The sequence below is a fragment of the Daucus carota genome, chromosome 3, assembly GCF_001625215.2.
Source record: "Daucus carota subsp. sativus chromosome 3, DH1 v3.0, whole genome shotgun sequence".
Classification (NCBI taxonomy): Eukaryota; Viridiplantae; Streptophyta; class Magnoliopsida; order Apiales; family Apiaceae; genus Daucus; species Daucus carota.
Window position 1 is genome coordinate 59,689,098 of NC_030383.2, and position 284,035 is coordinate 59,973,132.

The 284,035-nt window shown below is 34.3% G+C and overlaps 37 protein-coding genes, 1 long non-coding RNA gene and 3 other non-coding genes across 59 annotated transcripts; 19 read left to right on the forward strand and 22 right to left on the reverse strand.

The window, feature by feature from the left end:
* Positions 1 to 16,807: 16,807 nt before the first annotated feature.
* LOC108215348 (uncharacterized) lies at positions 16,808 to 22,311 on the forward strand. The gene is made up of 7 exons (XM_017387810.2): positions 16,808 to 17,142; positions 18,126 to 18,344; positions 18,439 to 18,597; positions 19,696 to 19,860; positions 19,972 to 20,088; positions 20,956 to 21,168; positions 21,292 to 22,311. The coding sequence occupies exons 1-7, from the start codon at positions 16,894 to 16,896 to the stop codon at positions 21,820 to 21,822; spliced, it is 1,653 nt and encodes a 550-aa protein (XP_017243299.1). The 5' UTR covers positions 16,808 to 16,893; the 3' UTR covers positions 21,823 to 22,311.
* Positions 22,312 to 23,235: 924 nt separating this feature from the next.
* Positions 23,236 to 33,459, forward strand: LOC108210491 (serine/threonine-protein kinase TOUSLED). 2 transcript variants are annotated; one of them, XM_017381807.2, is made up of 17 exons: positions 23,236 to 23,564; positions 23,702 to 23,939; positions 25,546 to 25,632; positions 25,914 to 26,108; positions 27,090 to 27,140; positions 27,309 to 27,413; positions 27,507 to 27,551; positions 28,316 to 28,428; positions 28,640 to 28,706; positions 28,849 to 28,915; positions 29,201 to 29,298; positions 29,924 to 30,103; positions 30,273 to 30,483; positions 30,703 to 30,967; positions 31,984 to 32,038; positions 32,189 to 32,350; positions 33,069 to 33,459. In XM_017381807.2, the coding sequence occupies exons 2-17, from the start codon at positions 23,730 to 23,732 to the stop codon at positions 33,162 to 33,164; spliced, it is 2,007 nt and encodes a 668-aa protein (XP_017237296.1). In that variant the 5' UTR covers positions 23,236 to 23,564; positions 23,702 to 23,729; the 3' UTR covers positions 33,165 to 33,459. The 2 variants fall into 2 exon arrangements, with proteins under 2 accessions (XP_017237296.1, XP_017237297.1); XM_017381808.2 differs by having other exon boundaries at positions 23,707 to 23,939.
* Positions 33,460 to 35,258: 1,799 nt separating this feature from the next.
* LOC108215409 (uncharacterized) lies at positions 35,259 to 38,097 on the forward strand. The gene is made up of 3 exons (XM_064089739.1): positions 35,259 to 35,448; positions 36,417 to 37,673; positions 37,795 to 38,097. The coding sequence occupies exons 2-3, from the start codon at positions 36,487 to 36,489 to the stop codon at positions 37,907 to 37,909; spliced, it is 1,302 nt and encodes a 433-aa protein (XP_063945809.1). The 5' UTR covers positions 35,259 to 35,448; positions 36,417 to 36,486; the 3' UTR covers positions 37,910 to 38,097.
* A 655-nt stretch (positions 38,098 to 38,752) lies between these two features.
* Positions 38,753 to 39,809, forward strand: LOC108214224 (protein CHLORORESPIRATORY REDUCTION 42, chloroplastic). Its single transcript, XM_017386093.2, has 2 exons — positions 38,753 to 39,109; positions 39,513 to 39,809. The coding sequence occupies exons 1-2, from the start codon at positions 38,805 to 38,807 to the stop codon at positions 39,616 to 39,618; spliced, it is 411 nt and encodes a 136-aa protein (XP_017241582.1). The 5' UTR covers positions 38,753 to 38,804; the 3' UTR covers positions 39,619 to 39,809.
* Positions 39,810 to 39,864: 55 nt separating this feature from the next.
* On the reverse strand, positions 39,865 to 42,759 carry LOC108214221 (uncharacterized). The gene is made up of 7 exons (XM_017386091.2): positions 41,919 to 42,759; positions 41,742 to 41,832; positions 41,506 to 41,651; positions 41,176 to 41,419; positions 40,947 to 41,051; positions 40,652 to 40,834; positions 39,865 to 40,563 (listed from the first exon to the last, which is right to left on the reverse strand). The coding sequence occupies exons 1-7, from the start codon at positions 42,374 to 42,376 to the stop codon at positions 39,865 to 39,867; spliced, it is 1,926 nt and encodes a 641-aa protein (XP_017241580.2). The 5' UTR covers positions 42,377 to 42,759.
* A 1,176-nt stretch (positions 42,760 to 43,935) lies between these two features.
* On the forward strand, positions 43,936 to 46,996 carry LOC108214225 (uncharacterized). Its single transcript, XR_001805550.2, has 2 exons — positions 43,936 to 44,197; positions 46,708 to 46,996. It is a non-coding gene; the product is annotated as an uncharacterized LOC108214225 (long non-coding RNA).
* A 452-nt stretch (positions 46,997 to 47,448) lies between these two features.
* Positions 47,449 to 51,692, reverse strand: LOC108214223 (uncharacterized). The gene is made up of 10 exons (XM_064089740.1): positions 51,473 to 51,692; positions 50,982 to 51,226; positions 50,402 to 50,606; positions 50,102 to 50,192; positions 49,886 to 50,031; positions 49,370 to 49,613; positions 49,169 to 49,273; positions 48,663 to 48,845; positions 48,365 to 48,569; positions 47,449 to 48,116 (listed from the first exon to the last, which is right to left on the reverse strand). The coding sequence occupies exons 2-10, from the start codon at positions 51,199 to 51,201 to the stop codon at positions 47,632 to 47,634; spliced, it is 1,884 nt and encodes a 627-aa protein (XP_063945810.1). The 5' UTR covers positions 51,202 to 51,226; positions 51,473 to 51,692; the 3' UTR covers positions 47,449 to 47,631.
* Positions 51,693 to 54,469: 2,777 nt separating this feature from the next.
* Positions 54,470 to 74,255, reverse strand: LOC108214922 (uncharacterized). Of its 8 annotated transcripts, none has more exons than XM_017387170.2 (14): positions 73,992 to 74,253; positions 70,895 to 71,590; positions 70,056 to 70,262; positions 69,639 to 69,947; positions 65,290 to 65,414; positions 63,850 to 65,034; positions 62,850 to 62,991; positions 62,600 to 62,759; positions 62,219 to 62,385; positions 60,623 to 60,708; positions 58,263 to 58,362; positions 57,482 to 57,543; positions 56,542 to 56,701; positions 54,470 to 55,320 (listed from the first exon to the last, which is right to left on the reverse strand). In XM_017387170.2, exons 1-14 carry the CDS (start codon positions 74,172 to 74,174, stop codon positions 55,144 to 55,146), a joined length of 3,759 nt encoding a protein of 1,252 aa, XP_017242659.1. In that variant the 5' UTR covers positions 74,175 to 74,253; the 3' UTR covers positions 54,470 to 55,143. The 8 variants fall into 8 exon arrangements, 2 of the variants coding, with proteins under 2 accessions (XP_017242659.1, XP_017242658.1); XM_017387169.2 differs by having other exon boundaries at positions 60,623 to 60,711; XR_010290176.1 differs by lacking the exon at positions 54,470 to 55,320 and adding an exon at positions 57,066 to 57,201 and having other exon boundaries at positions 56,561 to 56,701; positions 58,263 to 58,328; positions 60,623 to 60,711; positions 73,992 to 74,255.
* Positions 74,256 to 77,820: 3,565 nt separating this feature from the next.
* LOC108214285 (protein RECOGNITION OF PERONOSPORA PARASITICA 7-like) lies at positions 77,821 to 86,341 on the forward strand. 2 transcript variants are annotated; one of them, XM_017386217.2, is made up of 3 exons: positions 81,433 to 81,574; positions 82,946 to 83,964; positions 84,314 to 86,341. In XM_017386217.2, the coding sequence occupies exons 2-3, from the start codon at positions 82,986 to 82,988 to the stop codon at positions 86,179 to 86,181; spliced, it is 2,847 nt and encodes a 948-aa protein (XP_017241706.1). In that variant the 5' UTR covers positions 81,433 to 81,574; positions 82,946 to 82,985; the 3' UTR covers positions 86,182 to 86,341. The 2 variants fall into 2 exon arrangements, with proteins under 2 accessions (XP_063945811.1, XP_017241706.1); XM_064089741.1 differs by lacking the exons at positions 81,433 to 81,574; positions 82,946 to 83,964 and adding an exon at positions 77,821 to 78,883 and having other exon boundaries at positions 84,314 to 86,331.
* Positions 86,342 to 87,564: 1,223 nt separating this feature from the next.
* LOC108214286 (F-box/kelch-repeat protein At3g23880-like) lies at positions 87,565 to 88,674 on the reverse strand. Its single transcript, XM_017386220.2, has one exon. The coding sequence runs from the start codon at positions 88,672 to 88,674 to the stop codon at positions 87,565 to 87,567; it is 1,110 nt and encodes a 369-aa protein (XP_017241709.1).
* A 4,845-nt stretch (positions 88,675 to 93,519) lies between these two features.
* Positions 93,520 to 98,334, forward strand: LOC108214283 (probable disease resistance protein RF9). Of its 10 annotated transcripts, none has more exons than XM_064089746.1 (4): positions 93,520 to 93,821; positions 94,000 to 94,089; positions 94,905 to 95,915; positions 96,368 to 98,334. In XM_064089746.1, the coding sequence occupies exons 3-4, from the start codon at positions 94,937 to 94,939 to the stop codon at positions 98,239 to 98,241; spliced, it is 2,853 nt and encodes a 950-aa protein (XP_063945816.1). In that variant the 5' UTR covers positions 93,520 to 93,821; positions 94,000 to 94,089; positions 94,905 to 94,936; the 3' UTR covers positions 98,242 to 98,334. The 10 variants fall into 10 exon arrangements, with proteins under 10 accessions (XP_063945816.1, XP_017241705.1, XP_017241700.1 ...); XM_017386216.2 differs by having other exon boundaries at positions 94,003 to 94,089; XM_017386211.2 differs by having other exon boundaries at positions 93,521 to 93,821; positions 94,222 to 95,915.
* A 349-nt stretch (positions 98,335 to 98,683) lies between these two features.
* LOC108212827 (putative disease resistance protein At1g59780) lies at positions 98,684 to 100,231 on the forward strand. The gene has a single exon (XM_017384540.1). It carries the CDS (start codon positions 98,684 to 98,686, stop codon positions 100,229 to 100,231), a length of 1,548 nt encoding a protein of 515 aa, XP_017240029.1.
* A 3,366-nt stretch (positions 100,232 to 103,597) lies between these two features.
* LOC108210960 (probable disease resistance RPP8-like protein 2) lies at positions 103,598 to 106,966 on the forward strand. Its single transcript, XM_064089747.1, has 2 exons — positions 103,598 to 104,663; positions 105,023 to 106,966. Exons 1-2 carry the CDS (start codon positions 104,459 to 104,461, stop codon positions 105,766 to 105,768), a joined length of 951 nt encoding a protein of 316 aa, XP_063945817.1. The 5' UTR covers positions 103,598 to 104,458; the 3' UTR covers positions 105,769 to 106,966.
* LOC135146800 (probable disease resistance protein RF9) lies at positions 105,813 to 106,868 on the forward strand. Its single transcript, XM_064090167.1, has one exon. The coding sequence runs from the start codon at positions 105,813 to 105,815 to the stop codon at positions 106,866 to 106,868; it is 1,056 nt and encodes a 351-aa protein (XP_063946237.1).
* A 2,700-nt stretch (positions 106,967 to 109,666) lies between the features above and the next one.
* Positions 109,667 to 110,776, reverse strand: LOC108213863 (F-box/kelch-repeat protein At3g06240-like). The gene has a single exon (XM_017385651.2). It carries the CDS (start codon positions 110,774 to 110,776, stop codon positions 109,667 to 109,669), a length of 1,110 nt encoding a protein of 369 aa, XP_017241140.2.
* Positions 110,777 to 119,126: 8,350 nt separating this feature from the next.
* Positions 119,127 to 120,254, reverse strand: LOC108212829 (uncharacterized). Its single transcript, XM_017384542.2, has 2 exons — positions 119,966 to 120,254; positions 119,127 to 119,719 (listed from the first exon to the last, which is right to left on the reverse strand). The coding sequence occupies exons 1-2, from the start codon at positions 120,252 to 120,254 to the stop codon at positions 119,127 to 119,129; spliced, it is 882 nt and encodes a 293-aa protein (XP_017240031.2).
* A 4,153-nt stretch (positions 120,255 to 124,407) lies between these two features.
* On the reverse strand, positions 124,408 to 125,487 carry LOC108213877 (F-box/kelch-repeat protein At3g06240-like). Its single transcript, XM_017385665.2, has one exon. It carries the CDS (start codon positions 125,485 to 125,487, stop codon positions 124,408 to 124,410), a length of 1,080 nt encoding a protein of 359 aa, XP_017241154.2.
* A 3,935-nt stretch (positions 125,488 to 129,422) lies between these two features.
* On the reverse strand, positions 129,423 to 130,388 carry LOC108212830 (F-box/kelch-repeat protein At3g06240-like). The gene has a single exon (XM_017384543.2). The coding sequence runs from the start codon at positions 130,386 to 130,388 to the stop codon at positions 129,423 to 129,425; it is 966 nt and encodes a 321-aa protein (XP_017240032.2).
* Positions 130,389 to 137,118: 6,730 nt separating this feature from the next.
* On the reverse strand, positions 137,119 to 138,052 carry LOC108213172 (uncharacterized). The gene has a single exon (XM_017384940.2). The coding sequence runs from the start codon at positions 137,932 to 137,934 to the stop codon at positions 137,476 to 137,478; it is 459 nt and encodes a 152-aa protein (XP_017240429.1). The 5' UTR covers positions 137,935 to 138,052; the 3' UTR covers positions 137,119 to 137,475.
* Positions 138,053 to 143,979: 5,927 nt separating this feature from the next.
* On the reverse strand, positions 143,980 to 144,618 carry LOC108212831 (uncharacterized). Its single transcript, XM_017384544.2, has one exon. The coding sequence runs from the start codon at positions 144,616 to 144,618 to the stop codon at positions 143,980 to 143,982; it is 639 nt and encodes a 212-aa protein (XP_017240033.1).
* Positions 144,619 to 152,099: 7,481 nt separating this feature from the next.
* On the forward strand, positions 152,100 to 153,438 carry LOC108212833 (GDSL esterase/lipase At1g06990). Its single transcript, XM_017384545.2, has 3 exons — positions 152,100 to 152,729; positions 152,810 to 153,050; positions 153,239 to 153,438. Exons 1-3 carry the CDS (start codon positions 152,100 to 152,102, stop codon positions 153,436 to 153,438), a joined length of 1,071 nt encoding a protein of 356 aa, XP_017240034.1.
* Positions 153,439 to 153,695: 257 nt separating this feature from the next.
* TRNAM-CAU (transfer RNA methionine (anticodon CAU)) lies at positions 153,696 to 153,780 on the reverse strand. The gene is given in 2 exon segments: positions 153,696 to 153,731; positions 153,743 to 153,780. It is a non-coding gene; the product is annotated as a tRNA-Met (tRNA).
* A 454-nt stretch (positions 153,781 to 154,234) lies between these two features.
* Positions 154,235 to 155,330, forward strand: LOC108213848 (PRA1 family protein B3). The gene has a single exon (XM_017385638.2). It carries the CDS (start codon positions 154,521 to 154,523, stop codon positions 155,157 to 155,159), a length of 639 nt encoding a protein of 212 aa, XP_017241127.1. The 5' UTR covers positions 154,235 to 154,520; the 3' UTR covers positions 155,160 to 155,330.
* A 1,197-nt stretch (positions 155,331 to 156,527) lies between these two features.
* On the reverse strand, positions 156,528 to 166,213 carry LOC108214837 (sorting nexin 2B). The gene is made up of 5 exons (XM_017387050.2): positions 165,022 to 166,213; positions 164,715 to 164,924; positions 162,709 to 162,969; positions 158,260 to 158,346; positions 156,528 to 157,062 (listed from the first exon to the last, which is right to left on the reverse strand). The coding sequence occupies exons 1-5, from the start codon at positions 166,018 to 166,020 to the stop codon at positions 156,982 to 156,984; spliced, it is 1,638 nt and encodes a 545-aa protein (XP_017242539.1). The 5' UTR covers positions 166,021 to 166,213; the 3' UTR covers positions 156,528 to 156,981.
* Positions 166,214 to 170,632: 4,419 nt separating this feature from the next.
* On the forward strand, positions 170,633 to 173,141 carry LOC108211343 (laccase-3). Its single transcript, XM_017382916.2, has 6 exons — positions 170,633 to 170,810; positions 170,899 to 171,050; positions 171,146 to 171,390; positions 171,474 to 171,602; positions 171,706 to 172,656; positions 172,737 to 173,141. Exons 1-6 carry the CDS (start codon positions 170,712 to 170,714, stop codon positions 172,865 to 172,867), a joined length of 1,707 nt encoding a protein of 568 aa, XP_017238405.1. The 5' UTR covers positions 170,633 to 170,711; the 3' UTR covers positions 172,868 to 173,141.
* Positions 173,142 to 173,397: 256 nt separating this feature from the next.
* Positions 173,398 to 176,028, reverse strand: LOC108212834 (cation/H(+) antiporter 24). The gene is made up of 3 exons (XM_064090168.1): positions 175,807 to 176,028; positions 174,718 to 175,722; positions 173,398 to 174,624 (listed from the first exon to the last, which is right to left on the reverse strand). The coding sequence occupies exons 1-3, from the start codon at positions 176,026 to 176,028 to the stop codon at positions 173,398 to 173,400; spliced, it is 2,454 nt and encodes an 817-aa protein (XP_063946238.1).
* A 1,043-nt stretch (positions 176,029 to 177,071) lies between these two features.
* On the forward strand, positions 177,072 to 177,144 carry TRNAR-ACG (transfer RNA arginine (anticodon ACG)). Its single transcript has one exon. It is a non-coding gene; the product is annotated as a tRNA-Arg (tRNA).
* A 2,526-nt stretch (positions 177,145 to 179,670) lies between these two features.
* Positions 179,671 to 180,845, reverse strand: LOC108213372 (LOB domain-containing protein 12). The gene is made up of 2 exons (XM_017385159.2): positions 180,521 to 180,845; positions 179,671 to 180,153 (listed from the first exon to the last, which is right to left on the reverse strand). The coding sequence occupies exons 1-2, from the start codon at positions 180,674 to 180,676 to the stop codon at positions 179,752 to 179,754; spliced, it is 558 nt and encodes a 185-aa protein (XP_017240648.1). The 5' UTR covers positions 180,677 to 180,845; the 3' UTR covers positions 179,671 to 179,751.
* A 13,140-nt stretch (positions 180,846 to 193,985) lies between these two features.
* On the reverse strand, positions 193,986 to 197,877 carry LOC108213872 (protein DOUBLE-STRAND BREAK FORMATION). Its single transcript, XM_017385661.2, has 5 exons — positions 197,752 to 197,877; positions 197,445 to 197,652; positions 196,769 to 196,912; positions 195,775 to 195,916; positions 193,986 to 194,448 (listed from the first exon to the last, which is right to left on the reverse strand). Exons 1-5 carry the CDS (start codon positions 197,808 to 197,810, stop codon positions 194,270 to 194,272), a joined length of 732 nt encoding a protein of 243 aa, XP_017241150.1. The 5' UTR covers positions 197,811 to 197,877; the 3' UTR covers positions 193,986 to 194,269.
* A 1,329-nt stretch (positions 197,878 to 199,206) lies between these two features.
* LOC108211298 (protein FLX-like 1) lies at positions 199,207 to 204,975 on the forward strand. Its single transcript, XM_017382858.2, has 4 exons — positions 199,207 to 199,742; positions 201,975 to 202,144; positions 202,288 to 202,367; positions 204,568 to 204,975. Exons 1-4 carry the CDS (start codon positions 199,276 to 199,278, stop codon positions 204,661 to 204,663), a joined length of 813 nt encoding a protein of 270 aa, XP_017238347.1. The 5' UTR covers positions 199,207 to 199,275; the 3' UTR covers positions 204,664 to 204,975.
* An 839-nt stretch (positions 204,976 to 205,814) lies between these two features.
* TRNAY-GUA (transfer RNA tyrosine (anticodon GUA)) lies at positions 205,815 to 205,904 on the reverse strand. The gene is given in 2 exon segments: positions 205,815 to 205,850; positions 205,868 to 205,904. It is a non-coding gene; the product is annotated as a tRNA-Tyr (tRNA).
* A 1,738-nt stretch (positions 205,905 to 207,642) lies between these two features.
* Positions 207,643 to 210,901, reverse strand: LOC108211689 (glucan endo-1,3-beta-glucosidase 9). Its single transcript, XM_017383353.2, has 2 exons — positions 210,444 to 210,901; positions 207,643 to 208,806 (listed from the first exon to the last, which is right to left on the reverse strand). Exons 1-2 carry the CDS (start codon positions 210,791 to 210,793, stop codon positions 207,705 to 207,707), a joined length of 1,452 nt encoding a protein of 483 aa, XP_017238842.1. The 5' UTR covers positions 210,794 to 210,901; the 3' UTR covers positions 207,643 to 207,704.
* Positions 210,902 to 211,826: 925 nt separating this feature from the next.
* On the reverse strand, positions 211,827 to 214,241 carry LOC108210403 (small ribosomal subunit protein eS4). Its single transcript, XM_017381668.2, has 5 exons — positions 214,102 to 214,241; positions 213,258 to 213,335; positions 212,984 to 213,164; positions 212,801 to 212,898; positions 211,827 to 212,502 (listed from the first exon to the last, which is right to left on the reverse strand). The coding sequence occupies exons 1-5, from the start codon at positions 214,102 to 214,104 to the stop codon at positions 212,068 to 212,070; spliced, it is 795 nt and encodes a 264-aa protein (XP_017237157.1). The 5' UTR covers positions 214,105 to 214,241; the 3' UTR covers positions 211,827 to 212,067.
* Positions 214,242 to 215,567: 1,326 nt separating this feature from the next.
* LOC108211231 (cinnamoyl-CoA reductase 2) lies at positions 215,568 to 219,067 on the forward strand. Its single transcript, XM_017382771.2, has 6 exons — positions 215,568 to 215,787; positions 215,983 to 216,158; positions 217,044 to 217,229; positions 217,389 to 217,551; positions 218,379 to 218,565; positions 218,823 to 219,067. The coding sequence occupies exons 1-6, from the start codon at positions 215,661 to 215,663 to the stop codon at positions 218,965 to 218,967; spliced, it is 984 nt and encodes a 327-aa protein (XP_017238260.1). The 5' UTR covers positions 215,568 to 215,660; the 3' UTR covers positions 218,968 to 219,067.
* A 3,143-nt stretch (positions 219,068 to 222,210) lies between these two features.
* LOC108210772 (cinnamoyl-CoA reductase 2) lies at positions 222,211 to 229,854 on the forward strand. The gene is made up of 6 exons (XM_017382178.2): positions 222,211 to 222,508; positions 222,637 to 222,812; positions 223,119 to 223,304; positions 227,826 to 227,988; positions 229,149 to 229,335; positions 229,467 to 229,854. Exons 1-6 carry the CDS (start codon positions 222,394 to 222,396, stop codon positions 229,609 to 229,611), a joined length of 972 nt encoding a protein of 323 aa, XP_017237667.1. The 5' UTR covers positions 222,211 to 222,393; the 3' UTR covers positions 229,612 to 229,854.
* Positions 229,855 to 230,387: 533 nt separating this feature from the next.
* On the forward strand, positions 230,388 to 233,948 carry LOC108210908 (gamma-interferon-responsive lysosomal thiol protein). The gene is made up of 5 exons (XM_017382365.2): positions 230,388 to 230,781; positions 232,345 to 232,410; positions 232,613 to 232,753; positions 233,199 to 233,291; positions 233,507 to 233,948. Exons 1-5 carry the CDS (start codon positions 230,509 to 230,511, stop codon positions 233,720 to 233,722), a joined length of 789 nt encoding a protein of 262 aa, XP_017237854.1. The 5' UTR covers positions 230,388 to 230,508; the 3' UTR covers positions 233,723 to 233,948.
* Positions 233,949 to 239,472: 5,524 nt separating this feature from the next.
* On the reverse strand, positions 239,473 to 240,506 carry LOC108211419 (protein LIGHT-DEPENDENT SHORT HYPOCOTYLS 6). The gene has a single exon (XM_017383016.2). It carries the CDS (start codon positions 240,210 to 240,212, stop codon positions 239,583 to 239,585), a length of 630 nt encoding a protein of 209 aa, XP_017238505.1. The 5' UTR covers positions 240,213 to 240,506; the 3' UTR covers positions 239,473 to 239,582.
* An 8,857-nt stretch (positions 240,507 to 249,363) lies between these two features.
* On the forward strand, positions 249,364 to 256,560 carry LOC108214309 (ubiquitin-activating enzyme E1 1). The gene is made up of 7 exons (XM_017386243.2): positions 249,364 to 249,533; positions 249,718 to 249,936; positions 250,847 to 251,064; positions 253,153 to 253,947; positions 254,188 to 255,056; positions 255,142 to 255,574; positions 255,739 to 256,560. Exons 2-7 carry the CDS (start codon positions 249,792 to 249,794, stop codon positions 256,339 to 256,341), a joined length of 3,063 nt encoding a protein of 1,020 aa, XP_017241732.1. The 5' UTR covers positions 249,364 to 249,533; positions 249,718 to 249,791; the 3' UTR covers positions 256,342 to 256,560.
* Positions 256,561 to 257,452: 892 nt separating this feature from the next.
* On the reverse strand, positions 257,453 to 260,446 carry LOC108212835 ((R)-limonene synthase 1, chloroplastic-like). Its single transcript, XM_017384547.2, has 7 exons — positions 260,302 to 260,446; positions 259,946 to 260,213; positions 259,468 to 259,840; positions 259,153 to 259,371; positions 258,922 to 259,060; positions 258,194 to 258,442; positions 257,453 to 257,911 (listed from the first exon to the last, which is right to left on the reverse strand). The coding sequence occupies exons 1-7, from the start codon at positions 260,410 to 260,412 to the stop codon at positions 257,618 to 257,620; spliced, it is 1,653 nt and encodes a 550-aa protein (XP_017240036.1). The 5' UTR covers positions 260,413 to 260,446; the 3' UTR covers positions 257,453 to 257,617.
* Positions 260,447 to 263,060: 2,614 nt separating this feature from the next.
* Positions 263,061 to 265,714, reverse strand: LOC108211175 ((R)-limonene synthase 1, chloroplastic-like). The gene is made up of 7 exons (XM_017382701.2): positions 265,526 to 265,714; positions 265,162 to 265,429; positions 264,685 to 265,057; positions 264,357 to 264,575; positions 264,007 to 264,145; positions 263,666 to 263,914; positions 263,061 to 263,519 (listed from the first exon to the last, which is right to left on the reverse strand). The coding sequence occupies exons 1-7, from the start codon at positions 265,634 to 265,636 to the stop codon at positions 263,226 to 263,228; spliced, it is 1,653 nt and encodes a 550-aa protein (XP_017238190.1). The 5' UTR covers positions 265,637 to 265,714; the 3' UTR covers positions 263,061 to 263,225.
* A 10,638-nt stretch (positions 265,715 to 276,352) lies between these two features.
* On the reverse strand, positions 276,353 to 278,896 carry LOC108213325 ((R)-limonene synthase 1, chloroplastic-like). Its single transcript, XM_017385106.2, has 7 exons — positions 278,756 to 278,896; positions 278,408 to 278,678; positions 277,921 to 278,293; positions 277,626 to 277,844; positions 277,370 to 277,508; positions 277,030 to 277,278; positions 276,353 to 276,928 (listed from the first exon to the last, which is right to left on the reverse strand). Exons 1-7 carry the CDS (start codon positions 278,864 to 278,866, stop codon positions 276,635 to 276,637), a joined length of 1,656 nt encoding a protein of 551 aa, XP_017240595.1. The 5' UTR covers positions 278,867 to 278,896; the 3' UTR covers positions 276,353 to 276,634.
* Between the last annotated feature and the right edge of the window lie 5,139 nt (positions 278,897 to 284,035).

A 284,035-nucleotide genomic window follows, 5' to 3' on the forward strand; every position in this document is an offset into this window, starting at 1 on the left:
ATACTACTCACTATGCTGCATCATACACACTACTCACTACCATACTAACCATCTCCAACACATGATATACTCCAGACCTATGGAAAGTCTGGCCCTCCGATAACCTCCAGCTGCTCCAAGACCCAACGAGCCCAATCTATAATATCCCCAGGGGTACCAAACTCCGAAGTGGCTCCATGTAGTCTCGCTGCTGCAATCCTCCGGAAGACAAAGATATTCTCTCTCAACTGTCGCTCTCCCCTGTTAGGATCTAAATTCTGCATCGCCTGTGTCAACTCTCCAATCTGGCCCAACAACTCATCTCTCTCCATCAAGAGTGCCTGATAGTAGTGATAGGGTACCGAAAGAGGGGAACACGGATAAGAGGGTCCAACACCTGAAAATCCAGAAGACTCACGCTCTGGTGGAGGTCCACGGATAGGAGGTCGTACAAGGGGAGCAGGTGGGGGCATCTCAGGTGCAGGTGGGGGTATAGCCCTAAGCGGTACAGCTGCAATAGGGGTCTGTCCACTACGAGGGTATCCAGGTGGACGTGAAGGTCCAGCTACAGGTGGGGGTGTAAGTGCCCTGGGTGGGGATATAGGTACAACTCCTGGACGGGGTGGAAGTCCCTCAACCGTCGACTCTGAGTGATCAGAATGAACCGGGGTACTGGGGCCTGACATACCTGATAGTCTGAGAATCAACATAAACAAACACGTATGAGCATCTACATCCACTACCAACATCAACCCTAAATCTATTACGAATAATCCTCAACCCCTCAACGTTCTATCTACCTATCACTCATTTCTAATCCTAAACTTCTACCCAACCTAACAATCTAGGCTTGTTTCATTGACTTAAACCTGTCGCTCTGATACCAACCTGTGGCGCCCTCCAAACCCGGGTCAGAAGTTTGGGGTCCACATCTCAACATAAACCTGTAATTAATGATATAATATATATAGTGACCCTTCACTGTCCTTGGATCGCAACAGGTTAAAGTATAAAACAAGCCACAACACAACTTTAATTATTACAAACCCAAATCCCAAAATAAAAACTTAAATCTTACAAGCTTACACGTCATTTGTGTCTCATTATTCAAACGATTACATATATCAAAAGTCAAGTGCTGCCGATAGCTCTCTCCATCTCTCAGCCTGGAATCCTGGCCTTACCACTAGCCTGAGAGTCATCGTTACCAACCTTCTCTGATTTCACTGGAAAGAACATAGAGTATCGCAAGAGTGAGCTAACAAGCTCAGCAAGTATAACAATATCCATTTAAACATTTATCAAAAGATGATGGAAATCAGTGTTTAATAGAATCAATCTCAATGTCAAAGTTTCTTTTTAGAGTTTCAATTAGAATTGGATATTAAATTTTATTTTTTTCAAAACCAAAGGTTAGGCTGCTGATCAGTCAGACACTAACCCCGAGCAGGCCCCGCCATGCTCGTTTACTGGATCCAAGGCACACATTGGCCTAAAGTGACCACTCATCTGGTCTGACCATTCATTTGGTCCATTTAAGAAAAACTATCCAATTCTATTATAAATCAGGATGAATAACAATATAATGCAATAAACAGAATCATTAAGAACATAATTAAATTTTAGAGCAGAAACAGAATTCAGTTCAGAAGCATCTTAAAGATATTCCAAAATAAGAATCAGGAATAATTCCACGAGTCAAGGGATCAGATATAGCATATCTGGATTTCAAGTGAAACAATAATCATGGTTTGTATGAAAGAAGGTTTCTGGTTTTATTAAAGGATTCACATGTCAAAGGGTGTTTTCAAATCCAAAGAAGTTAGGTTATTGAAAAGGAATAAACAATTATGGGGTATATGGTATTCCAAGTATGATTGACTTCCAGTCAATTGGTTTGAATATCGAAGGTGTGTCAAAACATTGAAAGGAGGTTTATATGGTAATTATCCAAAAAAATCTCAAGGGTTTAAGGTTTACAATTGAATCAGGTTCCCAAAATAGGTATCAAAGAATCAAATTATTGGCTCAAGAATCAATGAAGGAATAGTCCAAGTGATAGTTAAAGAATCTGGTTGATGGTTCAAAAAAATCGATGAATTAAACAATGCATAATATGGCTCAATAAGTGTCATGAGTGAATTAGAAAGCTCGCAAAGCCATCACATCAAGGATCATCTATATATAATTGAAGGAAAGTATCAAGGAAACTTGCCTTATACTGACGATTTCAAATTTCAATAGCTCCTGCTCGATATACTATTCTATATCCACTTGCTTTCCCCTTTATTACGCCTCGCTTCTCTGCTAATCATCACAACTAATTATCAATAGGTGATCTCATACTATTCTCATCATCCTTTATTCGAAACGAGTTTCTATCTACCCTTCGTTTCACCCAAATCCGATTTACGGATCAAAAGATATGTCAAAAACAATTTTATATCAATCACATAAACACATAACATGTCAATCAGATAGCACATAGCACATATCACATAAAATATTTACTAAAATATATTTTTCAAAGGAAGTTTGAAGTCAAACGGGTTTTTCTGATATTTATTTTGAATTTTTAAACAATTTTCGGAATTAAAACAGATCAAAGAATCATTTTATAAATAAATAATCCATTTCTGGATACTCGACATCAAGTCCAAAATCATTTGAAATCAATTAACGAGCTTCAATTATATTTTAGAATAATATTTTAAAGCTCGAAACTATTTTTCGGAATTTTAAAATCATTTAAAAATTATTTAAAATAATTAAATCTAATTAATAAATCAATTAAAATCAATTAATAATTAATTAAAACAATTAATCAATTAATAATTAAATTAATTGACTAATTATAATAATTAATTACTAATTAAAATTAATTAATAAATTAAATCAGATTTATTTTTGAATTAATAAATAATTAAAAACAATTTTTGAAATTAAAATAAATGATTTTCGAAATTAAAATTAAATAAATAAAACTTTTAAAAGATTTTAAAAGTTCAAGGTTTGATTTGCAAACTTTGAAAACTCCAGGGTTTAAAATGACAGAAATACAACTTGGGTGGCTAGACTTCACCACCTCCAAAAGTTCAGGGGCTAAACTGCAAATTTGCAGTCGCCGCCCCTGACTTCGCCGGAGGTGGCGATTCCGGCCACCAACAGCCTCCAACTGATGCAGATATGGAGTACTCAGCCTCCACAACTAATCCATGCAATCAAATTCACCAGACACAGCCGGGATCGACCGGAAAAATCAAGAACAATCTCGCCGCCGGCGAGATTGTTTCCAGATTCCGATGAGGTCGGATTCGACCTCCTCCACCACGATGCTATACTGAAATCGACTCCTTTCAACAGCCTAAACGTGTTGGTGACCTCAAAATCAACCCAGATTCACCATATAATAAACTCCCAAATCGAATTAAAATTATTCATATGAACTCATAAACCCTAATTCCTAATTTCGAAGATTAAACCTCAAATTAAACACGTTATTGAACTCCAAATCAAGCATATGATATACCAAAATGACCAGGAGAACATTATCTACAACATACAATCATCAAAACACATAAACCACTTCAAAATCAAAAAGCCCTAATTTAAGCTTATTTAATTCGAATTTAAAACTCAAAATCCAAACCCACCTGATGATTCTGCACTGATTCTGATGTTGGATTATGATTCTACTTGTTAAAACCTTCAATTTGAGTCCTTGAACGCCAAAATCCGAGTCCGATAACGCGTCCAAATCCTCGTTTGAATCTCAAGAACACGAAGAACTCTCTCGGGAATTTCTCGGTTTTAACTGGTTTTATGATTTTCGTAATGAAATAAAGTACGGTTAAGAATATTTATACTTATGAATAATTAGTACCCCTTTGGATCATATATGGCATGAAAATACAATGTTTAATAGCTTTATACTAATAAAACGGGTCCAATCGGTACCGGTTTTTGAGATAACTATCAAAACGGGGCTTTTTAATCCGTCATTAGTACGCGGGTCCCACCGTCATTATGACAAGATAAGGATAAGTATAAAATATCTAGTTTCACGTTTATCGATACAACCGGATAATTATCGAATACCGAAAGATTCCGCCGGACCGGCTCCGGAACAAACCGTACTCCGGATCGAAAAAGTCAAAACATGAAAAGTGTCCGGAATGGTCAAATTAAGCTAAAGGTGAATTTTGTTGAAATTTTCGGGAAGTAAAATCTCGGTACCGTTGTAGGTTGACGGTTTTCGAAGAATCCAAATAATTAATAATTAATTGAAATATACATAATTAAATCCGTAAATCCAATATAAAATCATCTGACCATACATAAATCGATATGAAAATATCTAAATAAACTATATTTTGTACTGAACATATAAAAATTGATATTCCTCAAATTTAATTAAGAATACATAACTAAATTAATAGAACAGGAACCAATTAATTCACAAAATTCACATAAAATTCATATAATATTCATTAATCATTCAAATAATTACACGGATAATCCCAGATGTTACAGGCGCAGCCGTAAAAGTTGCAAATGAGGTTGCAAAAGTTGCAAATGAGTTTGCAAAAGTTGCAAATAAAAATGGAAAGTTGCAACTGTTGCAACTGCAATTGCAACTAGTTCAACTGAAAACTGTAAGTTGCAAATGAGGTTGCAAAAGTTGCAAATGAGGTTGCAAATGAAGTTGCAACTGCAGTTGCAACTTTTGCAACTGCAGTTGCAACTTCATTTGCAACCTCAGTTGCAACTAAATGCAACTGAAAACTATATATAGTTGCAAATGAGGTTGCAAAAGTTGCAAATGAGGTTGCAACTGCAGTTGCAACTTTTGCAACCTCAGTAGCAACTTTTGCAACCTCAGTTGCAACTAAATGCAACTGAAAACTGTAAGTAACAACAGATGTATGGTGTGCCCCTGGCGGGGCCATTAGATTACAATAGAATCAACTAAATGCAACCATATGCAACTGAATACAACCATATGCAACCATATATGCAATTACAAATCCTGATTTCAAGTTCCAGTTTTCAAATATATATATATATATATATATATATATATATATATATATATATATATATATATATATATATATATATATATCGATCCCGAAAATGAGGTCGAAAATGACATTTGAAAACTGGAACTTGAAATCAGGTTGCAACACGGCTGGCGCCGCCTGTAGTTGCAAATGAGGTTGCAAAAGTTGCAAACAGTATTTTTGAAAAAATAATTTTATGAAAATGTATTTTTAAAAATAATTCTGGAAGGTAGTATTTTTGAAAACAATAAAAGAAAAGGTAGGTAGTTTTGTAGATTTCCCTTTTTTTTAACATCATTTTTAACTCTTCGTGTTGGGATTTGTGTTGTGCAAAAAGTAATCTTAGTGTTTTATTTTTAATTCTTCTGGATTCAATTTATTTTGATTTTGTATAGATGCCATGATAATTTGTAATTAATTTTTTTAATTTTTTTGCATAATTTCCATTCGTATTAATAGTGATTATGATGATGCATATATGTCCTCCACTGTATTTATTGAGCCTCTTTTTGTTATTGAGTTTTCCTTACAACTGTTGAACAGAGATGATTCGTCCTGGCCACATCGGATGCTCATCGTGTGAAGATTTGTATTCACTTTTCCTCAACATCTGCTTTATTGATCTAGACTTTTTGTTAACTTTTTATCGTGTGCCATTGTTTTTTGACAAGAGACACAGAGAATGAATATGACGCAATTTCCGTCCAGATACATGAATCTAGCCTGCTACAACTCATATGTAAATAGGGAAAAGTAGTCAAAATATATTTGATTTTCAATGATTTTGGTATTTATTATTACAATCCTTTTTTTGTATAATATGTAGTGATTTCGATATTCAGTATATTCAATTTTCAAATCTTGACTTTTTGTTATAATTTCGACTTAATGGAGTCTTTTTTCACTCCACAATTTTAGCTCTTAATAACGAAGTTTTTATATATTATATTTTTAAATATTCGGATACATGGATCTAAACTGTTATAGCTCATGTGCAAACAAGGAAGTCAAGCTTTATTTGATTTCCACTGATTTTGACATTAATTGCTAAAAAGCTTTTTCATTTAATTTTTGTGGTTTCCATATTCATTATATTCAATTTTCAAATCAAGACTTTTTGTCATAAATCAAATTAATAGAGTATTTTTTTTAATTCCATAATTTTAGCTCTTGATAAGGAAGTTTTTATATATTCGAATTTTTAATGTTTGGATGCATGGGTCTAGCCTGCTATAACCCATATTTAAATAAGGAAAAATAGTTAAAGTATATCTGATTTAACTGATTTTGGCCGTTATTATTACACTTCTTTTTTGTATAATATATACTGGTTTCCATATTCAATACATCCAATTTCCAAATCAATACTTTTAGTTATAATTCCTAATCAATGGAACACTTTTTAACACCACAATTTTAGCTCTTGATAATAAAGTTTTTATGTACTAATTTTTTTTATATTTTCCGATACATACGTATACACTACTATAACTCATAGCAAGTAAGAAAACATAGTCAAATATAATTTGATTTCCACTTATTTTAGCATTTATTACTACAATTTTTTTTCGTATAATTTGTGCGGTTTCTATTTTCACTATATTCAATTTTAAAATCGACTTTTTGTTATAATTTCCGATTAACGAAGTATTTCTTCACTCCACAATTTTAACTCTTGATAAGGAAGTTTCCATATATTAGACTTTTTAAATTTTCAGATACAGGAATCTAGCCTGCTATAACTTATATGTAAATAAGGAAACATAATCAAAATTTATTCGATTTTCAATGATTTTGGTATTTATTATTACAATCCATTTTTGTATAAAATATAGTGGCTTCCATATACATTAACAATTCAATAAGCAAATCAATACTTTTTGTTATAATTTCAAATTAATTGAGTCTTTTCTCACTCCATAATTTCAGCTCTTGATAAGGAAGTTTTCATATACAAGATTTTTCAAATTTGCGATACATGGATCTGGATTGCTATAGCTTATATGCGAATAGAGAAGCCAAACTTCATTTGATTTCCACTGATATGACATTTATTATTACAATACGTTTTTGTTTAATTTATGCGGTGTCAATGTTCATTATATTCAATTTTAAAATCAAGATTTTTTTGTTATAATTGCATTATTAATAGAGTATCTTTTCACTCCACAATTTTAGCTGTCGATAAGTAAGTTTTTATATATTTGACTTTTTAAATTTTCGGATAAATATGTCAAGCCTGCTATAACTCATATGTAAATAAAGAAAGGCAGTCAATGTTTATTTGCTTTTCGCTGATTTTGACATTTATTATTACAATCCTTTTTTCTAATATATGTACTGGTTTCCATATTCACCATATTTAATTTTCAAATCTAGATTTTTTTATATGATTTCATATCAATGCAACACTTTTTAACTCCACAATTTTAGTTCTTGATGATGAAGTGCTTATATATTAGATTTTTAAAATTTCCAAATATATGGATCTAGCAAGCTATAATTCATATGCAAATAAGAAAACGTAATCAAACTTAATTTAATTTTCACTAATTTTAGCATATATTACTATAATGTTTTTTCGTATAATTTGTGCAGTTTCCATTTCACCACATTCAATTTTCAAACTAAGACTTTCAGTTATGGTTTTCGAATAATAAAGAATTTTTTCATTCAACAATTTTAACTTTTAATTAGGAAGTTTTTATATATTAGATAAAAAAACAAAAATCATACTCGTGTGCGTAGCACGGGCCAAAATGCTACGAGTATATATTTATTTATATAAAATTCTGATAAATGAGCATATTAGAAGTTTAAATAACTTAACAATAAAAAATTTTACATATAGTAAATTATACAAATTATTATTTAATAATAGATCTATAAACTTATAAATTTTAACTATACAAATATTGATTTAATAATAAATCTATAAACTTATAAATTTTTATTCCAAACATAAAAAATTATTATTATATTAAATATTTGGTTATATTAATGATACTAATGAAAAGTATATTCCGTTATAAAAACAATACAGAATCTATTCCATTATAAATATTTATCATGTATATCTTCTTATTATAAATTTTAAATATAGACAATAATTGTAGCATATAATTTTAGTAATGTAACTGAATTATGATCACATATGTATTCCTTTATTGATGTATTTCTTCAAGGTTAGTTATTCCTTAACTTATCAATCAATTTTTATTAAGGACGGGAGGAAACTCTTTTATCAGCATATTCACCTTACTTTTATAATTAAGTAATGGATGGAAGCTTTATAATCTGCATAATCAGGTTAAGTTTAAAATTATTTCTATTTCTAAATACAAAGATTTATATAGTCTGCGTCGTTATAAAATCTGTTGCGTGATTTTATTTTATTTTCAATCAAATCGTATATATTATTTTTAACATTTACAGCGTACTGATCGTCAATAACATAACACGATTATTTTGACTCTTACGTGCGTTGCATTTCATAACTCATATCTCATATCATATTATTTGTTAATAAAAAATGTATAGCTTAACTATATAAAAAAACAAAAAACCATACTCATGTGCGTAACACGGGCCAAAAGCTATGAGCATATTTTTATTTAAATAACTTAATAATAAATTTTCTTACATGCAATCAATTATAATTTTTTGTTATTTTATTTAAAATACGAGGGGTCGCCGTTAGCCGACCCCAAAATTTTTTAATTATATAGTGATTACTATTTTCATGTCTTTTATAAATATTTTAGTAAAAATTATCAGATATTTTTATATATTTTAACTATACAAATAATAATTTAATAATAGATCTATAAACTTATAAATTTTTATTCCAAACATAAAAAATTATTATTATATTAAATATTTGGTTATATTAATGATACTAATGAAAAGTATATTCTGCTATAAAGACAATACAGAATCTATTCCATTATAAATATTTATCACGTTTATCATCTTATTATAAAATTTAAATATAGACAATAATTGTAGCATATAATTTCAGTAATATAACTGAATTAGATCACATATGTATTCCTTTATTGATGTAGTCCTTCAAGGTTAGTTAATCCTTAACTTATTTATCAAATTTTATCAAAGGGAGGAAACTCTTTTATCAGCATATTCATCTTAATTTTATAATTAAGGAATGGATGGAAGTTTTATAATCTGCACAATCAGGTTAAGTTTAAAATTATTTCTGTTTCTAAATACAAAGATTTATATAGTCTGCGTCGTTATAATTTCTGTTGCGTGATTTTTTTTTAATCGAATCATATATATTATCTTTCACATTTACGGCGTACTGATCGTCGATAATATAAAACGATTATTTGACTCTTACATACGTTGCCTTTCATAATTTATATCTCATATCATATTGTTTGTTAATGAAAAAAGGTATAGCTTAACTATAAAAAAACAAAAAATCATACCTATTTGCGTAGCACGGGTCAAAATGCTATGAGGATATTTTCATTTAAATAACTTAACAATAAATTTTTTCACATACAATTAATTATAATTTTTTGTTATTTTATTTAAGATACGAGGGGTCGCCATTAGGCGACCTCGAGAAATTTTAATTATACAGTCATTACTATTTTCATGTCTTTTATAAATATTTTAGTAAAAATTACCAAATATTTTTAATTATTTTAACTATATAAATAATAATTTAATAATAGATCTATAAACTTATAAATTTCTATTCCAAACATCAAAAATTTATTATTATATTAAATATTTGGTTATATTAATGATACTAATGCAAAGTATATTCCGTTATAAAAACAATACATAATCTATTTCATTATAAATATTTATCACGTATATCTTCTTATTATAAATTTTAAATATATGCAATAATTGTAGCATGGTATTCCTTTATTGATGTATTCCTGCAAGGTTAGTTATTCCTTAACTTATTTATCAATTTTTTTTAAGGAAGATAGGAAACTCTTTTATCAGCATATTCACCTTAATTTTATAATTAAGGAATGGATGGAAGGTTTATAATCTGCATAATAGGGTTAAGTTTAAAATTATTTCTGTTTCTAAATACATAGATTAATATAGTCTGCGTTTTTATAATTCCTGTTGCGTGATTTTATTGTTTTTCAATCGAATTATATATATTATCTTTAACATTTACAGCGTACTGATCGCCAATAACATAACACGATTATTTTGACTCTTATATGCGTTGCCTTTCATAACTTATATCTTATATCATATTGTTTGTTAATAAAAAATGTATAGCTTACCTAGATAAAAAAAACAAAAAATCATACCCATGTGCTTAGCACGGGCCAAAATGCTATGAGCATATTTTCATTTAAATAACTTAATAATAAATTTTTTTTACATACAATTAATTATAATTTTTTGTTATTTTATTTAAGATATGAGGGGTCGCCGTTAGGCGAACCCCGAGAAATTTTAATTATATAGTCAATTAGTCATTATTATTTTCATGTCTTTTATAAATATTTTAGAAAAAATTACTTAATATTTTTTTATTATTTTATCTATACAAATAATGATTTAATAATAGATCTATAAACTTATAAACTTTTATTCAAAACAATTATAAATTATCAATATATTATATATTTGGTTATATTAATGATACTAATGAAAATCTATTCTGTTATAAAAATTATACGGAAACTGTTTTATTAAAATATTTATCACGTATATCTGCTTATTATCAATTTTAAATATAGTCAATAATTGTAGCATATAATTTTAGTAATGTAACTGAATTATGACTACTATGTATTTCTTTATTGATGTATTCGTTTAAGGTTAATTATTTCTCAATCAATTTATTAATATTAATTAAGGAAAGAGGAGACTCTAGCGTCGGCATATTCACCTTAATTTTATAATTAAGGCATGAATGGAAGCTTTATAATTTGTATAATCAGGTTAAATTAAGAATTATTTATGTTTCTAAATACAAAGATTTATATAGTGTAACATCTGGGATTATCCGTGTAATTATTTGAATGATTAATGAATATTATATGAATTTTATGTGAATTTTGTGAATTAATTGGTTCCTGTTCTATTAATTTAGTTATGTATTCTTAATTAAATTTGAGGAATATCAATTTTTATATGTTCAGTACAAAATATAGTTTATTTAGATATTTTCATATCGATTTATGTATTGTCAGATGATTTTATATTGGATTTACGGATTTAATTATGTATATTTTAATTAATTATTAATTATTCTGATTTCTTCAAAAACCGTCAACCTACAATGGTACCGAGATTTTACTTCCCGAAAATTTCAATAAAATTCACCTTTAGCTTAATTTGAACATTCCGGACATTTTTCATGTTTTGACTTTTTCGATCCGGAGTACGGTTTGTTCCGGAGCCGGTCCGGCGGAGTTTTTCGGTATTAGATAATTATCTAGTTGTCTCGATAAACGTGAAATACAATATTTTATTCTCATCCTTATCTTGTCATAATGACGGTGGGACCCGCATACTAATGACGGATTAAAAAGCCCCGTTTGATGATTATCTCGAAAACCGGTACCGATTGGACCCGTTTTATTAGTATAAAGCTATTAAACATTGTATTTTCATGCCATATATGATTCAAAGGGGTACTAATTATTCATAAGTATAAATATACTTAACTGTACTTTATTTTATTACGAAAATCATAAAACCAGTTAAAACCGAGAAATTCCTGAGAGAGTTCTTCGTGTTCTTGAGATTCAAACGAGGATTTGGACGCGTTATCGGACTCGGATTTTGGTGTTCAAGGACTCAAATTGAAGGTTTTAACAAGTAGAATCATAATCTAGCATCAAAATCAGTGCAGCAACATCAGGTGGGTATGGATTTTGAGTTTTAAATTCGAAATAAATAGGCTTAAATTAGGGCTTTTTGATTTTGAAGTTGTTTATGTGTTTTGATGATTGTATGTTGTAGATAATGTTCTCCTGGTCATTTTGGTATATCATATGTTTGATTTGGAGTTCAATAACATAGTTAATTTTAAGTTTAATTATCGAGGGTTGAAATTAGGGTTTATGTTCGTATGAATGTCCTCAATTGAAATTTGGGGCTTTTTGATTCTGGAGGTAGAAGTGAAATTGGAAGGTAGCACCGTGTTTGTAATGATCTCAGGAACATGTACATATCTTCAAAAGTTATCTGAGGTTCATGGTTTGGCTGAATCGACGAGAAGAAGTTTCGCCGGCGACGGCGAACTTCTTCGAGTTATTCCGGCCAATTCACGAACCTCCAGCTCGATTTGATGAGTGATACAGATTCCTGGTAAGTTGTAGATGCAATCTGCACTTTGGTGTTGAGGTTGGGGTTTCGTGGCGATTTTCCGGCGAAAATCCGGTGAAGACCGCCGGAGGTGGTGACCGGAGGGGTCAAATTGCAATTTGACCCTCCAATTTCTGAAAACGATGCACACAGCCCCCTGAAGTTTCCCAACTTTGCAGTTTAAACCTTGACGTTTTAAAATCTTTTAAAAAGTTTTATTTCTTTAAATTTAATTTCGAAAATCATTTATTTTAATTTCAAAAATTGTTTTTAATTATTTATTAATTCAAAAATAAATTTGATTTAATTTATTAATTAATTTTAATTAGTAATTAATTATAATAATTAGTCAATTAATTTAATTATTAATTGATTAATTGTTTTAATTAATTATTAATTGATTTTAATTAATTTATTAATTAGATTTAATTATTTTAAATAATTTTAAATGATTTTAAAATTCCGAAAAATAGTTTCGAGCTTTAAAATATTATTTTAAAATATGATTGAAGCTCGTTAATTGATTTCAAAGGATTTCGGACTTGATTTCGAGTATCCAAAAATTGATTATTTATTTATAAAATGATTCTTTGACCCGTTTTAATTCCGAAAAATGTTTAAAAATTCATAATAAATACCAGAAAAATCCGTGTGCCTTCAAACTTCTTTTGAAAAATATATTTTATTAAATATTTTATGCGATATGTGCTATGTGCTATCTAATTGACATGTTATGTGTCTACGTGATTGATATAAAATTGTTTTTGACATATCTTTTGATCCGTAAATCGGATTTGGGTGAAACGAAGGGTAGATAGAAGCTCGTTTCGAATGTAAGATGATGAGAATAGTATGAGATCACCTATTGATAATTAGTTGTGATGATTAGCAGAGAAGCGAGGCGTAATAAAAGGGAAAGCAAGTGGATATAGAATAGTATATCGAGCAGGAGCGATTGAAATTTGAAATCGTCAGTATAAGGCAAGTTTCCTTGATACTTTCCTCCAATTATATATATATGATCCTTGATGTGATTGCTTTGCGATCTATCTAATTCACTCATGACACTTATTGAGCCATATCATGAATTGTTTAATTCACCGATTCTTAAACCATCAACTAGATTCTTTGACTATCAATTGAACTATTCATTCATTAATTCTTGAGCCATTAACTTGATTCTTTGATATCTATTTTGGAAACTTTATTCAATTGTAAACCTTCAAACCTTGAGATTCTTGGATAACTACCATATAAACCTTATTTCAATGTTTTGACACACCTTTGATCTTCAAACCAATCGACTGGAAGTCAATCATACCTGGAATACCATACACCCCAAAATTTTTGTTCCTTTTCAATAACTTAATTTCTTTGGATTTGAAAATACCCTTTTTACCTATGAATTCTTTAATAAAACCAGAGACCTTCTTTCATACAAACCATGATTATTGTTCACTTGAAATCCAGATATGCTATATCTGATTCCTTGACTCGTGGAATTATTCCTGATTCTTATTTTGGAATATCCTTAAAATACTTCTGAAATGAATGCTGTTTCTGCTCCAAAATTTAATTATGTTCTTAATGATTCTGTTTATTGCATTATATTGTTATTCATCCTGATTTATAATAGAATTGGATAGTTTTTTTTAAATGGACCAAATGAATGGTCAGACCAGATGAGTGGTCACTTTAGGCCAATGTGTGCCTTGGATCCAGTAAACGAGCATGGCGGGGCCTGCTCGGGGTTAGTGTCTGACTGATCAGCAGCCTAACCTTTGGTTTTAAAAAAATAAAATTTAATATCCAATTCTAATTGAAAATCTAAAAAGAAACTTGATATTGAGATTGATTCTCTTAAGTACTGATTTCCATCATCTTTTGATAAATGTTTAAATGGATATTGTTATACTTGCTGAGCTTGTTAGCTCACTCTTGCGAAACTCTATGTTCTTTCCAGTGAAAGCAGAGAAGGTTGGTAGCGATGACCCTCAGGCTAGTGGTAAGGCCAGGATTCCAGGCTGAGAGATGGATAGAGCTATCGGCAGCACTTGATGTTTATATATGTATTAGTTTGAGTTTCCAGATACGAATATTGTGTAAGCTTGTAAGAATTTAAGATTATATTTTGGGATTTGGGTTGTAATAATTAAAGTTGTGTTGTGGCTTGTTTTATACTTTAACCTGTTGCGATCCATGGACAGTTAAGGGTCACTGTATATATTATATTATTAATTACAGGTGGATGTTAAGGTGTGGACCCCAAACTTCTGACCCGGGTTTGGAGGGCGCCACATATAGTCCGCGTCGTCATAATTTCTGTTGCGTGATTTTATTTTTTCAATCGAAATTCGTATATATTTTATCTTTAACATCTACAACGTACTGATCGTCAATAACATAACTCGAGTATTTTGACTATTACATACGTTGCCTTTCATAACTTATATCTCATATCATATTGTTTGTTAATAAAAAATTTATAGGTTAACTAGATAAAAACAAATCATACCCGTGTGCGTAGCACGGGCCGAAATACTATGAGCATATTTTTCTATAAATAAAAATTTGATAAATGAGCATATTTTCATTTAAATAACTTAACAATAAAATTTGTTGCATATAGTTTATTATAATTTTTCGTTATTTTATTTAAGATACAATTACCTATTTTTAGAAACAATTACCTATTTTTTTTACTATATTAACTATACAAACAATGATTTGATTATTGATCCATAAACTTATAAATTTTTATTCTGAACTTGAAATATTTGGTTATATCAATGATACTAATGAAAAATCTATTCTGTTATAAAATCAATACAGTATATCTATTATATAGATATTTATCACGTATATCTTTTTACTATCAATTTTCGGTATAGACAATAATTGTAGCATATAATTATAGTAATGTAACTGAATTATGACTACATATGTATTCCTTTATTGATGTTTAAGGTTAATTATTTCTTAACCTATTTATCAATTTTTATTAAGGACGGGTGGAAACTCTATCATCAACATATTTACCTTAATTTAATAAATAAGGAATGGATGGAAGATTTATAATCTGGATAATCAGGTTAAGTCATGTTTCCAAATACAAAGATTTATATAGTCCGCGTCGTTATAAACATTTTTTCGTGAGTTTATTTTTTTTTCAATCGACATTCATATATATTATCTTTAACATCTACAACGTACTGATCGCCAATAACATAACTCTAAGTATTTTAACTCTTACATACGTGTCTTTCATAACTTATATCTCATATCATACTGTTTGTTAATAAAAAATGTATAGGTTAATTAGATAAAAAAAACAAAAAATCATACTCGTGTGCGTAGCACGAGCCAAAATGCTAATAAACACGTTAAATTTTATAACTTAAAACTCATAAATAGGTAGTTTGACTGCGCCTATTACCCGTCAGATTTGGGGTTATTCACGACAGAAAATATAGTTTAAGTTGATAAAAAATCAAAGAATCAATACCCGTGTGCGTAGCACGGGCCAAAAAGGCTAGTCAGCTTCAAAAACTAAACCTAAAGATCCCAGGGCAATATTCAACCATACATAGACTCAGGCCCGGCCCAGAGGGAGGGCAACCAGGGCGACCGCCCAGGGCCCAAAAAATTTAGGGGCCCAAAATTTATATAATTTATGTATTGTTATTAGTATATATCAATCCAGTAAGCCTATTCTATCCTAAGTGATTAGGTCCGTACCTAAACTAATGGTACTATTAATCATACACTAACAGATAAATGTCATCAAACATTTGTTTAATCTTCTTTTTTTTACATCTAGTACACTTTATTGTTAAAACTTGATTGTTTTATAGTTACTTTCTTACGGAAGTGGACTAAAATTTGAGTTTGCATTGCTACAGCCTACAAGGTCATGTTTTTATCAAATTTAATGAAGTAAAAAAAATTAGAGTCCATTTTCTTCTTTCGCCCCTAGGCCCTCAAAAGGTATGGAACGGCCCTGCATAGACTAATAAATCCAAACTAACTTAGACGAGCAAAAGACTACAGACCTAGAACCATAACAGAAATAAGACAATCTTAGAACAAAAGCTTGCAACAGAAATAAAAAACGCATTTCAAGCTGCGCTACACCAAGACCAACATTTTCTCAAGAGTTTAGACGAGCTATAATGACATGATATCAGATATAATTATTTGAAATAATATGATTAAAATCGATATTTTCTCATCCAAAATAAAGAATATGATTTGAACAACCTGAATTACCACACTTTTGAGTCACAAATTTTGTTGTGAAAATTGAAATTCAAAATTATCTAGCCAATATACACATTCAAATTTAAAATTATTTCATTTATCTCGGACTAATTTTTTAAAATTGTCCCAGCCACTCACGTGCTAGCCTACCGTCTCATGTGCCTCTCTTACAAAACCCCCAATCTGAATCAGCGCCGTTCGAACCTTTTATAGCTCGTTTTGTTTGTATAATTAGGGTTAGGGTTTTTACAGACCTCTCTTCACTCCAACAATGGTGAAAGCCAAGAAAATCGCCAAATTGGACGAAGAAGAAGAGTTGAATCCCCCAATTAAGCTCAGTAGCGACGACGATGAGGAGGCTAACGAGGATCTGACGTTGAAAATCGTGCGGAAAGCTATGTTACGAGCTTGTGGGCAGAAATTAGAGAGTGAAGAGCCTGAGGAGGTTACTGAGGTGAAGAAGAAGAAGGTGAAGAAAGTGAGGAGGAAGAGTAAACGGATTAAAACTCAAAGCGACAGCGTAAGCGCTATGTTTTTACGTGTATATGTTTTGTTTTGGTTTGATGTGGTGCGGTTTGTGTGGGGGAATCTGAGAATTAATGTTGATATGTTATTTTGTGAGTAGCGCTGAGTAAGAGTTAATTTGAGCTGTGAGAGGGAGAGGGAGGGGGGGAGAGAGAGAGAGTAAAGTTATGCAAATTTGGAATTTTTTTGATTAATCTAGGCAGATGATAGTTATGTGTTGTGTGTGTGTGTGTGAGAGAGAGAGAGAGAGAGAGAGAGAGAGAGAGAGAGAGAGAGAGAGAGCTACCTGATTACGATCAGCTCCAGCAAGAGGGGAGGGAGGGGGAGAGAGAGAGAGATCTGATTACGATCAGCTCCCGCATGAGGGGGATAGAGAAGATTTATGCCAATTTGGAATTTTTATGATTAAGCTTGCAAGATGAGTTGGTGACTAGGTATGTTGTAGTCTAGTGTCGATATTAATATTGTTTACATTTTTGGCCTCTATTTTCGGGATAATTGAAGTACTTGCTAAAAAAATGCGAGTTAAGTGTGTTTTTATTTTTTGTGTTGTCATGTGACATTTTTATGATCAAGCTTTCTAGATGAGTTGACGACTAATTATGTTGTAGTCATGTGTCGATATTAATATCGTTTACATTTTTCGCCTCTATTCTTGGGATAATTGAAGTATTTGCTAAAAAGGTGCGAGTTAGTGAGTATATTTTTATTGGGTAGTCAAGGCACACATTTGTTGTCTAGTGTTGTCATGTGACAATGTCGTGCTTTGATTAAAGATATGTGCAATATGTGTTTTCTTACAGTTTGGGTTAAAAGATAGAATTTTTGTTTACTGTACTGCTAGAATTGCTACAAAGTGAATTATATGGTCTAGCAGATTTATGTTGTGTTTATTCAGTGTATTAAGTAATCATTTTTGTTGGATTGTTGGATCTGTAATTTTACTATTAGGCCTTTTGTCAATCTTTTATTGAATAGGTGACTGAGGGGGTGGAAGCATTGGTTACAGAGAAAGAAACAATGGTTGTGGAGAAAGAACCAATGATTGCAGAGAAAGAAGCAATAGAAGCAGAGAAAGAAGCATTGGTTGTGGAGAAGGAAACAGATAAGGCGGAAGAATGCAAGTCTGTGGAGACTGATAATTTGGTAGAACCAGAAAATAAAAAAGATGATAATGCTGTCCTTCGAAAGCTTCTTGTGAGTTGGAAGTAAATTATTTGAAGCTGTTTTGCGGAAAATGTTTTCTTATAAAGGCTTATTATGGTATATGTTTTACACATGATCCTCTCAGAGAGGGCCTAGGTACTTTGATCCCCCAGATAGTAGTTGGGGAACATGCTATAACTGTGGTGAGGGAGGACACACAGCTGTGAAATGTAAAGCAGCTAAGCGTACAAAACCTTGCTTTGTTTGTGGGAGCTTGGAGCATAATGTAAAGCAGTGCACCAAGGTTTGTATTTGGACTCTACTTTGTGAAAATAGAAAAAAAAACAAATATTTTTTCTATCTTCTTTTGAGCATCTGTGATAATATATAGTTATTTGTGCTATATGTTTACATTGTTCATTTGTACTTGATATTAAAAATTGTTAAAACATGGGAAGTAATGATAAGAGAATATTCTACGTGGTGTGTTAGTAGGCTGTGCAGAGAAGAAAATTACAGGAAGCATTTATAAATAAATGCACATGACTAGAATGGGATGAAGTGTGTTCATCCGAGTATATATTTGACCTATAGGTTTAAATTTAATTGCATGCTACAAAAAACTCCCCTTTACTTTTTTTTTTATTGATTTGCAATAATCATGCAATTGTGACTGACATCAAATGACAAGTACATTATGTCATCCCAACATTATGTTATTAACATAGAATAAGAAACTGTAGGTGGAACTAGGACTTTTAATTCTGGAGAAATATGGGGCTTGCAAGAAGTTTTCTATGTATTTCACAAGCTCTTGGTGAAGGTTTTATTAGTTTGTAGCTGTTGTTTCTGTCCTTCGAACCCATTAGTACATAAAGGTAAATGATGCGAGTAAACTGTAGATAAAAACATGAAATAAAGCTGTGCAGGCCTTCAAACTTCTGATTTGTCAACAATAACAATTTTATAGGAAGTAGAAATGCTTACAGACTGTAATTGAGCATTTTTAAAACATGGTTAAGGTCTAGTTGAACTCTGTTTGGCATTTTTTCTGCTTATCTGTTTGTTATGCATTCTACTCATAGATTTTAAGGTTATCTCAAGAATTAGAAAACAATGGACAGAGACTTTTTAGGCTCGTTAGTATATGATATCTTTAGTAGTTGCCGTATAATGATATCTACTCGCTGTGTTTCTCTTTGACTAAGTGTAGTTTGACCAAGTTGACTGTATTTTTTCTTTGATAAAGATACTTCCACTTAAATGAATTAAAAAAAAAATTATTTTAACATAGACATGTGAATATTCTCCTTATTTTTGTATTTCACCTATATCCAGGTGCCGCACTTTTCCGTCTGGGGTATATGTTGGCACTTTTATTTTAATTCGTGTTCTTCTGTAGGGAAAAGATTGTTATATCTGCAAAAAGGGAGGTCACCGTGCTAAAGATTGCCGAGAAAAGAAAGTAGCTGGGGGTCCTCAGAGCTCTAACTTATGTTTGAAATGTGGTGAATTTGGACATGAAATGTTTACATGTAGGAATGATTATCTATCTGAGGATCTCAAGGTCAGTGTGCCTATCAACAATGTGTGTTGTGCTTGTGCATGGTGTATGTAATGTGGTCTATGGATTTCTATGAATATACTGTTACTGTAACATTTAATGTAATATATTCAGGAAATACGATGTTACGTCTGCAAGAGTTTTGGCCACCTTTGTTGTGTTAATTATGGTGATTCCACAGCTGGACAAGTCTCTTGTTACAGATGTGGTAAAGCAGGCCATACTGGTTTGGTAAGTTGTATAAGTTTTTTTTATAATCTTTTCTACAAATTCGCAGACAAAATACCCAGATTCTCATTATCTATTCACTATCGCGATCCTCTTTCTCAATCAATGGATAAGTATAGTTATAGACTAAGCAACATGAATTATAAACCATGCATTCTTTTGATATAAATATTGTGTAAATTCAACCTGTAATATTTGAAAATCCCGCCCTCCCCGCCCCTAACAATTATTGTGCTGAAGGCTTACCTCGATAATTCTTTCCTCTCCCTCCCAACTATACATCAGTAGTAGCATTTTGCATATTTAAAATAAGACTAAACACCGTATATGGAAGTCCAAATCTACTTGTATATGATGTCTTGTTACTTGATATTGTAATGCTGCTAGATTGGATAGTTGGACATGTATTAAGTAATACTAATATCAGACCTTCTTACACATTCGCTAACAAAAATATAGGCCAAGTGTGTAATGTAAAATTTGAATAGACTTAAGAATTTAGGTCAGTACTTGTCCACCTAATAGCTAAACAAATCTGAAGGTTCTAGTAACTTGTTTTAGGTATTTTTTTTGTAAGTTACTTTTGGGCAGACTATGTGGGTATGGTCACATCAATAGTTTGATGTGTATTCTCTTATAGTTTATTATTGGGGATGTTGTGAAATTAAAAATTGTAGTCAGACTATTGTGCAATCATTCTGTACCCCCAGTGAACAGCTGTATGCTGAAGGGTCTCAAAATATCTTTTTGTATTCTTGAGATGTTAGTATTTACCTATTTGGTCAGATTTGATCTGATTAGAGTATATTTAGTTTGTGGTGAATCAACTCATCATACAAATTCTGGAATTAATATGTTTTTCAAACATAGGCATGCACAAGGCTGCGTAGTGAGTCGAATGGGACAAACACACCTAGTTCATGCTACAGATGTGGTGAGGGTGGACATTTTGCTCGTGAATGCACCAGTACACAGTCGAGCACAAGGTCACGTAGCGAGTCGTATGGTACAGGGACACCTAGTTCATGCTACAAGTGTGGTGAAACCGGACATTTTGTTCGTGAATGTACGAGTTCAGCTAAGGTGTGCATTTCATTGGCATCTTCTTCTTGCTTATTAGTCTTTTCTATGCTGATGCTTTCTCTGGTACTTGGAGTTTTGAGTTCTTTTACTAACATTTTGTACAATATCTCCTTCGTTGGCCAGAATTCAAAGAGAAACCCTGGATTCTCAAGCTCGAAAGTAAAAAGCTGGGGACAAGATGACGAATGGTTTAAAAACAAGTCTCTTTCTTTTGATCCTGATATGGCCCCAGTTAATGGAGGTTTCAGTGGATCATCCAAGGGTAAGCGCAAGAATGATTGGATCAGTGAAAATTCTGGAGATTATACCCATATAAAGGAAAAGCACTACAAAAACTCTCCTTTGAGACCAGCTAACAAGATCAAGAAGTTTTCAAATTCAAGCGCTGACAATGGCTACGCTTCAACTCCGGACTCTCTTGGTAGTGCTCGACACCATCGGTTTAATTACTCACCTCCAGATACAGCTGGGGGTGGTTATTCTTCAACTCCCCAAGCTTATGGTAGTGCTCGACACCATCGGTTTGATTATCAGCACTTCCATCCCGTATCTGAATATTCAGTTTCACGTGATGCAAGATTTTACGAGCAGGCAAGCCCAGCATCAAAACGTGGAAATTCTACCACTGGTAAGATGAGAAATTATTACAATTAGTCAGCCCTTCCCCACCCAGTATTTCTCCATGAAGTGATTATAGATGGCATATAAGATTGTTGTTTGTGCCATTTGTTCTTTCTTATACTATTCTTTGCCCCCTCTCCCCTCCCCCTCTTTTTTGATGTAGAGTGAGCTGCAGATGCTGTACTGTATGTGGTTATAATCATAGGTTTATCTCCACAATGAATATGTTGAGATTTTCGGGCCCTTTTATACATAGCTCATACAAGTGGAAAAGCTCCCGATAATGCTAGAACTCTGCACAATTTGCAGAGGGACTGATATAAACTCACATTGTCAAACTTCTCCCTCTGCAAAAGGGACGAGTATAAGCTCATTCACAAATTTTGTGTTTTTATATTGATTTTTTTTAAACTTATTGAAATGTTAGTGTTGTAAACTACATGTTTATTCATTAAAACCTAAGCAGTCTATTTAAATTTAAAAATTTAAAGGATATGACATGATTAAGCATTGTTGACCTCATGATAGCGATTGTGATTTTCGCACTGTAGATACCTGGATACAAAAGTGGCTTTTATAGCTAGATTCTACAAACTCCAGATTTGCTAAAACTTTGATATTCTTAATGAAAATCTTAAACTCTAAATGTTGTAGTCAGTTTGAAGTCGTTGATATTCAAATACAAATTGAATATCTGATTTGATTTAAGTTTGATCTTAAAGTTTCAATTCGGAACCCACCAGGAAATTTTTCTTTCAAAAATCTATTTTATCAGGCTGTTTATACTTTCATCTTTGACAACGATCAACCCATATTTTATAATTTTAACGGTATATGGGTTGTGTTCACTTGAATGATTTGAATATTATAAAATATAAGTAAGAAATTATAAGATAACAATAATTGAATAATTTGATGAGTAAATTATAATTTATGTGATAAAAATTATAAAAAAACATGATGAAAAAGTGAAATGAACATTTCCCACTAAAAATGTAAATTAAATTTTATATTCAAATCATTTGAATGAGATGGTGAAGAAATGAAAACTTCGAATGGGTCTGAATTTATCATATGAATTTCTATTCACTCTGTGTTCATTTCATTATATCTAAGCGAACAGAGTTCATGACTCAAATTACACTTCCTCTCTCCAAATTTGATGAGCTAGTTGACTTTAGGCACATAATTTAAGGTGCATTGACCGTCTAGTTCTGAATTTTATTTTTGTAAACGAAAATTTCATTTTTCAAATTTTTATTTGCAAAAATAAAATTTTAAAAATGAGTAATGTAGCTATGCGGTCAATGAATTTTAAAATGCGTATCCGAAGTACGAGTTTATCTAATTTGGGATGGAAGGAAATATTATTTAACTCGTAACAAGTCAAAAAATACATACACATTCGCTGTCCCTTATTTGAGCTTTTTAGGTCACGCCACTCACAAAAATGACAACTAATTAGGCCCCTGCGGCCTGCCCACAACACAAAAAACCCTCTTCAAAAAAAAAAAGAAACAAAAACCACCCCTCTCCCCAAAATTTCAAATCTTTTCTCTCCTCTCTCGTATTTTTCTCTCCCAATCTTCAAGATTTCATTAATCTTTTTATTATCCATTAAACCTCAACACCCCACCTCTCTTACTTGACCATTTCGACAAAACACCCACACCCACCCTACACATACATAAATATATATATGAATTTTTGTATCTGTAGTTCTGTTATGTGCCCTGAAAAGCTCTAGCTTCAATTGGGCTTTATGGGTTTTCTGGGTATGATAATCTGCTGAAGTTTTGGGCTTTTTAAGGGTCTGAAAGGGCTAAAGTTTTGATCTTTTGGGTTTTTACAAGTTCTTGAAATTAGGGTTTTTGATAAAAGTAGTGAATGATTTGAGCTTTAATTGTTGTAGTTTAGCTTAATCTGCATTGGGGGAAACAATGTCGGATGATATGCTTCTTCATTTCTCGTCCAACTCTTCGAACCAATCTGACCAGTCTCTTAAAATTGCGAAACTCGAAGCGCGGATGGTGGGCAAGGCCTCCTCTGCTGCTGTTTCTTCGGTTTTAGTACAGGCGAAAGTTGGGCCTGACAATGCTGCTGATGTGGAGAATGAGGCGGAATCTTTGCTCTCTAGTGATTCGGAGGATGTAAGGCCCTAATCTCTATCTTTTTCTATATTCGTGGTAGTTGTATTGTTCGTGGGATTATGATAAGATTGTTTTGGTTATAATGTTGCTATGTCTGTGTGCATTTGTTGCTTTGTCTGCCTTCGTATAATTGTTGGTATAATTAAGATGTATTGTTTTAGCTTAGGAAGCATGAGTGCTTGTGTGGGGATACGGCGATATTAAAATATAATTTTTTTTTACACACACACACATATATATTCAAATTAAACAAATAGTGGAATAAATAAGTATCCCTGCGTTCTAGGTTTTAGCTAATAATGTTGGTATGTCCGTGCATTGTTGATAACTTAGTATGCGGCATGGTAATAATTTGCTGGATGTTTAGGCCGAGGCAGACTCTTGAGGATATTTTCTTGCCCAGTCGATAATTTTAATGCGGTTATCTTAATCTTGTTTTAATGTGGGGAGATACTTAGATAGTTGCCGCAAGACAATTTGCTTGCTCTTTCAAAAGTTTAATATGGAATGTGGGATAAGTCGGGGATGGTAAATCAAGAAGATTGAGTCTGTTACCCCTTTCCATTTTTGTCCTTGTACCCGTGCCATTGGGCATGACATGGGTGTGGGTATGGGATCAGAGTTGGATCCTTGCTTTTAGAATCTGGCACTTTACCTTGCGGCATCCCAATTCAAAATGAATATTAAGGTCTTGTTATGACTTGTTTAAAAAGAGCAAGGTCTATAAAGGACTTGTTTCAATGTTGTTCCATTGGTTTTATGTTACAGTTTAACATACATAATCAAGTGTATGTGAATTATGTGTAATTGGGTAGTTGAAGCTAATTTTATGAATGTGCAATAAACTTGTCTATATAAAGTTTTGCTTGTATTAAGCTTACACGCTGAGTCCCTGCACCCGTCCGTTTCTAAATTTGTATCCATATCTAAAAACTAAGAATCCGACTCCTGGACCAGCACTCATGTCACACACCCATACCCGAGCCCGGGTATTTGATATCTCATTGACCCTTTAATTTTCAAGGCAGACATTTTACTTTTGAATAACTTTTCAGAGGGATTCTAATGATATAATAGTTCGTGTACTTGTCGTATTTTATAAATGTAAGAGAACATTCATCGTACATTATAATCGTAAAGTATCTTTCGCTTTATGAAATTAATTTGGATTTTTTCCCTTCTCTGGTGGATTCAGGGTTAATATATTTTTGTTAAAACAAGAATTTCAAGCAGGACTTTTGTCTTTCTTTGTACCTGGTGGGATTTAGGGTGTTCTACTATATTAACACGATCTAGTCCTGTTTGCTGTATTCATTCTGCGTGAACCATTTACTAGTATGTGATGAACAGAAAGTTACAAAAACTCAAGAGATTAATAATAACTAAAAGTGCTCTTACCAGTTACAACACGCTTTCAGCCTACTATGCATGCAGTACATAGTATTCATTGACATCTTTTCTTTATAATATTCTTTCTTTGAGTTGTTTATATTCATTATAAGGTATAGTTGTAAATGGCTGGATGCGTAGTTCCTAAGCATATGTTCTTAGATATTTTCTTGTACCCCACTTATAAAACCACCGTTTTTTTTTGGATTTGAGCTAGAATGGCGAAGACTTTCTAATTCTAGCTAACACCAAGAAGCGTCAGAGAGCTGAAGATGAACACTCCGATGTGTTTGAGGATCTCGAGGTAACATTATTGCCTGTTGTACTTGATAGAAAATTGTGCAATAACCATGTTCCGAGTGCTTTTAATCATCCCATCTTCCTTGCTTTGTCAAGTTATATCATATTTTATCTTTTGCAAGATCACATTTCTGTACAAACATAGAACCCCACCACTTTTGATAGAACTATTTTGGTTCATACTATACCTTAAGTGTATCTACTATCTAGATAGAGCATCTTGTCTCTCTTACCTCACACGCTTGAAAAAGACACTGCCTAGTAACTCTTAAGAATATGAATCAGAATGCGGCGGATTCCAGGCAGAAATCTGACGGAACGCTTGATGGAAAGATAGTTTTAGAGGGAAACAAGAAAAAGCAAATCCCTTGTAGGGATCAGTCAACATCAGGCAAAAAGCGTGGCTCCCGTACTAAACCGAAAATGTCTCCTCCGACGGTTCTGCAATCAAATGGTCAGCTTGAGAACTCATCTCAGAAGGTATGTTTCTCTGGATGAGTATTTTCCAGTTATGACTCGTTGAAACATAAAGAAGGCTCTTGTTTTGAACCTAGGTATATGTTGAAAGAACCTCTGTTCTAGATGTGCAATATAGAGGAAAGGAGGATTCTCTAACAGCAATATGTCTAGGAGACCTTATTTACAACCGAAGATAATCTTTGTAAAAATATTACAAAGTCACTAGACTCACTATGGAATTTAGAATCGTAACCAAGCTGGCATAATTGGTGATGTAAGCGAATTTTTAGCTAAAAGTATAACTTATATGTCGCGATGCTAAATTATTATAATTTATTAACCTATTTCACCCCATTTTCCCACTTGCGATAATTTTTTTTTTTAAAAGAAACTATAACTTAGTAATATAAGAATTTCTGATGCTTTTTTTTTCTTGACAAAGAATGTCTGATGCTTTAATATGTTCTACTTATGAAAACAAAACATTAAATCATTTCGTGCATTATATTTATATCTTTAATGCTATTAATAATCTCTTAGAACGGTTTCCTACAAAACTTGACCCAGATTAAGCATTGATTTCTCTTTTGCATTTTTATGAGCAGTTGTTTCTGTTTTACATTTTATTCACATTTTATGCTTTTAGATTTCAAGATTAAAAGACCAGCCAACAACCCACAGTTATCGAATACAAGTACAAAGAAGATATCTTTTATGATAAATTTACATTGTAATAATTAAGCAGTGACATAATTTTTCGGTAAAACGATACAAAATCTTGTAGCCATTTATGATTTTTTAAAAAGAGTTGGTAAAGGTGACTCATGCATCTGACAATGTTGGTTTCTATATTCCATCACAGTGGTTGTTTGTATAATTGACGAAATATATTCAATAATAATTTGTTATAAAAAATCTGCTAAAAAAGATGGACTGTTGTAATTTTATGGTAGAACTGATTTATTCCTAGATAGCTAAACCCTCATTTGTCCAACTTTCTAGGATCGCTTGCCCAAAGAGCAACATGGACTTGGTGATCATATATTACTTGAGGTTTGATTACTTGTTTTGTTAGTTGACTTCGTATATTTGTTAATACTCCACATTTTCTCAGTGTCTTTGCACATATCTAATTGCACTATAAGATCCCAAGTGCGCCTCTTCTCCCCCTACTCTTGGATCTCTTCATACCTATAATCTGCTACTTTTTCCATATGATAGGAGCTCACTTCTTTACGTTCAAAAGTTGTCGCTTTGGAGGAGGAATTAAGGAAGTCACGTCAAGAAGCTTCTGACAATCAACTTGAGCGCAACCAATTGGATAAGGTAGATTTGTATTAGATTTCACCATTTGCATGCAAAATGACTTCAATCACTGAAACCATGACTTTTTATCATGTGTTGTCGCAATCTACGCAGGAACTTAAGGATATTAAAGAAAAAGAGCAGCAGATGAAGCCGAAGGTAGGGTTTTACTGATGCTTTTCTTCATTTTGTTGTAGCTTGGGTCAATACAAATGAATTTATTGGCAACAAAATTTTGATACGTTTAACTAGATAAATACTGTAGTGCATGGGTAATGGTATGTAACATGCATTAGGAAGCCTAACAAGTGACTGTATGTTTTGGCTATACAGAGTCACACATTTCATCTTCCGAGTGCATACCACGTTAGATAATTGATTATGTTGCAAGTATATATGCTGGCTGTTCTGATTTTACATGTGTTTTCTTCTGTATCTTATTAAGATTAGTTGTTTAACTATCCTTTTCTCCATACTTCCAATTACCATTCTTGCAGAGTACAAGTTTTGACTAGACATCAACACAAACAGTGTGCTCCCTGAACACCTGTCACAATCATGTACAGTATTGATTAACTACAAAAAATTTGATTTGTTTGATGACGGAAACCACCATGGCACTAATATGAACTTGTGTGATGAATGTTACTCAATTATATTTAAAATGCTCTAATACAAAGCTCAGCTTATGGATGCTATAATTCTTATCATCCACAGATGTAATCATGCCAAGTTCTTCATATTTAATGTAATCATACATTACAGATGCTATTTTGTAGTTGTTTTCCCTTACTTTTGCAACTGCAGCCATAATATTATGCGTGAATGATTAAATTATATAACAGATTGTATGTTGTCTCTTCAAATGATTTACGCTCATATCTTGATTTTTTTTCAAAATTATATTTCTTTCTCTAATGCAGAGACTGAAAGTACTCTCCGATCTTTTAATATCTGTCTCAAAAGCTGAGAGGCAAGAGGCTAGGATGAAAGTACGCCAAGATTCTTTGAGACTTGGTAATGTAGGTGTTATCAGGTAAATCGTTATAATTAGTTTTTTATTGTACATTAATAGCAGGAGCATTCTCCTATTTTTTTTTTGTTATGGTGTATAGTTCTCTTCATTTCCGCATTAGCCGCTGGTCCTTAATTGCTAAAGATTCTATTTTTTTATAATCTCGAGATTCCCGTCTTTCTTATGACCTGTTTGCCCGTTTGAGCTGAGTTAGCTTGTTTATGAATCGCAGAGCTGGTACCGTCATATCAGAGACATGGGAAGATGGACAAGCAATTAAGGATCTCAATGTTCACCTTGTATGCTCTAACATATATTTTATTTACTTTGGCATGTGAGAATATGTGATGAGATAATACCTCTCTTGAACACTATGCTGCCATGATGAGGCAAACCAAAATGTATTAAATATCGACTAATTTGTTGAATTGTGATTATTAGAGACAATTACTGGAAATGAAGGAAGCTGTTGAAAGGCAGCGCAAGTTGCTGAAGAAGAGGCAGTCAGGTATATTTCAGTATCCGTGAAATGTGAATTGATGTAGTCGCTCGCTTGTTCTGGTTGGTATTGTAATTTTTGCTACTTACGAGATATATACTTCCTATAATCAGAAGGGTCTCAGTTTGGCTCTGTTTTTGTTTTAGTTCGTTTAAATAGTGAATTTAAAATAATATTATCGAATGCAGTTATAACCATCAGCACTGCTGTAAACTATATGAAATCTACTAATACTATGAAAGTATTAACTGTTGTGTAGTTCCTAATACGGATAACATTATTTTTGTATTTTAGATAAAGGTGTGGCAAGTGATGCAGAAGCAAGAGCGCAAGAAGAAGATTCTCTTATTCAGGATGAGATCTATAAATCCCGTTTAGCTAGCATCAAACGAGTAAGTGTTCTTCCATCATGATTTCTTTCTGTGACTTTGTTTAACTGTAACCTTCATTTTACTGTAAAAAATTGTGTAATACTGGTAAGGGGGTGTCAGAATGGAAGATATAGGGTCTTGTCAGCACATGATTCTCACTCCTTACACTGGTCTTCATCATCATGCACTTTTAACACCACAATCCTCTTTGCAAATTTATAACAAATCGAGCATTAAATGCTGAAGTAGCACTAATTAAATACTTTTAACTATTTTTAAATATATTTGTGAAATTACTGCTACATTATTTATAGTGTTAATTTGATTTCACCTGGTTCAATGTTTCTTTGGCCATTGTGCTATTTAAGGAAACAAGACATTTTCAACTGTTAGCTCATTGTTGAAGCAAGTAGCATAATTTATAACATAAAAATGAATGTATACCATTTGGGTAAAACGTGATATCTTTGTAGCCAACAGCACCAGAATAGTAAAATTCTCATGCCACGAAAGCCTTCCACTACTTTCTGCAAACCCCTCAAACTTGATTCTCGATAATTCTTTACTAATGGACATGTCTTCTAATGTATTTCTTCCAAACATAGTATTTTTTGTTAAGTTATTAACTTTCATACTCTTATTGTAGGAGGAGGAAACCCTCATACGTGAAAGAGATCGTTACGAAATAGAAAAAGGAAGGCTTATACGAGAAATGAAACGCATACGGGATGAGGATGGTTCTCGCTTTAACAATTTCCAAATTTTAAATCACCGATATGCTCTCTTGAATCTTCTTGGAAAAGGAGGATTCAGCGAGGTTTACAAGGTCAGAACTTCTAATAGGTGCTACAAGCAGTCTATTAATAATATATCTTGAACCAAAAAGAAATAAGTATTAAGAGAGTATTACAATATTCTCGATTATTTTTCTGCCCCTATTTGGCAATTGTGTAAATGCACTCTTTTGCAGTGATTTGAGGTTGATATTTCGGCAGGCTTTTGATTTGGTAGAGCACAGATATGTTGCGTGCAAGCTTCACGGTTTAAATGCTCAGTGGAGTGAAGAGAAGAAGCAAAGTTATATACGTCATGCAATCCGTGAATACAATATTCACAAGACCTTAGTGCATCATCATATAGTGCGACTTTGGGACACTTTTGAGATAGACCAAAATACATTCTGCACAGTCTTGGAGTACTGTAGCGGTATGCATGTTCTCTGGATCATTATTCTTTATCATTTGTTTTCTGTTACAAGTAGTGGAACACTTGTCCTTTACCAAAAATTATTTAAACTATGAAGATGACTGGTTCAGGAATGATTTAACTCAGTTGACTGCAAAGTAAATGAAACCTGAACTTCTTTTTGATTATCAAATACCAATTTTTAGTTATTTTTTTAAGTATTTGTCATGTTTTTTCCAGGTAAAGATCTTGACGCAGTTCTTAAAGGGACCCCCATCCTGCCAGAGAAAGAAGCTAGAATAATCATAGTTCAGATTTTTCAAGGGCTTGTTTACTTGAACAAAAGAACACAGAAGATCATCCATTACGATTTGAAGCCTGGAAATGTTCTTTTTGATGAGCTTGGAGTTGCTAAAGTGACTGATTTTGGTCTTAGTAAGATAGTGGAAGATGATGTTGGGTCCCAGGGCATGGAACTTACATCTCAGGGAGCTGGAACTTATTGGTAAGCCATGTACCACTGCAGTGTAGTTATATATCTTCTTCATCGTGTCAACTATATTTTGTGGGCATCATCAGGTATTATGGCATGTCTTGGTTATCTCACGGGTATAGTATGCTTCTTTGGCATTGCTTTTCTTCTCCTTCCTAATAAATTGCCTACTATACATCTTAGCATTTGGCATTTGATAAGCTGGCTAAGTGCTAACCAGGAGCATGCTTAAAAATTGGTAAAAGAATGAATAATTTTTTCTCTATCCTTTGTTTGAGTTTGGTATCCTGGGACCAGTGATTCCTCCTCCCTTGCTGACACCTATTTTCTCCTCTGCAATTAGAAGCAGACATTGACTTTGTGCATAAGGTTATATATGATATGGGTTCGAAGGTCTAAGATTTGTATGTTGGCACCTTGATGTCACTATTTCTTGTAAACTAGTTAGCCAATATTGTGTAAATTAGTTAGCTGGACAATATTCAATTATTTCGTACTTATTTGTTTTGATACTATGCAAGTGCAAGTTCCACGGGAAGTAGGTACAACTTGCGTGTTTCGTTTTATAAAATGAAAAGGCTACATGAGCAGTCTATCTTACAGTTTAAATGCAAGTTACACCAAAACACTGTAAGTTGTCAACTTGACTTCCCGTGATAACTTCAACTTACTGTGTTTATTACTGAATGCTTAATTTTCCTTTTTGTTTAACTTCTGTGTACGGTCATTGTTAACCATGCACATATTTGTTTATGGTTGTAAGTTCCTTGAAAGCTCAACTTCTGCCTGTAAGGCGTAAGCCCATCTTTGCTGAACCAAATAACACCTTGCCGTGTTTGAAGTAGTATCTAAAGGCTAAATCATGTGAGCTATGTTGAGGACAAGTAAAGAAGTATTTAATTGTTCCTTGACTGGTGGATTCTAATAGATTCTCCTAAAGGAATTAGCAATAATACTGTGATATCCTTCTTTTTGATTGTATACTTCTTGTTATGTAAACACTCTAAAATTTCTTTATCTTATAATAGGTATCTGCCTCCTGAATGCTTTGAGCTAAATAAGACTCCCTTCATATCATCGAAGGTATGTTTTGCAAGTGCCCTTTAGTATAAATTTCTGAAACTAGTTCTTTGCCTCCTGACTAAATGACTTGTGCCACTTCACCTAGGTCCTAGCTTCGCAATTTACTTACCAAGTCCTATACCTTTAAGCATATTTGTTTTGTCCTATCAGGTTGATGTTTGGTCAGCTGGGATTTTGTTGTACCAAATGCTCTTCGGTAAACGTCCTTTTGGGCATGACCAAACTCAAGAACGGATTTTACGTGAAGATACTATCATAAAAGCTCACAGAGTGGAATTTCCTTCAAGACCTGCTGTCTCGAGTGAAGTGAAGGTTAGTTAACGCAATTCCTACTACATTGAAAAACATATTATTGTAATCTTATGATTGATAATGATAAATTTTAAATAGACACCCATAAAGGAAGTGCAAAAGCATGAGTTAAGGTACGAAGATTAAACGTTATTCTTCCAATTCTTCTTTATGAGAAAATAACTCTAAAGAATCTACAGTTACAAGTATATGTGTACAGTATAATGTCTCCCAAAGCACCATTAAACCTCGTTTTGTTAGATCATTCCAATAGATGTCATGAAGCTGTAAAAAAAGAAGCTTAATGATCAAAAAAGAAGGCTCTACCCATGAGGGCCTGGCCATCATCATGCTCTTAAATTTACTTTAAAAAATGGGTTGTGGACAATTAGCAATTGACTCGTGAAAATTAAAATCCCCCCGTAAAAAGTAATCAGGTTTAAAGGGTCACCCATGTATCAGCCTGGTTCCGGCTATATTTATTTTTCATTCTTATCCATCCACCTCATTGGTTCATTAGAAGCCAGCCTAAGACAAATCACAAATATGTAAACCACCATATTTGAGTGCCTTATCACATGGTCTTCCTGTCAACACTTCTAATCTTCTATTAAGGTTGCAGTAAAGTCTTCTCTGTCATGATCAGGTTTGGAAATAGAAAGAAAAGAACCTATCTAGCATTTATGAGTGTATTTCATTTTCTTCAAAGGTACTCACTCCTCTTTATAACTTTGTGCAGGAATTTATCCGCCGATGCCTAACATATAATCAGGTAGAGAGACCAGACGTGCTAACGATCGCTCTAGACCCATACCTCACATACACGAAAAAGTGACGAAACATGCAACTGTCCAAGGAGAGCAAGCAAAGAATGTACCAGGAATTTTGTATAGTTGTAAAGCTCTGTCATACACTGCTGCTCTGACTCCTGGGATCCCCCTTGTCCATCAACAATTTGACACAGCCCCCTCTTTTTTGAACAATTTTTTTTTATACTTCCATTTTGTCGCGATTTTTTAGTAAAATTTTGCTTCTCTGGGTTACTTTGCGAAAAGGCGAAAGCTGATGTAACTTGTTTAAATATGCTGAATTATTTAATCTCCGGAGTGTCAATTTTTTTTTGCTTGGAATATCGGATAACTTGGAGTTGGCCAAAGCCTTTGTTCTTTTGCATTCAAGATTGTTTAGTTGTTTGTACAAATTGAATGCCCTTTTTAAAAAAAACAAACACAAAAGCTGTAATTTAAATTGAATTTCATCAATTGGGAACTTGATAATATTTAGCGAGTGATTAGGGTAAATTTCAAAGTTGGGGGGTGAATATTTAGTATTGTGGTGTCAAGGGTTTTTATATATACATAAAGTGGTCAAATATGATTTATATTTTTTTAAGAAGGTGGCTAAAATTATTTTTTAAACTAATTTTTCCTAGTAAAGGAGTGTTCAGCCATTTTCAAAAACATAAAAATAATACTAAGCTTGCTGAAATTAAATTTGGTAAATTTCAAGCATAAATTTAGAATTTACTTATCGGTTCTTCTATGATGGGCACATGTTAAGCGCGAAAATTGTTGTATTTAGATCATTTTGATTGGTTTCTACTCCCTCCATCCCAAATTAGATTAGCTAGTTGACTTTGGGCACGCAACTTAAGGTGCATTGATCGTCTAGTTTCGAAATTTACTTTATTAATATTTTTTTAAACGAAAATTTCTTGTTTAAATTTTTATTTGCAAAAATAAAATTTAAAAAATAAATAATGTAGCTATACGGTCAATGAACTTTAAAGTGCGTGTTCAAAGTCAACGAGCTCATCTAATTTGGGATGGAGGTAGTATTTCTTAAAAATAGTGGACCTTTGCAAATACTCCCTCCATCCCAAATTAGATGAGTTAGTTGACTTTGGGCACGTAATTTAAGGTGCATTGACCGTATAGTTACGGAATTTATTTTTTTAATTTTTCTTTTGTAAATGAAAATTTCATATTTAAATGTTTATTTGGAAAAATAAAATTTTAAAAATAAATAATGCAGCTATGCGGTCAACGGACTTTAAAATGCGTGCCCAAAATCAATAAACTCATCTAATTTGGGATGGAGGGAGTACACAATACAAAAATTTCGTGTTTAACACGTGCCCATGACCACTAGACAACCCTTTATTTGTATCATAATGTAATCACATTTAATAATGTTGAGTATTTTTGGCAAAAATAAAATATAATGTTGAGTATTAATTAAAACGAATCGTGTAATCTATACTATACTATTAAAGCTGAAATATTAAAAGTTTGATCGGTCGGTATTTGGGCCTAATTATGGGCCTATCTATGCAAACAATTATCTATTTTAATCGAAACATGTTATCTTTTCTATATTTCTAACTAAAACCACTCAATTTTCTAAATTAACATTGAGCAACATATCAATTACCTTATTTAACTAAAACACATCATCTTTTTAGATTTTCTAACTAAAACTCTCATCTTCAAAAATAATACGGGCAACATAATATAAAAAGATAACATTATTATATATAGTTATAAATAAAATAATCAATGATATTTTTCAACTAAAATTAAAATTATTTTTAAATACTCTAATGACCTCACAATAATACCGAAACATTAAAAGTTTGGCCGATCGGTCGATATGTGAGCCGAGATACGGGTCTGTTTATATAACTAATTATTCTTTTTAAGTGAAATATATTATTTTTTTATTTTTCTAACTAAAAAAACTCAATCTTCTAAAATAACATCGAGCAATATAGTAATTAATTTTTTAACTAAAACATATTATAAAATTAATTAAATTTATAATATATACTATAAAATAACAAATATATTAACCGCCCGTGCATTGCACGGGTTATAAGCTAGTATTAATTAACAATATTGATGACTAATTCCGCTTAATAAAATTTAGCAACAAAGAAATTTCTAGTAAAATTGCCTCTTCCTTCTCTCTTCTCCTCTTTCTTTCGCGAAACCCTAGACCAGAGGGAGAGACAGGAAGAGAGGGGGATAGAGAGAGAGAGATAGGGAGAGAGGGGGAGAGAGAGGGAGAGATAGAGAGGGACGGGGAGGGAGAGGTCGAAATCAAATTTCAATTTTGTGGTAATGTATAGTTAGTTTTCATATATAGGCTACTTGTATTCAGTTACATTTTGCTCTTCAATGCATTGTAACAACATTATTTGTTATTTGAGCTGCTGTGTCTGTTGAGATAGTTCTATCACGAATGGAATTATAAATTGTTTTTCATGGTGTATTCGTTAAACTAATGCTTGCGGTTTAAAACAGAATTATGTAATTAGCTTAATTCTCGGCGTTAACAAGCATGTCTTAGAGGTGAAATGTGTTAGCAGTTTGATTCTCTGAGTTAATAAGCATGCTTTAGGAAAATTCAGTTAAGTGTTTCAGTGTGATTATCATATTTGCGGGGAATTTAACTAAGCGATTTACTCTGTTAATGTTTTTGAATTGGTGACATTCGAGTTGAAGACAGAAGAGCTACTTTCTTCCTTATTTTATAGATTCACAAATACTTGATTCCTGTGTATAGTATAGCCCTTCCGACCCCTATGTGAGTGCTTTGACTGCGAGCCTGATATATATTGTCCGGTTTACGTTATTCTTATGCCTATATTGTTTACTCATTCTTTATATATTTCATGTTCCTAGATTGTTTGCAAATCTTTTTTGAAATGATTCTTAAATGATTTAGTGAGCTTTGCTTAGGTGTTTTTGTATGGAATGATTTGACATGAAGATGATCAAAAATTATGTTTACATGCATTTAGTCATTTAGACTACAGATGATCTCGATTACAAGGGGATGTAATTATCTTTTCCACGTTTTACTAGCTTAATTGCATATTATATTTTCATCCGCATCTTGCAATATATTTGACCTTCTGTCATGTTAGTGGCAAAAAATTCCATTACTTTTTTGGTTTCTTCGTAGCATTTGTACTTTGTATGCGGTGTGTTCTTTTTTTCTGATATAATGTGTGTGTATATAAATATAACTGGTAAATGGAATTTGATCAGCTCTTAATCTCCCTGATTATATTTATCTGCAGTGAGGCTTCTGGAGCAGATAGACGATATTGCATTCTATAATAAAGATTTTGGCCTTTAATTTTGAAGACAATGTCTGTAACGGCGGGCGTTAGTGATACTGTGATTGCTATTAGGGATAAGCTTAGAGGGAGAATTGGCCAAACAAAAGTCAAAAGATACTGGCCTGGTAAGGCTCCTGAATGGGCTGATGATCCTGATGAAGATGAGGATATGCGGATGACTAGGGCAGTTGCCTTAGAGAAGGCTTTTCCCAGTCATGAAGATGCTGATATTGCGAAAAGAGATGACCCCAGGCTTCGCCGTTTGGCAGAGAGCAAGATTGAAAATCGTGAAGAAGTAAGAGCTGATCACAGGCGTATTAGACAAGCTGAAATCATTTCGACTATTGAAGAGGAGAATAGGAGACAAGAAGGGCTAGATTTAGAGGAAGAGGACGAAGATGCTTTAGATGAGAGGAGGAAGAGGATTAGGGAGAAGTTGCTTCAGAGGCAGCAAGAAGAAGCGGCACTTCTTCCAGAAGAAGAGGAGGATGAAGCAGATGAAGAGGAGGAAGAAGAATCTGAATATGAGACTGATTCAGATGAAGAACAACCAGGCATTGCAATGGTGAAACCCGTCTTTGTTCCAAAGTCGGAGAGGGATACCATAGCTGAGCGTGAGAGGCTTGAGGCAGAAGACCGTGCGCTCGAGGATTTGATGAAAAAGAGATTGGAGGATAGAAAGATCGAGACCAAGCAATTAGTGGTTGAGGAGATACAGAAGGATGAACAAATTCAGAAGAATATGGAACTGAATGCTGATATTGCAGATGTTGACACTGACGATGACCTGAATGAGGCAGAGGAATATGAAGCATGGAAGGTGCGTGAGATTGCAAGGATCAAGAGGGATAGAGATGACAGAGAAGCAATGTTGAAGGAGAAGGAAGAGATAGAGAGGGTAAGAAATATGACAGAGGAAGAAAGAAGAGAGTGGGAGAGGAGAAATCCAAAGCCTGCTGCCCCATCCAAGCAGAAGTGGAGGTTTATGCAGAAATACTACCATAAGGGCGCCTTTTACCAAACAGATTCTGATGATCGCTCATCAACTGCTGGTTCAGATAATTTATTCTATCGTGATTTCTCTGCTCCAACTGGGGAGGATAAGATGGACAAGTCAATATTACCTAAAGTTATGCAGGTTAAGCATTTTGGTCGCAGTGGAAGAACAAAATGGACCCATCTTGTCAACGAGGACACTACTGATTGGAATAATCCGTAAGTGCATTATTATTCTCTTAAATTATATTATTTCAAGACCTGTATAACTTTGCTCATCAAGATTGATTGCACATTACATCTTTAAGTTCTCTAGTTGCTAATTATTGTAGTACTGCAGGTGGACTTATAATGATCCTCTTAGAGCCAAATATAATGCAAAAATGGCTGGAATGGATGCTCCAATCGCCAAACCTAAAGGAAGCAAGAAAATAAAAGACTGGGAGCCTCGATGAGCCTTTTTTTTTGTCTCACCACGTGAGGACGTGTATCAATACATAAAGAATGATTTAATTGCAATATACGCCATACTAGTGCTTTAGTTTCATTGTCTACTAAAACTTTTGTGTTTGTACTCGGCATGATCTACTTTCATGGTGCTAAACTTTTGGAACTGGGATTATGACATCCAGCATTGTTAATATGTTCTCTGTATTAGTCTATGAATTGGGTATCTGGTTAGGGTTTTAAAACTGGAGTCAAGGGGTCTCTGCAGGCATATGACTGTAAGATGGTTGTTAGTTTTACATTGGATTAAGTTTTTATTCAATATTTTATATAAAAAAAAAGACTTTTAGCGAAGGATATTTTTAATACATTAATGACTATAAATAGTGTTATATTTTACTTTTGGTGTTTCTGCTGTTACTGTAACTATATAACAAAAGTGAGATTTAAATATACATATACCTTATTCTTGGTATTTTAAAATAAGTCATCTTTAATAAAGGAATTTATATATTAGTTGAAGTTGTATGATTGTCTTGGTAATATAAATAAAATAACAGCTCTAGACTTAATAAAAGAACTTATATATTAGTTGAAGTTGTATGGTTGCACTCATAATATAAATAAACTAACAGCTCTAGAAAGTTTGCTACGTATCCCATGACTAATTCTTAAAAAATATTTTATCAATTTATTGATCACACTCCGATATTACTAAAAATCACCAATTTATTAGATAATTTTCCGATAAATCATGAATTAGTAGGTGAACGATTAGTAATTCCCGATTTATGCAGCTCAAGATAAATAATAAAACGTAGGGGGTATATATATATATATTTTGTATAATTAGCTGGGATTTCTCAGACTGAGAACCACAGAAATTTCATCACTAAATCAAGCATGGCTATGTCTATCTTCTCCACAGCAACATCACCATATCAACAATGCTCAAGATGTGACACCAGTAGGCTTCACCCACTCGGCCATGCAAATTCTTCAAAAACAACCTCATTTTCTGTCAAGTGTGAACTAAAAGAAGACTCGTTATCTAGTAGTGTACAAGGCAAGGAGAGAGGCAAAGGAAGTGCACTTAAAGTAGGGTCTCCCGTTATAGTTATAGAGGCTCCCCAGATGCTGAAAACTGCTGCTTCTGTTCCCTGTCTCAGGGTTAATTCTGGCTTAGTCAATCCTGGTGATGTTGGAAGGTCAGCTCGCTCGCGCACACACTGAGGGAGAGAGAGAGACAGACAGAGAGAGAGAGAGAGAGAGAAAACGGGAGAGGGAGGGAGGGAGAGAGATAGCGTGATAGAGGGAGTGGGAGAGGGGGGAGAGAGAGGGAGGGAGGGAGAGAGAGAGGGGGAGAGAGAGAGAGAGGGAGAGGGAGGGAGAGGGAGAGGGAGAGGGAGAGGGAGGGAGGGAGGGAGAGGGGGAGCGAGCAAGAGAGAGGGAGAGACAGAGGGAGAGAGAGAGGGACGGAGAGGGGGAGAGAGAGGAGGCAGGAAGGAGAGAGTCTTTTTTTCTTATCTCATAAGTTTCATTAGTATAAGATTACGCCACCCTTATTTTTTTCTTCCTATCAAATGAATCTTACATTGTTCTATAATGCAGGATCATATCAAGAAAACCGATGGATGTATGGGCTATTCGCCTCTCCATTGGAACTTATCTCATCGACGGAAGATACTTCAAACCACTGGAGCTAGAAGCAGAATGAGATCTCTTTTTATCACCCAAAATCAAACTTCATCCACAAAGAACATCTTCAAAATGGAATATGTATGTACAGTCAAGGAGATCTGAGAGTTTGCAAAACTACTAGACAAAACTTTATTGAGTAATGACTATAGCTACAGTTCAAAATTACTTCTCTTCAAATCCTATGTAATGACTATGATTTCAATGTGATATACTTCTGTTACTAATTGCTAAAAGAATAAACAGAAAGGTAAAAAACTATAGCCTACTTATCCCTGACTCCGACAGCATTGGTCTGTAGACCAAATCCAAAAGGAAACAATGGATCATACTCTGTATCTCCGAAGTTCATTGGAAGCTGATCTACTCTCCTGAACCACGTACGAGGTAGTTTCCCACTAAAACCATAGTCGCCATAAAGAACATCAGCGACACCCTGACCTTCACTACCTGGCAACCAAGCTGCCACAAAAGCTTCAACAGATGGAAGTATTGGTTCGATCACAAGAGGCCTGCCTGAGATTAAGATGACAACACATTTCACATTGTCACAGACATTCTTGATTGTGGTTAGTCCTTCTGCAGGAATTGTGAGGTTTAAATTGTCTCCTTTTGTTTCTGCAGTTGGAGACTCTCCCACAACTACTATGGCATAGTCAAATTTCTTTGATTTGATGAAATTTGCATCAGGGTTCTTCTTGTAAACAATTTTTGTACTCGGGTCAATGGTGGCGCGTATGCCACCTAGAATTGTGGTTCCTCTGGTCATGTTGTTGCCGGCTTGTCCTTGCCATGTTATAGTCCATCCTCCGCATTGATTTCCCAGATCATCTGCATGACTTCCCGCGACTAATATTTCTCCTCCCTTTCTAGGCAAAGGGAGCATAGGTGTAACTCCAAATTTACCATTTTTCAGAAGTACTAAAGATTTTCTTGCTGCTTCCCTCGCCAACTCTCTATGTTCCTGCCAAATTTTTATCATTTGGTTAGCGAAAACCAAAAAACAAGAGGCCGGAATTCACAGTCTGTTTTAGGTAAGAGGGTCTCATTACCTTACTTCCGAGGTAACTGATAAAGCTTTCGTCAGACATGGGACTTTCAAATAGGCCAGCAATGAACTTGACTCTCAGAATTCTTGATACTGCATCATCAATACGACTCATGGGAATGACTTTCTTCTTGACTAAAGAAGTCAAAACATTGCTGAATTCAGCGTAATTGTAAGGAAGCATGATCTGAAAACCAGTCATGTAAAAGCAAGATTATGATTCCCTCAATGGTTTAATCTGTATAATCACAAGCAAGCATATCAGTTCTGCATTTGCAGTTGAGAAAAACTGAACTCACCATGTCAAGACCAGCAAGAATCGAAGCTTGGATGGAAAATGTGTAGTTTGCATGTGGTGGTGTAGTGATTCTGTCGATACCTTCATAATCAGAAATGACAATACCCTGAAGATTATGATAACAAAACTACATATAACACAATTCTGAAGAAGTTCTGAAGAAATAGTAAAATTAATATACACTCTTTGTATACTATCTGTGGACACGCGATTTGCAGATTGATGCATACCTTGAATCCTAGTTTCCCCTTGAGATAATTAGTAACGAGATCATGATTAGCATGCATCTTGAGTCCATTCCAGCTTGAATACGACACCATGACAGTTGCAATGCCCTTCTGAATGGCGTCCGGGTAGGCAGGCATGTGAATGCTCAGCAATTCTTCCCAGCTAACAACCGTGTTATTCTCATTGATTCCATTTACAGTGCCACCGTCTCCTACATAGTGCTTTGCACTACCCATAACCTTTGTTCTTGATCAAGAAATACGTAACTGAGTCAGACATTTCAAAAACAAATTAAACAATCTGCAGAACTACAGAGCATTATCTACACTTACTTTCCACCAATATAAGGATAGCCCTTGGGCATATCAGCAGGGATTTCGCCTTGTAAACCAGATATGTGTTCTGTCATTTGCTGCACCACAGTGTGATCTTCGCTGAAGCTTTCATAACATCGACCCCATCTGGGATCTCTACACACCTTAACAATGCAAGTGGTTTTAACCAACACAATTCAGTGCATACTATAATACCTAAAACCACAAGGACAAGCTTTGTAATGAAAGTGTACCGCGATACATGGAGCAAAAGCATACTGCATGCCAGTAGCCCTGACTTCCAGAGCAGTTGCAGCACCAATCCTTTTCACCAGATCAGGATCCCTGAACGTTACATCCAAATATATCAAAATCTTCGTGCTAAGCCAATTTCACAAGACCATCATAGCATCTTAGCATCATATTCATACCTGGTTGCTCCAAGGCCAACATTATGGGGAAATATGGTGGCATTATAAACATTATTATTCCCATGAACCGCGTCAATCCCATAAAACACTGGAATCCCCAGCCTCGTCGAAACAGCACCCTTCTGAAACTCATTAACCATTCTGATCCACTCCTCAGCAGTGGCATTCTGACAAGGCCAGCTTCCACCACCACTCAATATGCTTCCAACTCCAAATTCTCTCACAATCTCTGCTGTCAGATTCTTGCGCTCCAGCTGCATCATCTGTCCAATTTTCTCCCTCAAAGTCATTCTTCTCAGAAGATCCTCAACCCGAGCCTCGACAGGCTGCCTCGGGTCCTTGTACAGCACATTCTGATCTCCATTCTGCAATATTGCTGTAATTCTTGTTGTCACATAAAAACATGCCAGAAGAAAGAGCACAACTGCATGAACTGAGATTTTGATAGTGATTTTCATGGGGTTTTGGCAGAGAAAATCTCTGTTTTCAAACTCTGCAAACAAAGTACAATTCAACAATGTATCACAATCTTTATGCAACAGTTAATTTAGACTTCAGAGATCAAGATTTGCAGGTACTATATCTTAGTTGCATATTTTAATATATTTATACTTAAAACCAAGTGCTATTTATGTAAAGTTAATTGATTGATTAGCTTTCCAAGAAAGATGAGATTATGTTCATTGTCATTACATCTTTGAAACGTTATCTTTTTAAATCTATTTACGGAAAATGTCAAATACTTCGAAAAGTGTTTTCAAAATTTTTCCCAAAAATATGATTGGTTCTTTCGACACTATTAATAATCGGACTTGCACATAAACTATGAACTATCTAATTAAAATTAAAATTAGCTATCCATTATTGGGTATATAAAATTCTCTCTATTTAATCTCGATTTATTATCCTCGTTATCTTTTAAAATCTATTTTTAGACAAGATTATTGTAATGGTATAGATGATGACTACAATAATTATTTCCCCCCTACAAATTAGCCTGCATGCATAATAATACTATATGAAATTCACGAGAAAAAACGTGATTTTGACTGATATATTTAAACATTTAAGATACAGGATATTAGAAAAAATGATTGATTGCCTGTATTGGCATAATTAATTTCAATATGTATTGAAAAAGATAAATTGTGTGAAAACCCACTAGAGGAAGTAATTGAAAAGATAAGATCATACCAGAAGAGTATGAAATTGAAAGGATCATTAGCATAAATATATATATATATATGTTCTTAACTGAGCTTATCATAGAAAGTTGACAACTTCTTATTGCACTTTACAAGCAACCTCGTGTCCTCAGAATCTATCATATTATTTCCTTAATATAAAGGAAAAGGGGTATGGCATTTAGTTCAAATTCTGTTATATTATCGATAAGTATTAATGGATTGTATCATATTTTGATTTTTTTCAGATTCAGAAATAGAGAGTCGTTAGGATTTAAGTACAATGATTCAAAATCTCATGTACGGGACAATCACACAAAATCTATCATTTCATGAAGTTCAAAAAAATCCATTAATATTTGAATACCATTAGATTTTGTAACGACCGTGAAAATTCCTAAGTACGTAAACGTGCTATTATTTTATATAGGTTTCTTTAATAAGAGGACAATTATATTATTTTTTTTAAATTTTATTTTATATCCCAAATATTGTGAAAATAGTTGAACGAGAGAATTGGGTAAAAAGAATCGAGTCTTATGAAATACGGATCTTTATTAAATTAGACGAAATTCACTAGTTGGGATATCGAGCCATATGGTAAAAACGCTCAATAAATTATGTATATTTAAAATTAGACTTATATACAAAGTAATTATATTATATTAGAAAATATTCGTTGCAGATAAATTTAGATTATTAGTAACTAGAAAATTTGTATATTAGGAAGACTAAATAACAGTTAGAATTTAGATTAATAAATAAACTAGTAATTAGGTAATATTATTTATTAAAATAGATTATATGTAAGTGTGTAAATAAAAAAAAAAATGTTTAGTGGAGGCCAAGTAATGACACATATTCCTTGATGATTATTTATAATTAAGGACAAATGTTTATAGTTATTGCAAGCTAGTAGTCCTTATTTGCAAATATTAATAGTTAGTAAAATAAATACCCAAAAATTGGGATTTTAGGCATAAACCACTTGAGTTAAAAGAAAGTAGAGAGAAAAAGAAGGAAGAGAGGAAATAAGAAGAAGAAAGAAAGAGGAAAAAGGAAGGAAAGATGACTAAATTAGAGCTGATTAAAAAGGTAATTGCTTTCTTGTTACTTTTATTTCTAATTTTAGTATATTGCAAGAGAATCTTGCATTAAATACAACAATATTTACGTATTGTTTAAGATCCCACTTTGCAAATGAGGTTATACTACTTTACTCTTGAAAATTTGTTTAAATTTATATGTACGAGGCTTTTACATTTGAGATTTATGTTTAATTGGGTTTATCCCCAAATTTCATAAAATTAGGGTTTTTAAATCTGATTTGGGGCTTTTAGGTGTTAATCACACAATTGATACTGTTGGTGTTTGGGGTTGGACGGGAGGTGGTCGAATTGGGAGGAGAAGTGGCCGGAGCGCCGTCCCGACGTCGTCACCGACGGACGCTCGCGTCGGAGGGCAGACGATGGGGGACTGGAAGAGAGAGAGAGAGAGAGAGAGAGAGAGAGAGGAAAAAAGGGAGAGGAAACTATTGAGCCGCCGGAGATTTCCTCCGGCCGGCTGTGGAGGTGGTGACGAAAGAAAGGAAGAGATGAGGGAGGATGAACAAGGGCAGTTTGGTAAATTGATTATGTATATATGGATTCCGATAATTAGTCTGCTGGGTAAACTATTGTTGTCGGATTGTAAAATAAATTGCATCTTTGGATTCTTTGCGGAAAAATAGATGGAATAGGCTTTTGATTCGTTGAAAACGGATTAAAAACGAAGAATATATGAGCGGTCAAAGTTTCACCATTAGAGTTGACTTCGAGGAGAGAGAAAGTGTTGGTGAGGTTGAGGAAGATGATGATGTGGCAACTTCTGATTGGCTAAAATATTTAAGATTAGTATTTAATTAATTTGAGGGATTAAATGATAGAATTATTAGAAGTGTAAAATATGAATGTTTAAGTAAATAATTTTTCGGATTTAATGGTGAAGTCTAATTTTGAGTTCGAGAAATATTAAATAAAATTATATTTTGGGTGATTTAATAAATAATTAATGAATTTATGAAAATGGTTAATAATTGGTTAATGAGGCACTTTAGAGGAAGTGGGACTTTGGGAAATCGACATAATAATAAGAATGGAACAAATTAGAGATATTTGTGTGAATTATTGTCGCGAATAAATAAATTGTAAGTAAGGATTTATAATACAAGATTTAAAGATTTGATTAATGAATTTATAGTTGATTATTCGAGATCATTATTTAAAGTGGAGGTTACTAAATTTATCATTTCATGTGGTATAGAATATTTATTATCTGGAGGGTGAGCTCAATTATCCAAATTGAGACAAGAATATTTTTATTTACCGAGGGAAGCCAGGCAAGTTCACTTAATCCCTTCCTTGTTGTGCCAAAATTGTGCTTTTATTCTGTCCAATGTGCTTATATTTATGTATAAAATGTTTGATGTCCCGATAATTCGAAACAATTGCTAACTTTGGAAGATTAAATCGAGGAGATCGACTGAAGATTTCTGTTCTATATTAAACTTTTGCAAAGGCAACTTTTCTTCGCAACTAGAGTCTACCCATCATTCGGGTCGACTTATGTTTTTCTCAAGTCCCTTAATATTGTTTGTCCCGGACTGACTTCACTTGAGAAATTCGTTTTTATTCTTGAATTATTATTTCATTATGGGAATTGTTCATTCAGATGGTTTTAAACCAACGATCATACATTTTATATTATTGTTTAGTTATCGAGCCCCTTTCTATTGATTTCATTCATTCTTCAAATATTATTTTGTTTCAGATCAACTTCATTTGAGAATTTCGTTCCTATTCTTGAGCTGTTACGAGAATTGTTGATTTCAGATTGTTCTAAATCAAGGATCATTTACCAAACGTTATAGCTTAATTTCGAGCCATATTTTTGATTCTTTCTTATTCTCGATATTATACCTTTTTCTACATATCATCTCTTGAAAATGATTATTCACATTAGACATGTTCAGTTAGCCAGATTTCAGTTTAATATCTCTAATTCGTTTTGTATTCCGACTCAGATTGTTTGACTTTTTCTCAATCTGAGAAATTTTCGTTCGATGTTGTAAAGGGTGCAATTGTTCGCATCTGAGAAAAGAATGAGGAGTTTATTGAGACGAAAAGAGTTTTGTTGTACTCTGGGAAAGATTTCGGAATACTGGTCAACACGAATGATTTGCATTCGTGGTAGAAAAGAGAATGAACAGTGTCCCTTTGTGGGAAGATTTTAAGGGTTGAAAATGATAACCCTTGTGCTAGCAAAGTGTGGGTGTGGGGTGGCGCCATTCGACAGTCGCGATCAGGCTGCGAGGGCGACACAGGGTGGTACTCGCTCAATGGTAGTGATCGAGCCTTGTGTGGGACCACTGGGATGGAGACCAGTAATTGATATTTTATTCTTTCTTGAACTCTATATGTGTGTTTGATTGCAGCACTTCCTTTGAATCTGCTTAATTGACCTGTGTAAATCCTTTTGTGATTTATCTTGTGATGATTTATGCGTCATAGTGGACTTGCTGAGCATTCAATTGCTCATACTTGCAATTCTTTATTTCTTTTAAACAGTAAAAACAGAATAATGCGTGATTGAGAAGAACAATCCGGAAGCGCACAATAGCACGAACAAGGACAAGGCGTGAGGCAGTGGCAAGATGAATGGTGGGAAGACTTGTTCCCGTGACGAGGATAAGTGTAATATCGACCCTGGACTTGTGGGGCAAGATATGCATTGTAAAACAGGTATGCCGAAGTGGTGTGACGGCCTGGATCCGAGGGATACGGATCTGGGGGCGTTACAGATTTTAATAAAAATTTAAATAATCCTTATTGAATACAATCGGATTTTTAAACATAATCGAATATCAGCAGATTTTATAGCATAATTTAAAATATCAGTTGAATTTCTTCAAAAAAAAAAAATATCAGTTGAATATCTCAAGATTCTGATACATTTTTTAAAATCCGACTTGAAATTTGAATACACCCTGGAATCTCAAGAAATACACATCCTTAATTGACATTATCACACTGATGATAACACAGGGAAAAAATAAATTATGACGGAATTTGGATACGTAAATTGCATTGCAGATGACTTTTGTTAATATTGTATACCGGCAAAAGATTAGATGAATGAAAGGATGATCAACCAGAAAGATAGATGAATACAGAAACTTTAACAAAACATGGCTCTGATCACAGATGGAGAAAGCTGCATTTACCCATATGGGCATCTGTTTAAGGCAATTATCAACTTCAAATATCTCACGATATCTGCAAAAATGACTGGTGTAGGATATGTAGTCATAGCTTAATTATGGAGTTTCATTACAGAATCAAACCCTTTTACAATCCCTTCTAACTTGGAGAAAATACTGAGTTACATACTTCAGTAATTAGAAGGGATATGCAGACACCCTCACAATTCATTCTAGTATATTACACTAACTCACATACAAAGCCACAAAGTTCAATAGTAGTATGCTTCTTTTAGTTTACGATGGCCTTTGTTGTTAGGCCGAATCCGAAAGGAAACAAAGGATCATAATGTGCATCACCGACATTCATTGGAAGCTGATCAACTGTGCGGAACCAAGTTCTTGCAAGCTTGCCAGTAAATGCATGATCACCGAATAGTGCATCAGTAACACCTTGGCCTTCAGTTCCTGGAAGCCATGCAGCCACAAATGCATCAGTGTTTGAAATATAGGGCTCAATGACAAGAGGACGCCCGGAGATGAGGACGACGACACATTTGACAGCTTTGCACACGTTGGTTATGGTGCTGGCGCCAGGTTCTGGTATTGTTAGATTTGTGTTATCACCGTCAAATTCAGCGTAAGGTGGTTCACCGACAACAACAATTGCGTAAGAGAATTCATTGGACTTGACGAATTCTGTGTCGGGGTTTGCATTGTAGATGACTTTTGTTGAAGGATCAACTGCTTTTGTCACAGCAGTTAATATTGTAGTACCTGCATAAAATAGATTTATGAAAGGATTAGTGAATATAGCAACTGCTATTTGTCATCTTGCCTTGATATATTAACAAAGCAAACATGCCATTCATTATAGATGATGAAGTATGAAGCACAGTGTCTAAGAAACGGAATAATGCAACTTGGTGGAGGTTTTCGTTTACTGATTCTATTAGTGGTTTGGTAATGTGAGGCTAATCTATATATAATAATGTAAAAAATAATTATGTCTATAACAGACATACCAACAGTATGGTCATTTCCCTGAAGACCCTGCCACTCGATAGTCCATCCCCCACATTGATAACCTAAGTCATTGGCGTGAGTTCCAGCAACAAGTATTTTTGGGGCTTTCTTCGGAAGTGGGAGCAAAGGTGTAGCGGAAGTTTTTCCATTCTTCAGAAGTACAAGAGATTTTCTTACAGCTTCCCTAGCCAACTGTCTGTGCTCCTGTTCAAGGGATTTTATAAAGTTCTTTTACACTCGTAGATTATTATATAATTGTAATCACACAAGACTTGTTTTAGAGTTTCAATAGTAAACCTGACTTCCTAGCTGCGCAGCAAGGCTTAGATCAGCCAGTGGCTTCTCAAAAAGACCCATTACAAACTTGACCCTCAAAATCCTCTTTACAGCATCATCAATCCTGCTCATAGGCACAATATTATTCTTCACCTGCAAGATCAAATCGTCTACGAACTCTGTGAAGTTCTCAGGAACCATCATCTGCAACACATCAAGAACACCTATATCAGAAAGCAACGTCATAGCGTGCATTTTACTTTTCTAAATTATTATTCCAGTCTTGAATGTACATTCATAGACTTGATTTGTTTTTATTTTTAGTATTAGTTGCCAAAACATGCATCAGAGCACTACAATGAATCTATTGGTCACAGTCAACTGAACATAAAGGTAAGTGATAATTTAGGAAGCTGAAGATCCGTGTAATGAGATGCTCATTACTCATAAACTGAGTGTTATCGGCAAAACCTGTCAACTGCATAATCCAAAAATAAAAAAACACGCAGAGACAGAGCCAGACTGACCATGTCTATTCCTGCCTGAACACCAGCTTGAACTGAATAAGAATAGTTTGAATGAGGTGGCGAAGTAATCTTGTCAATACCCTCCCAGTCTGATATGACAAAACCCTGGAATATAATCCGCAAAATTGTTATGTTAAAAACATTCATCTGTTTTATTTTTTAAGAGAATGACTTTGTCTTCTAATTAAATAAGTTTATTACCCTGAACTTGAGCTTGTCCTTAAGAAAGCCAGTTACAAGGTCACGATTTCCGTGCATCTTTTTACCATTCCAGCTTGAGTAGGAAACCATTACAGTCGCCACACCCTTTCTGATGGAGTCAAGGTACGCAGGCATGTGGATGCTAAGCAAGTGATTAAAGTCTATCACCGTGTTGTTTTCATCAATGCCTTTGACCGTGCCACCATCTCCAACAAAATGCTTTGCACAGGCCACAACTTTCGTCCTTTACCATATAGCAAACAATTTGTTAAGGGAACAACTTTGCACTAGAGAAATATTATCAAATTATATAGCTATGTTATCCTAGCTATATAGCAAACAGTTAAGTTTTATTTGGTAACTGAAAAATGAGTTATGCTAATATGATCCTAGCTTGCCAAGAAGGTTTTAATGAAATCACAATAACCTAGCATTATAATAATCAGTTATAAAGCCTTAGTTGTCAATGAAGAGGTAATATGATAAAGATGTTCGTAGCAAGGTATAGTATCTTACTGGTCGCCGACAAAAGGGACGCCCTTGCGAGAGTTAGTTGGCATGTCGCCCTGTAAACCAGGTATAATTTCAGTCATTGCTTGAACAATCTTATGATCTTCGCTATAGCTTTCATAACAACGGCCCCATCGTGGGTCACGGCAAACCTGTAAAAGAAAGCTATAAGAAACTGAACAGAGCATAGCACTTTGTAGCAAAGCTTTGGTCCAAGCATACCGCAATACAAGGAGCAAATGTGTAAGGAATTCCAGTAGCCCTGACTTCAAGAGCTGTTGCAGCCCCTATTTTCTTGACAAGTTCAGGATCTCTGTTAAGATTAATTAAATTTAAATACTTAGCAAGTTATTTAAGTATATAATATCGGGTACCAGACATGTTAACAAAAATGTTGCACAATTGTAGAATTAATTAAAGCCTACATTACAATAGTAAAATTAATTAAAGAACTGATAGCACAGATCCATGGTTCGAATCGCAGACTAAACAAAATGCTCTAAAAGGTGTTGGCCAACTTGCCTGGTAACTCCGAGGCCAACATTGTGAGGAAAAATCGTTGCACCATAGACATTGTTATGGCCATGAATGGCATCAATACCGTAAAGCATAGGAATTCCAAGCCTTGTCGAAAGAGCACCCTTCTGAAACTCATTAACCATATTAACCCAAGTTTCAGCCGATGCTTTTGGTGCTGGCACACTCCCTCCACCACTCAATATACTACCTGCTCAATCAAATTCATCCTCCATCAGATCCAAATACGCACAAAGAGATCCAAATACACACAAAGAAAGTAAACAGTTAATGTATGTTGAGTGTTAACATATGCTTATGATCCAAAGTGCACTTATTTTCGAACAAAATTATTCAAAGGAAGTTAATTGCTCATCATGTATGTAAAAATATGCCAATACTCGTGTATATTACACACACACACACACACACACACACACAGAGTTCTTGAAATACACAGACTTACAATTCATAATTTCCCACTTAATACAAGTATAGTACATTTAGATAAAGGGTATAACCAAACACAAACATATGGAGTTCTTGAAATGGTTATACATTATAATATAAGAGTGAATAAATTTACCAATAAAATACTGCTTCATAATATCTGGTGAAGCAATCTTGCGCTCAATCTGAGTCATCTGACCAACCTTTTCTTCAAGTGTCATTCTTTTCATCAAATCCTTGATCCTTACACCCAAAGGCTGTTTTGGGTCTTTATATTTCATGTATTCTGCTTCTGAAACAGCTACCATACAGCACAACAACAAGAACCCTATAAAGGGTACTCCAATCCTCCCCATTTTGGTCACAACTCTTACTTCAAACCTACAACACACACAGATACATGTTATAAATCATTAGCTAAATCAAGAAAAGTACAAAAAGTTTCCATTTTGTTTATTTTGTCCAATGACAGAGAGAGAGAGGGAGGGAGAGAGGGAGGGGGATAGAGAGAGACAGAGAGAGAGAGGGAGAGAGGGGGGGAGGGGGAGGGAGAGAGGGGGGGAGGAGTGAGGGAGAGAGGGGGGGAGGAGTGAGGGAGAGAGAGTGCAAGAGGGAGAGAGAGATTACTGGGGGAATGCAAGAAAATCCAAGCAGAACCTGAAGTGAAGAGAGAGAGAGATTACTGGGGAAATGCAAGTAAATCTAAGGCAAAATCTGAAGTGAAGAGTGAAGTGTTGAGTGGTGTGTGAATATAGGAATGAGAGGGTGGGGTGTGTCAGCTTTTAAGTAGAGTGGGCTAGCTGTGGAGAGTGTCTAGATAATGTTGAGTTCAGACAAAGAAACGTTGGGTGTCGATTGTCCTACTATCATTCTGCGTTGGAACGAGTGATTTTCACATCGGTTCATGTTTCTCTTTTTTTGGCTTTTTCATTCAAATTTTTAAATTTCCGTCCGTTAGGAATTGTGGCAGTTTAGACGGTATCCAAAATCATACCCCAATAAATCATCCCTCCGTTTCAAATTAAGTGTCATTAAAAAATTATTTTAAGAGTTATTTTAATATCCTGTGGTTGTATCGCTTTATAAAATAATACTCTTTCGTCTCATTTTACATGTCTTTTTAGAAAAAAAATAGTTAAAAAAACCGCGCTTCGCGGCGGCGTGATAAATTTTGATATGAATTAGAATTATAATAGGATAAAAATTATTTGGAGTCATCTTCCCATTAAACATATCACAAATAAAAAATATTATAATTGATATAAAAATTTGTTTAAGTGATCATCCTGTCAAACACAAAACTAATAATAAAATTAGTTCGAACCCCCCTCCCGTCAAAGACAATATTAATCCATAATTATTATTTTTATGATAAATTAAATATTATAATTTAGATCAAAATTAGTTTGAGCCACTCTCTTGTCAAACACAATACTTATAACAAAACATTACTCCCTCCATCCCATTTTAAGCGTCCTGTTATGACTTATAACGATCAAATTGACCAAATTTTGACCAAGCATAAAAATAAATTCATTATTATTTTGAAAAACTAAAAATTACATTTTATAGTATATTGTATGTATTTTATAATAACATAATTTTTTTTACTTTTAAAATTTATATTATATGTGTAAATCTCAGTCAAAATTTGGTCAATTTGACCATTCAAAAGTTAAACAGGACACTTAAAATGAGATGGAGGAAGTATAATTTATATATTAGTTTGAGTCATTTTAGTGTCAAACACAATACTAATAAAAATTATTCTAATTATGACAAAATTAGAGATTATTTTGAATTGTGTAACAAAAAAATATATTATAACATAGATAAAAAATTATTTTAGCGACTTTACCGTCAAACATAATACTAATAGAAAATTTATTATTATTTGGATAAAAATTAGTTTGGGCCGCCTCCCGTGCCCGTCAAACGATATACTAATCAAGAACCATTTACATTATCATAAAATCAATATATGATATCTATTTTTTATATATTATTTTATTTGTTAATTATTTTTATTTTTTGATTCCAATTTATTAGTTAAAAATTATTATTCTTTTATAAAAATTATTTTAGCGACTTTCCCGTCAAACATAATACTAATAAAAAATTTATTATTATTTAGATAAAAATTAGTTTGGACCGCCTCCCGTACCCGTCAAACACAATACTAATCAAGACCCATTTACATTATCATAAAATTAATATATGATTCCTATTTTTTATATATTATTTTATTTTTTAATTTTTTTTTATTTTTTGATGCCTATTTATTAGTTAAAAGTTATTATTCTTTTATGTTTCTAATTTTTGTTGCTATCAGTTTTTTTAATGATTATTATCTTTACAATCCTTTATTTTTTATTCGAAATTTAAGAAAATTATAAGAGTAAATCGATAATCTAAATTGTACGTATTACCTTACAAATCTTAAATATAAATTGTATTTTATCTATGATTTTGTTAGTTTGAATAAATATAATCCTATTTCTATTAGGATTACTAATAAGAAAAGAATTGTCTCATCTTTAGAATTCAATAAGAAATACTAAATAAGAAAAGAATTGTATCATCTTTAGAATTTGATAAGAAAAGAGTTGTATTACTTTTAGAATTTTTAAACCTGATTATTTGAATTATAACTATATTTTCTATCCGAAATTTAAGAAAAATCAGAAGACTGAATCGAACAATTCTAGAGACGCCCGCATCCTCCTTTATATATATATATTGATATTGATTATCCAAAATTACTTGTTTTTTTTTTTTTTCAAAACAATTTTTTTTAATCTCTTCTCAAAGAATACCTTTGAATACAAATTTCTATTTTTGCCTCATACGCATATACACATAACTCAATTAAATTCATTGCATTAATTAAACACAAATAAGGAACCCAAATACTCGACTAATTTTTTCTTAATATGTATAATTTTTTTAAAAGAGACATATAAATATAAAAGAAAACAGAGTAGCAGCTTAACAAAATAATAGTGCGATGAATACATATTGCTATTCGATTCAAGCTTAACAAAATAATAGTGCTTTGAATACATATTGATATTCGATTCAAACTTATCAATCTTCTCAAAGTAAAAACAAAAAGTAAAAGGTTTTTTTAAAACTTAACAAGCTGCATTTTATGTGTTAAAATAGTAATTTCTAGTGATGAAATGATTATAATTTTTATTTATTAATTATATAACATAATTTATTCTTATTATAAATATTATAATTTACTAAAATTGGGTAACTTTAAACATAAAAGAGCAAAACACAACAGTTATTGTGGGATGGAAAACTCCACATTTAATCATAAAAAAATAAATCAAATACAAAGGTTGATTGGGCCCGAATATATAAGTGCGGGTCGTATCTAAAATTTTTATTGTCCCCAGATCTATCACTAGAATTAGTACAAGATGTTGGACACCAAAGTGCATTAGGTAGCCTGTCGTTCTCTTGTTCAGAAGTGAATATGATTGTTAGTGACTCAGTATAGAGCCAAACTAACATAATTACCAGTCATTTCTATAAACATGTGCAACTTTAATACTAATAGCAAAAGTTTGTACCGTTAGAACTTGTATCAAAATAAGTAAATAACAACGCCTCTCATTCTCCATCCCTTTTATGGGAGGTTGAGAAAACAAGCTGTCAAAAAAATTTAAAATTGTGCGCGATTGGATAGTCCAGGTGACGGTTTATTCTCTGTTCAATACAGATAAATGATAAATCAAATTATGTGAGCATAGAAATTTAGAAAAATCTCGCATATATCAGCTCTACAGAATAACCTACAATACTTCAACAAAATCACTATACAACACATTACGTGATTTCAGCCCCAGCAACACAAGATAACTAATCACAACAAACCATACATATCTTCAAGACTCCATAGTCCATCCCTCACCCTCACCATCACTGTAGTATGGGTTCCAAACAAATTGTAACAAACATCTTACACATATATACAACCATTGTAAAGCCCACATGGTCAAATCACTATCACAAACTTGCAATTTGTCGAAAGAAGCAAAACTTATTACCTGCTAGCTGATAAATCTCCCCATTTAAAAACATCATTTGAAGCAGACGAAAAATGTTATTCAGGCTTGAGAAGTAGCTTTTTATAGCATGCGTCAGTGAAACTCAATTATTATATGATCTTCACAACCAGCTATAGTATGTAGACCTGCTAAATGGCATATCTACACTACCTAGGGGGTCTAACCTCACTACCCTTCGGGATCTTACTTCTTCACTTGGTATTCCACGGCATAGGTTTATACGGAGAAAGCGAGGTGCCCTATGTCTTTACCAATTACTTCTGTGTAATAGTCATTGTAATTAAGACAATCCCAGAAACGAGAAAGGCTGAACTCCCCATGTTTTGGTGACTTAAGATAACAGATATACAGGTCCTTCAGATTCTTATAGAACTCACGCTTTATGCTATGGACCTGCAAATCAATATCAACATACTGAGTAATGCTTTTGCTTATTCAGTATTGACAATGTCCAAAAGAAGTTGACCCTTTCAAGCTATATAGCAAAAGAAATCAATTGACTATTGAACAAAAAGATGTCCAATTGACTTCTGTATTGCTTATAGTCGGAGCAAATAAAAATATACAACATGAGGTTTGGCCTAGAGGATGTAATAACCCCAGCCAGGCCTATTGTTAAGAAGATATATGCTAAGCAAAACTGAGGGAGCATGAACAGTTTTATAACTATATAATAAAGAGAAAACAGCCAGATAATAGATAAGAAGAGGTAGAGAGAAGGGATATCACGAGAAATTTTATGTAAACCATTTTGGGTCACTGAGAGTAACCGAACTACTCGAAAGCTTTGAAATTATATTCATATATTCAACAGTCTTCCTTTTGCAATTTGTTTTCTTAGAGTGAGTGGTGTGAAGGGTATTCTGTTGAAACAGTCCGTGTCATCTCCAGTTCATAGCAGAGGATACCTCTCTCCTCTTGGTAATAAGAGGTCGAGGGTTTAAGTTTCCCTGGAGGAACTCTATAGCAGAGGATACCTCTCTCCTCTTGGTAATAAGAGGTCAAGAGTTTTAGTCTCAGTGAGACATGTGTCCTTAAGCATTTAAATTACAAAAAAAAAAAAAAAAACTTTTTTGCAAGGCAGAAGCTACTGGGAAAAAAAACGATGTATGCACATCAAACAGCAGAATGTTGTAGGAACTTAGAGTGAACTTGAGGCGTGAGAAAGAGGGATTGCTTCAATCAACAATACAATAATAGATGAATCTAGCCATTCCAAAAAATGGAGCATTAATTTTGTGAGCTTTGTTCATAATAACTTTAAAACAACCTTCAATCCATGTTATCAACAGACATATTAGCATGTAAATTGTAGGTATAATTTTTATGAAGGGCAACAGAAGTGCTATATAGATTGTACCAGCATCATGTTTCTATATGAAACAATCCATTTGCAATTCCTTACCCTCGTTTATTTTATTGAAAAAATATGATCCAAGTCCAGCTAAAGAGAAAAGTGAACCATGAACCCAAACACTTCATCAGTTTAAGATGTTTTATTATGAATTTCATAATTTATTTCCTCCATTAATGGTCCGTTCACAAATTTTGTAATTTATTCATCTCTAGCATTTATAATTTAAAGAGGAAAATAAAAAGGAAAAGAAAAATAACCTGTGACATGTTGGTCTTGGAAAGTTTACTCGAAGAATCTCCATATTCGACTCCACATTGCCAAGTGCTTCCACCCAGACAAGATCTAAAATCTAGTGCACATTGCAATATGTTTTGGATGATGCTGGATACGCCCTTTGTTTCATCAGACAAGAAACATCTGTAGAGAAACCACTGCACTATTATCTACTTATCATAACTACAGTAATATTTCAATTTTTCCACATATATTCTCTAATCTATGAGGAAATTGGTAAGAAGAAGGCACAAAAAGCTTGACAGATGACGAATATTAGGTAATTTGTCACAATGACAAAAATAAACATTTATCAAGAGAAAAAATATTACAAGTTACTAAATACTGATACCCAACAACAGATTTCGTTCATTTGCCATTTTTAGTTTCTTTTAGTTTCTGTAAGAAACTAAGAATTAAAAAAAGTATTCAGACAAAAAAAAAAAGAACTACAAAAGTAAATGGATATAAATTGATTTTAGGTTAAAATCAAATGAATGGAACTTACTTAAATGCATCAAGTCCTAGAGAGAACAAGATGGAAGGGTCACATACAAGCACATTTATGTGCTATCTTTGAGAATCACGTGTAATTTGCTTCATATAAAAGAGATCATTAGTTCTCTCCCCATCATCTGTATTACCTACAACTTCGCATGTATTATGTATATGATGTAAAAATTAGAATCCTTACTGTAAAAGACTCGATCATTGTCAATGCATAAAGGAAAATCGTCACTGAACTGTCTGGACGCGCAAGTGGTGCGTTCAGTTATATGCACGCTTAGGTATATTTATCATGTAGGAATAATTTGATTGATAACTATATTAATATAATATTATAAATTAGATACTGTATTAGACTACTGATCAATAATATCAAAAATTAGATGTGTGCGATAGAGAGCAAAGATGTAAACTTACATATGGAGTGAATCATTCAGATAGGACATATGTACCGACTCAAAATCCATCATATCTTTGACCTGCATTCAGAAAACCAAGTCAATATTACAAGCTAAGGAAGCAAAACCCTATTTACTTTTGCAGAATGAGAACAATAAACAAACTAGTGGTGCCTCAAACAAGACCTCCAAATAGATATTGCAACAAATTAAAAAGATGGACAACAAATGGTTGCAAGGCATCTTATGAGTATTACTTTGTAACCGATAGGAGGTTACTGATTCTAGAGGACTCCAAAAGCATGTTGATAAGATAAGAATACATGTATATGGTTTATATAAGAATTAATTACAGATCATAATTCAATAGCTTTTCTTTTTAGCTCATCAGTGTAAGCATCCAAGTTTTTTCACCCATCACATCAACATTGGTTATGCTGATATCTCACTGACATTATAAGGGACTCCAACCAGTCTAATGCAATAAGAATAAAGTTCCCTGGGTCACAAAAATACCCTATCTCATGTAATATTTAACCACGTTACAAGATTTTAACAATTTCCGGAAATTTATAAAAGAGTACAATCCTCTAACTTGTTTCCTAAATAAGCTCAAATATGTTACATATCTAACTCTTCTCATAATATCCACTATGCTGCATCTCAAACCGCTAAATCAGACATAACTTTTCCTATTTTAATATAAATATACATGCAAGAAACAGATAATATGATTTTGTTATAGTAAGTTACAGAAATGAGTAAGCCAAACTACCAAAATAAGAACATTTCGGACAGACCTGATTCTTTAGTGAGTGTACGAACTTGCACCAAGATACATGAGACAGCTGTGACTGTACATATTGCTGCAATGTTGTTACAAAATGATTAACTTGCTGCCTGAAACACGATACCCGTCATAAAAATTGTAAGCAAGTTGAACATGAACATTTTATAAAGATATAATAGTAAATTCTGTAATAAGAGGGCTCAAACATTTTAAAGTAATAATGGCCTATCAAGTAAAAATAACAAACTCCCAGTAATTAATCTGTACATTCCATAGACTTCACTTAAAATACAATTTTTTACATCTTTGTTCACTAAATTTGACATACAAGCACCTTTTATACCAACTACTTATCTTTTACATACAATAAACTCCCGCGAGAATTCAGCAAAAAACAAAAAAAAAAAAAAAAAACCACGAGCAGGAAACAATTAAGTTAGTTCTTAAGTATATTACTACCTCTGTCCCATACATGTATTCCTATATGTTTAAAGAATAATACTTGTCCATAATAATTTTGGAATTTTCTTTGTTTGTATAAAATATTGATTACTAAACTTTTGTACAAAAAAGATAAGAAAATTCTAATAATATGATCTGCAAGTATATTTTTATGTCACAAAATGAAAGTCAACGTTGACAAGAATAATGGCACAGAGGGAGTATATCATGATTCAGATATAAGTTCTGGAGGAAGCTGTGGGGTTTAAATTTGCCTGGAAAGGTTATAAATCTAATGTGGAGAGCATGCCGAAACTGCCTGCCTACGGCCAGTGCTTTGGCAAGAAAAAATGTTAATGTGCATTTAAATTGTACATGGTGTCAGGCGGAGGTGGAAAATGATTTGCATGTTTTATTTCAGTGCAACTTTGCTCGAGAAGTATGGGAGAGTGCTGGTCTCAGTAGCTTGGTGAAAGTAGAGCCAACTGATACGGTGTTGATAGTCATGCAAAGGGTGTTTCAAACAGGACGAAATGATCAAGTCTCGATGATAGTGTTGCTTTGCTGGAATCTGTGGCAGAGAAGAAATACATGGGTGTGGCAGCATGTAAATATGTCATCATTTGGAGTGAAATCTAAGGCATACAATATGCTTCTAGAGTGGAAACGAGCGAGGGAGAAACATGTCGAAAGAAGTGCACAGCATGGTACGGGTGACCGACGGTGGTGCAAACCACCTGCAGGGTGAATAAAAATTAATACAGATGCAGCCTGCTCGAGTGACTTAAACAGGGTGGGTGTAGGATGTATTATTCGGGATGAAAGGGGAAAGTTTCTACGAGCAAGAAGCAACGTAGTACAAGGAAGGTTACAGCCAAGGGAAGCAGAGGCTTTAAGCTTGAAGGAGGCTTTATCATGGACAAAAAATTGGAGGCAAAGCAAGTGTATCTTTGAATGTGACTCAAAGCTTCTGGTAGATGCAGTAAACGGAGAAGGTGGGAACTCTTATTTTCATGCGATAGTAGAGGATTGTATCGATATCCTTAAACACTTTGATGAAGTGTTAGTTTTATTTGTGTATAGATCTGCGAATATGATAGCTCATAATTTGGCGAGGGCTGCATATTCTATGTCAGGTCTCAAGGAGTGGTTATATACTGCCCCGGATTTTATCTTATGTAATCTGGAATTTGAAGAATGCTAAAGCAAGTTCGATTTTTTCAAAAAAAAAAAAAAATATGTGTCTGACCAGCAAAAAAAAAAAGGGTTTTATCAAAGTGGCCATCATTCTCGTTAAAATATCTCACCTAGCTACCCGATTTCCACAGAGTCATTTTAAACACTTAAATCACTACAAATATCACTAGGTCAATATTAAGAAGTACATTGACAAAAAACGTCACCGAATCCTAGTCACAAGATGATATGTAATACATGTGGCCCATATGATAAAAAGTATACATGCACAAGGACATATATATTTAATCTTCTCCCAACACCTTCAACCTTAATTTGTCCTCTTACTTGATTTTTAGTGATCAAACCAAAACTAGGAATTGCCTATGTCTAAAACTAATAATCTATTAGGGGAAAAAATCCTCAATTCTGTTAACTAAAATTCAAAATTTAACAGAGTGATACTCCCTCCGTCCCACAATACAAGTCTCTTTTGGAAGAAATTTGTTTCTCATAATACTTGTCTACTTTTAGTTTCCGATGCAAATATATTGACATTATTCCAAAATTACCCTTCTTCAAAGTTGTATAACAATTAATCAGGATTGAATAAGAGTCTATATTCATACATTTATTAGGGGTACAAATGAGAAAATATTATCTAATTAATGTTTCCTTAATATGCGTAATTTTTTCAAAAGAGACTTGTATTGTGGGATGGAGGGAGTATATAATAGTGATTTGAGTACTCACCTCAGTTTCATAAAAATATTAAAAACTGAAACTTCTGATTCATGTGATCCAGAACCACCCTTCTGATTAATTGTGTGCATATGCTCCTGCTAATCAAAAATAAATAACATACTTAGCATCTAACATGGACTAGGGGCGCTTTTCTATATGAATTAACTTCAACTAGTGCAAGTATTATAAAACCACGCCATATACTTGGAATATATTTAAAAGATTGATGGATGTATATAAAACTTCTACTGTACTAAACCTTCAAAAATACCGCACTGCTAATTAAGATATTTGTAATACATTTTCCTATTCTGTCAATATTTCTCACACATTTTCCTTCTATATATGCACACATCTGATTCAATAAATGCAAAATTCTCAATTGCTTTGAGTTCAGAAGATTTATACCGCATTTGATAAATTAGTGGTCTCAATATGTCTTCATGAAAACATGTAGGGGTAAGCAAAAAAAAAGCTGAAACCAAAATAATAAGCGAAAAAACCAGAAAAAAACAAACCGCAAAAGAGAACCCGAAAAAACCAAAAAGTTTAGTATTTAAATTAACTGAACCGCTATAAAAAGCTAGTGTTCATATATAATATATAATATGTTTACTACTTTTATAAAAACTAATATGAATTTGAATATTAATTATTTAGTGTGTGTGTGTGTATATATATATATATATATATATTAATATTAGTGATATAAGATAAGATAAGATAATAACTTAAACAATATAAAATATGGATCATATTAATTTTAAATAATAGGATGAACTTTATAGCATTTTTCTCATCTCTATTTGTGGTAATTTAAATTTTCTTTAAATAATTTCTGAACAACCATTTCTTGTGTTGTAAATTATAGATTCATGATTTCAACTTTAGAATCTTTATTTTATGTTTGGAATCACATAAGAAATACATCGATCTAATAAAGAAAATAGTACTTATGATAAAGAAAAGAATAGTACAAAATTCCAAAAAACTCTGAAACCGATGAACACTTAACTGAAACAGCAAAACTTTGGCAATGGTTATTGACAATACTGATCCGAACCGAGTGTAATGGTTTGGTAATGGTTAATATGAAAACCTGCTCCAAACCACTCCATGCACACAAATGAATTATTAAAGAACAATGGTAAAATTATGAAGATAGACATTCACAGTTTTGGTTATTTTGATAATCCTAGTTATTCTACCCTCGTGCAAGACGGATAGGAACAAACATAACAAGGATACAAAGAGTATACATAAAACACATGGAAACACATAAAACTGTGCAGGCACAGGAAACAAATCATTCCCCTAGAAGACTCGTGCACTAAAAAGTAAATGCTTCTCTTCAAAATTTAAAATAATATAAAAGGCCTAAAAATAAGACAAAAGAACTGGTACAAAAAACTGGAACCCACAATTAGGAGATAATATGCTGTAGAGTGAAGACTAAAGCAAACATTCCCACTAGAACAACTAAAATGCGGCCATCTATTACTCTAGCGGTTTTGTCATTGTATCAAAATCTTAACATTGATTTGTTATAAAAGTTTCAAAAAGCAAAGTCGTACAAGGAGTATAGTTGTTTCCGCGGAATATTACCTTCAGAGAGTACCAAGCCTCAGCTAATGAAGAATGTGCCAGCTTTACTTGCATCAGAAAACTAAATATCTCAGCATATATTTCTAAAGCACCGGATGTCAAAATGATATTGACTGGCCAATCTACTCTGTAACCCAAACCTAAGTAATTGAACGACTGTATTCCACCTGCACAAGTCAATGGCGAAGAGCTTACATTAAAAATAAATGAAATTTTTTAGAAAAGAATATCAAACCCATTCGGTGCGTAATTAAAAGAGCATAAATAGTGCAAGGGATAATAAAGACAATATATTATACACACACACACACACACACACACACAGATATATATATATATATATATATATTATTTTTGTATATTTTACTAATTACTGTGTACCAGCTGGAGATGCAGAAAGCGACATGTTTTTCTCCTTTTTTATGTACAAGTATATCCGATCTCTATAATGGTCTCTCTCACATGAAGACCTCTGGATAGACAACTCAAGTAATCCCTGGATTTCTGATATTCTCTTATCTGCCTCTGTAGCATAACATTTCTGGTTTTTAAGAAACAATGGAGAGCAATTAGAGAAAAAATTTGATCAGAAAAAAAAAAGGTTGAATGAAGTCCAGGTATATAGACTTACATGTTGCCAAAGAGACATTATAAACAAATCTGCCCAGTCGGCTAATTCCATAAAATGATATCTACGCAGAGCCAATAATTGTCCGTGCAAATTGAATCCTTCTTCAAGAACTTTGATTGTCAGCTTGCTCACATATCGATATCTAGCAAAGTTTAGGACACAAACAATATTGATGTACTGCTTTGGAATATTAAATCACAAGACTGATATATCATTCGGCTATGTTCAAAAGAGAAGGCAAAAGATATACATTCTTTCAACAATTGAATGTTAAGCAAAGATTGTACAGCTTTGGCAGTATAACTAGTGTTTGTGAACTCCAATATGGCAGACTAAAAGATAGGCAATTTGGGATATTAAGATAAACACCTATCCAATTCGGGCATTGATTTAATCAATAGCAAGATAAAATAAAAGGTCTGCAATTCTATCAACAATCTACAAAAACCGAATAGCACCACAGCACAATATATGTTCAATAGGAAAAGGTGAAGGATCATCTTTTGAGCCAAAATGTGACGTGGGCATTAGTGTAAATGTGTAATATTCATGATATGTAACCAGGACAACGCCTATCTTACTTCAGGCATGGCCTGACAAGCAACTGTCAGAAATGTAGCTAGGTATCCTAGCAATTTGGTTCTCTTCCTTGAAGCTCTACCTAAATGAAGTAGAGAAACATTTTCCTTTTCAGAATTATATCACCCAAGGTGTATTTAACTCCAACGCTAACTATTAACTCTCCCAATTCTCAGAATTCAAGTCAAGTGTAAACTATCATACTTCTCAGAAAATTAACCAGTAAAAAATTTCAAGCTACAAATAGGGACCAATATAAGCTAAAATACAGACAAACACACACACACTTCACATCCAGCTATATTGTCATCTGGCAAGAAAAGATTTTAATTAGTCAGTACTCATGTCGTATTACACAACATCAGCCTGGTGAATTAAAAACAAAGTGCTGAATAAGTATACTGCACCAAGATAAGGATACTGCAGTAAGATCTCCTCCAGGAGGCATTTCTCAATGACAAAATCCAATGGTATATCAAGCATTCCTGTCAAATCAGTGGCAAATTCTCTGCCCGTTTTATTATCAATGCTTTGGGAACTACTAAGCAGACTCTGCCAACCACTCCCACCAGTTGCAGTTGTTTGTGAAACATTTTCCTGAGCATCTGCTGTCCATTGTAGAGAGGGGTCCATTCCAGATGATTTAGTTTTGCTATCTAGAAATGCACCACCTTTCCGGCCTTCTTTCTCATATACATCAGTTGTGCTACAGACGGCAGGAGAAACAGGATCAATAAAATTTAAAAGTTTTTGTCCCATTTGATGTCTCGGACTGCCATGTGACTTCGCTAGAGGTAGGCTGAAAGGGTTTTTTACAGATGTAAAGTCGAAGGATGATACATCTCTATCAGATTCTGTAGAGCCCTTTCCTTCAGGCATGCAAGTCTGGTAAGTTAAATAATGCCTGGTCACTATTGGGTTTGCACAAAAAAACTTTGAATTATACTTAACTTTCCATGATTCAGAGCTAGACAAATCTGGTAACGAATAAGTTCCAATTAAATGTTGACCCTTAGTTATGTTCTCCTCTGAGTCATATCTAGATAACATCACACTGCAATTTAATCTGACTTCATCTGTTTCTAGAATTTTACTCCTGTTCTGTTCCACCCCACTACAAGGCATATGTGTCATTCTTTTATCTTTATTTTCTTCACAAACAACCTTAGATATATTTGGAGGGCTGCCTGATGGAAAGCTCATATCATGTTGCCTTTCAGAATCATGAGTTCCAGATATCAAAGGAAAACTCAAAGCTTTTAAATTAAAATGCAAATGTTTGTCATTGTTTGTCATGTCATATTGACGATGTAGAAAGTACATGTTTGTGTCATTCAGTTTATAAGTTTCCTGGTCAGTTTCCACACTGCCTGACAGTTCATCTCTAGAAAGTGTCTGCGGTGCAATACTGGATGAAAAACATAATGCAGATAGATATTTTTCCTCGAGATTGACAAAATTATCGGGAGTCTCAACCAACTGATCAGACTGATCTTGCTCTTCAGAGCTAGCAACAGATGAACAATCGGAAAAGTCCAAGGGAACCTGCACGTAAGAATCCTCATCTACCATGCTAGATGCCTCAGTATCTAGAGCACTCACTTTCCTGAAGAGTAAAAATGATGACAATTCAATCACATTAAAAGCAATAGCGACAAATAGAAAGTTTCCAATACAATATTGAAATTTCATTGATCATTTCTGATTTTAGTAAACTTATTTATATTTACTGTTTGATGTGCACCCATGCTGCTATAAAGAAAGTAAAAGCGAACACAGCCCAAGATGAGAGGGAGGGAGGGAGGGAGGGAGGGAGGGAGAGGGAGAGGGAGAGGGAGAGCGAGAGAGAGAGAGAGCATACAAGGTTTGTTTATTTACAGTGTTTGAATTTATCACACTATCCTCATTCAATAGAGATGATACTGGAGTGTTTTGATTTGTTCCCCCGATATTAACTGATATAGCCGGAATTCTGCATTGAACAACCTGCAAAATCCATACCTTTTTTTAGAAAGATGAAAAAATAGCTACAGCACCAGTATTTACTTGCAAATATTTAAATACAATAACCTAGCAAAGTAAAAAGCTGGCTTAGTTTGACTTCTCTACTCAAATTAACCAAACTTAAAACAGAAGATAAAATTTGTGTTCAAAAACATCATCATACTAAGCATCTAAGCCTGAAGAAATCAGTCAATCACTCTATCAATCGAAAAAAATTAAGATCCAACCTCATGTACCCTTCCTTTCAAGGCAATATATGCTAACTACCGACTTCAACCAACCTAACTTCTACTTTCCGAAATTTTAATTAAGTTTTCTATTTTTTTGGAGGATAATTAAAAATCAGTAATGTGAATATTCTTTCCTTCATACAAGGTACAATTATAGCTAGTATTTATATTAGCTGAGTTCTTGTAACAAGTCGTACTAATCCTATTTGAGAAGCTGGTGGTGGGAAGAGACTAAAGAGTTTGGGAAGCTAGTCCAAGTCACAGATTATGAGCTATAGATTTGTTGGCAGGTAATATGTTCTGCCTTTTTATGTGGACTAATTAATCATCATTTACTTACTAAGCTGACAATGTGCATGACGACTAAACAGCAGATGGTTACTCATTATGTAATGTGTACTCTAAATAGGACTAAGGAGAAAATGATTTGAAAACACTCTCACAGCAGAGTTACCAACTGTATGCCTAGTCTCAAATACATCTGTTCTCGTGAATGCTACCCTCGGGCTACTTCATTATGAATTCTTTTGAGATGGTGAAAAGGGTTCTTGTGTTCTCTTGAATTACAAATTAATTCATAAATAGGTTACCGCAATTTAGAGGAGCCTATAATAATAGCAAAAAGTAGACTACTAGTTTCATTCAAATTTTATGTCACAATACCCACTTGGCAACAGCTTTGAGAGGAACCGTGCTGTGCAGAAAAATCTCTTTAAGAAAAGAGTGTCAAAAAAAACCGTGAAATGACAAGATGATCAACACCGGCAATTTCTACAAAGCAATTTTCAATTATAGACAATAATTTGTGAGCTATATCATACAACGGTGTATATTATTACAACATTCGTACAAGAAACAAACTTTATTAATTTTGCTAAAAGTGTGATCAGTTAAAGTACCAGTACACATTTTAAATAGAGAGCTAACAAACATGATGTTTATGAATAAGGTAGCATACAGAATCATGTTGTGCATTACATAAGTTGTAAGAAGCATAACAGATAGTAACTTGAACCACAAGAACTTGTCAAGGGAAAAAAATTGCTCTCTTTCGGCCCGCACATAAATGCTAGAAGTAACTAGCCTAGAATAGGATAAAATACCAAATTGGTTACTGGAGTGAAGACCAGATATCACTTTGTTCACCGATCAACTTTGACAAGTTTCAAATTAAAAAAGGGCTTGGCTGACCTGTGCCCTCTAGCCAGGGGCGGACCGCCGTTAGGGCTCCGGTGGGCTCAAGCCCGGTCGATGTGTGCAGTTTGAAAAATTCTACCACTACTTTTATGTTTCAGTTTAAGATTAGCCCGGGCAAGTTTTGAGGGAAATTAACTCCACCGTAGTTTTGATATGCTTACAGAACAGAATCTTATATATATTATGAGTGACAGTAAGCCGGTTTGTGTAGCTTATATCTTTAAAAGAAAAATATAATATTTAATATTAGTTATGTTATTAAAATACTTTATTTTACTTTTTAATTTTAATAGTATATTTCTAAATAAGTCTCCTCATTTTATGTTGATGTTATAATGTTTTTCGTTCCTTAATAACTTCCTGCAATTTATATTAATTTCTATGTACTTTTTATGTTTTTGAATCTTGTTTAATCATCAAAAGCCAGCCGACTAAGGATATTATATTCATAAAATATTTAATTTAAAGGAAAATGTTTTCACCTCTTAAAAAATGGATAATTTTAAATATTTCTTTCCTAAACTATATTATATTAATTTAATTATGAATATTAAGAAGAAATAAAAATGTTTTCAAATTAATTTTCTATTTCTTAGAAATGAACTGGAAAAAAAAATTTCATTGACCATACTACTAAAAAATTGTAAGTTAAAGACGTGATCGTACAAACTGGAAATCGGAACTAATTGATTGGCCTACCGATTCAGGATTTATCAAAGATTTTTAGTCAAATCGAAGCGTGAAAAATAAATTAATAAAATATTGTTTTAAAAATTTATCAGCAAATTTTTTTAATAATAAAAAATATTTGAAACACTGAACTTAAAGACTTCAAACAGAATATTTTAGTTTTACTGGGACAATGGACATGAAACTTGGTATCAACATGTTATGGTGACAGTAGGGAAAGATTAACCCGGGCATATGAAAATTTCTGGGTCCGCCCCTGCCTCTGGCACAAGTTCAGAGCATTTATTTTATCTAGTTTTCTGTAGATAATGCACTGTTACCGTAGACAATGCATTAATTACTAACAAGAGAATTCAAATGTTAAATTTTATCAAGTAAATTTGATATTTTATTTACTCATGTATTGTATTATAATTCTAATCATTATATTTTTTTAATAACATTAAAATAATAATAAAAACATAAATTTATTATTAAATATCAAATTGATTGATTTTAGTTAGAAGGCTGATTTTAATTAGAAAATTAGTGTGCATGCAGGGGGCATCGTTACTATTTGTGGGGTGAAGTCAATTAAAACTTATCATCTAAAATTTGACAAAATATTTATTCTATGTTCTATGAATTTTTTTTAAATAAGATTATATTTTATTATAAATATAGAATTTTAAAAGATAAATCAAAAGTAAATATATAGTTAGTACTCCCTCCGTCACATTTCAATTGTCACATTTGGTTTCATGCCGGTCAAATTGACTAAAGTTTGACTGAAATTAATTAATATTTTATTAATTGATAAAATTAAAAAAAATATGTCATCGGAAATAACTTTTAATCTACTTTAAGATGTAATTTTCAATTTTTTAAAACAATGAAAGAGTGATTCATAATCTTTGGTCAAAATTTAGTCAATTTGACCAACAAAAATAGAAATGTGACAACTAAAATGAGACGGAGGGAGTATTTAATAAAATTTTGACTAGTTTTATATACATACACTGATACTCATGTAAATTAAAGGGTACTTAATGAATGTAATTATGACTTATCTTGTGCCCCAAAATTGGGGCACAAGTTAGCCATTCCGATTAAAAAATATGAATAAAACTATATCTAAAAAATTATTAAAACTTAAACCTAGAAAAATAACGGACAATCAAAATATAAATTAAGTTTTGTTCCCAGATGGCATCCTGATTCGTGCAAAAAAAACAAGAGTTTTGCTAGTTTTGATATTTTTAAAATTAAATCAAAGGAAAAAAATTATAAAATTAAAAACAAATACTAAATACATAATTTGAAATCTATAATATCATCTCGGACACTAGAATTCACAAAATTTTCATTTGGTTGTGGTAGCATGCCAAAAAAAGGTGAAAAACTCAATAAAAAACTATTTTTACTTCCCAAACACATATTTCAACATATCTGATTGACAAATATTGCGACTTTAATAATTCAAATGATACCCCATTAAGATTGATAAGTAAAGTGATACCTAGTTTCACTTCAGTGACCAATTTGATATTTAACCCGCCTAGAATAAGTGGCCTTAAAGTGACTGTCCATTACAGCTAGGGGTGTAAATAAACCAAACTATTCGTGAGCTACTCGAGCTCGGCTCGTAAAATATTCGAATTTGATTCGGTAATAATCGAGCCGAGCTCGAGCTATTTGGATGTTTTACCGAGCCGAGCTCGAGCTTCAAATTACTCGGCTCGTAAGGTTCGCGAGCCATATCGAGCCTCTATTATTTTTTATTTTTATTTTTATAAATATATTTTTACAAATATATTTAATATTTTATTTATAATTTATATATTTAATCGAATCGAGCTCAAGTCGAACCGATCATATTTCGAGTTTTTGTCAATATTTGGTGACTCAATTCGAGCTTTCGAGCCAAACTCGAGCCTATCGAACTGTTTACGAGCCGAGCTTCGAACTTGAAATTAAAGGCTCGGTCGAACTCGAACTCAAGCTCGAGCCCCGAACTTTTCAGTTGAGCTCGAGCCGAGCCTGGTAGTGTTCGACTCGGCTCGATTACACCCCTAATTACAGCCCGAGAAGGGAGAAGCAAAAGACTAACCTGTTGATAACTAAGATCTAATTTCACTGAAAGCCTTTGCAGTTTTTCCATCATCTGGTTGTAGCAATTGTTCCTTGAAAGTACCAAAGATTCTAAGTCTCCTTTTTTGAAAGTCAGTGGAGATGAATCAGACAAAATATCGCTTGAGAAACCCCTCAAAAAGGGTAGAAAATCCTCGTATACATTGTCCCATGCACCAACAGTATTAGACAACTCGAGCACTTTCATCAGTACCTGAAGTTGCTGACCAGCTCTATACAGTGGAACCAATATATCTTTTAGAAAACAAGGAACAGCAACGCCTTGTTCCTGGAGGTGAGTATTTTAGGTAGTAACATCAGTATCTAAAGGATGAAGAATAGCGCCACCCATAATTTCCCTAAATTGAAAGCAGCGTAATTTGTTTGGAAATATTACCCTGATGGTGGCTAAGGCAAAGTCAGCAGAGACTCCAGTGCTGCTCACTTCAAAATGCGACAGATTTTCAGGATATTCCACTACGAACTCATTATAAGGATCACTAAATTTAGCTTCATATATCCATGATCGAATGAACTCAGAGTATGGTTCAAATGATCGAACAAAAAGAAATTTGAGCACGCCGCTATGCACTGGGTCAGAGACCTGCAATACATTGGCATAATCACTCGCTATATATTAACAAAACTAGAACAGCACAGGTTTAAAGAAATATGCAGAAAGTTACAGAGCAAGGGCAATGTATCTTATAATCTGATATACAATTATATTGCAGTCAAGCTTGACGTAAACTCTCTGCTGATTAAGATACAACAATCCTACTTTTTTAATTAAAAAAAAAAAAGCACAACATCATGCAGAGTTTGTCTTAACTTAGTTTCATCACGGGGAGATTCTCTATCACTGATTCACTGCCACTATTCTTTCAGGTTTTAGAAGTTCAAGAACTATCTTGCTTTCACATTTGCATGTCAAGACCACAGTATCCAACTTTATAGTTCATACAAATCCTTCAATGTTCTAATCAATACCATTAGGGATTTAAAAAAGGTAGTTTTCACTTTCAATGACCGTTATGACTACATAAGTACTACATATTCCTCACAAAGTCTAGTGTTCTTCTCCCAGACATTAGGTAGTTCTACTTCAGTGAACATCACTTTTACTTGAATGTATATAAATGATGTACTGAATCTAACGGTGTTGAGAATGCTAGTCAAATTGGTGCACATGCAAAACACATTAAAAGCAACATGGAAAATTTGGAACAAGCAAACCTTGAGCTGGATATACAAATAGGTAAGTAAATCTCCACCGATAGGGAAGTCAGTGAACTTTCTTTCACTGCCTAACTCTTCCAAACACGATGCTGAAAGACAGAGATCTACATCATGTATATTGCAGATGTTTCCTAAAGCCTCGATCTGAGTCCGTAATCCTTCAGTGTGCAGGTAAACCTCTAAAAGTGTGACTTCAGAATGAGCAACACTTGTGAGCAAGCCCACCCCAGGAGAAGCACACGAAGACATATCAAAAGTTTTTGATGAACGTCTCATAGTCGCAGAGGCATGCAATGTATCGAGAGCAGATGTATAGCCTTCTAAAATCTTACCAACAGAAACCGCGAATGCCTGATTAACAAGACTGTACAGAGGACGTTCTCCAGCTTCCCTCAAAGCATTTTCATCAAACTTTAAACCGTTCTGTTCCCTTATATCTTTGTTGAACTCTATAATTTTGAAATAATCAACAAATCGGAGAAGTTGATAAACAATATAGCCTGAACGGCATATGGTTTTAAGTATCCTTCCTAAAGCCACTGTACTCAAAGTTCGGTTCCAGAGACTTGGGATTCGATGATAAGTCCTGTCAGCTGGATCAGAAAAGAACAATGTACAGATCTTATTGATACTTACAAGAGCAGATTCAACGCCTTGTAATGCGTTAATTGCTAATCTCACTACACTAGCCTCCTGTATGAAGTTAAAAAAGTATTAAAAACAATTGGTGATGGATGTAGAGACATTATTATGTTACAAACAAAATTGACAACGAGGGTGCCTAGCTACATGATGCGGAACAAATGATAAAAATATTAATTTGTATTTACTTTACGTTATTATTTAATATAGGTTTGATTTTAATTCTTTATAAACTTCAATTATATTATACATAAATTGATAGATATATTCTAGATTATTTAAGAGAATAAATAAAGGATTTGTTTCTTTTATTAGGAAGATTTACTTGGTCCTTAAGTTTGTCTATCTTACTCCTATATAAGAAGATGTAATTTATCATTATTTTAGGAATTTGATTATTAATAAATTGAAAATTTTCTCTCATGTCATGGGTTGCTATCCATGTAGTTGACTCTCTTCTGCGGTCAAGAAATCCTAGGGGAAGTGGTTCTTCTTCGGTTGGGTCACCTTAGGGTCTGGGTCTCCTAATATAATTTTATGGCCCAACTTACATTAGAAAAAAACGTTATCATCCTTCGGGATTGTTTGATTGGTATCGGGTTAAGGTGGTATACGGTTGATGTATTATTATTGATATCATGTGTTTGGTTGAGTGCTGGAATAGATATTTTTGAGTCATTAATTTAAATTTACTTAAAATATTAATTTAATTATCATTTTTATATATTTTGAGTTATTTACATGTAATTAAATAAAAAATGATAAAAAAAAATGACTCCTCATACCCACCTCCCCTTTGGTATCAAAGACTCAAACACTTCCTCCTTGGGTATCAAAAACTCATACCATGAGGGATTTAGATATGGGTTATAAACTAGTTTTTCCTTTGCCAAACACCAACGCCATGTTTGGGTTTGGAATAAACAAAACTCACAGCTAATACCTCAAGAGCCCCAACCAAATGAACCCTGAATTACAAGCGTCAATCAAATATATTAAAAAGACCTATATATAATTAGAAAAGACTAAAGTGAAGAAAACCTACTTATCAAGGAAATTTCATGGAAATGATAATTATAAAAAACGAGGTTTGATTAAAACATAGCTTCACATTTGAACATATGAAAAAGAATATACATGCAACTACACACACATAAACACTCAACTGTGTGACTCACTCACTCTCCACTCGACATTAAATACCCGCCAAGTATGTTTTATACACATCCACAATCACATATTAACTCTGTTTTAAAACAAAACACGTTGATCCGTGTTTCATTATTCTGCAGGCTCCAAACATATACATACAAAACTGTAAGAAAAAACTCTAAGAAAGATGTTCAACATTAATCATTCCAAAGTCTACATGCAAATAGACAACACATGATAGAGTTTATGTACAGTCATCCACCACTGCAATCAACTATAATATAGGAAGCATAGACTACTTATTTAGCTCCATAATTAGTTGATTACTTAATCATTCAACTAGCTTGTAATGCATCAGTTATGTTATCGAGTAATTATTATGTAAATTATTAAAGATGATAAACTTATTTATTTGACCACACATCTTTAGGGGGTCGTTTGGTTCGAAGAGTGGTATCGGGTTGGAATGAGTAATCGGGTTAAGCTGGTATGGGTTTGAGATATCATATCTGATATCATGTGTTTGGTTGAGTGCTGAAATCAATATATACAATTTTTGTAAAAAATAAGTTATTAATTTATATTAATTGAAAAAATTAATATAATTATTATTGTTATATATTTTTGCATCATTGATTTGATTTTGTATAAAACATTAATATTTGATTACTTAAATAGAGACAAAAAAATCAAAAATGAATGGATTCCCATACCTCCATCTCATACCCACCTCCCCACCTATGTATCAAAAACTCATACCTTGACGGTTTAAGGTATGGGTTTGAGATTTTATTTTCACCAACCAAACACCAGGTATGGGTTTGGAATAGACAAACCCCATACCTGATTCCACATACCCATGAACCAAACAACCCCTAGGTGCTTTGACTAGATAGTTAAAATTATTATTTTAAAAAAAATCTGAATAAAAACATGTAATCAAAATTTTAATTCACAAAAAAATTAATCATAAATAATTAATCTTACAATTAATCAAAGCATCTAAAGTTGCATGCCAAAAGTCAAAACGATAATAAAAAAACCGAGCAAGTATTTTAAAATTTGCCCAACCCCTGTATTATTAAATTTCGATGAATTTCCCTTACCTCGCACCAGCACCCACACTCATGCTTTCTAGACTGTAATATTAGAATAAAATGCAGTTATAAATCCCACTTTGAGCTCCAATCAACAAACACATAAAGCAAATACTCCGTGCTTCAAAATTTACATACATTGTCTCTACTACGCAATGAATTATCATTATCGAGATTATTAATTTATCGAGACGGGGACTTACGGAGAGAGTGGAAGTGTCGTATAACGAAGGAGGCTGAGGAATTGAGGAGAGGGTTCTAGAAGGTCCGCTTTCGGAAGGGATCGATTCCCATGGTCGAGAGAGGAGAATGCACGGCGGATCTTTGGGCTGTACGGCGTCGTTTAAGCTCTTTAGCCACCGCTCGGAGCTCCAATCTACAGCCATCGACACTGTGATTGTGATCAATTTGAATTGAAATGAGCAAGTGCTTGTTTAGTGGGTATGGTACCCTAGATTTATTTAGGCGGGTTTCGTAGCTTGGTTTATAAACTTATTTAAATTTTGGGTCAATTTTGTTGTTTTAATATTTTTTTGAAATTATAATGAAGACACAAATTTATTTGGTTTTAAGGGCAAAACGGAGGGTGTCAAAACATATATATATATATATATATATATATATATATATATATATATATATATATATATCATTGTCAATATATTATTTAAATGTTTTTTTACGAAAATCAGTGATTTAATTTATTTTTATTTTTATTCGATTAGGTCATATTTTAGATGTCGTATAGCTCTTTGAACGAAGGAATTAACTACTATCAGTAACAAATTAATTAATTTTGTATTTATAGATATTTTTATTCTTGAATACAAACTTGATTCTATATAATTATTTAATTTTACATGTCACTATTTTTTAATTAAAAATATTCTGTTTTAAAAAATATTTAACATAATAGATTAATAATTTTTTGAAAAAAATAACTTGTCACTAATTACTATATTACTAATTAGTGGGGTGTTTCATAAATATCATAATTTTATATTTTTTTTCAAAAAAATTTAGATTTTTTTTAAAAAATACCTTTCACAAAAATGCGGTTTGTAACGGTTGCAACCATATTGCAACCAATCAATCACAAATACAATTTTCAAAATTTGATATTACAAATTATTTTTTTAAGAGAAATACTTGAAAATCTAATAACATAAGAGCATCTCCGATGGAGCTCTTAAACAAGCTCCTATCCTTCAATTTAAAGAGCAAATCAAAAAATAGTGCTCCAATGGACTCCTAGATGCTCTTTAAAAATTTAAAAGCCTACCATTTCTCCTCTCTTTTGAAGAGCATCCAGTAGCTCCTAACTAATATTATATTAATTTTTCTCCCACTACACATCCAACCTTTCTCTCTCTTTTCACTTCTCTCTCTAATTTATATGAATAAAATAAGAATAGAGAGCATGTATAAAGAGGAGCATTGGAGTTGGAATATTTTTCAATGTCTTAACTCACTAAAAGCCACATATTATATTATTATATTATATTTTAAAGAGTGATTTAAGAGCATCATCGGAGATGCTCTAATACTAATAGGAAAATGCTTGGTGCACATAATTGTGTACAAAAACATGTACATAATGACATGTGGTGGATTTTAATTGGATGGCCCATCTGCATTTACACCAACCACCCCAATTAAAATCCACCACATCACTTGCCACATCATTATGTGCAAATTTTCTGTACACAATTATGTGTATCTAGCACTACTCATACTAATAACATGTTTGCATCCTTAAATATAAAGATTATATTACACACCATTCTCACTCTTTTTCTCTCTCCCCATGAAAACATGACCCGTCAGAATCCGACAGTCTCCACCTGTCACAGACCCTCTACCTTTCTCGCCTAGCAATCAAATTATGTCTGCAATCAATGCACACCGATACATACTCTTTCCGTCTTTCATTTATTTACGGGTTTTTTTTCCACAGCTCGACACAGTCGAGTATTCTAAGACTCTTACAAAATATAATTTCATAACTTATTTTTTTTTTTTGAAATAACCGTACTTGCATATATTAATACTCCTCCGAAATCAGATTACAATGAATGAACTCTGGAGCGGTATGAAACCATTCCATATGACCTGTCATAGAAAATGCAGCTCGAGCTAACATATGAGCTACATTATTCGCAGATCGATGTTCATACACAACTAACACATTCTCAAAATGTTGAAGTAAAGTCACACAATCATCTATAATACTATGAAAGTTCGATCTTCCTGTGTTATTATAGATAGCCTCCACCACCAGCTTTGCATCCAACTCAAATATGCAGTTCGTAGTTCTCCATTTTTGCATCCATGTTAGTGCATCTCGAAGTCCCACCGCTTCTGCCTCTCTAATCTGTGTATACCCCCGACAATTAGAGCTTCTAGCACCCAGGAACCTTCCCCTGTCATCACGAGCCACACATGCCACTCCGATATTCTCCGTATGACCCTGACTTGCAGCATCTACATTGATTTTTATCCAACCCTCAGGTGGTCGACTCCATTTCTTTGTCACTGGTTGCTTCTGCCTCACACCTCCCACCCCACATTCATTAGCATTTCTCCATTCTCGCATCAGGTTCAAAGCCATAGACCGAACACCAAAAATTGACATGTTCTTTTTGTTCCATACCCATTCATTCCGCCGAACCCACAAGCTCCAACTAATGACACCCAACATAATACATTGTTCCATGTTACCACAGTGAAACGCATGTTTGAGCACCTGCATCCCCGTCATACCCTCCTCGACTTTCACCACCTCCTGCAATCCCACTGTACTCCATAACTCACGAGCAAAACAACAAGAGAATAGCGTATGTACTGTATCCTCAACCTGCAGATGACACCATGAACACATCTGTTGAACCTGCACACCCTTTTTAATTAATTCATTAGTTGTAGGCAACACATTTCGACAAACCCTCCACAGAAAATTTACTATCTTTCCTGGTAAGTTTAAGCTCCACAGTTTCTTCCAAAATCCTCTATCCTGACTCTCCCTCTCACCCCTGAGCTGTCTATAGCAACTCTTAACCGAGAATTCCCCTTTATCGTCTAGCAACCAGTACCAAGAATCCCTAATATTTCTACAAGGAACATGAATTTGCTGTATCAAGTTCTTATCTCGTTCATTACAAATATCATTCAACACCTCTATATCCCATTTTTTCTGTCCCTCAATCATCAGTCCATCAACAGTTGCATCTTGAAGACCAACATGAGCATTACTAGTAAGAAATCCATTTTCTATACAAGGTAACCACGGACTCGTCCACATATTAGTATCTCGCCCATCTCCTATTTTTCGCCTACACCCTCGTTTTATTACCTCTTGTGACTCCATGATACTCCTCCACATATAACTAGGATTCGAACCCAATTTTGCATTTAAGAAGTCAGTATTTGCGTAGTACCTTGCCTTCATAATTGCAGCCACCAGTGGATTGGAGTTATTTATTAATTTCCGAAATATTGTCTTAGTTACGTAGTTCAAGCATGAGTATGGAGAGATGTATATTATATGTAGTAGATAATTTATACAGAGGTTTGCCAGGTTGTTTTGCATTTATATTGCTGTAGCGTGGCCATGTCTAATTGTCTATATTAAAGTCAACTACGATAAATTTGTCACCAGTACTCTGACAAAGAAGGGTAAGAATTCCAAATGGCTGAAGCAGTAGTGTCAATTGTTGCAAGCCTTACTGATTTATTGATTGAATAACCACAGCTTCTTCATGGATTGAAGAGTCATATTTGTTTTGTTTTGACGAATGTTATGCAGCCATGAGCTCCTCAGTGGTTGAATTTCACACCCACATGCTTATAATTTATAGAAAAACTTGCTTATCTAGAAGCATACACACTGTATACACTATTAATTATTGAGCCCTTACGATATTACTTGTTGCATTGAATATTTCTTTTATTTCAGGAAAAAAAAAACCTTATCGACTCAGTGCCAGGATGCTCATAAACTAATATGCCATGTTTCTAATTCAAATCTATATTAAAGTCAACTACCATAAATTTGTCACCAGTTCTCTGAATTTTAGCGATATAGGTGATACTGACGAAGAAGACTAAGAATTCAAAATGGCTGAAGCAGTAGTGTCAATTGTGGTGGCAAGGCTTACTGATTTATTGAATGAAGAACCCGTGGCTCTTCATTCACTGAAGGATGAAATTCAACAAGTGGTGAGCAAGCTCGAGTTGATGAAGACATTCTTACGGGATGCTGATTCCAGGATAAGTGAGGATCAAGTTCGGACTTTGGTTGCTGAAATACGAGCACTTGCTTATGATGCTGAACATGTTGTTGAAAGCTTTATTGTTAAAGCTTCATCCTCTGCAAGAAACAGAAGGAAACAAGCAATCAAGATCAAAGATATACAAAGCAAGATTGCTCTACTCTCTGATCGCATTCGTGATAATAATATTAAGTCAACATCAGAATCATCAAATTCATCGTCTGAAGCACCTGGAAAGCTAAAGCGATTTCACTCCTTCACAACCATGGAGCCAGAGATATTTGTTGGATTTCATGGAGCCGTTGATCAACTGGTGGGACATTTGGTGGATGGAAGTGATGATCGTTACCCGCTTATCTCTATTTGTGGAATGGGTGGTCTAAGTAAGACAACTCTTGCTCAAAAAATATATAATCATCCAACCATTAAAGCATCCTTCGCTGGTTTAGCCTGGGTTTCCATTTCGCAGAAGTGGCAAAAGAAACTTGTGTTGCAGCGAATACTGATATGTCTCATCCATGAAAAGAAAGAGGAAATTCTTACTTGGGACGATGACAAGTTAGTGGAGAATCTGCTAGAAATTCAGCAGAGGAAAAAATGCTTGATAGTCCTTGATGACATATGGACTACTGATGCTTGGGATTCTATGAAATCGGCCTTCACAACTGAAACATCTCTGAGCAAATTAATGCTTACCAGCCGTAATGTGGAGGTTGCTGAGCATGTAAATCGAGAAGGATTCATATACCAACCAGAACGCCTAAATGAAGAACAGAGTTGGGAGCTACTTAAGTTGAAAGCAGTTCCCAGAGGATATCATCTAGGTAGATACTTTACTTGCATTTATTATGTTTCATTCACTAGTACATATAGGTACACATCCACTACAAAGAATGAAGTTCAAGAATATACTAGATCTGTTTCAACTCAGATGACATATGTGAAGTTAATAGTGTAGACTTGGAAATTCCAGATTTAGTCTAGTATAACTTGTTTCGTGATTTTAAACTTGCAATTACAAAAGCTGTTTAAAAACCTATCGACAAGTAATTTTTTTACTAAGAAAAGAGGGTGAAATATCTTCGACATTCAACCCTTGATTACATTTAGTGGTTCATCTATTATAAAGGCATAGCGAGAAATTATTTTATTAGTCTATATGCATTTGTCTGCACATAATATGTATGTGTTTGTGATTCTTTGTTCTTGTGTGTTACAGATTCCAAAGAAATTTTGTCAGAGATGGAAAAATTGGGAAGAGAAATGGTTAAAAAATGTGCCGGTCTTCCACTAGCTATAGTCATTTTAGGCGGAATTCTTGTAACAAAACTTTCACTGATGGAGTGGGAGACGGTTTATACTGATAGTTTAAGTCCCCCGGAGAAGGGAAAAGGATTGGGAGAAGTTCAGCAAAGAGAATTATTTCATGTTCTACTTTGGAGTTACAATGATTTACCCCCACAATTAAAGCCATGTTTTTTGTATTTAGGTAAATTTGGTGAAGATGAACAGATAGAAGCAGAGACTCTATATCAGTTATGGATTGCAGAAGGGATGGTACTGTCGACTGATAAAAGGGAAGGAGAGACAATGATGCAAGTAGCTGAATCGTATATGGGGGAACTGGTCCATAGGAGTATGGTTCAAGTGACATATCAAGATATGGAAAACTCGTGTACAAAGATAAAATCTTCCTCACTTCATGACCTTATGAGAGACCTATCTCTGTACCAAGCGAAAGCAGAAGATTTTTTTGAAGTTCTTGATCTTCGAAAAAGAAACGATTTGCATCCCACTCCTTCGACAGATTTCAGGTCGGTTGACACTCAACAACTTGTAGTTTATTATGATGAGGTACAAATAAGCAAAGAAATTGAATCCTACTTTGTTAAGAAATCCGATCAACAATATCGTTCAATGTTCCTGTTAAGCGACGGTGTATTCACTTGCTTTAGGTGGCCACTTTTGCCGAAAGTAGTTGGGTCACATGTTGCCAATTTCAGGTTCCTCAGAGTTTTTTCCTTGGAAAATGCTAAAGTAGATGGTATACTTTATCCTAGAAGTTTTGTGAGAGCTTTAGGAAGTCTTTTGTACTTGAGATATCTCAGTGTAAGCATGGTGCTACTCCAAACTCTCAAACTAAGAGGGGTGTATTGGATTGGGATTTTAAAGCATTTTTTTGCATTCATAAAATCCGAGGTTATTCGATTGGGATTGTTTGAAATCCATTAAAATCTTGAGGTATTCAATTGGGATTTTAAATTATGCTACAAAATCCGGTGGTATTCAATTGGGATTTTAAATTATGCTTTAAAATCCGATGGTATTCAATTGAGATTCTTTAAAATCCATTAAAATCTGATGGTATTCAAATGCTGATGGATTTTTTTGCATTTCATAAAATGATGGATTTTGTGGCATTCTTCAGTGTATTTTAAGTTTTTTGAAATCCCATCAAAATCAATGGGATTTTGAAGCATTGTGCTTAAATCATATAAACTCTGCGACATTTTATTAAGAATCCGCACAAAATCAAAATCACACGCAATCCATTAAAATCCATAGACTAAAAACAATCCATTAAAATCCCAATCGAATACACCCCGTAAATCTATTCGATCGTATATCTATTCCATCATGGTTTTCAAGAAATATTCTGGGCAAGATGGGACATTTGCGGCATTTGTACTTGCCTCATACTTCTCTTACATCTATAAATGATCAAAAATTAGGGTTTGATGGGTTGGGCAAGTTAGAGACACTGGAGAACTTCAGTAATCTGTGGTGTGAGGCTAAGGATCTTCCGAAACTAATCAATCTTCAGAAACTAACATTAGTAGTAGCCGGTGTTCATGATGATGTGGAAGAGACCATGAAAAATCTGGCAGCATTAGCCTTGTCATCATCTTCAAATCTCCGGTACTTGGGCCTTTCTCTTTTTCTAGTTGATCAACCGGGAGATAAAGTGAGAGAGTTGTTTTGGGATTATAATTCCATCCTTCAGAGATTAAGCATAAGTGGTCGGCTTGCAGAATTGGCTCAATTATTTGAGAACCAACCGGGGAATATTATGAATAATCATGTTGAAGAATCTTCAATTCGTATCACTTCCTTGAGGCTATGGTTATCGCTCCTGGGAGATGACCCAATGCCAGTACTGGAGAAGATTCCTACACTGCGTATTCTTGGTTTATTCACAGATACATTTTTGGGGAAGGAGATGGCGTGCTCGGCCATGGGTTTCCCTAAACTAACCGATCTTGTACTGGCCGACCTCCCCAACTTGGTTAAATGGAATATAGAGGAAGGCAGCATGCCCGTTCTCACCAAGTTAAAGATTAGGCGTTGTTGGATGTTAGAGGAGCTTCCAGAAGGTCTGGTATTTCTCACTTCCCTTCAGCGTATAAGGTTCTACAATATGCCTACAGATTTCATACAGAAATTCCACATGGAAGATGGCAAACAAGGACAGGACTTTTACAGAGTTGCTCACGTTCCTGAGCTTGCTATTTTGAGTGAGTAGATTCCCAGAACCTATTAATTTCCTATCTTGTGTTACTCATAAAGGGGGTTTCTCCTTTAATGTGGGTTTTTTTTTATCAAGATTGTGGCAAATCCGGTATATTCTCGTTGTATAATAAGTTGGCCCAACATTATTTTAATTTACAGAAAAGGTGGCTAATGACCAATGTTTTGATAAAGAAGAGTCGTCTTTTGCCATGGGAAAAATGGTCTTTAGACATTTTTTTGAAACATAAAAAGATTATTGTATTTTGATTGATTTCGAGAGAGATTAACGGTCTAGATTTTCTGAAAACTCATGTAATTTTGATGAAAGAGAATAAAAATATAGGCCACGATGCAAAGCATGACGATAAATGTCATGTCCTCTTGATGATGGCACTATAAAAATTAACATAGACGGGGCTCTATTTTATGAAAAGCAGAGTTAATAGTTTCTCTGGCGTCGCTACGAAATATTTGAGCCATTCACGTCTGATTGGATTACAGCATACCATAATAACTTAGAACTAGGGAATGGGACTACCATAAACACCTGATAGTGCAAATCAAGTGATACTAGCTCCTCCAGGTTACTCATATACAATACTCAATCATTGATTGGCGACAAATAACTTTCGATATGGATTCATTATCAACTTTAATCTGTTCCAAGAATCAGTATCAGATCAAGCTGCACAGAGAGAGCATCAAAACCAAAGGCTTGTTGAATAGGATTATAGGTGATAAGTGAAATTGACTTGTAAGGAAAAATACAATGAGTTTTATATTATATGTAGTAGATAATTTATACAGAGGTTTGCCAGGTTGTTTTGCATTTATAATATTGCTGTAGCGTTGCCATGTCTAATTGTCTATATTAAAGTCAACTACGATAAATTTGTCACCAGTACTCTGACAAAGAAGTGTAAGATTTCCAAATGGCTGAAGCAGTAGTGGCAATTGTTGCAAGACTTACTGATTTATTGATTGAAAAACCACAGCTTCTTCATGGACTGAAACATGAAATTTCAGAAGTCGAGACCAAGCTCCAGTTGATAAAATAATTGTGGCTCTTTATTAAACCCTCTTCTGCATGTTTGTCTTTCTCATGTAGAGTCATATTTGTTTTGTTCTGACCAATATTATGCAGCCATGAGCTCTTCAGTGGTTGAACTTAGCACCCACATGCTTATAGTTTATAGTAACGACTTGCTTATCTAGAAGCATACACACATGTATACACTATTAATTATTGAGCCCTTACGATATTACTTGCATTGAATATTAGTGCCAGGATGCTCATAAACTAATATGCCATGTTAGTTTCAGATCTATATTAAAGTCAACTACCATTAATTTGTCACTAGTTCTCTGGATTTTAGTGATATAGGTGATTCTGACAAACGAGGCTAAGAATTCTAAATGGCTGAAGCAGTAGTGTCAAAAGTTGTGGCAAGGCTTACTGATTTATTGGTTGAAGAACCGGTGGCTCTTGATGGACTCAAGGATGAAATTCAACAAGTGGTGAGCAAGCTCAAGTTAATGAAGACATTCTTAAGGGATGCTGATTCGAGGATGAGTGAGGATCAAGTCCGGACTTTGGTTGCTGACATACGAGCACTTGCTTATGATTCTGAACATGTTGTAGAAAGCTTTATTGTTAAACCTTCATCCTCTACAAGAAACAGAAGGAAACAAGCGATCAAGATCAAAGATATAGAAAACAAGATTTCTCTACTCTCTGATCGCATTCATGACAATAATATTAAATCAACATCAGAATCATCAAATTCATCGTCTGAAGCACCTGGAAAGCTAAAGCGGTTTCACTCTTTCACAACCGCGGAGCCAGAGATATTTGTTGGATTTCATGGAGCCGTTGATCAACTGGTGGGACATTTGGTAAATGAAAGTGATGATTGTTACCCGCTTATCTCTATTTGTGGAATGGGAGGTCTAGGTAAGACAACTATCGCTCAAAAAATATACAATCATCCAACCATTAAAGCAACCTTTGCTGGTTTAGCCTGGGTTTCCATTTCGCAGAAGTGGCAAAAGAAACTTGTGTTGCAGCGAATACTGGTATGTCTCATCCATGAAAAGAGAGAGGAAATACTTACTTGGGACGATGACAAGTTAGTGGAGAATCTGCTAGAAATCCAGCAGAGGAAAAAATGCTTGATAGTCCTTGATGACATATGGACTACTGACGCTTGGGATTCTATGAAATCGGCCTTCACAACTGAAACATCTGTGAGCAAATTAATACTTACCAGCCGTAATGTGGATGTTGCTGTGCATGTAAATCCAGCAGGATTCATATACCAACCAGAATGCCTAAATGCAGAACAAAGTTGGGAGCTACTTAAGTTGAAAGCAGTTCCCAGAGGATATCATCGAGGTAGATACTTTACTTTGCATTTATTATGTTTCATTCACTATAGTACATATAGGTACACATCCACTACAATGAATGAAGTTCAAGAATATATAAGATCTGTTTCAATTCAGATGATATATGTAAAGTTAATAGTGTAGACTTGGAAATTCCAGATTTAGTCTAGTATAACCTGTTTCGTGATTTCAAACTTGCAATTACAAAAGCTGTTTGAAAACCTATAGACAAGTAATTTTTTACTAAGAAAAGAGGGTGAAATATCTTCGACAGTCAACCCTTAATTACAGTGTATATGCATTTGTCTGTACATTATATGTATGCGTTTGTGATTCTTTGTTTTTGTGTGTTACAGATTCCAAAGATATTTTTACAGAGATGGAAAAAATGGGAAGAGAAATGGTTAAAAAATGTGCCGGTCTTCCACTAGCTATAGTCATTTTAGGCGGAATTCTTGTAACAAAACCTTCAGTGATGGAGTGGGAGAAGGTATATGCTGATAGTTTATGGTCCCTGGAAAAGGGAAAAGGATTGGGAGAAGATCAGCAAAGAGAATTATTTCATGTTCTACTCTGGAGTTACAATGATTTACCCCCACAATTAAAGCCATGTTTTCTGTATTTAGGTAAATTTGGTGAAGATGAACAGATAGAAACAGAGACTCTATATCAATTATGGATTGCAGAAGGGATGGTACTGTCGACTGATAAAAGGGAAGGAGAGACAATGATGCAAGTAGCTGAGTCGTATATGGGGGAGCTGGTCCGTAGGAGTATGGTTCAAGTAACGTATCAAGACATGGAAAACTCGCGTACAAAGATAACATCTTCCTCACTTCATGACCTTATGAGAGACCTGTCTCTCTCCCAAGCAAAAGAAGAAGATTTTTCTGAAGTTATTAATCTTCGAGAAGGAAAAGATTTTCATCTCAATCCTTCAGCAGATTTCAGGTCGGCTGAAACTCGACAACTTGTAGTTTATTATGATGAGGAAGATATAAGCAAACAAATGAAATCCTACTTTGTCAAGAAATGCAAGCAACAACAATATCGATCAATGTTACTATTCAGTGAGGGTGTATTCACTTACTGTTGGTGCCCACGTTTGCCGAAAGTAGTGGGGTCACATGTTGGCAATTTCAGGTTCCTAAGAGTTTTTTCCATGGAAAATGCTAGAGTAGAAGGTGCACTTTATCGTAGAAGTTTTGTGAGAGCATTAGGAAGCCTTGTGTACTTGAGATATCTTAGTGTGAGGAATGTGTGGTTGGCTTTGATTCCATCTATAAAGAACATGGTGCTACTCCAAACTCTCAAATTAGATCTACGCCTTCCTATATCTATTCCATCATGGCTTTCAAGAAATATTCTGGGCAAGCTGGGACATTTGCGGCATTTGTATTTGCCTCCTAGTGAATGGACAGCTCCAAAGAAACAAAAATTAAGGTTTGATGGGTTGGGCAAGTTAGAGACATTGGAGAACTTTAGAAATATGTGGTGTGAGGCTCAGGATCTTCCGAAACTAATCAATCTTCAGAAACTAACATTAGAAGTAGCCGGTGTTTATGATGATGTGAAAGAGGCCCTGAAAAATCTGTCAGCACTAGCCTTGTCATCATCTTCAAATCTCGCCTACTTGGGACTTTCTCTTGTTTTATACAATCAACCAGGAGAGAAGGCGGGAGAGTTGTGGGATTTTAATTTCATCCTTCAGAAATTAAGCATAACTGGTCAGCTTGTAGAATTGGCTCAATTATTTGAGAACCAACCGCGGAATATCATCAATAATCATGTTGAAGAATCTTCAATTCGTATCACTTCCTTGACGTTACGTTCATCGCTCCTGGCAGATGACCCAATGCCAGTACTAGAGAAGATTCCTACGCTGTGTAATCTCGATTTATTCTTAGACTCATTTGTGGGGAAGGAGATGGTGTGCTCGTCCATTGGTTTCCCGAAACTCACCAGTCTTAAACTGCTGCACCTCCCTAACTTGGTGAAATGGAATATAGAGGATGGCAGCATGCCCCTTCTCACCAAGTTGTACATTGATTGTTGTTGGATGTTAGAGGAGCTTCCAGAAGGCATAATATTTCTCACTTCCCTTCAGCATTTTGAGTTACGCGATATGCCTGCAGATTTCATACACAAACTCTGCACGGTAAATGGCAAACAAGGACAAGACTTTTACAAAGTTGCTCACGTTCCTGACTTGTCTATTATCTAAGAGTAGAATAAGGAGCTGATCACATCCATCATTGTATTTTGATTAATTCAAGAACTCAAGAAGTTGTAATTTTGATGAAAGAAAGTAAAAATATAAGCCACGATGAAAAGCATGAAAATAAATGTTATATTCCGTATTATAAACAAGAGGTAATTTCGAAATGTAGAGCCACTGATTAGTGAAGAGCTTTTAAAGCCTTGGATCAGGTTTCAAAGGAGTGTCTAGAATATTAGGTACATGTTATCGATGGTTGATTTTAAAAATTGGTACATTTATGTTGATGTTGAAGTGAGGAATTATGGTTCGAGTATTGAATGTTGGTTTATAAGTTTTGTAAGAAATAAGATTATAAAACTTTTGATAGTTACATGATTGATGCTGATAAAGCATTTTTTAAGGAGTATAAGACGAAGAACATAGTAAAGTTTTTGTGTTATGCTGCCTGGGTGAGGAATGAGACGGTGATTTTTGAGATCAACTCGGAAGGCAGTGAGGAAAACTGAGGAGAAAGGTAGAGGGTTCGGGAAGGTCAAGAAGCCCAATCAACGTTGTATTTTGTGACCGATTTGGATCCAAATTTGGAGATTTGATTTTCAAAATTTATTTCTAGGCGAAAATTGATGAGGAGGGTGCTGAGTTTTATTTGATTCTGAAGATAATGAAACTGGAGCCAATATGTTTGTTCGGTGAAAGAGATGTTGTCCGGACGTGAGAAGTTCCAAGTACCGCAAGACACACTTGGACTTGTTTTTGTTGAAGCACAGTTTATTTCTAGTTCTTCTATATGAACTACACACACAAAATGTATTTTCATAATATGTTTGAGATTGCTACACATCCCTGAACTTATTACACTCGAATCTCACACAAGTTTTAGATGATAATAGTACAATCACAAACCAGCTAGCTAGCTCCAACGGAATTCAGATTCAGAGCATAAAACGAAACCTTTTTCTTTATTGTCAGATAGTTTAAATAAAACCTTAAAGTAAAACCAGCAATTAATTAAACTGCCATGCATATGAGAAGTGCAGGTACAGAACACCTGTGTGTCTAACAAGATACGCCCATCAATAAGTTTTAAAGCATCCAACTATTGCGAACCCCGAACTTATTATACTCGGATCTAACTCAAGTTTGAGGTGATAATAATACAATTACAGAGCAGCCAACCCCAACATCAACAATATTCAGCAGGGCAATCAGAATTTAGAAAACAGTTCAAACGAAACCTTAAAGTAAAACCAGCAACTAAATTACCTTGAATATGAGAATTGCAGGTAAAAAACACCAGAAATGAAACTCCTGAACTTATCTGCAACGTTAATTCGCTATGTGTCTAACAAGATACGCCCATCACTCAATAAGTTTCAAAGCATCCAACTATTGTGAGGATAGAAAATTACCGAACCTGGTAATTATAAGCGGTTTAGAACCTTTGATTGAAGCACCGGTCTCTGTGTATTTAAAAAATGTTTTCAGCCCCGCAACTGGAACCGGAATATGTTTGTACTCTTTCTTCCGGTAGTCATACAAGAAGAGTTCCTCAGGACACTCAAACTCGAAGAGTTCATCATCAGGACACACAAACTCTTTCACTCCAGAAAACAGTCCACCACCCAAATAAGAATATACCCAGATTATTTCACCTAGTTCAATATTTAACTTCTTAGTCCAAGAAATTTTGCCATCAATATGATCTAATGTCCATAGACATATTTCTGATCTTTCCCCAATGGATTCAAAGATGACCCCTGCAGAACCTTCAAAATCCAAAATCTTTGAGTAATATGACACGGAACAAGGTAGTGGGACCACCGTACACACCTCATTGTGCAAATCAAACGAAACTATATCTCTGTGACCACCTGCATACAACGCTCCATTTATCACAGGACCAAGTTCAAAAGTTAAGTCACAGATGCTAATGATGTCATGACAATGAATCTCTTTCCAGGAATCACTATTTGTTGAATATATCTGCAAAATTGGTGCATCACTAGTAAAAATGTTTTCGTGTAGAAAGCGGACAACCTTGTAGTCATCGTAGATGCTATCAAAAGCAAATGCTAGGGTACCGTGAACATCGTCTCCCAAAGCCCTGGCATAACGGGGAAATCTAGGAAGTTCCTTGCACTGCTTGGTTGTTGGGTTCCAGAGGTAACAGTATATATCGAATACTAGACATATAATGCCATTAGAGGAACCAATAACTGTGAACAGGCGCGGCTTAAGTAGATAACATTTATAGCTGGGACAGACTAGTCGAGTAATGTCTGTCAAAACCGATGGTTCACCAATCATCAACACTGAAGCTTCCTCGTCCGCTCTAATACGTCTGTAGTACGAGAGTGTTTTAATAAATTCGGGGTCTGAGATAATAGATCGCCACGACTTGCAGACCGAGCTGCACCTCGTCAATGACTTGGCGGGAAGCCGATAAAATATTTCAGTAACCATCTCATCAGGCAAAACAAACTTTGAGCATGCCATTATGTTCCAAGACGGTCGTCGAGCTCACGAAAAATTACACCTGTGGAAACAAAACCAGAGCAAATTTCGAGGCCAGTTGAAACAAGAAAATCAATTTGAACTTCAATGCCACACAACAGTGTAACGAATCATATACCCCATCATATAACAAAGCCAAAATTCAGAAATTTAATAAATCCCTACTTCAAGCCCTAAATCTTAATAAAACATCAACACACGTATACCTATACAACTTCAGGATCATATACCCCCACATGTATACACAAACCATAGTTACAAATAACCGGGATTACCAATATATACCAAATATAATCGAGGCTAAATTCAGATTTAGTTAACTTTTTTCACGTCAGATCAATTAGATCTTAAAATATTATTTTTACCAATTTTTAACTAAAAGTCAAAATTCAGAAAAATCATCTATTAAAGTTTGGAATTGAGTTGGATCTTCACCGGTCCTGGACGCCATCGTACACAAACATTTTTATAAAAATAATTGAACATAGAACTTCGACATATTACAAATGAAAAGCTCAATAAGTTACGAATTTTGAGATAACAACGTCAAGATGTGAAATAAAATGTAAACGCACACATAAATTTGCAAAAATTAGGGTTTCACAAAATGAAAAGTTAATTACCTTCAAATCTGGAGTGTAGACGATGCTTTGAAGTCTCCAATTAATTCAATTGTATTGCCAGGGTCAGTGCTTTTTATCGGGCGACGTACTAATTGAGAATTGACGAGGTCTCCAATTAATTTCAACTGTATTGCCGGGGTCGGTGCTTTTTATCGAGCGGCGTACTAATTGAGAATTGAGTATCGGTTAAGCATTTGTGCTTTGAGTATCAAAACATGGTTAATATTTTCCTATATACTCATGTGTTACACACGTGATGTGACGAGACTAATATAGCTTTTTTAAAGTTACTTTATTGAGTTTCGATCAAAAAAAAGAAAAAAGTTACTTTATTGAGTTACACATTTGTCAAAGGTGTATCGTATGTAAGATGAAAGTTGAATACCATAGTAATTAGGTGAAGAGAATGCCAAATTATATTGGGCTTATTTAAATTTGAAAATTATATGTGATATTGTTTAATATTTTTTTTATTGACATTTAAAGACTCTTTAAGAGTTTTCTCTTTTCATGTGATTAAAGTGTTAATAAATTTTTCGTGTAAAATATGAAGATATCTTAGCTCTTGTCGCGAATTCAAGGTGGTAATGGACTTCCTCATGTACCCAATGAATATATCTCAATCGAATTTGTTCTCCAGGATTCGTTTGTGTTTTCAAGGGTTAATTTTTGTTGATCTTACACCTCTGTGCTGCGTCATGAGGGCAGCTAAACTGGTAGTACAGCAGTGGCAAAATGCTCGGAGCTTTGAAGTTTTGCACTATTAAAATTAACATGGACGGGGCTCTATTTTTTTAAAAGCAGAGTTAATAGTTTCTCTTGCTTAAGTCTAACCCCAAGGGATCCAAAATCCAAAATCTCTGGGTATCTTTCCATGGATCTAGGGATGGGGACTACCGTACACACCTCATTGTGCAAATCAAATGAAACTATGTCTCCCTGATGACCCGTGTACAAAACTCCAGGATCAGTATTTGTCGAATATAGCTGCAGAACTAGAGGCAACATGTTGTCTAATTAGGGATGAGTATCGTGTCACTTCAAGACCTCTATTATGGCAAGTTCAACAATATCCTAAAATGAGGTACTAAATCAACAGTTCCATTTTCCAAACCTTATAATTTTGTGCCGCTGTGAATGCTAGCTACATGTAAATGCTTTTCATGAAATGCACGGAAGCCATTCTTGGATTACAAACGCGTGCCTACTTGATAGGTTTACTTAAATTTACATAAACAATTTAACTTAGATTCAAAAATTAGACCACAGTACGAAAGTAAAACCTGAAGTGCAGAATGGAAAGGAAAACAGAAGCACCTTATATGTGAGGATTTAGGTGCAGAACTCCTAGGACTAGTTTTATAGACTTAAACACATGTCTAATAACGTATATATATATGATATGACTTCTAGCACTTGGTTGAAAGATAGAAATCATTGAAACACTTGGTTTGAACCCTTCGATTGAAGATAAGGTCTCTGTGTATTTAAGGAATGATTTCCGTCTCCTACCTCGACTAGTTTAAAAGCTTCTCTTTGTATAATCATACAAGACTGTAGTATGGCCTTCAAGTCATTCTCTGCCCCAAAAAAGTCCACTACCTAAGTAAGACTTTATCCATGGTAACTTATCATGCATAATGAGCTTTCTAGTCCAAGAGGCTTCGCCATGAATATTATCTAGTGTCCACAGACTTTTCGAGCCATTCTCATCTGATTGGATCACAGCAACAGAGCCATTGAATTCCGAAACATCAGACATTAAGGTTGTGTTCACTTGGATGGAATGGAATGAGAGGAGAATGGAATGAAAAATTATATAGAAATTTTATGGAGAAACAAGAAAGTATGAGCTAATAGTGACTAAATATGAATGAGTTAATTTTTTTTGTGATTAAGATTGTAAAGAAATATGATGTAGAGATGGAATGAGCATTCCTTCCAAAACATGTGGGGTAGAATTCTAGTTAAAATAGTATGAATGGAATGATTGAAGGAATGAAAATTGTATACATTTTGTTAGATCAACACCATTTTTGAGTACAAAATTCATTCCATTCTCCCTCCATTCCATTCACTCCAAGTGAACACAACCTAATAACCTAGAATAAGGGAATGCATGCACTGTAAACACCTCATAGTGCAAATCAACCGAGACAAGCCGTGCCTCATGACCCATATACAATACTCCATCAATGACAGGACCAAATTTCAAACGCGGCTCAAGCAGCTCTCTAGATATGGACGTATCACAAACATGAATCTCTTTCCACGCATTAGTATTTGCGGAATCTGGTACAAAATTATCAGCGATAAAGACAGAATCGAGTAATAGAATGCCTTCTAGGAGTGAATGAACCTAAAAACCTAATAACTTTGTAGTCATTAGAGAGAGAATCAAAACCAAAGGCCATTCGATGAACTTGATACATATAATACCATTACACGAACCAACAACCTCAAAACGGTGTGCTATATTTCGGATATAATATATAGCAGAGTCTTTAGAGACAAATTGAAGCTGTTGATAATCATCAACTTCCCCAGAAATCGATAGTAGTGAAGCATTCTTATTAGCCCTAAATTGGGTGTAATCCATGTGAGCCTTAATGAAATTCGGTTCGGATATAATGGAGAGCCATGACTTGCAAACAGACCTAAAGCGGAGCAATGTCCTCACGGGAAGCCAACAAAGTATTTCAATACCATCTTTTCCGGCAAAACGTACTTCAATCTTGCCATTGGGTGTCAAGCTAAATTTTATATATACTACACAATAGCTGGGTTTTATAAAGCAAACACAATGAGGGATATCTTGCAGTTGAATGTTAAAGCTGAAGATATGTACGTATGACTAGATAACAATTTTAAAACAAAAGAGTTTAAAACCTACTCCCTCCATCCCGTTGGATTCTTTATGATTTCGTATTTTCACTTTCACTCATTTCTTTACATTACAAACACTCTTAAAATAATTAATGGGTCCCACCATTAGTCTGTTGTTCCTGCCTTTTCACACTGCTTATACTCTATTATATCACTTTTATATATCAAAAATCAATGAGGCCAACCATTTTTTCATTTTTCCTACCTTTTCACACTACCTTTACTCTATTATACCTCTTTTATATACTAAAAATCAATGAGTTCTACCACTTCATCCACTTTTCTACTACTTTATACGTATTTTTTAATCTTCGTGTCCAAACCCAATCTAATAAATTGGGTGGGACATAGGGAGTATGTATCACAGACTCATAGTACCAGGCTTATGTGTTATGTCTATTCTCTTGAGCTACCCAGGCCACTAGGATGAGCAAAATTGAACGATAAACTAAAACCGTACAAAACTGTACCAAACAAAACCACACCAATTGGAAACCGAACCAGATAAAAACCGAACAAATAATATGATTTTTATTTGGTTTTAAATTTATTAAAACCGAATACAAACTGAACCGAATCATGATAATAATTATTATAAAAATGATATTTTATATAAAATAATATAGTTATATAAATGAGAAAAAGGTATATCAGATTAATTTGATATAAGTAGTGTGTATATATGAGGTTAAACGGCAAGGTGCATTTGTTTTTAAATGTACCTAGATTGTCGTTTCATGAGAAACCTATTATTCCACCTTCAATTCCTTATTTCTTTAAGAAATCAAGGAGACAAAACTATATACATATGTCGTATAATTGTGTAATCAGGAGGTTTTATATGTCATATTACACACAATTAGGACATGTCCACAAAAAATAGTAACAACAACGTGCAGCGATCAGTTTTATGGTTTCACCTCATATAAGCAGTATCAGGTTAACCTGATATTCCTTTTACTCTATATAAATATATAAAGTAATATAATTATATAAATAATATTATATGAATAATGTCTGCAACACAGAAATAGCTTCATGTGTGATTAGTCTGTTCCTTTATTAGTATGCTCTCCTTTCCTGTTCAATTCATCTATTCATTTATTTACTAGTATCATTGATTCAAGTGTTTCATCTAAGATATGACTTCTGTACAAGAACACGCTAAATTTCTTTGGAATTGGGAACTTAACACCTACTTGCAAGGATATAGTTGTAACCTTTTAGTAAGTCTACCCCCAAATTAGATAGTAAATATATTAAAAAGCATTTTATAAAATTGATTTTAAAACCGAAACCGAATTTCAAAAACCGAAACCGAACCATTTACATGGTTTGATCTTTGGTTTCTAGTTTAGAAACCAAATTAATATGGTTACCGCTTACCGTACACCGCCCCAAGCCACCCTACGCTCATGTCTACTGCCCACCTCCAGCTTGCTTCTTTTTATTAACTCAAAGTTACCCAACTATCAAAAACAATTCTTGATAACAATAAGTACATTAGATAATCGGCTACTAGTTAATTGGGTATGGGCTTATGATGAGCAGCGCCTGCGTGTTCTGTTCTTCCTTCTCCGGGCTCCGACAAATCCATGGATTTTGCTTCTTCTGCAGAGTGTATGTTTATATTGTGTATCTATATATATTTGTTGTTTTAATTGAAATTATCAGGTCATAACTAGGTTAATTGTTATGTTTTATTATGTGTTCAATCAGTAAATTGGTCTTTATTTGTATATATAATCTGTGTAGTTGTGTTGATTGCCCAATTTTAATATTCTATTGCTTTGTTTAGCAGCAAAAAGTTGAAAAATTATTCACTGGACAGTAGCAGTCTAACAGGAAGTTGAAAGAAAAGTGGGAATTCTGTGATTACAACATTTAGGTATGTTAATATCGTTTTACCTGTATATTTTTCCCCTGCTGTAACTTTGTAGGCCTTTATCTATTATCTGGATATTAGAATTGATAGTTAATATTTGATACTTAAAATGCCAACCTTATATTTGTTAAGCAGTTAATCAATCATGCATCGATTTGATAAAAAAACTCCGAACATCTCCCCCGTCATCTCCAACACCTCCCCAGCCAGTAATAGATGAGCCTCCAATTGGCAGTGTTCCTGAATCTTCCCCACCAGATTTAAACCCAGAAATTGTTGTTGATGAACTTGAAGCCGGGCCAGGGTTGCGAAAGAATGTAAATATTGTTGCTCCAGATGAGAGAGAGAGATAGAATTCGAAGGGCATTCTTGCTAAAAGGACCATTTTGTATTTAAGAAAAACTTCTGGTTGTCAATATTTCTGCTCCTGTATACTTTAGTAAGAACATGTTAATATATTAAGAAAATACTTTGGTGAAATATTTTGGTGCCCCCTCTAAAATTAGATCCTAGATCCGCCCCTGAGCTTGCCCATGTCTATATTAAATTCAATTACCACTAAGTTATAGTATAGGATAAGAATTCCAAATGGCTGAAACAGTAGTGTTAATTATTGAGCCCTTAAGATATTCTCTCTTTTTTTGCCACCAGCCCTTATAATATTACTTGAATTGAATATTTCTATTATTTTAGGAAAAAAAACCTTATCAACTTAGTGCCAGGATACTCATAAACAAATATGCCATGTTTGTTTCAGATCTATATTATAGTAAACTACCATAAATTTGTCACCAGTTCTCTGAATTTTAGAGACATAGGTGGTTCTGACCAAGAAGACAAAGAATTCCAAATGGCTGAAGCAGTAATGTCAATTGTTGTGGCAAGGCTTACTGATTTATTGATTGAAGAACCCGTGGCTCTTCATGGACTCAAGGATGAAATTCAACAAGTGGTGAGGAAGCTTGAGTTGATGAAGACATTCTTACGGGATGCTGATTCGAGGACAAGTGAGTATCAAGTCCGGACTTTGGTTGGTGACATACGAGCACTTGCTTATGATGCTGAACATGTTGTAGAAAGCTTTATTGTTAAAGCTTCATCAACTGCAAGAAACAGAAGAAAACAAGCAAACAAGATCAAAGATATAGAAAGCAAGATGTCTCTCCTCTCTGATCGCATTCGTGATAATAATATTAAATCAACATCAGAATCATCAAATTCATCATCTCAAGCACCTGGAAAGCTAAAGCGATTTCACTCTTTCACAACCGTTGAGCCAGAGATATTTGTTGGATTTCATGGAGCCGTTAATCAACTGGTGGGATATTTGGTCAATGAAAGTGATGATCGTTACCCGCTTATCTCTATCTGTGGAATGGGCGGTCTAGGTAAGACAACTCTCGCTCAAAAAATATACAATCATCCAACCATTAAAGCATCCTTTTCTGGTTTAGCCTGGGTTTCCATTTCGCAGAAGTGGCAAAAGAAACTCGTGTTGCAGCGAATACTGATATGTCTCATCCATGAAAAGAAAGAGGAAATTCTTACTTGGGACGATGACAAGTTAGTGGAGAATCTGCTAGAAATCCAGCAGAGGAAAAAATGCTTGATAGTGCTTGATGACATATGGACTACCGATGCTTGGGATTCCATAGAATCGGCCTTCACAACTAAAACATCTGGCAGCAAATTAATTCTTACCAGCCGTAATGTGAAGGTTGCTGTGCATGTAAATCGAGAAGGATTCATATACCAACCAGAATGCCTAAATGAAGAACAAAGTTGGGAGCTACTTAAGTTGAAAGCAGTTCCCAGAGGATATCATCTAGGTAGATACTATACTTGCATCTATTATGTTTCATTCACTATAGTACATATAGGTACGCATTCACTCCAAAGAATAAAGTTCAAGAATATTATTGAAAATGTCCAAATCCATGATACTAGATCCTTTTTCAACTCAGATGATATATGTAAAGTTAATAGTGTAGACTTGGAAATCCAGATTTAGTCGAGCATAACTTGTTTCATGATTCTAAACTTGCAATTGCAAAAGATGTTCGAAAACCTATTTAACAGTAAGTAATTTATTACAAAGATAAGAGAGCGAAATATCTTGGACAGTCAACCTTAATTACATTAGAGGTTTATCTACATAAAAGGCATGGCGAGAAATTATTTTAGCCGATTATAAAATTAAAAAGAAATAAATTTTAGTCTATATGCATTTGTCTGACATAATATGTTTTTGTTTGTGATTCTTTGCTTTTGTGTGTTGCAGATTCCATAGATATTTTTATTGAGATGGAAAAATTGGGAAGAGAAATGGTTAAAAAATGTGCCGGTCTTCCACTAGCTATAGTCATTTTAGGCGGAATTCTTGTAACAAAACCTTCACTGATGGAGTGGGAGAAGGTTTATGCTGATAGTTTATGGTCCCTGCAGAAGGGAAAAGGATTGGGAGAAGATCAGCAAAGAGAATTATTTCATGTTCTAGTCTGGAGTTACAATGATTTACCCCCACAATTAAAGCCATGTTTTCTGTACTTAGGTAAATTTGGTGAAGATGAACAGATAAAAGCAGAGACTCTATATCAGTTGTGGATTGCAGAAGGGATGGTACTGTCGACTGATAAAAGGGAAGGAGAGACAATGATGCAAGTAGCTGAATCGTATATGGGGGAACTGGTCCATAGGAGTATGGTTCAAGTGACATATGAAGATATGGAGAACTCACATACAAAGATAAAATCTTCCTCTCTTCATGACCTTATGAGAGACCTATCTCTGTCCCAAGCAAAAGCAGAAGATTTTTTTGAAGTTCTTGATCTTCGAAAAGGAAACGATTTTCATCTCAATCCTTCAGCAGATTTCAGGTCGGTTGACACTCGACAGCTTGTAGTTTATTATGATGAGGAACATATATGCAAACAAAGTAAATCCTACTTTGTCAAGAAATGCAAGAAACAACAATATCGATCAATGTTACTATTCGGTGATGGTGTATACACAGATTTGCCGAAAGTAGTGGGGTCACGTGTTGCCAATTTCAGGTTCCTAAGAGTTTTTTCCATAAAAAATGCAGCAGTGGATGGTATACTTTATCCTAGAAGTTTTGTTAGAGCATTAGGAAGCCTTGTATACTTGAGATATCTTAGTGTGAGGAACGTTGACTTGTTATTGGTTCCATCTATAGAGAATATGGTGCTACTCCAAACTCTCAGATTAGATCCATTCAATCGTATATCTATTCCATCATGGCTTTCAAGAAATATTCTGGGCAAGCTAGGACATTTGCGGCATTTGTATTTACCTCCTCATGATTGTACAACTCCAAAGAAAGAAAAATTAAGGCTTGGTGGATTGGATAAGTTAGAGACATTGGAGAACTTCAGTAATCTGTGGTGTGAGCCTAAGGATCTTCCAAAACTAATCAATCTTCAAAAACTAACATTAGAAGTAGCCGGTGTTGATGATGATGTGAAAGAGAGCATAAAAAATCTGTCTGCACTAGTCGTGTCATCATCTTCAAATCTCACGTACTTGGGACTTTCTCTTTTTTTAGATGATCAAGCAGGAGAGAACGCTAGAGAGTTGTTTTGGGATTATAAATCCATCCTTCAGAAATTAAGGATAAGTGGTCGGTTGGCAGAATTGGCTCAATTAGTTGAGAACCAACCGCGGAATAATCATGTTGAAGAATCTTCAATTTGTATCACTTCCTTGAAGTTACAGTACTCGCTCCTGGTAGATGACCCGATGCCAGTACTGGAGAATATTCCAACGCTGCGTAATCTCGATTTATCCTACGACTCATTTCTGGGGAAGGAGATGGTGTGCTCGTCCGTGGGTTTCCCGAAACTCACCAGTCTTGTACTGCGCAGGCTCCCCAACTTGGTGAAATGGAATATCGAGGAAGGAAGCATGTCCGTTCTCACCAAGTTAGAGATTGATCGTTGTTGGATGTTAGAGGAGCTTCCAGAAGGTCTGATATTTCTCACTTCCCTTCAGCATTTATCGTTTTTCTGGATGGCTACAGATTTCATAAACAAAGTCCGCACGGTAAATGGCAAACAAGGACAGGACTTTTATAGAGTTGCTCACGTTCCTGACTTTTCTATTTTCAATGGGACTGACTGGCAATATGTAGAATAAGGAGCTGGTCACTTCTAGAATCCCACAACCGGTCAATTTCCTATTTTTCGTTATCCATAAATGAATATTCTTCTTTAATGTGTTTTTTTTTTTTATCAAGGTTTGCAACAAATATGATATATTCTGGTTGCATAATTTAATATCTATTCTGTTTGTATAAACGAATGTTCGAAATATTAGGTATGTGTCATTGTTGGTTGATACAAGTTTTATAGATTTTGTCTGAAACAGGATAAAACTTTTGATGTTTACACAACCAATGATGATAAAGTACATTTTTAAGGAGTATAAGAGGAAGAAATGAGTAAAGGTTTTGCCTTATGCTGCTTGGGTGAGGAATAGGTCGTTGGGTTTTGAAACCAATACCAGTTATTTAGGTAAATATGGTGAAGATGAACAGATAGAAATAGAGACTCTATATCAGTTATGGATTGCAGAAGGGATGGTACTGTCGACTGATAAAAGGGAAGGAGAGACAATGATGCAAGTAGCTGAATCGTATATGGGGGAACTGGTCCATAGGAGTATGGTTCAAGTGACATTTCAAGATATGGAAAACTCGCGTACAAAGATAAGATCTTCCTCACTTCATGACCTTATGAGAGACCTATCTCTCTCCCAAGCAAAAGCAGAAGATTTTTCTGAAGTTATTGATCTTCGAGAAGGAAATAATTTTCATCTTAATCCTTCGGCAGATTTCAGGTCGGATGACACTCGACAACTTGTCGTTTATTATGATGAGGAACATATAAGCAAACAAATTAAATCCTACTTTGTCAAGAAATGCAAGCAACAACAATATCGATCAATGTTACTATTCGGTGATGGTGCATACACAGATTTGCCGAAAGTAGTGGGGTCACATGTTGCCAATTTCAGGTTCCTAAGAGTTTTTTCCGTGGAAAATGCTGAAGTAGATGGTAAACTTTATCCTAGAAGTTTTGTGAGAGCACTAGGAAGCCTTGTGTACTTGAGATATCTTAGTGTAAGGAATGTTTCCTTGTCAATGATTCCATCTATACAGAACATGGTGCTACTTCAAACTCTCAAATTAGATCTATTCAGACCTATATCTATTCCATCATGGCTTTCAAGAAACATTCTGGGCAAGCTGAGACATTTGCGGCATTTGTATTTACCTCTTAGTGCTGATTGGACACCTCCAAAGACACAAAAATTAAGGTTTGATGGTTTGGGCAAGTTAGAGACATTGGAGAACTTCTGTAATTTGTGGTGTGAGGTTGACGATCTTCCGAAACTAATCAATCTTCAGAAACTAACATTAGAAATATACAGTGTTCGTGATGATGGGAAAGAGACCATGGAAAATCTGTCCTTGCCATCATCTTCAAATCTCGGGTACTTGGGACTTTCTCTTAATTTTTACGATCAACCAGGAGAGACTGTGAGAGAGTTGTTTTGGGATTATAAATCCATCCTTCAGAAATTAAGCATATGTGGTCGACTTGCAGAATTGGCTCAATTATTTGAGAACCAACCGCGAAATATTATCAATAATCATGTTGAAGAATCTTCAATTCGTATCACTTCCTTGAAGCTATGGTTATCGCTCCTGGTAGATGACCCAATGCCGGTACTCGAGAAGATTCCTATGCTGCGTAATCTCAATTTATCTGTAGACTCATATGTGGGGAAGGCGATGGTGTGCTCGTCCATGGGTTTCCCGAAACTCACCACTCTTGAACTGCGCAAGCTCCCCAACTTGGTGAAATGGAATATAGAGGAAGGCAGCATGTCTGTTCTCACCAACTTAACGATTACTAGTTGCTTGATGTTAGAGGAGCTTCCAGAAGGTCTGACATTTCTCACTTCCCTTCAGCATTTATCGTTACGCTATATGCCTACAGATTTCATATACAAACTCCGAACGGAAGATGGCAAAAAAGGACAGGACTTTTACAAAGTTGCTCACGTTCCTCTCTTTTCTATTTTCAATGGGACTCCCTGGCAATATGTAGAATTAGAATAAGGAGCTGATAGAATCCCAGAACCTGTTAATTTCCTATTTTTCGTTACTCATAATTGAGTTTTCTTCTTCAATGTGGTTTTTTAAAACATAAATACAATATTTGACCGTAATATTGTAAATTTGAAACCCGGGCTACCAAAGATGTAAAAATAGATAAAATTGTGCTTGAGAGACCAAATGAACCAATTTATTTTTTAAATTCCGCTTATATGATTTGTTCTTCGACTAGCTTAGAGCGACTTATCGTAGGACTATCAATGTACTGAAAAGGATTATAGTTATCCCTTATCTGTAATTCAAGGGATGCATATATAGATAAATTACTGTACCTCAAACTCTACTCTGTTTTTATGGTAGTTGACATTTATTTGGGTGAAAAATGCAGATAATTTAAACAATTTATTTGTAATCCTTCTATATGAACTACACAAACGAAATGTATTTTCCTGAGATGTTTAAGCTTGTCACGCATCCCTGAACTTATTATACTCGGATCTCACACAAGTTTAAGATGATAATAACAGAACTACAGAGCAACCAACTCCAACTTTGAGAGCAACTCCAATGCAATGCTATACTTGGTTCTATTGCTATATTATAGCATCAAAAGTAAAAAAACTCAACTCCAAAGGGGTGCTATATTTGGATGCATCCATGCATAGATGCATCCTTGGTTCTATATTTGAAACCAAGGATGGATCCATCCATGTTGCCACATCATCAAGAGCTAGAAATTGGAAACTAGTTAATGAGTTAATGAGTTAGGTAAAAGTTAATGAGTTTGTTCTATATACAAGTTAGGTAAAAATTAATGAGTTGGTTAAATTTGAAACTAGTTATAGAACTTGGCATTGGAGTGCAAGTTTTATTTTAGCACCAAAAAACACTTTTTGGTGCTATATTATAGCAATAGCAATAGATATATAGCATCTAGCATTGGACTTGCTCTGACAATTTAGAATTCAGAGTATAGTTGAAACGAAAACTTAAAGTACAACCAGCAACTAAACTACCTTGCATATGAGGATTGCAGGTACAAAACTCCCGAAACGAAACTCCTGAATTCATCCCGAACGTTACTCGCTATGTGTCTAACAAGATAAGCCCATCAATCAATAAGTTTCAAAGCATCCAACTATTGCGAGGATAGAAAATTACCGAACCTATTAATTCTAAGCGGTTCAGAACCTTTGATTGAAGCACTGGTCTCTGTGAATTTTAAAAAAAAAATCAGCCCCACCACTGGAACCGGAATATGTTTGTACTCTTTCTTCATGTAGTCATACAAGAAGAGTTCATCAGGACACAAAATCTCTTTCACTCGAGAAAAAAGTCCACCACCCAAATTAGAATATACCCAGATTATTTCACCTAGAGCAATATTTAACTTCTTACTCCAAGAAATGTTTCCATCAATATGATTTATCGTCCATAGACATATTTCTGATCTTTCCCCAATGGATTCGAAGATGACCCCTGCAGAATCTTCAAAATACAAAATCTAGGAACTTCCTTGTACTGCTTGGTTGTTGGGTACATCACCAGTAATAATGTTTTCGGGTAGAAGCTGGACATCCAGGTAAAAGAGCGAGTATTTTTTTCAGGATTATGTGAAAAGTACGAAGTATAAGAGCAAGCATCTCCTTGTACATATTTATTAGCTATAATATGATATACAGATAATCATCTAAAATTATAACTAAGCATCTCGAAGGGTAGTATATGCATATTTATTAGTTATAATATGATATATGGATAATCATCTAAAATTATAGCTAAGAGGTCCTAGATTCACTCCAATGGTGTTATCTATAATTATATTATCTAAAATTATAAATAATAGCTTTAGAGGTTTTACAAATGTAGCTACTCCAATTTTAGTTATCTATATTTTTTTGCTAAGAGGTAATGGTTGGAGTGCTTAACTTTTTACATAATATCTAAATAGTGTCACTAGATGCCAAATAGATGCCATGTAGATAATTTAGCTTATGGTTTTAGTCCCTTGGAGATGCTCAGGTCTTAGATTCACTCCAATGGTGTTATGTATAATTATATTATCTAAAATTATACATAATAGATTTAGAGGTTTTACAAATGTAGCTACCCCAATTTTAGTTATCTAAACTTTTTTGCTAAGAGATAATGGTTGGAGTGCTTAACTTTTTACATAATATCTAAATAGTGCCACTAGATGCCAACTAGATGTCATGTAGATAATTTAGCTAATGGTTTTAGAGCATCTCCAGCAGCTTCCATATATGGTGTCCTAAGCTATTAATACAAGGAATATAACATAAAACACAACTACAGCAGAGTCCTAGCCATCCCTTAAAAAGTTAGGATGACCACTTCATTCCTCATTTTTAAGGACTGTGGAACCATTCCTCATACTATTTTGAAGAATAAAATATTCACTTTTCTCTTTTCCCCCCTCTTTCCCTCCTTTCTCTCTCCTACTTACAAGTTGAATATAATATTATAATAATAATAGGGAATAGAAATAGGGAATGTTGTTGGAGTTCCCACTCAATAAAATGTAGTAATCCCTTAAAAAATGAATATTTTATTATATATTTAGGGAACATGTTAGGACTCTGCTGGAGATGCTGTTAGTCCCTTGAAGATGCTCTAAGAAGTCAGACTTGAAATTATCAGTAAAATCAAACCAAACATGCTCGCTATATATCCCGCTTAGAGGGGTCTGTTGACAAAATAATACTAATTCAACTTCAAGTCCGAGGAGGGTAAAACTTTAAGTGGAACTAGCTTTCTAACCCTGCAAAAGCACGGTTGTTTTAAATTATTTTATCAATATTTTTTTATATCTCTTTGTTCATCTTTTTTAAATTGAGATTATTTATATTATAAAAGTAATTTCAGTTTTATATTTATTTGTATTTTAAGTCATATTATGTTGATGTCTGTACACACTATTATGTTATTTGTTAAAATATAAATATAAAAATATATATAATTAAATTATCACTCACAAAAAATTATTGAAAATTTGATAAAATGAGATTTTTGACATATCAAAGATTTTGTCATATAGTTATTTATTATATACATAACTATATATACATAATTTTATCAAATCATAATAATTAAATAATTTTAAAAATCGGCCGATTAATCGATAATCGAATGGGTTTTTAAGCTGATTTGACAAAATTCGGTTAAATCAAAGATTAATTGGTCAAAATTTGAAAAATCAATCGAAAATCAGGCAGAATGTTAAAATTTACAAAAATTATGGAAAATTTTTAAAATTTTAAAAATAATTATATATATTAATAAATTAATTTTAAATAATGATCATGTTAATCATAATGAGATGATAAGGTAAGAATAAACCTGCCAAGGTGCTCAAAAACTTATATGTGGTCTATATTGAGTCAACTACGAGTTTGGTTCTGACCAAGAAGGCAAAGAATTCCAAATGGCTGAAGCAGTAGTGTCAATTGTTGTGGCAAGGCTTACTGATTTATTGATTCAAGAACCGGTGGCTCTTCATGGACTACTCAAGGATAAAATTCAACAAGTGATAACCAAGCTCCAGTTGATGAAGACATTTTTACGGGATGCTGATTCAAGGATAACTGAGCACAAAGTCCGGACTTTGGTTGCTGACATACGAGCACTTGCTTATGATGCTGAACATGTTGTAGAAAGCTTTATTGTTAAACCTTCATCCTCTGCAAGAAACAGAAGGAAACAAGCAATCAAGATCAAAGATATACAAAGCAAGATGTCTCTGCTCTCTGATCGCATTGGTGATAATAATATTAAATCAACATCAGAAATTCAGAATCATCAATTTCATTGTCTGAAGCACCTGGACAGCTAAAGCGATTTTACTCTTTCACAACCATGGAGCCAGAGATATTTGTTGGATTTCATGGAGCCGTTGATCGACTGGTGGGACATTTGGTGAATGAAAGTGATGATTGTTACCCGCTTATCTCTATTTGTGGAATGTGAGGTCTAGGTAAGACAACTGTGGCTCAAAAAATATACAATCATCCAACCATTAAAGCAACCTTTGCTGGTTTAGCCTGGGTTTCCATTTCGCAGAAGTGGCAAAAGAAACTTGTGTTGCAGCGAATACTGATATGTCTCATCCATGAAAAGAAAGAGGAAATTCTTACTTGGGACGATGAAAAGTTAGTGGAGAATCTGCTACAAATCCAGCAGAGGAAAAAATGCTTGATAGTCCTCGATGACATGTGGACTACTGATGCTTGGGATTCTATGAAATCGGCTTTCACAGCTGAAACATCTGTGAGCAAATTAATGCTTACCAGCCGTAATGTGAAGGTGGCTGTGCATGTAAATCGAGAAGGATTCATATACCAACCAGAATGCCTAGATGCAGAACAGAGTTGGGAGCTACTTAAGTTGAAAGCATTTCCCAGAGGATATCATCTAGGTAGAAACTTTACTTGCATTTATTATGTTTCATTCACTATACTACTATAGTACATATAGGTACACATCCACTACAAAGAATGAAGTTCAAGAATATACTAGATCTGTTTCAATATTTCAGATGATATATGTAAAGTTAATAGTGTAGACTTGGAATTTCCAGATTTAGTCTAGTATAACTTGTTTCATGATTTCAAACTTGCAATTACAAAAGCTGTTTGAAAACCTATCGACAAGTAATTTTTTACTAAGAAAAGAGGGTGAAATATCTTCGACAGTCAACCCTTAATTACAGTCTATATGCATTTGTCTGTACATTATATGTATGCGTTTGTCATTCTTTGTTTTTGTGTGTTACAGATTCCAAAGATATTTTTACAGAGATGGAAAAAATGGGAAGAGAAATGGTTAAAAAATGTGCCGGTCTTCCACTAGCTATAGTCATTTTAGGCGGAATTCTTGTAACAAAACCTTCACTAATGGAGTGGGAGAAGGTATATGCTGATAGTTTATGGTCCCTGGAGAAGGGAAAAGGATTGGGAGAAGATCAGCAAAGAGAATTATTTCATGTTCTAGTCTGGAGTTACAATGATTTACCCCCACAATTAAAGCCATGTTTTCTGTATTTGGGTAAATTTGGTGAAGATGAACGGATAGAAGCAGAGACTCTATATCAGTTATGGATTGCAGAAGGGATGGTACTGTCGACTGATAAAAGGGAAGGAGAGACAATGATGCAAGTAGCTGAATCGTATATGGGGGAACTGGTCCATAGGAGTATGGTTCAAGTGACATTTGAAGATATGGAAAACTCGCATACAAAGATAAAATATACCTTTCTTCATGACCTTATGAGAGACCTATCTCTGTCCCAAGCAAAAACAGAAGATTTTTTTGAAGTTCTTGATCTTCGAAAAGGAAATGATGTTCATCTCAATCCTTCAGCAGATTTCAGGTCGGTTGACACTCGACAACTTGTAGTTTTTTATGATGAGGAACATATGAGGAAACAAATTGGATCCTACTTTGTCAAGAAATGCAAGCAACAGAATATCGATCAATGTTACTGTTCAGTGATGGTTTCCACACAGATTTGCCGAAAGTAGTGGGGTCACATGTTGCCAATTTCAGGTTTCTAAGAGTGTTTTCCATGGAATATGGTCAAGTAGATGGTATACTTTATCCCAGAAGTTTTGTGAGAGCATTAGGAAGCCTTGTCTACTTGAGATATCTTAGTGTAAGTTGCGTTTCCTTGTCATTTATTCCATCTATACAGAACATGGTGCTACTCCAAACTCTCAAATTAGATGTTTTCAATACTGTATCTATTCCATCATGGCTTTCAAGAAATATTCTGGGCAAGCTGGGACATTTGCGGTATTTGTATTTACCTCCTATTTATGATAGGAGTAGACCTCCAAAGAAACAAAAACTAAGGTTTGATGGATTGGGCAGGTTAGAGACATTGGAGAACTTCAGTACTGTGTGGTGTGAGGCTAAGGATCTTCCGAAACTAATCAATCTTCAGAGACTGACATTAGAAGTAGACGATGACTATGGTGATGTGAAAGAGACCTTGAAAAATCTGTCATCATCTTCAAATCTCAGGTACTTGGGACTTTCTCTTAAATTATATAAACAACCAGTAGAGAATGTGAGAGGGGTTTTTTGGGATTATAGTTCCATCCTTCAGAAATTAAGCATAAGTGGCCGGCTTGAAAAGTTGGCTCAATTATTTGAGAACCAACCGCGGAATCTTATCAATAATCATGTTGCAGAATCTTCAATTCGTATCACTTCCTTGACGTTACAGTTTTCCCTCCTGGAAGATGACCCAATGCCAGTACTGGAGAAGATTCCTAGTCTGCGTAAACTTGATTTATCTGTAAACTCATTTGTGGGGAAGGAGATGTTCTGCTCGTCCATGGGTTTCCCGAAACTCACCAGTCTTGAACTGTGGCAGCTCCCCAACTTGGTGAAATGGAATATAGAGGAAGGCAGCATGTCCGTTCTCACCAAGTTAGAGATTATTAGTTGTCCGATGTTAGAGGAGCTTCCAGAAGGCCTCATATTTCTCACTTCCCTTCACAGCTTATGGTTAGGCGGTATGCATACAGATTTCATACACAAAATCCGCACAGTAAATGGCAACCAAGGAGAGGACTTTTACAGAGTTGCTCACGTTCCTGTATTATCTATTTCCTAAGAGTAGAATAAGGAGCTGATCACAATCATCGCTTCTAGATTCCCAGAACCTGTTAATTTCCTGTTTCTCATTACTCATAAATGTGTTTTCTTCTTCAAGGTGTTTTTTTTTATCAAGATTGAGGCAAAGCTGGTGTATTGTCGTCAGTTTAATTAAATCTCGAAAATACTAAGCGGTAACTGAACCTAATCTATTTTCATATTTAATTTGATGGCCATATTAGATGTTGCCAAACATTATTTTAAGAGTTAATTGCAAAATGCACCCCTAAACTTCGGTACAAACGCACTTCAATCAACATACTTTAATTAATTGCACTGTGCATCTCCCTGGTAATTAGCGCGCTGCAAAGTACACCTTTTCCGTCCAAGTCCGTTAAGTGTCAGGGATTAAGTGTGTTTAACGTTACTTGTCAGGGATTAAGTCAGGGGCATAATAGGAAATTCAAGTTTAAACATTCTTCTCCCCCAAAATCGCCGGAGAATAGTCCTGCTGGTGGTATATGTATGTTTTGCCTTCAAGAAAAACTGGGAAAACTAGCAGTTTCTTCTTCTTTCCCTCTTTCAAACACTACTGTCAACTTTAATTCTTCTTCCTCCTCTTCTCCTTCTCCTCCGTTTACCTCTAGTAAAAAGTCAAGAATCCCATTTCTCTCCGGCAAGAAAAAAAATGACCCCCTTCCTCTTTAGCCCCCTACAACTCCAAAAATATCAGTTTTAACCGCAGTAAATCGTCGGTCATGCCTCGGGCTTTTGGCCCTAATTTTACAGAAACTAGCGAAACGGATGGTTTAAGGACACCCCAGAAGTCAAGATTTTGGAAAATCGTTCAATTCTCTCAGCGGCAAAAACACAAACAGTTGGTGTGCTCGAAGAAAAATAATTTCAGAGCAATAATAGAGAATGAAAGTCCACTCAACTGCAAGATTATGAGATCTAGATCTGTTGGGTGTGGGAGCCTGAGCTTCTTCGGCGATTTATTAGATTTAGATTAAAAGCTCTTAATCTCTTTTAATTAAATGAGGGTTTAATGTTTTTTAATTTTAATTGCCGCACTTGCCATTTAATTGTTAACGGTTCGTTATTTTTGGACGGAAAAGGTGTACTTTGAAGCGCGCTAATTATTACCAGGGGGATGCACAATGCAATTAATAAAAGTATGCTGACTAAAGTGCGTTTGGGCCGAAGTTTAGGGGTGTATTTTGCAATTAACTCTTGTTTTAATTTATCGAAAAGGTGGCTAGTGACCAATGTTTTGAGAAAGAAGAGTAGTCTTTTTCCATGGGAAAAATGGTCTTTAGACATCTTTTTGAAACATAGAAAATTATTGTATTTTGATTAATTCGAGAGAGAGATTAAAGGTTTTGATTTTCCGAGAACTCAAAGAAGTTGTAATTTTGACAAAAGAGAGTAAAATTATAAGTCACTATGAAAAGCATGAAAATAAATGTTATATTCCGTATTATAAACAAGAGGTAATTTCGAAATGTAGAGCCACTGATGAGTAAAGAGCTTTTAAAGCCTTGGATCACGTTTAAAAGGAGTGTCTCGAATATTAGGTACGTGTTATCGATGGTTGATATAAGTTTTAAAAATTGGTACATTTATGTTGATGTTGAAGCGAGGAATTATGGTTCGAGTATTGAATGTTGGTTTACATATAAGTTTTATAAGAAATAGGATAAACCTTTTGATAATAACGCGATTGATGCTGATAAAGCATTTTTTTAAGGAGTATAAGACGAAGAACATAAAGTAAAGTTTTTGTGTTATGCTGCCTGGGTGCGGAATGAGACGGTGATTTTTGAGATCTAATCGGAAGGCAGTGACAAAACTGAGGAGAAAGGTAGAGGGTTCGGGAAACTCAAGAAGCCCAATCAACGTTGAATTTTGTGACCGATTTGGATCCAAATTAGGAGATTTGATTTTTAAAATTTGATTTTTAGGCGCAAATTGATGAGGAGGGTGCTGAGTTTTGTTTGATTCTAAAGTTGATTGAAACTAGAGCGAATATGTTTGATCGGTGGAAGAGATGTTGTCCGGACTTGAGAAGTTCGAAGTACCGCAAGACACACTTGCACTTGTGTTTGTTAAAGCACAGTTTTAAACACTTTATTTGTAGCTTAAAATAGCTTTACATATACTTGGGTGAGAAATGCAGATGATCTAAACACTTTATTTCTAGTTCTTCTATGTGAACTACACACACAGAATGTATTTTCATGAGATGTTTGAGATTGCTACGCATCCCTGAACTTATTATACTCGAATCTCACACAAGTTTTAGATGATAATAGTACAATCACAAACCAGCTAGCTAGCTCCAACGGAATTCAGATTCAGAGCATAAAACGAAACCTTTTTCTTTATTGTCAGATAGTTTAAATAAAACCTTAAAGTAAAACCAGCAATTAATTAAACTGCCTTGCATATGAGAAGTGCAGGTACAGAACACCTGTGTGTCTAACAAGATACGCCCATCAATAAGTTTTAAAGCATCCAACTATTTCGAACCCCGAACTTATTATATTCGGATCTAACTCAAGTTTGAGGTGATAATAATACAATTACAGAGCAGCCAACCCCAACATCAACAATATTCAGCAATCAGCAGGGCAATCAGAATTTAGGAAATAGTTCAAACGAAACCTTAAAGTAAACCAGCAACTAAATTACCTTGAATATGAGAATTGCAGGTAAAAAACACCAGAAACGAAACTCCTGAACTTATCTGCAACGTTAATTCGCTATGTGTCTAACAAGATACGCCCATCACTCAATAAGTTTCAAAGCATCCAACTATTGTGAGGATAGAAAATTACCGAACCTGGTAATTATAAGCGGTTCAGAACCTTTGATTGAAGCACCGGTCTCTGTGTATTTAAAAAATGTTTTCAGCCCCGCAACTGGAATCGGAATATGTTTGTACTCTTTCTTCCGGTAGTCATACAAGAAGAGTTCCTCAGGACACTCAAACTCGAAGAGTTCATCATCAGGACACACAAACTCTTTCACTCCAGAAAACAGTCCACCACCCAAATAAGAATATACCCAGATTATTTCACCTAGTTCAATATTTAACTTCTTAGTCCAAGAAATTTTGCCATCAATATGATCTAATGTCCATAGACATATTTCTGATCTTTCCCCAATGGATTCAAAGATGACCCCTGCAGAACCTTCAAAATCCAAAATCTTTGAGTAATATGACACGGAACAAGGTAGTGGGACCACCGTACACACCTCATTGTGCAAATCAAACGAAACTATATCTCTGTGACCACCTGCATACAACGCTCCATTTATCACGGGACCAAGTTCAAAAGTTAAGTCACAGATGCTAATGATGTCATGACAATGAATCTCTTTCCAGGAATCACTATTTGTTGAATATATCTGCAAAATTGGTGCATCACTAGTAAAAATGTTTTCGTGTAGAAAGCGGACAACCTTGTAGTCATCGTAGATGCTATCAAAAGCAAATGCTAGAGTACCGTGATCATCGTCTTCCAAAGCCCTGGCATAACGGGGGAATCTAGGAAGTTCCTTGCACTGCTTGGTTTTTGGGTTCCAGAGGTAACAGTATGTATCCCATGCCAGACATATAATGCCATTAGAGGAACCAATAACTGTGAACAGGCGCGGCTTAAGTAGATAACATTTATAGCTGGGACAGACTAGTCGAGTAATGTCTTTCAAAATCGTTGGTTCACCAATCATCAACACTGAAGCTTCCTCGTCCGCTCTAATACGTCTGTAGTACGAGTGTGTTTTCATGAATTCGGGGTCTGAGATAATAGATCGCCACGACTTGCAGACCGAGCTACACCTAATCAGTGATTTAGCAGGAAGCCAATAAAATATTTCAGTAACCATCTCATCAGGCAAAACAAACTTTGAGCATGCCATTATGTTCCAAAAAGGTCGAGCTCACGGAAAATTATACCTGTAGAAACAAAAACAGAGCAAAATTTCGAGGCCGGTTGAAATGAGAAAATCAATTTGAACTTCAATGCCAGACAACAGTGTAACAAATCATATACTACATCATAACAAAGCAAAAATTCAGAAATATAATAAAGGGAAAATTAATTCTAAAGTCCCTGAACTATAGGCACTTTTTTTTCTAGGTCCCTGAACTATAAATGTCAATTCATAAGTAATTCAACTCTTGATTTTTTCCTACCTGGGTCCTTCCGTTAGATCTGGTTTGACGCCGTTAGTTCTTCTTAAGTTCATGAGAATCAATGAAAACTTTGAAGGTGATTCCGGTATCCAAATTTGAAGCTTGAGTGATCAAATTGCTCGTTTTCCAATCCTCTATCCATCTATACCATCAAAATTTAGTTTGGTAATTTTCGAATTTTGAGTTGAATATTAGTTTTCATTTTAATAGCTTTTATTCGAATTATAATGATGTAGATTGATAGATCGTGTGATTATGAGCATGTTCATATAATTTCGTGATTTTTAATGTTCAAATTAGCCTCGTCGGAAAATTGAGCTCGCCGGATTTGAGCTTTTCCGACCAAGTTCGCCAGAAAAACTAACGGCGTCAAACCAGATCTAACGGAAGGACCCAGGTAAGAAAAAATCAAGAGTTGAATTACTTATGAATTGACAAAAAGTGCTTGTAGTTCAGGGACCTAGGAAAAAAAGTGCTTGTAGTTCAAAGACTTTAGAATTAATTTCCCCTATAATAAATCCCTAATTCAAGCCCTAAATCTTATTAAAACATCAACACACGTATACATATACAACTTCAGGATCATATACACCCACATGTATACACAAACCATAGTTACAAATAACCGGGATTATCGATTTATACCAAAAGTAACCGAGGCTAAATTCAGATTTAGTTAGCTTTTTTCACGTCAAATCAATTAGATCTTAAAATATTATTTTTACCAATTTTTAACTAAAAGTCAAAATTCGGAAAAACCATCTATTAAAGTTTGGAACTGAGTGGTTCACCGGTCCCGGGCGCCACTTTACACAAACATTTTTATAAAAATAATGAAACATAGAACTTCGACATATTACAAATGAGAAGCTCAACAAATTATTTCGAATTTTGAGATAAGAGCGTCAAGATGTGAAATGAAATGTAAACACACACATAAATTTGCAAAAATTAGGGTTTCACAAAATGAAAGTTAATTACCTTAAAATCTAGAGTGTAGACGATGCTTTGAAGTCTCCAGTTAATTCAGCTGTATTGCCAGGGTCGGTGCTTTTTATCGGGCGGCGTACTAATCGAGAATTGATGAGGTCTCCAATTAATTCAACTGTATTGCCAGGGTCGGTGTTTTTTATCGGGCGGCGTACCAATTGAGAATTGAGTATCGGTTAAGCATTTGTGATTTGAGTATCAAAACATGGATAATTTCTTCCTATATACTCATGTCGTACACACGTGACATGACGAGAATAATATAGCTTTTTTTAAGTTACTTTGTTGAGTTACGCATTTGTCAAAGGAGTATCGTATGTAAGATGAAAGTTGAATACCATAGTAATTAGGTGAAGCGAATGCCAAATTTATTGGGCTTATTGAAATTTTAATATTATATGCAATATTGTATAATATATTTTTTATTGACATTTAAAGACTCGTTAAGAGTTTCCTCTTTTCATGTGATTAAAGTGTTGATGGATTCTTTGGGTAAAATATGAAGATATCTTAGTTGTTGTCGTGAATTCAAGGTGTTAATGGATTTCTCATGTACCAAATGAATATATCTTTATCGAATTTGTTCTCCAGGATTCGTTTGTATTTTCAAGGGTTGATTTTTGTTGATCTCACACCTTTGCGCTGCGTCATGAGGGCAGCTAAACTGGTAGTACAGCAGTGGGAAAATGCTCGGAGCTCTGAAGTTTTGAATTCTGCTGTAAATTTTACTGCAAAGGATGATGCAGCAACTTGGTCATGTCCTCCTGATGATGGCACTATAAAGATTAACATGGACGGGGCTCTCACTACAAGAAAAGCGGGCATTTCCGAACGCCAAAATCGGTCGGAAATAATCAAAATCGGTCGGTTTTGAGGTCATTTCCGACCACCGACTGACTGACCACGTCGGTCCCTTTAAACCGAGTCGGAAATGACGTATCGGTCCGAAATGAGTTATATAACCGACCGATCTGTCGGTCGGAAATGTGTTTCCATGTCCATATACACCTGGATTGTATCTGATAAATCTGGCCCACCGTTGACGTGTCATACACGTGAATTGTCTCAAAACCGACCAATGACGGTCGGAAATGTGTTAAAATTGAACCCGCGACACCCTGAGTACCAAGTACAATGCTCAACCATCAAACCAGCCACAACATTAAGTTAAAATTGAAGGGACTTATATATACCTACCTTTATTTTACAAAATAAGATAAATAAAAAATAAATTTTCATTATAATATTCTTTCAACTAATGTTCAAAATGAATGATTTTAAGGACCAATATAAGTTAAGTAATTATATTCATATCTGTACGGTTGGATCATTTAAATTAATTATTTAATTTTTTTTTTAAAAATAACCCTACGTTCATATTTAAGTATAACCTAATATTTTCACTATAATATCTCAACAAATAAAATCCTATTGACTTGATTTTTGGTATATAACTACGATGAGTACTTAATTTACGATCTGTACGGTTGGATCGCCTAAAAAACAAATTTATTTATTTGTAAAAAAATAACCATACGTCTATATTTAAGAATAACATAATATTTTCGTTATAATATCTCAACAAATAAAATCCTATTGACTTGATTTTTGGTATATAACTACGATGAGTACTTAATTTACGATCCGTATGGTTGGATCGCCTAAAAAATAATTTTATTTTTTTATATAAAAATAACCCTACGTCTATATTTAAGAATAACATAATATTTTTGTTATATTGTCTTAACAAATAAAATCCTATTGGCTTGATTTTTGGTATATAATTACGATGAGTACTTAATTTACGATCCGTACGGTTGGATCGCCTAAAAAACAAATTGATATTTCGGAAGTGTACAACCTAAGATAACTTCATATGAAATTCAAACCCTGAACTCCAACATTCACGGCAATGCATGATTCGTAAAGCGTCTTTATAATTTATTTTATATTTTTCATCTTTTGCTATTATGATTAGTACCCTAAATTAGACCATATCACAAAGATTCTACATTTTTCTGTTGTTTGAATAATTAATTTGAAATTAGTTAGTTAGTATTTATAATTTGTTATGAAAATAAAAATATTTTAAAAATCAAATATTAAGTGATGAATAATTTTTTATTAAATTATTAACTGATTAAAAGCTAGTTTCAAAATTTTTCAATTTTTTTAAATAGTTTTCTTAGCCGAATAAAATTTTATTATTTTTCTCACAAGTCATAACCGACTGCCAAGGTTTTACATCGGTCGGAAATGACGGTTTTATTGGTCGATTTTCTGCACTTGAGTGAATGGTCGGAAATGGTTTAAATTTGGTCGGTTTTCTGTGTTAAAATTATGAGTTTGGTCGGAAATGTGTTGCATGTGGTCGGTTTTCTGTGTTAAAATTATGAGTTTGGTCGGAAATATATTGAATGTGGTCTGTTTTCTGGATGTGCAATGTTTTTAGTTTTTTTTAATAGTTTACTTAGTCGAATAGAATTTATTGTTTTTCTAAGAAGTCAAAACCGACCGCCAGGGTTTCAATTCGGTCGGAAACGAAGCAAGTCATTTCCGACCGCCGTCGGTCGGAAATAAAGCTGGCTCCACCACGTCTCCACTCAGCCAATCACAAGGCGACAACAAGTAAGAAGCTGACTAATTATTTTAAACCAGTCGGTTTTAGCGACGTGGCGTCCATGTCAGCTGAAGGACGTTGGTGAGCGGGACCCACGACCCTTATAACTGACCGATTTTGCGCGGTCGGTAATGGCGGTCGTAAATGACCCGAGTTTTTACGACCGATCTCGTTTGGTCGGTAAGTCGGTCGGAAATGCTCGCTTTTTTCCGACCACTTTGGTCGGTTGGAAATTTTGGTCGGAAATGCCTGCTTTTCTGGTAGTGTCTATTTTATTATTACAGCAGAGTTAATAGTTTCTCTTGCTTAAGTCTAACCCCAAGGGTATGACAAAAAAAAAAAAGTCTAACCCCAAGGGATTCAAAATCCAAAATCTTTGAGTATCTTGCCGTGGAACAAGGGATGGGGACTACCGTACACACCTCATTGTGAAAATCAAACGAAACTATATCCCCCTGACAATCCGTGTAAAACACTCCAGGAATCAGTATTTGTTGAATATAGCTGCAGAAGTACTGGTACAGCACCAGTAATAGTGCTCTCGCATAAAAGTCGAAGAACTTTGTAGTCACCGGAGATATTATCAAAAGCAAATGCTTGATTACCTTGATGTTTGCTATTGTAAGCCTTCGTGTAACGGGAAATCCTGGAAGTTCTTTGCACTGGTTGGTTAATGGGTTCCAGAGATAACAAAGTATATCACATACCAGACATATAAGGCCAATACAGGTACCAATAACTGTGAGCTGACTTGTACAGGAACCAAAAACTTTGAAAGGGTTTGGCATATAAAGATAACATTTGTAGCCTGGACAGAGTAATCGAGAAGAGCTATCCAAATGCGAGGTAGCAATCATCATTAGTGAAGCTTCCTCATCTGTCATAATCTGTCTAGTACGATTGAGTTCCTTGGTATAACAGTGTTCCTTGCTCTCTATACGGAGGTAGACGGTTGAAATTAAGGGTGTCTAGGTACGCCTAATTATTAGAATAAATAAAGATGATGATATATTGCTTCTACGTTTTTCAAGTATTGTATATCAGAAGATCTTCTGTATATCATCGCTATGGGCCAGTTCAACAATATAATAAATGATGTCCTAAATCAAAATTTTTGGTTGTGGCTCCTTGTTAAACCCTCTTATCCAAGTCTGACTTTTTCATGCCAAGTCATATATATGAGCTAATCAGTAATTGAACTTTGCACTCACATGCCAAGATGCCAACTTAGCGCAAAATGCTCATAGACTAATATGCCATGTTTGTTTCAGATCTATATGAAAGTCAACTACCATAAGTTTGTCACCAGTTCTCTGAATTTTAGCGACATAAGTGGTTCTGACAAAGAAGGCAAAGAATTTCAAATGGCTGAAGCGATAGTGTAAATTGTTGTGGCAAGACTTACTGATTTATTGATTTAAGAACCCGTGGCTCTTCATGGACTCAAGGATGAGATTCAAGAAGTGGTGACCAAGCTCAAGTTGATGAGCACATTCTTACGAGATGCTGATTCGAGGATAAGTGAGTATCAAGTCCGGACTTTGGTTGCTGACATACGAGCACTTGCTTATGATACTGAACATGTCGTAGAAAGCTTTATTGTTAAAGCTTCATCCTCTGCAAGAAACAGAAGGAAACAAGCAATCAAGATCAAAGATATAGAAAGCAAGATGTCTCTGCTCTCTGATCGTATTCGTGATAATAATATTAAATCAACATCAGAATCATCAAATTCATCGTCTGAAGCACCTGGAAAGCTAAAGCGATTTCACTCTTTCAAAACCATTGAGCCAGAGATATTTGTTGGATTTCATGGAGTCGTTGATCGAATGGTGGGACATTTGGTGAATGAGAGGTATCACTATTTGCTGAATATATCTGCAAAATTGGTACATCACCAGTAAAAATGTTTTGGGGTATAAACCGGACAACCTTGTAGTCATCGGAGATGCTATCAAAAGCAAATGCTAGAGTACCGTGATCATCGTCTTCCAAAGCCCTGGCATAGCGGGGGAATCTAGGAAGTTCCTTGCACTGCTTGGTTTTTGGGTTCCAGAGGTAACAGTATGTATCCCATGCCAGACATATAATGCCATTAGAGGAACCAATAACTGTGAACAGGCGCGGCTTAAGTAAATAACATTTATAGCTGGGACACACTAGTCGAGTAATGTCTATCAAAACCGATGGTTCACCAATCATCAACACTGAAGCTTCCTCGTCCGCTCTAATACGTCTGTAGTATGAGTGTTTTTTCATGAATTCGGGGTCTGAGATAATAGATCGCCACGACTTGCAGACCGAGCTACACCTCATCAGTGATTTAGCAGGAAGCCAATAAAATATTTCAGTAACCATCTCATCAGGCAAAACAAACTTTGAGCATGCCATTATGTTCCAAAACGGTCGAGCTCACAGATCAGAAAATTACACCTGTGGAAACAAAACCAGAGCAAAATTTCGAGGCCAGTTGAAACGAGAAAATCAATTTGAACTTCAATGCCACACAACAGTGTAACGAATCATATACCCCATCATAACAAAGCAAAAATTCAGAAATTTAATAAATCCCAAAATTTTATTAAAACATCAACACACATATACATATACAACTTCAGGATCATATACACCCACATGTATACACAAACCATAGTTACAAATAACCGGGATTACCAATATATACCAATAATAACTGAGGCTAAAATTACATTTAGTTAACTTTTTCCACGTCAGGTCAATTAGATCTTAAAATATTTTTTTAACTAATTTTCAACTAAAAGTCGAAATTCAGAAAAATTATCTATTAAAGTTTGGAACTAAGTTGGGTCTTCACAGGTCGCAGGCGCCACCGTACACAAACATTTCTATTAAAATAATTAAACATAGAACTTCGACATATTACAAATGAGAAGCTCAATAAGTTATTTAGAATTTTGAGATAACAGCGTCAAGATGTGAAATGAAATGAAAACACATACATAAATTTGCAAAAATTAGGGTTTCACAAAAGGAAAAGTTAATTACCTTTAAATCTGGAGTGTAGACGATTATTTGAAGTCTCCAATTAATTCAACTGTATTGCCAGTCGGTGCTTTTTATCGGGCGGCGTACTAATTGAGAATTGACGAGGTCTCCAATTAATATCAACTGTATTGCCACGGTCGGTGCTTTTTATCGGGCGGCGTACTAATTGAGAATTGAGTATCGGTTAAGCATTTGTGATTTGAGTATCAAAACATGGTTAATTTTTTCCTATATACTCATGTGGTACCTATGTGACGTGACGAGAATAATATAGCTTTTTTTATTGAGTTACGCATTTGTCAATGGAGTATCGTATATAAGATGAAAGTTGAATACCATAGTAATTAGGTGAAGAGAATATAATGCCAAATTTATTGGGCTTATTTAAATTTGAATATTATATGTGATATTGTATAATATGTTTTTTTATTGACATTTAAAGACTCTTTAAGAGTTTTCTCTTTTCATGTGTTTAAAGTGTTAATAAATTTTTCGTGTAAAATATGAAGATATCTTAGCTCTTGTCGCGAATTCAAGGTGGTAATGGATTTCTCATGTACCGAATGAATATATCTTAATCGAATTTGTTCTCCAGGATTCGTTTGTGTTTTCAAGGGTTAATTTTTGTTGATCTTACACCTCTGTGCTGCGTCATGAGGACAGCTAAACTGGTAGTACAGCAATGGCAAAATGCTCGGAGCTCTGAAGTTTTGAATTCTGCTGTAAACTTGGTCATGTCCTCCTGGTGATGGCACTATTAAAATTAACATGGACGGGGCTCTGTTTCATTAAAAGCAGAGTTAATAGTTTCTCATGCTAAAGTCTAACCCCAAGGGATCCAAAATCTCTGAGTATCTTGCCATGGAACTAGGGATGGAGACTACTGTACACACTGCATTGTGCAAATCAAACGAAACTATATCTCCCTCATGACCCGTGTACAACACTCCAGGAATCAGTTTTCGTCGAATATATCTGCAGAACTGGTACACAGGTACAGCACCAGTAGTAGTGCTCTCGCATAAGATACCAAAACTAGAGGCAACGCATTATCTAATCAGGGATGAGTCTTGCGTCACTTCAAAACCTCTATTAGGGAAAGTTCATCAATATCCTAAATTGATGTCCTAATCAACAGTTCCATTTTCCAAACCTTATAATTTGTGCCATTGTGAATGCTACATGTAAATGCTTCAGAGTGTTGATAGTGGACAATGTTCGAACCTACAATTTCATGAAATGCACGGAAGCCATTCTTGGATTACAAACGCATGCTTACTTGATAGGTTTAGGCCACAGTACGAAACTAAAACGTGAAGTGCGAAATGGAAAAGAAAACAGAGAAGCACCTTATATGTGAGGCTTTAGGTGCAGAACTCCTAGGACTAGTTTTATGGACTTAAGCACATCTCTAATAACGTATGATATGACTTCTAATATCAATTCACAGCAGGATTTAGATCTTTTTCCCTCAAGGAATGAGGATGAAAGATAGAAATCATTGAAACACTTGGTTTGAACCCGTCGATTGAAGCTAAGGTCTCTGTGTATTTAAGGAATGATCTCGTTCTACCTTGTATAGTTTCATAGCTTTTCTTTGTATAATCATACAAGACTGTAGTATGTCCTCCAAGTCCTTCTCTGCCCCAAAAAAGTCCACAACCCAAGTAAGACTTTATCCATGGTAACTCATCATGCATAATGAACTTTCTAGTCCAAGAGACTTCGCCATGAATATTATCTAGTGTCCACAGACTTTTCGAGCCATTCACATCTGATTGGATTACAGCAACAGAGCCATTAAATTCCAAAACATCAGACCTTAATAACCTAGAACGAGGGAATGTGAGCACTGTAAACACCTCATAGTGCAAATCAAATGAAACAAGCCGTGTCTTATTACCCATATACAATAATCCATCAATGACAGGACCAAATTTCAAACGTAGCTTAAGCAGCTCTCTAGCTATGGACGTATCACAAACATGAATCTCTTTCCAAGCATCAGTATTTGCGGAATATAGCTGCAAAACTGGTACAAAATTATCAGCGTTAAAGATAGGAGTAATAAAAGGCCTTCTACGAGTGAATGGACCTAAAAACCTAATAACTTTTTAGTCATTAGAGAGCAAATCAAAACCAAAGGCCATTTGATGAACTTGATACATACAATTCCAATCCCTCTGATTCTTCAAAATTTTGGTTGTTCTTTTGGCTTGCATGGTTGAAGGGTTCCAGAGGAGAAAATGTACATTGTCAACTAGTAGACAAATAATACCATTACACGAACCAACAATTTCAAAACCGTGTGGTTTATTTCGCAGATAATATTCAGAGTCTTCAGAGACAAATTTAAGCCGTTGATCATCAAGTGTCCCAAAAATTATCCGTAGTAGTGAAGCATTCTTATTAGGCTTATCCATGTGAGCCTTAATGAAATTGGGTTGGGATATAATGGAGAGCCATGACTTGCAAACAGACCTAAAGCGGAGCAATGTCCTCACGGGAAGCCAACAAAGTATTTCATTAACCATCTCTTCCGGCAAAGCGTACTTGAATCTTGCCATTGAGTAAGAAGGTAAGGGGTCGTTTGGTTCAGGCTTCTTTGGTGTCAGGTATGGGTTTTGTTCATTCCAAACCCATACCTGGTGTTTTATTGAGAATTTTATTTCATTAAACCCATTCCTCAAACCCACAAGGTATGAAAATTTCATACCAATGGGGGAGGTGGGTATGAAACATGGGTTTCAGGAATCAAAATTGTTTTCTTTTATTTTCATTATCATTTATATTATTTTTTGTAAATTTTTAACACAAAATGTACTTAATGACTTAAAAATGTATATAAATATTAATTTCATGATATTTTAAATTTATTACAATTAATAACTCATAAATATTATAATTCAACCATATTCATTCCACCACTCAACCAAACACCTGATATCAGAAATGATACCTTAGCCCCATACCATCTTAACCCGATTCCTCATTCCAACCCGATACCCCCTCTCCAACCAAACGATCCCGTTGTATGCTACAATACCTGGGTTTTATAAAGCAAACACAAAGAGGGATATGTATAGGCTGAAGATAGGGATGACAACGGGTCGGGTTGGGTTTCTTGAGATCCAGACCCGATCCATTATATATCGGTTCGGGTCGGGTCCGAGTCCGGGTCTGGAAAATGAAGATCCAGATCCGATCCGTTGGGTTTTTCCGGGTTTCGGTTCGGGTTCGGGTCTAGTTCAGATACTTAAAAAATAAAATTAAATAAAAATTAAAAATTATATATCTATAAAAAATTTTGATGATTGATTTTTTTAAAATTTAGGAATATAAAAAAGGGTTTTACAAGTTTCATTTAGTACAATAAACACGTGAAACATGTTAACTTAATTGTATACAATCTTTCAACTTATCATTTATATTTTATATTTTTATTATATTTAGATTTTTTAATGCACAATAGTTGAGAAAAATATTGATGAAATGAATATAAATTATGTACTGGGCATATAAAATTAAGTAAAATGTTAATATTCATACCTAATAATTCATAATATTTCAATATATATACTTTTGCATTAAACATATAAAATATATATATATATATGTATATATAATATTTTGTATCGGGTTTCGGGTTCAAATCGGGTTTAAATCAGGTTTCGGATTTCGGGTCGGGTCTCGGTTCGGAATACCTGAGATGCAGATCCAGATCTAAACTCTTTCGGGTCTAAAAATAAGATCCAGATCCAAAAAAATCAGGATCGGGTAGACCCAATCGGATCGGATATCCATCGGGTCGGGTAAAACTGCCATCCCTAGCTGAAGATGGGCATGTACGTACCTCTGGAAAATATTAGGGCACAAGGGAGTGTCAGGCTCCACGAGTCCATGATCTTATATGGGCTTATATATGTTGGAAGTTTTTCTTGATAACGGGGCTTATTTTGTTGTGATTATTTGATAATTTGGGGTTGTATAAAAAAATATATGAAAAAAATTTAGGGAACGTATTAGGAATGTACATATTAAAATATATGTGATAATTAAGATTTATTAAAATATATAAAAGATTGCAGCTTGGTAAAAAAAAGACCACTCGACTGACTCAAAAAAAAGGTCCGGAAACTACATGAAAGCATCTCATTTCGACCGATAATAACTGGTCAAAATTTACTTATTTTCAACCGAAATTGGCCACATTTGAATAATTTCGACCACTCGAGACTAGTCGAAAATAGGCTACTCGAAAATAGATAGACTAGTTGATTTTTTTTTTTTTCCAATTGAATAACTTCGACTATTTTATCAATTGTCTATTTTTAACTGGCCTGTGTTTATTTTTAGGGAATTCACTAAAATTATCATTTTTTCCAAGTTTTTTCGATGATCGCGTATAGTTCCATGTGGTTGCAATGGGTGGCATACAGTATTTTTGCAAATATTTTTCCAAGATATTTATAAGAGATGTAATATTCTTACAGAAAGTGTTTTGGACTTGATTATTTATGATAAATCCCTTATTTTTATTCACAAAAAATATTTTAAAAATTATCTTTAATTATATGATCAAAATACTTATATTCAAAAGTGGAAGGAGTAATCCTCTGTTTTTTTTTTAAGATCAAGGAGTAATCCTCTTGATAACATTTGTCATAGCGGAAACTGAAGAAGGAAACAAAAATTGTTCGAAAAAGCAATAATAACAAACAGCGTTAAGTACGCATGCAGGGACGTTTAGTTAAATTAGAAAAAATTATGTAAAATTAGAAAAAGGAAATGAATTATAAATAAAAAACTAATTATAACTTATAAGATTTAAAAATATTGAAATATAGTAATATATAAATTATTAAAACTTTATAATAATAAAATTTATTTTTTATCTTTTACCTTCAATGGTCCATTAGAAACTCTCTTTTTTTTTTTTTTATCAAAACGGCCGTTAAAATCGTGTGAATGTATTTTTTAACACATTTTCAAGAGAGAGCATCCAAAATAAACACGGGCCGAAAAAGTGCCCTTAAAACCGGTGAGAAGACGCATATAAGGAATGCGTATACACGACACATATGAATGGAAATGTTAAAACACTTGAATCTGTACCTAACAACAGATTTTGATTACAGATTATTGACTTCGATTACGCATTCTAATAAGCGAGTACCTGGCACACGTATATCCAACATGTGTGCATCTTCTTATTCCCTGTATTCTTTTGTTGACACAAGAATGCAAATCTAATACAGTACACACATTTGGTGGATATTAATCCAACTTGTATGTATATAACAATCCTATTCAGTAAATGGCCACTCAGATCCTTAAACTCACAATAAAGAAAATAGTGACGGCTAATGTCATCAGTGGAAGCCAACAAAGTATTTCAATTACCATCTTTTCCGGCAAAACGTACTTGAATCTTGCCATTATAATATTTATATATAATTTTATCACTTATATTTTAATTTAATTGAAATACAAACCGGTCATACTAATCGAAGTTTTACATATTTTGAATTAATTGATAATAAAAAGTTTATTAAAACACATTATATAGACTCGTAGAATTATACAACCGGCGTATAAAACTCGACCGATAAATAAAATTATTAATATTTCCGTTTCAATATAATAGTAATAATAATAAAATGAAAAATCTGTGAAGGGATAGTGTGCTAAAGCATCGAAAAAAAGTATGTAAATAGCCCCATAAGATGAATATACATGAATATTTAAAAAGAAAAACAATCCTACCAAGGAAGCAATTCCATTAAAGAATAAAAGAAAAAGAAAAAGAATCTTGCAAAATGTATCTAAGGCAAAAACTGGATTTAAATAGAAATAATTAAAGAATTCATCCTACTTTATTTGGGGAGCTACGATAATCACACTTGACAGCAAAATAAAAAATACTCCCTCCGTCCCTCTCATTTCATTTTTATACAGTTTTTTTCAACTACTCGACACACATCTTAGAACTCTTATAAAACATAGTTGCGTAACTTATTTTAGAATTTTTCTTTTTGTGTATAAAAATTCAAACACCAAATTTTCATTTAAAAAAGATTGAAAAATAAGTTATGGAACTATACTTTTAATCAAACTCTCGTCCACAAGGTAACCTAGCTAGGAGGATAGATGGAGTAACAATCATACTTAAGATCAAAATCAAATCGATTTAACAGTGACGAGAAGGATAAGATCACTGAACTTATTATACTAAGATCTCACACAAGTTTCAGATGATAATAATACAATTACAAAGCAGCCACCTCCAACTTTAACAATTCAGCTGGGAATTCAGAATTCAGAGCATAGTTGAAATAAAACCTTAAAGTTAAACCATCAATTAATTAAACTGCCTGGCATATGAGAATTGCAGTTACAGAACACCTGTGTGTCTAACAATATACGCCCATAAACAATACAGAGGATAAGAATACAATTACAGAGCAGCCTTTGAGGTGATAATAATAATACAATTACAGAGCAACCAACCCCAACATCAACAATATTCAGCAGGGCAATCAGAATTTAGAGAATAGTTTAAACGAAACCTTAAAGTAAAACCAGCAACTAAATTACCTTGAATATGAGAATCGCAGGTACAAAACACCAGAAACAAAACTCCTGAACTTATCTGCAACTTTACTTCGCTATATGTCTGACAAGATACACCCATCACTCAATAAATTTCAAAGCATCCAACTATTGCGAGGATAGAAAATTACCGAACCTATTAATTCTAAGCCGTTCAGAACCTTTGATTGAAGCACCGGTCTCTGTGTATTTAAAAAATGTTTTCAGCCCCGCCATTGGAACCGGAATATGTTTGTACTCTTTCTTCCGGTAGTCATACACGAAGAGTTCATCAAGACACACAAACTGTTTCACTCCAGAAAACAGTCCACCACCCAAATAAGAATATACCCAGATTATGTCACCTAGTTCAATATTTAACTTCTTAGTCCAAGAAATTTTGCCATCAATATGATCTATTGTCCATAGATATTTTTCTGATCTTTCCCCAATGGATTCAAAGATGACCCCTGCAGAACCTTCAAAATCCAAAATATCTGAGCTATATGACACGGAACAAGGTAGTGGGACCACCGTACACACCTCATTGTGCAAATCAAACGAAACTATATCTCCTTGACCACCTGCATATAACGCTCCATTTATCACAGGACCAAGTTCAAAAGTTGAGTCACACATGTCAATGATGTCATGACAATGAATCTCTTTCCAGGTATCACTATTTGCTGAATATATCTGCAAAATTGGTACATCACCAGTAAAAATGTTTTGGGGTATAAACCGGACAACCTTGTAGTCATCGGAGATGCTATCAAAAGCAAATGCTAGAGTACCATGATCATCGTCTTCCAAAGCCCTGGCATAACGGGGAAATCTAGGAAGTTCCTTGCACTGCTTGGTTGTTGGGTTCCAGAGGTAACAGTATGTATCCCATGCCAGACATATAATGCCATTAGAGGAACCAATAACTGTGAACAGGCGCGGCTTAAGTAGATAACATTTATAGCTGGGACAGACTAGTCGAGTAATGCCTTTCAAAACCAATGGTTCACCAATCATCAACACTGAAGCTTCCTCGTCCGCTCTAATACGTCTGTAGTATGAGTGTGTTTTCATGAATTCGGGGTCTGAGATAATAGATCGCCACGACTTGCAGACCAAGCTACACCTCATCAGTGATTTAGCAGGAAGCCAATAAAATATTTCAGTAACCATCTCATCAGGCAAAACAAACTTTGAGCATGCCATTATGTTCCAAAATTACACCTGTGGAAACAAAACCAGAGCAAAATTTCGAGGCCAGTTGAAACGAGAAAATCATTTTGAACTTCAATGCCACACAACAGTGTAACGAATCATATACCCCATCATAACAAAGCCAAAAATTCAGAAATTTAATAAATCCCTAAATCTTATTAAAACAACACACATATACATATACAACTTCAGGATCATATACACCCACCTGTATACACAAACCATAGTTACAAATAACCCGGATTACCAATATATACCAATAATAACTCAGGCTAAAATTACATTTAGTTAACTTTTTCCACGTCAGATCAATTAGATCTTAAAATATTTTTTTAACTAATTTTCAACTAAAAGTCGAAATTCTGAAAAATTATCTATTAAAGTTTGGAACTAAGTTGGGTCTTCACCGGTCGCGGGCGCCACCGTACACAAACATTTCTATTAAAGTAATTAAACATAGAACTTCGACATATTACAAATGAGAAGCTCAATAAGTTATTTAGAATTTTGAGATAACAGCGTCAAGATGTGAAATGAAATATAAACACATACATAAATTTGCAAAAAAATAGGGTTTCACAAAAGGAAAAGTTAATTACCTTTAAATCTGAAGTGTAGACGATTCTTTGAACTCTCTAATTAATTCAACTGTATTGCCCGTCGGTGCTTTTTATCGGGCGGCGTACTAATTGAGAATTGACGAGTTCTCCAATTAATATCAACTGTATTGCCAAGGTCGGTGCTTTCTATCGGGCGGCGTACTAATTGAGAATTGAGTATCGGTTAAGCATTTGTGATTTGAGTATCAAAACATGGTTAATTTTTTCCTATATACTCATGTGGTACACATGTGATGTGACGAGAATAATATAGCTTTTTTTAGGAGTAAATGACAGATTGTGTACCTGAAATTTCTGATATATCCGATGTTTGTACCTGCATTTCTGATTATAGCAAAGCGTGTACACCAACTTTGACAAATTTTACTAAGTGTGTACAAACGTTAATTATTGCTTAACTCCGTTAGTTGGTTTTTCAAAAGGCTGGTGAGTAAAGTGTAGTTATACCACTTAACGACTAACACACCGATATAACACAAAACCTGTGATCAAACCCGGTCATTTCTTCCTCAAATTGAAAAACCCATGAGTAAAGTGTATTTTCCTTTGAAAATAATTAATTATAAATTATAAATTATTTATAAATCAATTTTATTTTTATTATTATATTTTTAATAACCTGTAAAATATTAATAAGTCAAAATTACTCAAACAGATATTTTAACCTCCCAGCTTATCAAATAAGTCACGTTAAGTCATAAATAATCATGTTTAAAATTACTTATAAACGATAAATTATATATAAATTTTGGTGATCGATGATATTATTTATGATTAAATTTAAATATCATGAATAATACATTAAAATATAGTTTAAATGTGAGTATTATTCCCATTGACTAATTATATCAAGAATAATTATTTTGATTGAATAATACAAAATGGGACGCGGATGTTTCAAGTTTTATATTCAATATTCTTATTTTGATTTTACTAAACAATTTAACATATAGTATTTATGATATATCACACAAAAAAAAAAAAGAAGAAAAAATTGAACATCTTGTCGTAAAATTTAATTTTGTTAAAAATCTAGTATAATATTAATTGATAATATAAACAAAGGTTTTAGTTCATCTCACATTATATATCCAAATAAATTTATGTTAGAATATTAAGAACCACATTATAATTCTTTATAATTATGCAAAAATTTCAAATTCTTCTAATTTATTCTATTATAAGTCTATGAGACTATTTTTAACAAAATAGTCTAATTAAATTATGTACATAAAGATTTTAATTTTAAAATTTAAATTATAGGATTGCTTTCAATATTCGAAATACCATACAATCACAAAGACAATCTCAACTGAAATATGTGCAACATGAAAAAGCACCTTGGAAACCTTGTATGCAACAATTTCACCGTGGTGTTTTCTTTTGTAAATTTTCTTGAAGTCTACCCGTGAAACCCACCCGCCTCTGTTAATTACAAACGGCTCTATCACAAAACTGACCGTAGTACACGTATAGTACGCTATTTCAAACTTCGTATACACACTTTGCTATATACGAAACTACAGGTACACATATTGAATATATGACAAACTTCAGGTACACAATTTGTAATTTACTCTTTTTTAAGTTACTTCATTGAGTTACGTATTTGTCAAAAGAGTATCGTATATAAGATGAAAGTTGAATATCATAGTAATTAGGTGAAGAGAATATAATGTCAAATTTATTGGGCTTATTTAAATTTGAATATTATATGTGATATTGTATAATATGTTTTATTATTGACATTTAAAGACTCTTTAAGAGTTTTCTGTTTTCAAGTGTTTAAAGTCTTAAAAAAAAATTCGTGTAAAATATGAAGATATCTTAGCTCTTGTCGCGAATTCAAGGTGGTAATGGATTTCTCATGTACCGAATGCGGAATGCATATATCTTAATCGAATTTGTTCTCCAGGATTCGTTTGTGTTTTCAAGGGTTAATTTTTGTTGATCTTACACCTCTGTGCTGCGTCATGAGGACAGCTAAACTGGTAGTACAGCAATGGCAAAATGCTCAGAGCTCTGAAGTTTTGAATTCTGCTGTAAACTTGGTCATGTCCTCCTGGTGATGGCACTATTAAAATTAACATGGACGGGGCTCTGTCTCATTAAAAGCAGAGTTAATAGTTTCTCTTGCTAAAGTCTAACCCCAAGGGATCCAAAATCCAAAATCTCTGAGGCTGTGTTCACTTCATGGAATGGAATGAGGGGAGAATGGAATGAAAAATTATATAGAAGTGTGAAGGAGAAAGAAGAAATCATGAGATAATAGTTACAAAATATGAATGTAGTTAATTTTTTTGTGAGAAAGATTGTGAAGAAACATGATGTTGAAATGGAAAGAGCATTCCTTCCAAAACATGTGGGTTAGAGTTATAGTTAAAATAATAAGGTTGGAATGATTGAAGGAATGACAATTATATACATTTTCTTTGATCAACATCATTTTAGAGTACAAACTTCATTCCATTCTCCCTCCATTCCATTCACTCCAAGTGAACACAACCTGAGTATCTTGCCATGGAACTAGGGATGGAGACTACCGTACACACCGCATTGTGCAAATCAAACGAAACTATATCTCCCTCATGACCCGTGTACAACACTCCAGGAATCAGTATTCGTCGAATATAGCTGCAGAACTGGTACAGAACCAGTAGTAGTGCTCTCGCATAAGAATCAAAAACTAGAGGCAACACGTTGTCTAATCAGGGATGAGTATTGCGTCACTTCAAGACCTCTATTAGGGAAAGTTCATCAATATCCTAAAATGATGCCCTAATCAACATTTCCATTTTCCAAACCTTATAATTTTGTGCCATTGTGAATGCTACATGTAAATGCTTCAGAGTGTTGATAGTGGACAATGTTCGAACCTACAATTTCATGAAATGCACGGAAGCCATTCTTGGATTACAAACGCATGCTTACTTGATAGGTTTACTTAAATTTACATAAACAATTCAACTTAAGATTCAAAAATTAGACCACAGTACAAAACTAAAACATGAAGCGCAAAATGGAAAAGAAAACAGAGAAGCACCTTATATGTGAGGATTCAGGTGCAGAACTCCTAGGACTAGTTTTATGGACTTAAACACATGTCTAACAACGTATGATATGACCATTTTCTAACATCAATTCACAGCAGGATCCAGATCTTCTACCCTCGAGGAATGAGATTGAAAGATAGAAATCATGGAAACACTTGGTTTGAACCCTTCGATTGAAGCTAAGGTCTCTGTGTATTTAAGTAATGATCTCCGTCTCCTACCTCGACTAGTTTCATAGCTTCTCTTTGTATAATCATACAAGACTGTAGTATGGCCCTTCTCTGCCCCAAAAAAGTCCACTACCCAAGTAAGACTTTATCCATGGTAACCTATCATGCATAATGAACTTTCTAGTCCAAGAGACTTGGCCATGAATATTATCTAGTGTCCACAGACTTTTCGAGCCATTCACATCTGATTGGATTACAGCAACAGAGCCATTAAATTCCAAAACATCAGACCTTAATAACCTAGAACGAGGGAATGCGAGCACTGTAAACACCTCATAGTGCAAATCAAATGAAACAAGCCGTGCCTTATTACCCATATACAATACTCCATCAATGACAGGACCAAATTTCAAACGTAGCTTAAGCAGCTCTCTAGCTATGGACGTATCACAAACATGAATCTCTTTCCAAGCATCAGTATTTGCGGAATATAGCTGCAAAACTGGTACAAAATTATCAGCGTTAAAGATAGGAGTAATAAAAGGCCTTCTATGAGTGAATGGACCTAAAAACCTAATAACTTTGTAGTCATTAGAGAGAGAATCAAAACCAAAGGCCATTTGATGAACTTGATACATACAATTCCAAGCCCTCTGATTCTTCAAAATTTTGGTTGTTCTTTTGGCTTGCCTAGTTGATGGGTTCCAGAGGAGAAAACGTATTTTGTCAACTAGTAGACAAATAATACCATTACACGAACCAACAATTTCAAAACGGTGTGGTTTATTTGGAAGATAATATACAGAGTCTTTAGAGACAAATTTAAGCCGTTGATCATCAAGTGTCCCAAAAATTATCCATAGTAGTGAAGCATTCTTATTAGGCTTAATTTGGGTGTAATCCATGTGAGCCTTAATGAAATTGGGTTGGGATATAATGGAGAGCCATGACTTGCAAACAGACCTAAAGCGGAGCAATGTCTTTACAGGAAGCCAACAAAGTATTTCAATAACCATCTCTTCCGGCAAAACGTACTTCAATCTTGCCATTGAGTAAGAGCAAGTCCAAGAGTGCCTCAAATTGTTGTCCTAAGTTAAAATTTAGGGCATTTGATAAAAAAGACTACTCCAACAATATCCTAGTGATGCCTTATATCACTAGGACAACTCCTTCAAGCCCCATATTTGAGGCACTATCTCCTTGCCCTATCCCATATTTTATAATAAATTTCTATCTACAGTCTCTTTCTCTCTCTATTTTATATTATGTTTTAATGATGAAAGTGAACTTTTAATAATAAAATATTAAACAAAGAGAGAAAATAAGGCGCATTGTTGGAGTTGAAGTTGGTTGAATATGTCCTAAACTACTGGGACATAATTTTTTATATTATATTTAGGGCTTCAACTAGGACACTGTTGGACTTGCTCTAAGAAAGCACACGAGGGATATGTATGACTATAAGCTGAAGATGGGCATGTCCGTACCTCTGGAAAATATTAGGGCACAAGGGAGTAGGGGTGTACGGGGTCAGGTCTGCCCGGTTTAGGTTTTTTATCGACCCAACCTATTAAATTCGGTTTGCTAATTTTCGAACCGAACCCATTAAAATTAATTTATAACCCAGCACAATTTGTCATACTTCGGTTTGGGTCGGTTTGACAAGTTCGTAACTATTAAATCACATAATTTGTAGCTTTAAAATTGCTACACAACATATAGAGCATTAAAATAGACTCGGATTTTTAAAAGATAGTAGCTTCACTATCGAACTCTCAAAAGGCAAGGAAACGAATGACAAATGTGCAGGAAAGATATTTTGAAGGAAACTCGAGGAAAGATACCAATGTTATAGTTCAGTTTTATCACACTAAATGTTATAATTTCAATTGGGTAGCTATATTTTATATATATACAGTTTTGTTAGGTGTATATATTATATATATAATATATTTTTATTAAAATACCCTCGGGTTGGGTTGGGTTGGCCAAATAAAATCTAAAACCATGCTCAACCCATTAAAATCGGGTTGGAGCCGATTCAACCCAATTAAAGAACGGTTTAAAATTTTCGGTTTGGTTCGACCGAAAATAGAGCCGGTTTGGGTCGGTTTAAACGGTTTGGGCAACCCGTGTACACCGTACAAGGGAGTGTCAGGCTCCATGAGTCCATGACTCTATACGGGCTTATATATGTTGGAAGTTTTTCTTGATAATGGGGCTTATTTTGTTGTGATTATTTGATAATTTTGGGTTGTATAAAAAATATAGGGCTTTTTTTATTCATAACCACATTTTCAATCTTATTTTCAAAAAAACTACCTTCTCCAATCTTATTTTCAAAAATATTACCTTCTCTAAAATATTTTCAAAAATACTGTGGTCGATTCCAAACTGAATACTATATATATTATTTTGAAAAAAATTTAGAGAAGGTAGTACTTTTGAAAATAAGATTGGACAAGATAGTATTTTTGAAAATAAGATTGAAAAAACAGTATACAAGATAATTCTCCAAAAATATATGGAAAAAAATTAGGGAACGTATCAGGAATGTACATATTAAAATATATGTGAAAATTAATATTTATTAAAATATATAAAAGATTGCAGCTTGTCAAAAAAAAGACCACTTCGAACGACTCGAAAAAAGTGTCCGAAAACTATATGAAAGCAATATCTCATTTCGACCGATAATAACCGATCAAAATTTACTTATTTTCAACCGAAATTGACCACAATTGAATAATTTTGACCACTCCAGACTAGTTGAAAATAGGCTACTCGAAAATAGATAGACCGTTGATTTTTTACTTTTTTCTTCAATTGAATAACTTCGACTATTTTATCAATTGTCTAATTTCGACATGTCTGTGTTTATTTTTAGGGAATTTACCGAAATTATCATTTTTTCTAAGTTTTTTCGACTGGCATCTGGTTCATGTGGTTGCAACACGTCACATACAGTATTTTTACAAATATTTTATAAGATATTTGAGAAAGATGTAATCTTTTTACAAAAAGTGTTTTGGACTTGATTATTTATGATAAAATCCCTTATTTTTATTCAAAAAAAAGATTTTAAAATTTATCTTTAATTATATTATCAAAATACATAAATATATGTGTGTGTACTGAAACTCAAAAGATATGTTGGCAAAAAAAAAAAACTCAAAAGATATATTCAAAAGTGGAAGGAGTAATCCTCTTCTTTTTTTTTTTTCTGAAGATGAAGGAGTAATCCTCTTGATAACATTTGTCATAGCGGAAACTGAAGAAGGAAGTTTAGTTAAATCAGAAAAAATTATGTAAAATTAGAAAGAAAAAAAATGAATTATAAATTAAAAACTAATTATAACTTTTAAGATTTAAAAATATTTAAATATAGTAATATATAAATTATTAAAACTTTATAAGGAAAAAATTTATTTTTTATCTTTTACCTTCAAAGGTCCATTAGAAACTCTCTTTTTTTATCCAAACGGCCCGTTAAAATCATAAACCCCAAACGCCATCATTATATAGTAATTTAATCATATTAAACACATCAATATTTTCAAAAATATTAATCCTTTCTTAAAACATACAATTTTAATTATAACTTTACTTTTCTCTTTGATTGTCTCTGTCTAGATAGTTCCCCGCTGTTAGCATTAGGGGTGATCGCGGTGCGGGCGGTGCGGTTTTTGGCTAAAACCGCAAACCAAACCGCGTATGCGGTTTTGCCAATTTCTCAAACCGCAACCGCACCACGAAAAGTTAAAACCACATAAACCGCACCACGAAAATGCGGTGCGGTTGCGGTGCGGTTTATGCGGTTTATATATTATTATATGTTAAAATTAAATTATAAAATTTGTCAATAATTAAATTTTTTTCTGAGAAAATATAATATGATAAAAATGGAAATACGAATACTAAAAGCCAAGGCCTGAAGAAATGAATTGAAAGCAAGCAAACCTGTCAAGATGTTTTATATAAAGTTCAGCATAAAATGCCTTAATTATTCATATTAAATGCTTTCAAATAAAGTACATATAATTTAATATATTAAGAAATGATTTTAACAGATAGGTAAAAACTAAAAATAAACAAAATAAACAGTAGGCAGAACATATACACATCCTTACATTCCAGACCACCTGAGGCCCAAATTGATATCTAATAAAGTAGCATACTAATGCATATATCCTCTAATATATATATATATATTTATATATATAGTTAATATATTTTATTATATAATATATCAAATGCGGTGCGGTGCGGTTTTAACCGCATTTTGTAAAATAAAAACCGCAACCCGCACCGCACCTTGCGGTTTGACAAATTTTCAAACCGCAACCGCACCACAAAAATTAAAAACCACGTATCGCGGTGCGGTTTGGTGCGGTGCGGGCGGTTTTTGCGGTTTATGCGGTTTGATGATCACCCCTAGTTAGCATAAACAAAATCTCTGTGTTCTGCAAAATTTAAGTACTGCATCAACATTAACAAGGTCTTTTTAATTTATTTACTGTTTATACAACAAAGAGTTACAAATTTACACTTAAATGCAGATTATTATTGTTGAAATTGCAAAACATTATTTACTTTAAAGAAATATTTATTTATTAAATTTGGACATATATAGCAGATTAAGGTGATTCATGGTATGTACAGAGCATGTGGAAGTGATAGCATAATCTACCAAAAATTAGGAATCCACATACATATATAGTTCTCTGTATCTGACAAAATTTTCCGACAGAACAAACCAGGTTCATGGTATATATTACAGAGCATATGCAAGTGTTAAGTTGGTGCATAATCTGTCATGAATTTGCCATCTTGTATATATGTTCTAGCTATCGAGAATTTCATGATTTGTTTGTTAATGCCAGTTTATTATCATCAAGATAGCATGTCTTTGATGTTGGTTTCATAGTTTACAATACATTATCATGCCTAACAATAATAATGTACATTATAAGCAGGGTCGGACTTCGGAGATGCTCTAATACCATTTGTGTTCTAATATTTCTTGTTCAGGTCACTTTACTTTGACATCCTAGGTCTGGTGACCCGTTTCTAAGCTTATCTAGTGATGGTTGTTTCTTACAAGATAGTGAAAAAACTGAAAAGTATTTTGCCTCATGCTCTTGCTGTTTCTTATCATTTGTTTAATCGTATTTTTCCAGAACCCTGAATTTAAATTTAAGTGAATAATTTTCAACTCTTTATAACAGATCGAAGAGGGTCAAGAATTCGAGTTTCAGTGAGACCATAATCCATAAAAACTAACACTATCTCATGCTATGCAGTTTTATTGCTGCAACTTGTTATTTGCACAACATTTGTAAGATGGTTGATTATACAGACACACTGCCACAGCAAAAACAGGGCGTTTTCATGTTTGAATTGTGGCATGTTAATCTAGCTTGCAGTATAATCAAAGTTTACAGGTCTCATCTGGTGTAGAACAAACTTATGCTAATTCCTAACTACTCTCTATTCCTCATTATAATATTAATTACATTAATGAATCATACACATAATTACCAAAGCAATGCGATCGTGCATGTTTCAATACAAAAGTCTTGTCCCAAAAAAAATTATATCATTCAAAAATATCAAGTTGAACACTTATTATCAAATGTTAGTCCTATAAAAAGAAATTCCAAATGTCATCCCGACTCGATGACTCTAAACTCACCTTTAGATAACTACCCGAGTACTGTATAATATATATTATATAATGAATTTTTTTAATTATTTTTACAAATACAAGAGAAGAATTCTTTCGTTATTTGGATATTGAAAAGCATAATTTCGAGATTAGATAACTTACCTAAAATCGATTTTAGAAACCCTTTTCTCGTGTCAATAAATCAACCCTCTCGTCGGCAAATAAAATGCGCAGTTCCTCGCAGGTAAAATGTGCAGAAAATAATGTACGCCGACAAGAACCCGTACTTAATATATTTGTATTCATATATACGGCCAGAATTACTCCATGATTTATGCAGTGATGCACAGAGTTCCAGGAGGTCCCCAGTACAGCAAGTCGTACCAGAGAGGACTGAATCTCTCTGATCAAGAGAGGCAGTCAAGCCAAGTTCTACTCCGGAAACAGATGAATTTATTACCGAACAAATTAAAACAAACACCTCAATGTTATAAACTAAAACTAGTTGATCATGCTTAAACCTCAATCCAACTTCATGCATGGGGATCTTCCAAATAAGTACCACTTCTAAGGATTCTCCTAGAACTCAACGTTATTTGTGTATCTATCTGACATGATTTTACTAAAATATTTCTTGATAAATGTAAAGTTAATATTGAGCAAGCACTATTGATAGGATGAAAAAAGTAATTTATGTAAAATAATGAGAATTTAGGGAATCCATGTGCCAAGTGATTTAATATGGAGTGAATGAATATTATATGTAGTTAGATAATTTATTTAGAGGTTTGCCAGGTTGTTTTGCATTTATATTGCTGTAGCGTGGCCATGTCGCCATGTTTGAGTTCTTTGTATTTTTGTTATAATATACTAATAATAATATTCCCAATAATTGATTAGTTTTTAATGGAAACTTTTGGCCTCCCAACACACAAGTTTGTCTTCAACCATTTATATACAATCCTCATTATTTGTTAGATATGTAATTTATATATGCACTTTTCAAATAGTTTAATATATCCTTTAAAAGAGTTATTTTAGTGAGAAATAAAATGTAAATTCTAATTTATAAATATGTGAATGTGGTAAAAAATTTCAAATAATTAGCAATCATAAAAATTGAAAAAACTACTTTCATTAACTACTATTTATATATAGTATTCATATAAAAAAAATTATACATACATTATTTAAATTTTAAGTGCCTATATTCCCTCTGTGTGCTAGCCAACCAGATGCCTCATTGGTTAAATGTACATTGACTTCACTCTTATCAACATTCTTGTGATGATAGATTGAAAGTGCACCCACCTATATACATATCCCATGTTATATATTTACATAACAACTATCAACTATAATCAAGGTCAATGAAATTGTTATTATTGAATGAAATGGTTTATCAATTTATATACTTATTGAATTCTACAAAAATGGTAAGTAAGATTGAATTATTACCTAAACAAAACAAAAAATAACAAGAATGAATATTCAATGGTAACAACCATGTCAATCATTGAGTAAAAGAAGGTGCAGTGGCAGATTAAGTATTCGTTGGAGCATGTTGAAATGGAATCCAGAGGTACAATCAATCACTCTCCGGAGATGGAGAAGACGTGTTTTAAATAATAGAGCTTACACATTTGATTAATAATTAGGCACAGAAGCAATCAATATATCATTTCAAAACATTTAGATTTCTAGTTACATGTATAACTTTATGTCATCAAAGTACATTTCAATGTATGCTAAACTCAAAATAGCTAGATATATCATACACAAATATGCTCTGCACATGATTTGTTAAACTTAATTATATAATCACCGTTTAATCACTGCTTAGGTTTCATTACAATGGTTATTGAGTGCTAGAGCACTAAAGTTGAATCAGAACATTTTAATTAAGATGAACTCAGATCTGTTATTAAATTCGAATTATGATAATTAAATATCATGTAGTTATGGATTACTGTGGAAAAATATATGTGATGCAGGACATTTGTACCCACAACATAGATATATCATTGGAGTTTGGCCTAAAGCCAAAGCTAGTTAGATCTTGAATAAGATTTGCTTACACATTCTAATCCTTTGATAGAGGAAATGATATGTGTATGAAAAGATAACTAGGTTTCCCAAGTTCCATTAGAAAGTGGAAAATACATACAACTTGAGGATGATTATAAGGTACAAACTTTTTCCACTAGAAACATCCTCACACTCTCTATGGGAAACTTAATGGAAACTTATCACATAATCTAATCAAACATTACATTCCGAAATCTGCTAAGCAAAAATTACATGCAGCAGCAAGCCGGAAGATTTCAAGAGGAAAGAGTATATATAAAGGTAAAATATATCCACAAAGCCAAAATCACCCTCAAAGTACACTCCCCACATAAAAAAGAGAAAAAAAAAGAAGAAAAAAAAACACTCAAGAATAGTCTTCCGACATCGGAAAAATGGACTTAATCTTCATGAATGCTTTCTAGTTGAGGTAACCATTGGCCACTCTTACTACAGCTCCTCCGATCGCGTCGTGAGGCCTTCTTTTCCGACGTAACAATTTTCTGACAGGGATCCGGCAGCACAACAACATCAATGCTGTTAATGCTTTTAGGTTTTTTGGAAGATGTTTTCGGATTTTTATGATTTCTCTTTTTTTCGGGCAAAGAAGAAGAAGGTATCAAAAAATAAATACTCCCTCTCTTGAGCTCAGTCTCTGGTGACAAGATCAAGATTCTCCTAACTACGCCTTGAGAGCAAGGTTTGCTCAAGACATGATTAGGGTTGTTGCTTAGAATCTCCCCGGCGGTGACCGGACGTGTGATCTCTTCAACATGGCCATTTAAATGAACTATTCGGATCAAATCCAAAGCTCCACAAGGAAGAACACAAGCCAAACAACATCTCAAACTGTTTCCCATCTTTCTAATGTAGATGATTAACTCAAGAGTTATATACAAGCTTGATCTTAAATATATATAACTTTGTGTTTTTTCTTACAATCTTTGTGGTTGATTTGAATTGTGTTATGGATGGGATTGAATGTACTCATATATATAGAGGGGCTTCATAACTGTCCTTGCAAACTACATGGTGGTAATAATATATATTATAATACTTTGAACGGAAATGTCATTTTTGCCCCTCGGCATTTCTCTAATTAATCAGTAGCTGTATAGAGAATTAAAGTACTATTCCGTTTTGAATTTGAAATACAGATCAATATCACTTGCTATCATGTTTAAAATTTATTTCATATTTTAAAATCACTTAAAGTTTAAATTATAGAACAACAATCAATTTCAAGTACAAATAAGTATATTTTAGAGGTTTAACAGTGAAGCATAATCATTGAACTGAAGAGAAGCTCTCTGTTTTCTGCTTTCTGGCCTTCTGGGTAAGCTTCCTTTATTGTCAATACTTGCAAGTATAATTAACTTAAGCCGTCACATTGTGATATTAAAAAAAAGTTTCTTAATCCATAATTATGCGCAATAATACAATATTAAGGAACATTTAAATTCATAGAATAATAATCTCTAATGATTATTACATGTTCCTGGTTCTAAAACTGTTAGGAGTGCCTAATCATCATGCATGTTCACAATATTAGATATTTTTTTGATTGATTTTATGAATTTCAACCGCTGCATTAAAACAAAACATTTCTGGGGCAACCTAGCTAAGTAGCTAACTATAAATGCTAAAGTTTTGTTGGGGCATTAAAATTGGACCCGTGAACAAGATTTAATATTATTAGATTAGATCTAGATGGGCAATGTTAATAAAATTAATTTATTGTATTTTAGTAGATAAAATATCATATATAAGTCCTGTCGTAACATAACTACCGACAGACGTTCTGTCGCAAATTCAACTTTGTTCAAAAAGAAAACCAGAACCCACAACAGACCTGTGACGGAAACTTCCATCGTAAGTTAGTTAATATACGACGTCGTAAGATAAAATTTATCCGGACAAGGATTTGAGGTCCACAACATATTTGCGATGGAAAGTTTCGTCAGTAAATTCTGAAACTTACGATGGTATTAATACTTGCGACGTATGTTGGGAATTGTGACGTATTTTGTAACTTTTGACTTGACCAAAAATGACGGGAAAAATCCGTCGTAAAGTAGGAACTTACGATGGACTTGCGCCTTAACTTACTTCGTAAAAACCCTATTTTGTTGTAGTGACCCAAGTAGATGGTCTTTTGCCGAATTTAATCTTTACCAATTTCAACAGATTAAGCTCAATCGAATTAAATAAATGTTTTTCATGGTGATGTCCTTTTAATATATAAAGGTACATACCCGTATATTATTATATGACAATTTATCTTTCATCTTTAGATATATAATTAATCTACAAAATCTATAATTATTCTTTTACGAAAATTGAGGGTCATACCAGAATAATTAATTATAATTATATATTGTCTTATTATAGTGACAAAATTTTATTCACATATATCAATGCTATATTACAATCCATTGAAAGTGAGGATTCGAAGATGCAACAGTATATATTATATGAGTGAGTTTAATTGTTAAAATAGTATTTCGTTAGAATATCTCCAGAGTTGTTAGCTAAAATACATTAATACATATTAAAAATAAAAAATCTATAAAAATCTATAAAAAAAAAACTTAATTATAACATTTTTCTTATCTATAAATATAATCAACTTCTGTTTTTTTATATATTTATTAAACTTTTACATGTTGTAAAAATCTGTAAAAGCCAAAATTACATCATTTGTTAGCATATTAAAATAATATATATCAATATTCTATTCAACACAACCTATTGTCAATAATATATTATTTTTATCTAATATTTCTACATTTCTAATCTATCCAACCCCTCGGAAATGCTCTCCCAACCTCTATTGATTATTTGGTTGAGAACATGACCCTGAAAAGGCGAGGATAGATGTGGTCAATTTAGCACTTATTAGGTTGCTCCAGTCCAACGAAACCAGCTGGACTTGATCTAAGCTGATTTTTTTATTATATATACTCCCTCCGTCCCCCTCAATTGTTTACATTGGAGGGGGACACGGAGACCAAGACAATGTATGAAAAATGATTAAGTTAGATGAAAAGTGGGTAAAGTGGTGGGACCCATCAATATTTAATAATAGATTTGAGATAGTGGAGGAAAGTAGTGGGTGTAATAGTAGTTTTTATTGTTAAATATGAGATAGTGGGGGAAGATAGTGGGTGTAATGATGGAAAAAACTTACTATATATGGTAATGTAAAGAAATGAGAGGGACATCCCAAAATAGTAACTGTAAAGAAATGAGAGGGACAGAGGGAGTACATAAGTCACATATACTCCTTAAATCGCTCGCCAAACAAACAACTTCGAAACATTATAATATTAATTTACCTCATACATATATGTTTGATATATTATATAAATATGCAGCTGGCAGAGTATATACAAAGACTTGGTGGAGTTACATTCATCTGCTTCTCACTCAACTCAATTAATTGTTTTAAGTAGTTCTTTTTCTTGGCACCCTGAATCCCGGGTCTGCGATTGAGTGTTAATAATATAATAGACAATGTTTTTGTATAACGGTATAAGTCGAGTATGAAACACGAATATTGGATGTGAATGACAAAAAACTTGGGGTACAACTCGAGTCCGCGTGCGTCCTATTTATGTATTTATTTTATTTTATTTTTTTCCATATTTACGGATATAATTGGATGTATTGCTAAATAGCTAACTTATTTCCTAGTCAAAACAGTTACTTAAAACAGTTAATTTAATCCACGAACAACTAGTCACCGTCTAATTTCAAAGGAGGACTAATCTGAAAAATCTTCTTCATATAAAAGTGAGTTTTCTTCCTAACTAATAGTTCAAGGAAAGTAAGTTAGACATTATATAAAGGGTAAAACTATATAAAAGTGGCTGTAAAATCTGTTACGAAAATAACATGATATCAGTCATGACGTGGCAGTTTAGAATGATTTAATTAAGAGAGATTAATTCATATAAGAGGTCCATTATTATTGTTTAAATTATAATCAATAAACACATGACATTCACGTATCATTTTGTATATATTTTTTATACCTAAATTGGGTATTTCTAGCATTTTTCTTGTATAAATAGTTATTAGAACATCTTCAACGATGCTGGTTAAAATGATTGATTATATGAAACTCGTAAGTTATAATGTAATATGACTATATTTTAAAAATAGTATGTTATTATTATTTGAAACTGTTATAAATGAAATGATAATGTGTATTTGAAGTGAACAAATTTTTATTATATAATATATAATTTCTATTGATAAGAGATTTATTGAATTTTAGCTAAAATATTGAGGGAATAGAAAATTTTAGCAATAATAATTGGGAAATGTAGACTTTATTATGGACTTACAATTCGTTAAACTATAACAACATTGTGATTTAAATAAGAGTAGAGTTTATTGCATTTTGCACCCCCCTGGATTTCCGAAAAAGCACTTTATGGCGTATATTTTGTATAATTGCAGCGTTCACCCCTCTCGTTTGAAAAGCGCAGCAATTGGAACCCTTCCGTCATTGAACCGTTAAGTTTACTCAAGACCGTTAACTGAGGGGCATTTGACCCATTTTCAACACAGTAAAAGTACCGTTACCCCTCAGTTGTATATATACACATATAGTAAATAATTTTTATTTGTCTCTCTCCCATCTTATCTCTTCTGTTCTTATCTTTTCTTCTCTTCTTCTCTTCTTTATTTACTTTTTCATCGATAATGACTGAAAGATGTCTGTGTGGTAATTGGTTGGCAACAAAAACTGCTTGGACTGATCTAAATGCAGGCCGGCGGTTTGTTTCTTGTGAAAGATGTCGATTTTTCCGGTGGTTGGATGAGCCGCTTTGTGAGCGTGCAAGAGCAATAATACCTGGGTTGTTGAGAAAAATTAATAAACTCGAAGCACAAACAAAACAAGTTGAGTGCAAGAGAATTGGATTTGGTTCGCAACAGATCGGAGGTCATTTGGCATGTTCCGAGGTAGGGAGAAGGGGTTTCGTGGGTGAAAGGGACATGGAGTACCTAAAAGGATCTAAAGATGAGAAGTGCGGTTGCAATGTTGCACTTACTTTGTTGATTGTCACCTGGATTGCAATAATTTTGTATAGTTTCTGCAAGATCCAAGATGTTGAAGTAGATGACTAGGTTGGTAGGTAGTTGTTCATGTCATTATCTTCGATTTAAGTAGTTTCATTGAGTAATGTTTGATGAACGCTGTATTGTATTTGTTTGAAATGAATTCTGTTAATGCGTCCCTCATGTTTGTTTTGTGTTTGAGAAGGGTATAGCACATATGAGGACAGATGCTACAATAAAACAGATGAAGAGATAAAAGTAGAAAACAAGTATAAATGCTAACCAAACTCAATGAATGACATAGATAAAAGCAGATGGATAGCATAAATGTTTTGCTCTTAATGTTTAGGATCAGATACAACCAACCAAAAGACATTCAAGTTTTGAAGCGGCCAACAACAAAAGAAATTGCTCAACAAAAAGAAACAGACCATTTCTCAAAAGTTAATGAAACAGAGCAATTCTCAAAAGACCCTAGTTGTTTCTGAACGAAAACAATCCAAGTAGCAAATATAGTGTCAATACCATGGGACCATGGGACCCTTGTTCTTCCTTGATGCTCCCTGCAACTGCTTAAGAGTTGTGTATTTCTGACCATCTCTTTCGAAGTACTCAACTCCTGAGGGGCCTGTTTTTGCTGGTGGTTTGAAAGGTTTGACAATACCTCCATGAACGAGCAGTTGTTTGCCATCTTTGATTGGGCTGGATCTGGGAGATCTTCCGGCAAGTATCTTGAACCTAGGTGATTTCTTTGTCTCTGAATCTTGGCTGGCAAACATCTCATTTTGTGTTTTTTGTAGGTCATCTAGCTTTTGCTTAGGGCTGAGCAAACGGTCGGTTCGGTCGAAAACCGAACCGAACCGAAATAACCGAAAACCGAACTTTCATATTTTTTGAAACCGAATCGAACCGTACTTGTTTTTCAAACCGAACCGAACCGAACCGAAATTACTTCGGTTTTTTCGGTTTGGTTCGGTTAAAACCGAACTTTATATATAAAAAAACTCAGACTCAGAAAATCAAACAAACAGGCTGTAACTCAAAGATAAACCAACAACTCGGACGCTACTCAGAACGACTCGGTGACCGAGAACGGCGACTCAACTCAAATCAAATGGATGCGGAAACACAGAAGTCAACCTACTGAATACCAACAAAAGCAACTCGCAAATCGGAGTTATTAACATCACAACAAAAACTCAAATCGGATTTCAGCAACTCAAGGAATGAATTTATCAACAAGACTCAACAGCAACACAAACTATCTACTTGCAAAACAAAGCAGGCTGACTCAGTAAACAAGGCAGACTCGCAACTCGATATAATACTATGCTGAATCGTTCTTCAATCGAATGTGAAGCTGGTAGCTGGAGATGAGAATGGAGGCTAGAGGCGTGATAAATGCTAATTAGGGTTAGAGTTCAGTGGACTCACAAGTCACGGGCTGTAATAGTATTAGATATTTTTAAGTATTATTATATATATAAATATAAATAATTTAAAATCATATATATATAAAACTTCGGTTATTTCGGTTAAACCGAAATTTTGGTTTCAGAAACCGGACCGAACCGAACTTTTTGTTCGGTTAAAACCGAAAACCGAACTAACCGAAATTTTCAGAAACTTCAAACCAAACCGGACCGAATTTATGCGGTTCGGTTCGGTTATTTCGGTTCGGTTCGGTTTTGCTCAGCCCTACTTTTGCTACAAAGTTTCTCCATTTTCTTCATCTTCCTGCATCTTTTTTTCTGTATCAAGTTTCTACAGGACAAATGACAACCACACAACACCTTAAACTCCTTTTTCATGTTGCTGTATAACCACACAACACCTTAAACACCTTCAACATCTTCTTCCTCATTCTCCATTTCCACTTTTGAAGTCCCACTTTTGCTTGATTTCTCAGTCAACTTAGGCCCCCCTTTTTTGCTCAAGTTCACTTCTGAATTTTTCTCCTTTTGTAATCTCTGGCTCTTCCTCAAGCCTCCTCCAATGCTCTTCTGGCTACCTGTTCTCTGGCTGCCCTTGTCTTCATTGCTCTTCTCCCTAATTCTCTGACTCTGTCTCAAATTCACCTCACTACTCTTCTTCTTTTCACTCTGAGTCAACTTCTCTTCACCACCTTGCTCTGCACCAACATTACCCTCAGAAATCACACTCTTTTGCCTTCTCTTTTCTTGACTCAGTTTACTCTGGCTCACACTCTTCTGACTTGTTCTCAGTGCCTTCTCTTTTGCCTTGTTCTCAGTGCTCTTCTCTTTTTCCTTTATCTCAGTACTCACAGTCTTCTCCCTAGGTTTTCTTTGACTCTGGCTCAGTTTGTCTTCAATAGGTTGCTTCTTTTCTATATGTCTCTGGCTGCTCTTACCTTCACCTTTGTTCCTTTTCACAGTTTTTGGTGTCACATCATTACCTTCTTCATCAAGAACAACTGGTGTTTCTTCTGTATTCTTAAAGAGCCCCCTTAACATTGAATACCTACCTCTCTTTCTAGCTCTATATGGTGGATTAGGTGAAGGCACCCTCCTCTTCTATTTAGGCTTAGGACAGTCACTCTCACTAGAATCCATGTTGGAACTGTCACCATGGAAACTTTGTTTTTCCTTTTCATCCTCATCTGCACCTTCCTCAACCACCTCATTCAGAGCTTCTCCAACTTCAACTCTAATGTCCTCTATCCTCTGTATCCTCTGATCTATAGCCAATTGAGTAAATGAAATATCCCAATTTTCACCATCTAAACCAGGGCCATTAGGGGTTAAATACAGCCTAACTAATTTGTAATTACTCTCTACCAAGGTTTTAAGTAGGTCAAGGTCCCTTTCAGTTTCAATAGGCATGATGTTAGCTGCTGCAAACTCTAATTCATTAAGCAAAAACCAGAGGTCCGTACTATCAGTGCTACAACCAACCTCCCCAACCATAGCTTCAATTTCAAACAAACACAAACCCTCCACAGAACACATGTCAAAATATGCAATATCACCCCCAACATAGTCAGAAAATTCAGGGTTAAACTGACCACCATAGTGTAGTTTTATCGAAAAGTATGGACTCATATCTGCATACAAAAATTGTTTTTTCAAGCTTTAAACAACAAGGGGACCACACTACTTTAATTAATCGAACAGATTCACATCAATGGGACCACAAATATATATATAAACAAAACCCTAGATACCACAAAAAGACAACATGCATGAAATATATCCAACTCAGTACGAATGCCGTATAAACACAATTAAAGCAAGCATATGTGAGAGACGAAGATCGTGCTTACCACCATAAGCCGGGATTTCATCACTTCCACCAGCAAATGCGCCTGAACCAGCATCGTCCATCGCTTTCAGCCCTCCTGCATCATTTACGCCTAAAGTACTCCTTAATCGCCCTCTCATCGTCGTTCGTTATTGATTTTAGGTTTACGAGATTGTGGTGTGAGTAAGCTTGTACTGGTGTAGTGGTGTGAGGAATACGGAACGGTGTTAAGGGGAATGAGGGAATTGGAGGGAATTAGGGATTTTACCGTATGTTTTTTTAATTTAATTTTTAAACAAGAGTTAAAGGGTGAATGGTCACCAATACCCTTAAATTTTAACGTTAACTGGTCAAAGCCGGTCAATTTTAACGGAAACGGGTGGGGAGGGTTCCAATTGCCGCGCTTTTCAAACGTGAGGGGTGCACGCTGCAATTATACAAAGTATACGCCATAAAGTGCTTTTTCGGAAATCCAGGGGGTGCAAAATGCAATAAACTCTTTAAATAATCACGCGACAATAAATAATATACACACACTTAAACAAATATACCTGATATTTTCATTTACACCACTTCATAATTAAAATTATCTCAGCTTTTGCACGCAGTCTGAGCTAATGCATCTTTTAGCTCGTGTAAAAATTAGTTTCATCTTATAATTCGATCAGCTTGTACGAAGCTTCGTACGTTGCTGCATGCACCGACCTTAACGAGAATAAACCAGCTGATATTACAAGATTGCATGTATTTTTTCTCGTTTAATTAAACACATTATTTTAATTATAAAACCATAAACTAATTACGCAATATTAGTTAATTCATTTTACTGACAAAAATCATCAGTTTCAATAGAATCAAGAAGTGATATTTACTATTATATCACTTTTACTGACAAATTCACGAACTACAATAAATTTAAGATTCGTAACGTCAGACAGATTGAATCGATCTAAAAATATTCGTTGTTACTAAAACTGAATATTAACGTGTTAATATTTGTCTTCGCCCCAAAGCCAAGGTGGAAGCTTGAATTTTAAATTAACTCTTAATCAACAATTATTAATTATAATAATGTAGTTTTGTTCAGCTCAATTAAAGCCGGTACCGTACTCCATCGATTTTGTACTTGTTCCACTTACATTATTTTAACAAGTATTTTAGTCGGTATTATATATAAAGGACTGTGAATTCAATGAATTTGATCAGTTTGATTCTGTTGTTATCTAAATAAAATAATGCAAAATAAATACGTTAAAAGTGCCATCTCTAGATGTGTGAAAATTTGGATGTATTCTGCATGTGTTGCAGTTTCGTTTTTTTTTTTCCCTTCTCTTTTGTTTAAAGTTTCTTAAACTGGATGGTTATAGATGTTATGTAGCATTTGCCTAAAAAGTGAGTATATATTTTAGGTGGATGATCCGAATCTGATAATGTAATATAAGCTTTGTAGGATCTTGGCGATCTAAAACTTGTAGTAACTTAATGTTGGAAATTTGGCCGGTTGCAGTTCATCTGTATTCATCCAAAGATTTTATTTCATAATATTTGAATAAAAATTTCATCCATATATTGTTTTGGAAAAAATATTTATTATAACTCTTCATTTTCTATACAATATTCATCACATAAAATTTAGCCATATTCATACTTAATCATCATTTTCTCATACATTATTCTTTATTCATAAAATTTCTATACAATTTTTTTCATTCATTTTTTCCTTAATTATTTCATTTCATTCAAATGTATACAATCTAAGAGCACCTCTTGCGGTAATGAGGCTCCCTAAATGTATGAACAATTCAATTTTTAAAAAATAAGGAAGGGAGTATTCAATTCCACACCCTTAATTTCCCGTATCATCCGTTCTTGTCCACTAATCATACTCCCTCTTATCCCACGTACTCAATCTCTCTTCCATCATTTTATCTCTTTCCTCCAAGTTAGCTCACACATCGGCTAATTTTAAAGCTAAGTCATTATTATTCCTCATTTTCAATTATGTTGCTTATTATTTGTTTATTAAGAATTACTTGATTATGAAAAAAAAAATGATACATGTTAATTGATAATTTAATTAGATGTGAATTGTTATATAGAAAAAATTAGAAATGGTTAGTTGCTAATTTTAATTACCTTTTTAGGAAAAAATATTGGTTAATAATTATAAATATATCTATGAATAAGAAGCTACAAATAATTGTAGAAATATGATAATTATTTTTTATTTTTGTGTATATAGTGATTTTATTTTGATATTTTTAAGTAGAATAATTTAAAAATATATATTTACACATGTAGATAGCATCTGATCGTAATTACATGAATCACCGGCTTGATAAGAATAAAAGAGTATAACAAATGAGAACAAAATCGGTATAAATAATTTCATTAAATTTGCTGTTGCACCAACTGATGATTTAATTTAAAGGGGAAAATAAGATATGTATGTACATAATGTGAATTATAACCACAAAAATTCTGATGATGTGACATTAGATTTGTATCGACGTGGTATTATGTCGGGGTATATAATATGGTATTTTTATGGGAAGGGTTATAGATCACACGTGGGTACTAGAACGAGTTCAAAAAATGTTGGTTGCGCAAATAATTTTTATGATGCACGAGAAATACTTGACGATTTTGTGAATACAACTGAAAATTTCAAGAATGGTGAAGAATCGAATGTAACAGTAAAAATTTTTTATAAAAATAAAATACTTGATAGTGCTTCTGAACTAATTTATCCAGATAATACAAGGTTTACAACATTATCACTTGGGAACAAACTACTCCAGTTTAAATACAAACATAATTGTAATAATAAGGTTTTGTGGAATTGCTTGAACTTATTGAATCAGTGTTGCCGAATGATCGCAAATTGTGTCCATGAAATACTATGATACGAAAAAATTGGTAAGTCGTTTGAACATTGGATACTAAAAAATTGATACTTGTACGGATGGTTTCTTGTTTTTCTACAAAGAGGATAGTGAGAAAATATATTTTGATATATGTATTGAAAGTCTATACAGGACTCGAAAAGATCATAAAAAAAAAAGTTGATCCTCGAAAATTTTATTATTTCCTCTTGAATTGAGATTACAAAAGTTGTAAAATATGAAGTAAATTGAAAAATCTAAAATTTATAAAAATGACCAAGAAGGTGGTACTTTTATATAAAATCTACCAAAAATAAGAAAAAAATACCCTCTTATAAGTTATCAACTTTCTTCGGTTGCTTTTAACGAGAAATTACTGATCCTAGTCATTTTTAACGGCCGTATGTAACGATGACTTTTAATCATTTTTCTAATAACAACACTTGTGTTCGCGTATATAAAATTTTTAAGTGAGGCAAGTATTACCCAAAATTGGCCCCAATATATATTTTTTGTATCCGGCTACATTGATTGCACCAATGTCACAATCTTGACCATGAAAAAAGACTCCCTTAAAAACAAAAAATCATGGATTATGATACCCGACTTCATGCAAACGTACATCTACATGGGGTATCCCACGTATATAAAACCAACCCATAGGAAGGTAAAACGTCGAAATCAAATTAAAATCTTTTGGCCTATATACATGCCATTTAAATGATGAATGCTTTAACTTATAGTTTGTACCATTCTTTTTAAATCTTGGCCTATAGACCCCATTTCCCATCTATATATCCCACCACAAATCAAATCACCATCGCTATCCGCCTAAATTCTACACTCACTGATTTATATTTCCGTGTTGCAGTTTGGTAGATAATTTTATGAAGCATTCAAGGCATTTAAGTGTGACCTAACCTTTGATTGTACGTCCTCTCGAGATTTTTTGCAGATTAAAGACCCCATTTCGATGGCAGCCTAGTGGTACCCTTCAAAAGATTCTAGTATCGAGAAATCTTGAAAGCCAGTGGACTCGGGATAGCCGGAGGGGGAATCATAAAATGGTTAATTCGGGGGTCAATTTTCGAAAGAAAATATTGTTACAGTTTTAAGAATCATTATAGTTTTAAGAGTAAATTTAAAAATAATGATACTATTCTACACTGAATTTCACAAAAGTAATCAAAATTTTAAATTTATAAATTAGTGATCAATTTTAGTTTTTGTTTTTTTTTAAAAATGATGTTTGCTATTTTTTTTTTTAAGAGCTTGTCAAAATCTTTCTTTTAATAGACGACTGAAAAATCTAGCTTTAGCCACTTCATTCAAATTTAGTGGAAAGAACTGTCACTATCATCACTCTAATTTTAAATTTTGATGATTAATAATCATTAAAAAGTTTTTCTTTTTTACTATACAGGATCCGGATTTGCATATTAAATTAATATAATTCGACTAATCTCAATAAGCTACTTAATTGCACAAAGTATTCTACGATCCATTATTCTTACGAAGAATTATACTTGAAACCTTCTCTGAATCTCTGTTAACTCTCAGATTCGTAATTGTTAAGTGACTAATTCTCCTTAAACCTTAAGTTGTAGGTATAATATTCCTGTGAGCCTAGCCTCTGATACCATGTTAAGTAATCAATTCTGATGCTGAAATCTCAAGATGTTAAAAAAAGTGCTTACCAAGATCATATCTTAATACTCCCTCCGTCCCACCGGGTTGTTAACGTTCACTGTTTGCACGCATTTTGAGGCTCTTATAAAGTATAGTTCTATAATGTTTTTTTAATTTATTTTTTTTTTGAATAAAAGTTTAAACATCAAACTTTTATTCAGAATTTTTTTTATAAAAAAAAACCTCATGCAACTATATTTTATAGAAGTCTTAAAAAGCGTGCCAAAAAGTGATGTTAACAATCCAACGGGACGGAGGGAGTAGTAATTATGAGTTACGGCAGCTTCTATGAAATCTGGTTCAGCGCTCTAAGGACAGTCGTGGGCATATCTCGATCTCTCGTCATCTCTCGTGCACAAAAATCTCAAAGATTTCATCTTCAGAATTAAATGAAAAAAATCCAGAGTAGGTGAGATGTGTGTGTGCACTATCATAATAATTGGAGATTGAACTTAACAACACATATGCATGTATGATGTACCAAACCAAAATTTACTTGGATTTGCGCCACAACTGATGAGCCATGTTGATGCATGCAATGGCTAGTTGTCAACTGACAAAGTGGATACATGCATATTCTATTAGTTGTAGCCTACTAGCTAGCTACTTGTTTCCCAACATTCAACAGGATTAAATACAGGATTTTGCGTTAAACAAGTCGTTAAGTATGATCTTTTCACGGGTGGAGGATCAGGAATGATTTAATCCAAGATTGATACACCGACTTGTCTTTAGAATTACTCTAGCTCCATCTCCTTTGAAGAAAAATCGTATTCGTTTTTACTTTTTAGGTTTGAACCATGATTAGAGTTCGATATTATATTCACAACCGGTTCATCTAAAATATTAATATATTAGAGCCGCAAATAGATTTTAGCCATATCAACTTAGTGTGCGTATCATCAACTCTATCTTCTTAAAGAAAAATCTTATTCGTTTTTAGGTATAAGCCATATCAACTTAGTGTGTTTATTATGTGTGTTAGTAGCATATGATTATAGGAAAAAAGGAATCCGACAGAGAAAAATCATATGGGATGAGATAATTTCTGCTGGATGACATTATAATAACCCTATGTATACGTCAAATTTTTAGGTTAATTGTCCAACGATTTTTTTGAGCTTATGTGTTAAGAAGCCGGTGCGTGTGAAGCCTTTAAGTACACCAAGTTAAAAAATTTCTTATAATAAAATTACTAAAATTTAAAGAAATCATATATTATTTATTTTAGTTAATATTTTTCTTAACAAACTTCTTCTTTTTACTTTAATAATTATATTAAATAAAATATGAGGAGGATTTAATCAAATAATATATTTTATTATCGCTTTCTATCACTCAAAATTTATCTATATATTTGCTATGGTCTCAGGCCCAATATGTTGAAGGACATATCATCCCTTGGTTCCGGGTATACTATGCTTTTCAGTTGGGCTCAAACATTGTGTGTTCTGGGTTTCATGCTCTCCATTTCGGCCCAGATGTAATTATGCTTTCCAGTTTGGTCCATCATGTACAAGTAACTAAGCAAAGTGTTGGATCCGGCGTACAGTTTTATAGCCGTCGGATGAGTTATTATGCTCCATCCGTTCCGGTCAATTTTTTACGTTTGGTTTGGACACGGGGTGGGTGAAGTGGTGAGACTAATTGATTTTTAATGTAAAAAAATGGTGGAGTAGGAGTAGTGTGAAAAACGAAGAAAATGAAGAAGTGATGGTACTCGACTATTTTTGGTAAGTTTGAAAGGTAAAGAATTGGATGAGACATCCGAAGAAAGTGCAGAAAAATGGTTGGGACTGAGAGTAATATGTAACCTCCACAAATCGAATTCTTAAAACAATTGAACTTTTAATTCCATGTATCAAAGTTTGCCTATTTTGGAACTGCATTAAAGTTGTTAAAATGTGAAATATGTCCGAGCCTAAGTATTCTTCAAATTTAAATCATTTTTCTCCATACAAATGGAGTTCAAATAATAATAAATTGATTAAATTGGGATAATAAAGTTTATCTGATCAAAAACTATAAATTTAGAACAAGCCAATGTGCTCCAAATCGTGAAAGAGATTAACATCAACAAATGAACAGACTCTACTTTACCAGAAATCTTTTCAGCTCTTATGGCTCCTTTATTCTTTCTTTTTGATCTCCTCTTGCTTAAATTTTGCACCACTTTGTGCTCATGCAATGCTCAATCTTCACATTATCCAAACCTCCCCAAATTCTCAGCTATTCTGATCTTCGGTGATTCGTTATTAGACACCGGAAACAATAATTTCATTTCTACTGACCTTCAAGCAAACCATGCACCTTATGGTGTATCATTCCCCGGTGGCATTCCCACAGGTAGATTTTCTGATGGAAAACTCATGTCGGATTTTTTGGCTGATGCCTTGGGCCTTAAGCAATGCGTTCCTCCTTTTCTTGACCCGAATGTGCCTCAATCTGAGCTCCCCACAGGAGTCTGTTTCGCGTCAGCAGGGTCTGGATACGATGACAGGACTGCTAGTATGTCGCGGGTCATTTCAGTGACACAGCAGTACCAAAAATATTTTAAGGATTATAAACGTAAAATTATTGCAATGCTGGGAGAATTCGAGGCTGCAAATGTACTTGGAAAGTCTCTGGTTTTTGCTATTTCAGGGAGTAATGATGTGTCCATTAACATATATGAAAAGCCAGGGCCATTCCATTTATTCATTGATCAATACCAAGATTTTTTATTAGGCAACGTCGAAAAATTTATCAAGGTCAGTTCCCTTTCACACAATAAATGCAAATTCTGTTTATTAATAGGTACCCGAAAAAACTCAGATGATTAATAATGCAGTCATTATACGAAGATGGATGTCGGAACATGGCAATAGCAGGGCTTCCCCCTGTTTGTGGCCCTCTGGAGTTCGGGGGAGTGGTGGGATGTTTGAACAACCCGAATTCAGATCCCCAAGTGTACAATAGGAAGCTTCAAGCAATGTTGAATCAATTACAGTCCTCACTTCCTGGCAGCACAATCGTTTATGCTGATATTTTCACACCCTTGAAAGAATTAGCCTCGAATCCAATTCCTCACGGTACATTATTCACTTATTTATTCTTGCAACGTTACGTACTCCCTCTGTTTGGATATGTTAGTCTCTTGACTTTTTTATAAGATTAACATATCCAAACAGAGGGAGTAATTTTCTTGAGAGTCAAGTCTCAAGGTACACAAATATGGTCATAGTTGATGAGACTTCTAAAAAAATGTGAATAATGGCAGGTCTGTATACACCTATTGGAAACTGCTGTGGAGAAGGAGTCCCAGCAATGGGACTGACATGCAATGCTTTTGTGCTGACATGTCCGAATCCTTCAAAATATTTTCTGTGGGATTCGATACATCCTACCCAAGCTGTCTATCGCTACATGTCCGATTATTTGATCAGCAATGCTCTCCCACAGTTTAATCTCCTAGCATGATCTAAGATCAGCTGGACTTCAAGTATTTAATTAGGCCTAAGTTTGTAATCTGATAGCCTGTAATCTATGTCCCCTCACTCTATGTTATAATCTTGAAAGTGTCTTTGTAGTGATTCTAGTATGAAGCATGTGTAAAAAGAAAAAACTATGGGGCAAATTAATAGTGTTCTGCTTCTTGGGATCAGCATTCAGTAGGGCTGCTGTGCTGGCCAAGTAGAATGTCAAAAATGAGATGATTAAAACTAATAAAAAGCACTTGGGGTGAGAGAGGCTCGAACTCTCGACCTCAGGATTACTCTTATGCTATGAGACCTACGCGCTAGCCAACTGCGCCACCACCCCATGATGTTGTTTTCTTGATTTCAAGATACTTAAAGATAGTTTTGAGGCCAAAAAAGCAAAAGACCGGGAATCCAGTGTAAAGAATGTGGTGTCGCTATAACAAGGCTAACTTAACGGCTTAAAATTCTGGATCTTTATGATTTCTGCAAAGCATCACATTTAAAAGATATTGTTCTGCATTCGTATACGAAAAGTCATATAATTCGATTTTCAAGAGCGGTTCACGTTACTTCCATCCCAACAATTACATTAGATAAAGTTGAGATTGTTGCTTTGGATAGAAGCTGGAGTTGAATGTAGTGGCTGAGCCCCTTGCTGTTAAACTCTGGTTACATTCGAAAATATTACCTTAATTCATCTATACTTCAAGGCATTACGCGAGTGACGGAATCATGATTTCAATTTTCGAAATAACTCTGACTTGATATAAAGTTATTCATTGTAACGTTGAGATTGTGTGTTTCTTTCTGTTTTTACAAGCCAGATCGCATCTCTTTGGCTTAAATGTAGTCTTAGATCTGGTTTCGCAATGTCAAACACCTTTCTTCTATACAGACTCTTCCATTAAATTACATCTCACTCATGTGCCTTAATTCGCTGCCTCTTCCACACAAATTTCTCAACTTAACCACTCACGTTTGAAGCTCTTCATTGCCGAACCTTTTTACTAGCATTCGAGTGACTCGACTCGACTCGATTACATTCCTCTTAACCTCAAAAACAATTTGTATACCACAGCAATGTCCTCCACTTACACCCTCCCATTCTCCACCACAACCACCACCCCCGCGCCACTCCTCCCACCCTCCTTCGCCACCCCCGCCTTCACCACATTCCTCACGCGCCTCCACACCACTCTCCAAACTGCGTTCTCTCAACGCCGCCCCTGGTACGAACTCATCGACAAAACCTCCTTCTCCCGTCCCCTCTCCATCCCCAACGCCTCATCTCGCATCCGCAAAAACATCTCCTACTTCCGAATAAACTACCTCACAATACTCTCCTCAATCCTCGCCTTTTCTCTCCTCTCTCACCCCTTCTCTCTCTTCATCCTACTCTCTCTCCTCGCTGCATGGCTCTTCCTCTACCTCTTCCGCCCCTCTGATCACCCTGTGATCATACTCGGCCGCGTCTACTCTGATCGCGAGACGCTAGGAGTCCTGATTACCGCGTCATTGATCGTGATCTTTGTCACGGGATCACTGATCATGACATCGATGTTGGTTGGAGTGGGAGTTGTGTGTGTGCATGGAGCGTTTAGGGTTCCTGAGGATTTGTTTCTTGATGAACAAGGTAGTGCTGGTGGTACTGGGATGTTCTCGATGCTCAGTGGCGCCGCGACGTCTGCTGCTGTTGCTGCTGGTTCTAACATGGTTTGATACGGACATTGATGTTAGTACTAGATGTGATCTTGTTGATCATCATTCGCTTCATTCTTGGCAATGATTTTAACTCTGTAATGCTGTTAAACATAAGAAATATACACTTGATCGGAACGGATTTAGCAAAAAACATGGGCACACATATTTTTTTTCTTGGCACTTGATAAACTGTATAGTAATATATTAAACACAAATTTATTTTTTTTCTCACAATTATATTTTACACAGTAGATCTCAGCCCTCAGCTAAGTTCAATTAGGCATACAGTATATTGGATTATCATAAAAAAAAATGAAGTATATCATCTAAAATAGAGTAAACGACAAAGTGTTGGCTATAGTTTCCAAAATTTTACGTTGGCTGAAGTTCAAAAATTACAGATTGATGGCTAGACTTTATTTCTGTCTTTTAATAAGGTGGCTGCCGTCAAGGTCCGTTGAATTTAGGTGTTAAGTCCAAAATAATAAAGAAAAAAGAAGGGTAAAAGCGGGTTTTTACGCACAGACATATGTATCATCACTGTGCAGTCAAGACAGAATTAACGAAGAAGAGCAAAAACTCCGATTGAGAAAAATTATGAGTGTCAGTGGAGAAGAGAGTACAAGCAACTTAAAGAAGAAGAAGGGGTTGGGCTGGATTGAACGGTTAAGAGGGATGGTTTAATGTGATTTATGAGATGTTTCAGAGAATTATGGCTAGTTATCTTGAGAATCCAATGCCTCTTCCTCTTCTCCCCCAAGATTTCACTTTTATTATCACTGGATATACTGGTGGAATTGGCTGTGAAATTGCCGTGTCCTCTTTTGTTTCTCTCTCTTTTTTTCTTGAATTTGTGATTTTAGTGTTGTATTTGATTGATTGAGTTTTTTAGGAGATTTTGTAAATTGGGTTTTGTGGAAAATGGATGAATTGAAGGTGGGTTGTTGATCTTTTCAAATGAACCTGTTTCTTGAATTCATGATTTCAACTGATTAAGTGAATTTTTTTATTTTTTTTTGTGATTTTTGTAGATTGAAAGATGAGTTATTGGTAATCCTTTTAGATGTATCTGTTTCTTGAACTTATAGTTTTTAGCAGTGTAATCGTTGGAGTTGTTAGTGGATGATGGGTGCGGGTTTGGCTGTTGGAGACTGTGTTCGCCAGAATCAGCAGAGCAGGTAGCAAGGGGCGCTGATTTCTGGCAGCCACCTTATTGAAACGTGGAGGTAAAGTACAGCCACCAATCTATAATTTTTGAACTCTAGCCAATATTTTGTAAAATTTGGAAAACTACAGCCACCACTTTGTCATTTACTCTCTAAAATATGACATGCTAATTTTTAAAAGGGCCCGATGCTATCTAACTAATCTTTATTAAGACAAAAATTACTACTAAATCAATCTTTATAATAATAGAGTAAATACATCGACATAATCGCCAAGAGAAACATCGAAACTTCTGCAGACCGAAGAAACCAATTTTACAAGATGGTAAATGAATTCTACAAGAAAGAAAAACAGAGATTACAGAGTAGACATGAAAATTGAGGATGTTCAACCTCAGAAAGGGCATCACATTATTGTCCAGGAAGGTCCTGGTGGTTTTAGTATCCACTATCAAAAAACTGCAGCTACCTCAAAACCTTGAACTCTCTCGTACAAGCACAGACGAATCACAGCCTTCAATTTTCTGTACTGAGGGTATTTTAAAGCCTAAATCTGGTACACTGTGGAGCTACATTATTGTATAAAATTGTTTTGAATCTCTGTATTTTCTAGTAAATGCACATCCTCAACATAACTAAGTGGAGTTTTACTTCTGACTGTATAGTCAAATGATTCAACCACTCTCTTTTGCATATCCACCAGTTTCCTCTGCGATCTTTGCCCACTCATTTCCTATCTTTTCAGAATATGTGACCTGTAGTATTTATAGGAAGAGACATGACTTATAAGGAAAGATAGATTATAAGAGTCTCTACTATGCAAATATCATGAAAAATGAAAGCAACAACATGCTTAGGCATTGTTGGAACAAAAGTATCTAAACGATTGCATAATACATTACATATTATCTTATGCACCGAGGATAACTTTTTCACCTTGCATAGACGCATATATAACATATAGCAACTTCCTATTAGAAAAACAACAATAATCTAGCAAATGCTTTCAGCAAACCTGTATTATTAATTTCAATTCTGAAAGAATAGAAATAGGAAGTTTTAATATATTTTATATAGGTCTCACATCACGACAGCCCGTAGTAGAGAGTGACAATCCATTAAGGTCATTCTTCCAAATTGGGGGACATAATGTGTTCCAGAATTGCTACTGCTTAATGTATATTTTTAATAAAAACTACTAAAGTTGAGAGATTAAGGAAAGAACAGTTTTCTTTAAGCCCTTGCTACTCTAACAATCCCCAGCACAAGTAATAAAATGATTAAAAAAAGATCTATTGCTAGAGATAAATTCATTTCTAATCTTAGATATAGTCCCGGTCTAATAGTTCCTTTCTTGAGCAAATTTAAGTTTGTATACAGGAAACTTGTACCAACCAAAAATTTCGGAAATCCATTTCTGCAAATCAGGAAATAATGTTCAAAAGGCACATCACTACTTGTTCACAAACCATTTCTCTGGCAGGCAAACACTCTTCCAATTAACATTTTGTCCTCTGATATAAACATCTATAATTTTTTTATTAAGATCCTAATTCTTATATAATAAGTACTGTAATTTAATGTATTTGAGACACAATTAACATAGCTACCTATACTGATGATGTTAAATTGATTATTTTATTTGCATCTGTCTTCTTTTATTTTTTATTTTTTTTTAAGTCTTTGTAACTTAAGAAAATCAATTTTGTTTAGTCAGTTGAAATAAAAAGGGGTGGAGAATGAATAAATAGTTGCTAAAGAAAGGCTAGAAGAGAAGGAAATGATATAAGCTGGTGAGTGTGGATGGGATCATGAAGTGAAACAAGAAGACAGTGAAATTGCAGAAGATGATGGTACGAGAATTTGAAAAGGAATTACAAAACAAATGGCAACAGACAACTTTTATTATGCAACAGGCCAAGCTACTTTTTTATATGAGAGCAAGAAAATACCTGATTGACCACAAATCCCTTCAACATGTTTATGAAGTCCGCCTTCCTCTCTTTGTCTAACCTTTGTATTTCAGTCCTGTTATTTTCCTGCAGTATACAAAATCATTACCCTTAATGTAGACCTGGAAACGAGTAGAAGACAACAGAGTATGCAATATTTACCCTTTGCGAATTCAAAGTTAATTTGTTTTTCACATGCAAGACCAAAAGAGAGCATAACAACAGAACTTGATATTTATATATTTGCCCACAAAAACAAGTGTTAATTGTGGAAGGCAGGCCAGAATCCAGACTATACTGTGGAATAATATCAAAATTAGCGGTGACGGTGCACTGCAGAAAAATCTGCTTTTTCAAAGCTGGGGCAGTCAAAAATTTAAACAATCAACCAAAAATATTATTTAAAACCAAGAGCCCCTGGGTACTCCGCATGCCTTAACATCAAGTAGTTGATGCCCAAAGTGTTTCACCAACTAGGTAATAACTTATAGCTGCTACAAACTCAAGCTAAGCAGCAGCACAAAGGGAAAAAAATGGTAAAATATAGCAATAAAGAAGGGACCCCAACATTATATATGTGCAATGTGCCCTTATCTAGTATCAACCAAAACTGCAACATGGAAAGTAACTAATTCCTCAGGCTCACAAAAAAAAAAAGGACTAAAAGTGCTGTGGAGGGTGGATTTACTGGAATTTTCCTAGTCGTTTTATAATTAATGATGAGGAAAATAATAGTAACCAAGATAATTCTGCTTTTATGAAATAAGTAGTAGATAAAGTAGTTACCAATTAGGATTAGTTTACTTTTTATTTAAGATTTTACTTGTCTTTTAAGTCTAAGGATGTCTATGAGTACAATTGTAATCATCAATATTAACCAGAGTTTGATTATATTAAATGATGAGTATTTTAAAATAAATCTGTGAACTTTTCTGTGTGTCGCCAATTCTCAGCAGAGATAAATCATTCTCACTTGTTCTATCCCTTCCCCCCATTATCATACAAAATCTATCGGGAATAGTTAATCCCTCCCTCCTTGCCATATTTTTTCCATGTTGGCTTTCGCACATATTCCAGTACGTTTAAAAAATTATACTTGTATATAATAGTTTTAATATTTTCTTTTTTTTACAAAACATGAATCGTTAAATTTTTACAGAAAAAGAATATTTTAAAATCATGATGTACAAGTATGATTTTCGTATAACTTAAAATGTGTGAAAAAGACAACTGTGACAAGAATTACGGGACCGGGGGAGTATATGAACACGTATATAACTAGTTATAACTTAAAGAGTGTTCAGTGGACCTGCCTAAAATCTTTTGTTACATTATGGCCTGAGCAAGTAATAGACAGTGTATTAGTATAGCGTCCACAATCCTATAACCTAATTGTGGTGCAACTTTAAAATCTTCCTCGACTTCAATAGTTACACACTCCACAGTACATCTGTCTCCCATCAGTCCTCTAGTCTATCACCAGCATATACCCTATATACTATCCATCAATCTCTTTTTAGCGCAGCCTCCTAGTCAAGAACGCACTCTCCCACTTTTTTAATTCTCCTTTATATTTCTTCTTTATTTTCACTGGATAGGCAGGTCGCCTTTTGAAAGTATACCCAAAGCTAGTTGTGATGGTGCTCATAGCTTGATCTTCATCTTACATGCGTAATGAAAATCAGAATGGCTGATTATTGACCAGATTTTTATATTAGCTGATTATTTTGGTCTTCTTCAGATAACTTCTTGTATAAAAACCGATTGTTTCAGGTGCTTGCATTTTGTGTCTGCCCAGTCATGCTTGGGGAAAGTGTTTCATTTCAACCCATGTCATTATCAGGCCTGGTTCAGATAAACCCGAAATTACGACCTGGTCCAGTTGAACTGACGTGAGGCAGACCAAGACCCGCAAGTGCCACAGCTACTAATTAACGACACTGTAATTATCAAATATATCATATTCAAGTAGAATTACGCCCTGATTCAGTTGACCTGACGCGAGCCCGACCGACCAAGACCAAAAATTGCCACAGCTACTAATTAGGGATCCTTCAGTTCTATGACCACCTTGAATAAGATATTTGAAAATTTGGGTACCCTAAAGTCCTAAACATCAGTTTGCCCATATGGGTACCCAAATGGCCTTGGTTAGCAGAATTTTAGTCAAGAAAAAATACAAGACATGTACGTCATTAACAATGGTGTCCAAAGCTAGCACAAGAAGCCATTTCAACCTCAAGTGAAGTACGGCATTTATTTAAAATGGCGTATATGACAGGTTGACAGATAAGGTTTAAAAAGAGTGCAAGGAGTGACGGAGTAAAGTGTAGAAAGAGTGCATTGTTTGTATGTGTATTAGGGTCAGGATTAGGGTTTACATGCATGGTTAGGTTTATGTCCTATTCTATTAAAAATGTGGAAGGCGGCTAAGAATTTAAAATTGGGTTTTAAATTTAGTTCAATATTTTATTTCAACAAATAAGAAAACAATGAATAATTAATTACACTTTTAAATAAAATCTCTAACATAATTTATTTTAAAGATACATACTTTTTATATATCAATATTAGTTAATTTTATTTAAACTTATTTTTTCTGCACATTACTCATGATATTAATATATAGAAGTATATATCTTTTAATAAATTATGTTATAGATTTTAATTCGAAAAATATTTAATCATACATTGTGTTTTCTTATTTATTACTCATAATATTAATATATAGAAGTATGTATCTTTAAATAAATTATGTTATAGATTTTAATTCGAAAAATATTTAATCAAACATTGTGTTTTCTTATTTAATATAAAAATTAAACTAATTTTAACACCCAGATGTTAAATTCTTGGCCGTGTTCCATAATTTTTAATAAAATGGGACATAAACCTAAACTAACCGTGCACGCCAACCTATCCATGATACAAACAGTGTGCTCCTACCAACCCTAACCCTAATACACATACTTCGTAGGCCATAAACACTGTTTTTATGAGCTCATCTATAAACCTGTCGTCCACTCCATTTTATATGCCTTATTACACTTGAGCTCAAAAGGGTTTGCTATGCAAGCTATGTACGCGATTGTTAGTGACGTACATGTCTTGTATTTTATACCAACTGCCTGCTGCAATTGTACGCCAACTACGTCTATTTTAAGGCTATTTCGGTATCCATATTTGCAAACTTTTATTCATGGTACCCAACTTTGCAAATATCTCATTCAACATGGCCACAAAAACCGAAAGAGCCTACTAATTAGCGACACTCTACTTGTATATATCATTAATTTTACCTAAACCAAAATTACAACCTGATTCAGTTGATTCACCAAGACCCAAAATTGCCATGACTACAAAGTTAGCGACACTCACTTACTATATATATATCACATTCGCGTACCCAAAATTACAACTTGATTAGTAGATCATATCTCATTATTCATCAAATATTTAATTAGTAGATCAAATAAATAAAATTGTCATTTTCCTTCAAAAAATCGTAGAATTAGTCAAAATATCCAAATTGGTTCTGCAGCAAAACCATATTCGTTCAAAATGTTTGTGCAGTAGAACCAAATTTAGAAATCAAGATTCTTGCTTAAGTTGCAAGCATTGTTATCAAGTCGACGACTAGTCGTCGACTAGTCGACAAGTCGTTTTATAGAAAAAGTCAAGCAACGACTTATTTACTTTGGCGACTTTTTTTTCAACATATTAGTGTCTCCCTAATATTTATATCATTTCAACTTCACATTATTATTTCCTTCCTGTCACTACTTTTTGGCTTCAGGCTATGTAATATTTGTATCATTTTATACAATTAAGTATATCCCTAATCTTTGTATCATTTCAACTTCACATTATTATTACTTTCCTATCGCTACTTTCTGGCTTCAATTTATATGTGAACTAACAATCTGCTACGTCATATACATCTCACTCTTCTTTATTATCTTTTACTTTTGATTCAAACCATAAACTGATGTGCGTTCAACTATATTTTATACATTAAATCTAGTAAAATATGTAGAAGAATGACTTGTCGACTTTTTACGACTAGTCGAGCGACTTGTCGACTAGTCGATTCCAAGGTATCCCGGCGCCGAGGCTCGACTTGGCGCCGTAATAAGCTTGGTTGCAAGTGTTAAATTGTTTTTGTGTGTTAAGATATACACTCTCTCACACACGATCTCACGGAATCCTCTCCGTTTTTAATTTGAATTTTAGCGTCAATTCACTGTATTTTTTTTCATCTCCCAACGATCAATTTGAATACCATACATGCCATATTTCGATGTGATTTAGAGATTTTTTTTATTTTAGTTTGTAGTTTGTATTCTAAGAAGGTTTGTACTACGGTAAGACCCTATATATATACATATATTTATACCTCCTAGGCTACATGAAGATACTGAAGATGTATTTCATAAAATAATTATATACCTTAATGCGTTCATATTCTCTGATTGCACAGTTTTTAGCATCCTCGGTTACTCTAATAGCTTCCTTTAGCTCCTCGCCCTTCCGATTTCTAGACTTGTCCCCGCCAAATATTTTCGATGATGCAGTATCCAGTCTTTCAGCTCTTGAGTGTAAAGAAGACAATTCCGTTAGAAGGGTTTGTACGGTCAATAAAGCACTTGACCGATCCGAGAAAGCAGTGTGAACTGCAAGCATCAGACCCATATACTCATGTAGAGTATCCTGCAATATATATAAGCATACACAATAAGGTGATGGTACTAAAAGTGGATAAACAATTAGGAAGATGTTTAACATCAATTATTTTATCCTAATTTACAAGTCAGATAATATTATTAATAAAGACAATATAGTCAATAACTAGTGAAGATTTAGAAAGGAAATAAATTGAATGCATATACTGTATGTTGATAGTCAGCAAAAGCACCAACAGTGTCAACCCCTTAAAAGACCTATATTTTGTAATTCTGCCAAAATGATACCCAAAACGCACAATAAAACAAGTATGAACCTGTTCCGAAAAGAAGTTCGCAAAACAAAACAAAAAAGAGACCAGTTTCTCATGCCAAATTGCTGAAATCATGAATGGAAGGGAATGGAGCCATGGAGCAAAACCTACATGAATGAGTAAATTTTCCATCATCTTACCCAAAAGGCTACCCACAAGCCATACCACCATCATTGATCATCATGCATTTAATCTGATTGCTAGAATTGTGATTCAAAATCGTAACTGAAGAACCAAATTACTTTATTAAGTTTTAATGTCTCTTTATTTATAAAAGATTTGTAACTCATGAGGCTACTTATATGGCAATGATTATGCTTATTTGACTTGTACCAATCTACATAAAGAGCTATAGAATGAATAAAACATATTTTTGCACCAAATATAATATCCCTTTCTTCCTTCTACAGAAAAAACAATATGGTATCAAGAGCTTCAAAAATCTTAAGGGATTTGTGAAGATCTTAAGAAATCTAGAGTGTAAGTGCATAGCCATGACTTCTAGCATAAGAGACTCAACGATTGCATCCGAAAGGGAACTGCAACTTCTTGGAAACAATACAACACTAGAACAAATGAGAGTTTCTGAAGATGAGTTAACAAAAGCTAGTATAAATCTATAAGCACCGTATTTCAGTGTGGCGAGATGATATGAGCAAACCATGGCATAGGTGGCCATGGAAGAAATATTTTTTTTTTAGAGTTCCATTTGAAACCATGGAGAGAAGTGCTCTGCAATTTTAGTTATTAGTGTTGACAATAATTGCATAGAACATGAAATTTGGTGAGATGTGCACCCAGAAATATGTTTGTGGAGAGAAGTGCTCTCATGAATCTGATGAGAACTTGAGAAGTGCATTAAGGGTGATGATGGGAAGTACATCACCGGCTTAAAATCACTGAATAAAGTTTACAAATTTAAATCAAGAGAGAGTGTTGGAATGGCGATTCGAAATTGTAACTGGAAAATCAAATAATTTAATTACATTTTTAATGTCTCCTCGCTTAAAAATGATTTTTAATCTCATGAGGCTACTTATGTGACTATAATGATGCTTATTTGATTGGTATGAGATCTATATGAAGGAATAAAATATACGCTGCCACCAAATATTATATCTTTTTTTTTCTTGTATCAAAAAAAAAAAAAAAAAACACTGATCAAGAGAGGTTTATCCTAAATATTGTGTGTCCCTGTGTTCAAGCTGTTTCTAGCCCTTTTAGCTATTTCACTTGTAATTCCTATCCGATGGAAAACTAGTTCTCCTATCAACCCTCTGCCCCATAATGCAGAATTTCAAAATTATGTAATTAAGCTATATAAGGAAAAGTTGTTTCTTTACTTCAACAAGATTATCATTCTGCAGTAAATATCCTAATAGCAAAAAACTAACATGTGACTCAAAAAAAAAAAAAAAAACTGGCACTAAACTTAACTACTAGGATCTAGTATTTTTACCAGATGTTTTACAGTTTGTGCATTTAGTTCCCGATATAGTCTGCTTGCTTTAACAGTAGCAGTTGCTACATTCTTCATGTCAGCTGCACGTGCTCTTTGAGTGTTGAAGGAAGCTTCCTGATTCTCAAATTTCATCAATTTAAGAAATGCTAGCCCCAATTCTCCCATTGTTTCTCCCATATCCTGCTGCGCTTTGACAAGTGCTTCAGCCTGAAACGAAACAAATCTAACTATCAATCTGACAAACGAATAATAAACATAACACAAACATCACAATAAAACAATCTAACAAAATTCAATAGAACACCTGCTGAGATGCATTCCCGAGTTGAACCTCCAGAACATTCAACCTCTCCTTCTTTTCCACAAACTCCTTATCATCATCCTCCACTTGCTTCTTTGAACCACCCCAGTCATTCGCAACCGACTGCTTCAACTCCTTAAAAATCCTCAACAAATCCCTCCCCCCTTTTGCAGGCTGCACCGCCTCCTGAGGCGCAATCACACTCGACGAATCCCCAAACAACTGTTTCGGCAAATTCACCGCCCCATCAAGCATCCTCGATGCCACATCAGTACTCGTAGGCAATGGTAACTTCCCCTGAACCTGCAAAAACACTCTCAACTCGTCACTCTTCCTGATCACCGGATGCCCCGCCAATCTCCTCAAATACTTCTCCAACGCCACTCTCCTTTGTTCCACAAACTCCTGCTTCTGCATTACTTGACTCTCCACGACACTCTTATCGGGCCTAGGAGGAATAAAAAATCCCCTATACACCTCACTCAATCGATCCGACAACGTAACTATATCCCTAAACCTCCTCCTAACAACAAATTCCGATCCCCCATACTCTAAAATATTCGTAGTTGTCGTAATTAAATAGGTAAAGTACTTATTGCCACCTGGCACTATCGAATTCGAAGCCTCCACTTCCTTCTGAGGCTTCGAGACCGAAACCTTCAAATACTCAATTGCTGATTCCGAGACGCGCAGCTCCGTGGAGTCGTGTTCGATTCCGTTATTATTAAAATTCTCAACGTTCTCGTCACGTTCATTTGGTTCGTGGAAACTATGCGATTCGTCGTGTAACGGAGAGATTACGACGTCGGAATAGGAGGGAGGCGGGAGAGATTGGGGAGAGGGGGGAGAGAAAAGGGGATCGGAGAGAGGGTGGTGCGAATCGGAGGAGAGAGACGTGAATACGCTTTTGTAAGTGGAGAACGAGTTGGAGCTGAGTGAGTCCGAGTCGAGTTGTGGCGATTCTTCTGAGCTGTGAACTCGGTGGTTGTCTGGGCCCATCATTGTGTTGTGTGATCGGCGAATTGGAACTGATAAACGAGAGAGAGAGAGAGAGAGAGAGAGAGAGAGAGAGAGAGAGAGAGAGAGAGAGAGAGAGAGAGATTTGACGAAATTAGGAGTAATTAAATCGTGGAGAGAGAGAGGGAGAGAGATTAGATGGAATTGGGAGTAATTAGGTTTATGGAGGAGTGTTTTTATGGTTTAACTGTTTTTCTGTTGAAGATATATGTTGATGTGGAAATTAGTGGAAGAAGATGAAGAAAGAAAACTGCCAATTTTATTTTTTACAAATTTGGGGTAATATATATGTCTGTTTTTTCCTGCTTTTCATTATTGTTTCCAGAGTAAACTTCAAAGTTGTGGTCAAAATTTATACCGATTTTCAAAGAATTGGGAATTATAATTTCCCAGCAACGTGGTCAAACTTTGGCTCCGCTTTTCACAAATGTGGCTCCCGTTAATGTCACTAACAGGAGCCTAACGAGAGCCACATTTTTGAAAAGCGGGCCAAAGTTGGGCCACTTTTCTGAAAATTTGGAACAGACAGAAGGATAAAAATAAGTTCCAAATTCTCAGAAAAGTAGCCAAACTTTGGCCCGTTTTCCAAAACTGTGGCTCTGTTAGGCTTCCGTTAGTTAGTGACATTTAACAGGAGCCACACTTTTAAAGAGCGGAGCCAAAGTTTGGCCATCTTTTTGAAAATTTGAAACTCTGGTCAACTTTTTGAAAATCGGTGCAAACTTCGGTCATCTGAAATTAACTCTTGTTTCTATGGTGGCTTAACTCAGGTAACTCCCCTATTTTGAAATATTTTATCTGATATACTCCATTGGATAAAATTTACCTTTATCTATACTCTCAAAATTCATAATAACTTTATCAAAATAATTATTAATTAAAAATATCAATATAATATATGATGTCAAAAAGGGTGTTGTCCAGATAAGTTAAATATCATTTTATAATTCAAAATATTACATCATGTAGCATTAACCTTCTTTCACTTCAGAGCGTTTTGAAACCTCGTACCCTCATTTATGTTTCGTTCTAAAACGTTAAATCATGTTATATTTTTGTAATACTTTTTGAACTTAAACACAACATGATATAACATTTTTTTCCTAAAAATCAAAATGCTGAATTATCCGAAGTTTATAATAATATTTCAAAGCATTTTTCACAATTTTGATATTTTGAGTATTATTTTGAGAAATTATAATATATGAGGTCTTCTAGTCAAATACACAGTCTTAGCAATAGATTTAAATACAGTTGTGTTGAGGTAGATACTATTAGCAATTGATCATATCAAATTTCTGCAGGTAGATGTCCGATGTCAGTCTATTCAATTTTGATAGTCCTGATGTCTGATGTACATGTACTGGCCATTAAATCATAAATGGTCGTTTCAAGGTCCTCTTGCAAGACTGTTTTAAAATTCACGGTATCCTAGTCAAAATATATGGGATTCTAATCAGTATATATTCCGCATGTTCTACAAACATATTTATAAGTAATTCTGAGATCTCAATAACCTGAACTTTTGGAGCTAGAGGCAAGCCTTGTTTTCCTGCAGAAAATCATGCTTGATTGTTATTATATGTTCTATCTTGAGCTCGTTAGCAGGCAATTTTGCTTTTATTTATAATAAAAAAAAATTATTCACCGAACTGAAAAGATGTTAGCTCACCTTGTTGCACTGTCTTGAATTTGAGACTCTGGACCATGTTGTTTAAACCAGTTCCAGCTGATGTTATTTGAACTGAGGTGGTTCAAAAAATTGCGAATACGCCTGAAAAAACCCAAAACATGTAGATACCGTTTCTGGATCACCAAGTTTTGGCTCTCAGTGATCCCTCGCATCCTTGTCGCTTTGTAGGAACCTTTGATAAGTGCAATTATCTTACCAACACAAGGGTCAGTTTTTCTTTGCATAAAATTGACTTATTTGTGAACAAAACACAGATTGCATTGTTATTGTTCCTGCAACTGGCATAGAACACTCAACAGTCAAGTGTCAACATTGTGTTGGTGGAAGAATGTGCTAACCAGTGCTGTAATTGTATCGTTATGTCTGTTGAATTGAAAACCTGGGAGTCAGAGACAGAGTATAGATGAGAAACCTGCATTTTGCATCTAAAACCTCTTATACGTAAGCAGGTAACCTCAAGGTATTCATTGATCCTGAAATGATTTGCATTCGAATTATTTCATTTGCAAGTCATCGAAGGGCCATATTTCTTTCCTCGGTGAAATGCACACAGTTTTAATTTATTTTCAGTTTAATTAATGCAGGCCTACTTCAAAAATCAAAATTTTGGACCAGTCATACAGTTGGGCTGATTTTTTCAGAAATGAACTCGGATTACGTACTGACTGAAGAAACGGGATATGCAGTTGGATTAGTTATATATCTCACAGTACTAAGAATGTTGATGCAGATGTTGATGATGAAATGAAAATGTGCTATTACCTGGAGACACTCCCCCTGAATTTGTAACTCTTAACCCTGACTCTTCTTTTTCTCCCTAATCCTCCATCTCTGTTTCATTTTTTTTTCTATCAGGTTCCAAACAAATGTTTCGTTGGATTGTGAAATTTTAAGCTTCTATGCTTCTTATCTCCTGTTACAGTTGCACAACTTATGCAAGATTTATCAGTCATCTGCCTTCTGCAGAGTAGATCTATTATCATTTTACTTGCAGGAAAATTATATAAAACGAATCCAAACAAACACGTAGAAAAACTCAAAGGGTGTCTCTAGTTCTACGCAATCACTAATCAGTTACTGACAATGCTAAAGCCAACTGTTCATTCCCTAAACATAAAGTCTCCTCGGAGCTAAGGATTTCTTTTCTATGCTGCAATAGATATGGTCGTTAGGGTTCTAAGAGGCCATTGTCCTTCTGAGGTTTCGATTTAGTAACTAAGATATTTTCACACAATATAATTAATCCAGATACTCATTTGATTTCTAAATGTTGCGTTCTACATCACTGATAATTAGAAGAACTGAAACTTGTCCGGCACAATATTTGTTTATAATTTTTTGTAAAGAGAAGTGAAGGCATTATGTTTTTATTTGATTTGTTATACAGATGCTTTGTCCAGGAAATCTGTCAATTTATTTCTAGAGAAAGAAGATATGTAGAAATTCGGGTTCATGAGAGCCATGCTGGCATGTTCCAGCAGTGGTCTTGTTTTTGTCGAAATGGTTGCAGGACCCTTAACACATGTGCCTATGAAATTTAGCATCTCGATCCTTAACTACCAGAGCGTTATAAATATTAGGCATTTTGCCCATGCGTTGGTTATTTTTTGTGCTGCAGATTTCCAAGCATACCTCAGATTAACAGCTCTATCACCTCTATGATCTGTGACTTGTATTAACTTCAATTAACCCAGTGTTGATTTCATACTAAGAAATACTTAAACGAATAATATAGAATCTAATGTCTTTGAGTCGTTAACTTACTTCTTTGGCAGGCCACCAAACTCAGTATAACAAGATTTTATATGTTGAGGTCTGATACAGATTTAGTTATAGAGAAGATTTGGAAGCTAACCACTCTTAATCTTTTGACATAATAGTATAATGTTGTGGTGTAATTAGTGCCTTGATTAGAGCTAATGCTCTGACTTAACTGCAGACTTATCTATCACAACTAAGCTGATTGTAATTATGGAGTAGATGTTTGATTCTTGAAGTTCCCTAGAGAATAAACTAACTATTGTTTATTCTTCTCTGAAAGTAATTAAAAAAAACTGTGCTATCAATATAGTAGCATATGCAATAGTATCCCGAATTGAAGTCTAAGTCGTAACTACTCTGCAGCAAGAAAATACTTGACTATCGCATCAAGCATCAAACTTTATAAAAAGTGATTGATTCGAACATAAATTGCAGAATGCAACAGAACCCAGAAAAACTTGAAATATAATTTCGAAATTGAGGAATTATTGAATATTTGAAGGTTGATCTTTAAGTGAAGTGGTAGTAACATTTACAACCACATGGTTGTAACATAAAGAGTGGCAGGTCAACCAGAGCAAAATAATGCAGACCTGACTTTCTTTTCACCAAATCTATAACCTTAAATTCTACTATTTCTTGACTCTCAAGTCCCCCTGATAAATCCAACTAATCTTAAAAATAAAAGTTATAATAATGAAAATTAGTTGTTGAAGAAATCATTTAGTATATACCAGTAATGTTATAGAAATCGGAACTAATCGGTTACCTCCCGATTCAGGATTTATCGGATATTTTTAGTCAAATTAGAGTGTAATCGATTGATAAAATATATTTTAAGAATTAATCAGAGATTTTTAATAAATCAGAAATCTTTAAAACGGAGCTAATAATAGTTAAAACATACATATGAGAGTGAATAATAGTTCTTAAGAATATTCACATTTGGAAGGAGGTAGCTAGTGGGTGAACCAACTCCTATGTATTGTTGGACTAAGTGGCCTAAATTTTACAAGTTCTTGTTGACTCACACCTAATCAGGTAAAGATATCAACTTCACAAAACTCTGCCTCAATATACTATGTTAACATATTAACTAATCATTTGACAATCTCCACAATGTAGTATAAATAGCTACCATAAGATTAGCTCAACATCACTCAAATACAACTTGAAGCTTGCTCTATAACCTCAGTCAGCAGAAGCTGATAAAACAAGAGGAATGGAGACTCTGAGCAACTACTTTTTACTTAGCCTTGCTGTGACACTCATTTTATCAGTAGCTTTTGTTGAGGCAGAAACTCATTACCATCAATTTTCTGTATGTCTTTCGACGATTCATGTCCTTTTTAGAGATCATATTTGTAGTGTAATGTATTGGTTTTAATTGAGTAATCTGTGTGTGACAGGTTCAAGCTAAAACAGTGCAAAGGTTGTGCAAAACCAGGAACATTATAACGGTGAATGGACAGTTTCCAGGGCCAACTCTGAATGTCAGAAACGGAGACACACTCGTTATCAAAGTCCAGAACAATGCTCGATACAATATCACTATCCATTGGTACTAATAACTTCATATCTCATCTTGGAAGATACTCTGCTTTAGAAGCTAGCAGTGGTTTTACTAAGTGACAATTTTTCTTTCATTGATTTTAGGCATGGAATTCGTCAGATGAGGACACCATGGGCTGATGGACCCGAGTTTGTTACACAATGCCCGATTCAGCCAGGTGCAACCTACACATACAGGTACAAAATTGAAGATCAGGAGGGTACATTGTGGTGGCATGCTCACAGCAGGTGGCTAAGAGCTACTGTTTATGGTGCACTTGTTATCCGTCCTAAGTTAGGGTCTTCGTATCCTTTCCCAACGCCTAAGATAGAATTCCCGGTTGTTCTTGGTAATTTCCAACAACCCTTTTCCAGTTTCATGGTTTGATAACTATATATGGTAAACTAAGGCAATGTGTTTTTGGTTAAACAGGGGAATGGTGGAACAGCAATATTCTTGATACCATGAGACAGGCGGTTTTTACTGGTGGAGCACCAAATGTGTCGAATGCATACACTATTAATGGTCAACCTGGTGATCTATATGCATGCTCGCGTCAAGGTTTGTTAAAGCAAAATACTGTATCTTCTTATATAACATATCTACTGAAAAAATTGAGCATTTGGAGTTTTAATAAGCGATGAAACTCTATGTTACAATGCAGATACTACAAGGCTTTCTGTCAGTCCTGGTGATACAGTCCTTCTCAGAGTCATCAACGCTGCACTCAATCAGCAACTCTTTTTCACAGTTGCAAACCATAGACTAACTGTTGTTGCAGCAGATGCTGTCTACAGCAAGCCTTTTGCGACAAATATTATCATGGTCGGACCTGGACAGACAACTGATGTTCTCCTCACTGCTAATCAGAGTCCTGGCCGCTACTATATGGCTGCACGTGCTTATGCATCTCCAAAAAATGCTCCTTTTGACAACACAACCACAACCGCAATTCTTCAGTACAAGTCTGCGTCTTGCAGTGGTAGAAATGGTGCTTGCTCAAGACCAATATTGCCACGTTTACCTGCCTACAACGACACTAATACTGTAACTGCATTCACGACTCAGCTGAAAAGCCCTTCCAAAGCCGAAGTCCCCTTAAAGATAGATGAGAGTCTGTTCTTTACAGTAGGGTTAGGATTTGTTTTTTGCAATCCAGGTCCAAGATGTCAAGGACCAAATAATACTCGATTTGCTGCAAGTATGAACAATGTGTCTTTCGTGCTCCCAAGAAGGACTTCTCTGTTACAGGCCTATTATCAAAAGATTCCTGGCATTTACACCACTGATTTCCCAGCTGTTCCACCAGTGAGATTTGATTACACAGGAAACGTGAGCCGTGCTTTGTGGCAGCCTACTTTTGGTACTAAGCTATACAAACTTAAGTTTGGTTCTGCAGTGCAAATTGTGTTACAAGATACAGCTATATTCTCAACAGAGGACCATCCAATTCATCTGCACGGATACCATTTCTACGTTGTAGGACAGGGTTTTGGTAACTTTAATCCAAGCAGAGATACAGCTAGCTTTAACCTCAATGATCCACCACAGAGGAATACTATAGATGTGCCTGTTGGTGGATGGGCTGTTATTCGGTTTGTTGCTGATAATCCTGGTAAAATTTTGAACATACATTTCATAATTAAACTTAAATTACATTATTCACTACTTAACCTGACTTGGTTCTTTTTTCAGGTGTGTGGCTGTTCCACTGTCACATTGATACACATCTTACATGGGGTTTAGCTATGGCTTTCGAGGTTGAGAATGGTGTCGGAGAGCTTCAGACCCTAGAGCCACCTCCAGCTGATCTTCCACGATGTTAAGACAATCAAGAAACACGACATTCTTCAAATATTTTACCTGGTTAAAGAAGAAGAATTTAGCCTTTTCTTTATCATTGTTTCCCTCCATTTTAGTGTCCTAAATTTCTGTATTTTATTTCATTTTCCAGAGTATCGATTACAGATTATTCCTTACATGTATTTTAAGTAGAGAGGATCTGGGATTCTTGAATCATATATGTCTGATATGTAACCTTTCAATTTTATGTACTTCACTGGCTATGAAAAATTAAAAGTTATGCTTGGTTATTTTCTACTTGTTTCCTTACTTTTCATTTCTTTCCAAGACTTTATAATATGTGTTGACTTGCAGCAAAAAAACCTTTTCATAGTCTGCAATTTTTCTGTCAGGAATAAAAGCTAAGAAATTCATTGTACGGTTGAACTTTTGGTATCGACTAATTATACTCCCATCACGCGAACTAGAATATCATTTTCACCTAGCCACTAAACACTGCTGGAAACTACATTACATACATCAGAACAGGTAGCATCATTTGTACGATATATGTTCAGTCTGTTCTTGAGCCTGATTTTACACAATCTTTAAATCCGCGCTGGAAAAATGAAACTTTAGAAGGTTTTCTTTGATCTCTTAAGATCTGTTGTTGCACCACTAACACAGAAGCTGAAGTGCTTAAATCCAATGAAGATACATACTCTCCAATAACTCCAAGTTCTTGATGGTCACTCCAACTCTGTAATCCTTGTAGCAAAAGTGGATTAATCCCGTGTTTTCTACCAACAATCCAAAGACTAATACTATCATCATTCATAGCCTGAATTGCAGACAATGTATCCTCTCCATTTTGCACCACAACTTCCTTATATGTCACTTTGCTGTTCCCTTCATTTTTCACCCAAAACCATGTCACTAGTCCATCATCCAGCTTCTTCTCGATCAAATCATCCCCCTCACCATTGGGTGAAAGAAATCTTATCACCAACAATGAGACGTCAGGATGACTTGCCATGCGATCAGCAAAAGCCAGTGCCTCTCGAGCATCAGGGCCACCTAGAAAAAGCACTGCAAAATAGTGCCTTATGTGCTGCATGGAGATTGAAGAATTGCCATGAAGGTGACCCTGAAGAGACCCTTTATCTACAAGAAGCGCGACAGAGCAAGGAGCATGATTCATGACATTGAAGTTAATGGACTGCACTTTCTTCTGTGCTGCTGCGCCCTCAATAGTACTATTTCTCATATCCAACCAACCTTTGTCGAATGGCAATATTATTAAAGAAGCTTTCTTTGTTAAAGCAAGCTCACAGATATCCTGGTACATGCTTTTCTTTGGGGACACTGATGTAAAGGGATGGATTTCCACGTATTCTCCTTCGGATTCATGGGAGAACTTTAAGGCATTGTGGATGGGATTGGAGCTAGTGTAGTTATCACTTATATAACTATCTCCTTCTTGAGTCTCATGGTCAATAAACAGAGGACTGGCACGCCCTATTAGTTCAATAAGACGTAGAGCATACACTGAGAAAGGGCTATTAGGATTCGGATTGGAGACTTCTATTAGGCTGATGAATCCTGGTACACTTTCTTCATCATGAATCGATAGTACAATCCTTAGCTCTGCATTTGGAGGATTGTGCTGAATATTCCTTCTTTTGTTAATCATATAAGGCCTCGTCGGATCATAGATAAGGTTGATTAAAGGCGAGGCTATAGCAGTCGCAGAAGTTGTCATGAGCACCATCAATGTAAAATATGCAGGCTGTGTTATCATCTGGGGTATAATACATCAACATTCCAAAAAAAGTTTAATTAGTACTACACAAAATGGATTACAAACAAGATCACTAGCAATATTTATTTTTACCTTTAGATCAGTCCAGTGGATGAACAAAATGAGCTCTACTTGACCTCTCAAGCTCAAAATAAGACTCAGAGCAATACTCTCTCTAATTGGCATGTTATAAAAGCGCGTAACAGCAAGAGTTGCCAAGATTTTTGCCAGATATCCTGTCAGAGTAATGAGAAAAAGTGGCTTCAATGACGACCAGCGTCCAGACAAGGAAAAAATATCTGTATACAAGCCAATATAAACATAGGAAAATGGCATCAAAATCTCTGTTATAATCGTCTCGCTCTTCTCCACAAGTGTTGCACCTAAAGGAGGACCATCTGGTATAGCTAAACCATACCACAATGGTGCATTCCCAATAGCCAGTCCCAAAAAATCACTGATAAATCCAATCACCATCACGCCTAATAGAATAAAGACAATGTATATCTGTTCTACAGGTTTGCCTTCAGGTGTGGCCCGAACAATCCAAAGCATTACAGCGCGAAGGCCACCAAAGATAAAAGCGGTGACAACAAACAAAGATATGATGTAATATAATGCAGCCATAGGCCTTCCTTCTCCTTGTTTAGAGGCCTCAAATACAAGAAGAGTGTGCATTCCAATAACATCACTGATAATTGCTGTGGACAAGGCCACACGTCCAATATCCGAGCTTAGCAGATTGAATTCCTTTATTATAGTGTAGATCACAGGAAATGCTGTTATGGCTACTGATGATGTAACTCCCCAGAGTGAAGATCCAGTCCCTAATTCTTGAGGCAGATTTTTTCGGACAAAGAATGCTACTGTACCACTTGAAACAATAGGAGTAAAAATCCCGAAAAATGCCACACATATCTGTTTCTTTCCTGGTTTTGCCATGGTCATCAGATCCATCTTCACTCCACACAAGAAGAGAAAATACACAAATCCCAGCACTCCAATTGTCTTCATCACAAATGCTGAATTATCCGGGAAAACATAGGTTGCAAATGCTTTGTTTCTGCCTAAGCATGAAGGTCCAATTATTATACCACCCTTCAATCCAATAATCAAATTTCATTAAATCAACAAATAGCACAAAATAACAAAAAAAAAAAAAAAATCAACAAAAACACTTACAATGATCTCAGACACAATCCTAGGCTGCTTGAGAGGCTTAAGCACAAACCGAACGATCCGAGTAATCACAATGACTAAGGAAACCTCTAGTAAAAGAAGTGGAAAGGAGAACTCTAGAGGATCTTTGCCATAAAAAATGCCAGGTGAGTGAGTATACTGGAATGCTCTGCAAATTACGCGATTCGGATCATGTCCTTCTTCTAGCTTGATCATGGTGTCCATTGTTCATGAGCTAGCTAGCTATAGAACCCTAATGAAGCATGCATGCAGAAGATATGAGAGTATGTACGTGGATCACTGAGCATGCAAAGAGGCCAGAGAGTGTTTGTGTGTTAGAACAAAGGAGTGATGATAGAGAGAGTGATGTTGTTTGATGGATGTGCGTTAAACAAGGGTGGTGAATACTCATCTAGTGTTTTCCTCCTGATTGACCGATTACTTGTAATATATATATTTCATCATAATATTAAATTATTAATTATAAATTTATAAAAATTTTAAATATTAATAGTTTTATCCACAATTAGATCCACAAATGAAGAATTGAAGGACACATTCGTTAACTTGTAAACTTAGGGGCTAGAAGTGGCTTCTGTTCTGTTTTTCTTGGCCCGTTTGTATAAAGAAGTAGAATATTTTTAAAAAACTGAAATCTGCTTCTTTTCCAATAAACATTTTATTAACTTATTTACCTCTCACTTTTACTTCACTTCTTTACCGTGACTTCTTTAAACTTGGCCAAACGACTCCTTAGACTTTGGAATATTTTAAGCCATCTGTTCTCGTAAAAAAAATATTATGAAAATATTAGGGATCAGATTGAAGTGAATTTTTGATAATTTTGGGCCTGAGAGCTATAACAACAATTTAGGTAGTTCATTAAGTATAATCCTTCTACAGATTTCTTACAAGCGTGTAGAAATATAACCATTCACGGAAGGTTGACTATAATTATAAATAAGAGGTTGGTATGGTTGGAATGTCATTTTTTTAAGAAATTGGTTATATTTTTGTTTTTGGTATGCTAACTTACATGATTGAAGATGTTGCTGTTATACTCTGGTGTTCTCTCTTGAAGCAAATTCTTTTGAATTTAAAATAATGATTTATGATTTAATATGATACATCATTTTAAAATATAATAATAATTGATAGATTTATTTGCCAGTTATTAATTGATTGTTATTAAAATTATAACAGCATATACTATTATATCCGTACATATAATTAGTTGAAGTTAGTAGTAATCAAAATATTAACACAAGGACTCCGTGGCCCAATGGATAAGGCGCTGGTCTACGAAACCAGAGACTCTGGGTTCGATCCCCAGCGGAGTCGTTTTTACAAGCTTAATAATTTTTTATTTTTGTTTTTTATACGTTGACACTTGCAAATCAAGAATCTATAATTCCATGATGAAAGCTTGAATGTGCATAAGAGAGCGAGAGTTGTTTTAGCTCGAGGCAGCTTCCATGGTGCAAATGATGTTCTTTTCAATTACATTTTCAAATGTCGGTACTATTAAGTTTACTTTTCTACGCACTTTATATATTACGTTGATCTATTAATATTTAGGTGCAGAAAAATCAGTTGATAATAATTTAGTAAATTTTAGAAAAAAAATGTTGTGGTGTTTAACGTACAATTTTGGAAATTTAAGTACAATATTTCAAAATTTCGTGAATTGTGATGAGACTTCAAAAGATTTAAAATTTACCAAACTCATCATTTTGTTTTACTTCAAAAAGATCTTATCAACAATTGAATACCATCAAATTTTAATAGATTTTAAATAATGTCAATAAAATATAATAGGATTTTTAAGTATAATTTCAAATTTTGATTGAATTTCAGCAAATAATTAAAAATAATTAAAAAATTAGTCGACATATAAATTTTAAAATTTAAGTCGCATACACATATATTTCATGAATAAAATAAAATATATAAAAATCTTAATAAAATACAGCTCGTGCTAGCTTGAATCAAAATACTAGGTGTCGGCATATTATGTTGTCTTGTTTTAGTGGACTGGTTTTTTTATTAATTAAATAAATATTCAACTAGAATTTTGATCATTCGTTGAACATTTGATAGACTAATTCGCCAAGTTGGTTTTCAACGTAAAAATCTAGGCAATCCCCGAAATCCAGTGATACGTATACACTGTATGCGTGGTGCAGACCAATGGTATATTAGTTTACATATATACCATTTTGGTCGTTAATTAAATAATTCGTCACAAATCTATTTCTTTCTTTTTATGAAATTTTATGATAATTTATATATATTTTGCAGTTGATATAAAATTGAATTGATAAACCGCCCGCTCGAGTAAATCGACAATAGGCTTCCGAATTCAAAGGAAAAGTCTTTTAGTTTGAAATGAAGCCCTCGATCGAATTAAACTATAATGCTTCTTGGTACACATGATTTGACACCAGTTAGTTTATTACATGTAAGAAGATTATCAAACTCTCCGTGCAGCCGCAAGAATCTTTTCCTATATATGTTCAGTTACGTACCTTACATTGAATTTGGACATGCACGATTTCGAGTTGCAGGGGAAGTTGAATGTCATAAGATTTGAGTTTGATATTCACTAAATAGTTCGGATTTGGGGATGTTTCAATCTTGATTCGATAAAAGTTCGATAAATTTAAAATGTGCTTAGAAGTTTTATTTACGAGAGATCCTCTCATCACTTGCGAATAGTCGAAAATGGATTCTCTCATCACTTGCTACCGGTTATTAGTTGAATTATATGATCGTCCTCTTACATGACACCGGACGTGTATTTTATATATTAGATTTCAAGTAAGAATTTTAGTCTTGTCAATTATTTTTTGTGACACTGAAAGACACAACAACATGCGAATAGACGGGTCACGTTGTCTATCCGCAATTTAGACACTAATTCGGATTTGTGTCTTTCAGCTATCAAAAACGCGGACAATGATTCAGCTGGAAAACAAGGTGTTCCTCCACCTGATCGATTGCTTCATTGAACTTTCATGGTGATTAGCCATGCATTGCTATAATTGTAGTGTTGCTGCATACACAAAATTGGGTATAAAATTTTGTACAAAATGACATGAAATTGAAATGATGTTTTAATCGGTTCTATTTATGTGAATATACCGAATCATTCTAATTAAAACTTAACACATGTTATTTGTGATAGACTTTATACCCGATTTTGTGCATGAAGCATTTTCCTTACTACAAATCCCAGTTCTTATATTAACTTGTTAAGCCAGGTGTGCATTCTTGAATCACCTACCTTTCTCACTCTCTTTAAATGTAGTAGTAATTCCCACACCAACATATTAATATGAATCCTTTCTTGTTCTGGAAACTACCAACACATTTAAGATTGTCTGTCTGGAACATCATCGTTTTCATAACTGACGACTTTCAGAGTTGATTTTAGGACTATGTGGCTAGCTAGGTTCAAGTTTTCTATCTGGACATAGAGTTGGTATCAGTTTTTTATAACATGAAATCACAACTTAATTATTCATAGTACTGGTAGGCTGGTAGCTAGCATATTAGAACATGCAATTTGCTTAGAATATAGTACTATCTGCAGGTAATCAAGAAATCACAAATAACGTTAACTGCACTCACACTCCAAATCTCACATGATACAGTTGACTTCATAACATTTTATAACTTAATTCCCTTCTTAACATGGCCGTGGAAATAAGTCACTTATTTCTGGAAAAAAATATCATATTTGTATACACCGTCCCTTTCTCTACGTGAAAAACACAGTTAATTTCTGCAGGCTAATTAAATTAGGAAAAATATATAACACAACAAACTCGGGTAAGAAAAATATTAAAAAGAGGAAACAAGTAATTGATTGTTAAATTAAGATAGAGATGAAGAAACTTGGAAAAAGTTGAGCATTTCATCGAGATTTGAAGCTATTCTAGCTAGTTATGTCCAGAGAGACTCTCTCTTGGGAGGATCCTGCATTACAATATTATTGCTAGTAGTAGAACTGAAGTTAAGGTACTGTTGTTGAAGAAGGTTATAGTCGAAGTTACTAGTGGATAAAAGAAGCGATTTCTCGTCTTGGTTCATCATCTGTTGTGTAGTGATTGGAATGTTATTAGGTTGCTGATGATGATGATCTTGTTGTTGCTGCTGCTGCTGCTGCTGCATCTGAAAGCATAGAATCTCTGCTTGAGCAACTGCAAGCTGCATTTGTAGCTGAGAAACTTGGTTTTGCAGGTAGGATATTGCGCCGACGCATCCGTAGACGGGGTCTCGAGATCTTGCGTTGGCTTCGAAGACCAGGCTGCTCACTGCGTCTCCCCTCTGCTGCACTGGAATTTCCTGTAACAAAATAACCATAAAGCTGTTTAATAACGAGAGAGAGAGAGGGAGGGAGAGAGAGAGAGATGCAGAGAGAGAGAGAGATAGAGGGAGGGAGAGAGAGAGGGAGGGAGGGAGAGAGAGAGAGAGAGAGAGAGAGAGAGGGAGGGAGGGAGGGAGAGAGAGAGGCAGAGAGATTCAAGTGAGAGAGTGAGAGAGATTCAGAGAGAGAGAGGGAGGGAGGGAGGGAGAGAGAGAGAGAGGAGAGGCAGAGAGATTCAAGAGAGAGAGTGAGAGAGATTCATAGAGAGAGGGAGAGAGATTCAGAGAGAGAGGAGAGCAGAGAGATTCAAGAGAGAGGGAGAGAGAGATTCAGAAAGAGGGGAACCTGCAACATCTTGCTGACATTACTAGCACCAAAGATTTTGTGAACAATGGCAAACTTATGAGGGTCATCAGGAGGAAAGTAAGGCGCAAAGATACAATCCTTTGCGCAGCGGCGTCTCAGCAACTTACACGAGGCACACGGAGTGGCTCCTACCATATCTCCCAAACCAACACAACCAAGCAAAACACCAATATATGAAACCACCCACCTCTTTAGTAGAACAAAACTACTATCTCTCTTCTACTCACAAGAGAATAACAAGATTGCCTATGCCCTATTTATAACCCTCCATTAAAGTATAAATTCAGATCCAACAAAGCCCATTAAACAAATACTTTCCACAACCAACAAGTTTATGTAGAATGAGAAAAGGATATACAACTTGAACCTCTCCCAACAAAACTGTTACACACTCAAAATTACCCTTCTAGACATCTCCAACAAGGGACCATGCAGCAGCCGGCAAGGGCAAAATGGTCAAATGGGTCTGGAAATAATCAAATGAACATGCACGTATAGAGTAGCAATGTAGCATTGCGAAGAATCAAGGGTATGAGTTGACCACCGCTTTGGCGCGTGATAGGTTGGCTAAAATATTATAAGTCCCCACGTTCATGTTTGACTCTTCTGTGGCTACGTAGCTCTGTATTTGGAATCTGTGTGCTAATTAATGGAAGACTAATAGGCTTAGTTGTTAACTACTGTATGAATGTAACAGAAACAATTATTTTTTATATTTTTTTTCTTGTTTAAATTTAAAAGGGATATAGACCTGAATCTCACTCTGTTTGCCAGAAGAGTTAAAATCACCTTTGACTTTCATTTCTGTTTCATATACAGTGGTAGAATACAACAGGAATATTGAAAGAATTACTTGGCGAAACAAATAATTTTATTGAAAGAACTTTTATAATGATCATAATTAATTTAGATTATTTTGTGGTTTTCCTCTTATTAACTAGATATATGTATCTTGTAAATGGTAATTCATACATCTGTTCTAACAAATCTGAGAATTGAGCGAGAACCGAGACCAGATTTTGGAGGAAATTTGAAACAAAAGAGATAAACCCCCCATTGGCTAGCTTGTTTTCTATAGAATTTGTAATTTTTTCGGTTCTCTATTTATGAATGGTTCTGCTACTGGCATTTTAGTATTGGTGATGGGAGGATAGTGTTGGCTTGTGTTGTTTACTCAGTAACAAAGTAGATGGTGGTGGGCAAGGTCACCAAAATCGAATCAGATCGAATTGAAAAATTGAATTAAACTGTGTAATTTCTGTAAATTGGGTCTATAAGTCGAATATACTGAAGTATAATTCTATTCATCCTGAAATAAAAATGAAATTTTAAAATTTTGTTTTTTATTTGTTCGGTTCAGTTCGATTTTGGACCGAACTGATCAAATGCTTACAGGTAGGGGTGTACACGGTGAAACCGACCAACCCGATCCAAACCGATCATATTTCGACCGATCCAACCCGAAATTTTTTAACCCGATTAGTAATTGGATTGAAAAAGTATTAACCCGATTTAGTTGGGTTGGACATGGGTTTCGGATTTTATTAACCGATCCAACCCAACCCGATTGAAAAATATGTGAACATATTAGTTTTACCCATCTCATCACATATTAGTCTAGTGCATTTAGTTTTATTGTATTTGTGTAGTAATTTCTATTTACTATTTTAATATATATGAGATAATATTTATGAATGAGAATATGAGATTAAATTCATTATTATGTTTGTGTATTATGTTTGTTTAGGATCACACAAAGATGAATATTGATTGTTTGTTATGTAAATGTATTTATGGTCTTAAATTCATCTATTCAAGTAGCAAACAAACATGATTGTGAATATGAGATTAAATTCATGAATATGAGATAGTGGAGGAAAGCAGTGGGTGTAATATTAGTTTTTATTGTTAAATAAGAGATAGTAGGGGAAGATCGTGGGTGTAATGATGGAAAAAACTTACTATTTATAGTAACGTAAAGAAATGAGAGGGACATCCCAAAACAGTAACTGTAAAGAAATGAGAGGGACAGAGGGAGTACTACTTATTTTTTGAACTAAATTTAAATTTATGTCTTTGACAAGATTGTTAATGTATTTTTTAGTGTAAAAAACTGGATGTTGAAGACCTAGACACCGACGATTATAATATTTTGTTGAACTGTTTTTCATTTTTAAAATCTTGAGACATCTGTTCTAGTTATATAATTTAGTAACCCAACCAAACCGATCCAATCCGATCCGAACCGAAGTACAACAAATTGATTTGGGTTACAAATTTATGCGGTTCGGGTTGGGTTGAAATTTTGAAAACCCGATTTAATTGGGTTGGGTTGATAAATTCGCCCAACCCGAACCGTGTACACCCCTGCTTACAGGCCAGTCTTGTGCTACATAAGTTTGATCGTAAACGGAAAAAAAAAAGTTTATAATATTTGTAGCCCTTGAATAAATCTTGCACCATCATACAACGCTCCCTCGTTACTTAATAACGTATAATTTGGTGATTTAAAATGAAGTGCTTGAGTATTTTAATCTATTTAAATCCATATAACGCCAGAGAGGGTTTGAAAAATAATTATAAAAGCATCATCTTGGGAGGAAGGAAAGAAAGACATAGAAGAAGAGCACGACCAGCTAGCTAGAGTTGAGGATTAACTACTAGTAGAAAACAATAGAAGCATGGAATGATGCAAAACCCTAACCCAGAGGAAGAGGAAGATGGACTCGACGTGAATGTTTGTTTGCGGACATAATTACTACACCACCATTTTCTTCTCTGCAATCTAATGCTAGACAAGGCACAGAAAAGTGGAAAACTCCAATTTTGACTCCTTGGAGTAATAAATTTAAGGACTCTAAAGACAAGCTTAATTAATGCCATGTTTCTCAAGATTATACACACTCACCACTGCAAACTACTCCATTAAAACGGCACTGAACACCTTACCTTTGTTTTAGCACACCCTATTTCTGTAACATTTCTTTACTGGAGAAATTATGTATCAAGTGGGCACAACATAGAGTTTTGTAATAGATCAAATACATTATGCATATACATGTCATGTGATATATATGTTATATGGGTCTTTCTAGTGTGTGCCTAAAGGCACACATTAAGCACTAAATTTGATGAGTTTAGTGGATTTTGATTGGTGGAGTTGGTGTAAATGCAAGGGGGCCATCCATATTTATGATTACATGACCAATAAGAATGCACCAAACTCATAAAAATTAGTACTTAGTGTGTGCCCTTGGGCGCACCATAGAAAAACCGATGTTATATAGGATCGTATTCGGATCGAAGAAAATCACTAATTCACTAAAGATGAATGTGTTGGAGGATTGAAATGGTTTTCTCACTCGACACTTTTAAATACAAGCCATCAACTTCATCAAAAAAAATTCTCTTGTCCTAATTTACTTCAAATCCTATTTACAGTAATTACCATCTTCTTTTCCGGTTCACTCCTATTTTGAATAAAAAATTCCACCACAATATTTCTATCAAATAAGATTATCTCAATTATCATGAATAAATATCTTCTCATATTAGAATTCTTCACTTATTTAAGGATTAAAGACGGAACCCATCACGATGCACGGCAAAACATCGACTATATTTGAAATTTGAACCATTGACCTCTTATAAAACTCTACAAGAAAACAGGTCAAAACCGACCACTTAAAATCGATCGTCACGAATAAAACCGACCGACGTGGTGACAGGTGGCATCAAGTGAAACCATTTTTCTGGGAATGCAACAGCACATAACCAACCGCCCATACGATCGGTTTTAAGTGTTAAACACGATCAATTGACGTAACCGACCAGGGTTTAACCGACCACCTGTATCGGTCGGTTTTGGCTTTATAACCAACCGATTACATTCATAACGGACCAATTCTGTCGGTTGATTTTGATTTGTTTTCCTGTAGTGAAAGGATAGAGTTCAACGTTGCTATAACAGATAAGCAGTTGTATAACATTATTGAATTCTGATCATAACATCATTTCTGTACGGCTGCCACACTATAGAGAGATCCACCTGGAACACTACATGATCAAGAAAATCAACTAACATTATTTCTTGTTAAATATTTATTATCAATTTTCCAGAGTAATTGCTGTGTTCTTTCGTATCCGTAAACGTTATATATATATAATCTCTCAATTTTTTTAATATACCACTAACCACATTATACTTGAATAATACTCCTAAGTCCTACGTACCATATTAATGTTATTGTTAGTGATTGTGGTGTGTGCATAACTAATTAATAAAATGAATTATATTATTTTATTACTATCGACCACCAAGAAATTAATGCAAATCAGTCAATGAGATCCAGCATGAAGCTAAGGTCAAGAGAATTAAAAACGTAATTATATTATTTCTTCTGACGACCAACAACTAAATTATGAATTTTATAATTAAAGAGATAATTTAGCTCGCTAGCATGAGAGTTGAGGCCACATGCAACATGCTTAAGAAGATAAGTTGGCTTGCTTCAACCTTGAGGGCACATGCAATGAGATTTAAGGGTCGTAATTTATTTTAGTGAGGTCAGAGGTTGCGTATAAAGATATAGATTACTATTTCAGAGAATTCCTTTGGTTATAGAGTGTTTTCTAGATTTACGATTTATGTTATGGCACCGTTCATTTTCAAATTGGATATAAAAGTACACGGACAGATGTTTAAACCATGCAATTACAGTAACTTATAATTATTCGAGTAATTCATGCAAATCGCAAAACGTTGCGTAATTCACATGATGAATTTTGATCGGGAAATACTATAAGCAAAATTTTTATATCTAGAGCAAACAAGCATTAAAAGACAAAACTGCCCCCATGCATACACAATAATAGCACAAAAAAAAAACAATGTGTCTTTTCATTTGGATATAAAAATTTGCTCTGGATATAACATTTTCCATTTTGATTTCCTAAAAAGTGCAAGTATTTACGAGATACTTCTATGCTATAAATTAGGAATGATATTGACAGAAAAAAGCGCTGAACGTGAAAAATCCTAAGATGAGGCAGCATTTCGTTGAATGATATACTCTAGCATTTTATGTATCAAAATATTAGAATTAAATTGTTTAATATCTTTTTTTATCAATCAACTTATATACTGACATACGTATGTGAGCGAGTCGGATCATAAATTAATCAGTAGTATTTTCTTTAATCTTATCAACCAAACAAGTTTACAACTACTATTTGTTGTTCGTTACTTATCATGAAATTATAATTAGGAGTGAGTTTCCTATCGACTTATCTAACAACCAGGCAATTACTAGTAAGACAGAAGATACATAAACGCAAGGACGAAGCCAGCAAACATCTATAAGGGGGGCCAAAAAAATTTCTTCGACACAGTAAAATTTTTCGTCAACACAGTAAAATATTCGATATAAAATAAATATAAAAATACTAGTAAAAAAATTTAGTAGAACCTTGCGCTCTTTTAAACCAGGAAATCAAATATATAGTTGTGTCAATTAAAATATTTAGCTATTTCTTTTTAGATATATAAGAGTATAAAATATTAGGAAACTCATCATAATAACTCTAAATTATACGATAATTTTTAATTAGCAAGTAACACACATTAAATGAAATTGTACTTAAAAAAAATGATATTGTATTTTAAACAAGAGTAAGTAAATTTTTTACAATATCTCAAAAACTAAATATTATGCTTATTAACTTTACAAAAAAAAATATTATACTTATTTAGAAGATGACAAACTATAGTTTAAACAAGTAAAAATATTATCTGAATAATGAAATTTGAATTGACAATGAGTAGATAAATATTAATATTAATTAAAAAACTGATAATACACGAGGACTAACTCTATTCTACGAAAATGAAGAAGTGAGGTAGTTTCTTGGATAAGAAAAACCTCCACCAAAAAATTTTATTTTTGTAAAAGAATTGTATTGACATTTACCTTTATCACATATCACGTTACACAATCTTTTTCTTAAATAGCATAATTGTATATATATCCATATTTTTGCTTATTTTTATTTATAAATTTGGTCTAATACATAAATTAGAGAAATAATGTTAATTATCTCTTAAGAGTGAACAAATATTTTTTAGGGGGGCCAAATTTTTATATTTATATAAATATACTGATAAAATACAATTCTTTTTAAAATTATATAATACAAATTATAATATTAGAGAAACCCTAGGGGGGCTGGCCCCTGTAGCTTCGTCCATGCATAAACGAGATGAAGCATTTTATATTACATGTGTATTGTGCAAAGCATAAATGAAAAAGATTCCGCACGAGGCCATGCAACACTTGCATTCAATTCAATTTCTGTTTCTGCAAGATCATGCTCAAGTGTCATGAGCTTTCTGAATAATGTCACCTTAACTAAACTAATATTCATATATAGAAACCTAAAAATCTCTCTCTCTCTCTCTCTCCCCCCTCCCTCTCTCCCTCTCTCTCTCCCCCCTCCCTCTCTCTCTCATTAATGATTTCCAGATGATTCCAAACTTATAATCTCTATTCCGAGAAAAACAGCACCCTTCCCCTAGTTGTCATTGCAGTTGCTCCATGACTTCTATATTACATTTATCTTAACGAAGTGATAGTAGGGATGGGCACGGGGGCACTTCGGGGGCGGGGAGTGCCATCCCCGACCCCGATCCCCGAATTCAATATCCCTACCCGATCCCGCCCCGAACCCCGAACGGGGATTAATTTCCTCCCCGATCCCCGCCCCGAACGGGGAACGGGGATCCCCGCGGGGTTTCGGTGAATTTTATTTTTTAATAAAAAATAATAATTTTATAATATATAATATACTTTTTAATTAAAAAACAAACTACAAACTCCCAATATAATAATAAAATAATATTATCTTATATTTTCAACCTCAAATCATATTAAAATTGATTTATAATATAAATAAACAACAATTTAAAATTATAAAATATATTATATTACAATATTTTTATAATCAATCAATAAAAATAAAGATTATTTTTTACTTTTAATTATATTATAAAGTTTATCTATTTTTAATAATATATTTAGTATAATATATATAAATATATTATTATTTATATATATATATATAATCGGGGTCGGGGATCGGGGCGGGGAGACACCAATCCCCGACCCCGCCCCGATCCCCGAATTTTTTATAAACCTTTCCCCGATCCCCGCCCCGCCCCCGAAAAATTCCCCGAATCCCCGACCCGAACGGGGCGGGGATCGGGTCGGGATCGAGCGGGGCGGGGTAAATGCTCATCCCTAAGTGATAGTCTGTTTTCTCGAAGAATCGTACCTGAAATTTGATTATACTACAAGAAATTAATGGGACCTCTCTGTTGTACTCCCTCCGTTTCAAATTAGATGTCCACTTTCAAAAAATCACACAGTTTAAAAAAGGTGGATGTTTACAATTTAATTGCATTAAATGATCAAAATATGTGGAGTGAGATTGATCAAGGAAATATAAATAAAAGATATGTGGAGTAGAATTGACTTTGAAAATATGATTTTGCATTGAAAGTTGAAGTGGACAAGTAATTTGAAACAAACTTTTTTGTTTTAAGTAGACATGTAAATTGAAACGGAGAGAGTATTTTGAAGAGGGTGTAATAAGTGGACAAAACGCGTAGTTTCAACTTGAGCTACAATGTGGAGTTTCGAGCTATGTCTAGGAAACAGAGATGTGGACAGGGTAAGAACCTTGTAAGCATTCTTTAATCCTCCCTGTGTTTTAACTTAGTTTAATGAATAAAGTACCAGAAAAAACAGACATCTTTCACCGTCTTGAAAGATATAAAAACATGCAAGCTCCGATGCGAGCATTAATTGCATGTGGTGATTTGGAAGATTCGGTTATTGGGATACGTATGTAGTCTGAATTGGAAATGGTGGAGATTCGAAATTATCTTTCGACAATAGCAATCTCTCTGACGGGGTGAATTGAAGAGATTCTTAGATGGGGTCCAGGTGATTGTCATTTGAATCTTGATGTGGTGAGCTCTATCCAAACAGCAGATTATGATAAGTATGAGATAGTAGGAAGATACATTCAAAATTCTCTCTGCTAACATCGAGATAGTTGGTAATCTAACATGTAACAAGCATTCTTTCTGCTAACTCCGGCTAATCTAACATCGTGCACGGTTATAAGCACTACTCTATTGTAATCTAGGTTACTCGGACTCAAATTCCGAGTGTCCGACATGACACATATCCAATCCAAGTGTCGGATTCGTTAATCTCGAAAATTCAAGACACGAGAACATCGTCCAAATTTCAAACACGGGTACGGGGACACGGCAAATTTTGAATAAGTAATATATTTTTTATATGTTGAAAATAAATAAAATAAATATTTTTATTCATTGTTATTATATTCGATGTTGGTTTGAGAAAATATTATAAATATAATTGGTTTTTTTAATAATTAAAATAAACAATTTATTTGGAAATAATTGTAACATGATAATTGGAGTAACGCATTTTAGTAGTACAGAAATTCAAAAGATAAGCGTCAGTTGACACCAGCTGGTTTCCACTTATAATGATGAAAATGAATGTGGACTAAATCAAGTCCAGATATATTATGTAGTTTGTTTATATATACTCAGATACATATACATCGTCTTTCATTCGATTTTTCTTTTCATCTCCTCATGTCTTTTTCTCCTCCTCGTTTTTCTTCTTCTTCATCTTTAATTTCATCTCCTCTCTCCTCAAAACGTGACTTATCTCTGACGGGTTTTGATTTAAATTGCTCCGACGACTTTCGATTTTCCGGTGACAGAGAAGAAGTGTCAGATTTTCAATGGACGAATCCGTCCCATATCTCGTGTCGACACAGATACGGTCGTCGGCTACTACGAGTCAGAGTAACACAGATTGTAATAGTTGCTTAAGAGTATTAGAAACTTCTAAATAGGATTTTAAGTCCAAAAAACTGAAGATCTAAAAGAAGGCTCATGATCTGGTCCCTCCTTTACATAGGAATATTTGGGCAAAACCCATTTCTTTTTCTGGCACAATTCTTGAAGCTTTATTTTGTACATTTTTTACTAGGTTGAATATGTTTATCCCATGAGATTATTCACAAGAGATAAACTTTGGAACTGGGATTTATACGAGAAAAATGCTTTTATTACAGAAGATTTGGTTTAGTGTTGAAATATGAGAGTATTTAATAAAATCTGGTTTCAAACTATTTTACGTAAATACTCTCATATTTTCAACAGTAAACCAAATCTTTTGTAATAAAAGCATTTTTTTTGTATAAATTTCGGTCCCAAACTTTATTTCTTGTAAAAAAATCCCTTAAGATAAACATATTCAACCTACTAAAAAATGTACAAAACGCAACTTCAAGAACTGTGCTAGAAAAAGAAATGGGCTTTGCCCTGATATTTCTATGTAGAGGAGGACCAGACCATGACCCTTCTTTCAGAGCTTCAGTTATTGTTAAAGGTGTCTGTTATACCCAAATTTATTATGGGCCGATGCATAGGCGGGGATGGATGGTTAATGGGCTGCTACTTGATCTATAATCGGTGACAAGTAAAGAGGAAGCGCCCATTGTAGAAGAAATGATACATCAGGTGTTTAAGAGCATCTCCAACAGCCTCCTTTTTGGCTCCTAAATATAATATAAAAAATGTGGCTCTTAGCAATTTAGAACAAAGTTAAGAGTGTAAACTCCAACAATACTCTCTACATCTCTTCTTTATTTCATATTTTATTCATATATTGGGCTCCACTATAACAAAAGAGATGGAAAGATGAAGGTGAATTGCAGGGAAAGATTTTTTTATTGTGAAAAAATAAGTTAGGAGCAATGTAGTGGCTCTTAACTTTGAGGAGAGAGGAGAGAGAAACAAGAGGCTCTTAGTGATTTAAGAGCCACTTAAGAGTCTCTTGGAGCAACATTTTTCCTCTCTCTCCTCAAATCTCAAGTTAGGAGCCTAAATGAAGAGGTTCTTGGAGATGCTTAAAATGGTTAAAATGCTTCTTCAACATGTTTGAAAGGTGAAAGAGGACACCTTATACTTGAGGGGACGCCTTTTGGGTGTAAGTGCACTCGATCGTTAGTAGTTGAAAACACTGCTTTGTATAATTAAACCTCGATTAAGTAATATCCAATAAAATAATAACTTCGGTTAAGTAATAAATTTTGTCGGTCCCAACTTGGGCCAATGTTGTAAAGTAATATTTTCGCTAAAAGTATAAGATAATAAAAATTTAGAAATTCATTAAAGGCCCGAGTAATATATAAAGTAATAATTCATGAATTATATATATATATATATATATATATATATATATATATATAATTTATATGAATTAAAAATTTCAGTTTTTTTTTAAAAATATGAATCTATAGTAGCTTGTTTATGTAAAGCATAAATAACTCCCGGTATATTTGCTCATGTTGTAACAAGTAAATTTTTAATGTGTTGATTGCTTGAAGTGCTTACTCCTGGTATGTTTTGCTCATGTTGTAACAAGTAATTTCTTAAAGTGTTGATTGATTACAGTGCTTCTTTTGATGACACGATCGGAATGATGTACCGTATGTACACTGCACATGTTATAATACATATATACTCTATCTAGTGCATGCATGAATTCAGTTTTCACATATGATTAATTATTGCATGTGACTGATTCTTTTTTTTAAAATAATGAATTATAATTTGTAAACATTAGAAATTCGGTAAAATAAAAAAATATTACTTTATCGATAAAGTAATAAAATATTATTATATCGATAAAATAATAAATTCGGTAAAGTAATATTTTTTCCCGGTCAGAGGGGTATTACTTTAAAGAAGTTTAACTGTATTCTAATGAGCCATCCTCATTGGAGAGTAGTGAATGAAGACCAGAGAAGCCTTACTTTCTAGTCTGGCGAGTAGTCCTCATAGGGGACCTTGTGAAAACTTCCTGAAGACATACCCTGGAAGGCTCTATCCCTGTAGTCTGGTGAGTAGTGATCTTCATTGTAGAGTAGAGATGCGCCTTAGCATTTGGGGTAAGTTATGGAGCGATGGTTGGTTGAGTTAAAGAGAACCTGAATTTGGGTATGATTCGAAAAGTCCGGGGCCAGTAAACTTGCTTCAAAGCCCACAATTAGGCTTCATCGTATTGGGCTCCTTTCAGGAAGGCGGCAAAAGGGGAAACCGACTTTTTGAGTAGGTTTCTTAGGAGATGAAAATTACGTATGAATTGATTCCCTCCAAAAAGGGGTATGTTGGCACATTGTAGGCATTGGTAATTGTGAGGAGCAAGAGACTTGTGGAGAAAATCCTAGTTTTCTTTGCAATAAGAACCCTAGCCTATAATTTAAGCCATATCTATGTACATCACCTCCCCGAGCAGCCGTAGCCACAGAATTTGATTCCGATAACGACCTCAATCTTGTTAACTCCCAAATTTATCCATTAATAGTGCAAGGTTTTAGGCAGTACTGTATTGAGACAGTTGCCTAAGTGCATTAGAGACTTCTAAATAGGATTTTAAGTCCAAAAAATAAGAAGTATGAGAAAAAAATGATTTTCAGATATCTTCTTTGACTCATGAAAATATTAGGAGTCTTTTCTCTATCCTTATTTTTAAGAGGCATTATATGACTCTTAACTTATCTTTTATAATAAAAATATTATTATGTCTTCCAAATCGTATACATTAACAATCCATCCTTCCGCTCCAAAAGGTGATTTTAATAAATAACGAAATATAATACTTATGTTAATGGTCAAGTTGATAATTTTACATACATCTCCCCCGCCCAGAACCCAGGTATCAGACACTGCCAAAATAAAGAGCTTTGAATACTAAAAGAAAAGCTCTTATACCTAACAAGATCAAGTGAATACTCAAAATCGTGGTTATTTTATTTCTATCTTTCCATACATAACCGAAGAATGGAAAAGATTCTTCAAACGTCTCGGGTCCTAGAAGTGCATGATAGATATCATCAAAGTCCAATACCATAGAGAAAATTAAATGAAATACTCCACATACAAAATATGAAAAAGTGTCTATAACGTCCCAACAGGATCTACCCCAACCTAGAGTAGCTAGGTGAAGAAACAGTATACTGATAAAAAAAAAAACCCCTCTCATTTCAATTTGAATTTTGTCATAGTGGAGTTCAAATAGAAATAAAATATAATATTAGGAGAGAATATAAAAAAATATTGTTGGAATTCACAGTTCTAATAATGTACTAACTTGCTAAGAGTTTAATATTTTATATCATATCTAAGAGCTAACTATGAGAGTGTTAACGAAGTAGGCTGAGCTGCACAAGAAATAGACATGTGAAATGATAGAGCATGCTGTAAATGCACCCTTTGAAGTTGAAAACTACTTACAAAAACTTAAAAGTTCGGATAATTTTCCAGATATAAATTAAGTTCGTATAAATATTCAGATGTAAACAACAAGTAAAGAATAATGCACGGAATCTATTCTTTTTTATAAAAAAAAAAAAAAATATAGAGTTTACTGGCATCCATACATGTTCCTTAAAATGGACAGAAGGTATGTACAATTTAATGGATCAGCAGAAGTGCATACTACTGTGAATTTGTGGGTAGAGCTGCCGATTACTAACCCAACAGAACAGCAAATTATCTGAACCAAAGCCTCAGGGTACCATCCTAGCAGTACTTGAATACCAAATATAACCCGTTGATTTAATCACGACATTGTTTGCGGTATGGTGTGTTGGATTTGTGGTAGCACCATCACATATCATAAACCGAATGTTGCTTTCCGACGTTTTTTAAGTATTGCATCTATTTCTAAAAAAATAAGAAAAGGGTGTTTATTTGATATGGACAACTCTGTCCCGGTTAGAAGGGTCGAAAACATATTGGTATTGGCAACATAAAGATAAGTCGAACCCGTCAGACATGGGTTGATCAATTGAGTTTAGACATGGGATTAGGTGACATGACATTAGATAAGAATAATTGGAGACAGCTTATTGGAGTTGTTGAGGCTTAGTCTCGTGGTTTGTTCACTTCAAAGAAACTCATGACTCAAGTCTCGTGTTTACAACGGGTCAGTTTACTCTGTAGAACTCATGGACTTTATTGGCTCCTGTTTTGAGGATTATGACACTCTAATTTGAAGAAAAGGCTCAAACTATTTAATGACAGAGGATTTAACCAGAGCTCCATGTAAAGATGATCATGTGCTAGAGTACTATTTTACATACATGTCACGCAATATTTTGTCAAGTCGGGGTCTTCGCGGAAACAACCTCTCAGGAAAAAAAAAAGAATAGGAGCATATTGGTCTGCATACATTTTATCCTCCACAAACTTTGCTCTAAATGGTATATACTGGTGGTTTTGTTTGGTTTATTGTTTAAGCAACTTAAACAGAATACAAGTATAGAAGTTTGATACCGTGGAAAGATGGCGAGCATAAGAAAAGGAGTGAATGTGACTATCTGTTCATCTGTAATCTGTTGCATACACGCATCTGGAAAGAATGGACCGGCACATATGCAAGCAACCTTATTATTATTTTGACAAATGATATATTTTAAATGTACAATTTACTTGTCATTACTATCAGCAAAATATCTTCAACAGCACCAAATGTTTCCATAAGTATCAAAGAACATAGTTAGCAAATCACATTTGTCATCAATATGCCCAGAGCATACAGGAATGTATAGACCTCAACATTCTAGTGACTTGAGCTGGCTGCAGTGTTCTTGTAATTTTCGTTTGTTACGCTTCCTAATCCCACTTCTAAATAGAGAGCTAGCAGATAATGTTCTTTCCTTACAAATCGAAGGAATATTTCTTTTATGCTCAATTGTTTTCTTTTTCAAGTATGCCGCTGCCTGTGCCTGAACTGATCTCTCATTCCAAAAAAGGAAAAATAACATGAACAACATTACAATGAGAAGTGCTATTCAAGGAGATTGACCACAAAATAATTACTAAAATGAAACAGCTTCTGGTCTCACAGACATAATTCTAAATTTAGCATAATTCATATAATCTATAAGATAAAAAGCCTGTGAACAATAAGCTACTCAGGTCTCAGGTATTTTCCTTGGTGAACCTTATTCTAGTCCCCTTCTTTTATATGTGTTTACTGAGATGGATTGCATTCCGTGTAGCTCTAGTCTGATACAGACTAGATAGATCAACAAATGTCAAATAATCACTTACAGTAATTTTCATTAATAAACCTATTAATTGAGCTACTGGAATGCGTTTGCCTAGGTTTGCAACTCCATTTTAAATGTTTGGTGTAAGAAAATCGTTTTGCCTTCCTCTGAAAGACTATGAACTTCAACAAGTTATCCTCATGGTAGATCTACAAGTATTCTGTTAGGAACCAGTGCCATTCCAAATAGCATAACAGATTTCAATTCTTTGTCATACATGTATGAATAATACACATTAATTGCAGATAAAAAACAGTTTTAACCCTTTTCAGATTCAACTGTTTATATTTATCAAATTATATATTACATCCCACGTTATGTATACCCTGATCAGTAAATCTCAAATTTGGATAATATCATATATATATAAGGTAGTTAACTTCTGTAAAGTTGGATACTTGGATTTGATTGGTAGAAAGAATATAGATAATTTTCTGTCTTGTTATGTAAAAATGTTTTTTCTCTCCGCTTTCCATTACTAAAAGCAAACACCTTTGCTCATTATAAAATCTTACAATCTAACACCTTGGCTCAACATTACGTTATACCTACCGTCACGTTTCCAAACAACCTAACTTTGTAACTCTAAATTAACGTGTCTGCCGACTAGTACTTGGCTGCTAACAGCTGGAAGAATAAGAATATTTAACCAGATAAGACCGTAAGTGTCTTAATGTGATCTCAACATGCTACAAAATTGATATATTCATGCCAGTATGCCATAAAGATGACATTATTTTTATGCTACAATACTAGTTAGTACCAGACTCAAAAGGCTACCGCTCAGCCTGAAATTGCAGAACTCTAAAAATTCAGAACTTTAAGTAATATGCATTAATGTGTTCCTGAGACCTCTAACTATGTTTAGAGCAATTGTGCAGCCTGAACGTTATTAAAATCCCAGCTTACTTCCCAAATTGTCCAATAGTGGGTCAATAACATCATCTTAGAAGGTTGACAAACATATAATTATCACGACATAAGTAAAGCATAAGAAGACTAACCTGATTGTGAGGCAGCTGAGACAACAGCGACATTATTGAGTGTTTTAATTTTCTCAATAACTTGCTCCTTTTCATCGTGGTCGTTTATTGGAGGCTGGATAACTGTTTCCGTCCGGACACATGAAAGTGCTTTCTCACTTGCCTATCAACATAATTATCAAAGAGATCAGAATTCATTATATAGAAACTTACGTAACTAAAAATGCTATATGGGGGTAAAGAGCTTATGTGTAATGCAAAAGAATATATGCAGAGAGAAGTTAATCAAAAAAGAAAATTTAAAAAATGACATGTTGAGCAACACTGGATACTAATATTCAAGAACTCAAAATGATTTGACATGTATTATATAGCATTTGATAACTAATGTATTAGTTGCAGGTATGAAATACAAACCAGCAAAGCCAAAGTACTAAAACTAATTTTTAAAAAAATCCGATAAAATGTTTGAATTTCAGCATTGCTGTATTTTCCAGTTTAGATTGTAGACAGAGTTCAGATTGCAGGAGGCTGTTATTGTACATAAAGAACAGTGCATATTCTCTTCAAACATGTCATAGCTAAATTGATCAATGAGTTTGGACAAGCACTCTTATACTTGTATATGGTGCTACTAATCCGATTTTCTTGAAAACAGAACAGATAGACACTTATGAATACACAGAGTTGCTTTACGATAAATCCAAACTCTATCAATCATCACTTTCATGGTTTTATTGACAAACACATACATTAGTGGAAAATAAAGACCTAATAACTAACAGAAGATTACACAGAGTTCTCGGAAAGTAGTTAATTTGGACGACGCAGATAGAGGAGCTGCCACAAAAATGTTTCATTCCAATTCCAGCAATACTGCTAAAAACATTGGCTTTAACCTTTAACTCATTAAAGCATAGGAATATATTCAAAACCTTCTTAACAATTAAAATTTGCATTTCATGCCATCTCATCAATTCATGAAACTCATAATCATGATATCATAATATTTTACCTTGATAGCAATAGAATAAAACTTGTTATCCAGGCAATGCTCAGCAAAGGTGAACCACTCTCCATACGAAACACGTAGCCATGGATCACTACTGGACTTCATTTCCCTCATGACCAAGGCCTCGTAGCGCAGAGCCAAACAACTCTATCAGTACACCAGCAAAATATCAGTCATCATCATTAAACCACTCGAATAGTGTCACATACTCATACATTCGTGAAAGCAACACAAAATAAATTAATTAGCCAATTAAAATCATAACAAGTTTCGAGACAATCAAACAGTACCTCAATTGATAATTATCCGTATAACAATAACAACCACTTACTCATAAGCAACAGCCTCGAAATGTAACTAACTTATCAAACTACTCACTCTGTTTCACATATTTTTAAGAGTTTTAACCGTCCACTTAAAAATATTATTTTTAAAATTTTCTCTACATAAATAAAAATATGACACTAATACTTTTATTCATGAATTTTTATTTAATATTCTTAAGTGCGCGGTCAAAACTCCTAAAAGTAACCTATGTAAACACAGGGAGTAAATTACTAAATGAAGAGATATAAATAAAATTTTGCGGATAAGGTAATTTGCAAATTTATGCATTCTACAAAACAAAAACAAAAAACGGATCAGCTCAGCTGCTCGATTGAATAAGTGACTGATATACCTCAGCATCACCAGAGAGAGCAAAAGCGCGAACGAGAAAATCGATGATCACGAGCTTCTGATCAACTGCTTTCTCCGCAATTTCGCGAATAATACGAAGAGATTCACATCGCAAAAAGTCCTTAAGCTGCGATTGGACTTCGAGCAGCGACTTCACGTCTTTCGCAACCAAAACCGAATCCAAAATCCGTAGTGTTTCGTCGTCGAATCTGCGAAGAAATTCAAAAAATGAAGAAATTATCGCGATTCGTTTGGAAAAAATTGAAAATGACTGCGAAAAGTGAGAATCATAAGTTATTAGTTAGTACCTTCGGTTAGCGATTTGTGTGCGAAAGAGCGCGATTTGATCGGCGAATTTGTCGCTCATGTTTGAGAGAGCCGCAGAGGGGTTCAATTAGCTCTGTATGAATTTGAAATGAAATAAGCGGGGTTTTTATAGGCGGTTCGTGAACTGTGAAGAGTTGGGCCTTTTTTATTTAGGCCCGTTGTGCATCCTTACATGATTGGGCTTTTGTGTTATGTGTGAACTCCGCCCAAGTAGTTTTGGATATACAAGATTTTATTAAGTAGTGTGATTTAGCATATTCTATGTATTTTTTTTATATCTTGGTATATTAATATATAATTTAAAAGTATAAATTTATGATTATTAAGTTTTATTAATATGTCAAGATATGGTTATATTTCCTCTTTTAAATTTGGCTTCAGCACCCATAAATAATTAAGAAATAAATAATATAATTTATAAACTAGAAAAGACTATAGGACACATGATAGATGAAAAATAAATAAAATATATTGGAAATACAAAATTTAAAATATATAGTATGGTTTTAGTTTACAAAGTTGCAAAATCTAGAAAATATTTAAAAAAAATGATAGACGTGCGATAAAGTGTAGATTATACATGAAAAGTTGATAAATAAAAATATTTAGCGAGTAAGATTAAAGATTATTAATTATTTGACGGATGTTCGGTTCATGATTTACGATTAACGTATTATCAAACTTTTTTATTGAGGATTCTATCTGAGCATCACAAATTAATCATTGTTGTCATCCATTTAAAATTGACAATCTTAAAACCCTGCTCGTCACCTGACTTGTTTTCAAAGAAACTATACAATGAAATTTTAGCACAGGTTACATGATTTGTTTTTTAAAAAATACACTATGAGATTTTAGCTTTCGCCGATTGATTTCAAAATCTTTTATCCTCCACAAATATTACAAAACAATACCATAAGTAACAATATTAGTGTAAATAAAAGATGAGAACTCCACCATTTTCGTTACTACCTCATTGATCATTAAGATGTCTTGGCATATAATTATGACTTATGAGATTGTCGATTAGCTCGATCATCAACACAAAGATTACAGAACGACAAAAGATTAAAAACATGTATTATACAGGACTCTTCAGGAAAATGAAGAACGATTATCATAATCTTCTTAAACTTAATTTGAGTCATATTTTCAAATCTAACCATATTAGCTAATTATATCATGAAAATTTTATATTTTTAACAAAACATTTATATATTTTAACATTGAATATAATTACAATCATTCGGTTAAAAAAACAAATAAAGTTCAGACAAATATCAAATAAATATCAAATCTACATAAAAAAACTACCATTTCCATTAACCAAAGTTCCACGGATGTTATAGCTTCAAGTAAATATCACTATTTTCAATAAATTATTATTATTATTATTATTGTTATTATTATTATTTACTCCGTATTATAAACCTTTTATTACAAAGAAAACATGTCTATTACTCGATTAGTCTATTAGCACCCAAAACCTCGCCGGGAAATCAAGAATGGCCGGACGACACATTCCACCGCACCCCCACCACCGACCCGACCCACTCCACGTCGCCGAAATCGCCGGCCTTCAGCGCCTTAAAATCCAAGACCTCCTGGTGGACAATCAACGCCTGGCGGCCACCCACGTGGCACTCAAGCAAGAAGTCGCCCTATCCCACCAAGAACGCCGCCACCTCTCCGCCGCTCTGAGCTCCGTGAAGCAGGACAGCGATGCCCATGTCCGAGAACTTCTCGAAAAGGCGATGCAGCTGGAGGTGGAAGTGAGGGGTGTGAGGGAGCGTGAGGCTGAGTGGGCGAGAGTGAGGGAGGATTTGAGGAAGATGGAGGAGGATAGGAGGGAATTGGTGGCGAATTTGTCGGAACTCGAAGCGAAAAAGAGGCAGGCGAGGGGGGAGGTGATGGAGGTTGAGAGGGTTCATGAGGAGAAAGAGGTGATGAGGAGGGAGATTTTGAAAGGGAGGTGAGTTTTTCGAGTTTTTTCGGGTTTTGTTTGTTTGTTGATAAAAAAGTGATTTTTGTTTCGGGTTTCTTATATGGAATGTTGTGATTGTGTATATGTTTGGTTGTATGTGTGCAGTGAAATTTTGATAAAGAAAGTTACGTGTGATCATGATTGTTTTTGTTAGTGATCAAGGGGATGAGGAGGTGACTTTTTGAGGGTTTTTTTAGTTTCGAGGTTTTATATGGAATGTTGTAATGTAGCTTGATTGTTGTGTTGCTTGTATATGTTTAATTGTTTGCGTGTAGTGGATTTTGGCAAAGAAAGTAATGTTTGATCATGAAGGTTTGTTAGTGATCGAGGGAATGAGGAGGGGGATTTTGAAAAGGAGGTGACTTTTCGAGTTTTTTTGTGTTTCAGGTTTTTATGTGGAAAGTTGTAATGTAGATTGATTGTTGTGTTGCTTTAATATGTTTTATTGTTTGTGTGTAGTGAAATTTTGATAAATAGAGTAATGTTTGATCATGTTGGTTTTTGTTAATGACCAACAGGATGAGGAGGTAGATTGTTAAAAGGAGGTGACTTTTTGAGTTTTCGTACATATACATGTGATATTTGTTCTAGGTTTATCAATTTTATGTAAATTCTAGTCTGATTGTTTCTATTGACTGTATGTATTAATTGTGTGTGCATATTGAAATTTAAATAAGGTAAGTGATGTTTCATGGTTTTTATCAGTAATTGCGGAATATGTGCACGTGTGTATGAATTTTGAGGAAAAAAATATGCCTAGAGCCTGTTTGTGCACAATCTTTAAAAAATATTATTTTAATATGTACAAACTTCTATAACATAAAATCATTTTATTCACTATCTCAGAAAAAATATCTCGAGAAAGTTTAACTGGCATGTATTTTGAGCTTACTCCATATGTTAACCTTTTTATTTTAGAAAAACAGCATAGCTCATTTTTCACTTAAATTTACCCCTATTAGTCCATTACAACTAAAACCTCGCCGAAAAATCAAGAATGGCCGGACAAAACATCCCGCCGCACCACCTCTTCTGCCCCCACCTAAACCCGATCCATGTTGAAGTACTTGCCGCTCAGCGCCTTAGGATCCAAGCCCTCCGCGTGGAGAATCAACAGCTGGCAACCACCGACGTGGCTATCGAACAACAACTCGCTCTATCTCACCAAACACTTTATCACCTCTCCTCCACTTTAACTTCAGTGAAGCAACAAGGCGATGCCCAGGTTCAAAAAGTTTATGAGAAGGCGGTGAAGATTGAGGGTGAAGTGAGGGTTTATAGAGAATATGAGGTTGAGTTGGGGAGAGTGAGGGACGATGTGAGGAAGATGGAGGAGAATAAGAGGGAATTGGAGGCAAAATTGGCGGAAGTAGAAGCGGAAGTGAGGAATGTTAGGGAGGAGGCTAGAGAGGTTAAGAGGGTTAAAGAGGAGATTGAGGTGATGAGGAGGGAGCTTTGTGAAGGGATGTGAGTTTTTCAATTTTTCGTGGTTTGGTTTGTTTGTCGATAAAATTGTGATTGTTTTTTATATGGAATGTAATTTGTTTGTTGTGTTCGCTTGATTTCGTTTTATTGTTTGTGTATAGTGAAATTTTGATTAAGAAAGTTTGATCATGATGGTTTTTGTTAATGATCAAGGGGATGAGGAGGGGGATTGGGGAAGCCCGGAAAGGAGGTGACTTTTTGAGTTTCTGTACATATAGATGTGATATTTGTTCTAGGTCAATTTGGAATGTTGTTATGTAGTTTAATTGTTTTTGTTGATTGTATGTGTTTAGCTTTGTGTGCAAATTGAAATTTAGACAAGGAAAGGGTTGTTTCATGGTTTTTATTAGTGATGTTTGTATGAATTTTGAGAAAAATATGTTCCTAGTTTATTATGATTGATGATTCTATGTTTGTATGTTTGTACTTGGTAATTAGAAAATGCATTTGAAAGTTATATTTTTAGCAAGTTGGTCCGTTTGTAATTAAATTGTGCGCTCTGGTTTTGTTGATGGTTGACAACAAGCAGCTTATGTTTGTGTTTTGATCTGGTTGTTGGATAACTGCTTTGCTGTTTTCTATGTATGTCTCTTTGGGGGCATACCTGATCTTTACATTTGACCTTCATAGTTCATACAAGTTAATGCACATCGTGGGCTAATATTGAGGGCAAGTCATTTCTTTATAATTCTTTTCGTGGTGATTGACTTCTGCTTGTGCTTATAAATTGAACAGGGCTGCCCTTGAATATGAAAAGAAGATGCATGCTTTAAACGATGAAGTGACTCAGATCTTGGACGAGAACATACGTTCTATGGAACGGGAAATACCTATACTTATGGCTGAAATTGCTAATGCTAAGAAGATGGAAAGGGCAGCTGCAGCTGTTGACGCAGCAAGTCCGGGTGAGTTATTTGCTAACCATGTATTTGTATACGTGTTCTTGTTTTCTACTTATGCCTATGAATCATCAAGTGCTTTGAGCATATGTAGGATTTCAAATGATAGATTATTTATTACTCCTTTGACGTTCGAATCATTCTTGCAGGGTCTGCATATGCTTCTGGTTATGGAAATTCTGATGTGGGATATACCGCTAATTTTTCTGGTTCATATGCAGCACAGCAGGTTCGTCCCCTCCCCCTCCCAAAGGAAAAACCAACACAATGTAACGATGTCTACTGAGTTAGCTCTGACCAAAACCATGCCTTTTAACGACGACATCAAAATTTAGATATATTATCAAAAGGGTAGCATTGGACTCAACTATTACATTCCACTGGGCCTGGTAATTTCATATAGTGGACGAGAGCTACTTGTTAAGCTTAATAGTTGGAGTTGTAGACTTGTGGGATTATTTATCCTTATTCAGTCTTAACTGTATTGTAAGATAATAAAAGAGTTATAGATACAATGTAAAATGATGAGTAGGCAAGCTACATGTTATGTGCTTATCCATCACACAAAGACTACTCGACCACCAACTGCAGTTCTTTTGTGTGCAACTTCCTCACTCCAGTTGACTGTACTAACAAAAAAAAACTGCTGCCAATTGAAGTTCTATGACTAATGCTAAAATAATTATAATTTCCTTCATAATTGCTGCTTGTCTCTTTGCAGAATATCTTCTTAATTGTTGTTTTTTCTATGTGTATACATATTAATTTAAATTTTATTTATTAAAATTACTAAAAGAAACCTGGTTGTCACAATCTCCCTGCCCTGGAATTTTGTCCTTGAAATTTGCTTAGCTGCTAAATCTGAATGCTAAATATGTAGAATTTATCTTGTATCCAGGGAGGAGTTCAGTTACATTAATCAACTACAGTCACGTTTCTGTAACACAACATTATTCTATAACTTTTTCTCTACTAGATATTTAATACCTTGCACCAGGATCTATGTAACTTAGGGAACCTTTCACAGTTTACAATAGCCAGGGCTAATGGGTTATAACAGAGATTATTTGCAGTCCCTGCTGTTCACGAAATTCTGTAAGACGCTCAAGAGGTATAAAAGGTTTTAATGTCTAGAAGAGAAACATCGGAATAAGCTTAAGCATAATCTTCTCCACTCCAAGCTGACCATTGACTGTTACATGCGCTGAATTGAAGTGAATTAATAGTACGAGGGACATGAATGAATGATGAAGAAAGTCCTACTGTTTCAAACGATTTGTTCGATGGTATAAGCTCTAGGGTCTAGTGTGCTTGAGGGTTCACAATTATGTGTCACTAAAACATTAAGATAATGCAGCCATTACGATTCTATTAATAAAACCACCTGATCACACGTGTACCTTGAACATGTAGAGATTTGTGTCAGAATAGCGTGATAACTTGGGATATTCTGTTGACTGCTTCAGAAAACAGATGTCAGATGTTATCAGAGTCTTATGTGGTCTCCAGATCACTCTGTGATACTTTTTGTCTATCTGAAGTTCGTAGAGTTATCGTTGCCATCTTGAGGCTACTTTAAAGCCTGCCATGAATTTGATGACAAGGCACTTTCGCGAGTAATATTATTAACTATATAATCTCCCCTTATTATTCTTTTGTATACTCCTCACTGACTTTTAGTCTATAATTTTTCCATATCATACTGATCTGGTTTACCAGAATTCTCATAACAAAGGTACTTTAATGTCTTCAACATTAGAATTGAGAAGCTTTATTAATGGCCAATCAGCATCGATGATGGAAGCAACTTAATTGCTGAAAAATTGCTTATGTCAATCTCTTGGTTATGGACAACATCTAAGCTCAGAAAGTTTTAGACATCTTTAGGACAAGAGCTTGTCTAACTCCCAACTCCTTGTAGTTTTCCTCAGAACATATTGCAGCTGACCAACATTAATACCCAGGTGTAGAAGGATTACATCTGAACCAACCGGACCGATGCATACATTCTATTGAATATCAGAAGTCCAAAATCTTGTACGTAATGTATCCGAAAATTACATAGGATCTGATTTAAAAATTAAAATCTGAAAGAGTTTCAAATACAAAAGTAGAAGAATCAGATGAAGATAAATATTTTCTGCGGCATGTGTTAGTAGACTTTACAGGTGTTAGAGATCACAAATTCAGGGTTAATGGAAATGACTAGTTCATTGCGGTTCTGTTGTAAGGTATTCAATTCTGTGATAGTTGCTAAACTAGGTTTCTCATGTTTTTGAGATGCCCTAGTTGGATTATCATGTAATCATATGCTTAACGTTGTACTGAGCCTTTGCTTGTGTGATTGGCACTTTCTACTTTCAGTTAATGATGATAATCTATATCATTAAGCATCTTACAGGAGTAACAACTTTTATTTATGTGTTCAGTTTCAGGGCAATGTCGGCGGTGGTCCCCAGTATCGCTCTCAATCAACAGCTCCAGCTCATACTCCGTATGGCATACAACAGAACCATGCACCATGAAACATTAGCTCATTTTGAGGTAATGAAAATAGTAGCAATCTTGGACTCTTTTGTCAAACAATCTCAAAACATCGTTGTCGTCGGAGAACACTGGGTTTTGCCAAGTGGCCCCAGGCCCCGGCCAAAGTAAATCTAGCAAATTTAGAAACATAGACTAGTCTAGTACAGGAGTTTTTCATCAGTGGTTTGCACTTCTGCTTGGATTTTCACCATCTTTCCAATATGGAGAGGTGCACAAGTTGGGTGTTGGTTTACAACTATACAAGTGTTGCATGTGAATAGAGAATGAAAAATCAAGGGTTTATTGAAAAATCAAGGGTTTATTATCGACGGTAATGGGTTATTTTGAGCATCACAAGTACAGTTTTAGCTATTTTTCTAATTAACCAACCAAATTATAATTTTAGTTTTTTCCATTAAAACAATTATATATTCTTTGGCAAAAATATCTTAAAACCATTATATTATGGGCAATAAATATCTTATCCAGCTAAAGATAAAATTTGTAGACAGGAAGCTAAATTCAGAACGGTTTTCCAATCCACATAATAGAGTCTATTTTTTTGCCTTTATATATAAAAACAGTGGTGGTTTGGTTTGGTTTTATGTTTACCCAATTTTCCTCCTAATTCATTCTTAATTCGATATTTGCTTTCTTTTTCTTATTATGTGTTCATTTGTATTTATAATTTATTTCAAAAATTATTAAAAATAAAATGATATTATTTTTAGCCATTAACAAAATCTGAACAGCATACAAGAAATAAATATCACAAATAGGAGTCACTGCCTCACTGGTTCATCAGGTTTAAAATAAAACTAAATAGGATATATCGGTATAATTGGTTTACCCAGGTTCAAAATTAACATTTTAAAAACTATGAGCAAGACTTAGAAGTATATTAAAACTACAATTAGAAATTAAAAATGGGTCAAGAATGATAAAAGAATTGATCTGTTTTTTTCGATTATATTGTTGTTTCTTATTTAGAAATTGTATTTCACGAAAAAAGGGGAACATACCTGATTGAGTGATTTCCATACTACGTTTGGTTTGTCTAATAAACGATTTAAAAGAGAATAAACCAAAAAAAAAAAAAAAAACATTATTTTCACACTACGAATAAACTACTAAAAGGGTAAAAAATGTTTCCGACCTGCCGGATTCGAACCAGCGACCTAAGGATATCCAACGGTTAAACCACTACAGTCCTCCGCTCTACCAACTGAGCTAAGGTCGGATATGTATCAAATAACAGAATCATGATATCTACCAATAATGATTTCTATTTTACAGTGTACACTCTAATCTCCCTAAACAGAGTAACAAATTCAAGAACACTCAAAACATGCTGTGAACTTTCGTCAAAAAAAAAAATAAAAAAAGCATGCTGTGAACTACAACACTATTTATTATGCATGTTCGGATGTTCCTGGTTTTTGTTATTTTATGATGCAAATTGATGCTCTTAAAACTAACCCAACGGCAACCATTCATACAAGTTGCTGGTATAGAGCATGTGAAATTATCTTTACATGCAGTATCAATCAAAGTGAATATGAAGCACACCAGTCCTAAAGCAAAATGTTTTCGCTCGTATTTCTTTGATTTAATCGACTTCCAAGCATTCTTCATTCAACTTCTACCTGGACAAGGCCTCTACTTGCTATACATCCAGTCATTCCTTATTCCAATACCGGAAATATACCAAACTTCTTTTTTAAAAATATAATACGATCCTGATAAGCCCTCCACCCAACATCTTGAGGTTTTGGGAGAACTGGTCACTTAACATGGTATCAGAGCTTTTACTAAGCACAATACTGCGAGAATTGAGAGAAATGATACTAATTTCGTGCAATATGTTAGCTGAGCTTCAATGTTGATATTGGACATAGAACCTTCCTTTGATCCGGCAGTCAAGTGTCTCAATTCTATGCTCAGAAAGTCTTTAGTTTCCATAAGATTAGCAAAACAAAAATGTTACAATTTCTTCAAATTTATGAGAACAATATGAAACTACACAGCATCTACATAACAAGCAAGCAATTTCGATGGAATCCCTCACAATATCATAGATTAGCTTATAAATGCAACTTTGTAAAGACAACACTCACCTGGAACTCTCAACCTACCTTAGCAGCAATTTGGTTAAAATCCACTTGCCTCTACAAAACACATTGACATAATTTAAATCAATCCCCAACACACATTCTAATATACCACAAAAGTTAAAATACAGGACAATAGAAATTAATACAGCCTACCTCAATCTCAATTCTCAAGAGAACTCCACAAAAGGAATATAACAAAAAATCCACCATTGACAGATTTTAGTACATAAAATTCACTCGCGGAACTTCATTATGGACGTGAACGGTTTTAACCCTATAATGTGATCCAAAACAAAGTAACACATGCGCTTTTTATTTAGGAAATTTAAAATTATGTCTATAATTTCTAGTATAATTTTCTTGTGTTGCAAACTTTTACGGGAAAATAACATGTTTCTCAAAAGATTAACCTTTATACACTTTTACGGGAAAATAACATGTTTCTCAAAAGATTAACCTTTAAGGGTGTGTATTCGATTGGGATTTTAAAGTATTTTTTTTCATTCATGAAATCCGAGGGTATTCGATTGGGATGATAATAAGAATATTCAATTGCAAAAAAAAATAAAAAAATCTCACATCATTGTTTAGAACTAACAAAAATTATTTTCTCAAACCAAATATGTGACGATTTTATCAGGATATTCTTGAAATCTTGGGCATTATTTGCCGGGAACCCACCATAAATATGCATCTTCAAGATTCAAGATTCGAGAACAAACAGTTTGTAACTTTTTTTCCTATTTTTCTTAAGAGAAACTACCCACATTATTGCGGGATTTCCAGTGTAACATGTTATGCATCTTGATCACATCTTGTGCAGACTTAAAAGCAAAAGCTAATTTAACATCATTTTTAAAGAGCTTCAAAAATGCACCTCAACTTGTGAAAGTTTAACCAAGAGAGTTCTGTTACAGACTTGCAGATCATAAGCAAAACAATATGGTTACAACAAGTGGGATCAACCATTGGAAAAGATACAAAATACGACGAGAAACTGAAATCGAGGTTGATATTTCTACAGAGAATCTGCAGTTCTCCATTGATGGATTAACTGTGGTTATCAACCCCAACCCACCAAAATCACAACTGTCGAATCTTTGGCCCTGCTGTTGATAATAGCTATTAAAGGCGTAAGATATATTACCAGGGTAACTAATGTTGAAACATGATCCCCCAGGAGAAAGTGCAGAGCAATCGGCTAGCAAACATGCCTCTGAAGCCTTTGCAGTTACGTTGGACAGGTCTTTGTTATTGTTCACTACACACCATCTTGTGGAAAGGTATTCGACATTCTCAGCATCCACCATCTTCTTTGAGCCCCGCCCAAAATCAACATGGTACTTTGCTTGGCCATCAAAAGTGAATATACCCCAGTGCCTCTCAAAATTTCCAGTAGCTATGCTTCTCTGGTTTTCATCCAGAAGGCTTAATATGTAAGTTTCAATTGGAGGATTATGAGGCCTGAGTGGGCTCCCTGACTTGCTATTGAGGTGGCCTATCAGGCCCTTCATAAATTCTTCTGCGATAGAAGAAGTTGCATTTGCAAATCCATCAGTAGGCCAACCGATCTGGCCAATCACAATATCAATCTGTGGGAATCGAGCTGCTGATAATGCAGAAACAACGGTATCATAACTCAAGTCAAAGGCATTTTTGTATATCTTGTGACTGTCATTATGTGGGTGTGCAGTTTCTCTAAAGAGAGCAAAGTCAAGTGATGTGTTCTCCTTTTGGTAGTATTTTAGGAATGGGGAAATTGTCACAAAGAAAGGAGAATGATGCTTGTCAAGAAATCCAAGGAGTTGAATCATGGTTTTGTTGATATCAGACCTAAAGTGTCCCCCCGAAGGGAGGCCAGATTTCGACTGGAAGGCATCAAAACTGCATGGAACAACCACCCGTACTTCGTTTGCCAATTTTGCTCTGAACAGTGCTGCCTGAATGTTAGTGGCAGCCCCAACAACAAAGGGATGAAATTGGTTACCATAACTTTGCAGGAATGGCTCATCTCCAACAGCAATATAACTGCATATGCCTCAAAGCAGTGAGCCAATACAAATGAAATATTGATAAAGGTATGTAATTTACATTTGATATATCAATGGTCATTATTCAGAATTCCAATCTAGATTACATATATATATTTGAACATATGTTAGCTTACAGGTAAAGAAGGCACGGATGATGAAAATATTATGCCCTTCATGCATTACACTTTAAGCTTGTCAATATGGCTAAGTTTAGCGTGATGTAAAGAGGTGGAGATGTAAATTGCGAGTATGGGATGGAGTGCAAATGGCTTTCCAAGTAAATAATATGATGAAGGACGGGGAAAATAAACTTTAGCCATGTACTATTCATCCAACATTTTTGCGTACCTTGCATCCATGAGTTAATTCACTTAAATTTCTACACAGACGTACTTAAAGGGTGATGTACAAAGAAATTATAGAACAGAACTGGAGAAGTACACATATGAATACCACAATTTGTCATTCTCAATGCAGATTCATCACGTCACTTACTCCAAAACTGGTCTTGGTTTTCCACTGCAATAAAAGTTCCTTTAAGATGTACTACGCCAAATTGATATTGAATTTAACTCTCAACAAGTGATGGTCAAAGTTGGTCTTTTTCCTTACTCCAAAACTGTCTCTATCATCCAATCCACTCCCTCCCCCAAACACCCACACACCAAAAGGCCTTTGTAGAACTAAAACAGAAAGAGGAAGCTTTCATATAAAGAGACAAATTGAGTTCCTTTCCAACATAAACGCAATGTTGCACTTGTAAACATATACTAGTATATACAACTACACTCATCTACGTTTATGTGGCAGCAACAACTTTACTCTAAGATCTACAAAATCTCTACAAATTTAACCATCTCTCCCCTTTTTGATTTGGTAGATTAGCACCAAGCGATGCATTATAGATTTAGTTACCTAATCAGCGTACCTGATCAAAAGCTATTACTAAGTAATTCTGTCCACACTCCACATCAATACAGCACATACAGTAGAACTTTGATAATCAACACTTTTTTGCCCCAACCTTACTAAAAATTGAATTTCAACCGTGACAAATTAATATTTATTTCCGGTCTCGTGGGCTACCAATCAAGTAAGGTTTTACATATAAATCACTGAATAGCTTAAACGCAAAGCTCTTCCTGCCTCCCCATTCCAAGAGTCATGGGTTTAAAACTTCTTCAATGCAGTTAATCCTCAATAAATCAATATCCTTGGGATCTCATTCAATTATATTTAACAAGTTAACAAATACACCGGCTCTATCTATGTTGGGACCGGAACAATTATTCATTTACTCAGGCTCAAGTCTACTTAACAAACTTCCGGTCTCGAGGGCTAACAATTAAGTAAGTTTTACAAACAAACTTTTCAATAGCTTAAACGCAAAGCTCTTACTACCTCCCCATTCCATGAGTCATGGGTTCAAAACTTCTTCAATGCAGTTAATCTTCTATAAACTAATATCCTTGGAATCGTAAAATCACACTTAATTATATATATCAAGTTTGCAAACACATTTATGTTGGGACCGAAACAATGAGGCTCAATTCTACTTAACAAACACAATGTACTAACATACCCAAACCCCAAATGCACATAACCAACAAGACTAATTGAAAAGAGCCATACCGAATACGTAACCTCCCAGCCCCCTGAGAAACAAATCTAGTCACATTATCATGAACCCAATTCTGAGCAGCCTTAAAAGAGGAGTTGAGGCCATGAAGCATTGAATTAGGAATGCCAAGAGTAACATCAGCATTGTAGCCAGAAAGGGCTTCAAGAACACTAGCATCTGCATCGAAAAGCTTGATTTTTGTAATGCCATTGGCTTTCAAGAGCTCAACAGCTTTGTCTGGTGGGAGAGGATGGGATGCTGAGGTTCCCCAGTTGACTCCAATTGCTGTGGTGCTAAAAAGAGATGAACCCAAGTTGAGGAAGAGGAGGAGGGAGATTGTGTAGTTGAGTTTTAAAGACATTGGTGAGAAATGGTGAGAAAGATTGGAGCTTTGTTGGTTTGCTCAGCTTGTGCTTGATTGAACATTCAAGAAGAAAAAAGGAAAAAGAAAGAGTAACACTGTACCTGCCAAAATGTATCTCAGAATTTATTCCGAATCATATAGTGATTTTTTAATTTATGTTATTATTTGTTTCAAAAAAAAATTATGTTACTATTATAATTTTTATTAGTCATATTTGCAAGAAAAATATTCATTATTCAGTGAATTTTGTAATATTTATCATATATGAAAATTTTGTTGTTTAACTAAAAATTGAAAGAAATTAAAAAGACAAATCCTTTTTAATACATCAGATTATTGATAGAGTGAATAAATCAATCATTTCTTGAAATCTTTTTTCTGATTCAAATCACGATATCTTTTTCCAATTCAAAATCACAATGTAACATCTATTCTCAGTTCATAGAATAGATGACATAAATCAAGAAATGAATTTTTGTTCAAGAATGAAATTTTATCAATCAGGACTTTTCATATCCGGTTCATCAACAACATCAAAGTTCATATATGTTGAATCGAAACCATATCAAAGTTCAGATATGTTGAAATAGGATGAATTGAGACGGTGTTTTATAACACTGTAATATCTTGAATATATTAATCATGACAATGGTATAAGCTCGCATATTCAAAAGGTTTAAAACGATTTATCAAATATAGTAAAAATTTCTTTGTTATTTGAGAATAGCAGACCTCCGCAGATATAAAAAATGAGGACAAATATCTTCTTGGGTATGCAGATTACACACAAGTCACAACTGAGAGCATCAAGCCATAATTAAAAACAGACCTTCAAATATCTAAAAAGACCTTAAGAAATGAAGAAATCAATATACAATATTAAAGTGCCATAATTGACACCTCTTTATTAAAATGTAAATTTCTAACCTTCACAAATATACAACACCATACTACCAAAACTCCTAGATCAAGAATTTGTAAACCATTCTGTGACAAACACATACCAAGAACTATAAGAGACTCGAAAGCATATTAATAAATTCATAGGATTACCTTAAGATAACAGCCAGAAATTAAAATCCGCACAAAGTCAGTAACCAAAATACAGGACATTTAAAAACTCAATTTAAACTGCTAAAGGCATATCACTGAAGCACAATTAAGTTCCATCTAAGCAAGACCAATATAACTCTAGATTTCATGATTAAAAACAAAGTAAACAAGCCACAAGCCAGAAGTCCTCTTTCTAGCCTGGTTAATTAAGAAATGCACTAAACAGTGGCTGCAGCCTGGGCAGCTTGTCTCTTACGCGCCTCTTCGATAATGGTCAGCTTAATACCTTTTCCCTTAGGTAGAGAGACCCAAGGTTTTGAACCTTTACCGATTGTGAACACATTACTCAGCCGAGTAGCAAACTCATGGCCAAGGCTATCCTGGATATGAACTGTCTCAAAGCTTCCCTTATGTTTTTCCCTGTTCTTGAGAATTCCAACACGCCCAGTGTTCCTTCCACCTGTCACCATGACAACATTACCAACATCAAACTTGATGAAGTCAGCAATCTTGTTGGATTCCAGATCCAGCTTGATGGTGTCATTAGCCTTGATAAGGGGGTCCGGGTATCGAATTGTTCGCCCATCATAGGTGTTAATGTATGGAATCCCTTTCTGTCCAAATTGCACAGATCGGACTTTGCAGAGCTTAAACTGAAAGAAAAACAGAAATTGAAGTTTAAATCAAATGACATCATTACAAAATTCATATTTGCATCCCTTACACCAACAATGGAGAATCAATGAGACATATCACTACTGATAATATGTGACATGCATTGCAGCAAACAGAAAAATTACTGAATTATTCAGCAAAAAAAAGATCGAATTTTCATATGGAGCTAACTGTTGATAGTTTTTGTAAGACTCTTACAAAAGGTCTAAGAATCTAAGCATTTTCAAATTGAGCTTGCAACTAGTAGAATATTGTTAATTATGGAATGGGACTAACCTTAGATTCTTCATCTCTCAATGAATGTAGGCGAAATCGGCCCTTGGTATCATAAAGAAGGCGGAAATTCTCATTGGTTTTTGGGATTGACACAACATCTGAAAAGGAGATATTGCTCAGCCACTATAAAAGTACATTATGCATTTTATCTAGTTCTCAAGGTAGAAAGAGGATTATTCTTACCCATGAAGCCAGCAGGGTAGGTCTTATCTGTCCTGACCTTTCCATCAACAAGAACATGTCGCTGCATAAGAATGGATTGGACCTCACGATATGTCAGCGCATACTTGAGCTTGTTTCGGAGGATAAGAATCAAGGGCAAACACTCCCTTGACTTGTGTGGCCCAGATGATGGCTTGGGGGCCTGGGAAGGGGGAAAAAATACAAGAATATGAACATGAGTTTAAATTTCAATATATGCGATTTCAAAACACAGTTCCTAATAAAGCTCACTTACAAATGCTCCACCGAGCTTGTCAAGCATCCAATGCTTTGGGGCATTGAGCCTCTTCAAATGCTTCTTCAATCCTCTTGCCTGTTATAAGCCACAAACACACAATAAAAACAACATAAACTTAAAATTTACTAAGATTGGCATAAGGCACACACCACATTAAACCCCATCATACTTCAACAAAACATTACCAGAAATTTTCACCAAAACAATTCACAAACCAATTCACAAGCTTTTCACAAACTTGCGCAACTGAAACTAAATTCACATGGTACCAGTTTCAACTCTCAGCCATTAACTACAACCTATAATAACATAACATCATAACATCATACCATCAACCTAATTATATCGCTAATTTTCAATATAAGTTTTCAAGTATTAAAGACACCACTATACATAAAAGCATATTTCCATCTTTATTCAATCGCATAAAATGTATACTTTTCAAACACGGGATATCAAAACTTTGGACTTCTAATTTAACTTTCAAGTTTCAACAATTTCAAACTGTCGAAAAAAGCAATTTTTCAATTTCTCCAATTCCAGTCATGTTTAATTGGCAATATATACATATATTTACAATACCTATTTCAATTTACAATACAAACATCAGCTCGTAGTCATCAACATTTCATCTTACACTAATTCAAAACCATCTACACTAATTCAAAACCATCGACCAATAACACAGCATTATATATATATGCATGTATGTATCGATCAATTCAGATATTAAAACAGATGGAGTTGTGTGTGTAAGAGAGAGAGATGGAGGGAGGGAGATAGGTAGGGAGGGGGAGAGAGGGAGAGAGAGAGGTAGAGAGGAGAGGGAGAGGGAGATTACCATGTTGTAGTATTGAGATGGTAGTGACCGGAAGTGGGTCTCGGCGGAGCAGCTACACTGTTGTCGAGTGAGATGAACGAGAGAAAGAGAGAGAAACCCTAGCTAGGTTTTTGTATACTTTTCTGGCCCAGTTTGTAAGCCCAAATGTTTTCAGTTTTTGTTACAAGGCCCAAACCTAATTGTGCAATGGGAAATTGAATTTCTTCTTTGACTAACCACTCATGCGAGAATAAAAAAGAAAAAAAAAACTATTTATAGCATCTTCAAAGCGTAAAACATTGTGTTTCAATGATATTGCCTATATTGTTTGATTATAATTCAAAAATTATATATTATTAATATTTAAATTGTTAGAGCATCTTCAACGGCGTTGGCTAAATTGGATCTGTAAGATATTATGTAAAATTTGCCGAACTTGTAAGACATTGTGCTTCAACGGTATTGGCTATATTGGTTGGCTATAATTTAAAAATAATATGTTATTAATATTTAGATTGTTATAAATAGAATATATCAGTTTAATATGGTAATAAATAATATGTAATGAGTGGGAAGGAGGAAAATAAATTGCGGGAGATAGACGTGGAATTCACTACAGATATGTAGCGGATAGACAAATATAATCATCTATACAAGGATGGCTATAATTATACACAAGGGGTTGTTGTGGTTGGAGTTCTATTTTTTGTGAATATTAGCTATAAAATTTAATTTTGGAAAGTCACATGGACTTTTAGCTTTGTGAGGGTTGGAGATGCTCTTATAAATTGAATATATTAGTTTAATAAATGATGTGTAATACAGACTATAATTATAGACAAGGGTGTGAGTGTGGTTGGAGTGTAAATTTTTGAAGAAATTGATTATAATTTTTATTTATAGTATGCTAACTAAGTTTTTAGCTAATGGCTATTCATAATTGGACATGCTCTTGTATGAGAAGATAAAATAAATAAAACAAAATCTAAATATCATCTGGAAAAAAATTCCGGATAATATGACAGATTGATGGCTCTCAAATTATTTTCCTCGTGACGTATATATGGTTATTTTAATTGGGTGAATTCTATATAAGTTTTCATTATTAATGTGAGTGGAAATCATATATTTCCCGCTTAATATTTGAAAATAAAAAAAATTATTTTTTGAGTTATCTAGTACGTATTATATATAACTTGATTGATTGATAACTGATAACTTGATTAATCATAATATATACAAATAGGATGCGGAGCGGAGAACGTAATATTCATTTACTCTTTACATACATATTTTTCACATCAAATATTATCCATAAACTTTATTAATTATTTGCTTTAGAAAATTAGCAAAAAAAAATAATATTTGCTTTAGAATATTAAACAATGAATAAATATTACTTGAAAAAATAAGCCATCAAAATAGATAAAATATAATTTCGTTACTTTGTGAATTTGACCTGAGAGTCTGAGACACACACGCAACTCTGTTTTTATGAATTGAGCAGAATAATTTTCATCCTTTTTTTTGAATTTTCAAAGAAAATGTGTGGTTGAGTAAGTGCAGAGTGAGATAAGAAAATGGAAGCTAAAGACAATACAGAAAAGACAGTGTGCGTAACAGGCGGGAGTGGCTTCATTGGCTCCTGGCTTGTTCGTCTCCTTCTCGACCGTGGCTACACTGTCCATGCAACCGTCAAAAATCTTCGTAAGTTCTGCTACGTCCCTCTCATTTTTTTACGATCATCTTGTATTGTTTGGCACGCAGTGCTAGTTTCATAATCTATTTTTAAAATTTTCAAATAATTTACGAAGAAAAATGATAGAGGAAGTATAGTTTATAGTACAATATTTTTTAGGTTTCTGTAAATTAATCGTGACTTGTTTGCTTCATTGTTTTAAGATGATGAGAACGAAACTAAGCATCTGCAAGCTCTGGATGAACATGAATCAGATCGTCTGCGTTTATTCCAAATGGATCTTCTCGACTATGACTCCATTGTCAGAGCCATTGCTGGTGTTACTGGCGTCTTTCACCTCGCGTCTCCAAACATCATCGACCAAGTTGTTGATCCTGAGGTTTTTATATTTCTACACACGTTTACGTTGAAACGATTTATTGCTTATAGTGGAAGGTGTGATATCTGAACACGTGCTTTGGTGGCATAATCAGAATTCTGAAATAGACGGGTAAAATAATAAATTACTCCCCCGTCCTAACATGATGTTTACGTGCACGCATTTTGAGGCTCTTATAAAGTATAGTTGAATAACATTTTTTAAATTTTTTCTTTTTTTAAATAAAAGTTTAAAGGTCAAACTTTTTTCCAGAATTTTTTTTAAAATAAATATATAATGTAAGTATACTTTATAGGATCCTTCAAATGCGTGCCAAGAAGTAACGTAAAGAACCTGGTGGGACGGAGGGAGTACAAAATTTTGAAGGTATTCTGGCAGTTAGCGTCAACTGATAATCAATTTTAACTAGAAATCTGGTTTATTTAAAAAATTTATATTGATTTCCAAGGTCAGTTGGGACCTTAGTCTAGGCTGACCCCTTTTTTCCGCATTGTATGCTTTGTTCATGTCATTACTCATTAGGCTAGCTGGTTTAAGGTACCTCCTGCAGGCTGCAACATACTGCAATACTGCATGTGTTCAAAAGCCCCTTACAAAATCTTTTTTGTCCACCCTCAGATACGAATTCTAGCGCTTCGAGCTATTAAATCAGATGATTACAGCTATGGGAGCAATTAATCAGATGATTTAATTGAAGTATTTATAGGATGTTTTTTTTTTATATTTTAGTCTTTTTCGAATAGTTATGTTATTAATTTATTCACAAATTAAAATATTTTTATCAAGTTCTCTGTAGTTGTGTTGTGTCACCTTAGTTCTATAAATCCAGCCAAGCTTAATTCCATGTAAGACATCAATATGTGTTTAATGCTCTCGATTTTGCAGAAGGAAATATTAGGACCGGCAATACAGGGCACAAAATATGTGCTCATGGCTGCAAAGGAGCTTGGAGTCCGTCGCGTGGTCATCACCTCATCGAATGCAGCCATTATTCCTAACCATCACTGGCCAGCAGACGTGGCCAAGAATGAGGATTGCTGGACTGATGTTGAGTACTGTAAACAGAAGAAGGTGCACTAACTATCTCTAATTATTCTGGACTAGTGCTGCAAAAAAATATGAACTTTACAGTAGAAACCAAAAGAACAGAGATAAATGAAGGAAAGGAAATGCACAACTAATAGTTCAGATGGTCTTAATAATTCTCCCTGTCTGTATTATATATGCTAGTTATGGTATTCCGCATCAAAGACACTAGCAGAGAAAGCGGCCTGGGAATTGGCCAAGGAAATAAGTTTAGATGTGGTTGTGGTGAATCCTGGAGCTGCGATGGGGCCTATTATCCCTCCAACTATTAGTGCAAGCATGTCAGTGATTCTTCGGCTTTTCCAGGGTAATATCTGGACATATTCATTTGTATATCTGTGATATTCCTCTAAAATTTCTTTAAAGAGAATCTTAGAAGTAGAACACATGCTTCTGCGCACAAGGGATAGATTCATTGATGTATATATTGTCTTTTACAGTTGTCTATTATTTGTGCACGCTTCTCCGTTTCTTACACAGAATTTAATCAATAAATATAAGACCATTAAACAAAAACTCATGATCTGAGCCTTGTAAGTTGTAGCCTGTACCTTTCTCTCACTAAGTTCCCATTTTTCTTTTAATTCTCTCCTAAGTTGGCCGTTCAGAGAAGTACTACTGCGGTTTAGGACTGGCAGTCTGTCCAACTGAAAAAAGTCGAAAGGAAGATTTAGGCTTCTGAGCCTCAGGCCTTTTTAATGGATCCCATAATCAGGCAGTTTGCAGTTCTTATTTCAGATTAAATATAATAAAATTGTTTTTTTTAATTAAAATAAGGTTCTTGGCTTTAGCTTCGTATCACCATGGATATAGCATGTAAATATTTTACATGCCAGTGCTTAGTAAAGGTTCTATGTACTTACTCAAACTGTAAAAACTATAGACTCAGATGCAATGAAATTCATTTCAAATTATTTTGCAAAAAAAAAAATTCAATTCATATTCGACGTTGCTTCTCTTCTGTGCCAATACTGATCTTGATTGACATCTTTCGACCAATTGGACATATAGTCTATTCTAAAACCTACACCTGACTTGCCTCTTTGTTAGTTTGATGTTTACTCAACTTCTCTTTGTTATTGATCCTCCTTTGGGCTAAACTGCCTTATTAAAGTTACATTTCTGTACTTGCAGGCTGTACAGAAACTTATGATGACCTTTATATGGGAGCAGTTCATGTTAAAGATGTGGCCCTAGCTCATATACTAGTTTATGAAAACCCATTGGCGACTGGTAGGCACTTGTGTATCGAGTCCATCTGTCATTTTAGTGACTTTGCAGCAAAGGTTGCAGAACTGTACCCGGAATATCAGTTACCTAGGTAATTTGTCTACTTTATCAAAGCTAATAATTGTTAGAATATAATATGATCCTAGTAAGCCCTCCTATCAAAATCTCAAGGTTTTGGGAGAACTGGTCACTTACAATGGTATCAGAGCTCAGGCACACTGCTTACTTAATAATAATGTCTTATAGTCTGTATCGTTTTTGGAGCATATGTATAAGTCCGTGACTTATGTTCTTCTATCATTCATCTTCAAAAAAACTTATATTTTGTACTAATTCTTAATTTGGCAGCCTACCAAAGGATTCCCAACCAGGGTTGCTGAGATGGAAGGATCCAGCCAAGAAGCTGATGGACTTGGGTTTGCAGTTTACTTCTATGGAGCAGATTATCAAGGATTCTGTTGAGAGTTTGAAGAGCAAAGGATTTATTTCCTGAATGGAGATGCTACCTTTTGCTCATATATAGTGTCTCGACAGGAAACTACAGCTGACAGCCTGAACATTGTGCAATAAATACATGCAGTAATTTTATTTTATATTTTTGCTGCAGCTAAATTAGCTCGAACCTTGATTCTGCTTGAAACAGTCCCTAATGCAGCAATTTTGGTTCTACCAATTGAGCTACCTCCCCGATTAAATATATTATAGTGGATACGAAAATAAACTTGATTCGTGTGGTGAGTGTCATGTTGAAAAGAAACCTAATCAAAAATATTATAACCGAACTCAACTCTACCAGTTGTGCTACTCTACGCGACTTTTACTGTAGATGATATAAAAACTTGATTTGTATGGTTAGTGTCGTGTTGAAAAATAATGAAAACTAAAATCTAGGCCTATATATGTGGAGGAGCGAGGAACCGAACCTTCAACCTTGAGCGTGAAACGATCCTTTGCCAGGGTAATTCAAAGATAAAAGTACTGTATTGACATATTCTGGAGATTCAGTTGTTAAGAAGAAACGGTGGGTGAACAAAAAAGGCAATACTGAGTACTAAACATTTTAGATACTAATACAAGGTCATATTTATTTGGTCATTAGGCGAACCTGGCCTCAATACTGAGCACTAAACATTTTAGATACTACAAGGTCTAAGTATGTATAGCAAGTTTAATTTTCTGGGAAAGGCATCGCAACATTTCCGTAAGAAATTTGCTAAATTGCTTTCGCTGCTTGATTAAGGGGAAAACTCCCTTTTTCCGGTTATATCACTATCAAGTTTAGAAGTAGAAGGAGCCATCTATGGCGTTGTTATAATGATTTTAACGGTTTAAGCTGCATTTAGACAGTTAATGATCCCTGGCGAATAATAGCCAGTGATCGGTTCCTTCTTGAAATATTTAATTACAGAAATTTAGATATTCAGACACTGTTATAGTACAATTTTTCAGAAGGAGCTAGGGGAACCAGCAGTTAAGGGCACAAACAATGTGCTCATGGCTGCAAAGAAGCATGGAGTTAGGCGCGTGGTCATTAACTCATCCGTGTCAGCTATTGTTCCCAGGCCTCACTGGCCAACTGATGCCATCAAGAACGAAGATTGCTGGACAGATGCTTCTTTCACTGATCGTTCAGCTTGTTCCCCTTTGAGTCCATCTCTCATTTCAGTGACTTTGCAGCTAAGGTTGCAGAACTGTATCCGGAATTTCAGTTGCCTAGGTATTACATTTAACTTCATTGAAGCTATTCTCTTTAGTCTTATCTAATCAGAAACTAGTCACACTATTTGAACCATATGAAAAGTGAAAACGCCTTAGTTCTTCAGCCAGTTATCGTCCGTTTATGGGATGATTTTTTTGTACTCTTGTTCATACAAATGCTTAAATATTACATTATGTCAGAGGATACCAATCCGGTGTTGCTGAGATCAAGGATGCAGCGAAGAAGCAGATGGACTTCGGTTTGCAGTTCACTTCGATTGAGCAGATTATCAAGGATTCTGTTGAGAGCTTGAAGAGCAAAGGTTTCCTGTCTTGAAAGTAGACATTACATTTTTGTCATTGTCAATTGTCACAGGGTCTTGACAGGGGCTGTACAATAAATTCTTGCAGCATACTTAACAAAAAACATACTCCGTCAGTCCCCGGAATTGTATACGTTTGAGACGGAGGCTCGACACGTATTTTAAAAATTTTATAAAGTCTAGTTTCATAAAATTGTCAATAATAACTGCTGTTAATTAGTCTGTATTTTGAAACACATAAATCCTAAAATATAAGAAAAGAAAAAAAATTATAATATTTGTATTTAAATTTGAAATAAATAAAAAGGGGATTGAAAAACAAGCGGCTGTTAGATTGCGAGACTGAGAGCATCTCCAATAGTCTCCTAACCCACTCTTAAATATAATATAAATTATAGGCTCTTAGAGCAAGTCCAATGCTAGATGCTATATATCTATTGCTATTGCTATAATTTAGCACCAAAAAGTGTTTTTTGGTGCTAAAATAAAACTTGCACTCCAATACTAAGTTCTATAACTAGTTTCAAATTTAACCAACTCATTAACTTTTACCTAACTTCTATAAATTATATTAAATATCTCAACAAATATAGAACCAAGGATGATGTGGCAACATGGATGGATCCATCCTTGGTTTCAAATATAGAACCAAGGATGCATCTATGCATGGATGCATCCAAATATAGCACCACTTTGGAGTTGAGTTTTTTTACTTTTGATGCTATAATATAGCAATAGAACCAAGTATAGCATTGCATTGGAGTTGCTCTTAGTGATTTAAAGTGGGTTCAACTCCAACAATACTCCTATGTTCACTTCTTATTTTGTTTTTATATTATTAAAAACAAATCATGTGCATAGAAGTACAAAAGAAAGTGGATGGAGAGAGAATGTGTGCTTACAAGTATATTATAAAATATTAGTTAAGAGTGACTAGTAACTCTTAAAAATGAGGAGAGAGAGGAGGAATTTAGTAAACTTAAGAGCAACTCTTAAATTGCTCTTTAAAATATAATATAATATTTTGCTCCTAGTGAGCTAAGACATTGAAAAAGATTTCAACTCCAATGCTCCTCTTTATATTTGCTCCTTATTCATATTTTATTCATATAAATGAGAGAGAAAAGTAAAAAGAGAGAAATGTTGGAAGTAAGGTTGGAGGGAAATCAATATTATATTCATAAAAAAAGAGTTAAGAGCATCTCCAAGAGACTCTTCATTTAGGCTCTTAACTTGAGATTTGAGGAGGGAGAGGAAAAATGTTGCTCCAAGAGACTCTTAAATGGCTCTTAAATCTTAAGAGCCTCTTATTTCTCTCTCCTCTCTCCTCAAAGTTAAGAGCCACCACATGGCTCCTAACTTATTTTTTTACAATAAAAAAATCTTTCCCTCCAGTTCACCTTCATCTTTCACTCTCTTTTGTTGTAGTGGAGCCCAATATATGAATAAAATATGAAATAGAGAAGAGATGTAGAGAGTATTGTTGGAGTTTACACTCTTAACTTTGTTCTAAATTACTAAGAGCCACATTTTTTATATTATATTTAGGAGCCAACAAAGACGCTCTTGGAGATGCTCTAAGAGCTCTTACATGCTCTTTAAAAGAGAGGAGAGATGATGAGCTCTTAAATTTTTAAAGAGCTTCTAGGAGCCCATTGGAGCTCTAATTTTTGTTTTGCTCTTTAAATTTGAAATTAAGAGCTCATTTAGAGAGCCCCTTGGAGATACTCCAAGGGCCTATTGGAGGAAGCAAAAATCTCATCCTCCTCAAATTTTAATTTAAGAGCCACGGAGGGGGTTATCGGAGATGCTCTGATAGATTAGGACAGCAGTGAACTTTACTGAAACACCAGTGCAAGTGTTTTAGTAGTTTGAGTAAAAAGTGAAGTACACACAAAATGGCCGGAGATAAGACTGTGTGCGTCACCGGCGGCAGCGGCTTCATCGGCGCGTGGCTTGTACGTCTTCTCCTCGACCGGGGCTACTCCGTCCATGCCACCGTTCAAAATCTCCGTAACTCCCTCCCCCCTCTCTCCCTCTCTCTCTCTCTCTCTCAATCTCATTGCGTTTTCTTTGAAATTATATGAATTATTAAATTAATTATAATGTGTTTATAATTTGTGTGTTTTATTGTAATTAAGATGATGAGAATGAAACAAAGCACTTGGAAGACCTAGAAGAACACAAATCGAATCGTCTTCGGCTCTTCCAGATCGATCTTCTCGATTATGATTCGATTCTTAAGGCGATCACTGGTGTTTCCGGTGTCTTTCACCTTGCTTCTCCTTGCACTGTCGATAAAATCCTTGATCCCGAGGTTCCGTATCTTATATCTGATATTTACACATACTATACTCACATTTAAGCATACAGTGAATTAGTTATTGAAATGTTCGGTTGCGGAGATTGACATACAGTAAATAGATTTCGTTGGCCCTAACATTCTAGAGACAATGCATTTTTAAATTGATAAATGAATATAATTTCCCAGTCCTAGTGGTGTTGATTTACCAAGGTTCAACTGTATATAACATATTATACACATATAGTTAAATATATCAAATATTGAAATGCGCATTTGCAGAAATTTAAATAGATGTGCATTTAATATTTGAGTTTGCAGAAGGAGGTATTGGGACCGGCAATCAAAGGGACGAATAATGTGCTTGTGGCTGCTAAGGAGCTTGGAGTTAAGCGTGTGGTGATTACTTCGTCCATTTCGGCGATTGTACCCAGTCGTCATTGGCCAGCTGATGTGGTTAAGAATGAGGACTGCTGGACCGATGTTGAGTATTGTAAGCAGAAGGAGGTGCGCTTGCTATCTGTGCTGTTAATTTTTAATATTGTGCATAATAATCGAACTATTTGAACCAGTGTTTAAGTAAAACTGAATTTCAGACTTGGTGGTTTGGGACATCAATGAATAGGTTATTATCTTGATGTGTCTGTGCTGTGCGTAATAAAATGAAAGCGAAGGAAAAGAGTACTAAAAGACACAGTGACTCTAAAAAGCCCAAAATAAGGTAATGAACTGTGAGTGGCAATGGGTCCACCAATCAATTAGGGTTTGATGTCAAGAAGGGGATGCCAACCATTCTACATATAGTGATAATCTTCTCTGTGCAAACTGAAGAAAGAACAGGAAAAATAATCAAATTGCTGAGTTTAGTGAACCGGAGTATATCAATATGTTTTAAATGCGTTGAAATGAATGTGAGCTGAGATGCGCTCCTAGGTGCAGCCGAGTGTCTAAATGTCTATACATGTAAGCTATTACTCCCTGGTGTACAAAAATCTTAAAAATAAGTTATAGAATTATACTTTACAGGACCATTAAAGTGCGTGCTGCGTCCCTGTACCCCATTGTATACAACCAGGGGGGATGGAGGGAGTATCCACTTGTGACTTGAGAGGGGGAGGGGGGTCTGCCAGGTCAGGACCTTTCTATCGAAGGAATTGCCTTTCACATTACTCAGTTTGTTGAGCTAACTCCATTTTGTCGCCATGACTGTTTCCATCAAGTACTTTGTTGCATTTTAGCCTTTAGACATGCAACATATCTTTAGAAATAGGATCGACTCCTCGAGATGATTGCTAGACTCGTAACATCGACCTGGTGTCATTGCCATTCTTGAAGTATATCGGACACCAGTAGCATATAGGAGTGACAATATCAAACCCGACACGAATTCGACCCGCAAAGTACGAGTTTGGGTTAATTTCGAGTTGACCCAAAATTAAGTCGAAAAAAGCGGGTCATTTTCGGCTCGAATCCGGGTTACTCATAATTATGTGTATATATATATTTATAAAAATATATATTTTAATATTTTTGCATTATCTACTATTTAAATTTAATTAATAGTTTATTTTAATCTAATATAAATAAATTTATTAAGATTAAAATGACATTTATTTATTATTTAATATATATATATATATATATATATATATATATATATATATATATTAATAAATTATAATTCGGGTTACCCGTGGGTTGTTCTGGTCGGGTTCAGGTTAAGGGGTCATTTGATAAATCTGAACAATTAATATATGAATGAATAATATATCTGATTGGTCTGAATGATTAAAAAATCTGAATTCTGAATGAATAATATTATTTGATAATTTTTTTAAAATATCTGAATGACAAAATTTTTAATAAAAAAACAAAAAAGTTAAATAATCTTTCGATGAAATTTATATGTAATAACTATAGAAATCTTATAAGTGTTTAATATAAAATATATTTAAAATTCTAAATATGATGTAATGGTTAATTTCAGGGTAGTATTACGTGTATGACTCGTTCCGCCAGAGTTTTTGAAATGAATAGGTCAGCACAATTTAAGATCCGGTCAGCTGCAACAAGTGCATCCCAAACGAGATGAATCAGATGTTTCGGTCAGTTAGACCTTATTCAGCTCTAATCAGGAGTAAACAAATGGGCTCTAAGTATTCTGAGTCTCTGACCCATTAAAATTTGGGTCGGGTTTGGGTTTGGTCAAATTTGTAATCCGAGTCTGTCAACCTGACACGAACCTGACCCGATACCCGAAATTTCCTCGAACCTCGATCCTTGTTTCAGCATGAAACGACCAATGTAATGCACTAGCTTGCTTGCTCTCCCAATTGAGCTACTTCCCTGGTGATAGTATATGATAAAAAGTATTGTCTTGACATATGTTTTGGAACTAAATAGTTAAGTAAAGAAGAGGAGGTGGTTGAATTAAAAAGACAACAGCCCACCGCCCACAGTAGCAGTTCTGTAATATATGTAGAGAGCGAGGAATCGAACCTCGAACCTTCTGAGATGGTCGTGATAGATTAAGTGTAATACACTAATTTGCTTGCTCTACCAATTGAGCTACTTCCCCAGTGAGATTATATGACAAAAAGTATTGCCTCGACATATGTTTTGATTTTAAATTGTTAAGTAAAGAAGAAGGGGGATGAATTGAAAAGACAACAGCAACCCGGCTTCAATACTTGAATACAGTGTATTGAACATTTATGTTTTGTATAATAGAGTTGCTGATGTTCTTGTCCTTTCTATCAAGTATCAACATTCAACACCGCCCACGGTAGCAGTTCTGTATTGTGTCTGGCTATTATGCACTTTGAGTCTTCAACAATTACAACTGCAGCTTAACTCATGGCTTTTTCCGGATGGTTTAAAAGCCTTTTAAGCCTAAAACTTATTTTAAGGCTCATGTGTTCCACCTGCTTACATTTGTGGTAATATATATATATATGTTGAATAGAGCAATCTTCTGGACATTGGTGCTTTAAGACTAAATGACCAATTGGATTAAAAAAATGTGAGCCAAGATGCTCTATTAAGTGCAGCGGAGTGTGTAACTGCCAATTCTGCCAAGTCAGGACCTTTCGGTTGAAGGAATTGACTACACTCCGTCTATGCAGGTAAGCACTACTCACTTGTGACTTGACGGGGGGGGGGGGGGGGGGGGGGGGGGGGGGGGGGCGTAATTCCACCAATCAGGACCTTCTGGTTGAAGGAATTGACTTTTACGGGACTCAAGTGATCAATTTCATAGATCTACTCCGTAGTTAAGAGTTATGCTTAAGAACCATATATCAGAATCTTGGGAAGGAGAGAGTACATTATGAAATCAGATACAGAGTTGGCAACCAAATTAGCACGTGCTGCTAGATAGAGAATAAATAGTATACCAATCAAATTTATGTAGAATAATGCAATGATACTTTCTTTGTGCTTCACTTGATTTATGTATATAGGCTAATGTTCCATGAAGAACACTCATCATATATATAAAAGCAGAGAGAACAATATATAATCTAGCTTAAATCTCATTTAGATTGTAAAATTAACGAGTAGGCTTTTCTAGGCTGATAATTATGCACATAAACTAAACAGAATTTAGTATAATATTAACAGAATTAGGCTTAAACGTAACATTTACATGTAGAATCTCATTATTACAAAAACCTGTATTATATTCTATGCTATTCTATAGTATTTTGATTTCTGAAATTCATATGATTTTTTTACATTGGACTCAATATCTTAAGCTTAGTTGTTAAACTTTGTCATTCTAATCTTAACCATCCCTTTTTTATATATATATAAAAGACCTGGCAGAATATGGTTTTGGACCAATTTTGGTTCATTAATATGGATTTGGACTGGTTTATGAACCAGAACCATATATGAACCATATTATATCAAATATGGTTATAATTTGGTTTGGTTTTATATGGTTATGGACTCAAATATGGATATCCATATTTGTGACAAAATTTTAAAAATCTATATTAATTACACATCTTCTCTGGACTTTCACATGCATGAAAGAACTACGAAAATGAATAGAGAACCCGGTTAAACTAAAAAAAAGACATACATCCATATAATTACTGCAAAAGTAATTAATACAAAAATAATAAATACGATTTAATACAATTATCTTAAAATATTTGAGTAGCTCAGTGCCATGTTTTGATGCTAATAAACTTAAAGAACCTGTTAATCAAATAGTAATAAAAGGTAAAAACAGAGTTGGCAAAACAGAGTTGGTAAAAACAGAGTTGGCAATGCTGTGGGTGGATGGTCCGCAAGTAAAACAAGGAGACAGCAAAAACATGAATAATGAAAGAGCTAACACAAGAAAATCAGAGAGAGAGAGAGAGGGCGAGAGAGAGGAGAGAACCTATACCTGGAACATGAGAGATCGAAGATGAAAGAATTGAATTGCAGGATGTCACAAACACGAAGGATGGGTAATGAAATCTAGGTTAAAGTTTTTTTTTTTTTTTTTGAATTATGGGTCATGTATTGTATTTGGTCCATATTTTGGATAAAAAAGATGATTTCAAAACCAACCATATCCAAATAAAATATGTGATTTTTTGTTGGACCAAATTTTAAAAATTGGTTCGGTTTGGACTGGATATATGGTTTTGGGCTCATATTGCCAGGTCTATAAAAAACAAAGCGTAAAGATGGTGTATTTTTATTTTTTTTATTTTTAATTTCAGGGCTGTCTCTTCAGAACGCAACCCACTGTATATAACTGGCCTCAAAATTTTCCTTTATGTCCTAGTGTTATTGTACTATGAATTTATTTTGAAGCAGGCTCGTAGGATCTCTTTCTTTGAACTTATATTGGTCAGATAGTTACATGTTTTTAGAAGTACCTAGGGAGGTGCTTCCTGAATAAGCACTTGATCAAAACAGGCTCGATAAATTGCTCATAGTTACTAATTTCTACTCTCTACTTCCTACAAGAGCAAGTTCCTATAGTAAATCAGCTGCTAACTTGTACCTCTGTTCAATCTATGCCAGTTATGGTATCCAGCGTCAAAGACACTTGCTGAGAAAGCTGCCTGGGAATTTGCCAAGGAAAAAGGTTTGGAAGTGGTCGTAGTAAATCCTGGAACTGTGATGGGCCCCGTTCTCCCTCCAACTCTTAATGCAAGCATGTTAATGCTACTTCGCCTTTTCCAGGGTAATTTTAGGGCACATCTTGTTTTTTAATTGATGCAATTACTCTTGTAATGCTTAATAAAGCTTTTGTTTATATAAAAATGACTTAATGGAGAATATTAGAAGTTCTTTAGAGCAACTCCGATAGATTATTCATGCTCTTAACTCAAATTTTAAAGGAATGAGTGAAAAAAAAAGTGCTCCCACATTGTCAGAGTGAAATCCTTATATTACTAGGAGACTCGTTTCATTCCTTATTTTTAAGGAATCTCTCCTCTCCTGAGGTTATCCTGAAGTAGAACACATGCTTGTTTGGACAAGGGATCAAGTCAGTTAGACATTTAAAATGTGTTTGAATGCCTTGTTCATCAATAGTACAACAATACATCATATTTCTTGCAAAAATTGTGTTTAATGAAGAATTATGTAATCATCAAAACCTGCATCTTTCACCAAATTCAGGTTCTCTATATTTTGTTCAGTTAGCTCTTCAAGAAGTGTTTAGCTATTCAGGATTGCAGTCCATCTGACTGATAAAATTTGGCGATGTAAGTCTTTGAGACCTTTTTTAAGGGACATGATAAATCCCATAATCAGGCAGTTTATTCTTTTCCCTTCAGATTTACTGTCAAACTGGTATATTTTCTTAATCGAAATACGACCCTTGGCTTAAGAGGTTGACTATTCAAGGCTCAGTAAGGCCATAGCCCATAGCATGTAAATTTAATTGTAGAATTTTGTATTATAATCTGCCAATTAAAATTTTGGTTATTCCATTTACCTTGAACATGACCTGTGTTTTGTTTTGTAACCGACAAAATCAACTCTCAAGGATTCATGATCATGTAAAGATTTCACATGCATGTTTGATATTCTCTGTATATGCTTATTCAAACAATAAAAACTATACATACAAGAGGAATCTCTGTATAGGCTTATTCAAACAGCAAAAATTATGCTTACAAAAGGGATGAAATTTAAGTTATATCTACTATTGCGGGATACTCAGTTTTGCACCGATACTGATGTTGCATGACATCAGCCAACTGGATATAGTCGATTGTAAAAACTACACCTAATTTGTTGGAAGTTAAATTTAGCAGAACTTTTCGTCTGTGTTGATTCTGTAGTCTAGACTTCCTTGGCAGAGTACTAGAGTTACTTTTTTTGTACTTGCTGCAGGTTGTACAGAAACTTATGAAGACTTCTTCATGGGATCAGTTCATGTCAAAGACGTGGCCCTAGCTCATATACTAGTTTATGAAAACCCAGCAGCGACTGGAAGGCATTTGTGTGTCGAAGCCATCTCTCATTATGGCGACTTTGCAGCAAAGGTTGCAGAACTATATCCTGAACATCAGTTTCCCAGGTATTGTCTTCATCAAGGCCAATTGTTTTGTCTGATTAGAAAACAATCACCTCTGAGCTTATGTGTTTCTGTTCATCTGTCTACTAAGAGTTAATCAACATATAGCTTATACAAATGCTCAATTATAACAGCATACCAAGGGATACCCAACCCGGGTTGTTGAGATCGAAGGATGGAGCGAAGAAGCTGATGGACTTGGGTATGCAGTTTATTTCGATGGAGCAGATTATCAAGGATTCCGTAGAGAGCTTGAAGAGCAAAGGGTTTCTGTCCTGAAAGTAAGCGTTACATTGCGCTGTTATGGTCATAGTGTCTCGACAGTGATCTCTAGACTGTACAATAGATATGTCCAATTTTTCTAATGTAATTTTGATTTCTGTGTTAGCGGGTCACTTGTCAATGTAGGTGTATGTACTGTCATTTAGAACATTGAACATCTCAGTGATCTCCATTTCAGTGAAGTGATCAAGAGCAATCCTATGAAGATATTTTGATTAATATAAAAAAGATAGGTCCTGTAATTATGGTTTTTGCACAAGTTAGCTGAAACATTTATTAGATTAGCTAAAGAACCTATGGTTGTGTATTAATTAACAAACACGAGTGCACCTGGCTTCAGTATTGACCATATACATCATGTATGGTGGCAAGATATTTCAACAATGCTGTGATTATATTACGAATAATAAAAATAATATAAACGTAGAAAAATCGACTTTTTGTATACGTGGCAAACATATTTTCATTTTTCATGTTATATAATACGTTGTACCTAAAATCAGCAAAATTTTAAAACCCATTTGTAAAGAAAGAACATCTCTTTTACGAATATTATGCGAGTGTAGAAATCAGATAGATTTATCTGTTGATTCAAAATTTATCGGATATTTATTTATAAATAAATTATTTTTTAATTAAATCTGAATCTAATCGTTAAATCAATAAAATGTTCTTTTTAAAATTAATCAAGAATTTTCAACAAATCAATTCCCTAAATAAATATAATAATAATATTTTATTTTACATATGGATAACATGTACAAAAAGTCAACATAGTAACATATACACAAACTAACGTGAACTACCGGTCAAACTGGAAACTCCGGATAAACTAGGCACATATATACTTCTAGTTCGAACACACACACACAACTATTCGATCGCAGAATCAAAATGGGTCGCATAGTTTATCTTCTTCTTGTAATAATCGCTGCAAGCCCACTAATATCATCTGCAAATCCTCATGTTTCATCTGGAGAACAACTCAAGAATGATGATAAAGTAGTGATAGCTCTCTACTATGAGACCTTGTGTCCCTACTGTTCAAATCTGATTGTGAATTATCTCTACAAGTATTTTGAAGATGGGCTTGATTCCATCGCTGATCTCAAGCTTATTCCGTATGGGAACGCCAAGATCGGGCCCAACAATACCATTGTTTGCCAGGTGAATTGTCTTTTCTTGTGAGTTTGATTGGTTTTAGCCCTTTAGGAGTAGAATTTTGTATTTTTTTTTATGGGTTTTTGATTTTTTGGGGGTTAGTCTATAGATCAATTAGTATGAGATTGTCTGTTAAGTGACCAGTTCTTCGAATTAATTTGTTTGAGATTGTGTGTGTTATGTGACCAGTGTGTGCTCATTTTGATACTTCAAATAACCAGTCCACCTAAAATCTTTGAGCTTCGTTCACTGGGATAAAATGGAATGAGGGGCGAATGAAATGAATTTGTATTATAAATTTCGGGTGATTAGAGAAAATATTTTATGATTTTCATTCCTTCGATCATTCCATTCTCAATTATTTAAACTAAAAATCTAGCCCACATGTTTTGAAGGAGTACTCCTTAGTTCCACTTATGCATCATGTTTCCCTACGATTGATGATATTCGTAAAAAAAAATTTAGACTTGCTCATATTTAGTCACTATCATCTCATAATTTCTTGTTTCTCCATAAAACTTTTTTTTAATAATTTCTCATTCCATTCTCCCTTTACTGTGATCATCATATTTTAACACTCTATCCTACTCGAAATCACTCGAAATCTATTCGCGTAACTTTGCCTTTTGTGTCCATAATAAATTAGGAGAATATTGGGAGTGGCACGTAGTCGATCTGAACTAACTCGAGTCAACTGGTTCTCTTAAAACCTCAAGATATTAGGAAAATGTTTTTTAACACAAAGATCATTATATTCTAAAAGTGTGTGTTTTATGTTAGAATATAATATAAGATCTTGATAAGTCCTTTCTGTCTTTTAGGGTAAAGGATAACGGGTAACTTAACATTTCATCTGTGTATATGAATTTTCAATGATATATGGAAGAACCTTGTTATATAAGTAGCTTTTTATTGGTCCAGATATAGCAGGGACAATGCATTTTTAAGTCGATAAATTAATAAAATCATTTGGTTTAAAGGAGTTCTATGAATTCGGGTTTATTGGTTTAACTATATATGGGCTTTGGATGATTCATCCACAAATTCATTGATTCCACCAATTTCATACTTTAGACTAAACATAGTACCACCTCCATCTCAAAAAAATAGTCTTGTTTGAATTTTCACTAGTCAAATTGATCAAATTTTGACCGTAAATCAAAAATTGTTCTTTAACAATTTTTAAAAACCGAAAAATACATGTTAAAGTAGATCAAATTTACTTTCTAATGATATAATGTGTATTGTTAGTCAAAATTTAGCCACTTTGACCAAGACAAATCAAAACAAGACTATTATTTTGAGATGGAGGGAGTATAAGTTTGTGGGAGAGTTGATACCTTAACTTGAGTATCAGAACTCTGCTGACCCAACAGGATTGAGTTCGAATTGTGAGAACCCAAAAATTGTAAAATAGTTAACTTGAACTCTAAAGATATATATTAAGCCTTTGAATTTTAGCCCTACGTGTATGATCTTGATGTGTTGAGTGAGCTGGTAAATGAATATAATTTTATACTCAAATACTTGGACTTACAAAATTTCAATGTTGTTTCTTGTTATTTGCAGCATGGCACCATGGAATGTGTGCTCAACACCGTAGAGTCATGTGCCATCCATACCTGGCCTGATGTGGTAACCTCAATTTGCAATATTACAGCTCCAAAGGATTTCCTGAATTTGCTTTGTATTGTCAAATGTGTATATATAGTCACACTATACTGCTGAGAGTGATTAATAAGTTCTGATTACGGAGTTATTTATTGTTGCTGAATATATATATTTATTGCAACGTTATTTAACTTACTCTCACAATATTGTCAATTATCTAATGCAGAAAGATCATTTTCCTTTTATCTACTGTGTTGAAAGTCTTGTGTATGAGGGTGATTATGACCAATGGGAGACATGCTTTACAAAATTGAATTTGAATCCCAAACCTGTTATGGATTGTTATGGTAGCGGATACGGGAAAAAGGTTAGTTCTCAAGAATTTTTTGGTGCTTATATATAGTTCAAGCGAATTTTAACTTTTACCTATACTTTTACCTATACATTTTATTGATCCTTGGTTCTGTCAACATTAAGTTATATTATGTTAAGTTTTATAACTTCTGAAGAACTGTTTAGATTATCATTCATGCTCTCTATATATAATAGAATTGGCCTTGCCTCATTATTTGACATTGTAAGATTATGTAGCAGACATTTTCGTCTTTTACTTTTCTGTTTAGCTAATCGATGGCACTTTGTATGTGGCTCCATCTGTTACATTGCAATTTTCTTTTGATGGTTGTTGTGCACCAATGTTTTAATTCTTAAAAATTGGATTAGTTGTCATAGAAGTCTTTTGACACCTTCATTCAGTTGACGATGTTTACTTAACTTTTCTTCAATTAACCTAACTATATATATTTCTCCAGCTTGAACTACAATATGCAGCTGAAACGGATGCCCTCGAACCTCGTCATACATATGTGCCTTGGTTAGTTGTGGATGGACAGCCCTTATATGATGTAAGAATAATTTTTCCTAATTATTAGCATATTATTCAAGAAATACATGTCTTTTTTATGAACTGGCAGGTCATACTTATATAAGCAGCTATGTGTGTATGGATTGCAAAACTTAGAAAAAATGCCGACCATGATTTATTTTATAATTTACCACCATTCGATGCCAATGGTACATGTATATCCAAAATATGACACTGCTGCTTCTTCTGTCATAGGACTACACGGATTTCATAAGTTACGTGTGCAAGGCTTATAAAGGCAGCAACGTGCCCAAAGTATGTCAATCATCCCTTAGTAGCTCAACACATAAGAATGCTAATGGTATAAACAAAGTCTGCTACACAGAAAAAGCAACTAAGACAACACTTTCCAAATTAGTATCAGCAATATCATCCTGGGTTCTGCAGGATAATGTGGCTGCTTCGATCTAGGTATGCTCCATTCTTATAAACTGTATAATAATTATCTTGTATATTCGCGTACTACAATAAATTGTAGCCCCCAAGACCCAATACATACAGTTGTGTGACTGGTTTCTTTGTTCTTTAATGTGGGTAGGGAAGACTGCAAAATGTTGTATGTTACAAAACTTATCTCTGTCACTCAAGTTGGACAATATAAAATGCATATACTGGTGTAAATGTTATTTTTACGACATTATAGTTGTTTTGATATGTATTGCAGCAGTATTAAATTTTATGTCATAACTCATATATATACTAGTATTTATGCCCGCGTTGCTTGGCTTTATAATATCAAAAGAAATTTAACTGACAAAGAAAATTAGATATGTTTTTTTTCATGTTCCTTAGGTAGCATGATAACATACATAATGAACACCATTATAAAATATTCAAGTTGCTGACAAAAACATATGATAAGGTCAACAATTCATCGCTAAACGATTATAAAAATATCATAATCCAAATATAAAGTTGTTTCAGACTATCAATCTTTAGCGATTGTTGATGACTCGCCGTTAAGATCTGATAGTCCTTGTAGATGAAAGATCGAAAATGTGCCTGCGTGTCTTGAGTTGTTGTGGTTCACTGCAGTTTCCTCTAGCTTGAATCTGTGGCAGATACTTGTAGCCCAGCACATTGTACTTTGCTTCACACGTTGGCTTCGGTATTTGATTGTATATGGCCTTGCTACCAAAAGTCTGATTATATATTTGATGATAAGGGGTTTACAAGTGATAGGTATGGGGAATTACAGATGGCTGGCCTCAAAGCCTGGAACTTTTGATTTGGGCTGCACCCTTGATGTTAAATTCTATATAAAAACCAATTCCAAAAGCACAGTCTAGTGGGCTAATAGCATCTCCAAAGGAGAGTCCTTAGTTACATTTTCTCCACTTTCAGCAAATTTAGGGATTTAGCTCCAATCACCTTCTCTGTGCCTGACAATTTGTAGGTTTTATTCATCCTTTATACATGTTAATTAAATATAATATATACCTCTAACTATGCTTTATTTTTATCACTTAAATATTATTTTTAATATACAGGGAAACATTACCGGGGATATCATTGGAGTAAACCAACTTCTTGATTTCTTATATTTTAGATAATCATTACTTTACTATATTTTAGAATTTGTAAAATAGGGATCACTATCGAAAATGTTCTAAAAAGTAATTAATTTGTAAGTATATGATTTATTATAGAATAGGCAAATGATCAAAACAACCATGCTTGCACTAGGTCTCATTTATAAATCAACATAAATCACATCTCATGGTCTCATAATTCTGCTTTTTATCATAATTTTTAAATATTGTTAGATGTGACATTAATATTTTTATTCACTAAAAGAAAATTTTAAAAAATATTATTTTTAACTATGTAGTCAAACATCTTAAAAATACATGAAAAAAATACACTAATATGAAGAGGGAGTAAATAAATAGAATTGAGTTGAATTTTTGATTGTCGAGTCAGGTTTGATGTTAACCCTATAGAACAATTTATATTGTTCGAATCCGAGTTCATCAAGAAACGAGTTGAGTTTGAATTACTGAGTCGAGTGCGAGTTGGTCATACAAACGCCTTGCTTAAAATTAGTTCAAAAATATCATAAACAAAAATTTCAGATGATTTTATTATTATTGATCAGTTATATTTTAAAAATAGTGTGTTATTATTATTTTAAATTGTTATAAGTATACTATTTGTTTTAATATGATAATAGATGACGTGGAATACTACTACAAATAAATATTTAGAGGTTGACCAAATATAAACAAAATCACGAGGTTGACTATGATTATAGATAATATTATAGGTAATCATAATGTGTCATTGTAGTTTATTTTTATATATATAATCTCAATATTTTTTTTATAGTAGCTACGTATAATTTAATTTTAGCTAATGGTGGAAGGGAGCGGGAGATGCTCTAATAATTCATTATCATTAGCTTATATTTTTCAATCATTTCAAATTATTGTGAGCGGTTGAGAACCGTACAATAATTCAATATAAATAGTAAATATTCCCGTGGGTCTCACAATTCACAAGACTACACACTGGATTGCAGCTAGTACTAATGTACAATTGTAAAATACTGATTTACGAATGGACCATTGATGATGAAACAATGGAGCACGTACATGAGCTATGTATGTATATATGGAAACGAGGATAGCCTGCTTTGTAAGTTTCACATCTTACAACTTTAAGAGTGCAGAAAAAAAGTTGTTGGTAAAAAGCTGGGGAATCTGGACTAGTGGCTTAATTGGAACAAAAATACACTGTCGGTTTTACTATTTAAACAGTGCCTAAAAGCTTTGATGTGAGACCTCAGATTAGTGTTTCATTGTTTGCTTACCTTTTTTGTTATTCACGGTGACCGGTTTTATAAACCCTCGACTACTTATGGAGGGTGAGTCGAGGTCTCGAGGGTGACTAGCACAACATCCCATCGTTAAAAATGAAATTCACTAATTAGACGGATCAGGATATGGATCGAGGGTAATCCGATCCAAACCCGATCCGTCGACACCCCTAATTGTAAGGTAGTAGTTTTTACTCTCTTGCACCTGCTCTCTGGTTTCCCGAGTTTTGATATATAATCAAAATTAGTTCATCTAAAATTTTAAGATATCCCGCATGGATTTTGTGTTATATATTAATATTTTCTTTACTTGAAATCTCATTTTTTTTTTTGTTGAAAAGTGGATCACAGGCGTCCATTTTCAGGATAATTAATTTTTTTGTATTCATATTATATTATGAGAATATTGGGAGTGACAAAGAATCAAACTTAAGACCTCGTGTGAACTTGAAATCTCCGCCACCTGAACTCTGATACCATGTTAGGAACATGTTAAGAGTGTTTTAGACGCCACCTGAGCTCTGAGATATCATGTTGAGAACATATTAAGAGTGTTTTAGATGGTATTAACTATTTGCGAAGATTTTTTGTTCAAGACTTGTTACTTTCATTATCTACATACGAGATTTACGGATTACTATTACTTTATAGAGAGGGATGATAGATGGATATAAGAAGAAAACAAGAAAAAATGGAGAAAAAAAAGGGTGGGTGGAGGATCAATCTGAATCCGAAAAGGGACTAGACGAGGACCCAAGACGGTGATAAAATACAAGATTAGCACCTGAGAACTCAAGTCAGTACTGGTACTATACACTGCACCCACGTGTGAACTCTTGAATTATACAGTATATATACAACTGATTCACAGGCTGACGACACATACAAATAGTCAAATACAACGTTACTGGGGAGTGGGGACTGAGTCCCACATATTTTCACTTTTATTCATAATATTTTTTTTTAGAAAAACCGTTTTTTTGGGCAGGTTCAAACGGACCGAATTATCTTGGAGCGGTCGCACCGAACCGAATTATTTCGTGTTTGAGAAAAAAATCTATATTGCAGGAAATTTATAGGTTTCATGTTATGGTGGTTTTATTTTAATTTCAAACCTATTTAAATGGTCCAAAAATTATGATATCAAATTAACGCGGACTAAAAAAGATAAAGAATTATAAAGGTAGATCGACAATTTGCACTCCAGAATAACTCTCTTAAAGATGCACTCTCTTGTCCCCTATATTAACATTAAACAGAAATATTATATATTATAGGTCTTAATATATATGTAGTCATGTAGAGTGACATGCTTATTTATTTTATTTCGTTATAACATTTATCTTATAGAACAAGCCATAAATTCCAGGGATTAGCTTCTCAGGTGTTGAATAAATAATAATAGCGACGGATATAATAACAATTTAAAGGCATCTTCCGCCTGCATGCAGAACCTTATAGGCTTATACTGTCAAACGTGCTTTTGTAAATTAAGTTAATTAAAATTTGTTCATTGCAGAACTAAATTTAGTAATCATCTGGCTCAAAACTTAATAATCATCTCGCCAGAGAGCGTAGCTACCGTGGCGTAACCAGGAATAATTATTAGGGGGTCTCAAATTTAGAAGCAAGTGAAATTGTAAAAGGACCGATTGAAATTTGAATCGAACCGTGATACCACATTCATCAAAGAGAAACGATAATCTCTCTCGGTTGCACGTATAGATTGGTTAAAAGGCTTGAAAGAGAACGTTGTCTGAGTGTATTAACATAAATACAGCAATAAGAAGCGGCGTCGAAAAAAAATTGACTTATAGTAACGACTTTTCTATGCCACATAATGGTTGTAGACCTCCGAAAAAGCATAAGCAACCAGTTCTAAGTGACATGGGTTTTCACCATTCCTTTCCAAGAAATATTAAGCCTATTAAAGTGGGCAGTGGACCCTAGGAGCTGGCCGCTGGTAGGGAAAGCGCAGCTGAGCATGTTGTCGCGAGTTCGTGGCTGAATGAATTTATCGCAGTGGGAAGCTGAGTTAGGGTAGTGTCAAATATGTGCGTATGATTTATGAGTGTATCTGTTTGAATGTATTTGTTAATCAGACTCTCTTTAGACTAAGAACAAGTTCAAAGCAGAGAGACAAAGAGAGAGAGACAAAGAGAGTATGTATAACAATTTATTATAATATATAGCTTTATAAATAAGGCTTCAAGAGGTTGTTCTAGTTATATAAGCCATCACTATGATATTGTTGGATCAACATTTTTTATCTAATACCCTAAATTTTGACTTAGTACATGTCATAAGGCATCTCTTGAATTCGATCTAAGTGTCCTAAATTATATTGATATGAATAATTCAGCGGGGGTTGGGAGAAAAATGTATACTGTTTTTTCGAGGTTAGGGGACTCTAGCATTCTCTAGCCCCCCTCTGGTTCCGCCACTACGTAGTTAGATTCGATTTCGAACTCGAATCTGATCATAATCACAATTCACATACTATCCAAACTGTAACTATAATTAATTGATATGTGGCATTGTTTGATCATAATTATAATTTACATATAATCGAAACCGTAATTATAATCGATATGCTATCATTATTACATAAACGGATCTGGTAGGAGACACAAAGAACATAAGGAGCAAGTGTCCCTTCTAGAAGAAATTTTGACAAATTTTCTTAATATAAATTGTATAAAAATAGAGAATGCCTTTCTAAAATTTGAAAAAAATAAAAATATTTTTCAAATATTTGTTTATGTCCCGTTCAAAAATTATCCCAGATCCGCCCTCGCTACGTTAGATAACCTTTTAGGCTAAAATGCATACCAGAACAAAACTTTGTCGCCACATCTTAACAAAGACATTGCCCTAATTTCCGGTACCAAATCTGATACAAACTGTGTGTACTGAAGAGAGCTAGGCAATAATGAATGAGCACTCTTTCAGACCCAGCAAGGAATAAAAATACATTAGTGCACGCATCAATCTTAATGTAAAGATCAATAATTATATTTTTGAGCCTAGACGTTAGCACATAAAACGAATAAATTATTGTCGTTTTGAAAAACAAAACCATTTCTATCAGCATAAAGTAATGTTCATTGTCTCCAGAAGAAGACCTCTAAACCACTCAAATTACCACCTTCATAATAGTATATTTGTAAACCAAATGATTGACCCTCTATGGCTCTATGCACTGAATTATTGTCAACCCTTATCTTAAATTCTCTGCTAATAATACAAGTCTGGTTAATTAAAAACTTAATTAAGTAATTAATTAACAGATCCCTGAAAAGATGTGAAATTCTAACAAAATTTGATTGTCTAGCTAGCTAGGTTATGAATTTCTAGGGGAATCATATATAAACATAAATAATATTTACTTAAATAAAGAACTAAAAATGTGAAGCAAAATCTACTTCTCTGGAAATTGAGCATTGTGCAGGACTATACTGCTGAAGTAGGAGGAGGTATAGTGGCAGTAATTGTACCACTGGCATCACCACCGCCGCCGCCACCCTCGGCCACGAGGAGTGTACTAGAGCTCACCGTCGGTGCTGCGGTGGCCTTCACAGTGGAAGTCCGTTTTCTTTTTTTCTTGTCATAAGGTATTCCTCTGGCTTTTGATTGACTTTCTTTAACCTCCCTTAGGTATATTCTCACCGCCCTGGCTCCAAACGGGTTGGACTCAGGGCGGCCCCCGTTTTCCTCGTAGGCCGCTCTTAAGCGGCCTATTAGGGCATCCAGACTTCCCCACGCTTGTTTTAGCAAACAAGCGCAGGGAGCTGGAGGGTTCGGGTGTCCAAAATACGGACATCCGGCCACATGCACCTTGGTCTTTCCAAACTGGTCAAGGTACTTGAGAAACTCGATCACATGAGCGCCGCTACACCTGGCTAGGGTTAAAGGTGGCTTGTGATTCCTCAAATACTGTAAAAACGTGTTCCAATCTCTCCTCTTCTGTGACTCATACCGGCTCGGTGGGGCAGCTGATGAACCACCCCCGTCTGCTGCTGTGTTAGCAGCAGACGAGGACGGGGCTGCCCCGTCTCCTCCCACCGCAGATGCTCCCTCCATTTTTTCCCCCTCCTGTTTCTCAAGGCTAGCTATCTATTCACAAAAATATGCAAATAAATATATATGTGCATGAACTTCGGTAGAATTGAGGATCAGAGAGAAGGATTTGTCACGGGCACTGAGAGATATTTCACTGCTTTATAAAATTTTGTGAATCGAAAATCTTTACTGTTTTGGCCTTTTACTATATTTTCTTCTCAGAAATCTTTTGCAAGAGTGGCCATTGAGATGAAATGGAAAGAAAGAGGGAGAGTGGGAACTGAAATGATAGGAGAACGATATAAATAAATAAATATTAAATAAAGGAAAAAGAGAATAAGAAATGCATGAACCAATAAGTGAGAGTTGGAGAGAGAGAAGGGGTCACTTGTGACTTGTGAGAGAGAATCCAAGAGAGATATTGATGTCTTGAGCTATTTGGATTTTAATTTTTGTTTTTAATGATTTCTTTGTCTTCCCTTTGCTACATGATTTCTTATGTCTGGGTTTGTTAGATTTTTGTTTCTTTTCATTTCTGTCCTCCTCTGGTACTCTTGTTATTTTATACAAATTTGGTAGAGGATCGCTGATTACAAAATTGTAATCTGAGAAAAACTTGCTCGAATGACTGCTGATATTTTTGAATTTGTTCCACAAAATATATTGCTATCTAATACATACTGTGTGGCTTCTCATTTTCTATAAGTTTTTTCATAACTGATATGTATTTTAAGACTCTCAAAATGTATAATTTCATAATTTATTTTAAAGTTTTTTTGGTATAAAAATATAAGCATTAATCCTTCATTCAGAAGACAAAAAGATTAAAATAATTAATAAAATTATATTTTATAAAAGTTTTGAAATACGTGTAATAGAGAAGTCGGGCGCAGTTGAAAATAAAACATACACTGTGTGTTTTAAAGAACACACGTGTATTATGACACAGATAAAGTAAAATTAATATTATTTAAAAATAAAGTAAAATTAAAATTAAACATATTATGACAGATAAAACACAAATTTAAAGAAATATCACGTGTGTTTTGTACTCTCCATTAAACATTAATGACGTGAAAGGAAAATAAAATTAAAAATAAAAATCTACGTGCACGCAGTGAGGCAGGCTGATTTAAGTTGCCCTACCTAACTTTTAGTACTAGTATTTACTCTTTTTGAAAATATTGTAAATGTTCAAGATAAAAAATGAAAAAAAAAATGGCTATGATTCACACAATTAAATTTAGACATAGATATCCTACAAAATAAAATAAAATTTAGACATAGATATATATTAACCCTCGCTTTTTCCCCTAAAAAATCTTGCTTATTTTCTAGCTATTTTAATATCGTTTGACTATTCTTATTTTTCAGAAATTATCTTTTTATGACAATATACTTAAAAATGTATTTCTTTTATATAAATAAATGATTTCTTTCTATAAATATTAAGTATTAACTTAATTACAAAGTGATATTATATAAATTAAAAAATCTCGAAACAAATCCTTATTTTTTGAGTCAAACATACCTATTACATTTTAGAAAACTTTAAAACGAGAGATGCTAATCAACGAGATCGAAGACACCAGAATTCCTGGCTGCCGACAACATATAATTGGTCAATGGCAGTCTCTGTAACTTGTAAGTCGAGCTAGTTAGGTGTGTATACATGTGAATTTGGGGGTGCTGGGGGAATAGCTCTTAAGGACAGCTCCTGAGTTCACAAGTACAATAGACATTGGGGCCGTTTGGGTGCGTTTAAAATAAGTGTTTATTGCTTAAAATAAATAAGTGGAGTAGAAGTTAGAAGCAAGATAAGACTTATAAGTGATTAAAGTGTTTGGGAAATAAGTAGAAGTCCTGAAACAAAAACTAGCATTCCTAACTTTTTATAAGTGCTTCTTGACTTTTTACACAAACGGTACGAATAAGTGCTTCCAACTTATAAGCCGAGAAGTCCGGCTTAAAATGAGTTGCCAAACACCCACTTTTACTTATTTTCCAAAAACTTTAATCACATATAAATCTTAACTTGTTTCTAATTTTTCTTTTATATTTTTATTTTAATTAAAAAGTATTTTATTTTAATCTCACCCTTTTTGTTAAGTTGCAAATTATTTTCCGGTTAAATTATCCTGAATACTTGCACACGAAAATTGTTGAAGTATGACGTAAAATTCATCTGAAATTGCTTATGATATTAGAATTCTGAAAGACCGTTTTCAATGTTGTATCACAATTCTCTCCGCTGATTCTTCTTAATCCTAAGAATGATCAACACTAACAATCGACTATTTTAAACGTTCTTCGCTTTCTCTGTTAATTATTATTTTGTTGACTCAATTTTACTGTTGGGTTAAATTCTTTATTTGTTGTATTTGTGAACTTAAATTTCTTTACCGGTGTTGTATTTTTCATGGTATTTCACATGAAAAAGAGCTGAAGTTGTTATGGTGTTTTTCTAATCGAATATCAAAATTTTGTTGTATAAATATTCATGATCATCTCTGCATGTTCAAACTCGCAATTATTTTTCAAAACAAAATGTTAAAAACATTTATTATTTTATAGTATATTAGTATTTTTTTCATAGATAAAATTTGATTCAGCGTTTTGTATCATATTCGTATTGATGTAAGTAGGATAACTCAAATCATTGATTCAAACTTGAGATGCAATCCAAATCTTATTCCAATCATGTAATCACAATATAAATCTAAATTCATTTATCATTATTATATTCATATACTTTGATTTTAAATATTTTGAAAAGAGATTAACTTATTTCATCATATTTTTTTATCATTTTTATCATAAAAGATTTCAACTTATTCATGTCTAATCAATATTATCTCATAATTTCATTTTTTATATAAAAAAATTATAATTTTTATTTCATTTTTTCATTTTATTTCATCTAAATAAACGTAATTTATATTTTCTCTGATACTGAATCAGCGAGTTGAAAAAGACGCAAAATCGGTGTACTGTATTACTGAATCTTTTGTTCGCGTGTGAATTTTGCAGTCAAAGTTAATGGACTCGAGAGTTGCGATACAACGGGGTGTGAACTCCGTACAGCGAGCTGTAATCAGAATGGGTTAACAAATTTCTTTTTTGACTAATATGATTGTGCATATATTCCCCATTTGAGCTAGAGACCCAAAATTAGATCAATAGAAAATAAATCCTTTATTAATCGGATATTTAATTGCACCATTCCCATTCCAGTTAACCCTCATTCTCATACCCTCCATTCCTATTTCCGATTTTAACTCACAACCTCAATCCAAACGCCCCGTAACTAAAATAACGTCCCGAAACTCGAACTGAATTTCTTAAAATTCAATAATATGTCAAAGAAAATTGTTGACCACATATTTTCAGTATATATTAATGTTACTAAACATCTGACAATAATAAAATTGAATATAATAAAAATAAAATAAAATAAAAGACAATGTTCTAAATATCCCTGATTATTTACAAAATTATGATTAGTTCTTGAAAAAATATTTTATCAATTTATGTAATATTATGATTTGCTTAAAAATCTTCATTTGGAAAAGAAATTGGGTAAATATCCGATAAATCTAAATTAATAGAACGATCAATTAGTTCAATTTTCGATTTCAGAAAAGATTCGTGTGTTTATTGATTAGGTGACAGAAGGTGGGGTCATAGGTGCAGTGGGATTCCAAATGTCAGCAGCACTAACAATTGTGTAAAAGCTTCTCCTTTACGAATAATCCTTGGCTTTTGCTTCAAGCGACGAGACCTTCATTTCCTTCTGAATCTCTCTCTCTCTCTCTCTCTCTCTCTCTCTCTCTCTCTCTCTCTCTCTCTCTCTCTCTCTCTCTCTCTCTCTCTCTCTCTCTCTCTCTCTCTCTCTCTCTCGAATGATTTCATTAAACATACAAAAACTAGAAGTGATACGATGAATCACTCTTTCATTTCTGCATATTACACGACTGACCTCCATCTCATTCAAATTGCATGCATGCACGCGCGTGTGGGTATTTATGTATCATGCTTTTGTGAGAGTATTTGTCACTTTGTCAATTTTGATACCCCATCAACAATGCCCTCGAGCAATCACATTATTAGGTTTTGAAATGAAACCGCAGTGTAATAAATTATACGACTATATCCTAGAAGGTGTAGCCTTTAGTTTATGCGTATTTTTCAAGATTATCTCATTATTTCACCACTTTACAAGGCATTTCCACTTTGGATGGCTTGGGTCCTCTCCATATGATTTAAATTATTGTGCAGGTTTATCATTGGTGCCACTTACGCATATATACAGGTGTTTGGTTTGGTTAAGCTTATAATCTGTTTATAAGTCACTACAATCTTATTCGTACAGCATGTGTAATGAATATATTAGGCATTTGACTTATAAATCAGAATGTGAAAAATTACAAATCCAATTTTTTTAATGATTTATTTGTAATCTTGAAATTTGATTTTACAAATATGTAAAGGACTAATCTAAAAATAATTTATAATGAAATGCATTATACTAAAAAAGTTCAAAAAAAAAAAAACTAATATTTCTAACATCCCGCTTCTAATTTCAAAAGCAAAAAAAACACTTCTAATTCTTTTGTCAAACAGTTCTTAAGAAGTAAAATTGTAAAAGTAAGATAAAATGTTAAAAGAAGCAATAAATGGCCGGAATAGCCAAACAGGCCCATTAACTTCTCATGTATAAACAGTAAGCAATTTTTTTAAATTATGTCAAATGACGCCATGGTCTTTGGTTTAGATTGTCATCTGGTAGGGGTTACACTTTTGTCATGTGTGTAACTGGTATCCGAGAATGTCTAATGTCGCTCCTTCAATTTTAGTTTTATGCCATTAGGGTTTCTGAACAATAGTGACTTTTATGTAATAAGGTGTTGCTGCTTTCTGAGATAATATAATGTTGGTGTGATCGCTCGGAATATCTTTAATTAATTTCATTTTTAATTTGAAGAATTTTTAAATTCTGTGTGTTAAATGATGAGAAAACAAAACAACTAATTGTTAATTTATACGAACTGTATTTTATTCTGGTTAATTAAAGTGTTTTTTTTTTGACAAAAAAGAGAGATTGTTTTTCGAAAGGTTTATTTCTGGATACAAAATAAGTAAATGTGTAGTTTATCTTAAAAAATATTTATTTTTATTTACTAATAAATATAAAACACATTCTTAATATTTTTTTTTTCAAATATGTAAATATATATTTTTACCGAAAAATAAACCCTCATTTTCATAAGAGCTTATTAACCAAATAAGCACGACATCAAGTTTTCCAATAATATATCGATATTAAGAAATAAATATTAAGATAGTGTTTCGATGTATTAATCATGGCATTACTAAAACCTGATGTAGGACTACTGTAAAAATATATTTTATATTCGTTAATATAAATAAGCTCCAAAGTTTACTATTTAAGCTTCAATTCAATTATTTAATTATTTAAATAGTAAACTTTGGAGCTTTCGTCTGTCAGTGTCAAGTGCTGAAAAAGAAACGGAGGGGTATTAATTTAAAAAAAATTTACCTTAGGGAAAATGAATTCCATATGCACGTTTGTGGGCTTTGAAGTTCTACTGCTGCGGCGGATTGGATTCAAACAAAACGGGCCAGCAGCGTAGCGAGAAAAAATGAAAAATACCACAAGTCCAAAATTTAGCTTGCGTGTGTGAATATTTTAGGGCGACACGCGAACCGACCCAGCAGTATTTTTAACAACCGCGTCAGGGAACTTGAAGAAAAAAGCATTTATCTGTATTATTTTTTTTCCCCGAACTATCATGAATTTGGCAAATTGCTAATTTTTTCTATTTATGTTTTTTGATTTGATTTCCTTTCCGTAATTTATTTTGTTGAGACTCTATTTACTTGTTTTTATGTCAGCAGATCCATATTTCGAATTTTGTATAATATTGATACTATTGGTTAATTGATACTCCCTCCGTCCCAATTAATTGTATACAGTTTCCTTTTTGGGACGTCCCATCAATTGTATACATTCCAAAAGTAGTAAACTTTTATAATATAAAACATCATTAGTTCATTACACCAACTACATTCTTCCACTATCTCCATTCTATAATAATATAAACACTATTACACCCACTACTTTCCTCCACTATCTCAAATCTATTATTAAATATAAGTGGGTCCCACCACTATACCCACTTTTCATCTAACTTTACTCATTTTCCACACAATTTTTTGGTCTCCATGTCCCTGCCATTTGTATACAAATGGCTGGGACGGAGGGAGTATGAGTTATATAAAATTACAAATGATGATCGATTTGTAAAAATATTTTCAAAATCAATTCATATATTTGTTAGCAGGCCAACATTCCGGGGGTATTTCTTGTACGTAGTTACATAGTACACCATTATAAATCATCAATTTTATTATAAATTCTATTAAAAAATACATATAAAATGTGATTCTAATATAGAATACTATAACATATATCCATTATAAGTAATTTAACACTTAAAATTTGGAGAAAAAAATTTATTTTCGAAACTGATTCTACAACAGAATAATTCTAGATAATTATTATTCTGTTATAAAATCATGTTGAGCTATTGCATAATTTTAGATGATTTTTAGAATAAAAAATTGTATAACTTCGTTTCCGATTTAATAATCAGAATTTATACTTATATTCCATAAAAAATATAATAAATATATATGTTATGTATAGATTTATAATGATGTGCTACTTAACTCCATATAACAGGTATGCTATCAAGTGCTACTTTTTGTTGGTAACACAATGCTTTTGTTTCATGTGATTAAATATCAGTTTATACCTGGAGTACAATTTCTTTTTCTTTTTGACAATTTAGACTTAGAACCTATTTGCTTGCTTGGGCTTAAAACTCGGGTTTTAAGTCATTTTTGACTTTAAAATGAAAAATATTTGTTTACGTAATAAGTCAAAAGTCGGCTTAAACTCGAAATAAGCGAGAAACTGACTTAAAGCCAAAAGATAGTTTTAGATACTTTTTTCAATAGCTTAATTTTTTTGAATTTTTTTGATAAAAATTACTTTTAACTCATAGTTTACCCATAAATCACTTTTATTTTTATTATTATACGCTTTAATAATCCATAAGTCATTAATAAGCCAAAATTATCCAAACAAACAATTTAAACTCTCAACTTATCAAATAAGTCAGTGAAGCTATAAGTTACGTTAAGTCATTATTCATAAGATCAACCAAATGAGCTGTTAGAACATTTTCAACGGAGCTCTTAAATAAGCCATTTTCCTAATTTCAAGAGCAAATCCAAAAATAGTGCTCAAATAGGATACCACAAGCTCTTCAAGAATGTAAGAGTCTATCACCTCTCTTCTCTATTTAAAGAGCATCTAGTTAGTTTTTTACATTTTTTTTATGAATATTATATTAATTTCCGTCCAACCTTTCTTTTTCTTTTCATTTCTCTCTCTCATTTGTATGAATAGAGAGCAATATAAAGAGAAGTACTTTTTTGACAAAGTATAAAGAGAAGTATTAGAGTTGTCATTTTTTTGAATGTTCTAGATTTATATAACAACTGCATTAGTAAATTTATTGGAATACTTCTTAGTAGGCCTGTACGCGGTTCAAATTGATTCGGTTGGAGGGTAATAACCGAACCAAATCGCAACATGCGATTTTGTAAAATCTCAATCCGCAACCAAACTGTTGGTAAAAAAAACCAACCAAATCCACCCACGTAATTGCGATTCTTTGCGGTTCAACCGCTAAAATAGTTACAAAAGAGAAACTAATTTAATATTTTTTCCATCTCGAGCATGAAATAAGTTAAAGGACTTTAACTCAAAATACATAAGTTATCACTTGAAATCTTGCATAAAGTTCATACAATAAGTTTGATTACGAAAAATAACAAAAATCTTGCATAAAGTTAAGAGCTATTAACCAAAATACCCAACCAACTTATCATTTTTTTGCCAAAAAATCTTTTAACTTTTCTTTTCACTAACAACCCCATTGAAATTTATTCAAATCATATAAAAAAAATACAAAATAAACCATGGTTAAAATATATCAATTTGACTTGTGTAAGTATCTATCCATGATTCACATCTTTTTATACATTTATGCGTCAATAGTGCCTGTTCATTAATAAAACTAATAATTATAATATTTTAATTTCATAAACCCATATTATAGAGAAGATATAAGGGTTTCTATATCTCTATCATAAATTAATGGGGTTATCTGTTTTATGTAATCAGTAGGTGTGTGAAGAGTTCAGTAGATGGATGTTATTCCTGAGCCCTATTTAATCAAAATTACGTAATAAAAAAAATACTGTCCTCCATTTTTATTTTAGTCTATTCTTGTGGTGTGGGGTGGATTATTTGCCAAATTCAGGCTTGGCTCTGGTTCTTTTGTGGTGAGCAGCTTTGGTTAGGGTGGTTCTGATTTTATTTGGCTTGATAAAAAAAATTTATTTATTTATTTTATTTTTGGATTTAATATTTTTTTATTAATTGTAATCATGTTGTCACATAAGATATATGTGATGATTATAGTCGGTTTAAGTCAGTTATAAGTAACTCTAGTAATTTTTTTTCAAAAATTTAGTAAAGTTGATTGGGGTTGTTCGTGAAAATAAAAGTTTAAAGGTTTTTTTGGCAAAAAATTGACAAGTTGATAGGGTTTTTTGGTTAGTAGCTCTAAAATTAATACAAAAAGTTTGCTTACGAAAAATAACAAATATATTCAGTACTTCGATTACATATTGTAATAGATATTGTGCCTAGTATAGAGAATCTAAGTTTCATTACTTTAGTAACTTTTATTTATTTATGTGAATTTTTATATGTAAATATAAAAAGATATATATATATATATATATATATATATATATAATAAAAAATATTTTAATTCATATAATATGCGGTTGGCGGTTGCGCTGGTAGAAAATATGAATCCGCAACCAAACTGCAAATTAATGATTATTAAAAAATCCATCCACAACCACCAACATTTTGGGATTATCCGTAATACACGGATCGGTTACGGGTTGGTGTTGCGATTGAGCTGAAGATACAACCCTACTTCTTGGATAGATAGTTATCGAATTTTTGAAGTTAAATTAACCGCAGGCTATAATAACTTTTGGAACAAGAAATGACAAGAATATATTCACTACAGTGAAGTTTCCTCCCAGCTCGCCATTAGTATTCGATTAACAAAGTCAAAACCACAAAACAGACCAATTCAATCTTCTCATCTTTATTCATTTCTTTTCTTAAAAACATCTCCCCACCGATTCATCACACACCTCAAATCGGTACGTTACACACGCGCACACACTTTTTTCATAATCAATCTCAAATCAGCTCTAATCACTATGAACTTAACTAAATTAACTCTAATTCTCGCACTAATCGCTCCGATTATACCTGGATTACTCGTTGCTAGATCCTCTGATCTTGATTATCTCCGTGTTTTTCTCTTGATTTTGCTCTGGCTAGGGTTTTGCGGCGCTTTGATTCGCGTTGGAGTTGGATTCTTACAAGGTAGTAGCAGTGGTGTTGCTGAATTGACTATGGATATGAATATCGAGAATTCGAAGGATATCGATGAGGATCTTCATAGTAGGCAGCTTGCTGTGTACGGGCGCGAGACGATGAGGCGGTTGTTCGCTTCGAATGTTCTTGTTTCTGGCATGAGAGGCCTTGGCGTTGAAATCGGTATTGAATTTGAGTTTTTTTTTGTTGAATTGTTGTTTTGTCGATTTTTAAGTTGTTATGGTGGAGATTAGTTTGTTAAGATTTGTTTAGTTAGCAGATTCTTTTTAGTTTGTTAGAGTTGTTAGTTTGACACATGGAAATGAGTCGAGGAATTTGATTTTGAATTTGGCGTTTCGTGTCGTGTAAGTATGACAAACTTGTACCTGAAAATGGAACATGTGTAAAAATGCTAGGTTGTTAAATGAAACATTAATCTGATTGTGCATAATTGCTTAGATCCGTATTTAAACTAGTTACTAGGTTTCCTCTCACTTTTGTATTTCGTTTTGTCAAATCTGCAAGTAAACAAAAAGCACACAATAGTTCTTAAGTTTTGTGTTCGTGTCTAGTATGCCTTGTTTTAGGTACTTGAAATATTGATTATTATTGTTGTGGAATTCGGCTAAAGCTGGAACTTATACATGTGCTGATGCGGATTATTGTTCAATTACTTATAATCACCCTTACCACGAGTACATGATCACATGTATTTAAAGCTACACATTTATACTTGCAGTTACAAAATTATGTACTTCTGATACTGTGTTAATGTTATGGTTTCAACTTTCAAGTGCTACAAATATGTATTGTGTAGAACAACTTCTGCCAATTTTCTATCCATTTCATTAGATTGAAATAATGTTCTTACTAAATCTCCTGTGAACTGCTTTTAAAGTTTTTTTGCTAACGTATTTGTTTGGTACTCAATTTGTTCTATAATATGTAACTTTTTTTGTACTCAACGTGTTTCATTATAATTTTTTTTGTTTCCGGATTTATGCTTAATCTAGCTTGACTCGACTGCACAATATGCTGTAAAACGCTGACATACGTAACAAGCTAATTTACAAATGTGATCAATGACGTGCAGCAAAGAACCTTGTACTAGCTGGTGTCAAGTCTGTCACTCTGCATGATGAAGGGAATGTTGAGTTGTGGGATTTATCCAGCAACTTCATTTTTACAGAGAATGATATTGGTAAGAACAGAGCACTTGCTTCTGTTCAAAAACTTCAGGAACTCAACAACGCTGTTGCTGTATCTACCTTAATGTCAAAATTGACAAAAGAGAAGCTATCTGATTTTCAGGTACTATACTTCATCCAATTTACGAAGATCATAATTTCTATATCTTTCTGTGAATGCTATCAAATTTTTTTTTTACCCTGTCATCTTTGTGGTGATTTATAGCACACAGGCAGCTTATATGTATACAGCTATACATATACATATACATAGACACACACACACACACACATACACATATTGTTTACTGAGTCAAATCATTGCGATCGTCTTACCTTCTGATGCAAAATATACTTTAACATGTTTCTAAGCTAGACAACGAGGATAGTTGACGAAGTCTGTAATATAAACAATTAAGTTTTGCTTTAGAAATCCTTTATATTACTATAATCCAGAACATACATAATAAACTATGTATCCAATATTCATACTCCCTCTGTCCCAACTATTTATTTACACTTTCCTTTTTTGGGATGTCCCATCCAATTCTTTAAATTCAGAACTTACCAAATACAGTAAAATTTTATAATATAAAAATCAACTACCCCCTACTTTTCTCCACTATACTTACTTTATACATTAAATATCAATTGGTCCCACATCTATCGTCACCTTTCTTACTTTTTCACTCTTACTTTACATATTTTTTTAACCTCCGTGCCCAACCCAAATGTAAACATTTGGGTGGGCCGGAGGAAGTAGTAAATTACAATTAACTATATTTCTTAATAATAACATAACATTATTACAAACTTTTTTTTTTCATTGCTGTCCATTAAAACTAGTGGTATACTGGTATTCTTATGCATCTTGTTTTGTTTGTAAAAATTAGTAACTTCAAATTTGTTTGCTCTCAAGGAAACCTTATTTAGAGTATGCTTACTTGGGTGAAAACTGGAGCTAGGCAGTCGGCATCGCTCTTATAAAACTTCTGTCTCAATTAACTGCACTTTGATTGTGTTCCATTAAGGGTTAGACATTACTTAAATATCATGATACTTCCTTGGCATCATGTTGTTAATCAAGAAGCTACGATGTGAAGTGGATTGAGCACAACACGTTGTGTCAGATCTATTTATATACACTGGGTATCCCTAAAGTCTTCTGTTTATATGTTGAAATCGTATAATGATTTAAATAGAAGTTCTTGATATGGCTAGTAATTAGTGGCCTGAGTTTTGGGTGGACAGTGTATGATTTTATTTAATCTTTGCACCCTCTATATTTAGTAACCTTTTCGATTTGGTCTTGAACTTCTAATTTTGGGCAGAATGCATCCCTTAATTTTAATTTTCGTTTTTTATTGCACCCCTTTCACCAATTTCCATCCGAAGCAGCTGTTATCGGTATTATGCATAAGGGTGAAACACTGAAATTGGATAGACATTTCCAAAATTAAATTGTTGGTACTTGGTATTTGTACAATTTCTGTGCCAAGTTCACATCTTGTATGTTGGTAAGTTGCCTTTTTGTGTGAAGGCTTGCGATTTTGTTGTTGTAAATGGCCGGCATCACTTTACATCCTAGTTCTGTGAGCCCTTAATCCTGTAGGGAAATATAGTGGAATCGTGATCTGTATATACCAGCTAAATTATCTTCTTCTACAAAGAACAACATAAACCTGTTAACTTACATTCTGCATTGCCATTTGTCACTATAAGAGAGTTTGGTGCCTTGCTGGACCACATTATTCAAGGATTCTAGTTTGTCAAACATTTGCCTCTTTTCCTCCATAAAACTATCGATGGTTATGTTTGCAATTGCAAAGACCTTGCATTGCATCTTAGATGCATTCTTCTCCCAGGGTGTTAAGTGTTTGAGATCACCATTATCCTCGGTTTCAGGTAAATGTAGTTTATACATGGAAATCACCCTGTTGCTTCTCCTTGCAGTTACCAATCTCCAGGAAAGTGTACTTATTATAAAATTAGTTTATACTTGACCGTTTTGACTGCTGTTATAGTTTCTTATCCTGTGATGATATTCACAGTTTAGCTATCTTTTTAATTTGTAGTAATCTATGCCTTTTTAAAAAAGAAGCCATCTAGATTTAATCTTCTCATTTTATAAAACTGGCTGACTAGTCTCTCTTGAGGGGTATTTTCCAGTATTGTACGTATATATATACAATAACGTTCCCTTTCTATGCAGGCAGTTGTTTTTACTGATACCAATTTGGAGACGGCGATTGCATTTAATGAATACTGTCATAATCATCAACCTCCTATTGCATTTATAAAAACGGAAGTGCGAGGTCTTTTTGGTAATGTGTTCTGTGATTTCGGCCCAGGATTTACTGTGGCTGATGTTGATGGTGAAGAACCTCACACCGGTATTATTGCATCTATCAGTAACGACAAGCCTGCATTTGTGTCGTGTGTTGATGATGAAAGGCTCGAGTTTCAGGATGGGGATCTTGTTGTATTCTCAGAAGTTAGGGGAATGACAGAACTCAATGATGGAAAGCCACACAAGATAATTAATTCAAGACCATATTCTTTTAATCTTGAGGAAGATACCACGAATTTCCATGCATATGAAGGAGGAGGTATCGTAACTCAAGTGAAGCAGCCTAAAGTCTTAGATTTCAAGCCATTGAAAGAGGCACTTAAGGATCCAGGCGAATTTTTGCTGAGTGATTTTTCCAAATTTGATAGGCCACCTCTCTTGCACTTGGCTTTTCAAGCACTTGACAAGTTTGAGTCTGAGTTAGGACGATTACCTGTTGCTGGTTCAGAAGAAGATGCACATAAACTTGTATCTATTGCTGGAAACATCAATGATAACTTGAATCATGGGAAACTGGATGATATTGACCCAAAGCTTCTGCGGCACTTTGCATTTGGTGCCCGAGCTGTTCTGAATCCTATGGCTGCTATGTTTGGTGGAATTGTTGGTCAGGAGGTTATGAAAGCATGCTCGGGAAAGTTTCATCCACTTTTCCAGGTACCCTTCTCTTCAGTAGTCCTTTTATCTAACTGATAGACTGCTTTATACTGGGATGTACTGTTTGGTTGTTTATTTGAACTATTGTTCTTTAATACGGACTTGCTGTGCTTAGTTTATTTTGGACACACACGTTCTGTGCACAAGCCAATATCAAAGAAATGATATACATATTTTTCTTTAAAGGTATATTATCGTCCACTGTAACTTAACCCCCTACGTTTTTGTCAATGTGTGTAGTTCTTCTATTTTGACTCGATTGAGTCACTCCCTACTGAGCAGCTGGATCTTAATGACTTCCGACCGTTAAACAGCAGGTATGATGCACAGATATCAGTTTTTGGGGCTAAACTCCAGAAGAAACTAGAAGATGCTCAGGTGTTTGTTGTGGGATCTGGTGCTCTTGGCTGTGAATTCCTGAAGAATTTAGCTCTGATGGGAGTTTCTTGTAGCAGTCGAGGAAAGCTAACTGTAACTGATGATGATGTTATTGAGAAGAGTAACCTCAGCAGGCAATTTCTTTTCCGTGATTGGAATATAGGACAGGCCAAATCAAGTGTTGCTGCTACAGCTGCTGCATTGATAAATCCTAGTTTTAACATAAATGCATTGCAGAATCGTGTTGGCCCTGAGACAGAAAATGTTTTTGATGATACCTTTTGGGAGAATCTAAATGTTGTGCTTAATGCCTTGGACAATGTTAATGCTAGGCTCTATGTTGATCAGAAATGCTTGTATTTTCAAAAGCCACTTTTAGAGTCGGGAACCCTAGGGGCCAAGTGCAACACCCAGGTGGTTATTCCTCATCTAACTGAGAACTATGGTGCCTCGAGGGATCCACCAGAGAAACAGGCACCCATGTGTACTGTCCATTCATTCCCTCACAACATCGATCATTGCTTGACATGGGCCCGATCGGAATTTGAAGGTTTGCTTGAGAAGACACCAGCTGAAGTGAATGCATATCTTTCCAATCCAAGTGAGTATACCAATGCTATGATCAATGCTGGTGATGCTCAGGCCAGGGACAACTTAGAACGGGTTCTTGAGTGCCTTGACAAGGAAAGATGTGAAACATTTGAAGATTGCATTACATGGGCTCGTTTAAGGTGCATGCTTGACATTCAGTTCCTATTTTGTGTTATAACATAAATGGGAGAAATGTTTGTGATACTTATTTTCTTCTGTCTTTAGGTTTGAAGAATATTTTTCTGACCGTGTGAAACAGTTGATTTTTACTTTTCCAGAGGATGCTCCAACTAGTACCGGAGCTCCATTTTGGTCAGCACCCAAACGTTTTCCTCAACCACTGCAGTTCTCTACCTCTGATCCAAGTAATCTGCATTTTGTCATGGCAGCATCCATACTACGTGCTGAAACATTTGGCATCTCTGTTCCTGATTGGGTAAAGAAACCCAAGGCATTGAAAGAAGCTATTGATAAAGTTATGGTCCCTGAATTTAGACCACAGGCAGGTGTCAAAATTGAGACTGACGAGAAAGTCACAAACCTAACTGCTGCTTCTATAGATGACAGTGCAGTCATAGATGAACTAACCACAAAGCTAGAGCAGTTACGCAAGACTCTTCCGTCCAGTTTCAGGATGAAACCAATTCAATTTGAGAAGGTGTTTTATTTCTTTACAATCATTGCATCTGTTCTAGTTGGTTACTTTTCCTTGTGCGTCACATGGAGTATTTTTATCCTCTCATCTCAATACCCACCAATATATTGCTTTTCAGGGTTGTGTCTAGTATATCTAATATCATGTCCTACATGTCATTTGTGCAGGATGACGATACAAATTACCACATGGACATGATAGCTGCACTTGCCAACATGAGGGCAAGAAACTACAGCATCCCTGAAGTTGATAAGTTGAAAGCTAAATTTATTGCTGGGAGGATTATTCCTGCGATTGCAACAGCCACTGCAATGGCCACAGGACTTGTCTGCCTGGAGCTTTACAAGGTTCTGAATGGAATGCATAAAGTAGAAGATTTCCGCAACACATTTGCAAACTTGGCTCTACCTTTATTTTCCATGGCAGAGCCTGTCCCTCCTAAAGTTGTTAAGCACCGGGATATGAGCTGGTCTATCTGGGACAGATGGATTATTAAAGATAATCCTACTTTGAGGGAGCTTCTTCAGTGGTTTTCTAATAAAGGGCTGAATGCTTATAGTATATCATGCGGAAGTTGCTTGCTCTACAATAACATGTTTCCTCACCACAAAGACCGGATGGACAAGAAGGTTGTGGATTTGGCAAGAGAGGTGGCCAAGATGGAGATTCCATCTTACCGTCGTCATCTGGATGTTGTGGTGGCTTGTGAGGATGATGAGGATGATGAAATTGACCTTGACATACCGCAGATATCCATTTACTTCCGATAGGTGCTGGATACACTTCTTTAGATAGCTGAGAGCTCTTTGCATGCTTAAAGATTTTGATTTACATCAATGCCATCGACATTTATACCCCTTTGTAATTTGTATAATTGGCCATATATACATGCAGTAACGCCGGTGTGTAATCATAACTAGTACATTCTTTCAGATGTTTGGTAATAAACCAATAATAAATAATTTTAAGTGTACAATTTGAAACCGCAACATTGCCGCGTTATCTCTCTCTATATTGAAGGATAAGATTTTGGGAATTTAATATCTTATTGAATCGAGCTTGCAAGTAAAGCGTAAGCTGAAGCATAGTCTATCATGCCAAGTCTGATGGAAGCAGTATATAATAGCATCGCCAACGCAAAGGAGAATGTGGCAAAGATCCCTCTTGTGTGAACTGCACTGGAGCAGTTGTAAATATATGCCATCAACTTTCAATTTTAATTTTTCTTTGAACTTCTAGTTATTTTTCTTTATTGTAATATAAGTATATAACTGATTTCTAGTATTTTTTCGACTTATTATCGATACATATAATTTTTTTATACTTACAATAGAAAACAGCTTAAAATCACTTCTATAGAAACTAAACGGGCGCTCTCTTTTAAGCAAAATTTTGTGGATTCATGATCAAAATAAAATGAAACAAATCTGAGCAACCCCCGGGGTGGTACATAAGTTGTTATAAATTGTTTCAGGAATGCCAGCTTTATCCCTAACGCCCCTTCCTCCCCTTCACTTATTTACACTTTTTTTATATCTTACTCAGTTTTCTTCATATATTTTTTTAAAACAATAAATTTTATAAAATAAAAACTAAACTCGCCTACTATTGCATGTTTGTCTACTCTGCACAGATATGCGTCACTTTATCAATCGTCACCGGACACAATTCAAATCAATTACAGTTTCTTAAAATTCATAAATTAGTACTACCTCCGTCCCCTGAGTTATATACATTCGGCGACGGGGACGCGACACAGAATGTTGCATCTCTTGCAACTAGGTTAACCAGCAAACTATCCTGGATTGATCCGTTGGACGGCTTTTGATTAAAAAAATTACTCCGCGCAACACAAAACTAGCACCGTTTTGAAACAAACAATTACTATGAAAGCGGGTTGATAAACAAAGCACACACTTAACTACTCTATTAACGAAAAAAATACATATGAATCTCAGCTCATCACACAAATAGCTGAAACACGAGAACAATATTGAAACATCTGTAGCAACTAAAATGAGCTGAAACAGGAAATTTCACTCTGCCTTACAGGGGGACAGGCTGAACCATGAGTGAAAGAAACATATCCTTGCTTTTACCATCTTGACCAGCATATCCATCACTGTCATAGTAAATGTAGTGAGCTGATCTACCAACATTTAACATTGTCTCAATATTAGGGCTTGACAATGGCATGTCCCGACCTCGACAAGCATTTATCTCTCTCCATTTCTTCCTCATTAAGGCCCTCATTTCAGCTCGCGCAGCTTCTTCACTAGTTCCGTTATGAAACATGTGACACTGGATCGACTTGGGAACGTCTCCTCTCGCTATCTCATCCTACACAGGATCAAGGTTGTACTCACCGAACTTAGGTCGAGTACATATTTAGGAGAAACAAAGTCCTATAGATAATACACGTGTGTGTTAAGTTGATGCACAAAATTGAGTACAAATTTTTTCACAAAATGACATGTGTTAAGTTTTGATTAGAATTGAATGAGTTCACAAAGATAGCTCCAATTAAAACATCCCACCTCAATTATCATGTCATTCTGTGCAGAATTTTGTACCCAATTTTATGTGCCTGTAGCGCTACTCATATGATAATGATTTTCATACCGAGGAGGTTCCATAATCGTCGACTATTCGACATAGTGTTCCTAATGAGTGTAATATATCAGGCATGTCCTCCAGAAACCCTAATGCTTCCTTTTCAATTGGATTCGCTGAGAAAATGTAAGATTGAGTTGCAACACTAGGTAATGCTATTGACAATTTGCCGTTCTCCAAGTACTCTTCCAGTGTTGGTGTATATCCACTATGATACCACCGTGCCTCCACCAAGTAACATTTCACCAGATCAATCCACTATTCAAGATTGATTGAACTTAATTAGGATTTAGGAGCATTGTTACAAGTGTTAAGAGACGGAATTAGTAAAAACCCATATATCATAAAACTTATAGCTAATGCCCAAAATAACAGAGTTAAAAAAAAAAGGCCCCAAATATCATTTAATAACCGTTTGATAATCTAGCGTTTCAATTTTGGGAAGAAAACGCTAGATATTGTTGCGTTTAGGGTTGAAAACCACTGCAAAATGCTAAACGATCATCTATAGCGTTTTAGGAGTAAAACGCTACATAAATTAGCGTCTAGGGCTTCTAACGCTAGATCGTGTAGCGTTTAGGTTTGTAAACGCTTGATCATGTAGGGTTAAAAAGAAAAAGAGGACAGAAGCTACACAATCTAACGTTTTGAATGAAGAAATGATAGATCAGGGCCCTCTTTTCCGGTACTGATATATGTTTAGGACCCAAAGTAAGTATACATGTGATCAAGATTACCACTTTTTTTAGGTTTGGTAAAACATCAACATTCTGTTCCCTGTAAATGTAGTGAACTGTCTCATTCACCATGTTGTAAAGCGCGAGAAAACAAATCCTCATGTAGTCTGGAAGAAGTTGTACAGAATTTATATCCCACCTAGAGTCAAAAATATGGCTACTGATGTCAATATTGAAGATCAATGGGATATTTGTAGAGTTGTATGTCAGCAAGAAAAGCTAAGTACAAACCTTTCAATGGCATCGGTGAAGAGTTCGAGTTCATGCACAGTACCATAAATATCATATATGTCATCTATAACTGAGATCATTTGTATTGCTTTAGCTACTTCAATTCTGCAATACCCAAATTGTGGTTGAGGGATAATTCCCACCATCCATATGAAGGATTCCACCAGCCTATCTCTAGCGAAGCTTAATGTCGTGGACACATCTAGTTCCTTCCACCATCTGCATGCATATTTCCAATACATGGGAAAAAATTGAAGAGCATGCAATGTATAAAAAAATACCTCTTTGGTGAAAATCTTCTACATGACTGACTACCTTGATGCAATTTTAAGCTCCTTTTGGTATAATCCTTGCAAAATGTTGTAGTCCAACTTGGCAAGCTCTAGTAATGCAGGATTCATGTTGTTGCTTCTTGCGTAGAAATCTATATACCACCTGGCCTCTAATCTTGGCATCCTCCAATTCAATGGAAGTTCCAAGGCATGTCTCACTTTAATGCTAAGATTCGGATCAGTTATATTGTCTAAAATTTCTGTCAGGGTTTTAGATGTAAAGCTCCATGCAGCCTCCATAATAGACTCTCCTTCAGAGGAGAAGTAGTACGCCTCGTACAAACTTAAGACTCCTTTAGCATCTTCGCAAAGGCAACCTTTGAAGCTTCCATCCACCATAAAGTACTCAAAAACATCTTCACATCACACAAACACGAACTAAGATATAGACTATAGAGTAAAAGACTTGACACGTGTTTTCAGTGCAATTAAGCCGAACAAAACATAAAAAGATATCATACCTTGTGAGATATCATATCCATGTTGTCTGAGAAGTCTGAATCTCAGAGCTGCAGCATGCAAATCATTCCTTTTCAAGGTCTCAGAACTCTGATCCTCATATATCTTCATCAAGGCACTCTTTATTTCTTTCTCAAAATGATAACCCAATCCAAGTCTTTGCAAATTATCAATTAGCTCGAGTTGATCTAAATTAGGCTTAGCAACATCATTCAACATCTCTATCACATTTCCTTTCAACTCATTCACTCGTCCGTTAAAACGTTCTTTCTGTTAGCATGAAATGCAGAACAATTAGATATCAACTCAATATCATAATTCATAATCGAACCTGAAAAAAATCATAACAAGACATTACCGTGTAATCAGTGGCCAAGGTCTGCACAAAATCGTCGTCCCAGATACAAGGCTCGTAATTTTCAGACCGCCTTACGACAGGAAAAGGATGATTCACAATAAGAGTACTCATCTTAATTCCTTGAGTGATTGACACTTTGCACCCCTTATGTTTAGGCGCTTTTTCGATTTGGTCTCAAACAATTTTTTTTGGCAGTATGCACCCTTAAGTTTGAAAAGCGCTTCGTTTTGCACCCCTTTGACCACTCACCGTTAATTGACCGTTAAAGTTAACAGATTTCATATTTTCACTTTGCACCCCACAATTTTAATTTTTTTTCATGAGTATTTTGAAATATATTTTTTCAAAATTAGACACTTTTGAAATATTTTTTTTCAAAATTAGACACTATTGCCAGCTGGTATTAATGACATTGTTGTTCTCAAGCCTCTTGCTTCTGCTGATGAGACACACTTGCTAATGTACACAAGAGAATTGCAAGCAACGCATGTAATCTTTCCTTCTTTTTTTGACAAACTGTGTAATATATAACGCATGTAACTTTTTGAGCACCCTAAAAGTTCCTTGAAATCTCAGCAGAAGAACTGAAACAAAAAAAAAAATCTCAGAGTTTTGACTGAGCTTAAAGTCAGATGAAGCTTTCATGTATTCACCTCCGGTGAGCTATCTGCCGGAGTCACAGTTTCCAACAGGATCACCAGGTGCATATGAGCTACTAAATCAACAAGGATGGCCACGTAGAATAAATAACCAAATGATAAGGGCCAATCAGAAAGGTGTAAAAACAGGTGAATACACCTGGGAAGATCTTTTCTCAAGCCAAACTCTACAGAAATGACTTTGGACTTTCAGTGATTGGTATGAAAGCATCATAGAGAAGTTCTTCGGCAAGCAAATCGACCACCAGCAATGTATATGAGATTAGATGTTCAACGGACCAGAAACGGAATCAGTACCAGAACTTGAGTCCTTGTGTTTTAAGGAAAGGCTTGCAAACTGATAATCAAGATCCCGACTTCTGGCACGCTGATGGCTGGGAGGAGGCTGCTGGTGTGGTTGCTGTTGCTGCTGTTGATACAAGGTCCGCAGCCTTTCAATCTCCCTCTCCAGTACTTCATGTTCCACTAAAAACAGCATAGAACATATTAGTGCCCAAACAAATGGAAGAATATACATAATCATGTGATCAATTATTAAACTAAATGTATACAGAAAACTAGCCCAAGAGAAATTAAGATGTTCCAAAAAAGTGTCTAATTTTGGAAAAAATATATTTCAAAACACTCATGAAAAAAAATTAAAATTGTGGGGTGCAAAGTGAAAACCTGAAATCTGTTAACTTTAACGGTCAATTAACGGAGATTGGTCAAAAGGGTGCAAAGCGAAGCGCTTTTCAAATTTTGGGGTGTATACTGCCAAAAAAAATTGTTTGAGACCAAATCGAAAAAGCGTCAAAACATAAGGGGTGCAAAGTGTCAATCACTCTAATTCCCTTTTGCTAATAACTTTGATTTAAACTGTACAAAAGGTGCAGGACTATCTTTCTTAGTATTGGTGATGAGAATGCAAGCAATGCTGATCAATATATATACTGAGGAGAGCCTCTCCCTGTGCAGAGAATTTGAAATTTCCCTGTACTGTACATGCCACTAAAAATTAGTACTTTCTTTAATGAAAATTAGTACTAATTATTTGAAATTTAACTAAATTCTTTCTGTACCAGTTGTGCCCAAGACAAAGACATAAAGCTAGCTAGCCGTAAAAATGTCAAATAACAGCAACTCGAAGAGCACTGTTAATAGTGTAGAACATTCCTATTAAATTATCCATATATGGAGTTGATCAAGATTTCAAATTACGACACATCCACACTACTTAAACAATGGTTCTTTTTTAAGAGTATAATATATAGTTAAGCTAATAATTGGTGATGTGCTGATTATTGACAGAAGATTTCCCCAGTCCCCAACCAGATCTGCTCAAAAGTAAAAATTGAAGGGAAATAAAGTAAAAAATAGGAAAGTATTAAGTTATGGGCATGTCCAAGCATTTAGTTAAGAATATTCTGTGTTATTACTTCTCAGTTCTCACAGTACCTTCACAATTAGACTTCTCAGACAACATGGATATTATATCTCACAAGGTCTGATATCTTTTTATATTTTGTTGGGCTTACTTGCACTAAAAACATATTAGAAGTCTTTTACTCTACAGTCTATATCTTAGTCCGTGTTGCCAAAGGAGTCTTAAGCTTGAGGCCTACTACTTCTCCTTTGAAGGAGAGTCTATTATGGAGGCTGCATGGAGCTTCACATTTAAAATGCTGAGATAAATTTTAAGAGATATAACTGATCAGAATCTTAGCATGAAAGTGAGGCACGCCTTGGAACTTCCATTGAATTGGAGGATGCCAAGATTAGAGGCGAGTTGGTATAGAGATTTCTACAGAAGAAGCAATAACATGAATCCTGCATTACTAGAGCTTGCAAAGTTGGACTACAAGTCAACAACATTTTGCAAACATTTAGTTAATTAAGGATATTCAACCTTAGCAAGTTTGTATCATATACTGTATTAATCTGCATCTCATGTTCTTTATTCATTATCAACTAATAATAATTTGTAAATACATTTGACAAAAAAATATAGAAAAAATAATTTGTAAATACGAGAACAACATGTTTCTTATATCGGAAGTAAATCTGTAAAATGAAGCGTCATATATTAGAAAATAAAGGGGAGTTCATAACAGAAGAAGATAGCAGCAAGCAGAGCACACATTTAGCCAATAATAAGAAAATTACACACGAATCTCGGTTCATCACAACAGAAGTAGCTACTAAAATGAGCAGTACTGAAACAGGAGAACAATGAAATACGGAGAGCTACTAAAATGAGGCGAAAGATGAAACATCAACTTTGCCTTACAGAAGAACAGGCTGGACGATTAGTGAAAACAACGTATTCTTACTTCTATCATCATGAACAGCAAATCCATCACTGGTGTAGTAAATATAATGGGATGATCTCGCACAGTTTAACATAAACTCAGTACAAGGGCATGACACTGGCATGTCCCGAGCTCGACAAGCGTTGATCTCTCTCCATTTCTTCCTCATTAAATCCCTCATTTCAGCTCTTGCAACTTCTTCACTAGTCCCGTTATGGAACATATGACACTGGATTGACTTGGGAACGTCTCCTCTCGCTATCTCATCCTAGACAACAAAATTAGATGTTGTGACTCGTTGTCATATGTGTCATAATTGTATACTCCTTCTGTTTCATAATAATAGTCCACTTTTGAAAAATAATGCATAATAATATTTTTGACACGTGTGTGAATATTTTTATTGATACTTACGGAGGAAGTTCCATAATCGTCAATTATTCGACAAAGCTTTCCTGACAAATTTAACATATCAGGCATATCTTCCAGAAACTCCAGTTCTTCCTTTTTGATTGGATTTGCGGAGCATATGTAAGATAGAATCATGACTATAGGCATTGCTATCGACACTTTCCCATTCTCCAAGTACTCTTCCAGTGTTGGTTTATATCCAGCATGATACCACCGTGCCTCGACCAAGTAACATTTCATTAATTCAATGAGCTAATCAAGATGAATTTAAGTTAGGAAAGCGCCATTGTTACACGTGTTAAAAAGCTAAATTAGTAGAAAGTACGCATAAAATTCATGATTACCCCTTTTTTAAGGTTCGGCAAGACATCAACGTTCTGTTCCCTGAAAATGTGGTAAACTATCTCATTAACGAAGTTGTAGAGCGCGAGAAAGCAAGTCCTCATGTAGTCCGGAAGAGGCTGTAGAGAATTTATATCCCACCTAGAGTACTGAATGTGATAATGTCAAAAATATCACAAAAGTAGTGTGTTAGATGAAAGATTTTCATGTATGAACGAAGCTCTTCTGATACTTATGATATTGTATTTCGGTACAATTTACTGACGTTAAAGTCTTATGACAAAAAAAAAAGGAGAAAAAAAGAAGAAATAAGTTGGTTTGCATGTAAACAGATGGAGAAGGTACTACAAACCTTTCAATGGCATCAGTGAAGAGTTCAAGTTCATTCACAGTGCCATAAATATCATATATATCATCTATCACTGAAATTATTTGTATTGCCTTAGCTGCTTCTAATCTGCAGTACCCAAATTGTGGTTCAGGGGCAATTCCCACCATCCATATGTAGGATTCCACCAGCCTATCTCTAGCAAAGCCCAGTTTCGTGGACAAACGTAGTTTCTTCCACCACCTGCACAATTTAATTACATTGAAAAAAAATTAGAATGGCAATAATAGAGGCCGTACTTCTGTCTTCTTGTAATGAAGAATCTAATTAAGAAATGTTAAATTGTGAATACTTTGATGCAATTTTAAGTTCCTCCTGGTATAATCCTTGCACAATGTTGTAGTCCAACTTAGCAAGCTCTAGTACTGCAGGTATCATGTTATTGCTTCTCGCGTAGAGATCTATATACCACCTGGCTTCTAATCTTGGCATCCTCCAATTCAGTGGAAGTTCCAAGGCATGTTTCACTTTCATGTCAAGAATTGGATCAATGATGTTGCCTGAATTTTCACTAAGGATTTTAGATGTAAAGCTCCATGCATCCTCCATTATAGACTCTCCTTCAGAGGAAAAGTAGTAGGCCTCATACAAACTCAAGACTCCTTTGGCATCTTCGCAAAGGCAACCTTTGAAGCTTCCGTTCTCCATAAAGTACTCAAAAACATCTGCACATTACACAAAACCAAATGAAGATATATAATGAAAGACATCATAAGTAGTTTTTGGGCAAGTATATATAAGCCAAACAAAATATAAAAAGAAATCACACTTTGTGAGATATTAAATCCATGTTGTCTGAGAAGTCTGAATCTCAGAGCGGCACCATGCAAATCATTCCTTTCCAACGTCTCATAACTCGGATCCTCATACATCTTCGTCAAGGCACTCTTTATTTCTTGCTCAAAATGATAACCCAATCCAAGTCTCTGCAAATAATCAATCAGCTCGAGTCGATCTAAATTAGGCTTAGCAACATCATTCAACATCCCTATCACATTTCCTTTCAACTCATTCACTCGTCCGTTGAAACGTTCTCCCTGTTTAGCATCAAATGCAGAACAATTCCATATCAACACAGTATCATAACTGAACGTGAAAAAAAATCAAAAATCAAAAATCAAAATAAAAATCACCGTGTAATCAGTGGCCAAGGTCTGCACAAAATCAGCGTCCCAGATACAGGGCTCGTAATTTGCAGATCGCCTTACGACAGGCAAAGAATGATTCACGATAAGAGTACTCATCTTTGTTTTGCTAATGATCTCTTGTACAAGCTATATTATGCATGCACTGCCTTTCTTAAATTTGGTGATGAGAATGCAAGCATTGCTCATCAATATATACTAAAAATTATCCACCTTTCCTGTACATGCCACTGAAATTATTCAAACTTTTTTTAGTCAGACAAGACGTAAAGCAAGCCAGCCGCAACAATGTCAAATAACAGCAGCCCTAAATATGGTATAAGAACACCAAAATACATGGACACAAAATTAAATGACTCACTAAGAGCAATTCCAACAATGCTCTAAATTAATGTTCTAAATCAAAATTTAAGACATTTGAAATAAACGAGTGCTCTCATATAGTCATAAACCAAATGAAATCCCGATTAATTTGAGTGAATTGATTATAATGGTTGGCTGTGACATTTGCTATCCATATAGTCATTCGACAAACATAGTTATCGACCGGAATTTTTAAAGAGATTATGTATAATTTTCATTTTTGGTATCTTTGGAATTAAATTGAGAGAGGGTTTGAGAAAATGTCTATAATTATCATTTCTTCGATCATTCCATTGCTATTATTTTAGCTAGAATTCTAAACCATATTGGACTGCTCATTTCACTCTGCATCATGTTTTTTGAATCTTTGTCACAAGAAATTTAAACTCATTCATATCTAGTTAATATTATCTCATACTTTATCTTTTTTCTATAAAACTTTTATATAATTTTTTTGTTTCAGTTCCCCTCATTCCATCATATCCAAGTGAACATGGTCTGGATTTCGAGGTTGGTAGACTCTTAAAGTTATAACTAACAACAATATTTGGTTAGTTGAAATTTTCTATAACAATATCTGTAAATTTTATTTATAATATATTTTATCTAATTTTGTCTTTTAATAATGAAATTTTAACATTAATTTATACTCCCTCGGTCAGAGTGAGTAGTATAAGTTCACTATTTGCACGTATTTTGAGACTCCTATAAAGTTTAGTTTCATAATATTTTTTTAATTTTTTTTGAATAAAATTTAAAAAATATTATGAAATTATACTAAAAGAAGCCTTAAAAATTTATAAAAAAAAAGAAGCCTTAAAAAATGTGTCACAAACAACGTATACAGTTAAATGGGAGAGGGGGGAGTATCAGGTTAGCCCACCTCTTGAGAAGATGCTACAAACGTTCTTATTAAATTAATCATATATGGAGTGGATCAATATTTCAAATTACGACACATCCAGACAGTTTAAATCTGGTCCTTCTTGATAATATTGTACTTATATAGTTAAGCTAATGATTGATTCTTTGGGGCGAAAGGCTAATGATTGATTAAGTACTGAGCATACAATCAAATCATAAGTAGGTAACTAGCCTGGTCAAAAGATAAATCAAATCAAATGAAGAAATCAAAGTATTATTTGTTTATAGTTTGAGTGTGCAAATGTCATATAAGGTCGACCTGAGCATTGTTAAGTATAAAATACTCAAGTACTTGCAGATTTTATTAATTTTACCATTTATGAAGTTTATTACTCCCTCCGTCCCACGGGGACGCGACACGGACTTTAATGCTCCCGTAAAGTATAGTTCTATAACTTATTTTTAAGATTTTTCTTTTCTGAATAAAAGTTTGAATGTTATATTTTTATACAGAAAAAGAAAATTTTAAAAATAAGTTATAGAACTATATTTTATAAGAGCATTGAAGTGCGTGTCGAGCAGTGAAAAAGAAACGTATACAATTAAATGGGACAGAGGGAGTAATACTTTAGACAACATTAATTCAAATAAAATAATTGGGTTTTTTCCTAAAGCGTGTTAGAGAGCAAGAACGTACAAAAGTTGAGCGGAGCTCCAGCAAATGGAAAAAAACCGGGCTTATTTGACTAAACATTGAGAATTAGAAAAAACTGCTGAGGTGGTTTAAATAAGAAACTGAACCTCAAAGATCTTAACAAAATGCATCTCTGAGCAACGCAGATTCCGAATACACAATTGAAACATGCCACGCTCGGGACGTAAGTGAGTGAAATTGTTCGTGAGCTAATCGAGTTTAACTCGTAAAAAATTTGAATTTAATTAATTTGATAGTAATACAGCTGAACTCGAGCAATTTGAAGACTCTATTGAGTTTGAGTTTCAAATTACTTGAGCTTGTATATAAGGTTCTCAAGCCTAATTAATTTATGTATCTTTATTTATTTCATATATTTATATATTATAAATATATTTTTATATTTAAATTTGACATTTAATTGGATTATATATATTAAATCGAGTCCAACTTTCGACATTGGATTTTTTTTTCAATATTTAAACAAATTGATTTGAGATTTCAAGCTGAATTCAAGTCTTTCGAATTTCTGATGAGCAAAACTCCGAGCTTAAAAATTATGACTCAATCGAGCTCGACGAGTTCGAGTCTGAACTATTTTTTTGACAATGGAGGCTTATATGCCTTACAAATCAGTATCTGTTCTAATACTATTCGGATGAGCCAGAGTCGAACCCGGGTCTCCGGGGACAACAGACACTACACCAATTCTGGCCAATTACGACTGATATCTTACGACGGAAAAGACGGAGCGCAAAACTTACGACGGAATACAAACATTCGTCGTATTTTCTCGTCAATACTTACGACGTAACAACCTTCCGTCGTGTGTTTTGCTAGAATTCAGGCGCGCTCTAATAAAAAATAATAAATATTTTTCCCGCGAAAAAAGCGTCGTAATTTAACCGTCGTAAGTTAACATATCTACCTAAATAAAGTCAAAAAATAAATGAAAATAAAGTTTTTTCTTTTCCGTCGTAAATACGCCGTCGTAAGTTCATATAATTATATAATTATATCTGTTTTGTAAATGAAAAATAAATTGAAATTATAAGTTTTAACTGTTCGTCGTAATTTAATCGTCGTAAGTTAACATATCTACCCAATTAAAGGAAAAAAATAGATGAAAATAAATTGATTTTCTCTTCCGTCGTAAATAAGCCGTCGTAAGTTCATATAATTATATAATTAAATCTGTTTTAAAAAAGGAAAATAAATAAGAATTATAAATTTTAATTTTTCGTCGTAATTTAACCGTCGTAAGTTAACACTAAATAAAGACAAAAAATAAATGAAAATAAATGTTTTCTTTTCCGTCGTAAATACGCCGTCGTAAGTTCATATAATTATATAATTATATCTGTTTTAAAAATAAAAAATAAATGGAAATTATAAGTTTTAATTGTTCGTCGTAATTTAACCGTCGTAAGTTAACATATCTACCCAATTAAAGGAATATAATTAAATGGAAACTTTCCGTCGTAAATGGTACTAATTACGACGAAATAGGCGGAAAAAATCCGTCGTAATTGCCCAGAATTGGTGTAGTGAGAGGATAAACCCACCACTTGGGCTATCCAATCGTGCTCGAGTCTGAACTATTTAGTCGAGCTTGAACTCGAGTCTCACATTGTTTGACTCGTCTCGAACTTTTTACGCTCTTAATTCTGGCATGCGTACTCAAGATGTGTATAGTTCCCTTTTATCTGCTGCACTTGTACATCTTCAGATTTTGCGAATCCATATATGAAAAAGAGAATCTGCCTGATGGGGTAGATATATAGCAAACAGGAAAGAAATGAAATAACTCAAGAACCCTCAAGATTCATATATATGCTGTCAAACAATTTCATATGAAAAAAAAATTAAAAGGAAAAAATTTAAAAGCATTTACTATTCAATTTCATACGAATTGCCCTCTTGTCATGATATTTAGTAAGTGGAGTTCAACTTATATTCTTCAATAATCAATATATTAAATGAATGTTAATATGTGTTCATTCACTTCATACTAATTTATTTACTGCTGTACTTTTGTTTGAGAGCGCCTGGTTGGAGAATGGAGATAATACATGGCAGCGCTTTCAGAAGACGGCAGCGGTGTCCCCAAATTTTGACATGGAAAAAATCACTGCCAAATTTAAATTTGAGGATCAGATACTCTACATTGTACAGCCGAAGGTTATTGCTTCAGAAAGGAAACAATCACAAGAAGCTAGTGGCGAATGCTCAGACTCCAGAGCTTCATCATAAGTCTATCAATGAGAAGAAGCATCCAGACAACATAAATGATGAAAGCTAAGCAGACGTAAACGCAAACATACAATCATGTTAAAACATATTGATGATATTAGTAAATAAATAATGTGAAAAGATTGCAAATGAAGCATCTAAAAGGAAACCATCTGTAATTGATCCGGAAAACCTATGCAACTTTAAATGCTAGAAATGAGCAAGCAACTTCAAATGATAGAAATTTAGCAAACAACTTTAGATGGTGATTATTTAGCAAAAAAAAATAAAAAATTTTCACTACAACAGATTCAGCATCACACAACGGTTTTTGCCCGTTGTCTGAGACCACGGAAAACCGTGATCTATCGAGACGCCGTCTGATATGCGTATCAGACAACGGTGCGCACCGTTGTGTGATAGTGCTGAACACGATGGTTTACGTTAAAAAAATTGTTGTGCAACACCCAGAACCAACAACGTTTTCTCTTAAACGTGGTGTTGTTAGAAACTCTTCATAACAATAGTTGTTTTCAAAAATGATGTTGTTAGGGAGGATATCCACAACAGTTTTTGGATATATTTACTTGTTAATAAGAGTATCAGACAAGATTGTTTGCGTTATAGAGGCTCGTGTTCTACTATCATGTACAACGGGCTTCGATCGGTGTTCAATTGTGTAAGGCTCCTTATAACAATAATTTATATAATGAAACTATTGTGTGAAAGCTCTTCTACAACGGTTTTTGTTGTGAATGCTCGAATAATATTGACTTAGACAATGGTTTATTACTACTATTTACTTATTTGTATATGTCTTAGACAACGATTTTATTTTTAAAATTGTGTTGTTTGTAGGTCTTGAGACAACTGTTTTCTTTTTCTTGTCCTTTTGTATTTAGTTATGTCACACAATGGTTTAACATAACCTAATTAAACCATGCTCAAGAATATAATTAACAAGCCATAAATTAGTAACAAAAGTTTTCATTACCAACTACAATTTCAACATACAATCACATACAAAATTGTCACAGAAGATCTAAGGAAACAATATCTTAAACCAAAGGTGATTACCAAAATGGACATAAGTTAAATGATAATCTAAAACACGATCAGGTTAGGCCTTAAAGTGCAGAAGGTATGCGACATTGCCACCCAATTTGTTTGCAAGCACCAAATTCTACTAACAAAAGCTCAACTGGAAAAGAGAAGAACTACTTTGCAGAGGCAGCTTGTTCCCACTTATAGCTGCTTTGAATATTTAGAAGAAGAATGGACTTTGCACCTGAACACAAAAGTAAGAAGTTGAAGTGAGTAATTATAGAAGATAAAAAGATTTGATATTTAAAATAGAGGAAGACAGTTACCAGGGAACGACCAAGTAAAAACAAATGAAGGTTGCCTAGAAGCTTGGAAATATATTTATAAGCAAGAAGATATTGCATGGTATGTTGTGTTAGTCAATAAGTAAGATTTGGAGAATGATGAGTCAGGTCAGAAGTCTATATTTGATGTCACAGCACTAGAGAGATCTTTAGCCTGGACTCTAGATTCTCCAAACAGTTGTCTAACATGCATCATTACACAATACCACAGTTAAGAAACCGTTGTCTGATTAAATTTACTAGACAACAGTTTTTTAACCGTTGTAGGTCGTAGGTGTTGGACAATAGTTTTTCGAGGACGAAAAGAAAGTGTTGTGTCTTTTTTCCAAACAACGCTTTTTTCATCGTGCGTTGTCTGATCAGTGTTGTCTAATGGTGTTTTTGTTGTAGTGTTTAGATGGTGATTACAGATGAGAAACTTGGAAACAAATTTTTAAGGGTCTAGAAAGGGTTTCTAGGTTTAAGACAGTGCTCATAGTCATCTGTGTCAATTGACCAAATTTTAACTAAAATTTTCATAGAGTGTATAATTGAAAAAAAATAAATTAAAAAAACAATATACATCATCTACATTTGAATGTATATTTCGGATTCTAAAAATTATATAAATTATATATAAAACTCAGTTAAAGTTGGGTCAATTTGACCCAAAAAAAGTGAAAACTGGACATGTAATTTAGAACAGGAATATGTATATTTTTATAGTGAAACCAAACAATCATGAAAGGCCTTCATATCAAGACCTCTTACCTTGCCAAATGAAAGCAATAATGACAAGAAGCCAGTTATGTCTATAGTTGTGTTAGGTATCAAAGTGAATTAAGCATTAAATTAAGCTTTGAGGTTTTAAAAAATGTCCTGATAAAAATGAAAGGGAAAAAAACAAATTAAGATGACCAGGTCTTAACAAACTTTCTCGCAAACAAGCAATAACTGAGGAGGCACATATATACATGAGGACAAGTCATGAGGAAACACATCTGAAAACATTCTATTTACGTTCCATATATAAAAGCAGTGTAAGCAGCCCTTGCAGCATTAACTTCTGTTAGAATTCAAATTTGCATTAATTATAATTAGTAGGTGATCCTGAAATTATGGTAGGCAAGTGCTACATGCACAAAATTGGGTACATAATTTTACACAAAATGACATGGCAGTCTAGGTGGGGAGTTTTAATTGGTGCTATTAATGCATGTGCAGGGGGCCCATTTCAATCACAAGTTGACACATACTTATTTTGTGAATATTTCTGTATCCAATTCTGTGCATGTAGCATTTTCCCAGAATAATAGCTGGGTTCTTAAATAGTGTCCAGGAAGTAAGGTAGGCGAGTTTGAACTTTGAAGTCTGCATGGCTGTCCAGAAAACCTGCATAAAAACTAGCTAACTGGTCTTAGCCTTGGTCTTATATAAGTATATGAAGGCTGAATAAATGTACAGTATATGCAAGCAATGATGCCAGACAACTTATATCTTAGCCTATAAATAAGGGTTGGCTATTGTATTGGATGTAGAACACAACGAGTGAAGAAAATTGAGAGAAAGAAAAAGAGCTGAAGCTCTTGAGAGAAAAGAAAGGCTGAAGCCTAGTGTGTGACATCTTTGTGTAAGAAAAATATAAGTATTGTAGCTGCGTGTTACATTAATATACAAGTTGTGTGTTTGCATCTGATTATTATCGAAGTTTTTCCTGTTTGTGATGTCGGTACTGTTCATAACATGAGCCAAATTACTAATTTACATCTAATCTATAAAACTAAATATAGTCATGAGTGATCTTGTTAGATTCGTATTCACGAGTACTTTAATACGGTGAAGTTTTTATATTTAATGCTAATACGAAATGAAAAATATTAACGATCAAAAGTGTGTGTTGGCAAACGTGAAAAATACAAACACGAAAAGTGTTTAGAGACGGAGGGAGTAATAAATGATGTGTAATCTTGCTACAGATTTCTTACAGACGTGGTTCGACAAATATAGCCATCCATAGCAGGTTGACTATAATTATAGACAAGGGGTGGTTGTGGGTGGAGTGTACTTTTTTGAATTGACTACTCCCTCCGACCCATTGATTAGTATACATATGGGGAGCGGCACGAGGTTTAGAAAAAGTGTAATTTAGTGAGGAAAAATGAGAAAATTGGGTGAAGTGGTGGGACCCATTAATATTTCATGTGTAAAATGAGTGTAGTGGGAGTAAAGTGGTGGGACTTACTAATATTTCATGTATAAAATGGGTATAGTGGAAGAAAGTAGTGGGTGTTTTTAAGTTTTTATATTATAAAAACTTACTATTTTTGGTATGTATACAATTGATGAGACGTCTCAAAAAGAAAACTGTATACAATTCAATGGGACAGAGGGAGTATAATTTTTATAAGCTTTTAACTAAGGGTTTCTCATGGTTAGAGATGCTCTAAGATAATAGATATTGATGTGTTTGTTAGTATACATCAAAATCTTAAAAATCTCTTCAAAATGTATGAGATTTTAATAGACTTGTGTTAAAATTTGCCAACTCAGCGTGAAATTAAATCATTTGTAATCTATTAAAATATATTATTAAGCAATAAAAATCAACGCCCTCCCATTGACAAAAAATATTTTATTTTCCTTACATTTTTTTAATATCGAAAAATATGAGAAAAAGACCCAAATATCATAATTTTAGCATTATGATATTACATTATGTCTCCGTCTCTGTCTCCGTCTGTTTTTGTCTTTTAAATGTTTGTCGATCATACATGATATATTAGAAATACTTGCTAGAAATTCAATGTAAAACTTTACAATGATGTTATTATCGAAGTTGTTTGTTTCAAATATTGCCTTGTCAAATTAAAATTGTCTGTTTTATTTCCGAATGTAAATTAAGAGGGGTGTATTGGCTTGAGATTTCAAAATATTTTTTTGCATTCATGAAATCCGAGGGTATTCAATTAGGATTGTTTGAAATCTATTAAAATTTTGAGGTATTCAATTGGGATTTCAAATTATACTATAAAATCTGGTAGTATTCAATTGCGATTTTAAATTATACTTTAAAATATGATGGTATTCAATTGGGATTGTTTAAAATCCATTAAAATCTGATGGTATTCAAATGCTGATGGGTTTTTTTGCATTTCATAAAATAATGGATTTTGTGGCATTCTTCGGTGTATTTTAAGTTTTTTGAAATCCTATCAAAATCAATGGGATTTTGAAGTATTGTGCTTAAATCCTATCAATTCTGCGACATTTTATCAAGAATCCGCACAAAATCAAAATCAGACACAATCCATTAAAATTCATAAACTAAAAACAATCTATTAAAATCTCAATCGAATATACCACTCTAAAGCAAAATGTGTCAGTAAAGAGACAGGACTTTAGGTGTCAGTAAATGGAAGCCCTTTCAGAGAATTCAGAATGTGTAAGTAATGTGTAGAGGTGTTGGATCAAGGTGAACTTTTGAATTTTGCACCTCCAGAAAAGAGTTACAGTATCATAATTAATCAATTTCTCACTCAATAATGAGGTGGTATTGTCTTTTATAGTATAGCAATTATTTATAGAATTAACGAGTAAATAATAGAAATACGTTGATATATGAACTATTTGTGTGCAACTATATATTCAAACTAGTTGAGAAGCCGCGCGTTGCAGCGGCCTATAAAAATTATATTAATGATTCAATATTAATGCAATAATTTTGTGGCTGTCGATCATAAGTATATTATTGATTAAAAATTAATATTTGTAGGATAAAATAAATTTTATATTATAAAAATCTTGATGTAATACCAATACTATCGCAAAATTGGACATGGTGAAAAATTGAAAATAAATTTCTACACGTAATTAACAATTTAAAGCACGACGAATCTTAATTTTATTTGTGTTTTGTTTTTGAAAAGTATTCTTGTTCTTACATTATCACCTTCTTCCAATTTTTTCGGATTGATTGTGCACAAAAACATCTAACTTAAATCCGTGAGATAGCGTTCTATAACTACCTTGCTTAGAATAACCAACAAACATACATCACTAATAGTTAATTTATTGATATGATCCATCAATATTATGTCAAGACTATATTCTTCTCCGGATTTGTCGACTCCCACATAGCCTCCACTTATCACTTATCGTTGCAAAAAACGGCACCACCGAGTTAGAATTCGAGCAAGAGAACTATCACCAGAGAGAGGTAGGGTACAGTTGTGGTATGGAGAGAGAGTCGGTTGTGTTTAGATCATCCAAAACCCTACGACCTATAGGGGTATTTATAGGTGCAGAGAGACTTGTATGCTACTCTTTCCCATAATTAAATAATCTGAAACAAAATCAGATTAAAACTTTCAAGCTACTATATTCCATAAATAATCTGAAGCAAAATCAGATTCTGAAACTTACTTCTAATATATCTGAAACTAAAAAAGATAATTCTAATTTTTGATATTTTTAATCCAAAAATTCCAGAAAACTAAAAAAATAGAACGGAGCGATGTGAGAGGCGCCACCTATACGCCCATCGCTTCTCCTCTTTATATAAGTATATTGATTGATTGATTGAGTTATTGCATATATTAATTTTTATTTTTGATATATGGATCTCATTAATTAATATAACAAGAGACTCTCTCCCCTTATAGAAAAATCGAATATCTAGTATAATGTAAACATTATTAATATGTTAAAATCATAATTTAGCAATGTACTATCATATATAGAAGTCTTTTATATTTTTCTTGAAATGGCATTGAATAGAGTACATTGTTAAAAATTCTAAAATCTATTGATTTTTGAAATTCACAAGTCGGCTAGCATCAAAAATATTTTACTAAATCTGAATGAAATATTATAAATCTTTAAGAATATTAAGAATTTTCATTAGGTATCTGATTTATTTCAGAAGGCTTTTTTTTTTTACAAACAAATGATTTTATTAACACATCGGAAACCAGCTGGGACAAACCCCCGAACTGTCAACTACAATCTGATTGTGAAACAAAAAACAAGCTAAACAAATAGCCGTTTTGTTTTCAGATCGCTTGACACATTGAATATTTAAATTCTTATTTTAGAAGGCTTTTTAAACCATATACTTTCTCTGTTTTTAATACATAACACTTTGAATTTCTACCCACGTCTCATGATGTGTTTTGCCCATTTTGCTGAAGTTATTACTATTTCAAAAATTTATAAACTAGAATATATATGTTATATATTTTTATTTGAAATTACTACTTTAAATATATAACTTGAAGTGGAATATTAATGGTCATATAAAAAAGCAAAACAAGATCACTCTTATTCAGATGATAAAAAATATTAAAACAAAGCACACACTTAACCATAAAGAAGAAAATTACATATGAACATCAGCTCATCACCATGCAGGTGCATGGCTACTGCCGAACCGAAGTAACCTCAAGGCTCAAACTAGTTTCTCACGGCTTATCTTAAGCTTATTTTGACAGACAATAAAATATTAATTGTTTGGCTTATCTTTTATTTTCAAAGATAGTAAAATATTAATTTATGAGCCAAACAAACTATCACTTTGCCTCACAAAGGAACAGGCTGAACGATGAGTGAAAGAATCATATCAATGCCTTTACCATCTTTGCCAGCATATCCATCACTGTCATAGTAAATATAATGAGCTGACCTGCTAGCATTTAGCATAATCTCAACAGAAGAGCGTGACACTGGCATGTCCCGAGCTCGACAAGCATTTATCTCTCTCCATTTCTTCCTCATTAAATCCCTCATTTCAGCTCGTGCAGCTTCTTCACTAGTTCCATTGTGGAACATATGACACTGGATTGATTTCGGAACGTCTCCTCTCGCTATCTCATCCTGCATAATATCAGTTGTTGTGAATTATTGTTATGTTTATCAGTATACAGAGAATTCCAGTGTGTGCATTTATGTTTGTATATGTGACAATGATGGCTTACAGAGGAAGTTCCATAATCATCAACTATGCGACAAAGTGTTCCTGTTAACTGCAATATATAAGGCATAGCCAGTAGACACTCTAATTTTTCCTTTTCTATTGGATTTGCGGAGCAAATGTAAGATTGAATTACAACACTAGGTTGTGCTATTGACAATTTGCCGTTGTCCAGGTACTCTTCCAATGTTGGTGTATATCCACTATGATACCACCGCGCCTCCACCAAGTAACATTTCACCAGATCAGTATACTAAACAAGATTACGAATTAGAGTTAGGATCATTTTTACAAGTGTTAGGAGATGAAATTAGTAGAAAGTAAGTACACATATGATGCATTACCACTTTTTTCAGGTGTGGCAGAACATCAATATTCTGTTCTCTGAAAATGTGATAAACTATCCCATTCACAAAGTTGTAAAGCGCCAGGAAAAAAATCCTCATGTAGTCGGGCAGAAGTTGAATAGAATGTATATCCCACCTAGAGCAGAAAATGTGTCTATGGAAGTTAAAAAGATGACAGGAATATTGTACTTCTTTAGAAAAATAAATAAGTACTTGTCCGTGCATATTCTAAACAGGTAAAGGTACCACAAACCTTTCAATGGCATCAGTGAAGAGTTCGAGCTCATGCAAAGTGCCATATATATCATATATGTCATCTATAACTGAAGTCATTTGTATTGCTTTAGCTACTTCAATTCTGCAATACGCAAATTGTGGTTCAGGAATAATTCCCACCATCCATATGAAGGATTCCACCAGCTTATCTCTAGCGAAGCTCACTTTCGTGGACAGACGTAGTTCCTTCCACCACCTGGACATTTCAAATGCATGAAGAGCAATGACAGATTAAAGGTATATTTTTAGTGACATATCTCTTCCATGACTACCTTGATGCAATTTTGAGTTCCTCTTGGTATAATCCTTGGACAGTGTTGTAGTCCAACTTAGCAAGCTCTAGTAATGCAGGATTCATGTTATTGATTCTTCCGTAGAAATCTATATACCACCTGGCCTCTAATCTTGGCATCCTCCAATTCAATGGAAGTTCCAAGGCATGTCTGACATTAATCCCAAGATTTGGATCAATTATATCATCTAAATTTTCTTTAAGGATTTTAGACGTAAAGCTCCATGCATCCTCCATTATAGACTCTCCTTCAGAGGAGAAGTAGTACGCTTCGTACAAACTCAAGACTCCTTTGAAACAATTGCAAAGACAGCCTTTGAAGCTTCCATTCTCCATAAAGTACTTGAAAACATCTTCACATCACAAAAAACACAAATCACGATAGAGAATAAAAGGCATCACCAGTACATGCATATACATGTTGTTTTGTAGCCAAACAAAACTAAAAAATAAAAAAGGTATCGGACCTTGTGAGATATCATATCCATGTTGTCTGAGAAGTCTAAATTTTAGAGCAGCAGCATGCAAATCATTCCTTTCCAACGTCTCAGAACTCTGATCATCCTCATATATCTTCATCAAGATACTCTTTATTTCGTGTTCAAAATGATAACCCAATCCAAGTCTTTGCAAATTATCAATCAGCTCGAGTTGATCTAAATTAGGCTTAGCAACATCATTCAACATCTCTATCACATTTTCTTTCAACTCATTCACTCGTCCATTGAAACGTTCTCCCTGTTTAGCATGAGTAACAACTTAATCAGAATAACTAAACTAACCGATGAAAGATTCAAGAAAGAAACATATATTACCGTGTAATCAGTGGTTAAGGACTGCACAAAATCGTTGGTCCAAATGCAAGGTTGGTAATTAGCAGACCGTCTAATAACAGGCAGCTGATGTTTAGCAATTAGCGTACTCATCTTATAACTTTGTCAATGCAGAATATAGTATGCACTACTCATGCTACTTATATAGTAGTAACAAGGCTCCCTGTACGGACGTCTCCAGAACTTCTGGTGACATTCGTCGTCACTTGTAGAAAAAATTAACATTCGATACACTTAAAACATGTTGGGCGATACTAAAAGTTGTCCCAACTCATAAAAATTTCAAGGTCTGTGTTCTTAAACTTTTAATTGAAGCTGTTATTTCAAAGTTTGTGTTCTAATTAAAAAAACTACGGCAATCGTTGAATTGAAGTTGTTATTTTGTTAGTATATATTTTCTTTCCTTGCTTTCTTTGTACTGGTTGGTTTTTTCCTTGATGAAATCCAAATATTGCATTTTAAGGTACAGATGGTTGGCACTTGGCAGAGTCATGTTCAACATATATAACCCGTCAATCATGAGAAAATAAAATAAAATGGTTATCAGCAGGCTAGCTTATCGGTACGGCGTGTTGGCCCGGAAATTGGTGCCATACCTGTCTCACATAAACTTTGTTTGTCATTCTGTTCATAATTAGTTTTGCTCCTCATCCTCAAAGATATTTAATGTTTTATTTCCACAACCCGTTGTTATATATATTTTAGAAAGACCATGTGGTGTTTTGGCCATCAAAATGTTAGACGATACATGATATTTTATTTAGACCTTTTTTGTGAATGTGATATTTAGGATATTATGTTTCAGAACAGTGGTGTAAAGCCCGAATAAATATAGACTTCATGAGTTAGTCGTCCTTCACACCACTAAGTGCGTATTCTGCTAGTGTTTTTCTGGGTCTCAGAGCATCAAGGTCCTGGAATTTTGATGTTAATATAAGTAAATTACTTGTTTATCTAATCAATTAAATAAACTAAGCCCTTCTAGTTCTTCTTCATGTAATAAAAGCCATCATTACCATTTTGAAACAATACATTAAAAAGTCATCGTCTAAATTAGGCTTAGCAACATCATTCAACATCTCTATCACATTTTCTTTCAACTCGTTCACCCGTCCATTGAAACGTTCTCCCTGTTTAGCATGAGTAACAACTTAATCAAAATTTAATAACTAAAGTAACCGAAGAAAGATTTAAAAAAGAAACATTACCGTGTAATCAGTGGTTAAGGATTGCACCAAATTAATCGTTGGTCCAAATGCAAGGTTGGTAATTAGCAGACCGTCTAGTAATAACAGGCAGCGGATGTTTAACAATAAGAGTATTCATCTTATAACTTTGTCGATGCAGAATATAGTATGCACTATCTTTGTTAATGAAAATGCATGCTCTACTGATGCTACTTATATAGTAACAAGGCTTCCTGTATGATAGTCACCAGAACTTCTGCTGACAGTAGTCACTTGTAGATAAAAAATTAACATTGGGGCAACAGTACTGAAAGTTGCCCCAGCCCACGTTAAGTTGCTTGAGGCCTTTTTTCTCGTTTTTCTTACTGCAGCAAACTCTAATATAAATTCAAAATTAAAAGAAATTTTTTAATTTTTTAGGCAAAATTTACAAATCAACCGAACAGATACATTCAATTTACCTGCTGTTTTAACAAAAGTAAAAAGAATAAAATTTTGAAAATGATATAATGAGAAAATATAATTCAGCATAAAGCAACCATTAAGAAGAGTAAAAGAAGCTTGAACAGAATACGATATGTTTTCATTGCTTCTGTGAATGAGCCATACAATGTTCTTTTATCATGATGTGCAACAAACACAGGTACCGACTAGACAGCCCTAGAGGTCAAAAACCTTGTACTAGAGCCAGCATAGCTGGGGGACCAAGAGGCCTACACAGTACTAGCTACAAACTGAATGTATAAATATTGCAATTTGTATTATTTAACACATACTAACAAACTACTGATAATCATATACTCCAATATGATAACCATACTAAATTCAAAGAATGGCAACTGTAGCACTCTAGCAAAGAATGGGGGGCGGCCTGTTAAACCAAAAAAATGATAGTCATGCTCCTTCCCTTCATGACCTTTGTCAGCTGATAAAACCACATGTTTCCAGGAAATTAGGAATGATTCAATCTGCAATATCAAGTTACAAAAACTTTTCTGTTCCTGGTTGCATAGATTGCAAAACTGAATTAATTATTACATATAAATTTCAAAGTTTGTAGTAAAAAAACTCCTAATATAATCGTTTAATTGAAGAAGTTATTTTTAGAAGTATTTTCTTTCTTTCTTTCTTTGTTCTTGTCAAAAACCCTCCGAAGAAATGGAGGCTTTTCCTTGAAGAAATCCAAATATTGCATTTTCCGTTGATAATACTAAAGCATATATATCCTTGCGCAGAGTCATGTACAAACATAACGGGTCAATCATGCGAAAATCAAATCACACATGATGACATGAGCATGGCCGGCTCAAGACATTTTCGGGCCTTAGGTCAATAGGCCTAATTTTTATAAAATACTAATATTTTATTAATAATATAAAGAGAATTTACCAATTATACTACTTTATTTGTAAATATACTACATTCTCTAATATCTTTCAAATATACTATCTTTTGAATCTTATTTATAAATATACTAACTTCTCTAATTCATCTTTCATTTTTTTTATTACCCCTCTCTCTCCCTCCCTAGCTCCCTCCATCTATCCATTTCCTCCTTCCAAAACACAACCACCGAGTCTCCATCTTCCCTCAATCCCTAACCCTAATCCCCCTCTTCTCCTTCCCCTCCTACATCTCTCCCATCGAATCCGTCGTCATCATTTCCAGCTTCGCCGCCGTCTGCGGCGGCTCCAACGACGCCATCAAAATCTATGACCTCTCCACCTCTTCCGAAATTTACTCCTTGAACGGCGCCACTTCCACCGTCCCTTCCCCTCTCCTTCGTCTCGCTCGACTCCTCGTTCCCGAGGAACCTTCGTTTTTTAGTTGATTGAGGGGGATAGGGTTAGTTGTTTTCTAAAGAAAGGGGATTATGAAGGTTGATTTTGAGTTGATTTTTTAATTTGATTTGAGTTGCTTTTTAGGTTGCAATGGTAATATTAGAATTGGCCCGAGGGGTGTTTTTTTTGCCTTTGCAACCTGCAACTTGTTATGCAAATAAATATATTTTTCAATTTTTTTTTCAAAATTGCATTTCTAGTTGCATAAGGTTGCTAACCGTCTCAGATATGTTTATATAATCAATTTAGTTTTAATATATATAGTATTTTGATTGTGTTTATATAATAAATTACTGATTTTATAAATGCCTAATTCTAATATATTATTTAAATCAATTTTACATTTCAAATTATAGATAAAAATATTAAATTCATATACTAAGTGACATAATCAATAAAATTAATAGTATAAAATATTATATATAATAGTGTGTTGAGGGTGATTTTATGTTTGTTATTTAAATTTTATAAAATTTTGTATTTACATTATTAATAAAATATTAGATTTTTAGAAAAAGTTAGGCCTCTTTTAAGATTGGCCTAAGTTCCAAGAATGTCTTGAGCCAAATTTGTCTCTTTTTTGTGAACCAACTCCTCCTTGTTCTTTTTCTGAAAATAAAGAGAGGCCTTTCCTCGATCCCGATTCTCTATCCAATTTACTGATTAAAGTAAATAAATGATGATTTTCCGTCGAAAAGGTTTTTTTTATCAAATTGGTCCTGTCTAGATATAATGTTGAGAGTGCCTCAAAAAACACTACAACAAACAAGAAAAATGATGGGCATGTAGCTAAAGACGACAAGATGAAAGGAACTAAAAATCAGAAACATGAACTTGATTTAGACTCCATTTGTAGAATGGATGAAAGAGCTAAGAAAGGTCTTCCGGTGGCAACAAACGTGAAGATGCCAAGGCAAGTGATTCACTTGGTATTGTCTTTGTTACTAGCAATTGCACTTGGCCTGACTGTAAAATATTTAGCAAGTTTTCGGAAGGAGGATGAAAATTGTAAAAAGCAATGTAACGTACATTGACAAACATAAAATTATGTTAAAACATATTGATGATATGAGTAAATAAATAATGTGAAAAGATTGCGAGTCATCTAAAAGGAAACCATCTGTAATTGATCCGGAAAACCTATGCAGCTTTAAATGCTAGAAATTTAGCAAACAATTTTAAATGGTGATTACAGATGAGAAACTTGGAAACAATTTTTAAGAGTCTAGAAAGAGTTTCTAGGTTTAGGACACTCATCATAGTCATCTGTAATATTTGATGTATGTAGCGTGTGAGCCAATTAAGAGTACAATGGCATTATTCGAAGATGTTTACTCCCTCCGTTAAAATTACATGTTCTGTTTTGATTTTTTTGTCAATTGATCAAATTTGAACCAAAATTATTATATAGTGTACAACTATTTTTTTTTTTAAAAAAAATATGTCTACATTTGAATGTGTATATATCGGATTCTTAGAATTATATAAATAATATATAAAACTCATCAAAGTTGAGTCAATCAAGACCTTTTACCTTGCCAAATGAAAATATAATGACAAGAAGTCAGTTATGACTATAGTTGTGTTATGTATGACAAGAAGTCAGTTATGACTATGTGTTATGTATCAAATTGAATTAGGCAATAAATGAAGCTTTGAGGTTTTAAAAGATGTTCAGACTAATGCCTGATTTCCGTGATTTACAAAATATTTAATGAATTATTCAAGAGATTTAAGAACCTACAGGCCCTCATGATTTAGGAGAAAAATAAAGAAGGCTCCGTATATCCATACAATATTTCATATATTCTTGCAAACAAGCAATAACTGATAAACACCTCTAAATAAGGGGAAAAACAAAGATAACTAGGTCTTAACAATTAATCTTTCTCGCAAACAAGCAATAACTGATTAGGCACATACACGAGGACAAGTCATGAGCAAACACATCTGAAAATATTCTAGTCGCGTTCCATAAAAATAATGTAAGCAGCCCTTGCAGCATTGGCTTCTGCTTGTTTCTTGGATTTTGCCACTGCGCCTTGAAATATTACTCCTACTACTTCCACGGTGGATATAAAAGATGGATTGTGAGGTTCACCAGACATTTCAGTTTTATATATTGGCAAATTTCAACCTATGCTTTGAGCTAACTCTTGTAACACATTCTTGTAGAGTGGACAAGGAATTTGCAACGGAACAGATACCTGAACACTAAAACTGAGTTAGGAGGA

Excerpts from the sequence above, each read along its gene's own strand:
- LOC108215348 (XM_017387810.2), top strand. The coding sequence starts at position 16,894 with ATGGTGAAAGCCAAGAAAATCGCCAAATTGGACGAAGAAGAAGAGTTG. Across the intron at positions 18,345-18,438 it reads CTGTCCTTCGAAAGCTTCTT|AGAGGGCCTAGGTACTTTGA; the intron begins GTGAGTTGGAAG and ends TGATCCTCTCAG. Across the intron at positions 20,089-20,955 it reads AAGCAGGCCATACTGGTTTG|GCATGCACAAGGCTGCGTAG; the intron begins GTAAGTTGTATA and ends TTTCAAACATAG.
- LOC108210491 (XM_017381807.2), top strand. The coding sequence starts at position 23,730 with ATGTCGGATGATATGCTTCTTCATTTCTCGTCCAACTCTTCGAACCAA. Across the intron at positions 28,916-29,200 it reads GCTGAAGAAGAGGCAGTCAG|ATAAAGGTGTGGCAAGTGAT; the intron begins GTATATTTCAGT and ends TTTGTATTTTAG. Across the intron at positions 30,484-30,702 it reads AGTCTTGGAGTACTGTAGCG|GTAAAGATCTTGACGCAGTT; the intron begins GTATGCATGTTC and ends TGTTTTTTCCAG.
- LOC108215409 (XM_064089739.1), top strand. The coding sequence starts at position 36,487 with ATGTCTGTAACGGCGGGCGTTAGTGATACTGTGATTGCTATTAGGGAT. Across the intron at positions 37,674-37,794 it reads ACTACTGATTGGAATAATCC|GTGGACTTATAATGATCCTC; the intron begins GTAAGTGCATTA and ends GTAGTACTGCAG.
- LOC108214224 (XM_017386093.2), top strand. The coding sequence starts at position 38,805 with ATGGCTATGTCTATCTTCTCCACAGCAACATCACCATATCAACAATGC. Across the intron at positions 39,110-39,512 it reads AATCCTGGTGATGTTGGAAG|GATCATATCAAGAAAACCGA; the intron begins GTCAGCTCGCTC and ends TCTATAATGCAG.
- LOC108214221 (XM_017386091.2), bottom strand. The coding sequence starts at position 42,376 with ATGAAAATCACTATCAAAATCTCAGTTCATGCAGTTGTGCTCTTTCTT. Across the intron at positions 40,835-40,946 it reads TTCTTGCTGGTCTTGACATG|ATCATGCTTCCTTACAATTA; the intron begins GTGAGTTCAGTT and ends ACTGGTTTTCAG. Across the intron at positions 40,564-40,651 it reads TCAGTTACCTCGGAAGTAAG|GAACATAGAGAGTTGGCGAG; the intron begins GTAATGAGACCC and ends AAAATTTGGCAG.
- LOC108214223 (XM_064089740.1), bottom strand. The coding sequence starts at position 51,201 with ATGGGGAGGATTGGAGTACCCTTTATAGGGTTCTTGTTGTTGTGCTGT. Across the intron at positions 49,274-49,369 it reads AGGACAAGCTCAAGTTCAGG|GGTTTTGTCATATCAGACTG; the intron begins GTAATAAACTTA and ends ATTATATTCCAG. Across the intron at positions 48,570-48,662 it reads CTGCGCAGCTAGGAAGTCAG|GAGCACAGACAGTTGGCTAG; the intron begins GTTTACTATTGA and ends TCCCTTGAACAG.
- LOC108214922 (XM_017387169.2), bottom strand. The coding sequence starts at position 74,174 with ATGGCTGTAGATTGGAGCTCCGAGCGGTGGCTAAAGAGCTTAAACGAC. Across the intron at positions 62,386-62,599 it reads GCTTTCTGCATCTCCAGCTG|GTGGAATACAGTCGTTCAAT; the intron begins GTACACAGTAAT and ends TGACTTGTGCAG. Across the intron at positions 57,544-58,262 it reads TACACTCACTAAAGAATCAG|GTCAAAGATATGATGGATTT; the intron begins GTCTGTCCGAAA and ends TTCTGAATGCAG.
- LOC108214285 (XM_064089741.1), top strand. The coding sequence starts at position 77,905 with ATGGCTGAAGCAGTAGTGTCAATTGTGGTGGCAAGGCTTACTGATTTA. Across the intron at positions 78,884-84,313 it reads TCCCAGAGGATATCATCTAG|ATTCCAAAGATATTTTTACA; the intron begins GTAGATACTTTA and ends TGTGTGTTACAG.
- LOC108214286 (XM_017386220.2), bottom strand. The coding sequence starts at position 88,674 with ATGGCATGCTCAAAGTTTGTTTTGCCTGATGAGATGGTTACTGAAATA.
- LOC108214283 (XM_017386211.2), top strand. The coding sequence starts at position 94,826 with ATGCCATGTTTGTTTCAGATCTATATTATAGTAAACTACCATAAATTT. Across the intron at positions 95,916-96,367 it reads TCCCAGAGGATATCATCTAG|ATTCCATAGATATTTTTATT; the intron begins GTAGATACTATA and ends TGTGTGTTGCAG.
- LOC108212827 (XM_017384540.1), top strand. The coding sequence starts at position 98,684 with ATGGTACTGTCGACTGATAAAAGGGAAGGAGAGACAATGATGCAAGTA.
- LOC108210960 (XM_064089747.1), top strand. The coding sequence starts at position 104,459 with ATGTGGACTACTGATGCTTGGGATTCTATGAAATCGGCTTTCACAGCT. Across the intron at positions 104,664-105,022 it reads TCCCAGAGGATATCATCTAG|ATTCCAAAGATATTTTTACA; the intron begins GTAGAAACTTTA and ends TGTGTGTTACAG.
- LOC135146800 (XM_064090167.1), top strand. The coding sequence starts at position 105,813 with ATGGAATATGGTCAAGTAGATGGTATACTTTATCCCAGAAGTTTTGTG.
- LOC108213863 (XM_017385651.2), bottom strand. The coding sequence starts at position 110,776 with ATGGCATGCTCAAAGTTTGTTTTGCCTGATGAGATGGTTACTGAAATA.
- LOC108212829 (XM_017384542.2), bottom strand. The coding sequence starts at position 120,254 with ATGGCAAGATTCAAGTACGCTTTGCCGGAAGAGATGGTTAATGAAATA. Across the intron at positions 119,720-119,965 it reads AATTGTTGGTTCGTGTAATG|TTTTGCAGCTATATTCCGCA; the intron begins GTATTATTTGTC and ends ATTTTGTACCAG.
- LOC108213877 (XM_017385665.2), bottom strand. The coding sequence starts at position 125,487 with ATGGCATGCTCAAAGTTTGTTTTGCCTGATGAGATGGTTACTGAAATA.
- LOC108212830 (XM_017384543.2), bottom strand. The coding sequence starts at position 130,388 with ATGGCAAGATTGAAGTACGTTTTGCCGGAAGAGATGGTTATTGAAATA.
- LOC108213172 (XM_017384940.2), bottom strand. The coding sequence starts at position 137,934 with ATGGGAAACAGTTTGAGATGTTGTTTGGCTTGTGTTCTTCCTTGTGGA.
- LOC108212831 (XM_017384544.2), bottom strand. The coding sequence starts at position 144,618 with ATGTTAAGGGGGCTCTTTAAGAATACAGAAGAAACACCAGTTGTTCTT.
- LOC108212833 (XM_017384545.2), top strand. The coding sequence starts at position 152,100 with ATGGCTCCTTTATTCTTTCTTTTTGATCTCCTCTTGCTTAAATTTTGC. Across the intron at positions 152,730-152,809 it reads ACGTCGAAAAATTTATCAAG|TCATTATACGAAGATGGATG; the intron begins GTCAGTTCCCTT and ends TTAATAATGCAG. Across the intron at positions 153,051-153,238 it reads CTCGAATCCAATTCCTCACG|GTCTGTATACACCTATTGGA; the intron begins GTACATTATTCA and ends GAATAATGGCAG.
- LOC108213848 (XM_017385638.2), top strand. The coding sequence starts at position 154,521 with ATGTCCTCCACTTACACCCTCCCATTCTCCACCACAACCACCACCCCC.
- LOC108214837 (XM_017387050.2), bottom strand. The coding sequence starts at position 166,020 with ATGATGGGCCCAGACAACCACCGAGTTCACAGCTCAGAAGAATCGCCA. Across the intron at positions 158,347-162,708 it reads GAGAATATGAACGCATTAAG|GAAAATAACAGGACTGAAAT; the intron begins GTATATAATTAT and ends TGTATACTGCAG. Across the intron at positions 157,063-158,259 it reads AGGGATTTGTGGTCAATCAG|GTCACATATTCTGAAAAGAT; the intron begins GTATTTTCTTGC and ends TAAATACTACAG.
- LOC108211343 (XM_017382916.2), top strand. The coding sequence starts at position 170,712 with ATGGAGACTCTGAGCAACTACTTTTTACTTAGCCTTGCTGTGACACTC. Across the intron at positions 170,811-170,898 it reads CTCATTACCATCAATTTTCT|GTTCAAGCTAAAACAGTGCA; the intron begins GTATGTCTTTCG and ends TGTGTGTGACAG. Across the intron at positions 171,051-171,145 it reads TACAATATCACTATCCATTG|GCATGGAATTCGTCAGATGA; the intron begins GTACTAATAACT and ends CATTGATTTTAG.
- LOC108212834 (XM_064090168.1), bottom strand. The coding sequence starts at position 176,028 with ATGGACACCATGATCAAGCTAGAAGAAGGACATGATCCGAATCGCGTA. Across the intron at positions 175,723-175,806 it reads GGATTGTGTCTGAGATCATT|GGTGGTATAATAATTGGACC; the intron begins GTAAGTGTTTTT and ends ATTGGATTGAAG. Across the intron at positions 174,625-174,717 it reads TCCACTGGACTGATCTAAAG|ATGATAACACAGCCTGCATA; the intron begins GTAAAAATAAAT and ends ATTATACCCCAG.
- LOC108213372 (XM_017385159.2), bottom strand. The coding sequence starts at position 180,676 with ATGGTAGGAGCCACTCCGTGTGCCTCGTGTAAGTTGCTGAGACGCCGC. Across the intron at positions 180,154-180,520 it reads ATGTCAGCAAGATGTTGCAG|GAAATTCCAGTGCAGCAGAG; the intron begins GTTCCCCTCTTT and ends ATTTTGTTACAG.
- LOC108213872 (XM_017385661.2), bottom strand. The coding sequence starts at position 197,810 with ATGAGCGACAAATTCGCCGATCAAATCGCGCTCTTTCGCACACAAATC. Across the intron at positions 196,913-197,444 it reads CTCTCTCTGGTGATGCTGAG|AGTTGTTTGGCTCTGCGCTA; the intron begins GTATATCAGTCA and ends GTGTACTGATAG. Across the intron at positions 195,917-196,768 it reads TTTATTCTATTGCTATCAAG|GCAAGTGAGAAAGCACTTTC; the intron begins GTAAAATATTAT and ends TTATGTTGATAG.
- LOC108211298 (XM_017382858.2), top strand. The coding sequence starts at position 199,276 with ATGGCCGGACGACACATTCCACCGCACCCCCACCACCGACCCGACCCA. Across the intron at positions 202,145-202,287 it reads TGTTGACGCAGCAAGTCCGG|GGTCTGCATATGCTTCTGGT; the intron begins GTGAGTTATTTG and ends TCATTCTTGCAG. Across the intron at positions 202,368-204,567 it reads GTTCATATGCAGCACAGCAG|TTTCAGGGCAATGTCGGCGG; the intron begins GTTCGTCCCCTC and ends TTATGTGTTCAG.
- LOC108211689 (XM_017383353.2), bottom strand. The coding sequence starts at position 210,793 with ATGTCTTTAAAACTCAACTACACAATCTCCCTCCTCCTCTTCCTCAAC. Across the intron at positions 208,807-210,443 it reads GCTGGGAGGTTACGTATTCG|TTATATTGCTGTTGGAGATG; the intron begins GTATGGCTCTTT and ends AGGCATATGCAG.
- LOC108210403 (XM_017381668.2), bottom strand. Across the intron at positions 213,165-213,257 it reads ACAAGCTCGGTGGAGCATTT|GCCCCCAAGCCATCATCTGG; the intron begins GTAAGTGAGCTT and ends CCCCCTTCCCAG. Across the intron at positions 212,899-212,983 it reads CTACCCTGCTGGCTTCATGG|ATGTTGTGTCAATCCCAAAA; the intron begins GTAAGAATAATC and ends TCTCCTTTTCAG.
- LOC108211231 (XM_017382771.2), top strand. The coding sequence starts at position 215,661 with ATGGAAGCTAAAGACAATACAGAAAAGACAGTGTGCGTAACAGGCGGG. Across the intron at positions 215,788-215,982 it reads TGCAACCGTCAAAAATCTTC|ATGATGAGAACGAAACTAAG; the intron begins GTAAGTTCTGCT and ends CATTGTTTTAAG. Across the intron at positions 218,566-218,822 it reads CCGGAATATCAGTTACCTAG|CCTACCAAAGGATTCCCAAC; the intron begins GTAATTTGTCTA and ends TTAATTTGGCAG.
- LOC108210772 (XM_017382178.2), top strand. The coding sequence starts at position 222,394 with ATGGCCGGAGATAAGACTGTGTGCGTCACCGGCGGCAGCGGCTTCATC. Across the intron at positions 222,813-223,118 it reads ATAAAATCCTTGATCCCGAG|AAGGAGGTATTGGGACCGGC; the intron begins GTTCCGTATCTT and ends TTGAGTTTGCAG. Across the intron at positions 229,336-229,466 it reads CCTGAACATCAGTTTCCCAG|CATACCAAGGGATACCCAAC; the intron begins GTATTGTCTTCA and ends CAATTATAACAG.
- LOC108210908 (XM_017382365.2), top strand. The coding sequence starts at position 230,509 with ATGGGTCGCATAGTTTATCTTCTTCTTGTAATAATCGCTGCAAGCCCA. Across the intron at positions 230,782-232,344 it reads ACAATACCATTGTTTGCCAG|CATGGCACCATGGAATGTGT; the intron begins GTGAATTGTCTT and ends TGTTATTTGCAG. Across the intron at positions 233,292-233,506 it reads ATGGACAGCCCTTATATGAT|GACTACACGGATTTCATAAG; the intron begins GTAAGAATAATT and ends CTTCTGTCATAG.
- LOC108211419 (XM_017383016.2), bottom strand. The coding sequence starts at position 240,212 with ATGGAGGGAGCATCTGCGGTGGGAGGAGACGGGGCAGCCCCGTCCTCG.
- LOC108214309 (XM_017386243.2), top strand. The coding sequence starts at position 249,792 with ATGGATATGAATATCGAGAATTCGAAGGATATCGATGAGGATCTTCAT. Across the intron at positions 251,065-253,152 it reads AGAAGCTATCTGATTTTCAG|GCAGTTGTTTTTACTGATAC; the intron begins GTACTATACTTC and ends CTTTCTATGCAG. Across the intron at positions 253,948-254,187 it reads AGTTTCATCCACTTTTCCAG|TTCTTCTATTTTGACTCGAT; the intron begins GTACCCTTCTCT and ends CAATGTGTGTAG.
- LOC108212835 (XM_017384547.2), bottom strand. The coding sequence starts at position 260,412 with ATGAGTACTCTTATTGTGAATCATCCTTTTCCTGTCGTAAGGCGGTCT. Across the intron at positions 260,214-260,301 it reads CCTTGGCCACTGATTACACG|AAAGAACGTTTTAACGGACG; the intron begins GTAATGTCTTGT and ends TCATGCTAACAG. Across the intron at positions 258,443-258,921 it reads TACCAAACCTAAAAAAAGTG|TGGATTGATCTGGTGAAATG; the intron begins GTAATCTTGATC and ends AATCTTGAATAG.
- LOC108211175 (XM_017382701.2), bottom strand. The coding sequence starts at position 265,636 with ATGAGTACTCTTATCGTGAATCATTCTTTGCCTGTCGTAAGGCGATCT. Across the intron at positions 264,576-264,684 it reads GAACTTAAAATTGCATCAAA|GTGGTGGAAGAAACTACGTT; the intron begins GTATTCACAATT and ends TAAATTGTGCAG. Across the intron at positions 264,146-264,356 it reads TTCACTGATGCCATTGAAAG|GTGGGATATAAATTCTCTAC; the intron begins GTTTGTAGTACC and ends TCAGTACTCTAG.
- LOC108213325 (XM_017385106.2), bottom strand. The coding sequence starts at position 278,866 with ATGAGTACGCTAATTGCTAAACATCAGCTGCCTGTTATTAGACGGTCT. Across the intron at positions 278,679-278,755 it reads CCTTAACCACTGATTACACG|GGAGAACGTTTCAATGGACG; the intron begins GTAATATATGTT and ends CATGCTAAACAG. Across the intron at positions 277,509-277,625 it reads TTCACTGATGCCATTGAAAG|GTGGGATATACATTCTATTC; the intron begins GTTTGTGGTACC and ends TTTCTGCTCTAG.